General features: G+C 47.6%; 2 protein-coding genes and 1 non-coding gene across 3 annotated transcripts; 1 reads left to right on the top strand and 2 right to left on the bottom strand.

Annotated features, from left to right (window-relative positions):
- The first annotated feature begins 48044 nt into the window (after window positions 1-48044).
- On the top strand, window positions 48045-192682 carry LOC130476791 (ephrin type-B receptor 5). Its single transcript, XM_056848790.1, has 16 exons — window positions 48045-48255; window positions 68029-68093; window positions 71192-71888; window positions 117607-117762; window positions 121714-122052; window positions 166479-166603; window positions 168381-168543; window positions 172442-172556; window positions 174879-174934; window positions 175026-175145; window positions 175357-175604; window positions 180867-181082; window positions 183251-183400; window positions 183856-184049; window positions 188903-189058; window positions 192558-192682. The coding sequence occupies exons 1-16, from the start codon at window positions 48045-48047 to the stop codon at window positions 192664-192666; spliced, it is 3120 nt and encodes a 1039-aa protein (XP_056704768.1). The 3' UTR covers window positions 192667-192682.
- TRNAT-GGU (transfer RNA threonine (anticodon GGU)) lies at window positions 119600-119671 on the bottom strand. The gene has a single exon. It is a non-coding gene; the product is annotated as a tRNA-Thr (tRNA).
- Window positions 192683-203792: 11110 nt separating the features above from the next.
- Window positions 203793-288122, bottom strand: LOC130476792 (transient receptor potential cation channel subfamily V member 6-like). Its single transcript, XM_056848791.1, has 15 exons — window positions 287995-288122; window positions 236755-236852; window positions 235248-235370; window positions 233985-234125; window positions 223980-224078; window positions 222247-222422; window positions 221066-221212; window positions 220756-220968; window positions 217073-217159; window positions 214820-214896; window positions 214108-214273; window positions 212981-213047; window positions 210570-210838; window positions 208605-208711; window positions 203793-204078 (listed from the first exon to the last, which is right to left on the bottom strand). Exons 1-15 carry the CDS (start codon window positions 288120-288122, stop codon window positions 203793-203795), a joined length of 2184 nt encoding a protein of 727 aa, XP_056704769.1.
- Window positions 288123-288358: the final 236 nt, after the last annotated feature.

Raw genomic sequence — 288358 nt, 5'->3', positions numbered from 1 at the left:
TTTTTAGGTGAGAGGAAACATTGAAAGCAGGCAGCAAGCATCTGTCTGCATGCCAGCTTGAAGGGTCCGGTATTTGGATCATTCCGGATACGGGATGTCCGGATAAGGGATACTCTAGCTGTATATGGGCACATGGTAAAAAAAACAACCCTGAATGTTAGAGAAGAAAAACTTCTGCTAGGGATACTCTGGAGTGGAGAAACTGTGTACGCGTGTGCTTAACTCCTTCCCCGTCCATCATTATTCCCCTGCTACAATCCTGCCCCTCTGGCTTCTCAGCACCACTAGATTTGATGCATGCTGACCTTTTAGCACACATCTTTGGCATTTTCGATGTGAGCAGGATTGTGCAGTGTTGCTAAGTTTTGAAAGCTGGGGAAACTTCGATGACGCACCGAAAAATGCACAGAGCTGGAGGATATAAATGGGATAAAAATAATTTTCTTAGCGGCACAGAAAAATACGTTTTTTGGAAGCTAGAGCTTCAAAAGGAGCAGCCCTACAGCCAAAGATGTTTAATGTGGAACAATGGAGTACACTGGAAGTGATATAAGTCGGTAGGAGATAGCTAAAACAAAGGGACACGAAATTCAAGCTTTAATCGGTGAAAATTTTAATCCATTATTGGTTTTAGTGTGCTAGCTCAAAAGGGAATAAAAAATTAGATGTTAATGATGGCCGACTAGCAACTTTTTGTTTATTAAATTGCAACCAGTCTTGTCCTTCAGTATCTCAAACCTGGAACTTATTGTAACATGAAAATATTTAACATTTATCCATTAATTGGGGAAATGATAAATCGTTGGAATCTGCGAGTCCCAGGTTCAAATCTTCACTATGCTTTAGAGGCTTGCTGGGTGAACTTGGTCCAGCCACTCTCTCTTGCCTTAACTTACCTCACAGCAGGGTCGCTGTGAGGAAAAAATGAAGAGAAGAATGATTAGGGTTGCCCGATCCCTCTTTGCCACCGGAGGGAGGTTTTGGGGGCGGAGCCTGAGGAGGGCGGGGTTTGGGGAGGGCTTCAATGCCATATGGCTAAATGGGCCCTTTTTTCCAGGGGAACTGATCTCTCTCGGCTGGAGATCAGTTGTAATAGCAGGAGATCTCCAGCTAGTCCCTGGAGGTTTGCTGAGATAAAGAAATACCTGTGCTGAAACCAGTTGAGACTGAGATAATCTGCAGTACTTGGGCTCAGAATAATATAGAACTGTAACTGTGCTAAGCACGTAGTGTTTTATTTAGGAAGTAGCAAAAAATAATTGTTAGCCCCAAAACAAAAACATGTATATATTGTCAAAGTGGAAAAAATACACATTAAGAAGCTAATACATTCTTAGCAATAGACCAAATGGCAAAGTTGCCAGGTTATCCAGTAGCAATACTCAAAGTAAACCAATCAAGAAATATACATAGAATTTGGCTAATACATTCTTAGCAACTGACCAAATGGCAAAGCAGCCAGGTTGTACAACAACAGGCCTCGATCCTGGCGTGCAGTGCGGGGACCGCACAATAGTATAGAACGCACAGACCCGAAAGGTTCTTGCGGAGGCAAGAGAGCCGTCTCAGTTGGAATCAGGTCTGGGGGTCGAAATTGCAGATGGGGGATCGAGGGTGAAAGAGGACGTGTAACCGGTCAGGACACGTTTCGGTCAATGGCTTTGTCAGCTCTTAATGAATATTCTGCGGGGTGCCAGCTTAAATTCAATTGACTTATTAGCTGGATTGTCTAAGGTAGAAATTAAGAATTCAAAAATTAAAAAAAAAATAACCTCTTAACTTTGTCTATTTTATTCTAAGCTGAAGCAACGGTCTATATCTGCACGCCAGGATCGAGGCCACTTTAACAGGGCGGCTTTTCATGTTTCACACTCTGGCACCTCAAGTAGCATAGTAAAAACCTCTGGTTCAAACAATTGTTGTCCAAGTCTACTTCGTGTTTATTTTGTTAAAATTACTTCTAGCATTGTATGCTACTCTTCACTGGGAAGTTAACAGTTAAGGAATGTTTAGTTTGCTCTCCTTTGAAAATTGTGCCTAAATTGAAACATTGTTACATTATTCTTTATATTGTTGTTGTACAACCTGGCTGCTTTGCCATTTGGTCAATTGCTAAGAATGTACTTGCCAAATTCTATGTATATTTCTTGATTTATTTACTTTGAGTGTTGCTACTGGATAACCTGGGAACTTTGCCATTTGGTCTATTGCTAAGAATGTATTAGCTTATCGTGTATTTTTTCCGCTTTGACAATATATACATTTTTTTTGTTTTTGTTTTTGGGCTAACAATTATTTTTTGCTACTTCCTAAATAAAACACTACGTGCTTAGCAGTTTCAGTTCTATATTATTCTGAGCCCACGTGCTGCAGATTATCTCAGTCCCTGGAGGTTGGCAACCATACACCCACTCTTGTCTTCTACCTCACAGGGTTGTTGTGAGGACAAAATGGAGAGAAGAATGATATATGCATGCTCTTTGGAAACACCCTGCAGCCATGTCGAGCGGGAAGAGCAGCGACTGGATGCAGGGGGTGGTTTGCATGCTCTCTGGAAACCCCTCACAGCCATGCCTTACAGCCACGCCGAGCGGGAAGCCTCCTTCTGCCCGCGATTGCATGGAGGGGGGTGGCTTGCATGCTCTTTGGAGACCCCTTACAGCCATGGCTTACAACCATGTCGAGCGGGAAGCCTCCTTCCGCACCGCGATTGCACGGAGGGGGTGGTTTGCATGCTCTCTGGAGACCACTTCCAGCCATGCCGAGCGGGAAGCCTCCTTCTGCACTGCGGGGGTGGTTTGCATGTCCTTTGGAAACCCCTTCCAGCCATGGCTTCCAGTCATGTCGAGCGGGAAACCTCCTGCCCCGCGATTACACGGAGGGGGGTGGTTGGCATGCTCTTTGGAGACCCCTTCCAGCCATGGCTTGCAACCATGTCGAGCGGGAAGCGTCCTTCTGCCCGCGGTTGCATGGAGGGGGGTGGTTTGCATGCTCTTTGGAGACCCCTTCCAGCCATGGCTTGCAACCACGTCGAGCGGGAAGCGTCCTTCTGCGCCGCGGGTGCACGGCGGGGTGGTTTGCATGCTCTCTGGGGACCCTTCCAGCCGTGCCTTCCAGCCATGCGGGGCGGGAAGCCTCCCCCTCCTCCTGCCCCGCGATCGCAAGCAGGGGGGCGGTTTGCATGCTCTTCGGGGACCCCCCCCCTTCCCAGCCCGGGAAGGCAGGGCAAGGCAGCGCCTGGGCGCGGAGCTCCGCCTCCAGGCCGCTCCGGTTGGGGCCGCCGGTGCAAAGCGCGGAGGGGGGGGGTCCCTCTGTTTGCCAAGCGGGGAGGGGAGACTCCAGCGGGGAAGAGCGGCTCCAGCCCCCTCCGGAGGAGCAGGAGACCCTGGGACCCCCCACCCCACCCCACCCCACGCCGATCCGAGGGGGTGCCCCTTTGCAAGTCCCCCCCGAAGAAGCGCCAAGGAGAGCGCGCGATCTCCCTCTCCACGGGGAGAGGGGGAAGGGGGATCCAGCTCCTGGGCGGCTTCCTCGGGAGTAAGGGACCTCCCGGGGCGGAGGAGGAAGGAGGAGGAAGGAGATCCCCCCCCGGGGGAAAGGGGGGGAGCCCGAACCGGGGGGTGCGTGAAGCCCGCCCCCCAAAGTCCGCCCGGGGCTCCCCGACAACGGGCTGGCATCCCTCCGCCGGGGCCGCGCTCCGGATCCCTTGGCGCGGCGGCGGATCCCTCGCCGGGGATCCCGTAAGCCAGGCGAGGGCTCGTCCCGAGGGAGCATCCCCGGCTCCTCCTCTCCCGGGAGGATCCGGGCGCGGAGGACGCGCCGGCCAGGTGGGTACTTTTCTGGGCAGAGTTGGGGTTGCTTTCCTCCAGACCTCCCCCTCCCCTCCGACCCTCGGTGGGGGCTTGGGTCCAGCCCCCCCACCCGATCTCCCTGCAGACCCCCCCCTTCTTCATGTGTCAGATGGCTGGTAAAAAGGGGGGGAGGGGAGGCGTGATTGAAAAACCAGGTCATGGTTTCGAACTGCTGCCCAGCTGGGCTTGGGGGCTCTCCCACCCAGCACAGAGAGGGAGACCTTTTTTTGGGGGGGGGGGTTTCTTGTCGCTGGGGACATTTTTGTAGCTTTACCCGACCACCCCTCCTTTGGAAAGGGGCATCTGTTGAGCCCATGGTTTGCATGTTATATTTGTGTGTGTGTGTGTTGTTTTTCCCTGGCAGGAGATGAAAACGGGATGGGGGTGGCAATTATTGCATCTTCTAGGGAAAAGAGGGGCGGAAACGCATGGGAGGCTTTGCTTGGGGTTTTGCCGCTCTCTGAATGCACGTTTCCCCCCCTAAATGCTCAAAATTCAACAATAAACCCCGTACAGAGTTTTGAGAATTCGGATGGGGGAAAACGGGCATCTAGAGAGTGGCAAATCCAAGGCAGAACCTCCCATGCCTTTTGGCCCGGGGTATTTACTTTGGACATATTATGAGAAGACGAGAGTCACTGGAAAAGACAATCATGCTAGGAAAAGTCAAAGGCAGAGCAAAAGAGGAAGACCCAACAAGAGAGGGATTGACTCTATAAAGGAAGCCACGGCCCTAAAGATAGGATACTTTGGAGGACATTAATTCATAGGGTCGCCATGAGTCGGAAGCGACTTGAGGGCACTTAACACACACACATTTACCCCTCCTTGTGAGCATGATGAGAAGGGCAGGCTTGCTCCAGAGTAGGGCCCTTTGAGAGACTGGGGTGCAATTGAAAGCAGAGTCGGACGTCTGGGCTGGGGGGAGTCGGAGGGTTTGCGGGAGGGAGGGTGGCTGATCTCTGGCGGCCTCCTCCTTGACACGTAAGGGTCTGCACTTAAAAATTAATTCCCAAACTCCCTTGAGGCAGAGAGTAATTTGCGTAGACACATGCTCTCTCTCTCTCTTTCTCTCTCTGTCATGCATTCAAATGCACACAAGTTGTATACCGTGAAGAACAGGCATCCCCTCCCCTGCAACCCATCAATAGCGCTATTGCAATTTTTCCTTGGTGGTAGAAAGTGCCGTCAAGTCGGAGCTGACGTATGGCAACCCCGTAGGGTTTTCAGGGCAAGGAACATTCAGAGGTGGCTTCAGAACATAAGAAAGGCCCTGCTGGATCAGACCAAGGCCCATCAAGTCCGGCAGTCTGCTCACACAGTGGCCAACCAGGGGCCTCTAGGAAGCCCCCAAGCAAGACTTCTGCAGCATCATAGTCCTGCCTGTGTTCCACAGCACCTCATAATAGACATGCTCCTTTGACATGCATTCATGACTAGTATCCATTTTGACTAGTAGCCATGAATACCCCTCTCCTCCATGAACATGCCCACTCCCCTCTTAAAGCCTTCCAAGTTGGCAGCCATCACCACATCCTGGGGCAGGGAGTTCCACAATTTATGTGTCGTGTGAAGAAATGCTTCCTTTTATCCGTTTTCCATTGCCTGCCTCTGCGTAGCAACCCTGGACTTCTTTGGTGGTCTTCCGTCTAAATCCTGACCAGGGCCGACCGATGCTTAGCTTCTGAGATCTGATGAAATTAGGCTAGCATGGGCCATCCAGGTCAGGGCAGTTTTCCCCCCCTAGTTGCCCCCTTGAAAAGGAGGGAAAGAAAGTGAATGGGGGTAGGAAATAGGCAGCATAATCCTAACCCACGGCAGCCTCAGAAAGGATACAACTCTGTTTAGGATTTTGCTGCGGGTTCCTTAAAACTGCCGGGCCTCACCTGGAATTCCCCTTCTCCTGGCATCTCTGCCACCCCCAGCTTAAAGTAAAAGGAAAAGAAAAAAACAGCCCAAACAGACCTCAGCGCCACTAGTCAAATCATGAAACTCACCAGAAAGCTCACTTAAATCACAGCGGAATCAATTCCCTTGCCAGGCTGGTGGTGGGATTTCCTCTCTCCTCCCCGGTGCGATTAATATGGGTCCCTGGCTGCAACATAATTAAATGCCCTGGAGCCTGCGTGTTGCTTTTGGGGGGGGGGATTCCCCCGTACATATGGACGTGTGAAAAGGTTCATGGAGACGTTGGCCAGCTACTGTGTTTTGGATGAGCTAGACAAGGGGGACTTTCCAGGACTCCGTGTGGGGTGACCCTTCCAGGTGGGAACGGATGAAATAAAGCCAAGACCCTGCCGGGTGGGCAGAGACAAAATAAAGCCGTTGCATGCCAGCCGGCTCACTGCACCCCCCCTTTGTCTGGCCTCGATGCACAGTGCGCTGGTGTGGGAGCTGCACATTGCCAAGAGCTCAACTGCCCTTTGCCGCAAGATCTTTGCTGGGTTCCACATTTCAGAGGGCTTCCCTTTCTCTAGCGCTGAAACTCCGAGGGCCTGTTGTTATCAGTTGCCTGGATGGGAGACACCCCTCTCTGGGACCCTTAATGGGAGCTGCTTGGGAAGAAAGAATTGGGTGTCCGGGAGGGGAGACGGATGGTAGTTTGAACGAGCTGCAGGCGGTGGCGAGGAGGGGATTGCCTCTCGTGGCCCGGCCGCATCCTTCTCCGGCCCCTGCAGAACAGGTTTCGGTGTGGTTCCCCAAACCTGTTTGACCGGAGGCAGGAGCTTGGACAAAACAATGTACGTGTGTACTCGACGAGAAGGGAATGCCCCTTTCAAACCGTTTCCAGCTCGCGCCGTTTGGCATTATGTGTACAGTCCCTTTTCCTCCGTGCCCGCAGGGTTGAACCGAAATTCCAGCCCAGAGTTGCCCTTCACATGTGGAACCGCAGCAGTGAGATTCCCTCCTCCAGCTTCTTCGGGGTGGGGCTGGGGGGGGGTGGCCCTGGCATGCCGCCTCTCCGCAGGGGTGGAATTGCAAAATTTATAGAGTTGGGATGAATGTCAAAACTCATCGATGTCTTCCAGCCGTCCCTGAGACGGATTTCATCCCCGTCTCTTATTTTAAAAATCCCTGCGGGAGCTGATGCTTCCTCCGCGGCTTGTTGAATTTCCCAGTTGTTGTTAGAATGAGATAGGTAGGCGTTTAAATCCGGATTAGGTCTGTTTGTCTGCAACTTGTGAACATGTTGCTTCTTGTTCATCTGACATTGGGCCCATGTCATTTTTCCATCTCTGCCCTCCACCCTTTTGACTGGATCAATTCCATGCGTTTGTATCGTAGAAGAGCCAGTGTGGTGAGGTGGTTAAAGTGTCAGGCTAGGATCTGGGAGACCCAGGTTTGAATCCCCCGCTCTGCCATGGAAGCTCCTCGGGTGACCTCGGGCCAGTCACACTCTCTCGGCCTAGCCTACCTCACTGGGTTGTTGTGTGGATAAAACGGAGGAGCGAAGAACCATGCAAACTGCTTTGGGTCTCCATTGGGGAGAAAGGTAGGGTATAAATCAGTGATTTCCAAACTTTTCGGGCCACCGCCCCCTTGGTCCCACAGACTCAACCCCAGCGCTCCCTGCCCTGTCCTATAAAAAGCATTATTCAAAATAGGGGTTTGCATGTTGCACTAAAGATAATAACAGTAAAATTTCAAAACAGTAACAATTAATTGCACATCTATTCACAATCAAATTAAAACTTTTTAGTTGAAATTTATTCAACAAGACTGATGAACTTGACTCAGTGGTACCAGCTCTTCAAAGTCTGGGAAAAAATTCTGATAGTTTCCACCAAATTTGCCAGCATGGTGCCATAGCTGGATCTGTTGTAAATTAGTGAACAACACAGTTGAAGGGGCCCACCTCTAGAGCCCCTTTGCCTCTTAGTGCCCCCCCTAGGTAATCCCCCCCCCAGGGGGTGGTACTGCCCACTTTGGGAACCACTGGTATAAATGAAGTAAATAACGATACAAGCGTCTGAAACCAGCAACACATTCTGAACACTTCTTAGCTCTGTTCAGTCGATAACCAGGCCCACCCACAATCCTCCAGCCAGCGTGGTGTAGTGGTTAAGAGCAGCGGTTAGGAGCTGTGGACTCTGATCTAGAGAACCGGGTTTGATTCCCCCACTCCTCTATATGAGCAGCGGAGGCTAATCTGGTGAACTGGGTTGGTTTCCCCACTCCTCCACATGAAGCCAGTTGGGTGACCTTGGGCTAGTCACAGTTCTCTCCAAACTCCCTCAGCCCCACCTCCCTCACAGGGTGTCTGTTGTGGGGAGGGGAAGGGAAGGTGATTGTAAGCCGGTGTGATTCTTCCTTAAGTGGCATATAAAAAACAACAACTCTTCTTCTTCCGGGTACATGCTGTGGCCATTTTGTGTAAAAGGACAACACCTGTATTTTCCAGTGTTGGTACGCACGATAAGAAACGCAAGATTTGGAGGGTTAAATTGTGGAACTCCCTGCTCCAGGATGTGGTGATGGCTGCCAGCTTGGAAGGCTTTCCAAGGGGAGTGGACATGTTCATGGAGGAGAGGGGTATTAATGGCTGCTAATCAAAATGGATACTAGTCATAATGCACGCCTATTCTCTCCAGGATCAGAGGAGCATGCCTATTACGGTATATTAAATGCTGTGGAAAACAGGCAGGATAATGCCGCTGTAGTTGTCTTGCTTGTGGGCTTCCTAGAGGTACCATCCTCTGCTGGCCTTCCTATTCCCCCCCTTGTTCTATCATGTTACTCTCATTATTGGGGGTGGGGAGCAACCTACTACTTATTCCGGGCACTATGGGCTAAATTAATCGCCATCTGGAGTTTTTAAGGGTTTTTAATTGGGTGTTATTGTTTAATTTTAGAATTATTACTTTTATTGTTAATGCTTGATGATGTTCCCTGTCCTGAGCCTGGTCTTGGCCGGGGAGGGCGGGTTATAAATCGAACAAACAAATAAATAAAATAGAGGCACCTGGTTGGCCACTGTGTGAACAGACATCTGGACGATGGATCTTGGTCTGATTCAGCATGGCCTTCCTTATGTTCTTATGAGGGTATGGGTATCGAACCTGGGAAACATAAGCCAGCATGGTGTAGTGGTTAAGGGCGGTGGTTTGGAGCAGTGGGCTCTGATCTGGAGAACCGGGTTTGATTCTCCACTCCACGTGAGCGGTGGCGGTTAATCTGGTGAACTGGATTTGTTTCCCCGCTCCTACACACGAAGCCAGCTGGGTGACCTTGGGCTAGTCACACCCTCTCAGCCTCACCGACCTCGCAGGGTGTCTGTCTGTTGTGGGGAGGGGAAGGGAATGTAAGCCGGTTTGAGTCTCCCTTAAGTGGTAGAGAAAGTTGGCATATAAAAACCAACTTCTTCTTCTTCTTCTTCTTCTTCTTCTTCTTCTTCTTCTTCTTCTTCTTCTTCTTCTATATTCTACATATTCTTCTCCTCCTCTTCTCCAGCTTCTCCAATTTCAGCAGACACTTTTTCCTGCATGTTTTCAAGGAAATCTTTCATACCATAAAGACTAGAAACTTTCCTTTTGCAAGACAGAGAAAGTTGACTCTCAAGAACTCTGTGCCCCAAACCATAACTTTGCACTCTTGTGGAATCTGATGATGATGCAGTAACTTTTTGAGTGGTTCCCATGTTGGGGGTGGGGTGGGGGGGAATGGAATTTACTAGTTTTTGAGTGCTACTTTCCAACTTCAAAGGGGAAATGAGGTTGTTTGGGCACAGTTTGTGCTTCACAAACTAGGCGTTGACTCCTAGCAATTATCCTGTTTCACAGATTATATACGCTTCCAATTCAGTTTATTTTACTCCTTGTTATAAACCAGTTAAGCTATAATTTCCTTTGTAATATCCAGCCTTGAAAATTCGACTAGATCTGTTCTTAGTCTCGGGGTCTGAAAGGGGGGAGGGAAATAAATAAAAAGAACGGCATTACAAGAGCTCTTCTGCCCTCTTTCCTGGAGGTTATCGTGACCTTCTGTAGGCAACCAGGGTAAAGTTGTTTCTAAGCCTGGTACAAAACAGTGTACTTTGGCTGTTTTGTGAAAACCAGATGTTGAACATTTTGGGGGTTTGTTTTGCATTCTCTAAAAATTTTACATTCTGACTGTCTTTAGGGATCTGTGGACTGGCAGATCCCTAACAGCCAGTTCAGACGTGTGGATATCACTTGAATGCTTGTTGCAGAGAGTCATAGAATAGAATCATAGAATCATAGAGTGGGAAGGGGCCATCAGGGTCATCTAGTCCAACCCCCTGCACAATGCAGGAAATTCACAACTACCTCCCACCCACACCCCCAGTGACCCCTGCTCCATGCCTAGAAGATGGCCAAGATGCCCTCCCTCTCATCATCTGCTTAAGTCATGTGGGGGTGTGTGATGGGAGGAGGGTTGCCAGGTCCCTCTTCGCCCCGGTGGGAGGTTTTTGGGGCGGAGGCCCTGAGGAGGGCATGGTTTGGGAAGGGGAGGGACTTCAATGCCATAGACTCCCATTGCCAAAGCGGCCATTTTCTCCAGGGGAACTGATCTCTTTCGCCTGGAGATAGTTGTAATAGCGGGATCTCCAGCTAGTACCCGGAGGTTGGCAACCCTATATATAAATGCCCAATAGACAATACATGGTTCTCCCTCTTCCTGTATACCTTGTAAAGTGCACTTCTAGATGTGTGTTTTTTAAAATTATCTCGCTTTGTATAAGTTGACCACTGAGGAAGGCCTATTGTGTACACCAAATAAATATATTACTTTATAAGAATTTTTAGTTTCCAGATCAACCCTTAGGTTCCCAAGAATCTGAATGATGCCATTAGTTTACACTTCTCTGTCCCCCCTTTGCATCTTGGTTTATCCATCTTTGTTCACCGTAAGCAGCCCGTCGTGTGGCTGGAATGAAGGATGCCCTGTGTCTTCCCTTAGAGGAACAGCATGTTTTTTGAAGCACTCATTTGCAGAAGAATAGGGCTTTTGTTTTAAACCCTGCCTAGGCAGCCTCCCTCCTTTGGCCTAGTCAAGTTGGGCTGGAAGGAGGGAAGGGTTGGTTCTGCTTTCTTATCCCTGGTTTCAGGAAGGGGCTGGGAATTTGCCTTGGTGCTGTGTTTAAGATGGTTTTGTCGCAGTAGCGATGATTTCATCCCCGGTCCAAGGAGACACCTGTTAGCTAAGTCATCCTTTGCTTGCAGTTTTAGTTTTTAGCTGATGTAATTGGGGAAGGTTTTTGGGAAAGTTTGGGAAAGTTTGAAAAGGTTATTTTGGTGAGATAGTTTCTGGTCTTCTATCTAGCTATTTCAGATATGTATTGATCATGTGATAAAGTGAACAGATGTGTTTATGTTGACTTATTATGATAGCCAACCAGGTACTTAGCAATAGTCACGTGATTGTGATTAGTGACTTCAGAGATTGATCAGATAGATAGGTTTTGCTATAACTATGCATGAATCTGAGGACCAAATCAGATTTCTTTGGACCGAAACTCAGAGATTGAAGGACCCTTGTTTGGTAATGTAGTAGGATCCTTCTGGCTTAACTGAATTCTGATTTATTCTAACAGACAACTAGTTTTAATATGCATTAAAATAATGTTAGGAGAATTGATTATACTTGCCTGCTTAATTACATTCTGTATAAGTTAAATAATATTAGTACTATATTTTATACTGTCTTCTTTATTAAAAAGAACCTTTCCTCTTATTAATAAAAGTTAGAAAGATTCAAACAGGTGTCAATTCATTTGCTGGTTACCTGAATAGAGAACCAAGGACCTATGTCCTGAGAAAAATATTGTATTATCAACAAGGTTGGATGAGGTGTAAGCCTTTTCTAATTTGATAAAAACGGGGAGAATTGTGATACTGTGAATAGCAGCCAAGAGCAAAGCCTTGAGTTATTTTCAGTTGACAGCTCTCTGAAGTTGCGAGCAAAAACCTTGATCGCTACAGTTTGGAGCGGCAGACTCTGATCTGGAAAACCGGGTTTGATTCCCCACTCCTCCACATGAGCGGTGGAGGCTAATCTGGTGAACCAGGTTGGTTGCCCCACTCCTCCACATGAAGCCAGCTGGGTGACCTTGGGCTTGTCACAGCTCTCTTAGAGCTCTCTCAGCCTCACCTCCCTCACAGGGTGTCTGTTGTGGGGAGGTGATTGTAAGCCGGTTTGATTCTTCCTTAAGTGGTGGAAAAAGTCGCCATATAAAAAGGAATTCTTCTTTTTCTCTTTTCCTGACCAATCAAGGAACGGCCAAGTGGTGTAGCAGTTAGAGTGTCCGACTAAGTCTGGGAGTAGGCTTCCCGGGAGGGAGAAGAAATGCATGCCTGTGGCACACCGGGCCCTTGCATCAATTCCATTGAACACCAGAAGTGACGTGGCAGGCGCCCTAGCATTTTGCAAAAACTCTTCGGTTTTACCATAGAGTTTTTGCAAAATGCTAGGGCATCTGCAACACCAGCACGCCAGGCCCCGCTCCCTTGCCACCCAGGCCCTGCTAGCTGTGGTCTGGCAACCCTGTGTGGGAGACCCAGGCTTAAATCCTCACTTTTGCCAGGGAAGTCTCCTGGGTGCCCTGGGGCCAGTCAGTCTCTCTCAGCCTCCCCTACCTCACAGGGTGGTTCTTGTGAGGATAAATGGGAGGCAGGGAGAATGATGTTGTCGGCTGCTTTGGTTACATGCTGGGGAGAGAAAAGCAGGAAGCAAGTGTCTATAAAGGAAGGGAAAAAATTGTAGTCTTGGAGGGGTCTGCTCTAGATAGTCCAAGACCCAGCGGTAGTTGGGTTTCCTAAATATAAGGTGGCCCCTTCTGAGAGAGCCAGCGTGGTGTAGTGGTTAAGAGCGATGGTTTGGAGCGGTGGACTCTAATCTGGAGAACTGGGATTGATTCCCCACTCCTCCACATGAACCGTGGATGCTAATCCGGTGAACCGGGTTGGTTTCCCCACACCTACACATGAAGCCTGCTGGGTGACCTTGGGCTAGTCACAGCTCTCTTAGTGCTCTCTCTGCCTCACTAACTCACAGGGTATCTGTGGTGGGGAGGGGAAGGGAAGGTGATTGTAAGCTGGTTTGATTCTTCCTTACGTGGTAGAGAAAGTCGGCATATAAAAACTAACCTTCTTCTAGTAACAGCTTCATAGTTATGCTTTAAAAGAGGGATGTACCATTTGCGGTGTGTGTGTAAAGTGCCATCCGTTGGCAGCCAACTTATGGTGACCCCAGCAAGGGCTTTCAAGGCAAACGAGAAGCAGATGTGGTGGGCCATTGCCTTCTTCTGCAGTCTTCCTTAATGGTCTCCCTTACAAGTGTTGACCCTGCTTAGCTTCTGAGATCTGACAAGATCGGGCTACGCCATGCCGCCTTCCATCCCACCATTTAAGGCGTGACATCTTTATTTCTTTTAACTGTTTTTTGGCCGGGGGGACAGGGGACCACTAGGACCATATCAGATGGTTCTAGGGAGGTGGACTTTACCTGGCCTGCAGGCGTTGCATGTTGGGAGTTGCTGCTTGTCTGCCAAAGCGACAATATCCTTTTTGCAACAGATAACATTTTCAAAATAGTTTGTTTGTGCGCTCATTTAGAGGATTTCCCATCGAAGGGCCCAGAAACTTATTTAATGGTACTTCCTTTTTTTTTTTTTGTTCATAAGAGCCTATGTCCATATACTTCCCTGGTACTGGGGAGGAGGGAATTCATCTGAATTTCTGTTTCAAGCTATTGCACCCTGTCAGTCTTTTTTCCTTAGCATTGTTTTGTACTGCTATTGCACACGGCACCAGGCTGTTAGAATCATAGAGTTGGAAGGGACCTCCAAGGTCATCTAGTCCAACCCCCTGCACAATGCACAATTTAAAAACCAACTCCTCCTTCTCCTCCTCCTCCTCCTCCTCCTCCTCCTCCTCCTCCTCCTCCTTCTTCTTCTTCTTCTCCTTCTCCTCCTCCTCCTCCTCCTCCTCCTCTCCCCTCTGTTCCATATACAGTATATATATAAAGAGAGAGAGAGAGGCTGGGCCTGCGTTAGATCTTTGAAAACCTGTCACTACATTTAAGACACTTTCCTACTACTGTGGATACGTAGTTTTCACTTTCCTCAGAACATGTGAAGCTGCTTTCTGTCGAATCAGGTCATCGGTCCATTCGGTACAGTTTCTGTCTAGCAGTGGAAATCTCTCTTTTTGCATGCTGTCTCAGAGGCTTTTAAGCTGGCGAGGCTGGGGGGGATCAAACCCGCATCCGAAAGCTGTACTGCTGAGATGTAAACTGTAAAAGTAATGGATATCCATTGCATCCCTGCAGAACAGAGATGAGATCTTACTTCAGCAGAGGCAGGCAAGTTGGGAGCAAGAATAATTTAAAGACCTTTTTTAGGTTTTGCAACCTAATGCACATTTTGCAAGGCAGATGAATTGCTTACTCTCCCCCCTCTCGGCGAAGACTCCCAGCTGTAGAAATCTTTACAGGAACCCCTCTCGGAGCAGAGAATTAGCGTTTTAAGGCAAGACGTTTCAGTTTCTAGCTACAGCAGTCAGAGTATGCCACAGACCAGGTGGGTGGTGGGAAACCTTTTTTTGTTTTTTGTTTTTAATCCTATTTAATTTGAGCTGTGTGGAATTGCTGCATGCAGCTATTTTGGGGAAGTTCTTCAGGCAAGGTTTCCATTCGGAAAACAGGACATCTCAAATCGGGGCCCGGTTGACTCTATGCATACAGAGCAATATCGTGGGGTTGGGAGGGCCAGCTGCCCCCCTCTGCATAAGAACATAAGAAAAGCCATGCTGGATCAAACCAAGGCCCATCTAGTCCAGGAGTCGGTTCACACGGTGGCCAACCAGGTGCCTCTAGGAAGCCCACAAACAAGACGACTGCAGCAGCACCATCCTGCCTGTATTTCACAGCACCTGATAGAATAGGCATGCTCCTCTGATCCTGGAGAGAAGAGGTATGCATCATGACTGGTATCCATTTTTACTAGTAGCCATGAATACTCCTCTCTTCCATGAACATGTCCACTCCCCTCTTCAAGCCTTCCAAGTCCAGCAAAGCTTTATCCCTTGATTCTGCGGATTGGATCGATCAGCCCTGAGGCAGCCGATCCCCTCTCCCTTTCCATGGGGGACACAAGGGTAGTTTTCCTAATTGACAAGGCGCGAACGGTTTTGCCTGAAGGCCCTTGGCGATCCCAGAGGGGCGCCTGCTTTGCCTCCGATGCACGGCCGTGCCGAGTCCTGTTTCCTCTCGCTCGCATAAAACGCAGCCGCGTCCTGTCCCCTTCTCGACGTGGCCTGCCCCCCTTTGTCTGGGCAACTCAGCTGCCTGTAGCTTGTTAACCTCCTATGGCTTCTCGTGTTTTCTGTCCCTCTCCCCCCCCCCTTCTCAGCGTGCTCCCCCATCTGGAGAGGTCACGCAGAAATTGATTCGGGGCAAGACTGCTCCGACACGTTCTTCATGCCGCACCTGCTCCTTACACCTCTTCCCCCCCAATCCCCCTCGCCTTCCCTTGTCCTCCGTGAATGCCGCATCTGAACATGCGCTGCCCTCGATACAATACCTCCGTCACCTCTCCATACCTCCTCCCCCCCGGAGCAGAAATGCATCCTGTAGCAATTACTAACGCGCGGCAAAGGCCGCCTGGCGAATATTGCACCCCGACACCGTTTTAATGTCTTTACCGGCTTATTAAGCGGTGCCACTTTCCATGTACTTATTGGAGCCGCGAGCTTTTGTCTGTCCACTTAATCAACTGTAGATTGGGTTGATTAATTGGCGGTGCGGAACGGTAATTGACAGGGCCGTGAATAAGGAAGCAGGTTTATTTGGTGTGTAATTGGCGGGAGCCGGTTTAATTGGTGGGGCTTTAAATGAAGGGCACTCTTGTATATCTCGAGAGGCAATTTTGGATCTGGTATGTAAGTTAGGGGACAGGAGAGAAAACCGTTCAGAGGGACTCATCCTCTGATCTTGTATCCTCCCTGCCTTCCAATTTTTTAAAAAAAGAATTCTTTCTTATGCTTTTGTTTTACTCTTCCTTTAAATTTCTCACAGTGGCTTTGAGTCGCCGGGACATACTGGGTCCATACTTGCTTCGCTTTAATGATCCTATAGGACTGTATGGTCCCCAGCTGTTCCCAGAAAAGTGCTAATACATTGTGGCACGTGTACTGAAATTTAGCGAACGAATTAAGCCAGATGCAAGGACAGTAATTCCAGTTTTTAAAAAATTAACTAGCAGAATGCCCAAATTCATTCATAGATATACATTTGTGTGTGTGTGTAAAGTGCCGTCAAGTTGCAGCCAATTTGTGGCAATCCAGTAGGATTTTCAAGGCAAGAGACTAAGGTCTTTTATGCATGGCTGTTTCATTCGCCGTCACCCCTCCGACGACTTCGGGTCTTTGTGTTGGTCATGCACGCCGTTTCTGACCGTCAGAGGTCGCCTCGCTCCCCCCCTGCGTTTGCCCCCGTTTTCAGAGATCTGTTTTATCTCAAATTTGAAAATGCGGGAAAACGCAGGGGGAGAGCCAGGCGACCTCTGACGGTCGGAAACGGCATGCATAAACAACAAAAAGACCCGAAGTTGTTGGAGGGGTGATGGCGAGGGAAACAGCCACGCACAAAAGACCTATCAGAGGTGGTTTGTCATTGACCTCATCTGCACAGCATTCCTTGGTGGTCTCCCATTCAAATACTAACCAGGGCCAACCCTTCTTAGCTTCTGAGATCTCTCTCTCTCTCACACACACACACACACTCACACACTTGCACACACACATATACGAATGAACACACACACACACACGTTACTAAAGATGTTTCACACATGCTGAATAGTGTACTTTCAATCCATTTTCAATGCACTTTGCAGCTGGATTTTACTGTGTGAAATGGCAAAGCCCACTTGCAAACAATTGTTAAAGTGCATTGCAAGTGGATTAAAAGTGCATTATTTAGTACATGTGAAAGCGCCCTAACTCTCAGTCTAACCTACATCGCAGGGTTCTTGTCAGGATAAAATGGAGGAGAGGTAGAATGTAGTTGATGTTGTAAGCTGCTTTGAATCCCCACTGGGGGGATGACAAGCGGGATATAAATAAACAATCAGCATTCACACTGGCAGTTCACCCCTGAATGCTCACGTTGGGTTGCCAACGTCCAGGTGGGACCTGGAGATCTCCTGGAATTACAACTGATCTCCAGACAACAGAGATCTGTCCCCCTGGAGTAAATGGCTGCTTTGGAGGGTGGACCCTATTGCAATATATCTGGCTGAGTCCTTCCCCAAATCTCACCGTCTCCAGACTCCACCCCAAAATCTCCAGGGATTTCCTAACCTGGTGCTGGCACCTTGAATAGTGGCAATAATGCCCATTTAATCTGCACCTTAATATACTATGGGAGGGGCTGTGGCTCAGTGGTAGAGCATCTGTTTGGCATGCAAATGTCCCAGGTTCATTGGTTCTTGTAGGTTATCAGGGCTGTGTAACCGTGGTCTTGGTATTTTCTTTCCTGACGTTTCGCCAGTAGCCCCAGGTTCAATTCCCGGCATCTCCAGTTAAAGGGATTAGGAAAGCAGGTGATGTGAAAGACCCCTGGCCAAGACCCTGGAGAGCCATAGCCGATCTGAGTAGACAGTACTTTCCTTTATCCCTTAGAAGCTCCTTGATCCATTCATCTTGAGCAGCGTATGACTAATGTTTGAGGGATATAAGGACTGAAACAAATCTTGCCACTGACAATGTAGCCTTGGGATCCCTGTCACTTAATAAAAAAGGCATTATGGCAGACACAGAGGCATTAACTTTATATGTTAAAAGGGGAGAGATATAACGTGATCGGAGTTGCTCATAAAAGCGGCATTCCAAGAGGGCACGAGCTCATGAATCGACAGAGCCAGAAGAACAAGGACAGGTCCTGTCTGGGTATGGTATATTCAAAATCCTGCCCTGCATGACCATAGAGGGGTTAGCATTCAGTCGAGCTAAACAGAAGGCTCTAGAAAGACGAAGAGTTGTCAAATAAGAAGTATGAGCAGGCAAACCACGTGGTGGTGGTATTCCGAAGAACTGGGTTGAGCAAACGCGGCGAGCATGGAAAGTAGTGCTGTTATAATCAAGCTCTTTAATGCACTTTTTAATTTGGGTGAAAGCTTTCCCAAGATCTAATAACATCTCCTGCGAGAAGCCCAGCAATGCCAATTTCTCATCTTAAGATTTCCCCCCATGAGGATTTAAAAGGATCAAGTCGACAATGCCGAGTTCGATGGACCAAGAGTCTGATTCAGCGTACGGCGTGTCCGTGTGTGCTCCTTCGTGTGCTTATAGCGCCACATCAGTGTTTTATCCTGGGAGCGGCCTCCCATTGGCGCATGTGCTGGGCCCTGCGCACTTTGGCCCAGGGGTGTTTGAGTGCTTGCTTACGTTTCCTGAATCTTCCTCTCTGTGAACAAACAAAATTAGCCCAGTCCAGTGAGGTTGCCGGAGGGGATGTTCCTTGGCTCCTCTTTTGTGACTTTGCCTGCCTCTGTGCCATGCGCGGTGACTCTGACCCACGCTGCAGGAAAGCCATATTCTGTGAAGAGCGGGGTTTTTTTTTGCAGGGAGATTGAACCGAAAGGACGCCGTAAACTAGAATAGCCTCTTTCTGGGGGAACGAGGGGAGGAGGCGGGTTGGGCAGACGTCTGCTGCTGCTTCTTCCTTTTCTGCTCCTTACCTGCTTATCCGTCCCGTGATCACAAAGGCTCGCTTGATATCGGGGGGGAAGGGGGGGACCAAATGGAACCGAACCAAAATGCTGATTCCAACCCGATGAGGTTGAGCTGAAAAATGCTAAAATTACAAATATATAAATTAAAAACATAAGGCCTCTAGCACAGGCAAGATTTTCACATTCAATATATGCAAACTTAAACACCTGCGATGTACAATCTTTCACTGACCAAAATAGGATCCAAAAAGGACCAAACGCGTTTCGGCCTGAGAAGGCCTTCCTCAGTGGTCAGTCACAGAGTTATAATCTAGCACACATCCTAATACTATAATTGTGTCATAATAAACAGTAAAAAAATGAATAAAAGCCCTTCTAGTATAATGAAGCTCCCTGTAAGTTTATTTATTCCTTATATACTAGAACATGGCTTTCATGTCTCACCTTCTTTTACATGCTGGGCTCTTGAGGATGTGTGTACATCAAGCAGTGACAATCTCACCACCAACAGCACTATTATTGGCATAAAGGGGCTAAAAACAAAATCAAAAGGGTTTCCGTCTAAACATTAGGGAGAACTTTCTAAAAGAGCGTAGGGTTGCCAACCTCCAGGTACTACAACACAAAGACTCAAAACCACTGTTAATACAATATTGTAGAAACCAAACAGAACAGGCTCACCGATCTCAAAATTATCAAAAGTCGTATTCAAAGTCAGTCAAAACAAGTGCAAACAATCTACAAACAGTACAGTGTCAATTAACTATATACAATTGCTATACAATGATACATGAAATATTTACAAGACTGTATAGCACTAACAAGCACACTGGCTGTTTCAAGGGCACTAACAAGCACACTGGCTTTTTCCAAGGTTAGACGTGAAGCAAAGTCCACTTCAAAAGGTGAGTTGGAACTTCCTTTTCGATGTTGTAAGTTTGCCGCCGCACAAAACGCAGGCAAAAGTGAAAGGAAACGCTTTTCCGGATATTTCTGGTGTTTTCACTATACCAGCTTCATCAGCCTTAAGCAAAGAAGAAACAGATACCCCCTGGGATGTTATCCAATTTTCCGGGACAATCATAAATTCACTTAAAGAACTGGTTAATTAACCTTGCTTATTTCCTTAGATTTTGCTATTTTTTATTTTTATTATTATTGTCTATGCTCCCCAAAGAACCGGGGCTGCAATGCTAGCAATAAAAATAAAATGCTAGCTAAAAATAAAAAATAGCAAAATCTAAGGAAATAACAAGGTTAATTAACCAGTTCTTTAAGTGAATTTATGATTGTCCTGGAAAATTGGATAACATCCCACGGGGGTATCTGTTTCTTCTTTGCTTAAGACTGATGAAGCTATTATAGTGAAAACGCCAGAAATATCCGGAAAAGCGTTTCCTTTCACTTTTGCCTGCGTTTTGTGCGGCGGCAAACTTACAACATCGAAAAGGAAGTTCCAACTCACCTTTTGAAGTGGACTTTGCTTCACGTCTAACCTTGGAAAAAGCCAGTGTGCTTGTTAGTGCTCTTGAAACAGCCAGTGTGCTTGTTAGTGCTATACAGTCTTGTAAATATTTCATGTATCATTGTATAGCAATTGTATGTAGTTAATTGACACTGTACTGTTTGTAGATTGTTTGCACTTGTTTTGACTGACTTTGAATACATCTTTTGATAATTTTGTGAGCCTGCTCTGTTTGGTTTGTACAACCTCCAGGTACTAGCTGGAGATCTCCCGCTATGACAACTGATCTCCAGCTGATAGAGATCATTTCCCCTGGAGAAAATGGCCGCTTTGGCAATTGGACTCTACGGCATTGAAGTCCCTCCCCTCCCCAGCTCTCCTCAGGCTCCGCCCTGAAAACCTCCCACCGGTGGTGAAGAGGGACCTGGCAACCCTAACAGAATGGTTCCTCAGTGGAACAGGCTTCCTCAGGAGGTGGTGAGCTCTCCTTCCTTGGAGGTTTTAAAGCAGAGGCTAGATGGCCATCTGTCAGCAATGCTGATTCTATAACCTTAGGCAGCTCATGAGAGGGAGGGCATCTTGGCCATCTTCTGGGCATGGAGTAGGGGTTACTGTGTGTGTGTGTGCGGGGGGAGGTAGTTGTTAATTTCCTGCATTGTGCAAGGGGTTGGACTAGATGACCCTGGTGGTCCCTTCCAACTCTATGATTCTATGATTCTAACAAGGAGAACAAAAGCTAGGACCAGACAGGATCAGAATTTAGATTCTCGACTCCTCATAACAAGTTGTACAAATTTTGCTACCCTATCCATTATATCGGAGTTTTGTCCAGAGAAAAAAACCCTGAACTTTACAATTGTCCGAAACTCCATTCCATTAATCTAAGAGTGACTTAAGAAATTTAGCTCAGATATCAACATAGAAAGGACAGTACAAAAAAACATGTTGTAGTGATTCTACACTGCTCATACTGCATGGACAGAATCTTTTAAAATATGGGATTTTCTGAAACCTCCCAAAAAGTACAGCTGAAGGTAAAACGTTAAACCTCGCAAGCATAAAAGCCCTTCGCTGTTGCAAGTTAACCAAATGGTGGAAGTAAGGGGCCAGACAATCCAAAGGTAGTGGGATCCCAAGATTTACAGGGGAACAGGCTTTCCTGGCTGGCTTACCATCTCCTTCCCTTTCTCTCCCCACAACAGACACCTTGTGAGGTAGGTGAGTCTGCGAGAGCTCTAAGAGAACTGTGACTAGCCCAAGGTCACCCAGCTGGCTTCATGTGGAGGAGTGGGGAATCAAACTCGGTTCTCCAAATTAGAGTCCACCGCCCTTAACCACTACACCACATGGCTCGGTTTCGGAACCCGCTGTTAAGTTTACAGCGTACAGATATATACTGATTTTTTTGACGAATATTGGTAGACCACCTTGAGTCTGCACTTTGATCGGAGAACGATGGTCTGGAAATGTTATTTTAGACTGAGAAAAAGAAATAGTGGTTTAGCAACTGGGAATCCCCTGTAACTTGGGCATTTCTCCTCTTTCTCCCTTTGTGCATTTCTCTTCTTTCTCCTTTCTCAGTCGACCTGTGTCTTTTCCCCTCCTTTCCCTGGTTTTGAGTTCATCGTAGTTCGCTGTTGGGCAACGCAGGTCGACGCGGACTATAATGATGTGTGTCCTCTCCAAGGTGAGGAACCAAGCCCACAATTCAGTCCCTGGATTGGAGGGAAACCGGTTAGCGCTAAGCAGCGTATGCCCGGGTCAGGCATCGTGGCAAACTGGTTCTCTTTGGACAGGAGAAGGAAGGAGCGAACAAGCCCTGGGGTAAAGAGGTGGAGAGAAAAATAAATGTGCTGGGAATGATGTATTTTTGTGCGGTCTGTTGGAGTAGACAAGGCTGACCTTGAAAGACCAGCGGCCTGAGTCAATTGAAGGCAGCCTCATGGATTCATGCGACCAGGAACTGTAATCAGGGTACTCAAGGGAAGAACAGGGAATGAACAGCGGCAGCAAGATTTAGCTAGATTGTGCAAAGTGCTGCATTAAACGTATCTAACAATCTTCCCAAAAGCCCTGTAAAGCAGATCACTGTAATTTTGAGTACTGCCTAAACCAGGGGCGTTGAACATAAGGCTGGATCCGGCCCATTGAGACCTCTTATCTGGCCTGCAAGGCTTCCACACACCCCCATTCTCAATGTGGGCTGGTGAGGCATGGCCCGGCCCGAACAAGTGTCATTTATGTTATATCCAGTCTTCGTAACCATTGAGTTCGACACCCCTGGCCTAAACCCACAGGCCATTTATGCTTGGCAATTAGCAACACGTTCCAGGCTGATGTGCCCCACATATTTTTTTTCCCGTTCTTCACACTGAACCGTCATTCTGGAAGTCACTGCGAAGCCAGCGCATACCTGCTTTGCGTTACTTAAGAGCTCCTTCATCACGACCTTTTTCCCTTTACCCCGTCCCTGCCTCGAAGCATCCACTCAAGGAAGCACGAAGAATCACAGCCGCCAACTTAGCCATGCAAAGGACGATTGTTAATGGCTATGCAAACGAAGGAACGGAGGAGCAGGCGAGTGGGGGGTGAATTTGTTTGACTTTCTCCTCTTGCATCGGGATCGCGAATAGGCATTTTAAAGGTCGGATTTAAAAGTGGAGCTTTGAGTGAGCATCAAAATCGACCCTGCGTAAATGACCATAGTCAACTGAAGAAAAAGGGGAACAACAAAACTCAACCTAAAAGTCAGGGGAAACCAAAAAGGGTGAGCTAAACAATATCTAATATAGCAACAAATAAACCTATTTTTATCATATATTGTGCATTTAAAAACACAGGGCCTAATATACAGGCTTCCTTAAAAGCACAAACATAGTGCTTTTATTACTAACGCATTACTAATATTACTAACACATAACAGTTGATGTTAGTACATAAAATGACCAAAATCTGACCAGACGCGTTTCGGCCTTTTACAGGCCTTCCTCAGTGGCCGTACATACACAATTTTACAGTACACATCCTGACATATATGTTGTACAAGGTAATAAATATAAAAACCTTTTGGAAGAAGAAAAAAGAGGAGTAGGTGCTAGGGTCTAGGCGTGGAGCACATGGTGAGAATCAACTTTGCAAGCAAGAAGACAAAAGTTACCTGCCTTCCCCTCCCAATTTTTACTAGCTTATCCACTTGCGGTCTAAAAATAATAATAAAAAAGCAGAAGAACTGCTTGTTATCCTTGGTGGTTACCTGGAAAAGATTCTTGCTTGCCAGAGGCAAATGGGTGAGTGACTTTACAAGCTCGCACTTAGTAACCGCAGCTGGATCCTGAGATTCAGGGGAAGAACTCACAAGCTAGAGGGTGTGATCGCTAAGCACACTTCGGGAACAACGTTCATTTTTAAATTATTAAGCCCCAAGACTGCATCTATAAAAGAAACCCATAGCTCTTTTTTGCCTAAGAGTCCCTATCTCCCTGCCATTTGTCTGGCTGCTGTGATGTCATGCCAGGTTTGTAAATATTCTAACTGCTGAAGTAGGGAAGTCCCTTGTCGGCATGCAGCATTGTTCGTCAGCTTTCATGGGAGAAGGAAAAGATCTGTTGGCCTCAGAGAGGGGAGGGGGCGTGGCTCAGTGGTAGAGCAGCTGCTTGGCATGCAGAAGGTCCCAGGTTCAATCCCCGGCATCTCCAGTTCAAGGGATTAGGCAAGTAGATGATGTGGAAGACCTGAGACCCTGGAGAGCCGTTGTTGGTCTGAGTAGACAATACTATTTTCGATGGACCAAGGGTGTGATTCAGTAAAAGGCCGCTTCATGTGTTCATGTGACGTAACTTGGCGTGGAACTTCGTTGTCTGCGGGTTCCTGGAGGAGAGGCAGAGCTAAGTATTCGGGGTTCAAGGAGGCAGACTTTGAAACTGAGTGGGAAGAAGGTCATAGAATCAGAGTTCAAAGGTACCACCAGGGTCATCTAGTCCAACCCCCTGCACAATGCAGGAAATTCACAACTACCTTCCCCCACATCCCCAGTGACCCCTACTCCATGCCCAGAAGATGCCCAAGATGCCCTCCCTCTCATGATCTGCCTAAGGTCATAGAATCAGTGTTGCTGACAGATGGCCATCTAGCCTCTGCTTCAAAACCTCCAGGGAAGGAGAGCTCACCACCTCCTGAGGAAGCCTGTTCCACTGAGGAACCGCTCTAACTATTAGAAAATTCTTCCTAATGTCTAGACAGAAACTCTTTTGATTTAATTTCAACCTGTTGGTTCTGGTCCAGAAGGTGGGTGGAGGTTTGGTTAGGGAGTGGCGGTCTTCCATGAAATGGCCCGGTCAAGGGGATGGAGTAAGCAGCACGATAGGAAAGTATGGTGTGGTGGGAAAGGCAGAGATGGATCAGATGAGCGGAGGAAGGTCTGGGAATCGGTTGAGAATGCACAGGAGCCACAGGAAAGAGTCTATCTGGAGAAGCTGTAAAGCCGAAGGGGATTAGCAGTGGCCATGTGCTGTTCGTGGCCTGTGAGCTGAGAAGGGGGCTGGGGCAGTTGGAGACGAGGGGTGGGTGGGAAGAGATGACTTTCAGATATCGATTGGTGGGGGGGCAGGGGAGAAACCAGGCAAACCTTTGGACTGTTCATCTCTCGCGTCTGCGTTTAATTGTGCCTGTCTCGGACCCCAGGAAACATTGATGAATGAGGAGTTTAGAGAAGTGCAGCAGGAGCTGTTAATAGGTTGCTGAGGATTGATGAAACGCCCCCAGTAAAGGGACGGCAGATACGGGCTAAATGATGACTAAAGGGATCGTTTTCAAGTGTCTGGAGAGTGTCAAGTGATGGCCGAGGGATTTGGTTTCCCTTGGGTTTGTAAAGCAACGTTTCCCAAACTTCTGATAGGTGAGGCACCCTTTTTTTCTGCACCCCCCCTCAAACATATACTTTTGGCTTGTTTAAGCATTAAATTACTCACCAAAGAAGAGCCCTTCCCTCTGTTTTTCTTTACGTCACTGATTTGTGCATCCCGGGAGCACTGACTCATACAGAGACACAGTGGCACTTCTGAGAGTAGGCTCTTCTGTTGTGTCTCTGCATGGGTGACTGCATGATCCAATGCAGAGATACAGCAAGAACAGCTCACTCTCAGCAGAAGCTCATTAGATGGAAGCAAGGCTAGAGCAGTGACTCAAGCAGATGCGCATCAGGCAGCCCCATATGCGGGTTGGGAACAATGGACTTGCATGAGTGTTTAGTACCAGAGAGTTTGGAGTCTCCTGTTAAATTGTGGAACTCCCTGCCTCAGGATGGGGTGATGGCTGCCAACTTGGAAGGCTTTAAGAGGGGAGTGAACATGTTCATGGAGGAGAGGGCTATCTATGCCTACTAGTCAAAATGGAGACTGGTCAAGATGCATACCTATTCTCTCCAGGTTCACAGGATCATTCCTATTATATTTGGTGCTGTGGAACACAGGCAGGATGGTGCTGCTGCAGTTGTCTTGTTTGTGGGCTTCCTAGAGGCACCTGGCTGGCCACTGTGTGAACAGACTGCTGGAGTTGAACACAAGAACACACGAAGCTGCCTTCTACTGAATCAGACCCTTGGTCCATCAAAGTCAGTATTGTCCACTCAGACAGGCAGTAGCTCCCCAGGGTCTCAGGCAGAGGTCTTTCCCATCACCTACTTGCCTAGTCCCTTTAATTGGAGATGCCTAGGGTTGAACCTGGGACCTTCTGCATGCCAAGCAGAGGCTCTACCACTGAGCCACAGCCCCTCCCCTGGTGGGCTTTGGTCTGATCCAGCATGGCCTTTCTTACATTTTGTTTGAGGGCTTCCTAGAGGCACCTGGTTGCCCATTGTGCGAACAGACTGCTGGACTTGACGGGCCTTGGTATGATCCAGCATGACCTTTCTTACGTTCTTATGTTCCTGGCATTAGTCTAGGAGTTTTAAAGGACGGGCTTATTAAGGGGAAAGTTTCTACGCAGAGGGCGTGACGCAAGCCCCCTTGGCTGTCGTTAATTTCCAATATACTCCTACATGGGCTTGATTGCGTTTGGCTTGAGGGTGTGTGCGAGAGATTCTTGAAAAGACGTTGTCGAAGCAGATTCCCCCCTCCTTTATCTGTGATTCAAACACACATCTGTAGAGGGAGAGGTGTCTGCCCCTGCCTGAAAATGTGTCTGGGCTCGTCCCACATCTCAACCGTGCATCAACACGGCTCTGTGCCCCGCTTCGTTGTTTTAGGTGCGACCCCTTGGTTTTAATCCGAAATGTGACTGTTGACGGGACACGCGCAGCCCCCCCCCCCAACAACTGCCATGAAATACAGATGAATTGCCAGTTGCGCAGGAAGCAAGACGGGGCTCTGAGATTTGCGCATTCTTGCTTCCAACTCCGGGACTAAAAATAACCCCAAGCCCGCATCAGAAAGCGAGGCGAAGAGGCTGAAATATTTATCTGACGTCCTTGCACACCAGCCTCTTGTATTTTTGTCCATTTCTCTGAAGCAGCGATCGGCAACAGCTGGGGCGGATTTGACATGTTAAAGCGCCCCGGGAGTTATACAAACCCAGCGGTGCTAGCCGGGGATGAGTCAAGCAGCCAGTTTGGGGTTGAAGGCCAGGGTGGAATAGAAGAAGAAGAGTTGGTTTTTATAGGCTTTCTCTACCACTTAAAGCAGAATCAAATAAGCTTACAATCACCTTCCCCTCCCCACAACAGACGCCCTGTGAGGTAGGTGGGGCTGAGAGACTGTGAGTTTTCCAAGATCACCCAGCTGGCTTTGTGTGGAGGAGCAGGGAAACAAATCTAGCTCACCAGATTAGCCTCTGCCGGTCATGGGGAGGAGTGGGGAATCAAACCCGGTTCCCCAGATCAGAGTCCACCGCTCCGAAGAAGAAGAGTTGGTTTTTATATGCCAACTTTCTCTACCAGTTAAGGGAGACTCAAACCGGCTTACAGTCACCTTCCCTTCCCCACAACAGACACCCTGTGAGGTAGGTGGGGATGAGAGAGCTCTAAGAGAGCTGTAACTTGCCCAAGGTCACCCAGCTGGCTTCGTGTGTAGAAGAGCGGGAACCAACCCAGTTCACCAGATTAGCCTCTACCGCTCATGTGGAGGAGTGGGGATTCAAACCCAATTCTCCAGATCGGAGTCCACCGTTCCAAACCACTGCTCTTAACCACTTCATCACGCTGGCTCTCCAGATATACTGGGGCCTCACGCAAAATTTGGAGATGGGATCCCAGAATCACTTGGACACAATGGGTGGGAGCTTGATCGGCTATAGGGTGGTCCGAGGGTGCTCACCCACTATTGCTGATCGCTCTTTCCTCAGTCCCCTCCCCCCCCGGCACTGTCTGAGACTCAGGGAATACAGAACCGGTTGTCAGGGCCCCCTACACTTCTCTACAATTGATAGGAGAGCCAGTGGTGTAGTGGTTAAGAGCAGTGGTTTGGAGCGGTGGACACTGATCTGGAGAACCGGATTGGATTCCCCACTCCTCCACATGAGCGGTGGATGCTAATCTGGTAAACTAGGTTGGTTTCCCCACTCCTGAACAGGAAGCCAGCTGGGTGATCTTGGGCTAGTTACACTCTCTCAGCCCCACCTACCTCACAGGGTGTCTGTTGTGGGGAGGGGAAGGGAAGGTGATTGTAAGCTGGTTTGATTCTGCCTTAAGTGGTAGAGAAAGTCGGCATATAAAAACCAACTCCTCCTCCTCCTCCTTCTTGTTCTTCATGGAAAGGGAGGAGGAGAGAAAAAGGTAAAGAGACTGGAGAAGAATAAACATGGATGATAAAAAATAAAAACTGGCCCTGTTTTGCAGGATAGGGCTTAAGGTCTTAAGTGTGCCGAGATCGCTGGTAGAGATCATCAGTCCAATGCATATTCTTACACTGCGTGTAAGAAATACTGTCTTGCTACGACTTGATTTATTGGCAGAAAGCAGCAGGGAATGGACCCGAAAGCTATCAATTCCAGCCCGCTGCTCCAAGGCAGAATCACATCATTTTTCAGGACACGACAATTTGCAATGTGACTGTCTAGGATGCTTTGGTAAGACAGCTTTCCTGTGCAGAAATTGAATGGAAAGTTAACTTTTATTGACTCCCGGACCACAAAAATGGCTGGGTGCGTTTGTTCTTAGGTCGTCTATGCATGGGAGTTTTACTCAAGGTTTGTTGCTCGCTGGACCCACACTTTCCTGTTGGGAATCTATGCACCAGCAGTCTCCAAGCTCAAATCAAGTCCCTGCCCCTTTAAATGCTGCTTTGTAATTGGCTTACTTTGTAGAGCTGAGAGAAAACCCCCCTCAAAAAACCCAATTGCTGCATAAAAAAGCATTTTAAGAACAAAACCCAAAAAACAGGGTAATCTGAAAGGATGGAGGGGGAGTAATCCAAGCGTCGGTTTTAAAAACCCTTTCTTCCACTCAGAAAGAGCTCAGAGGAAGCAGAAAGCATTTGAGTCCCCACCTCTTTACATGCTGCTTTGTAATGGGCTGTGAGAGAAACCAAGCTTGCATTATAACGCTTTGCCTTATGCTTGGGGATTTCACCTGGGCTGAGCTCAGGGGAGATGGAAGAATCAGGTTAACAGAGGAATGGGAAGTCCTGGGATTTCTGAGGGCTGGCAGTGAGGTCACCTCTAATGGAAGGAAAACTCATGCATAACTCCAAGGAACAACTGAGACAGACTGGGGGCGAACGTGTGCTAAAGTACCCATGCATAAACTACCTTAATTTGCATCATTATTCTGGATTTAATAATATCTGGCTGTCTCTTTTCTGAAACATCTTACTAACATAGTTTGCAATAGGTACCTTTGGAATTTCAAGGGAGATGGGAAAGAAAGCCAGTACGTATGGGGAATTTGAAAGCTTTCAGGTGTGAGACCCCCCCCCCATCCCTCCTAGTAACTGCATACTGCAATACAACTTCTTGCCCCCACTTCAGGGATCTTTTGTGATGCCAGCAGCCATTAAACAAATCCCCACCCTCATCTCAGACCTATTTGCATTCCCAGCAACCAACCTGCTTAAGAGCCAGGGAAAAGATTGCCGTGTTTAACAATCCCTAAGCCAAGGTTGATGAATGAACATGGATATACCGAAGTGAGCGACAGCTCGCCCAGTTATTGTCTGGAAATAGAACTGGCTTGGGAAAGCGGAAACAGAGCCCGAAGTCCCAAGAGACAGTTAGAGAAAGAAAGATGGAACTATCTCCCTCCTCTTAAAGCTGCGAAAGAACGTTAGGGCCGCTCGCTTGTTCATCCACTCAAATGCGGCTCATTTTCGGTGCCTCATTTGAGCAATCATAACCAGGTCTATTTGGAAATATGTCCCATTTTATTTACTAGGGTTTACCCTCAGGAAAGTGTCTTTCGGATTGCAGACTGCACCTTACTATTTGCTAGGCAACTCACCGATCTACAGGAGATGGCACATTGTGCCTGGCCTTGGTAGCCAAGTCATGGTTTTCTGTTGGCCCTCTGTAAAATCCACCACTTAATATTGCCTATCAATCTCTCAACACATTGGACCTTACTCTGAGTGTATCAGTGAGAGGAGAACAATTCTTAATCTGAATGTCTTGGCCAACAGGAGTTTTGACTCGTGATTAGATCAATGTAATCTGGGCTGGGGTGGGTGTGGGTGGTGGGATTTACTCCCCAGGCTGGAAAACACCCTTTGCCCTTGGCATGTAGAGGAGGGCTTTTGTGGAGGAACGCTCATATAAACGTTAATTTCTGTTTTGTGCCCAGAACGCAAATTGGGTCATTTTCCAACTGGCTTTTTACACCCATTCTAAATTCAAAGATTTCGTGATGGATTCTTAAAAGCAGCACCAAATCGACCCCCTTCCCTGTGTTAATCGCAGCCATGACTTTGGTTCACTGATTTTAGAATTCAATTAATAATGCTGCATGTGGCGAGAGTCGGCTGAAGTTCACACCTTTGCAAAACGTCGAAATGGCAAACGGCGATTCCCGGTTGGGCGCCTGTTCCGTATTCCCCAGGTAGTACCCGTCCTCTTTCTCATCCTTCTTGTCGCTTCTTGCATGTTTTGATGACATGCCCAGGTTTAAACGGTCACATTCCCAGCTCAGGCTGCTTTCCCTTTTGGCTGTTCAACCAAGTCAAAATGAGAGCCAGCGTGGTATAGTGGTTAAGAGCAATGGTTTGGAGCAGTGGAGTCTGATCTGGAGAACTTCTGATCTGGAGAACCGGGTTTGATTCCCCACTCCTCCACATGAGCGGTGGTGGCTATTCTGGTGAACTGGATTGGTTTCCCCACTCCTACACATGAAGCCAGCTGGGTGACCTTGCTCTTTATATTCCAGCTATGTCTGCTGTTCTCCTTATTTATCTTTTGAATATCTTTGGGCTAGTCACAGTTCTCTTAGAGTTCTCTCAGCCACACCTACCTCACAGGGTGTCTGTTGTGGGGAGGGGAAGGGAAGGTGATTGTAAGCCGGTTTGATTCTGCCTTAAGTGATAGAGAAAGTCGGCATATAAAAACCATCTCTTCTTTGGATGAGGTAGGAGGTATCTCTGTGGGGGGTGGGGGTGGGGATGGGGGAGAAAAGGGCATCCTAGGTCATTTATGCATGGGAGTTTTACCTGAGGTCCGTTGCTCGCTGGACCCATACTTTCCTGTGGGGAATCTCTGCACCAGCAGTCTCCAAGCTCAAACCAAGTCCCCGCCCTTTTAAATGCTGCTTTGTAACTGGCTTACTTCTAGTGCTTACTGTGAGAGAAAATTCACCCCCAAACCCAAGTACCACGTAAAAAAGCATTTTAAGAACAACAACAACAACAAAACGGAGCAATCTGAAGGGGGGTGGGTGGGGAGAAATCCAAACCTTGGTTTTAAAAAGTTTTTCTTCTGCTCAGAAAGAGCTCCAAGAAAGCAGGAAATATTTGGATCCCCGCCTCTGTCCATGCTGCTTTGTAATTGGCTGTAAGCGAAACCAAGCTTGCGTGCCCCGCACTTTGCCTTATGCACGGGGATTTTCACCCGGGCTTTGCTCAGGGAAGATGGGAGAGTCGGGTTAACAGAGGAATGGGAAGACCCGGACATTGTGAGGGCTGGGCACAAGGTCATCTCTAATGGACGGAAAACTCATGCATAACTCCAAGGAACAACCAATTCAGACCGGGGGCGAACGTGAGTGAAAGGACCCGTGCATAAACTACCCGTAGTTTTGATGTTGGCCTGGGAGCTCACGAGTTGGAAGCGAGATGAATGTACCCACTCAGGAAACAGAGGAGCTCCAAGCATGCTGTATTGTCAGTGCCAGTTACCAGGGATGGATTGGGACCACGGGCCTTCTGGGAACTCAATTGAAGATTTGGAATGGCACTGGCAGAGATAGTCCTGCTTGGCCTTCAGATCATGGGTTGGGACCCTCAAGCAGTTGAGGAGTCCCACCTGCCGAATCTCGAGCCCTTCTGGATAGGGTTGTCAGCTCCGGGTTGGGAATTACCTGGAGATTTTGGGGGCGGAGCCTGCAGAGGGCGGGGTTTGGAGAGGGGAGGGACTTCAATGCCACAGAGTCCGATTGCCAGAGCGGCCATTTTATCCAGGTGAACGGATCTCTGTCACCTGGAGATCAGTCGTAATAGTGGGAGATCTCCAGCCACCACCTGGAGGTTGGTAACCCTACTTACGGAGCCCTGCTTTTTTGGAAGGACCTGCCGCTGGTGAGCAAGGCTGTCCACCATATCTCCTCCTTCTCTCCTCCGGATGAGGAGGTCACTTGGAGGTGAAGGGAATTCTTTCACGACTGTGACTCCTGGCGTGTTCCTCCCTGTGGCACACAACCTAGTGTTCAGCATGTGCTTCCCGCCCTCTCTTTTCTTGGGCTGCTGCCCGCTGTCTTGGCCTTGAGACCGGGCAAAGTCATAACTTCTGGCTTCCCTTCCTATCCTGTCTGCGATGCCATGTGTTTGCTGTTGGATGGGTTCCCCATGCATAGGGTTGCCAACCTCCAGGTACTCAGGGTGAACAAATAAATAAACTCGTTGCAAACCAATAGCAGCACTATGGCCAATAACGTTTTAAAGTCCATCGTGTGTATTTGAACAATTATAATGACTGTGCTACCCCAATAATATAACAAACCTAATACCATAACAAACAACCCACAAGATATATGAAAAATGCCTGACCTGGATGGTCCAGGCTAGCCTGATCTCGTCGGATCTCAGAAGCTAAGCAGGGTCAGCCCTGGTTAGTATTTGGATGGGAGACCACCAAGGAAGTCCAGGGTTGCTGTGCAGAGGAAGACACTGGCAAACCACCTCTGTTAGTCTCTTGCCATGAAAACCCCCCAAAAGGGTCGGCTGAGACTTGAAGGCACTTTACACACACACAGCTCCATGACTATGCCAGCTATGAACACAAGGAACAATAGCACCATATCTTATGTCCAACAGAGGACTAATAGGTCTGAAACAACACTTGTGTTCTGTGTCCAGAGCCGGCGGGCAGGTCATAAGTAAGAACGATGTCCGCAACCATTAATCAAGGAAAACCAGGCATGGTTGTTAGGTTGCAAGTAGAAACGGTGTTGGCAACCATTCATCCCGCGAGAAGGGGATCCTTTTTTTGAGCAGGCCTCGGGGAAGGCAGGTTGGCAGAATCAGGTAGTCCCTTATCGGCAAGGGGCCGGCTCCTGCCAACATGCGAGATCGATGGATTCCCCCTGTAATTATCACCATTTTATTCCTCCTTGGGTTCGGAAGTCGTTCCTTTGAGGCGCTCCTCAGGATGCAGACGACCATCCCTCGCCAAGACGTTTGCCCTTCCCTTCCCTTCATGACTCCTTTGAAGTGACAAACTTGGGCAGCCGGGGCCTTTTCATCTTACAAGGATTCACAGCCGGGGAATGTTTTTTAGTGCATCAATTCCGGCTTCAAAAGAATACCTGTCAGCACAGTGGGAGTCTGGTGAGAATGGGCTGAGGGGGAAATTAGCATCTTGGCAGCCGCCCCATCCCGGAGGTAATTGGGGCAATGTCCCATAAAGTAGGTAGGATGCTGCCTTTGAAGAGGAAGGATTTCTGCCCCTTCCGGGACAATTTCTGCCCAGCGCTAGGAATCTGGGCTAGGTTGTGGTACTGCCTGTAAAGAACTGAGGTTAAAAGATCTTTGCCACATACCCTTTTTTTTTTACATCTTCTGCAGTTGCTGGCAGCCATACGGATCTCCCTCTCCGCTGCCCATCTGTACCATTTTGCCTTCTCCATCTCACTGTTTGACCATGGTCAGTTAGGTCTGATCTATGAGTTGGTGAAAATGCAGAGTGGGTAGATTGCACCACGTCGGGCTGTAGGTAGAGGATCGCATTTTGGAACGTACCCTAAGCCAGAAACTCCGTGCAGATTAGGGTTTCCAGGTCCCCTCTGGCCACGGCAGGGGTTGGGGGGCAGGATGGCTAGATCCAGGTTGGGAAACTCCTGGAGATCTGGGAACAGAACCTGGGGAGGACAGGGATCTCAGTGGGGTACAATGCCACAGAATCCACCTTCCAAAGCATCCTTTTTCTCCGGGGGAACTGATCTCTGCAATCTGGAGGTGAGCTGTTATCCTGGGGGATCCCCAGGTCCCAATTGGAGGCTGGCATCCCTACTGCAGATAAGAAACCAGTGCAGCAGGCAGCAAGAGGGGGTAGAGGCTTTCTCCCTGCAGAGCTACCTATTTATTTGCATGGAGGTGTTGTGGTATAGTGGTTAAGAGCAGTGCCTCTGCCGCTCACGCGGAGGAGCGGGGAATCAAACCCAGTTCTCCAGATCAGAGTCCACCGCTCCAAATCACCGTTCTTAACCACTACACCACGCAGGCTCCCCGAGCCCAGCTTTGTACCCTCGTAAGTGCATTCAGGCCATTTATGCAGGGCTTTTTCCCCACGGTCACTCTCACCGACTGCTTTCGAGCTTCCTTTTCAGGGCCGGATTAAAACCTTTAGAGGCCCTAAGCACTTAAAAGATATCGGTGCCCCATATGTGTGTGCGTGTGTGTATGTATGTATGTATGTATGTATGTAAAAAAACACCAATTAATATTAAAGTATTTAATAATTTTAAAAAATAATATATTGAGCCTAGTAAGATTATTCCCAGTTTCCACTTATTCTTCGTCCTGATGTTTTTTTCAAAGATAATTTGTAAAAATTATAATGTTAAGGGGTTTTTTTTTGGGGGGGGGAGTCGTTCTATGTGGCTTTGGCTCAGTGGCAGAGCATCTGCTTGGCATGCAGAAGGTCCCAGGTTCAGTCCCCGGCATCTCCAGTTAAAGGGACTAGGCAAGTAGGTGATGTGAAAGACCTCTGCCTGAGACCCTGGACAGCCGCTGCCGGTCTGAGTAGGCAATACTGACTTTGATGGACCAAGGGTCTGATTCAGTATAAGACAGCTTCATGTGTTCGGGTGTTCATGTGTGCTCATGCATGTAATTTTTTCATTTATTGTGGGGGCCCCTTTCTGTGGACCCTGGTTCAGCTGCACCATTTGCAGTTTTGCACCATACGGTCCATGGTAAATCCGGCAATGGAACATTTCTATGGTGCCTCCCCTTCCCTTGACACCCTAAGCACCGGCTTATTTTGCTTAATGGTCAATCCAGCCCTGTTCCTTTTGATTATGCACGCCTTTCCCGAGCGTCAGAGGTCACCTCGCACTCCCTGCGTGATTCTGCGCATTTTGCCCTTGTTTTTTCGGATTCCGGCAAAAACAGCATCTGGAAAACAGAGCCAAAACACGCAGAAATGCGTGAGGTGACCTCTGACGGTCGGGAAAGCCATGTGTAATCAAAAAGAAAGCCCGGAAGCAGTCAGCAGGGAAAACAGCCCTGCATAAACGGCCACGGAGTTCATCTCCCCAGGTGGGAAAATAAATGTTTAAGAAGACAAAATGGCAGGGTGCCTCTGAACATATACAGTATTCCTTTGATGAAAGGAATATGTGTGGTGAAAAGGTGGTAAGAGACGACCTGGGGTTGTAACAGCAGGTAGCCGCTCATTGGGGAAGAATCAAAATCAAAAGAGTTTCCGTCTAGACATTCGGAAGAATTTTCTAGCAGTTAGAGCGGTTCCTCGGTGGAACAGGCTTCCTCGGGAGGTGGTCAGCTCTCCTTCCCTGGAGGTTTTTAAGAAGAGGCTAGATGGCCATCTGTCAGCAATGCTCATTCTATGACCTTAGGCAGATCATGAGAGGGAGGGCACCTTGGCCATCTTCTGGGCATGGAGTAGGGGTCACTGGGGCTGTGGGGGGTAGGTAGCTGTGAAATTCCTTCATTTTGCAGGGGGTTGGACTAGATGACCCTGGTGGTCCCTTCCAACTCTGTGATTCTATGAACATACAAATGCACCAGTGGAAAGAACAGCTCAGCTGGATTTCCCGCCCCCCCCCCGCCCCCGGTTTTGCAATTTTATATTCTGGCGATTGGCCAAGAGGATAAAATTTTGGTGGGGCTAGTAATTCTGGCAACCTCAGGCGTTACAGAAACCGCAAAAGCCGGGCCCGTGATTTCTCTTTGCCTGTCACCTGAAGGTATATTTACAATTTTCACAAAGGCTACAGGAAACTTGCCGTGAATTCATGCGCACGCACAAAAAGGAGAGAGAGCGAGAGAAGCCCTTTATTGCTCAGCCGTGCAATTAAGTCGTGGGTTAGGCGCCTGAGAAATATTACGCGGCGATAACATCTCCCCATATCGAGTGATTAAAGAACGGGACTCGGATCGCCAAAGCACCCGCCAGGTTCCGTCTTGCCATGCGGGAAGTACTGGAGGAAACCTTCCGAAAAGTCACAGCTACTGAAAATAACTTCTAATGAGGCTGATGATGTCGTAATTAATGATGAGACGATACAGGGATATTGACTCAGAGCAATTTATTCGAAATAATTAAAAGCTGCTTATCAGCCGCGGTGTGTCTGGGGCACGTCTGCCGGTCCCTGTTTGTGGCACATATGCCGTAACGCTCACAACGAGTCTGAATTCCTAGCATGCCGCAGGTGGCTTATTTGGGCGCTTTGGCGAGGATGGCATTTAGCGAGGATGGCATGTGAACACCTGGGCTTGATCTGTGGCAAGAGCGAGGGATTGCCAAATGGCTTTGGGGCAAGTGATCACCCAGATCACTTCCTCATATTTTCAAATTGTAAAGTGCAAGACACAGTCACGCCCTTCATAGAATCATAGAGTTGGAAGGGACCACCAGGGTCATCTAGTCCAACCCCCTGCACAATGCAAGAAATTCACAAATACCTCCCCCCCACACCCCCAGTGCCCCCCTACTCCACGCCTGGAAGATGGCAAAAGACAACAACACACCCCTCCACGATCCTTCAACTATTTCATTTCATTTATATTCCGTCTTTCTCCCTTGTCCGGACCAAAAGCTGGTGTCTTGGATATAGCCAGAAAAATAGCAGAGCGGTTGCTAGTCTTGACTAAAAGAGATGAAAGACACAAGAACATAAGAACCTAAGAAAAGCCCTGCTGGACCAGACCAAGGCCCATCAAGTCCAGCAGTCTGTTCCCACAGTGGCCAACCAGGTGCCTCTAGGAAGCCCACAAACAAGAACTATTCAACGCAAAGAAAAATAAAGTCTACCTGGACATGCTGCAACTGCTGCAAAGGGCTAGAGGCTGTTGTAGTTAACATAATTGTGTTCTTAGTCTCTGCTCTCATAAATTACTGCTTTAAAAATAATTTCACCCTGGAGTCGGAAGAGAGTTTGTAGACCATCTAGTCCAACCCCCTTGCTTAATGCAAGACATTCAAAGCCACAGCATCTGTGGCAGATGTCTGGGGGCCTCTGCCTCAAGATGGGGGAATGGTAGTTGGGAACCAAGAGGCAGTTGTGGGTTTCCTTGATTCCCCTCCCGTGTGGCGTGTCCCAGGGTTTAACGGAAAGACCCGGCCAGGCCTGGCCGGCAGAAGCACGTTAAATTGAGGAACTCCCTGCCCCAGGTTGTGGTGATGGCTGCCAACTTGGAAGGCTTTAAGAGGGGAGTGGACATGTTTATGGAGGAGAGGGCTATCCACGGCTACTAGTCATATGGATGCTAGTCATGATGCAAACCTATTCTCTCCAGGATCAGATGAGCATGCCTATTATGTTAGGTGCGGTGGAACACAGGCAGGACAATGCTGCTGCAGTCATCTTGCTTGTGGGCTTCCTAGAGGCACCTGGTTGGCCACTGTGTGAACAGACTGCTGGACTTGATGGGCCTTGGTATGATCCAGTATGGCCTTTCTTATGTTCTTATGTTTATATTCTTATGCCAGAAACAGCAGATCTTCCAGACCGGGTTTTAGTGATTTCTCCTTCTCTCTCGGCCCCAAGACAGAAGGGCAGGCAAGACTCCTTCATGGCTAGCTGCCTCTGTAACACAGACTATTCCAATAATCAGTCTTGTGCCCTTGAAGCACCTTGTAAATATGAAGGGGATGGCTCATATTTTTTTGTGGGAAAGCAATAAAAACCAATTATGTTTGTGCCGGCTGCATCTCTGCCTCTTGACCTCAAAGCACCCTTGTAAATATGGGAAATGGCCCATGTTTTCATGGGAAAGCAGATGGCCCGTTGCATGCAGAGCCAGCGTGGTGTAGTGGTTAAGAGCGATGGACTCTAATCTGGAGAACCGGGTTCAATTCCCCACTCGTCCACATGAGCGGCAGACACTAATCTGGAGAACTGGGTTCGATTCCCCACTCCTACCCAAATACTAAACTAGTATTGGTTAAATGTGTATAACTGGAAATTTGAACTGACTGCGAAAAGATTACATTATATGTGGAATTTATATGATTTGACTTGTGGTTTGAGGGTGTACAACGCAGAACAATAGCTTTAACACAGAACACTACCTGTTGGATTAGTTTATTGTATATGTGTTTGGGACGATCACTGTATTAACTGTGATGTGTCATGTGTACGTTTTCTGTTTCAATTACAAATGTAAACAGTTGACGTATATAATTCGGAACTGTCCCTGGTGAATTAGCAACCTGAATATGGGTAATTTAATTTAAAGAGATTTGTTATAAATCATTAGCAAGTTATACTCCCAGATAGAAGGTACTACTTGATAGAGGTTTGTTTATTGGATGACCTGGAGGTTGGCAACCCTAGCGGTGTAGTGGTTAAGAGCGGAGGACTCTAATCTGGAGAACTGGATTTGATCCCCCACTCCTCCACTGGAAGCCTGCTGGGTGACCTTGGGCCAGTGACGGGAACTGGTCTCTGTTGCCTGGACATCAGTTGTAATAGTGGGAGATCTCCAGCCACCACCTGGAGGTTGGCAACCCTGGTTATAAAACAGTGTGACAACGTGGAAATTAGTTTGTTCTCTCCCATGCAGTGCATCGCTCTTAATAAACCTCTGGCCAAGTTTTATTTGAACCTGTGGTTTCACAGATTGGTACCTGTGGTTCCCTTTGGAGAGAATCTTGCACGTCGGCATTGGGCATAAGAACCTAAGAAAAGCCCTGCTGGATCAGACCAAGGCCCATCAAGTCCAGCAGTCTGTTCCCACAGTGGCCAACCAGGTGCCTCTAGGAAGCCCACAAGCAAGGCGACTGCAGCAGCACCATCCTGCCTGTGTTCCACAGCACCTAATATAATAGGCATGCTCATCTGATCCTGGAGAGAATAGGTATGCATCATGACTAGTATCCATTTTAACTAGTAGCCATGAATACCCCTTTCCACCACAAACATGTCCACTCTCCTCTTCAAGCCTTCCAAGTTGGCAGCCCTCACCACATCCTGGGGCAGGGAGTTCCACAATTTAACTATGTGTTGTGTGAAAAAAATACTTCCTTTTATCTGTTTTGAATCTCTCACCCTCCAGCTTCAGCAGATGACCCCGCCTTCTAGTATTATGAGAGAGGGAGTTCAGCTTCTCCTTGTCCACTCTCTCCAAACCATGCATAATTTTATAGACCTCTATCATGTCTCCCCTCAGCTAACTTCTTTCCAAGCTAAACAGCCCTAAGCGTTTTAACCGCTCCCCGTAGGGCAGTTGCTCTAGCCCCCTGATCCTTTTGGTTGCTCTTTTCTGCACCTTCTCAAGCTGTGCAATATCCTTTTTGAGGTGTGGTGACCAGAACTGTACACAGTATTCCAAGTGTGGTCTCACCATAGATTTGTACAAGGCGAGGTGGCGAGACCGAGGGAGCCACCTTCCTTGCTGATGGAGCCAAGCGGGCATCAATTTGCTTGCCTAGCACACACGCCGATGGCTCGCTACAAACCCAGCCGCTGCTCCTGGGGGATGCTTCAGCGCGCACACATGCACAACACATCCTCTCTTCACCGTGAGCAAAATTGGCAGGGATTGATTTCAGGTAAGGATCTCAGACATGCTCGCAGAGACAGCGTTTCGAAATCAATGAACGTTCTCATTTGCACTCCAGATCGTTCCTAAACAAAAATAGATGCTCGTCGGTTAAGATAACCAATTAAAATAAGTCGGGGCGCGACAAAATAGAATCTTCATGCTCTCGTGGAGGATGCACTCGAACTATGTATAATTTTTTTTTGCAGGTCAATATAGAGTAATAGCTATGACCTGGGCAAAGTTCAGCACTTTCCACAATGCAGTCCTTTGGAGAATTACAATTGTCTAAGCCCACTGAGTTCAGCAGTCTTACACTGGAGTAACTCAGCTACTCACATGAACACATGAAGCTGCCTTATACTGCATCAGACCCTTGGTCCATCAAAGTCAGTACTGACTACTCAGACCGGCAGCGGCTCTCCAGGGTCTCAGGCGGAGGTCTATTCACATCACCTACTTGCCTGGTTCCTTTAACTAGAGATGCCAGGGATTGAACCTGGGACCTTCTGCATGCCAAGCAGAGGCTCTTCCACTGAGCCACAGCCCCTCAAAGCTTCTGCCTTGAGCCTCAGCAAGAAAGGCTGATTATTAACGTTGGGCATCTCTTTTCCCTTTCCAGGCTGAGCAGATGTCCTCCGAGATCCACTGAGCCACAGCCCCTCCCCTATGATGTTTCTTGAACCCAAGCAGTGTTATGTGGTTGCCACAACCAATTTCTCTTGCTGCAGGTCTCCTGCAATTTGTTGTAGGAAGAATGTGTGCGGCAGCTGCCTTTTGCAAGGGGTGAAAGAACAGCTTTTACTAATGAACACATGAAACTGCTTTCTACAGAATCAAACCCTTGGTCCATCAAAGTCAGTATTGTCTACCCAGACCGGCAGCGGCTCTTCAGGGTCTCAGGCAGAGGTCTATTCACAACACCTGCTTGCCTGTTGCATTTAACTGGAGATGTCGGGGATTGAACCCGGGGCCTTCTGCATGCCAAGCTGATGCTCTACCACTGAGAGCTGCTGCTAGCTTACTGGCTGGGCTGTGGGCTAGATGCAGTGCGTTTCCTCCCAGGAACCCCCTCCAGATGTTCTTTATAGAGCTTTTGACCCCCAGTTCCTAGGTGGGAGTTGTTTGGGAGACCATGTTTTACTTTTACCTCTGGATTTTGTGCATCTTCTGGGACCGACTGGATATAGACCAGCAAAAACCAGGCTGCTATTTCCTGGCTTTCCAAGGCATCGTTTTTCTCTTCCTCTCTGCTCCTTTCCTTTTCCAGATTCTCTTTGCACAGCAGAAACATATGATACAGCCCCAGGCGCAAGTAAACATTATGTGGTTTTTGGGTTTTTTGGAAGGGAAACATTTGCATTTTAGTTTCCATCCTGACATTTCCAGCCAGCTAACCGCAAGTCCGAGCTAGCGCCAAAACATGGAGCAAGGAATGGCCGGTGCTGGTGGGGCAGCGGTGGGGGGCTTTGGGGGGGGAGCTCCATCTTTCCATTTGTCAATTTTGTCGTGTTTTGAACACTGCTTGGTACATTCTGTTCCCTTGGGGGACAGCAAGCTGCCAGGGATGGATGGGAGGGGTGGCTAAAATCAGATCTAGAAAACTTCTAAATTGTTCTCAGCATCTCCAGGCACATCGCAAGCTGGCGCTGAGTCCTGGTTCAATCAGCCACAGCAATCAACCTTGGGAGCCGCCAGAAAATGTTTCAGTTGTGGGCCACGTATATTATAGCGTGTGTGTGTGAGAGAGAGATCTCTGTGCTGGTAGTTTTCCACTGCTGGAAAAGCAGAGAGCACAGAGGACGCATATCAGCATGGGGGCCGTCAAGCAGGCCTGCATATCCTGTGACCCGTTACGCCACATGTGGTCCATTAGTCTGATACTGTGGACTGCCGTGTGCTTGATGATGCTCCTGGTTTTGGGGTGGAGCCTTATTGAGCTGCTGAGGGCTTGCGCTTAGCTGGGCAAAAGTTGTTGAGTCCAAAGACTCATGGGAGCCAGCGTGGTGTAGTGGTTAAGAGCGGTGGTTTGGAGCGGTGGAGTCTGACCTGGAGAACCGGGTTTGATTTCCCCACTCCTTCCACATGAGCGGCGGAGGCTAATCTGGTGAACTGGGTTGGTTTCCATACTCCTACATATGAAGCCAGCTGGGCGACCTTGGGCAAGTCACATTCTCTTACCCCCACCCACCTCACAGGGTGTCTGTTGTGGGGAGGGGAAGGGAAGGTGATTGTAAGCCAGTTTGAGTCTACCTTAAGTGGTAGAGAAAGTGGGCATATAAAAACCAACTCCTCTTCCTCCTCTTTTTCCTCCTCTTCCTCTTCTTCCTCCTCTTCCTCTTCCTCTTCCTCCACTTCCTCCTCCTCCTCCTCCTCCTCCTCCTCCTCCTCTTCCTCTACCTCCTCTTCTTCTTCTTCTTCTTCTTCTTCTTCTTCTTCTTCTTCTTCTTCTTCTTCGAATCTTTAGGAGGAAGCTAGGACAAGAAGCCATTATAAAACCAACGTTTGATATCTGGATGAGGTGTAATTCTTTTCAGTTTGTCAAGTCAAGTGTGTGTGTGTGTGTGTGTGTGTGTGTGTGTTTGTGATTATTTCAGCATTCTCTCAACTGTTCAATCTGAAACTGACCCACACTCACTGTGAAACTGACCATAAGCAGCCTCATGGTATTCCATCATTATTGCCTCGCTAGTGCACTGGCATGGAGGGGAGGGGTTGGATGAGGGGACAGACACGTGGGAGGGAGAAGCGAGAATGGGCATGGGGGGAAAAACCCGAAGTGACAAGTACGCACAGGATCGGCTTTTGATTTGGGATCGAGGCAGTCAACTTGGGGTAAAACAGCATCCTGAAAATGTGGGGAAAACACGAGGGGAGAGCAAGGTGACTTCTCAAGGTCGGAAAATACATGCATAATTAAAACAAAGGCCAGGGTTCCTAGAGGGTTTTTTTTGCCTTCCTCTGGGCATAGAGCAGGGGTCTCTGGGGGAATGGCGGGGGAGGTAGTTGCAAATTTCCTGCATTGTTCAGGGGGTTGAACTAGATGACGCTTGATGTTCCTTCCAGCTCGATGCTTCAATGTTGTATTTTGAGTGGGCATTTGTCCCAGAAAGGTTTTCTACCCATGCTAACTCAGGTGAAAGACATTCCCTGTCAGCCATATGCTAATTCGTGTATCCCTAGCTCTTAATCCTGTACTTGGAGGAGGAAGAAGAAGAGTTGGTTTTTATATGCTGACTCTCTGCTGCTTAAGGAAGAATCAAACCGGCTTACAATCGCCTTCCCTTCCCCTCCCCACAACAGATATCCTTTGAGATAGGTGGGGCTGAGAGAGCTCTAAGAGAGCTGTGACTAGCCCAAGGTCACCCAGCTGGCCTGATGTGCAGGGGTGGGGAAACAAATTCAGTTCACCAGATTAGCCTCCGCCGCTCATGTGGAGGAGTGGGGAATCAAACTCGGTTCTCCAGATCAGAGTCCACTGCTCCAAACCAACGCTCTTAACCACTACACCACGTTGGCTCTCAGATAGGACAGGACAGAGGAACAGTGATGCCTAGGACATGGAAAGGAAATGGAGATGTTCTACTCCACTGTCTATTTTGTGGTGGCTGATGGTGGCAGGCAACGGGAACTGAAGCCATTTGATAAGCCGACAGCTCCTGCGTTTGTTTTGTCCGAAGGACGGCCGGGTGTGCGTTTTTAAAAAAACGTTGCGGCCATCAGAGCAGGCCGGCAGCTGTCGGCAAAGTTGGGGTGCTCTGTGGGCAAGCCCAAACTGGAAGGGTTCACAAGGATCTATTACCCAGTAGTAGATGTGAACGGAAATTCTCAGGATGCCAGGGCTGCCTGCCTGTCTTTTATGTTAAATGGTGGAACTCCCTGCCCCAAGATGGGGGGATGGCTGCCAACTTGGAAGGCTGGAAGAGGGGAGTGGACATGTTCATGGAGGAGAGGGCTGTCCATGGCTACTAGTCAGAATGAATACCTAGTCATGTTGCATACCTAATCTCTCCAGTCTCAGAGGAGCATGCCTATTAGGAGCTGTGGAACTGCTGCTGCTGCAGTCGACTTGTTTGTGGCTTCCTAGAGGCACCTGGTTGGCCGCTGTGTGAACAGACTGCTGGACTTGATGGGCCTTGGTCTGATCCAGCAGGGCTTTTCTTATGTTCTTATTATAATTATATTAGGTGTTGTGGAATACAGGCAGGATGCTATTTCAGTGGTCATGATTGTGGGCTTCCTAAAGGCACCTGGTTGACCACACCGCTGGACTTAATGGACCTTGGTCTGATCCAGCATGGCTTTTCTTACGTTCTTACACCTGTTCTCTCCAGGATCAGAGGAGCATGCTTATTATATCAGGTGCTGGGGAACACAGGCAGGACAATGCTGCTGCAGCCGTCTTGTTTGGGGGCTTCCTAGAGGCACCCGGTTGGCCACTGTGTGAACAGACCGCTGGACTTGATGGGCCTTGCTCTGATCCAGCGTGGCCTTTCTTATGTTCTTATGATCCAGATGCATCCCCTGACCCACTCTGGCCTATTCTCCTTATGAATATACCTTGCCGTGGCTCACTTTCTCATTTCTCTCCTTCAGCCAGGGCTTACTGTCATCGTAGGGGCTGAATCCTTCGCCCGACATCCGCCTCCCAGTCGAGAGCCAGCATTAGGCTGGAGTCCTGACATACCCTGGTTTTATTTATCTGAAGGCTGTCTCGGAGAAGTAGCATCTTTATGCACAGGAGGGGGAGAGCTGTCTCTTCCAGCTGTCCTTTCAGAATAAGAGCCTTTCCAGGGAAATAAAATGCTGTCGCTGCTTATGCCCGCTTCCCCCAGCCTTCGTGTGCCAGTATGTGCAGCTGCTCTGTCTTATCCCTGGGGTAAAGAGAATGCCCCCGTGCTCCAGGGCTCTCCGATCCAGCTGCTGAGGGTAGATCTGTCGCCGGTCTTTTGCAAGCCGGCGAGTTGCTAATTGTGCCTTGGCGTTACAGTCTCCGCTGTGCGGTGTGTCATCTTCGGCGGCTTTGGTTTACGGGGATGCGAGGCAAGGCTCTGGAATCGGCAGATACTTTCATTTCTCTCCCCCCCCCCTTCTCCCCCTGCTGTCTAAATCAAAACCAGCTTTTTTGGATTAGTCATAATTTATTTAAGAAAGGAGGAGGGGTGGGGGAGAGAAAGTAATTTTCCACTCTAATCCAGCCTGTCAAAAGCACACACGCTGGGGGGAGAAAGAGCAATTCAGACCGGCTTGGCTGGAATAGCCATGAGTCGGAGAGGATGTTTTCGGGGAGGGGGGGTGGCGGTGGCAGCGACAGACACATCAGGAAAGGGTAGAGGAGGCTTCCCTCCCTCCCCGATCACCCCCTGTGTTCTCTCTCTTTCCCTCTCCCATTAGTTTCTCTCCCCCATTTGTTTCAACCCATTACCTTGTCTCTGATAAGCGGAAACGAAGGACGTTATTAATCGGAGCAGCAAGCTTGAACCGGGAGGTTAATCAGCAAGAGCTTCAGGCGAAGAAAAGCATTTCTTCACACAACGCATAGTTAGACTGTGGAACTCCCTGCCCCAGGATGCGGTGAAGGCTGCCAACTTGGAAGGCTTTAAGAGGGGAGTGGACATGTTCATGGAGGAGAGGGCTATTCATGGCTACTAGTAAAAATGGATACTAGTCATGATGCATACCTATTCTCTCCAGGATCAGAGGAGCATGCCTGTTATCTTAGGTGCTTTGGAACAACAGTTTGTTCTTACCATTGGATAACAACAACCCTGTGATGCATGTTAGGCTGAGAGTGTCCGACTGCCCGATGGTCACCTGGCGAGCTTCATGGCAGCGTAGGGATTCAAACCTGGGTCTCCAGGGTCCTAGTCTCATGTCACAAATACGGAAAGTCCTGGGATCAGACAACAAGCGGATGTAAAACATGTCGGCTCTTTTTGCCCGTATCTGGGTCTTTTTTATTTTCCTTTTCCTTTTTTTCCCGGTGAGTCTTGAAAGATGCTTTGAGATCCTGGTATTAAAGGCTGTCCCGAAAGGCAGGTAGTGTATTATTTACAGCTCTTCTCGTAATAATCTTTCAAGTTTTCCTGAGATAGGCCTTAAATGGTTCAAGACACGGATCTCCTGGCACTCCCCTGGAGAGCTTGCCTGTCTTTCTGTCTGTCTAATGGGTCTTGAACTCCCCACCCTTGCCCGATTGAGTCCTGCAAATCCCCTTCGTCAGAATTTTTCAAAACTTTCAAATCCCCTTCGTCAAACAATTTTCAAAACTTTTCAAAACGTGTACATAAGAAAAGCTTTTTAGGGGGGGGATTTGACTGGCTGTATTTTATTTATCCGTTGCTTTGAACGTTTCCTCCCAAATCAACGCATGCAGCAGTCTTGGGCTGATAGTCATTCCTGCTTCTTGAGGGTTTCTGTTCTCGAAAAACAGCAGAAAAGCAAGACGGAAGCATTCTGAAATAATATCTTCTCGAGGGCGGTGGTGGTCAAGATTTCTAATGGAGAATTCCCGGCGCCTCAGGAAGCCCCAGGGCTGCGTTCACACATAAGTCGCATACTGTGCTGTCGGCACGACAATCAATTCTCAAGTGCATTTCCCTTTGTGGAAAAAGCAATCCCGTCACAAATGATTGCTTATAGCACAACGATAGCTCACTCTCCAACCCTGTGTTGATGCAGCTCATGAGAGCCAGCAGGGTGTAGTGGTTAAGAGCAGTGGTTAGGAGTGGCGGACTCTGATCTGGAGCATCGGGTTTGATTCCCCACTCCTCCCCATGAGCAGCGGAGGCTAATCCGGGGAACCGGGTTGGTTTCCCCACTCCTCCACAGGAAGCCAGCTGGGTGACCTTGGGCTGGTCACAGCTCTCTTAGAGCTCTCTCAGCCTCACCCTACCTCACAGGGTGTCTGTTGTGGGGAGGGGACGGGAAGGTGATTATAAGCCTGTTTGATTCTGCCTTAAGTGGTGGAGAAAGTTGGCATATAAAAACCAACTACTTCCTCTTCCTTTTCCTCTTCCTCCTCTTCTTCCTCCTCCTCCTCTTCTTCTTCTTCTTCTTCTTCTGCAATATTTGGAAGGAAGCTAGGACAAGAAACTATTATAAAACCAACGTTTGATCTCTGGATGAGGTGTAATTCTTTTCAGTTTTTCAAGTCAATGGTGTGTGTGTGTGTAAGTGCAGGGCAATTTACGCTGGCCCTGGGACACCGGCCGGGCTGCCTTCCCAGCAACGTATATCCGACGCAACTCGTCCTGGGAGGGGTTTCCTTTAAGCAGTTTCCTAACCCCTTTCGGGCTGGAAAGGAGCCATTTTGCCGGTGTCGAGATAAACCTGCAGAATTATAGTGCCGCTCCATGGAACTCTATAGGGAATTCGACAGAGTTTTTCTCCCAAAAACAATTTTTTAATTTATTTTTTCGGCTTGCTGTGCTGGCAGCAAGCCGCTGAGGGGGGGGGGGTGCAGCTGTACCGCCTCTGCCTGCCGCCTATCTGCGCCCCCCTTCAGGAATGGGCTGCCCGTGTGGTTGGTAAACCAACTTCATGAACACATGAAGCTGCCTTATACTGCATCAGACCCTCGGTCCATCAAAGTCAGTCTTGTCTGCTCAGACCGGCAGCGGCTCTCCAGGGTCTCAAACAGAGGTATTTCATATTGCCTCCTTGCCTGGTCCCTTTGACTGGAGATGCCGGGGATTGAACCTGGGACCTTCTGCATGCCAAGCAGAGGCTCTACCACTGAGCCACAGCCCCTCCCCATCATAATTCATCATAATCATGAGCGTCTGAATCAGATTTTCAGATTCTTCCTCCGGGCAGCTTCCGAAAGTCCTAAAGTGTACAATATGTACGTTCTCCCCTTATGAGAAGAACCCATTACAGTCTCCCAAGATGTATCTCCCCTCTGTGCCCTCCTCAGCAAGGTTATGGTGGTTCTTGCATTCTGGGTTGTGTCAAGTCAACAACGAGGCACCGACCGGTAACGTGTCCCTTCTATGAATCCATTGTCTGGGCCGCAGGTGAAAGATGAGTGAGTCATGTTCAGTGGGCCTTTAGCAAACAGGTCCCACCGCTAGTCGGTCTGAAAAGAATCAAAGAGGTCGACTTTGCAAGGTCATTGAAGTTTGCTCTCGGTGAGTCAACGCCGCGGCCCGTCAGAGCTCTTTTGAACGAGGCGAGACAAGGAAAACCCGTCGTGCCGTGGGAATAAGTCTTTCCCTTTGTCCTTTCTCAGGAAAGTAAACCGAGCAAATGATTAACTGGATCGACGCAGATAGGAAAGCCCGGCTCGTTTCAGTAGGGCTTGTGCAAGAGATCTTCCCTCTGGATTCTGCCTCTAATTGGGAGGGAAGGAATAAGAAGGAGAGGAAGATAGAGATCCTTTTAACGGCCGTCCTGGGGAAGTCATTAGAAACCAGCAGAGCAGAGGTTGAAATCTAATTTAGCATTACACCAAATAATAACACGACGAGTTTCCAACAAGATGATTTACTAGCAGATAGTGTTGCTTTTTAAAAGAAGAAATCGTGTTTGGGAGCTCTTGCCATGCCTGGAGTCTTTCTTGGAGATCCCAGTTGGGCCGATATTTCAGGTCGAATTGCTGAGGACCATTTCATGGCAATTCAGACAACAGTTTCGTTCAGTTTTCTGTGTTTGTCTCTCTGCAGTGCCTCCTTTTCATGTGGATTTCCCTCTGCTCGGCACATGAAGACTCCACGCCCTTCTTGCCCAACAGAACATCATCTGAGGTCACTGTGACGTATGGAAGATGGTGGGACTTCTCAAGAAGCTTCTTGGACCCTAATGGCACCGTAAGAAAAAAGAGAAGAGCCATGGGAATAGTTTGGCTGTGGATGGCCTGTCTTCTTGGCCTGGCAGCTTCTCTAGAAGGTAAGGGCGGCTTTGATTCATTGCAACACAGAAATGCAACGAGGTTGTACTATGTCAGGTGAAGAGATATCCATTTTTTCTATAACTTGATTGGTTGCTAGTGAGCTCTGTTGGCCAGTTGATATCTACAGCTACATGGCGGGGGCTCAGAGGCTTTTGATGGTTAGATGATGATTCTTGACGGGCCATAGCTAGGACACACTCCACAACTTTGATGTTTAGGCTAGAGCAAAGGTGTCAAACTCATTTGATACAAGGGCCCGGCATGACATAAATGTCACTTGATGGGGGCCGCACCATGCCTCACCAGCCCAGATCGATAGGGTTACCAGGTCCCTCTTTGCCACCGGTGGGACTTTTTTGGGGTAGAGCCCGAGGAGGGCAGAGTTTGGGGAGGGGAGGGACTTCAATGCCATAGAGTCCAATCACCAAAGCCCTTTTCTCCAGGAGAACTGATCTCTATCGGCTGGAGATCAGTTGTAATAGCAGGAGATCTCCAGCTAGTACCTGGAGGTTGGCAAGCCTACAGATTGAGGGTGGGGGTGGTGGCTGCTTTTGCTGGCTCACAGGCTGGATAAGAGCTCTCAAGGGGCCGGATCTGGCCCACGGGCCTATTGATTGACACCCCTGGGTTAGAGTTTTGAATTCAGCCAGCCAAGAAGGTGGAAGTTCTTATTTGTGGAAGGACTAGTATAGTTCTGTCTCTAAACTAATCTGTTCCCCCCTGTTCAACTCGTGTCTTTATAAACAGATATTTCAAAAAGTAAAGTGACCGTGCAGTGCTATCCCTAAAATTTTCCCACTGTTCAAAGGAAGGAGGGAGTTTCGCTCACTACAATACTAAACATTTTGAAAGCAAGCCTGGAAGATGTTTGAAGTAGTTGAGATTATTACTTCTACTCCTCATGGTTTATAAAGAAAAAGAAGTTTTAATGTGTGTGTTTGTGCTCAAAAAGTACAAGGTGCCAAAAAGAGAGAGAGAGAGAGAGAAATTATTTTTTAAAACAACTATAATGTGGATTTTAAGGTGACATAGTGGCAAAGGAAGCTTGTATAGAGATTTGTTGTAAACTCCCCTCCCCAAGTAATTCCATGAATATATTTGTGATCAAAATGTTTGTATCCTGCCTTACTAGTCTTTCAAGGTGTCTAACAGCAAGAAAAAAATTAATAAAATTGAATATTTAAAACATCAATTGCAAAAAACCAATTAAAACCCCAGATCAATCAGTGTAAAAATTTCCGACTGAGATCAATCTGACCAGTCTCCCCATTCAGATGGGCATATGAACCGGCCAGAATAATAAAGATTTAAATTTTGAGCTTTCTTTTGAGAAGGGCGATCGGAACCAGCTCAGAACTGACCCATATTTCGGGTACTGTACACCCACGCTTTAGTATCATTTCAAGAAATACAACCACAAAAAGAAAACGTCAGCGGAAACCAATGATGTTCTTATTGGCTGGTTCAAAGTAATAGAAAGTGATTATAGACTCTATCCTTGGATCACTAGGGCAGTTTCATTTTTAATATATTGGTGTTATGTGGGGCACTGTGTGTGAGAGAGGAAAGACGGTGACAGCTTTGCATGTTTTATTGGCAACTGGTTGATAAAAGGTCACTGTTCAAGGTTCCCCGTGCGTAGGTAATATCCCCACCAGACTAATTGAATTTCATGTATTCATTTTTAATTAAAATGTTTGCGTTGTGCCTTATTGGTCTCTCGAAGCGACTCGACGGCAACAAAACATGAAACAAACGGCCATATTTTTAAAAAACCAATTGCAAATAAAATGAAATGAAACCAAATCACTCAATCTGAAATTTGCCCCAGAGTCCTATCTGACCAACCTCCCCGTTTAGACAGAGGTGTAAGCGTGCCTAAACAAGTAAGCCGTTGCTTTTTGAGTTTTCTTTGGGAATGGTGTTTCTTTGAGAAGGAGCTGAAGCAATTCAGGGAGAAGACATGTATGGCTCAGATCCTTTAGTAAATCTCCACTGCTGGAAAGAATTTCTGCCAGTGGAATGAAGCTTTCTTGCTTCCTCCATCCTACTGAGGCCTTAAGGGATCCCCAAAATGCTGCTCCTAAGGCATGGGGGACTCCCAAGAGTAATAATAGTTATTATAATAATAAACTTTTATTTATACTCCGCCCTCCCCCAGCCAGGCCAGGCCAGGCTCATGGCAGCTACCAACGTAGTTAATATACATAGATGTTTAATTACAAAATGAAAACATTAAACATTAAAACTTTCTACTACACTGCGATTCCTCTAGTTCTGACTTTGGCGTCCAGTTTGTCCTTGTAGGGAGAGATGTTATTGCGGCGGGTAAGGATTGTTGTAAAACACTGTCCCGGGGGGGTCAATTAGGGTTGCCAACCTCCAGGTACTAACTGCTGTTACAACTAGGGTTGCCAAGTGCCCGGTGGTGGTGGGTAAAATCCCGCCAATCCACCGGGCTGCCCACCGGCCAGCTAATGGTCGGCAGGCACTGCGGGTGCGCACGCGTCACTTTTGGGTAAACCCGAAAGTGACGCGGACGCTCCGGGAATCTTGGAGAAAACTCTATGGAAACCGCAGAGTTTTGCCCGAGATCGCTAGAGCGTCCGTGTCACTTCCGGGTAAACCCGAAAGCGGTGTGGGTGCGTTGCGCAAGGTGCGTGCACGCGTCGGGCCAGACGCGCACCGCGCGCTACAGCTACGGCCCCAGAAAGCTCCCGCCGGTGGAGCTACTGGGCCTGGCAAGCCTAATTACAAATGATATCCAGCCGATAGACATCAGTTCACCTGGAGAAAATGGCCGCTTTGGCAGTTGGACTCTATGGCATTGAAGTCCCTCCTCTCCCCAAACCCTGCCCTCTTCAGGCTCCGCCCCAAAAACCTCCCGCCGCTGGCAAAGAGGGACCTGGCAACCCTTAAGTCAATGGACCAAGACTAAGTTAGGGCCTGAAGGAAGTTTGAGAACAAAGTCTAACAAGGCTCGAAGAAGTCAAGGGGAAGGGAAGAGGAAGGAAGGGAGGGAGGGGAGGAGGGAGGGAAGGGCAGGGAAGAAGGAAGGAAGGGGAGGCCAGCATTCTCATGGTACCATTGCTGTTCTCACCCATAGGCCTGGCGGAACATCTCTATCTTACAGTAGCATGAGAGGAGAGTCGGCGGTAGGGTTGCCAGCCTCCCAAGTCGGGCCTGGAGTTCTCCCAGAATTACAATTGATCTCCGGGCTATAGGGACCAGTTCCCCTGGAGAAAATGGCAGCTTCGGAGGGTGGACTTAATGGCATCACATCCTTGCGGAACTCCCTCCCCAAACTGCCCTTCCCAGGGTTCGCCCCCAAATCTCCAGGAATTCTCCGGAGCGGGCAGTCCTAGTCAGAGGTCTGCCACAGGAGGAGGGAATCAGCGCGTATCATCCCGCCCTTCTGTCCGTAGAAATTCTCCATGGGATCCAAGCGCAGACCTTTCCAGTCATTACAATTTTGGCACTCAAACCACACTTAAGGATTGTGCTACCCACAATCCTCCCGTTTCATGCAGTCGCCGTTTTGTGGGACTAAGGCAATTAAGGTTGCCAGCTCCGGGTAGGGAAACGCCTGGTTTTTTTGGGGAGGGACTTCAATGCCATAGAGTCCAGTTGCCAAAGCTGCCCTTTTCTCCAGGCGAACTGATCTCTATCAGCTGGAGATCAGTAGTAATAGCAGGAGATCTCATTGCATCATTCATTTTGTAGTAAGTCAATTACATAAGTCAATTACATATACAAGTCCATTGGGAACCTGTTGACAGTGCTGCTGCAGAATGTTGAATTGAAATGGACTTGTATATGTAATTGACTTACTACAAAATGAATGATGCAATGTGGGGCTGAAGAAACGAATGTGAAACGGCCGTCCCCTAGCTTTTGGATTTATACCTACTATTGGATATCCTGCTGAACTGATTAATTTTGAAACTCAGAAGAGGACTTTTTGCCTCCAGATACACACCAATAGACTTTTTCATGCTTACTTGTACATTTGTATATAACCAATCACTTAGTTGCTAAGCTTTCACGTTGTACACTTGTTTTGTTCTTTCCATCTTCATTACTCATTATAGACGTGTTTTTTGCAACCTGTTTATGTGCATTTGTGTACCACTTTCCCATGCTAACTACCTGGAGGTTGGCATCCCTAAAGGCAACGCGTGTGCTTTTCCCCCAACTTCATTACAAGTGAGTGCGCACTCTCAAACATATCTTGGTTTCTGATCACGTGTGCAAAAACCGGCAAATATGCACACTACCGTATTCAGACAAAATGGTGACCTCACGATCTGGAGGATCGTGGGTATCAATCAATCTTTAATTTACCGTCATTTGACCAAATCAAAATAACATACGATCACCTTAAAACAATTGCTCAACAAATCCGTAGATAAAAATTATTGACACGATCCCAATAAAATCCCATTTCTGAAATGGACCATATCTAATAGCATTTACTATTTATGACTTACATCTTTCCATGCCTTATATATAGCGGCACAAAGTTCAGCCACTCATCTCGAGATTAATGGGTTTCTATCTTCCAAAAGTCATTGAGTACGAATTTCATCAGACAGACCCAAATTGTTTTTTAAAATTTCCTGGATAGTCTTGACTCTTATCTCATGATGGAGAGGACAATACAGTAAGGCATGCTCACGGGTCTCAGTTTCTTCACCATTACACGGGCAAGTTCTTTCGGAGAAGGGGATTTTCCTATATCAGCCTTCTACGACAGCTGATGGCAGAGTCCCACACCTGGCTAACGTGAAAGCTCTTCTAAATTTATTCACCTCCCGTGTCGTCAGATATGGGGCTGACCTCGTCAGATGCTCGGATCCCTGTTTGAGCACCAACGTGGCCTCCGGAGTTTCCCTTTGGGTTTCCAGACCTTGACGTTACCCCCTTTTGGGTTGCCACGGCAGCCCCTAACGCGCAGATGGAGGACCTGGGATGTGTTGCTTGCAGGGAGGGCTGGGTTATGTCGAATCGGCAGGCGAGGGACCGGAGACGAGGGAGGAAGAGGGCCGGCGAAGCGTGCGGGAATGCGAAATAGCCCGAGTGTCGGGGAGGGAAGAGCAGAGGTGCCGTCGGCAGCCCTCTCGCCGGGGCCGTGGAAAATCCCTGCGGCCACATGTGCTCACTGACCTGGACCGTTTTGGGAGGAATGCTCCTCTTTCCCTCACACATGAAAGCCTTTGGAAGGAGCAGGAATGAAATATGGGGAGAGTCGGAAGAGTAAAGAAACAAGAACGGTGGTCGTGGGGGCACGAAGTGGGAGGGAGGAGAGGATTCCTGAGAAGGGAAAGAGAGGGGTCTAGCCGGAGATAAGATGGAGGAGAGAAGATGCGTTTGGGAAAGAAAGAAACGGATAGGTGCCGTGTGTTGAGAAGAGGATAGAGAGAACACACCTTCTCAGAAATCAACCAATGGAAGACTATGAACCGAAGTGGCACCCATAGTTTGACCGATTTCCGTGACTGAATTATGTAAATAAAGGAGTAGAATATGGTACTAGCAGAGATACCAGTAATAGAGAATTTGTCAATGCATCCAGTGGTTTTATACTACACGATTGACTAACATAGACATGGACGGTTTAATTACTAGTAAGAAAGGGGAGCCCAAGTTTGGTAACTAAGGACCAGTTAATTTTATCACAAAGTATAGTAAATATAGCGAAGGTAGTAATGGTAGAAATCCATGAATCAAATTAAGATCAGAAATGGGGCAAGACGAAAGCTTTGTCAGAGGCTGGGATTGGAGACATCAAATGGCATGTTAAATCCCCTATCTGTTCCCCCCTCCCACTTTTCTTTTCTGTACCGCCTTTATGATGAAAATGAAGAAAAAAAGAAAAATGAGAAGAGGATAGAGAGCTCCTGTCTATCAGAAAGGGCCTCAGTGGAAGTGACAGAATACATGTACTGCGCTGTCACTTGTTCTCCCTTCCGTCCCCGCCTGTGCCTTGAGTCTAGAGATGTCCATCCCCTGCAGAGATGAAATTGATCAGAGGTTTCAAGATTGCCTCTACGAGACAGGTCCCTTGGTAAATCGTAGCGTCTCTGCTTGGTGCTGCCAGGAGATATAGGGCCTTCTTGGTGTTGGTACCCTCCAGGAAGTTAGTTGCATGGAGTGGTTTGTTTCTCTACATCTCTGCTTTGACAAATCACCCCCAAAGTGGCTTTTCCCAGCCGGTGTCTGCTTTGCCAAATTGTTAAGGCTCTTCGTGGCGTTTTGCAAGGCTGGAGTTTTGAACTGGATTATTTCCATCGCTTGGTTTGTTTTTTCAGGCGTGCTTTTTATTATTTTTTCAATGAAGGCTGTTTAAGATTGCTGCTTCTGTGGTAGTTTTTTTTTTTTAATGGAAATTTCCCTTGAGAGCTTTTTGCTAGAAAGAAGTATCAACATTTAAAGTAATGCGTAAGTGGTTACTTTGCCACAGGTTTCTACTCCCAAAACCTTGGGTTTACTCATGAATTTGGGCACCTGGCCAAATGTTTGGCTTTCTTGCTCATCTTTGTGTATGCATGTGGACAAATACACAAACACAACTTGCAACTGGCCCAGAGGTTTAAAAGACAACACGTCTCTGGGCCAGGTTTCCACCCCCTAGTCACTTGGTACCTGATTGTAGAGATCTGCCTTAAACATTGTACGTGTGTTATTTTTACTATGAACACATGAAGCTGCCTTCTACTGAATCAGACCTTTGGTCCATCAAAGTCATTATTGTCCACTCAGACCGGCAGCGGCTCTCCAGGGTCTCAAGGTAGAGGTCTTTCACATCACTTACTTGCCTAGTCCCTTGAACTGGAGATGCTAGGGATTGAACCTGGGACCTTCTGCATGCCAAGCAGATGCTGTACCACTGAGCCACAGCTCCTCCCTTATGATGTTTCTTGAACCAAAGCAGTGTTATGAGGTTGCCACAACCTATTTGTCTTGCTGCAGGTCCCTTGCAATTTGTTGTAGGAAGAATGTGTGCGGCACATGAACACATGAAACTGCTTTATACAGAATCAAACCCTTGGTCCATCAACGTCATTATCGTCTACTCAGGCTGGCAGTGGCTCTCCAGGGTCTCAGATAGAAGTCTTTCACATCGCCTACTGCCTGGTCAAGAGCCCCATGGTGCAGAGTGCTAAGCTGCAGTGCTGCAGTCAAAAGCTCTGCTCATGAGCTAAGTTCGATCCTGACAGAAGTCAGTTTCAGGTAGCTGACTCAAGGATGGCTCAGCCTTCCATCCTTCCGAGGTCGGTAAAACAAGGACCCACCTTTCAGGAGGTAAAGTGTAGGCAATTGGGGAAAGCAATGGCAAACTACCCCGTAAACATAGTCTGCCTAGTAAACCTCAGGATGTGTTGTCACCCCATGGGTCAGGAATAACCCAGAGCTTTCACAGGGGGACTACCTTTACCTTTTACTGTCTGGTCCTTTAAAGTGGAGGTGTCGGGGATTGAACCTGGAATTTTCTGCATGCCAAGCAGATGCTTCCTGACCGAGCCATGGCCCCTCCCTCCCTCACCACTGAGGTGTCATTGCTCAGTTACACCCACCCACACATTTTCCCTTGTTGCCCTTATTCTTATGATAAAGTTGTAATTTATCCAAAGTTTCACTAGAAAAAGAATCATGTTAAGTTTATTGCTCGAATCGATCATGTGAAAATTATGATTCAGCTCCCCTTCTGAATGAAATAAATAAAACAAGTGGGGCCCCGCAAAACATGCCCAGACAATGCTTTTTAAAAAATCGGAGGGAGTTTAAACCCTCTGTTGTTGGTTTTGGTTTTTTTTGGTTTTCAAATTTTTCTGCAAAATTGGGGAGTACCCCAAGTTTGAAGAAACATCTGTTGGGGCGAGCGTGCCCCCTGTCTGCAGATTTAGCTATCCACATGCAGGGGGCACACGTGGGATTTATATAGATTACATTTTTGGGTAGAGCATTTCTCTAGGAAGCATTTCCCTAAGAAGCAACTGAAGGGCAGATATCATGTCACGGTAAATTACGGCTGCTAGGATTTGTCTACCTATGGCTGCAGAATATTTTAATGAACATGTAAGGAATTTATGTCAGGCCGATCATTAAACTCAGCTTAAGGAAATCAAATATACTAGAAGGTCGCTACATCCTAAAGACAGCAGGGACAGAGCTTGGCAGTTTGGAGAATTTGCTTTGAAGACAGTCAAAAGGTGTTTGGAACGATTAGAGCAGGGGTGTCAAAGTCAATTTGTTAGGAAGGCCGGATATGATATAAATGTCACTTGGTCGGGCCAGGCCATGCCTCGCCAGCCCAGATTGAGAGTTGCGGGGGGGGGGGTGGCTGCCTCGGCTGGCTGCGGGTCAGATAAGAGCTCTAAAGGGGCTGGATCTGGCCCACGGGCCTTACGTTTGACACCCCTGGATTAGAGGAATTAATGCCTGCACTTACACAGGGCGTTTGTGCAGCCATGTTTACAGTGTGCCTTACCAGTCACAGTTGGCCGCATCCTGTCATGCGGGGCTGGCCCCACTCAGCAAGCACATCAGGCAGTGATTGGTACAATTCCAAAATCAAACTGGAAGCAAAGGGGGAGGTATTACTCTGGCATATTGATCGCTCTCCTCATTTCCACAATCTGCAGCTAAACCCCACCTGCACCCCTGGCACCTGCAGTTAAAGCATCAGATAATGGTGGTGGAGCGCGCCTTCAAATCACAGCTGTCTTATGGTGACCCCGTAGTATTTTTGATGCAAGAGACAAACAGAAGTGGCTTGCCACTGCCTGCCTCTGCATAGCAACCCTCAACTTAGTTATGGTCTTCGTTAGTAGTTTGGAGCAGTTGACTTTGATCTGGAGAACCAGGTTTGATTCCCTACTCTTCCACATGTATCGTGGATGCTAATCTGGTGAACTGGATTGGTTTCTCCACTCCTCCACATGAAGCCAGCTGGGTGACCCTGGGCTAGAAGAAGAAGAAGAGTTGGTTTTTATATGCCAACTTTCTCTACCACTTAAGGGAGAATCAAACTGGCTTACAATCACCTTCTCTTCCCCTCCTCACAACACACACCCTGTGAGGTAGGTGGGGCTGAGAGAGTTTGACTAACCCAAGGTCACCCCGCTGGCTTCATGTGTAGGAGTGAGGTAACAAATCCAGTTCACCAGATTAGCCTCCGCTGCTCATGTGAAGGAGTGGGGTATCAAACCCGGTTCTCCAGATCAGAGTCCACCACTCCACCCCACTGCTCTTAACCACTACACCATGCTGGCTAGTCACCGTTCTCTCCGAACTCTCTCAGCCCCATCTCCCTCACAGGGTGTCTGTGTTGGGGAGGGGAAGGGAAGATGATTGTAAGCCAATTTGATTCTTCGTTACATGGTCGAGGAAAGTCGGCATATAAAAAACCAACTCTTCTTCTCCAATCCATGTACTAACCAGGGGGCCGACCCCACATAGTTTCTGAGACCTGATGAGATCAGAGTAGACTGGGCCATCCAGGTTAGGGCAGCCAGTCAGTAGGTGATGTAAAGTCCTCTACCTGAGACCCCAAAGAACTGCAGCCCAGCAGTGAAGACAAGACCAACCTTTCAAGACTAAACATCTGACTCAGTGTAAGGCATGTTTATTGTGTATGTGCAGACATCTGTAAGACAGAGCCAAGGGACATTCCCTTTACAAATGAAATTGGTGACCCAGAGCCTGGAGAAATGTGCAGTTTCAATCACACGTTCAGCAGGATGTGACATGAACATAACATATGAATTGCTCAGTGCACATATGAAAAAAAATATCAAGTGTACAATCATGTGCACAGGTTGCATGTGTGTTCACTGTAACTTGTGAACAGGGCTATAATCATTCGGTGAATCAGTGCTTAATAAAGACTACAGTGTCTTTCCCCATTCTGAGGATGTAACGAACTGTGTAGCTGATATTAGGGGTGGGCATATCAGTATCCTGAATTTTTTTTAAACCCCCAAAATATCTTTCCAGCATTTTTTAAATTGATATGAAAAAAGGCAACAATAACGGGAGCCGGAAAAGCGGATCCTGAATAATGCCGAAAGCCTTACTTACCTGCCTTTGTAATCCTACCTGTGCCGCTTCTACGGAGTCCAGAGAAGCAGTGCGGGCTGGATTGGTGTCAGATTCCCCCCCCCCCCCCCGGGCTTCTTTGGATCTGATTGTTTTTTCATATTGTATTTTTTGGGTTCGGGTTTACCGAACCCGAATTTTTTTAAAAAAATCCAGGGTTTTCCAGATTTTTTAAAGAAAATTTCTAGATTTGATAAACCTGAACCAGAAAAATACAGAACAAATTGGTGCACACCCGTAGTGGATACCTTCCAGTATTCCACAGATGAAATTATATCCTTGTGTGCCTATGACAACAATTGTCATACAAAGGCTGACTGCATGAACTCTCCCACCCATCCTTGTCAATCATCGCTGAAGTTCTCCACCGACTGCTTACTTGGCGGTAGCTTGGCTTCAGAAGGAGGGTGTGGTATTAATGTGAGCATAGGGTTCTTTTAAAACTTAAGAACGTTTAATAGAATGCTTCATCCCACAATGGAACTATCTGCTTTTGGAACAGGGGCAACGCAAACACGTACAGCAATATTTATTGGTGGGGGCTCGGTGAAAAGCAGTTTCCTGGTAATTTCTGTTCATGGTATGTGCCTGAGCACATGCTTGCATTTCAGCCAGGCAGAGGATTGTCAACCCAGTGTGCGGCTGCTGTGAAAAAGGCAAATTCCATGCTGGGCACAATTAGATGAGGAATAGAGAATAAAACAGCTGCTATCATACTGCCCTTGTACAAATCTATGTTGAGACCACACTTGGAATGCTGCATACGGTTCTGGCCACCACACCTAAAAAAGAATATTGCAGAGCTTGAGAAGGTGCAGAAAAGAGCAACCAAAATGATCAGGGGACTAGAGCCGCTGCCCTATGGGGAGCCGTTAAGACGCTTAGGGCTGTTTAGCCTGGAAAGAAGGCGGTTAAGGGGAGACATGATAGAGGTCTATAAAATTGTGCATGACATGGAGAGAGTGGACAGGGAGAATCTTTTTTCTCTCAATACTAGAACGCGGGGTAATCTGCTGAAGCTGGAGGGTGAGAAATTCAAAACAGATAAAAGGAAGTATCTCTTCACCCAATGCATAGTTAAACTGTAGAACTCCCTGCCTCAGGATGGGGTGATGGCTGCCAACTTGGAAGGCTTGAAGAGGGGAGTGGACATGTTCATGGAGGAGAGAGGTATTCATGGCTACTAGTCAAAATGGATACTAGTCATGATGCATGCCTATTCTCTCCAGGATCAGAGGAGCATGCCTATTCTATTAGGTGCTGTGGAACACAGGCAGGATAATGCTGCTGCAGTCATCTTGTTTGGGGGCTTCCTAGACGCACCTGGTTGGCCACTGTGTCAACACACTGCTGGACTTGATGGACCTTGGTCTGATCCAGCAAGGTCTTTCTTATGTTCTTATCCACATCTCTCCAAGCAGCAAAACTGGGCTTGTGTTTTACCAGGGAGGGGTACCAGAAAATAGGGTCTATCCCTTCTAAATGAGGACACCTGAGTTGTGTGTTTATCACAGTGTACCTTTTTACTCTGTCGTGTGATTTGTAAAGCGACTGTCCCTTTAAAGCAGTGGTCGGCAAACTCATTAGTCAACAGAGCCAAATATCAACAGTACAAGAGTGAGATTTCTTTTGAGAGCCAAATTTTTTAAACTTAAACTATATAGGGGCTAGGGAGAGAAAAGTGCCATTTCCGCACCAAACGTCAGCAGGCAGCTGCCGGAGCGGTGGCCGGGGAGAGGAGACGCTGCCCAGGCGGAGGGGAAGAAGGGACATCCTCGGGGGTGGGGGTGCTGCTGCTGCTGCCGCCGCCGCTGCTTCCTCCTCCTCCTCTTCATTCCAGTCGGGAAAGTCTCGGAGGGCAGCGGCGGCAGCGCCCTGTCCTCCTCGCGCGCCCCAGAGCGAGGGCGGGTGAGAGCCGCGGGCGAGGCGGCCGCGGACTTTGGCTCGTGCCTCCCCCCGGGCGGCCGCAGGAGCTGCCGCTCTGCCAACTTTTTCTCTCTCTCCACAGCCCCCAAACCAAAACAAGCTGCGGCATCTGTGTTTATGAGTCCAGCCCCCTCCAGCTGCCGCCGCCACCGACACTCCATCTCACTCCAAGGAGAAAAACACGTGACGCGCCTCTGCGTGGACCATCCCCTACTCCAGCCCCTTCAGCAGCAGGAGCAGCAATAGGAGGCGCCGGCAGCCTAACTTGCTGGTGCGGCCATCTAGCCCGCCTTTCCCCGCCCGCCCGCTGCGGCGGCTTTCATTCAGCACCGCAGCGAGCGCGCTTACCTTTGGGCACTCGACCGCTCGGAGCCTCGGGGGGGGCGTCCCTAATGGAGCGCCTGCCTGCCTTTCAAACCGTCGCAGGCTCGGGAAAGCCAGACGGCGAGGCACCCAGGCTTGGTTGAGAAGCATGGCGTGGTATTTTTTTTCTCTTCTACTGAAGAGAGGGGAGGGAGCGGGGAGACGCCATTCACCCTCTCCCCACTAACTCCCATAGGCGGGAGAAGAAAGCTCTGCCCCTGAAGAGCTAAGAACCAATCCCCGATCAGGGGGTGGGGCGGCTTCCATAGAGCTCGTGACCCGCTTGCCCGGGCTTTCGGTTTGAACTGGGACTTGCCTTTTGGCTTAAAGCATGCTTTTAAAATTTTTTATTTTCCCGTCACCCAACCAACGCTCCCGCACGTGGTCATTTGTGGCAGAGCCGCACTCTAGGGGCCAAAGAGCTGCATGCGGCTCGCGAGCCGCGGTTTGCCGACCACTGCTTTAAAGTAAGGATCATTGAATGCAAACCTTCCCTGCCTTGGAGTCAGTGGTGTGACTGTTATCTATGCCCTGTACCAATTGCTGTCAGCTGTTGGCGTCCTCGGCTGCTTAGCAAAAACGAGTCTGAAAAGGTGCACCCGGATACAGACTTTAACTGTAGCCGAAGACGGCTAAGCAAACATATTTAAGCGATAACCTCACCCTTACCTGTGTCGTGTGGGCTAGCTGCTCTGATAAGACAGCAATGTTTTCTTCTTCTTCTGGAAGTGGTGCGGTCTCACCCCTCCTCTCTTCATCTGGGGACTGTTTGGAGCATGAGGCTGAAAGGACGGCATTCATTTGTAGATAAGTGGCATGTACCCAAATACAGTAAAGTGCCTACGTAGAATAGACTCGGTAATGATTATACCTCATCCTAAAGTGGTTGTTTTGGCTGCCTAAGAAACATTGGCCCAAATCCCTGCCATGTTTGGACAGTAATGGAAAACGCACATGATTTGATTTAAGGCCGGTTACTAGATTAGACAGATCAATATGGCTGAGCTCTGTAGGACAGTGATACAGGACACTGGGGTTAATGGTAATATTGATGCACAGGAGAAGGGAATCAATATATACATAAGCTACATATATACAATGCCTGGAATTCTATCCCATCTTAGCATCAAAGAAAAGAGAACCCAGGGTCGGGTGATGCTAGATGCTAGGCTAGATGTCCATCTGTCAGCAATGCTGATTCTATGAACTTAGGCAGTTCATGAGAGGGAGGGCATCTTGGCCATCTTCTGGGCATGGAGTAGGGTGTGTTGGGGAGGTAGTTGCGAAATTCCTGCATTGTGCAGGGGGTTGGACTAGATGACCCTGTTGGTACCTTCCAACTCTATGATTCTATGATGCAAATGAAGAGATGGGGCTATGTAGATAGGGGCTGTCTCAGTTCCTAGGGGTACTCACTGAGTTCTTGGAAACCAAGTTAACAGACTGCAGTCTGGGATGTGGTTGAGAGCTGGTACAGCGTGCTTGTTACCAGCGGGAGAGCCAGCGTGGGGAACTGGTTAAAAGCAGTGGAGTCTGATCTGGAGAACCGGGTTTGATTCCCCACTCCTCCGTATGAGCGGCGGAGGGAGGCTAGCCTGGTGAACTGGATTTGTTTCCCCACTCCTACACACAAAGCCAGCTGGGTGATCTTGGGCTAGTCACACTCTCTCAGCCACACCTATCTCACAGGGTGTCTGTTGAGGGGAAGGGAAGGTGATTGTAAGCTGGTTTGAGTCTCCCTTAACTGGTAGAGAAAGTCGGCATATAAAAACCAACTCCTCCTCCTCCTCCTCCTCCTCCTCCTCCTCCTCTTCCTCCTCCTCCTCCTCTTCTTCTTCTTCTTCTTCTTCTTCTTCTTCTTCTTCTTCTTCTTCTTCTTCTTCCTCCTCCTCCTCCTCCTCCACCTCCTCCTCTTCCTCTTCCTGTGGGTCAGGATCCTCAGGGGAGTTGCAGAGGTTGTCTGGATCGTGAGCCCCCCAACTGAGTTGCCATTTGGTTTCTGCTGACTTTATAAGGGCCTGTGAGGCAGAATGTGAGCAAGGCTTGCCTCCTCTCTGCCTTGGCACGCCTGTCAAGAGAAGCAGCGGGATGGGGAAGTGAGGTCACGCTGAAGTGGAGAGGATTGCTCTGTGGCTCTGACTTTTAGTCTGTGCTTCACTGAGTTTCTTGCTCCCGTCTCTCTTGGTTTGCTGCCCAGGGTCCTGGCTTTGACACTGGTGGGGTCATGAAGCTCATCTTCATGTCACATGACTTAGATGTTGGCATATAAAAACCAACTCTTCTTCTTCCTCTTCTTCTTCTTCTTCTTCCTCTTAGATGTCATGTGACTGCCTGTCCCATGCTTTCAGTTGAGTGCTCCCAAAGCTCAGTGTGAAGTTCATCTCAATGCCTTTGGTGTCCAAAGTTAACTTCTGTCCTATACAACTTGATGGCTGCCATTCACTCCTCTGGAAGTGTTGAAAACCACCGCTCTGGATACTAGGATCACCAAGGGTAGGGACAGGTTATCTCTGCCCCTTTGGTGTCCAAAGTGGATTCTGTTAACTTCTGTCCTATACAACTGAATGGCTGCCATTCACTCCTGTGGAAAGGTTGAAGACCACAGCTCTGTTCTTCCATTGTAAAAAAAAAGCTCCGTAGGTTGGAAGAAAGTATCAAACTCGGCTGAGTGGTCAGGCACAAGGAGGGTTGCGTGCCGGCCTACAGAAAAATGCCCAGTGCTTTTAATAGAGCTTTAATGTATGGGAACAGGCAGCTGAAGTTTTTCATGGCACGGAGGTAAATGCCACCCCATGAAGCCTTATATTAAAAGGTCAGGATATTTTTCTCTCTAGGTTTGATGGTAATCATAGATACGAGCCATTAGCTGCTATCATGCAAACTTGTACTCTCTGGTATATTTATGAAACAAAGGCCTCCAGCCTGACAGATCACAATATTTGGGGTCTGTTAGTGAAATCTGGAGATTGCGTTACATTGAACTATAGAACATCATCCGTGCATCATCATCCCACACAGTGTCATAGTAACGGTAGACCAATTAGCTGCTCGAAATCCATATCGGGTCATTGAGCGATAAATTAACGTACCCTTCAAAATACTACTGTCGCGTTTCTTTTTCTAATCAGAATCTGCTTGTGAAAGATCAATAGCTTTCCATTCTGGACTGTCGTTTTGATCTCTGTGGATTCAGAGTACTGTAGACTTGCATGGACTGAAATAAGCTCCTCAATCTTGTTATTGTCAGCTTTAATATATATATATATATATATATATAGAGAGAGAGAGAGACACAGAGAGAGAGAGAGAGTTTGGTGTGTACGGTTCCAAACAGACACCGGTTTCTTCTGTGTGCTGCAGAAGGAGGAGGAATCTGACATATACAAGAGGATTGGAGAATTGTACATGTCTGCAGTATGTAGGAACTGGAATTAGCGAATGCTTTCGATTCCATTAAATAGTTATTAGGAAGCATTTCTAGGAGCCCCGTGGCGCAGAGTGGTGAGCTGCAGTACTGCAGTCCAAGCTCTGCTCACGACCTGAGTTCGATCCCGACGGAAGTCGGTTTCAGGTAGCCGGCTCAAGTATGACCCATCCTTCCGAGGTTGGTCAGATGAGTACCCATCTTGCTGGGGGTGAAAAGAAGATGACTGGGGAAGGCACTGGCAAACCACCCCCCAAAACAAAGTCTGCCTAGTAAGCGTCGGGATGTGACGTCACCCCATGGGTCAGGAATGACCTGGTGCTTGCACAGGGGACCTTTACCTTTAGGAAGCATTTTGAGGGGGTAAAGGTTGAGCGGCTAAAACAACATGCTCTGAAGGAAAAATGTTTGTAAGAAGAGTCTTCTGGTTCAACTTTTCTCAGAATTTTTCTGTTTTCCCTTTGGAAATACTCAGGGGTCGTGGTGGTGGAAAAAACCCTCCCCCACTGCCCTTTTCCACATTTTTCCCCCTGGTGTACACCTCCCTGCCCCTGACCAGAATAACGCAGACTAGCCCAAGCTTGTCAGATCTTGGAAGCTAAGCAGGGTCAGCCTTGGTTAGTATTTGGATGGGAGACCACCAAGAAAGCCCAGGGTTGTTACTCAGAGGCGGGCAATGGCAAACCACCTCTGAATGTCTCTTGCCTTGAAAACCCTACAGGGTCGCCATAAATCGGCTGCGGCTTGACAGCACTTCCCACCACCGTACCTCCGTAGTTTTAGGACTTCAGCACTAAATTGGAAATTGGACGAGCTCAGTTTTGGACACCACAATTTAAGAAGGATGTAGACAAGCTGGAACGTGTCCAGAGGAGGGCAACAAAGATGATGAGGGGTCTGGAGACCAAGTCCTATGAGGAAAGGTTGAAGGAGCTGAGTATCTTTAGCCTGAAGAGGAGAAGACGGAGAGGTGATACGATAACCATCTTCAAGTGCTTGAAGGGCTGTCATATAGAGCAGGGTACGGAGTTGCCCCAGAAGGTTGGGTCAGAACCAACGGGTTGAAATTAAATCAAAAGAGTTTCTGTCTAGACATTAGGAAGAACTTTCTAACAGAGTGGTTCCTCAGTGGAACAGGCTTCCTCGGGAGGTGGTGAGCTCTCCTTCCCTGGAGATTTTTAAGCAGAGGCTGGATGGCCATCTGTCAGCAATGCTGATTCTATGACCTTAGTCAGTTCATGAACGGGAGGGCATCTTGGCTATCTTCTGGGCATGGAGTAGGGGTCACTGGGTGTGTGTGTGGGGAAGGTAGTTGTGAATTCCCTGCATTGTTCAGGGGGTTGGACTAGATGACCCTGGTGGTCCCTTCCAACCCTATGATTCTTTGAAGGTAATGGAATGTGCAGTGGGCGATCCTGCCCCCGTGTTGTGTGTCTGTTCATTGCCAATAGCACAGACTACCCCAACCCACCCTATTGGGCTTCTTCATGCACACGATGATACATATGCAAGTGTAAAACTGTAAGGTGTGAATGCAGCAGGCGCACATGTTAATAAATAATGCGTGGAATTTACAGTGTTCAGTGTGCTTCGTGTACATCCTTACCACATCCTGTAAAGTAGGCCAGTATTGTTAGACCCATCTTGCTGACGGGGGTGGCAGCTGTGAATGGCTTGTGAACGACTATCTGAGACAAAATTTGAATCACGGCTCCTCTTTTCTGCACTATAAAATGTGAGGCGTTGATCTTAGCTTCTGCCACGCTCGACTCTCTTCGGTTAAAACCTCTATCGACAGATCATGGGGTCGAACCACGCAGTCGCTCGGGGTGGTGTTCCCCAGCTCGTAGGCCCAAGAAAATGTGTTAGAAGTTACCACAATGAAAAGAGAGGTGTGTTTTCTCTCCAGGAAGAAATCTGTGTTAGGAGTTTCTCAAAAGCAAGGCTTTGTATGAAAAGCCCAATTGAACACTTGATGCGTTCCCAGGCTGTGAGGTATCTACACATATTGGGTGGCATTGCATAACCAAGAATCACAAAGTGCGGGTAGACACACATACACAAATTGCTTGAAAATCCAACAGATTTATGATAAACAACTTTAAACACAGAGTTAACCTGCTACACATAATACATGACAAAGCATTGTATAAAAGAAAGAAAAAGCAATATAGCCATAAGAACATAAAGGCCCTGCTGGATCAGACCGAGGCCCATCAAGTCCAGCAGTCTGTTCACACAGTGGCCAACCAGGTGTTTCTAGGAAGCCCCCAAACAAGACGACTGCAGCAGCACCATCCCATCCTGCCTGTGTTCCACTGCACCCAAAATAATAGGCATGCTCCTCTGATACTAGAGAGAATAGGTATGCAGCATGACTAGTGTCCATTTTAACTAATAGCCATGAATACCCCTTTCCACCATGAATATGTCCACTCCCCTCTTCAAGCCTTCCAAGTTGGCAGCCATCACCACATCCTGGGGCAGGGAGTTCCACAATTTAACTATGCGTTGTGTGAAAAAATACTTCCTTTTATCTGTTTTGAATCTGTCACCCTCCAGCTTCAACAGATGACCTCGCATTCTAGTATTATGGGAGAGGGAGAAAAACGTCTCCCTGTCCACTCTCTCCAAACCATGCATAATTTTATAGGCCTCTATCATGTCTCCCCTCAGCTGCCTTCTTTCCAAGCTAAACAGCCCTAAGCGTCTTAACCGCTCCCCATAGGACAGTTGCTCTAGTCCCCTAATCAAAGCCTCCATTTATTTTGTATTTAGTCTGTATTAAAAGGTGTTATTTCATTCATAGGGTCGCCATGAGTCGGAAGCGACTTGACGGCACTTAACACACACACACACACAAAAGGTGTTAATTTGTAAGACTCATGTTACAAGTGCAATATGTACCTTTGTTACTTTTGAATTGATATTCATATATATACAAAATACATTTATGAACACATTAATATTCATTAATATATTGTGAATCATGAATATATTTTATGCCAGAGGTTGGGTACCAGCTGATACATAGTTTGTCTTGCACATTTAGTACCTGACTCCCCCCATTATTATTATTCAACCTCCAGGTACTAGCTGGAGATCTACTATTACAACTGATCTCCAGCTGGTAGAGATCAGTTCACCTGGAGAAAATGGCCACTTTGGCAATTGGACACTATGGCATTGAAGTCCCTCCCCTCCCCAAACCCCGCCCTCCTCTGGCTCCGCCCCAAAAATCTCCAGGTATTTCCCAACCAGGAGCTGGCAGCCCAACCCAGGCTAGTCTTATATCCTCAGGTCTCAGAAGCTAAGCAGGGTCGGCCCTGGGCAGTAATTGGATGGGAGACCACCAAGGAAGTCCACGGTCACCACATAGAGGCAGGCAATGGCTGAACCACCTCTGTTCTCTTTTCTTGAAAAACTTACAGGGTCACCTTAAATTGACTGTGACTCGATGGCACTTTCCATCACCAGGGTATAAGGCTAGCGGTAAAAATTCCCACCCACCCCCTCTTGCTGGAAATAACATGGGGGTATGGGTGAAGGATAGGAGCCCCATGGCGCAGAATGGTAAGCTGCAGTACTGCAGTCAAAATCTCTGCTCACGACCTGAGTTCGATCCCGACGGAAGTCGGTTTCAGGTAGCCGGCTCAAGGTTGACGCCGCCTTCCATCCTTCCGAGGTCAGTAAAATGAGTACCCAGCTTGCTGGGGGTCAAGTGTCGACGACTGGGGAAGGCAACAGCAAACCACCCCATAAACAAAGTCTGCCTAGTAAACGTCGGGATGTGACGTCACCCCATGGGTCAGGAATGACCCAGTGCTTGCACAGGGGACTACCTTTACCTTTATGGGCAGAGGAAACTTGTTACATATGAGCAGCTGTTGCATAGAAATTCGTTCCAAGGTTGTCACATTTTGCCTTTTATTTTTCTTCTTCTTCTTTTAAACAGAAATTCTTTTGGATACGACGGGGGAGACGTCTGAGATTGGCTGGACTGCGCATCCTCCTGACGGGGTAGGTGTTCCCTGTCAATCTGTGCTGTTTGCGTGTCATGCGCTACTGCAAAAAAGCTAGGCTCGATGGCGGAGGATTCTGAAACTTTGCTGGCGACCGGCAAACCAAATCAGAGCGGTTTGTGAATGCCCCAGGGTCACTTCTCCCCGAGCATTGTTGTTCTATGCTTCCTTTATCTCTCCTTAGCAATTAATTGTTTCTCCCCTCCAAACCCCTGCAGGGAAATTCGATAGGCATTGATAAACGCTGGCTTGGATCCAGCAGAGGACCTCCACAACGGGGCAGGGGGAGGAGGATTTTTGCCTATCCCCCTTCCCTCTGTCGATCTCTAGTTCCCTCTTCATGTTGTTCCCGAGTAGGGTTGCCAGCACTGGGTTGGGAAATACCTGGAGATTTGGGGGGTGGAGCCTGAGGAGGGCGGGGTTTGGAGAGGGGAGGGACTTCAGTGGCATAGAATCCAACTGCCAAAGTGGCCATTTTCTCCAGGGCAGTGGTTCCCAACCTTTTTTTGACCAGGGACCACTAGGACTTTTTTGTTCGGTGCAGGGACCCCTGAGGTTCAAAATAAAAATTCAGAGAATTTGAAAATAAACTTTAATCATAACTGTTAGTTAAACATTAAACTTAGAATAATATTTGAATATATATATATTTATAATAGAGAACTTTTAATTGAAAATATTAATTTATTATGGGTTTATAACTTTGTTTCGCAGACCTTAATTTCGTTCTCGCGGACCCCTGGGGGTCCACAGACCCCTGGTTGGGAACCAGTGCTCCAGGGGAACTGATCCCTGTCGCCTGGAGATCAGTTATGGAGATCAGATCCCTGTCGCCTGGAGATCATGCTACACTTTGATACCCTTTATGGGATGTTGCTGATTTTTTACCCCTTTGGGGAAAATAATACAAACTTGGCTACTTGAAACTTTACCCGGAATGGGAATTTGTTTATACATATGAATGTACAGGAGATGCTTGAAGGACTGATGAAGAGTTGCCTTTTGAAACTCGAAACGATCGTCTCCTCATTTTGAAGTCTCTTCCTGTTTCTGGATTCCTCACATTTGGAGGCTACCCATCGACCATAGAAAGACATGTTATGAGAAAGTTACCCTAGTTCATGAATTTGTACCTTGTTACTTCATGATTTTGTACATAGCCACTATTGTTGTCTTTATTGTTGGTGTATTAATTGCATAGACACTTCGTTACCTGGGAATTTTCGTAGCATATAAAGTTTGTACTTTTGCACTGCATTGTATGTTTCGCTCCTGCACTAAGTTCTTTATCCTTTGATATTGGTACAGTGGTGCCTTTTTTCCTCCACCACCTGGAGGTTGGCAGCCCTATTCCTGGGGGTCCCTTGTCTCCCAGGAACAGCATTTGGGGAAGGGGCGTTTTGGGCTGCAGCCGGATGGGGGAGGCAGGGAAGTGGCTGTTGGAACCAAGCTATGGAGGGCTGAGGGCAGGGACATGGGGGTGATGCCAGTGTGTTACTTCTGGGTAAAACCCAGAAGTGACAAAGGGTAGCTCTGGGAGTCACCGGAAACTGTATGATTGGCAGAGTCATGGTTTTTTAATGTTATTTTTCTCCTTCCACCACTCGGAGTGGCAGTGGGCAACAAGGGTTGCCGGTGGGAGATCTGGCGAGCCTAATCCAAGCCCACGGGAAGGGTAGCTAGAGGCACTACAATCCCCTCCAGCTAGGGTTGCCAGGCCCCTCTTCGCCACCGGTGGGAGGTTTTGGGGGCGGAGCCTGAGGAGGGCGGGGTTTGGGGATGGGTGGGACTTCAATGCCATAGAGTCCAATTGCCAAAGCGGCCGTTTTCTCCAGGGGAACTGATCTCTATTGGCTGGAGATCAGTTGCAACAGCAGATCTCCAGCTAGTACCTGGAGGTTGGCAGCCCTACCTCCAGCCTTCTCTGCCTGTCTTCATGGGACCCTTCATCACAGTGAGACCCTCACTGACAGGGTGGGTGGAGGGCTCATTTTGGGGTATAACAATGTAGCCATTCTCCAAAGCGCAAGGCCCCCCTCTCTATAGTTTTCTTCAAATATACAGAAGTCTCAGGAATTCAGATGGTTTAGTATGCAGGACCAGGCCTTCCAATGAGGACCATAATGAAAACCTAGAGAGAATGGGTGGTTTTGTGCGGGTTTTTTTGGGTGGGTGGGTGGGTTTTGCTTTGTTTTTACAGCTCTGCTTCAATTTGACTGAGCTTTCTACTGAATTACTCTTTGGTTGAACTGGTTTCTTAACACGGTTCGAGACCACGCTGAGGCCTGATTCACACATGCAGTCAAAGATGTTAGTAACAGGGAGGTGGTCGAACGGGGAGAGTTCAGACTTCAAGGGGAGAGTTTCCACGTTTCCGTTTTCTACAACATTAATAGTTCCCTGTAAACAGAAAATTAGCGCGGCATGTAAAAGGACTACGTTACAGCCTTTCTCCCTGCTGTGCTGGTTTTTTTGGTTTTGTTTAATGTGCTGGGAATTTTGACATGGCGGAGAATTGAAAATGTGACCCTTCTCCTGCATTACAGTTCAAACCATTTTCATTGCATTTTAATAATTTTCTTTTACATGTATAAAGTGCTTAAGGATAGGTCGGCAGGGTTTTGTTGGAAGGCAAGCCTGCTGAAATGGGGGAGAAATCGGGTTTAAAAAGCTTTTCTTCTGCTCAGAAAGAGCTCCCAGGAAGCAGGAAGTATTTCAATCCCCGCCTCTGGACATGCTGCTTTGTAATCGGCTGTGAGCGAAACCAAGCTTGTGTTTCTTTCACTTTGCCTTATGCGTGGGGTTTTCACCTGGGCTTTGCTCAGGGAAGATGGAAGAGTTGGGTTAACAGAGAAATGGGAAGACCTGGACATTGGGTGGGCTGGGCACGAGGTCATCTCTAATGGATGGAAAACTCATGCATAACTCCAAGGAACAACCGATTCAGATCTGGGGTGAATGTGAGTGAAAGTACCCATGCATAAATGACCTAAGTAAATAATGCCGTCTCCCACTGTATCCAAACATGACCCCCCCTAATGAATATCTTTTCCATTTGTTTTTCTCTTATACCCCCTCCACTATCAACTCCCCAAGTGGGATGAGGTGAGCGTGTTGGATGACAAAAAGCGGCTGATCCGTACCTTTGAAGTGTGCAACGTCGGGGATCCGGGCCAGAACAACTGGCTCCGCACGCACTTCATAGAGCGGCGAGGCGCCCGCCGGGTCCACATCCGCCTCCGCTTTTCCGTGCGCGACTGCGCCAGCATGAGGAACGTGGCCTCGTCCTGCAAGGAGACCTTCACTCTTTACTACCACGAGGCGGAGGCTGACGTCGCCACTCCGGAGCACCCCGAGTGGCAGGAGGGGCCGTGGACCAAAGTGGATACAATTGCGGCCGACGAGAGCTTCTCGCAGGTGGACAGCACCGGGAAGGTGGTGAAGATGAACGTGAAGGTGCGCAGCTTCGGTCCACTCTCCAAGCCAGGGTTCTACTTGGCCTTCCAAGACTCGGGGGCGTGCATGTCCTTGGTGGCCGTCCAGGTCTTCTTTTACAAGTGCCCGACGGTGGTGAAGGGGTTTGCCTCCTTCCCGGAGACGTTTGCCGGAGGGGAAAGGACATCGTTGGTGGAGGCGCTAGGGACTTGCGTGGCTGACGCGGAGGAGGCGAGCACCGCCGGCTCCTCTGGGGTGCGGCTGCACTGCAACGGGGAAGGCGAGTGGATGGTAGCCATCGGGAGGTGCGCCTGCCGGGCTGGCTACGAGCCTGCGGATGACGAGAGAGTCTGCAAAGGTGAGGAAGCGGTCTGGCTGTTTCAGAGCGTCGGTGACGCTTTTCAGACCTGGTCTCGCTAGCGGAAGGGTTTTTAAAATATTTTTTAAGCTCTTTCTCCTATCAGACAGCAATCCTGATGTTTCCTACAAAGTGTCACTCTTTGCTTTAGCGGCCAAGAAAATCTGAGCTAAAGCTGTTTTTAATCAGGGTACTTAACATAAGTAATTACTAGCTTCTTGGGGGTCAGACTGTTTTAAAGTTATTTTAATGTTATTTTAATGTTATTCATTTAATGTTAAGAGCCCTGTGGCGCAGAGTGGAAAGTTGCAGTACTGCAGTTCAAGCTCTGCTCACGACCTGAGTTCGATCCCGATGGAAGTTGGTTTCAGGTAGCCGGCTCAAGGTTGACTCAGCCTTCCACCCTTCCGAGGTCGGTCAAATGAATACCCAGCTTGCTGAGGGTAAAGGGAAGATGACTGGGGAAGGCACTGGCAAACCACCCCATAAAACAAAGTCTGCCTAGGAAACGTCGGGATGTGACGTCACCCCATGGGTCAGGAATGACCCGGTGCTTGCACAGGGGACCTTTAACTTTACTGTTATTTTAATGTCTTATATGATAGATTGTGATAACCTTTGGCCACAAATAATAAATTTTATCATATCATATTTTTTAAGCACATGATAGTAATTTCCAATCTCTTAAACCTGGAATAATGTTGCACAATGAGGTGTTGGGCTTGTGGAACTCACTGCCCCAGGATGTGGTCATGGCCACTGGCTTATATGGATTTAAAAAAGGAAAATGGACAACTTTATAAGAGGGTAGATCTGTCTCTGGCTAACAGCCATGACAGCTGAATGAATGAGAACTTCGGGTTCAGAGGCAGGATGCCCCCAATCGTCAGATGCTGGGAAATAGTCGGCAGGGAAGGGGAGGGGCCGTGGCTCAGTGGAAGAGCCTCTGTTTTGCATGCGGAAGGTCCCAGGTTCAATCCCCTGCATCTTCAGTTAAAAGGACTAGGCAGGTAGGTGATGTGAAAGGATATTGCAGAGCTTGAGAAGGTGCACAAAAGAGCGACCAAAACGATCAGGGGACTACAGCAAGTAGCCTGTGAGACACTTAGGGCTGTTTAGCTCAGAGAGAAGGCAGCTAAGGGGAGACATGATAGGAGTCTAAAATTATGCACGGTATGGAGAGAGTGGACAAGGAGAAGCTTTTCTCCCTCTTATAATACTAGCTGAAGCTGGAGGGTGATAAAAGGAAGTATGTCTTCATACAACACATGGTTATATTGTGGTTATATTGTGGATGTGGTGATGGCTGCCAACTTGGAAGGCTTTAGGAGGGGAGTGGACATGTTCATGGAAGAGAGGACTATCCATGGCTATTAGTAAAAATGGATACTAGTCACGATGCATCCCTATTCTCTGCAGGATCAGAGGAGCATGCCTATGATATCAGGTGTTGTGGAACGCAGGCAGGACAACGCTGCTGCCGTCATCTTGCTTGTGGGCTTCCTGGAGGCACCTGGTTGGCCACTGTGTGAACAGACTGCTGGGCTTGATGGACCTTGGTCTGATCCAGCAGGGCCTTTCTTATGTTCTTATGACTTCGGGGCTTTGTTTGGATTATGCATGCCGTTTCTGACCGTCAGAGGTCGCCTTGCACTCCCCCTGCATTAGCCCGCGTTTTGCCCCTCATATTCAGAACCTGTTTTATCTCGAATTCGAAAATGCGGGGAAACGCAGGGGGAGAGCGAAGTGATCACTGACGGTCAAAACAAAGACCCAAAGTCATTGGAGGGACGAATGTGAGGGAAACAGCCATGCACAAAAAAGCCCAACTCTTCTTCTTCTATGTGGCCGCGTTGGCTACAGTTCAGCAATCACGTTTTAACAGCTACAGGTACCTCCCCAACTTTTGTCTTGCAAGACACAGCAAGCCTGTATTTAAATGAGCATCAAACGTGTTCAGAACCTGGCATAATGCTCAAGTCTCTGCCCCCTCTGGCAAACTGGACGCGACCCAGAACACAAATCCATTTCTGGTATATTTGTTTGTGCTGTAATTTGGTAAAAAAAGCAAGAAGCAGCAGGCGCCTCTTCCCATCGGTGGCAGAACCCGTGGCTGTTCCTTACTCTCTCTGTACCCTGGCACAAGCAGGAAATGTATTTGTCTCTTTTGCAGGCTTTCTGCATGTGCGCCAGAGGATACATGCAGAGGGAGGGGCTGGCTCAGTGGTAGAGCATCTGCTTGGCATGCAGAAGGTCCCAGGTTCAATCCCTGGCATCCCCAGTTAAAGGGACCAGGCAAGTAGATGATGTGAAAGACCTTCGCCTGAGACCCTGGAGAGCCATGGGGAGGGGCTGTGGTTCAGTAGTAAAGCATTTGCTTGGCATGCAGAAGGTCCTAGGTTCAATCCCCGGCATCTCCAGTTAAAAGGACTAGGCAGGTAGGTGATGTGAAAGACCTCAGCCTGAGACCCTGGAGAGCAGCTGCCAAACTGAGTAAACAATACTGACTTTGATGGACCAAGGGTCTGATTCAGTATAAGGCAGCTTCATGTGTTCAACTGTCTTTGTTCTTGGGGAGGGGCTGTGGCTCAGTGGTAGAGCATCTGCTTGGCATGCAGAAGGTCTCAGGTTCAATCCCCGGCATCTCCAGTTAACGGGACCAGGCAAGTAGGTGATGTGAAAGGCCCCTGCCTGAGATCCTGGAGAGCCGCTGCCGGTCTGAGAAGAAAATACTAACTTTTATGGACCAAGGGTCTGATTCAGTATAAGGCAGCTTCATGTGTTCATGTAGTCACGTGACTTGGGGTCAGAAAGGTATTGGTGGCAACCAAATATAACCCGTCGGACATTTGTTGAGCTCTGGGTGTCCCCGATTGCCAAGAATGTTTCTGATTTGGACCTCATCTTTAATGGTGCCTTCTGATCACGCTTACCATTGAAGGGGTTCCCGGTTTTATCACTCTGCGATTCGTTCTCCTGAGATTTGCCAGCTAGCGCTTCTGTGTTTGCCTGGAAAAGGTTGTCTCAGTGCCTGCCAAATTAACAGAGGCGGGGGCTTTGCTCTGCTGTTTCATCCATGGCGATCCAATAGAGTGAAGCAGCTGCTAAAAATTATGTTTGCAGTAACCGGGTCCAGAGTGGAGGAGAAAACCAATCCTGGAGACTTACTTTGCGAAGGAGGAGGCAGCCACCTGCTCTCATGTTTTTTTTGCAGAAGGGGGTTTTCGCCATCAAGAAGCATTCAACTTTGTGGCAACCCCTCATGGGGTTTTCAAGGCAAGAGACATGCAGAGGTGGTTTGCCGTCACCTACCTCTGTGTAGCAACCCTGGACTTCCTTGGTGGTCTCCCATCCAAGTACTAACCAGGTCCGACCCTGTTTAGCTTCCAAAATCTGATGAGTTTGGGCTAGTCTGGGTTATTTAGGTCAAGGGCAGAGTGGTGTAGCAAGCCTGGACTTCCTTGGTGGTCTCCCAACCAAGTACGAACCGGGGCCGACCCTGCTTAGCTCTGAGATCTAATGTAGGACTGGCTACCTTTATTAGCCTGCTGTTTCTTTTAACTTGGCCAGGTCTGGCCCTGGTTGGCCATACCCAAACATTGTAGGGGAGGATGTATCATTCACTGCAGGGTCAGTTACTAGAAGGCAGAGCTGTGGCCTTTGTGCCTGTAAAGCGTAAGAAAAAGTAGAAATTGCAGCGTGCAAACAGAAGAGACCCTGCCCTGACTGCTCTGAGTCTTCCTTTTGATTATACATGCCTTTCCCGACCGTCAGAGGTCGCATTATGCTCCCCGCTCATTTCTGCGTGTTTTGTCCCCATTTTCCAAATTCTGGCTAAAACAGCATCTGAAAACCATGGGCAAAACGTGCGGGAACGCGTGGGGAGAGCGAGGCGACCTCTGACGGGTCAGGAAAGGCATGCATAATGAAAAGGAAGCCCCAAAGCAGTCGGGGTGTGTGTGTGTGTGACCGCAGGGGAATCAGCCCTGCATAAATGGCCTCCGGTTGGGGGAGAGGAGGGATTCATGTCCCAGAAGAGAGGGTTGGAGGGTAACGCTCTCTCCTCTGCACCGCCACCTGGTTTTGTTTCGCCATGCTTAAGCATTTGGGAGCGTTGCATGTGAACCAGGTCAGAGTAGCGTTGCGGGACAAAAACTAATGAAGTGTCTTGCCCGAAGTGGCAGGGGCAATATTTCACCGTCCGCTTGTGAGTTCTACCAGCGATCCTTCAGCCAAATCACTGCGGACTCTGCAAGTGTTACTTTTTCCACGTGAGCCGAGAAGAAGCGGGGACTTGCTATGTTAAGAAACACGGTCCCTTCTGCACAAATTTAAAAGACCGCTGGGGCTGTCCCCACTGCTTCTCACATTTTTGTTTGTCAAAGCCGGGAACACAATATGGGCGTTTGTTGCCAACTTCCTGCTCTCCTTCAGTCGTGTCAGGAACGCCCTACCTGATTTCTGTCTTGACTTTTAGCTGGCAGGCTTCTTCTTTGACTGAGGTGTGTAGTGCTGAGAGATTTCTCTCCCTTTCTGGAGGGGCTGAAGATACTGGATCTTGAAAGGGCACTTTTCATGCCAAGCTTAGAAAGACAATGAGAAAAATGCTTTGAACATTTTGGTAGGGAATGCAGCTATATGCTGCTATGCAGAAATACAAATAAACATTGATGTTGTACATGGTTTTGTTTGTAACTTCTGTGCGGTTGGGTGAGTCATATATTCATTTATTGATACAGCAAATGCCCTTGAAAACATTCATATCAGTTATAGAATTAAAACTGGAGAATATACAGTAACTAAAACTATAGGATATACGATTCATAGACAGTTTATATAATTTAAACAGACCTCGAATTAATAAAACATTCTCCATTTTAAGTTAAATGACCAAACCCCAGCTTTGTCTGACGGATCTTATATACTGCGGCACAGAATTTAGCTACTTGCTTCACCCTCTGGTCTGATCCATCCCATAGGAGACTCCCCAGTCTCCCTTCCTTGGAGCTATCCTTTATTAGACTAAGGAGAGGGGAAATTAGCTTGTATCGGACTTCCTGATAGAAAGAGCATCTGAAAAAAGGCATGCGCAGTAGATTCCACTTCACCCGACTTGCAAGGACGTCCGCATTTGCGGTTGGGTGCAATCGTCCATACAGTTGTCCTTGCATATATCATCTTCAGGGGCAGTGTTAACCAATGGGCCAGAGGGGCATCTGCCCCAGGCCCCATTCTGCCAGGATCTTGACTTCCCACAGCCCTGCCCCCTTAACAGAGTGGGGAAAGAAAAAAGGGCAAGCTCCCACAGCTGCCACGCATGTCCATCCTGACCAGGGCTCAGGCTGTCCACTTAGGAGAGCCAGGGTGGCGTAGTGGTTAAGAGCGGTGGTTTGGAGCGGTGGACTCTGATTTGGAGAACCGGGTTTGATTCCACATGAGCGGCGGAGGCTAATCTAGTGAACCGGGTTGGTTTCCCCACTCCTCCTCATGCAGCCTGCTGGGTGACCTTGGGCTAGTCACAGCTCTCTTGGAGCTCTCTCAGTCCCACCTACCTCAGAGGGTGTCTGTTGTGGGGAGGGGAAGATGATTGGAAGCTGGTTTGATTCTTCCTTAAGTGGTAGAGAAAGTCGGCATATAAAAACCAACTCTTCTTCTTGATCTCACATGGACATTTTTGCCAACAGACACCCTGTGAGGTAGGTGGGGCTGAGAGAGCCGTGCCTAGCCCAAGGTCACCCAGCTGGCTTCACGTATAGGAGTGGGGAAACAAATCCCCATGTGGAGGAGTGGGGAATCAAACCCGGTTCTCCAGATCAGATTCCACTGCTCTTAACCACTGCACCATGCTGGCTCAATTGGATGTTGCAGAGTTCAACAAATTGAGGCTAATAATTTGCCTTTGGTGAACAATAATGATTCTAGTCTGCGTTATATCGCCTAGAAAGAGATCTGTGCTCTTGAATGGGGAACATGATGGTCAATTAGTCAATTACTGATATGCCTGAGATCCGTAACAGTAATTCAGGTCTGCATCGACAAAATTTGGCAGTGCGGGATAGGCTCCAACGATGAGATGCGGCATGCAGGGATGGGAGCGTATCTCCAAAATAAGGGGGTCGGGTTTTGCACATCTCTGAGGGCGGCTCGGGCACCTTTGAAATCCCTCGCCAAAAAGTTCCTGGTTGCTCGTCCTTGCTTGTCTTCTGGAGACAACCCAAAACCACTTTTGTTTAAGCAAGCTTTTAATCTCCCCATAGGAGCCGAACATGATCCGGTCCCGGTGTCTTAACCTGTCATCTTTTATCCTCGATTCGTTTATATTAAAATGAGCCTTTCTGAACATGGGTTTCTGTACAGTGGCGCTCAAAGCAGGAAAAAAAATCTTGATAAAAAGTACACCGGCAACATGGGCCATTTATGCATGGGAGGTTTTGCCTTGGATTTGCTGTTCTCTAGATGCACATTTTCCCCATCCAAATTCTTAAAACTCAAAAATAAGCCCCCATGTAGAGTTTTGAGAATTCGGATGGGGAAAATGAGCAATCTATAGCAAGGCAAATTCCAGGCAAAAACCTCCATGCATAAACGGCCATGGTTTTGTTTTTCGAAAAGAAACTTTCCCTAGATTTTCATTTTAACCGACAGCCAGGGTTTTATCTGTTGTACTGTTTTTAATTGTTGGGAGCAGCAGCCCGGAGAGGAGAGAAAAATGATGGGATTACAGGTGTTCGAAATGAATGAGATAAATCCGTGCGACGCTGAAGAAGGAGATTTCTGTGCCGCCAGCAAGGGGTGGGGAGAACAAGGGAGGAGAGGTCTGCCTCAGAATCACCTCATGGGATGTCCCTAGGGCCGCTCCAGCTATGCCAGCCGTGTGAAATAATAAGGATTTGTGTGTGGGTACGTGTAGCCATCTGAGAAGTAGGGCAAAAGATGAAAGAATAACGCTCCCCGCCCTGCTCATTGTTCTGTTTACAGCACTGTATCTAAAGTAGATTAATTGGTTTGGGTTGCTCCACCCGCACTCCTTCCAGGCAGCTGAGATGTAGGACAGCGTCGTAAGGAAGCAAATTTGCAGCTTCGGAAGAAGCTTCGGAAGATTTTCAGCTTCTGAAGAAGTTTGCAGCTTCTGAAGAAGTGGCTTCCTTACGATGTGGCTTCCTTACGACGTGGCTTCCTTACGACGGCCACGGCGGCAGCCTGTAACGGAAAAGCAAAGGCGCGGAAAGGAATAAAAGGGTTCTTCTTTAGAAGAACCCTTTTATTCCTTTCCGCTCCTTTGCTTTTCCGTTCTTCAGAAGCTGCAAATTTGCTTCCTTACGACGTGGCTTCCTTACGATGTGGCTTCCTTACGACGTGCCTTCCTTGCGACGGCCACGACGGCAGCCTGTAACAGAAAAGCAAAGTTTTTGGAATTCGGATGGGGAAAATGTGCCATCTATAGCAAGAACCCTTTTATTCCTTTCCGCTCCTTTGCTTTTCCGTTACAGGCTGCCGCCGTGGCTGTCGTAAGGAAGCCCCGTCGTAAGGAAGCCCCGTCGTAAGGAAGCAAATTTGCAGCTTCTGAAGAACAGAAAAGCAAAGGAATGGAAAGGAATAAAAGGGTTCTTCTTTTCCGCTCCTTTGCTTTTCCGTTCTTCAGAAACTGCAAATTTGCTTCCTTACGACGTGGCTTCCTTACGACGTGGCTTCCTTACGACAGCCACGGCGGCAGCCTGTAACGGAAAAGCAAAGGCGCGGAAAGGAATAAAAGGGTTCTTCTTTAGAAGAACCCTTTTATTCCTTTCCGCTCCTTTGCTTTTCCGTTACAGGCTGCCGCCGTGGCCGTAGCCACGCGGTTTCCTGTCAGGGCCTCGGTTGACCTTGCGTAGGCCCGGCGCCAGATGTTTTCAGGGGCGGCTTTCGTCTCTCTCCTCTCGGAGCCTCCGAGTTGATGCCTTTCCCCTTCTTCTTGGTGGGCCTGCTGTATTATTTGCCAGCGACGTTTCCCCGCTCATTTGATAACGTGGCAACCTTCGCTCGAAAGCGAGCCCACGTTATTTCGTACACGAGAAAAGAGTCGGCTCTGTCTTCTTGGCGGCTCCCCTTCCCCCCCGAAAGGGCTAACCATTTACTTCTTCCCTTTTTCCACTCCATTAAAAAAAAAATCTCCGGTCCTTTCGATGCGCGAAAGCACACCTAATCTCAGGCTGTACTGTGCGTCTGTGTGTGCATGTGTAGAAGGGCTTTGCAGTTCAAGACTTGCTGGAATGGCCCACAAGCTCTGGAGTTTTGTGTAATATTTTCCCTGAAACAAACCTGTGGCTTTCCTTGCTGGCTCCTTGTGGTTACAGATTAACCAGTTGCCGCTTGTACGATCAGACGTTTGGCACGATTCCCCAATTGTGTTCTGAACATGATTGAACCGCGGATCAGAAAGAAAGCGCACGTTCAAAGTGGTTATTTGTTCTACAAGGGGCGCAACATAGCGCTGGTGCCCAGGGGTACTAGGGCATAATCTAGAGTTGCCAAAATCTGCAAAATTCGTGTGGTATTCCCCCCCTTTCTACACTACATATCCGCCCGGAGCAGCCTGAGGAAGAAGAGGAACCTGGAACAAGAATGCAAACTTCCGGGGCTACGTCAGACTCAACTGCTAGGCTAACCCCACACAGTTGTGGTAACACCTGGATGTCTGGCCATGTGCAGAGGAGGGAACATCGAAGGAAGACTGTGAGGAAATCAAGGAAGATCAGCTCCACATCTTCCTCCACTGAGAAGGGAGATGTTACAAGGAGAGAAAGAAAAGGATGGGGGTTCGCAAAACCTTGTGTTTCCACAGCTTTGAGTGAGACAGAAGCTGAAGGAGGGATATATTCTAGACAGTTGGTGTCAAAAATGTGTTCTTGGAGCAAATAAGGTGGAGAACGATTGGCAAATCATCTGACTGGTGAGCATATTTTTGAGCAAGGCGTATAACGCCTTCTGTGCTGACTGCTGACCAAAGTATATTTAAAATAAAACACTGTTGAGATAGCGAGAGAGCCAACTTTCATAGCAGTCCTAAACTGGGGCTGTGGCTCAGTGGTAGAGCATCTGCTTGGCATGCAGAAGGTCCCAGGTTCAATCCCCGGCATCTCCAGTTAAGGGGACTAGGCGAGTAGGTGATGGGAAAGACCCCTGCCTGAGACCCTGGAGAGCCGTTGCGAGTCTGAGTAGACAATACTGACTTTGATGGACCGAGGGTCTGATTCAGTATAAGGCAGCTTTGTGTGTTCGTGTGTTCAGCTTCATGTGTTCGTGTGACTAAGGGCAATTTCTGTGATCCATAGTCTTCTGGGAAACTTTCCAGTTTCTCAGCCAGTAATTTTACCACCTGTGGGACAATTATGTTTCTAGAAACCATCGGACAATCTCTTTTCACAAAGAGCCCAACAACATAAAGCAAACAGGGTGATAACAGAAAATAGACCCGAGTGTTCTTCCAGTATAAACCTTTCAGCAAGCAAGACTGGTTTTTTTTTTTTTTTTTTTTTGCCTTTTAGATCAGGCAGAAGTCCGAAGGTTACAGACCTTTTACGTTATATATAATATGAATATTTGGGGAATGGGTATTAAAGCCAAATATGGGGTGAGGAGACCATGTTGGGCTGATGCTTCATGTGAGAGCTTCCATGTTCATGAAGGGATAACATTCCCCCAAGAGCTGAGCTTCTCAACCTACCCCCGGCTGAAAAGGAGAAGCTCCTTGGTACTATATGCCTTACCTAGAAAAGAAGAGTTGATTTTTTATACCCTTCTTTTCTCTACCTTTAAGGAGTCTCAAAGCAACTTATAAACCCTTCCACTTCTCACAACAGATAGGTAGGTGGGGCTGAGAGAGCTCTGAGAGAACTGTGACCAGCTCAAAGTCACCCAGCAGGCTTTTTGTGTAGGGAATGGGGAAACCAACCCGGTTCCCCAGATTAGAGTCCACCGCTCTTAACCACTACACCACGCTGGCTCTCCAACCTTGGAACAACCTTGGCTTGCCCCAGTTAGAAAAGTGTGCTCGCTATCCAATTGTGGCCACTGTCGGTACATAACAGCACATCTCATAAATATTCAGACCTGAATGTCACCGCAAGGACACATTATAAATTAATGTAGGAGCCAGATAGCCAAGATGTAGCTGGTGTCTCCTGTTTATCAGGGTTACATGAAAGATCAGTGTAAATTCTGGTGGCTTTTATGACTCACCTTTATTTAATTGAATTCATAAAATAAGATTGCGGGGTGGGTTTCCCCCGCCCCCGTGTGAGAACTTGCCAGTCGCCGCATTGCCTGAAACCATTACTTTGTTCCCACTGCCAACACTTTGGAGAACTGGCTAATGCACTTCCATTCCCAAGTGGCGTCTGTGTTCCATTTTCTCTTAAGAGAATATATCCTACCTGGGGAATGGAAACGAAAATTGACAAGATGCTTTCTGTGCCTCCAGCACTCGCCTGAGCTGCTTCTGGTCTCAAAGGCCACGGCAGACCCAAAAAAGCTAGTACTGTTACTGTGGAGATTGGTGCTAGAAACGTTGTGCGGGGTACTCAGTAACTGTGTGGCACGAGGGCAGTGGCATTCCCCTGTTATTTTTTGCTTGTGGGTGTCGTAAGTTGGTTGCAACTCGACGCTCTCAGTTATTAGCAGCCTGAATAGCCAGTTTGGCCCGAGTTCATCAGGGCTTGGGAGTGAAGCACGGTCAGCCAAGATCAGGGAACTGGATCCGTAGGGCATGTGCCCCATAGACTCCTATAATGTTTAGCCGCGTTGAGATTTCTCTCGGAGAAGGGTGGTCTGGAATTGGACCTACGGTTAATGAATTGCATCCCAAATGTGCATTTCCATTGGGGGAAAATGCAGGGCAAGATGAAACACCCACACTGGCATGAACATTTGGATGTGCATTTACGCAAACCACATTTTTTTGTATGGGTCTGGCTGTGAGAGCCAGTGGGGTATAGTGGTTAAGAGCGGTGGTTTGGAGCAGTGGACTCTAATTTGGAGAACCGGGTTTGTTTCCCCACTCCTCCACAGGAAGCCAGCTGGGTGACCTTGGGCTAGTCACAGCTCTCTTAGAGCTCTCTCAGCCCACCTACCTTACAGGCTGTCTGTTGTGGGGAGGGGAAGGAAAGGTGATTGTAAGCCGGTTTGATTCTTCCTTAAGTGGTAGAGAAAGTCGGCATATAAAAAACAACTCTTCTTCTTCTTCTTCTTCCTCCTCCTCCTCCTCCTCCTCTCAGAGTGGAAATAATCCAAAGGCAAGAAGAAGAAGAGTTGGTTTTTATATGCCGACTTTCTCTACCTTTTAAGGAGAATCAAACGGGCTTACAATCTCCCCTTCCTCTCCCCACAACGGACACCTTGTGAGGTAGGTGGGGCTGAGAGAGTTCAGAAAACTGTGACCAGCCCAAGGTCACCCAGCTGGCTTCCTGTGGAGGAGTGGGGAAAGCAATCCGGTTCACCAGATTAGAGTCCGCCACTCTTGTGGAGGAGTGGGGAATCAAACCCGGTTCTCCAGATTAGAGTCCACCGCTCTTAACTGCTACACCATGCTGGATACAAGATACTATTGCGTGTGTTTGTATAGGCTGGATAAAAATTCCATGCTCTAATATAACCAAGAAACTGTCCAGAATGGAGCGATCTAAGTAGAAATCAGCTTGGTTCCCAATAGCTGGTATTTCTAGGAATTGGGAAATGTACAGTGCATTCCTAAACTGAGTTAGATGGGTTTAAATCCATTGACTTCAGTGGATTTAGATGGGAGTAATTTAGATTAGGATTGCACTGTTAGCATTCATCCCAGTGTAATTCCTATGTGTACCCTTTCCCCCATTTAAGTGCTCTATTTATTCCCTGGAAAGTAAAGCACAGCATATACGTAAAACCTTGATACTGAATAACCAGGCTACTATTGTCCGGAATCCTACCTAGTGATATAGTGTTTGTCTGTGCAAAATATACAGAGGATGCATGTAACTCTGGGGTCCTTCGGCACTTCAATCTCACATCACAGGGCAAAATAATTTGCTCATCCTCATATATAGAAAAGCTAGTTTGGCTTTGTCACGCTTAATGTTCATCATGCTGGAGGTAAATGATGAACTGTTATGTCTTGGTTGACGATGCAGATATGGTTTTCCAATGCTGTTTCTCTCCCTGCCCCTCCAGTGTTTACCTTGGAGAGAAGGTGCCTGTTAGCTGGGCCACAAGAAGGCTGACCGTGGTCGTTATGTCGCCTCCTGCCCTCCGAGCAGTGAAGTGAGGCTACAACATCATTCTTTCACTAGAATCATAGAACAGAATCATAGAATCATAGAGTTGGAAGGGACCACCAGGGTCATCTAGTCCAACCCCCTACACAATGCAGAAAATTCCAAACGACCTCCCCCATACACACCCAGTGACCCCTACTCCATGCCCAGAAGATGGCCAAGGTGCCCTTCCCTCTGATGATCTGCCTAAGGTCATAGAATCAGCATTGCTGACAGATGGCCATCGAGCCTCTTCTTAAAAACCTCCAGGGAAGGAGAGCTCACCACCTCCCGAGGAAGCCTGTTCCACTGAGGAACCGCTCTAACTCTTCCTAATGTCTAGGCGGAAACTCTTTTTGATTTAATTTCAACCCATTGGTTCTGGTCCGACGTTCTGGAGCAACAGAAAACAACTAGCCATGGGGCTACACCGAGCTGGGGCAGAGCACGCCGATTTCAGTCGGGAACGGAACAGAAACTCTCATCTTACTCCCCTCAACAAGTTTTATGAGCATTAACTCAGTTTAAAAGACCTCTGAATTTTCAAGGTGCGTTTCAGAGCTAGACGTTACAGTCTATTGGAGGAGTTTCTTTGCCCTGCCCGAAGACAATTCCCGATGCCAGGGAGACACAGTTGCCTGTAACATTCCATCTCTCCCCACCCAAATCAGACTGGAACAATTGCTCCTCAGATCTCTTTCCAGCTCTCATCTGCACCCTAGGAGGCTGTACCTCCCTCTTTCCTTTGCCCTGCGTTTCCCCACTAGTAAAGCAGATGTTCCGGCTAGGAACTTCAATGGCATCAGCTCAGCAAGTAGCTGTGTTAGCAGTTTAGTTTTGCCGTGTAAGACTACGTCTTGGCACCTTTCCAGGGGGAGGGCAGAAAGGAGTGGCATTGTGTGGACGAAGGCAGAGCTATATTTTGTGAGTGAAGACAAATGTACATTCTGCTGGTGAAGAGAGACATTTTTCATTTAGTGGATGTAGTTTAAATGCACATTTGCTGCCTTAGAAAACAAATGCCTCAGAATGCAGAGAATGTGTGTTCAGACTGTACCCTCTTCACATGTCTGTTTGCACTCTCCCTCACCTGTAACCAGCCGGAAATCCAGTTCAAGTATCATGAAAGAGAGAAAAATAGAGCATGGAAAGTTGGCTTCTTACAGAATACCTGTTGCACCAGCTATTTTGTTCCAGCTGAGCTGGTAAGGAAGGCCTCGCAAGGTTAGCCAGGCTAACTGGCAACATGAACTTTAAAGAAGGGGTAGAACTAGAGGATAAGCAGGTGAAAGTAGCAGGGTAGCAAAGTTAGCGGGTCACAGAGCGGCAAGGTCAGCAGCACCATGGACAGCAGCAGCATTTGCAGGACCAAGGATAGCTCCTTTGATAGCGTACTTGTTGCTCTAACAAAGAAAGGTGAAGCCTGCCTTAAATCTTGGCGATGTATGTGGCCGCTGGAGCGGACGCCTTAGAATCTCAAAGGCCGCTGGCTAAGTTTTTCTTCTTTCTTAAGGTTGTCTGGTGTTATAATGTGTATGACTCTCGAATTGCCAATCTTCCCTGTTCGGCCCTGGATAAATCTTCCCCGTTTTGTCAAAGCACCCTAGCCAACAATAAAATGACTATTTGTCATCTTCCCTTGATCATGGAGATTTTTGTTATTCCTTTTATTTGCCTGGGGCTCCTTCTCCTTCTTGGTAGGGCAGAAGGTCCAGCCTGTGCTTTATTACACTCTAGGCTTTCTCTTATCTGCTGGAATAGTAGTCTGAGGAAGAGGCCTTTGAGGTTCTGAACTTCCTGCAAGCATTAAACAAGTTTAGCAACTTAATATACATAGATTAATGAGAACAGGTCTTCTTTTATCTTAGATTAATATACTAGATATAAATGTTTGGAACAATATATTTTATGCACTATATGATACTGTATTGTTTTCATTATATCATTTTGATAGGCAAAAGTATATAGTATCAGATTTAATATTAGCATTAAGGCAGTGTGAATCTTTTTCTTAAATGTACTGATTGTGAGTAGGGTTGCCAACCTCCACGTATTAGCTGGAGATCTCCTGCTATTCCGATTGATCTCCAGCCAATAGAGATCAGTTCATCTGGAGAAAATGGCTGCTTTGGCAATTGAACTCTATGGCACTGAAGTCCCTCCCCTCCAGCGTGGTGTAGTAGTTAAGAGCGGTGGTTTGGAGCGATGGACTCTGATCTGGAGAACCGGGTTTGATTCTCCGCTCCTCTGCACGAGCGGCGGAGGCTAAACTGGTGACCTGGATTTGTTTCCCCACTCCTACACAAGAAGCCCACTGGGTGACCTTGGGCTAGTCACTGCTCTCTCAGCCTCACCCACCTCACAGGGTGTCTGTTGTGGGGAGAGGAAGGGAAGGTGATTGTAAGCCAGTTTGATTCTTCCTTAAGTGCTAGAGAAAGTCGGCATATAAAAACCAACTTTGTCTTAATCTTACACTGTCTAAACTTAAAGCCTTTTTTTCAGGTGTGAGAGGGAAACGTGTCGCAAATTTTAATTCAGAAAAAATAAGGTTGCCTCAGCTAGCAGAAGTCTGGGGGATGCTGGGCTTGTGCACCATTGCTAGAAGCAAAAACAAAGCTGTCGTACTCGCGGGTCCATTGTTCAATTGCTGTTTTGTTCAGATGGAGCGCAGACCAGATGCGAGGCACAGAATTGCTGGTGAGAGTCTCCAGGCTGTGGATTGTTTTTGAAGCCAAGCTGGTGTTGCGATGGCAGATTGAACGTGGGCAATTCCACCGACACAAGCTTTGGTGTCAGTTGGTGAGATGTGATAGGTTTGGGAAAAAATCCCAAATCCATGAGCAATCGTAAGAGCCTGAACCTTCCTCGCATTGAGCACCGAAAGAAAAGAAAAAAAGATTGTATGATGACAGAAAAGCAAATAGAAGAACCCACAAAGCAACTGTTTACCCACAATGCAACCTACACTGTGATTTTAGAAATAAATGGTTATCAGAATCAGCGCTTTAAAGGAATCTTTTCCATGGTGCCTTGCCTACTGTCATGGGTCAGTCTGAAGCTGAAGGCTATGAAAGAGAGGAGCAGCAAGAGAGTTGCTGTCGGGCAAGGTGACTTTCAGAGAAGCTGCCTTACAGATATTCTCATGGAGCTACTGAGCACAGTTCGAAAAAACGCCTGCTACAAATCAGACAGGAATGTCCTTAGAATCATAGAGTTGGAAGGGACCACCAGGGGCATCTAGTCCAACCCCCTGCACAATGCAGGAAATTCACAACTACCTCCCCTCCACACCCCCAGTGACCCCTACTCCATGCCCAGAAGATGGCCAAGATGCCCTCCCTCTCATGATCTGCCTAAGGTCACAGAATCAGCATTGCTGACAGATGGCCGTCTAACCTCTTCTTAAAAACCTCCAGGGAAGGAGAGCTCGCCACCTCCCGAGGAAGCCTATTCCACTGAGGAACCGCTCTTTTAGAAAATTCTTCCTAATGTCTAGACGGAAACTCTTTTGATTTAATTTCAATACATTGGTTCTGGTCTGACCTTCAGGGCAACAGAAAACAACTCGGCACCATCCTCTATATGACAGCCCTTCAAGTCCTTGAGGATGGTTCTCATATCACCTCTCAGTCTTCTCCTCTTCAGGCTAAACATACCAGCTCCTTCAATCTTTCCTCATAGGACTTCATCTCCAGAATGAGAAAGTTTCATATCATATATTTATTTATTTGATTCATATCCCGCGTTCACTCCCCTGCCGCAGCAGGGCTCAGAGAGGCTCACAACATGGTACCCTACACCAGTATAATAAACACAGCAAAATCACATAAAATCAATATTGTGGCTCAGTGGGGGACTGTGGTGATGTGAAAGACCTCTGCCTGAGACCCTGGAGACCCTTCAATACCCTAGGGGAATATCAACTGGGAAAGGGCTGTGGCTCACGGGTAGAGCATCTGCTTGGCATGCAGAAGGTCCCAGGTTTAACCCCCAGCATCTCCAGTTAAAGGGACTAGGCAAGTAGGTGATGTGAAAGACCTCCGCCTGAGACCCTGGAGAGCCATGGGGAGGGCTGTGGCTCAGTGGTAGAGCATCTGCTTGGCATGCAGAAGGTCCCAGGTTCAATCCCCGGCATTTCCAGTTAAAGGGACTAGTCAAGTAGGTGATTCGATAGACCTCTGCCTGAGACCCTGGAGAGCCGCTGCCGGTTTGAGTGGACAGTACTGGCTTGGATGCACCTTGATGGTCTGATTCAGTATAAGGCAACTTCATGTGTCCATGTATGTGTTCAATGTCAATAATTCCAGCCCCATAACTTCCATAAAAATTCCTAAGTTAACAGATGGCGCTCATTTTGAAGTCTAATGGTCACTGCAAGGCCTATAGACAGCCAAATGCCCCCTATCCTCAGTTCATAAATAATACAACAAAGAGCGAGATGGAAGTGGGGGATAGGGACGCCAGCGATGATGGAAAATTGTGGACCCTCTGAGGTCCTTCCAAAATTCCAGGTTCCTCTAGTTCCACCTCCCCCCCACCCCAAATCTCCAGCAATTTCCCAGCCAGGAATTGCCAACCCTGGGCAGATCAAAGACAAAAAACAGCAATTGGTGCAAGGGGAAAGTATTTAATGTTTGAATTGCCCCTGGGCAGATCCCATACATGACAGATGAAACATTTATGCCCCGTGGAATCTCAGAAAACCGTAACTTTGCCCCTGGCAGATGCATAGTTTCCAAATGTACTGCCTTTCCTCAACTTGTTGGTGACATAGGATGGGCCACCAGCTTGTCAACGTGTGTCCCCAGTGGCGGACTGGCCAGGGTGTCAGCTTGCCTAATGGCAAGTGGGCCCGGTGGGTCCCTGATGAAGTGGGGCCCCCTTAAACATTAGACTATATGCTAAAATGTCAATGACCTTTTAGTAGCTTGAAAATATAATAGAAGTTCCAATAGTATTACTGTATGCAACTAGAATTTTAATTGTACCTTTTTCCCGCTTTTGTGTTTTTTGAAAATTTTATTTATTTCTTATAAAAATCAAATGATAGCCTTGTAGTTGTGGGTGGGCCCCTTTGTCTCCTGGCAACCAATATTTTTAGACCCAGTCCCCAACTGTGTGTCTCCCCCACTCCCCAGATATTTTTCGACAGCGCTTGGATCTCAGCTGACGGAGCTCTTCTGAGCCAATGGCAGCCACCAGTATTCCCTCATCGGCTGTCAACATGCTGATACCAGGGTCATGTACTTGACTGAGTGGGGGCTACCGGCGTCTTTGGCTGGCGCGGTTTCAGCCTTTGCATTTGGAAGGCGTTCTAAAATGGCTTTCTTCCTTCTTCACTTGTTTCCCCGACGTTGGGAAAGGTCTGCGCGGGCAGATGTGGCGCGTGCCCTCGGGGCAATCGTCTGCTCTTGAACATTGAGATTGCAAAAAAAAAAGCAGCTGTAAACATAGTAAGTTATTAAGTTTCCGAAGGGGTAACACAACGTTGTCGGCGGGGAGGGAAGCAATTGCCAGCAGCGCAGCTGGTGTTGATTACCTGGCTGATCTCCTCCTGTGGAGTGTGTAGGCTGCCAGCGAGACAAAGGAGGATCGGTGCGCATTCACCCTTTCCGAGCATGTTCACAAAAGGATTTGCAAGCGCATCAGGTGCGCCTCTGAACACAGGGTGAAGCTGTATACAGATACGTGTTCCGTTGGAGGCAATTTTCCTTTCGGATCATTTCTGTGTGTTAGCAAAGACCCTTCATACATTATACATTCAGGGACCTGTTTTATCTCGCGTTTGAAAACACGAGCAAAACACGGAAACGCAGGGGGAGAGCGAGGTGACCTCTGACGGTCGGAAACGGCATGCATAATCGACACAAAAACCCGAAGTTGTCAGAGGGGTGACCGCAAGGGAAACAGCCATGCATAAAAGGCCGTTGTCTCTGTGTGTATGTGATTGGTTTTCACTAGTGGTCGAAGGCTCCAAGCTGGTAAGGTGAGATGGGCTATTTGTGTTTTGTACTGTAAGAGAGTTTCAGTTATGTCCCCAAACATTCTGCATTTTGCACTAAATGCGGAATTCTGTTGTATATACAAATTACGCAAATTCAGCAAATGTGCATCATAAGAGACGCCATCCTGGATCAGACCAAGGTCCATCAAGTCTGTTCACACAGTGGCCAACCAGGCACCTCTAGGAAGCCCACAACCAAGACAACAGCAGCAGCACCGTCCTGCCTGTGTTCCACAGCACCTAATATAACAGGCATGCTCCTCTGATCCTGGAGAGAATAGGTATGCCTCATGAGTAGTATCCGTTTTGACTAGTAGCCATGGATAGCCCTCTCCTCCGTGAACATGTCCACTCCCCTCTTCAAGCCTTCCAAGTTGGCTTTAAGGTTACCAGAGTTACCAGGATGCAACGTGCAATCCCTGGGAGAAATAGGGAGGCGGGGCCTGGGCGCTCCAGCATTGTACCAGTGCGCTGATGTCACTTCCGGTAAAAAACCATAAGTGATGTCATTAGACACTCCAGAATTTACAACCACTCTATAGTTTTCCCATGGAGCTTTTCGTAAATTCTAGAGGGTTGACGATATCAGGAAGCAAGTGCACACGATATTTCCCCCACTATTTCTTCCGACCAGCATCCGAGGAGCTGGCGAGCAAATCGCCGGGTTGCTGGGAGATCTCCCGCTATAGCGGAAGGACTGGCATCTCTGTTCCGACAACAATTGGGCATTGGCCAGACACTTTGAAGCTTTCTTGGCAAGGGCTAGAAACTTTTCAAAAACAGGGATTCCCAGAAAGTGAAATTCTGGACTCCTTCAGAATTGTGGTGTAAACAACTCAGCGGTGGATTTAAACAGACCGATGTTATTCCGAATTGCAGCCAAAGTAATCACAATCATCGGTCCGCTTCTGATCTCCGCTTCCTAAACCTTCTCTCCCTCTGCTTGAAAACCTTGCCTTCAAAATGAAACCGGTTTGCCCTTCATCCAGCTACGCCCTGGGAAAATTGGGAGAAGGTGAAAATGTCGAGGCAACAGTTCCGATGGCCTGTTTTAAAGTAAATTTTTGTACGTGGTGGGTTTTTTAAAAAAAAAAGCAAAACAAGTCCCTTGATAGTAGAACGGAATTTCTTACTGGAATAATACTCCGCAGGCAAGGGCTGTGCTATTAAATTACTTGCAACTGCTGTATGTGAGGCAGGCTGGTGTGTCCCATAAATACTCTCACGTACGTTTATCCCAGCTATCCTTGGCTGCGGCTCCATATTCCCCCTGCCCCCTGCAGTCTTTAAAGTTTCATTAATGCAATCCCTTCCTCCTTACCTCTTTTCCCAAATGGCTCATCTGTTCTCTTCCCAAGCTCCCCACCCTTCCCGTGTCTTTATATTCCCTATAAATCTGTTCGACTATCTCCCCCAAATCCTGGTTGACAGCCCTCTTTCTGCACTCTCTTTTGCATTTTGGCTCCTGGAGTTCTTTCTCTTTCTCTCTTTCTCTTTCTGTATGTGCCCGTCTTTTCAACATCATCATTTTTATGAATAGAAGGAGAGGTTTTTAAAACTCAGCTGCAGCGGCTGCGCCCGTCTCAGAATTGCCTCTCTCTCTTCGTTCTGTTCAAAGTAGACCAGAACCGTTTAAAAGCGGTGGAGCTGGTCCGAACGTTTGTTCCCTGCCCTCAGTCTGCTTTTCCAGCCTGCCACGCTTGCCTTCCTCCTCAGGGATTCCTGTGCCAGCCTTTTGCTAATTTTCTATTAGGACAGGGCATGGATGGGCCTTGAGCTGAGGATCTGAAGTCAGAGTCGGGAGCGAGCAGAAGGTACCACTCTGTTGACCGGGCCCACCTCACTCGGAGGCTTCAGGGCCCAACGTTTGCTTATTTAGTTATCATTCATTTGGGGAACTTCTTCTTCTTCTCCTTCTCCTTCTCCTTCTCCTTCTTCTTCTTCTTCTTCTTCTTCTTCTTCTTCTCTTTCTCTTTCTCCTTCTCCTTCTCCTTCTCCTTCTCCTTCTCCTTCTCCTTCTCCTTCTCCTTCTCCTTCTTCTTCTTCTTCTTCTTCTTCTTCTTCTTCTTCTTCTTCGCTTATCAGTAAAAACAGTGCTACAGAACTACACCAACAACATACTTTATCCATATTAAAAACCAGCCAACGCAACCAGTGTTTGCGTCCTCATCCCCTCCAGTTCCTGAGGAGAGATGCCAGGCTGTCCACAGTATCCGTCACACTCTCCTCCAACACCGCATTTCAAAGGAATCTACTTTCTTCCTGTCAGCTTTCTTCATTGTCCAGCGTTCACACCCATCCATAGTAATAGGAAATACGATGGCATGAATTAACTTAATCTTGGTGGCCCGTGACACATCCTTACACTTCAGAATCTTTTCCAGCTCCTTCATGGCTGCCCTTCCCAGTCTCCATCTCCTTCTGATTTCTTGGCTGCAGTCTCCCTTTGGGTTCATGATGGAGCCAAGGAATAGAAAGTCTTCAACAATTTCAATTTTGTCACTGGAAGAAAATAGCCCTGCATGCACGGCCTTAATGTTCATCCACACCTTGCCACACCAGGCAGTTGCCTCACCTTACCCTCCTCCATCAAGGGCTGCCTTCCTTAAATTGACATGTATCTCTTCCTTTCTGGAGCACCTGCCAGCCGCTCAGAGCTCTGCATAAAATCAAGATGTAAGCCCTGCCCTAAAGGCCTGCAGTGGGAGATTGCAGATACTCAAAGGAAAGGGGAGTGGTGTGAAAAGGCAAAAGTAGGAAGGGAGATCAGACTGGGAATGCCAGAAGAAAGAAGTCGGTTTACAACAAGCATTCAAAGGCACAAAATGGAAGGAAGACGGGGTGGGGGGTGGGGAAGCAAGCTGTGGATCTTCTGGCCGAAGCCTGGAGTCAGGCGTGAAATACAGACACTGAAAAATAATTTACGGTGTTAACGCCTGTCATGTGGGATCCCAGACTGGCTTTGGTTTCCTCACTGTCCCCCTCTGACCCTGATCAGACTCTGATCTGGAGAACTGGGTTTGCTTCCCAACTCTTCCACATGAGCGGTGGACATTAATCTGGTGAACTGGATTTGTTTCGCCACTTCTGCACAGGAAGCCTGCTGGGTGACCTGGGGCTAGTCACACTATCTCAGGTACTAGATGGAGATCTCTTATTACAACTGATCTCCAGCCAATAGAGATCAGTTTATTTGGAGAAAATGGCCACTTTGGCAATTGAACTCTATGGCACTGAAGCCCCTCCCCTCCAGCTTGGTGTAGTGGTTAAGAGTGGTGGTTTGGAGCAGTGGACTCTGATCTGGAGAACCGGGTTTGATTCCCCACTCCTCCACATGAGCAGCGGAGGCTAATCTGGTGAACTGGATTTGTTTCGCCACTCCTGCGCATGAAGCCTGCTGGGTGACCTGGGGCTAGTCACACTATCTTAGCCCCACCTACCTCACAGGGTGTCTGTTTTGGGGAGGGGAAGGTGATTGTAAGCCGGTTTGATTCTTCCTTAAGTGGTAGAGAAAGTCGGCATATAGAAACCAACTCCTCCTCCTCCTCCTCCTCCTCCTCCTCCTCCTCCTCCTCTTCTTCTTCTTCTTCTTCTTCTTCTTCTTCTTCTTCTTCTTCTTCTCCTCCTCCTCCTCCTCCTCCTCCTCCTCCTCCTCCTCCTCCCCCTCCTCCTCCTCTGTTCTCCAGAGCCCCCCTCCCCCCGGTTGCCCTTCCAACTTTGCAGCTGCAATGGGAAAGTTATTCTCTTGCTCAGATTGCTGGCTGATGTGCAGCTGCCGGCGTTTGCAAGCCTTAGAAAGCATTACAGGAGCCATGAATGGCAGGGGCATGAATAGCTCGCCAGCGCACATCTGCCTGGTTGCGAGGAGGATGACAGAAGCAGGGCGGTTGTTCGGAATCAGGAAGCCAGTGGCTCTGGTCACAACTGGGATTCAGCAGAAATGTCAGCGGGCTCAGATTCTGTGCTTGGCTTGAGAGCCTATTCCTGGGTTTATTGTCTCGGTGCATTCGACTGAATGGATTTAGCATTAGGCATTAACGGGCCAATAAACAGAATACTCAGCAGTCTCATGTCCTTCCCGCTTCTGCCCCACGTTTCTCTTTCCCCTCGCATTCCTCTTGAGAAATTCATCCCTGCTCCTGTAAGCAGAAATACTCACTACTGTAATGTAGGGCTTCCCAATTGACCAGGCCTGATAGGAATTCCTCTCTCCCCTTCCCAGTCTCCTGCGCTTGAGAAATTGAAGAGGGGAAGGGAAAAAATGGCTTCCACAATGATGCTTTAAGAATTTTCCCCTTGTCTCTGTGGTCTTCCCCATAGAGATTGGGGGACATTCCTAGATAGTAGGGTTGCCAACCTCCAGGTACTAGCTGGAGATCTCCCACTATTACAATGGATCTCCAGCTGTTAGAGGTCAGTTCACCTGGAGAAAAATGGCCACTTTGGCAATGGGACGCTATGGTATTGATGTCCCTCCCCAAACCCTGCCCTCCTCAGGCTCCGCCCAAAAAACCTCCCACTCGTTGCAAAGAGGACCTGGCGACCCTACTAGCTAGTCAACTGAAAGGGACATCACATCCTCCCTAAAATCCACCCTCCCCAGGCACTGCCCCCAAAATCTTTCCTGTGTTTGCTTAGGCAGTGTTGAGAACCCTGCTGTAAGGACAGCCTGGGGTGCAGTTCTCTTTGCATTATTTAGGGCTCATGACAGTATCTCAACCTTCAAGGGAAATAATGCATTTATTTAACATATTTCTGGTGCCCCTTTGCAACAGGTATGGGGGGGGGAGGTCTAACTGGGGATTTGCACCAGATGCAGAACGTCCTCCTGTACATGCCTACTGACTTTCATCAAGATAGAGCAGCACCTTGTGGGGTCGGGTGCTGGGAATAACGGTTGAGTGGGGATTTGAACCCGGGTCTCCCAGATCCTAGTCCGGATTTCTAGCCTCTACACCACAATCCACAACATCTTCCAGTTTCTCAGTCTTCGGTGCCATTATTCCGTTGCAGATGAACTAACAGACAGGCAGAATGCTGAACGATTGATAGGGTTGCCAACCTCCAGGTACTAGCTGGAGATCTCCTGCTATTACCACTGATCTCCAGCCGATAGAGACCAGTTTCGCTGGAGAAAATGTCCACTTTGGCAATTGGACTCCATAGCATTGAAGAAGAAGAGTTGGTTTTTATATGCTGACTTTCTCTACCACTTAAGGGAGACTCAAACCGGCTTACAATCCCCTTCCCTTCCCTACAACAGACACCCTGTGAGGTAGGTGGGGCTGAGAGAACTGTGACTAGCCGAAGGTCACCCAGCTGGCTTCTTGTGCAGGAGTGGGGAAACAAACCCAGTTCACCAGATTAGCGTCCGCCGCTCATGTGGAGGAGTGGGGAATCAAACCCGGTTCTCCAGATCAGATTCCACTGCTCCCACCACCACTCTTAACCACTACACCATGCTGGCTCCCTCCCCTCCCCATGCAGTCCCTCCCCATACCCCACCTTTCGAAGGCTCCACCCCAAAAACCTCCCACCAGTGTTGAAGAGGGACCTGACAACCCTAATGATTGAATTCAACCCAAGGCCCTACTTATCTCATCAACATGTGTCGGAAGCATAAGCCGTGGAGGAAAGCCATCTGGAGATCAGTCTGTGCATGAATGTTTCGGCACTCCTCAGAGCCGAGATTTGGGCTGAGTTGGATGCCCCAGCCCATTTCTCCGAGCCCGGCTGCCCGGCATTCGGCCACAGTTCAAACACGGGCTTTGTAAAGATGTGCGTCGCTTTCTCTCTGACGCCGAAATGCTGTTGAGTGATAAGCCAACTCAGCATTTACTCAGCAGCGGGCAAATCTGGTGCCAGAAAAGCTGTCCCCAGGCATGGCTGGGGTTTGTTTCCTTCCCCACCCCGACACTGGCGTGGTTTTGGCTTGTCTGCCATGCTCATAAATTGTCCTTGTGAGATGATTTGTTGTCAAAACTTTTCACAGACAATTGCACATGACTCACGGGGAAACGTCAGGGAAGAAATTTGGTCGGATCACAGATTTTCCTGGTATATAGTAAGGGTGTTTGCAAAATTCCCTCCATGTGAATTCTAGGATTTTGTTTGTTTGTTTTTATGACTTATATCACGCCGCCTTCCACAGAGACAAGGGGAAAAAGGTGGGGCTCAGGGTGGCTAGCAACCATTTTAAACAAAACACATAGTATAAAATCCCAATATATAATTCAAAACCATTCAACAATCAACAAAAGACGGCGCACTAAATTCCCACTGCTGTCTCACCCTGCCCTTATAGGCCTATAGCCATTCACTTAAAAACGGGGGGGATTCTGTCCAGTGAACTGATCTCTATCGGCTGTAATAGCGGGAGATCTCCAGCTGCCACCTGGAGATTGGCAACCCTATGCTTAGAGTACCAGCAGGAGCAAAATACCACCCTCTTGATGCCATCTGTGGCATTACATCACTTCCAGTAAAAAAAAATGAAAGTGGCATAGGTAGCTCTAGGATTTGTCGGAAACTCTATGGTTTTACCATAGAGTTCCCCACCATTCCTAGATCTACCATATGCCGCTTCTGTTTTTTAAACAGAAGCAATGTGACCCCACAGGCAGCGTTTCACCCCCCCATATCCCTGCCCACAACCCTCTCTAATGATAACCCAAAATGCTGCCTAAAAATCATTTTTTCCCCACAAAGTCAGCATATGCACCTATGTCACTGTTACTATTTTCAGAGCCTTTTAACTCCTTTTTTATTTAAAAAAAAACATTTCCCCACAAATCCAGAGGTTTTGCAGAAACCTATATGTGAGCCTTGGATAGCCCCCGTCACAAGGTTTATAAATTTGGTTATTTTTATTTAAAACATTTATTAGCTGCCTTTTTTTCCTTACAGAGAATAATGCAGCTTACGGCATAGATAAAACACATAGAATAAAATTCATTGAAAACAAAAAATAAAATAAAATCACAACTCAGGACTGCTGGTAAACTTCCCCAAATGCCAATCAATACAGGTGCCACCCGTAGATATTTATTTATTTCTTTAGGAAATATTACACTTTTGCAACCCAGCATCCCCTCGCCCAAATACTGACATTTTCATATTTCAACGGTCAGCAGAAACTAGCCAAGTTGAGAGATCCCAGTTTCTAAATAAGATTTATTATTGCAGTTACTCATTTAGCACCATCCACATGTGTCAGCCAGAACAGGCGTAGTTTGACTGATGAGCTTCCGTATTAAACCGTAAGCGCGGTGCAGATTGGTTGCCAGAGCCCACACAGAGAAGGTGACGACTTTTAACTCCACTCGAGCTACCAGGATGGCTGTTGTATTTATTTTTAAAAACACTCTCTTACGATCTGCTATTTAGCAATTTGATGTACCAGGCTCCCAAGGTCTTTCCCTTCGTTTAAGGGTTTCCTTTCAACATTACTGAAATGTACTGTGAAGGTTACTGTTGTGTTAACCGCCCTCGGCATCCCATATACTCCGGCAAGGGTTTATTCTTCCCCTCCACCTCCGCCTTAAGCAGCAGAGGAATGGCATTTTCAGGATTTGGCCGTCCACGTACAATTGTAAGAAGAGCCTAATTCTCACTGAGTTCTGCATAGGAGTTGGCTTGAGACCCCATTCCTGGGTTTGGAAATGCATGGAGCTTAGGGGGAGGGAACTGAGAAGAGACCTCAGCGGGGTATGATGCCATACAGCCCACCCTTCCAACAGCCATTTTCTCTAGGGGAACAGACAGATCTCTGTAACCAGCTTTATTTCTGGGAGAGTTGTTCAGCAGTGGAATCAGCTGCCTAGGGAGGTGGTGGGATCCCCTCTCACTGGCAGTCTTTAAGCAGAGGCTGGACAAACACTTGTCAGGGATGGTCGAGGCTGATCGTGCATTGAGCAGGTGGTTGGAGTAGATCACCTTTATGGTCCCTTCCAACTCTGTGATTCTGTGATTCTATTATTCTAGTCTTTGGCATTCTATAAAGCTCTTCTTCAAGGCTGGGATCTAAAGAGCCACTTGCTCATTCCTAGTAAAAAAAAACCAAACCCTTCCTTTTATTTCCCTTTGAAATCCCATATTCCAAACTGCTTTTGAGACTCCAGGTGTGATTTGCCAAGCAGTATTGGGGAAGAAGGTAATGTTTAAGAAGCATGAGCCCCTTCCCCCCGGGTTGGGTGCGGGGAACTGGTTGTATGTTGGGGTTTCAGATCCTGGCTTGGGTATTTTTATCCTGGTTTTGTTCCTGATGCTGATCAGCGATTCTCGCGGGTTTATTTTTAAGCAGCTTGCGTAAGTGCTACACGCTGGCAGAAGATGGATCCACGCGGTGTCATCCTCAGCCTAGCTTATCCCTTCTAAGCCTTTTGGATTCAGTGCACTTAGAAGAGTGCTAACTCTGCTCAGGATTGCACTGTGAGGCTGTGCTGGAGTGAACTGTGGACCTTTTGTTCTTGTTTCCTTCACTCCGTTCCCTTGGGTTTCGCTGTGCCTTTCAACCTACTTGGTTTCGCTTCGTTGATGGACTTCCCCCCTGTCATCTCTATGCATCTGTTTTCATTTCTCTTCTCTCTGTTACTCTCACCCCAGCTTCCAACCCTTGATTCTTTTCTAGCTCCTTCTTGAGAGCCAGCGTGGTATAGTGGTTAAGAGCAATGGTTTGGAGCGGTGGACTTTAATCTGGAGAACCAGGTTTGATTCCCCACTCCTCCACATGAGCAGCGGAATTTAATCTGGTAAATTGGATTTGTTTCCCCACTCCTACACACGAAGCCAGCTGGATGACCTTGGGCTAGTCACAGCTCTCTCAGCTCCACCTACCTCACAAGGTATCTGTTGTGGGGGGGTGGGAATGGGAAGGTGATTGCAAGCCGGTTTGATTCTCCCTTAAGAGTAGGGTTGCCAACCTCCAGGTACTAGCTGGAGATCTCCTGCTATTACAACTGATCTCTCTCCAATCGATAAAGATCAGTTCCTCTGGAGGAAATGGCCGCTAGGAATCAGTGTCCTCCAAAACGTCTTATCGTTAACTAATTCTTGAATTTGACCATGATTTCACATCCTGTCCGAACCAAACTATAGCCTGGGCTTATATACGCACTGAGAAAATTAGATTGGTCAGACTGGGCAAGGCCTTATTTCATCGGCTCTCAATATTGTTAATCTCAAGCATAACGTATGTACCTGGCAGAGATGCCCTTTCCCTCCTTTCTCAGTTCCCCTCCCCGCTAGCCGTGTACGCACAGAGAGATCCTTCTAATCGCTCTCTATCATTTGCATTCTTCCTTTATAATAACATAGCAGCAGGAAGCAGATTGGAGGACGGGAAGAAAATTCTGATTAAGACTGCTAAATCCCATCCAGCAAATCTCTGCTCCCTTTTCCTTTCCCCGTCACTCAAACCTTCTGTGCTTTCTTTTTCCCTTGATGGTGGAAGGTCATCTGGGAAATCTGTGCAGGAGCACAAGTGAGAGAGAGAGAGAGAGAGAGAGAGAGAGATGTGAGGAGGGGAAAGTGAAAGAGAGGGTGTAAAAGACAATCTGATCCATGGACAGGGATGCCCATAGGGCATCCCGTAAGGGTTGCCAGCCTCCAGGTACTATGTGTAGGAAAAAGGCACCTGTATGCTAGTACCTGAGGTTTGGAAAGCAGCATAGATGCGAAAAGATATAACCAAAGTGCAAAAATTTATATAATGCTACACAATGACACAACACAAAACAACATATAAATACAAATGTGACATACAAAACATAGATATGTGCATCACCAACAAGCAGTCCAAGACCAACATATGTGGTCCAAAGTCACACAATCCTTCAAAAGGTAAGTGTTCAGTAATCCCTATAAAGGTAAGTGTACATAGTCAACAATGGTTCCACGAAGGTTTCCACGAAGTGCAGATGTAGACCGATGGCGATACGGCCGTTTCGATTTCTTATATTGATCTCTTCTTCAGGCCCCCTTAATAATATAAAATTATTCTTAAAACCTTTTTCATTCCAATCATTTGGATATACTTTCTATATTTCTAAAGACAACACATTTCATAGCAAAAGAGTTTATACTTACAAAAACAACTTATTTTCGCTTCAAATACGACTGCCAGCAATATTTTTTGTTCAACATCAATCAGTTCCACGCAGGGATACAAAAAGTGTAGCAGTACTATCTCCCAGGTGAGTAGTATCTTTATAGGTATCAGATGTGTGCAAAAGGCACTAATTTCCCCTTCGTCATTGCTTCAATGTTTGGAAATGTTATAAGAAACATCGCTTTAAAAGGGTTTTTGGATGCCACGGTTAAAAAATGGTTGGAAGACGTCTTCACAGCTCAAGGGGCCAAACAAAGTGCGAACAGTATTTTTTATAACAGTTTCAAACTCTTAATACATCGGTGGGAATACATAGAAAGTGCGAACAGTATTTTTTATAACATTTCCAAACTCTTAATACATCGCTGGGAATACCTAGTGCGGTAACAGCCATAGTTAAATTGTGGAACTCCCTGCCCCAGGATGTGGTGATGGCTGCCAACTTGGAAGGCTTGAAGAGGGGGGTGGACATGTTCGTGAAGGATAGGGCTATCCATGGCTACTGGTCATGATGCATACCTATTCTCTCCAGGATCAGAGGAGCATGCCTATTATATTAGGAGCAATGCTTCTGAAGTCGTTTTGTTTGTGGGCTTCCTAGAGTCACCTGGTTGGCCACTGTGTGAACAGACTTCTGGACTTGATGGACCTTGGCCTCATCCAGCATGGCCTTTCTTACGTTCTACAAAGGGTCTACAAGGGTGGCTCTGCTCAGGATATCACTGTTAGAGTTCTTCAAGCCACATTAGGAATATATCCAATACTGCTGCACCCTATGTTATCTTAGCACATGCATCTTAATTTTAGCCATATGTGAAGGAGGAAAAAATTAAAAGTGAGAATTGAAAACACATTTTGGTAGTAAACAAAAGAAAGTGCATCATTTGGACGGAAAAAGTCTTGTACGGTCACAACAGGTCTGGCATCATATTTGTTGAGTTAAACTTACAACGTTGAAAACAATAGCATATTTGTTGCAGACAAAATTAGTTACTTTTTAACAGTAAACACATGCTTGAAAACACATTCTACATGCCTGCCCGAAACACAGGAATTATTCTCTAATGACGGAGATGGTTGATTGTTTTTTTTTTTTAAATCTTCACACTGCATATTTTGATTAAAGTTTTGTCTTTGAAAGCATTTTGTGTAGTCTAAAACTGAAAATATTTCACAGGATTGGGTTTTTTCAGTGATATTCCCAAATTTCCAGTTTTTCTGTTGGAAAAACTGGGGGAATCCCTTTGCAAAAAGCTCCCTCGTCGTTGTTTTTTCCAGTTCCCCCCCTCCCAGGCCTTCATACTGCTACCCAAGACTATGGCTGAATTAGGGTTGCCAACCTCCAGGTACTAGCTGGAGATCTCCTGCTATTACAACTGAACTCAAGTTCGCCTGGAGAAAAATGGCCGCTTTGACAATTGGACTCTATGGCATCGAAGTCCCTCCCCAAACCCCGCCCTCCTCAGGCTCTGCCCCCAAAGCCTCCTGCCGGTGGCGAAGAGGGACCTGGCAACCCTAGCTGCAATCCTGAAGCGGGGGGGGGGGAACTCCACAGGAGCCGCCATGACCCTGTGGCAGGGTAAGTGCTCATTTAACCCTGGATAAGGGCGCTTCATGGTGTCATGGGCGGCATCCACACCGGCTCCGGTAAACCACAGAGCTGTGTGGGGCTCTGCTGGCAGCGAAATCCCAGAAGTGGAGTCCCATTAAAGTCAATGGGGGATTTTTCACCTTTTCTACCCCCCCTTTTATTTTTCTTTTGCAGCTGGGAAGCCTCTGTGGCGGCAGTATGACTGCGCCACTCCTGGCCACCATCTGTCTACCCCCCCCTTTGGATTGGGCTGCCTGTTTTGCCCTGGGTTGCCTCTCTGCTGCCCTACTGTCCAACAGGACAAACTCAGCCTTAGGTCATTTATGCATGGGTACTTTCACTCACATTCACCCCTGGTCTCTCTTGGTTGTTCCTTGGAGTTATGCATGAGTTTTCCCTCCATTAGAGATGACCTCGCTGCCAGTCCTCACAAATCCCGGACCTTCCGGTTCCTCTGTTAACCCGATTCTTCCCTCTCCCCTGAGCTCAGCTTGGCTGAAATCTCCATGCATAAGGCAAAGCGCGGGACACTGAAGCTAGGTTCCTTTCACAGTAAGCACTACAGTAGGGTTGCCTGGTCCCTCCTCTCCTCCGGCGGGAGGCTCTTGTCCGAAAGTGCACACGCGCACCGATGCACACGCGTCACTTCCAGTTTAGAACTGGAAGTGCCACCTCGCGAGGGGCCTTTACCTCTTAGTTTGAGTGGTAAAGCGGCCCTTTACCACTCAAATGAAGAGGTATAAGGCCCCTCACGAGGCGGCACTTCCGGTTCTAAACCGGAAGTGACGCGCGCGGTATGCGCATGCACGTTTGCCCGCCGACCCTCAGGTGGTCGGCGGGCAGGGGGGTAAATGGCTGGGGGTTTGCCCGCCACCAGCGGGCACCTGGCAACCCTACACTACAGCCAATTACAAAGCAGCGTGTAAAGAGGCGGGGATTCAAACGCTCCCTGCTTCCTCGGAGCTCTTTCTGAGCAGAAGAAAGGCTTTATTAAAAACGAGGTTTGGATTTCTCTCCCCCCCCCCCACTTCTATCAGATTGCTCCATTTTTTTTTCCTTAATAAAATGCTTTTTTATTTGGCAATAATAAAATGTTTTTTTATTTGGCAATTGGGTTTTGGGGGGGGTTCTCTCACAGTAAGCACTACAAGTAAGCCAATTACAAAGCAGCATTTAAAGGGGCGGGGACTTGATTTGAGCTTGGAGACTGCTGGTGCACAGATTCCCAACTGGAAAGTGTGGGTCCAGTGAGCATCGGACCTCAGATAAAATGCACATGCATAAATGTCCTTCCTTTCTTCTCATTGCTGCATGGCTCTCAGCTTTGTTCTCCTTCCAGCTGTGCAGCTCGTCCTGCAGCAGGCATGCCTGCTTTTTCTTTCCCCATCTGCCTGTGCTTCTCCTGCTCAGGTGCCGCCCCCTTGCCTTTCCCATCCCCATGCCTCCTTTTTCCCCCAGGGCCTGTCCTTCCTCCATCCGCCCCGCGCTGCTTCGTCCACGCGGAAGACAGTCCGGGAGGAGGAGGTGAAGAAAGTGGGTCAGTGGCTCTGAGCGCCAGCTGTGCCCAACTGAACTGTCGTGGCAGGCTGACACCGTGCCAAGCGGAGGGGAAGAAACGGCCCCGACAAGCCAGAAGGGGGAGGCAGTACCGGCCTTGACTTAATGGGAAGCGGCGGTTTTCTGTGCCCCCTGAGGTACCACAGCTCCAGCCTCAACCATGCGAGGGCTCGGCTTGTGCTTTCCTCTGTCAGGCCATCTGTATGTGTGTGTGTGTGTGGGGGTACACCTGCCCCGGCTTCTCTGGTGGAGGGTGCTACAGGCATAGGGTTGCCAGCCTCCAGGTACCGGCTGGAGAGCAGTTGTAATAGCGGGAGATCTCCCGCTATTACAACTGCTCTCCAGCCGACAGAGATCCGCTCACCTGGGGAAAGTGGCCGCTTTGGCAACTGGACTCTACGGCATTGAAGTCCCTCCCCTCCCCAAACCCCGCCCTGTTCAGGCTCCGCCCCAAAACCCTCCCGCCGGTGGTGAAGAGGGACCTGGCAACCCTATACAGGCACACCTGTTCCGAACCTCATGCAGAGGTTCTTGCTGGGTCAGTCCGTCTAGCTCAGCGTGGTGTAGTGGTTAAGAGCGGTGGTTTGGAGCAGTGGACTCTGATCTGGTGAACCAGGTTGGTTTCCCCACTCTTCCACAGGAAGCCTGCTGGGGGACCTTGGGCTAGGTGCACACTCTCAGCCCCACCTACCTCACAGGGTGTCTATTGTAGGGAGGGGAGGGGAAGGTGATTGTAAACCGGTTTGAGTCTCCCTTAAGTGGTAGAGAAAGTCGGCATATAAAAACCAACTCTTCTTCTTCTTCAGCTGACGAAGCAGGGCGCGAAGGGAACGGCCCTCTCGTACTCGCTAGACATCTTCTTCAGCAAGACCTCCGGGATGTCATTAGGCAACCCCCACAAAACTTTGTCTCGCTTTTCTCCCACCCTGGGGAGACAAAGCGGCTTACAAAACCGAACCTTACAAATACTATTCATAAAAACCTCAATGCCTCAATGGAAGGACTTTAGGGCAGGATTACAGCCCACACCTCTAGTTGTGGTACACTATCTCTCTGGCTACACATGAGCCATTGCCTGCCTCTACGTAGGGAGCCTGGACATCCTTGGTGGTTAGGGTTGCCAGGTCCCTCTTCGCCACTGGCGGGAGGTTTTTCGGGCGGAGCCTGAGGAGGGCGGGGTTTGGGGATTGGAGTGACTTCAATGCCATAGAGTCCAATTGCCAAAGCGGGCATTTTCTCCAGGGGAACTGATCTCTATCGGCTGGAGATCAGTTGCAATAGCAGGAGATCTCCAGCTAGTACCTGGAGGTTGGCAACCCTGCTGACTACACATGAGCCGTTTGCCTCCGGCGCTGTCAATCCGGGCCTCTTTCACCAGTGCGGGAAATGAAAAACGCAAGTCGCGAGTTTTAGGTCATGGTGATTTTCCTCCAATTATCTTTTCATTAGGAATGTGGGGGAAGCTTGAACATCTGTGGAGCACGTTTAATATCAGCAAATCGGCTTTGCGGGCGGTATTATTTCATTTTTGCTATTTTTCGTCTTGTCTAGCAGGAACGGAACAGGAAGCCCAGAGTAACAGGAATAGAGGAGTTTTCCTCAGTGAATCTCCCTAATATAGAGATAGCTGCATCACTGAGCTGTTGAATCTCCTTCAAATTCCCCATGTAAATTATTTTTGGCTCCATCTATAATTGGTAGGGTTGCCAATCTCCAGGTGGTGGCTGGAGATGTCTTGCTATTTCAACCGATCTCCAGGGGACAGATCAATTCCCTGGAGAAAACCGCCGGCTTGACAATTGGACTCTATGGCATTGAAGTCCTTCCCCTCTCCAAACCCCGCCCTCTGCAGGCTCCACCCCCCTAAATCTCCAGGTATTTCCCAACCCAGAGCTGGCAATCCTAATAATAGCAACACTTCACCATCCTAGTTTGGCCCGGGCCAGCACTGCCTTGTTCTCATGTCCTTCACAAGCCCCGTTCACAGGTCATAGCGAACGAACACACGTACAATCTACATGTACGTGCGGACACCTGTTTGTAAAAATGAGCCAACACATGTTCAGTTTGCAAAATCAACTGGGGACCGGCACCTGGATAACTGTGCAGTTTCAATCATATGACTAGCTGCAAATGCGTTGAACGTGACATGAGAATTACTCAACTCACATAGAGGTTAAGTATGCCTTATCAGGACTGCTTGGGACCAGAAGTGGTCCGAATTTCGAATCTTTCTGTATTTTGGAATTTTTGCATATACATAATGAGATATTTTGGGAATGGGACCCAGGTCTAAACACGAAATTCATTTATGTTTTATATATGTTTCATATATACCGTATTTTTCGCTCCATAAGACGCACTTTTTTCCTCCTCAAAAGTGAGGGGAAATGTGGGTGCGTCTTATAGAGCGAATGTGCGCATAGAGCGGGCTGGGCGCGCTGGGAGGCGGCCGGGGAAAGCCGCCTCGCGCCGTTCCAGCGCGCCCAGCCCGCTCTGTGCGCCCGCCCAGCCCGCTCTGAGCACTTGGCTCACCCGCCCGCCTCCTCCCAGCCCGCTCTGAGCGCTTGTCGCGCCCGCCCACCTCCTCCCCACCCGCTCTGAGCGCTTGGTGCGCCCGCCCGCCCCCTGCCTCCCAGCCCGCTCTGAACGCTTGGCGCGCCGGCCCACCCGCCTCCCAGCCCAATCTGTGCACCCGCCCGCCTCCCAGGTGGGAAGGGGGGGAGCACAGAGCCGGCTTGGCACGCTGGAACGACTCGAGCCGGCTTGGCGCGCTGGAACGACTCGGCTCTGTGCGCCCACCCGCCTCCCAGGGCATTCACTCCATAGGACAAGTTTTTAGAGGAGGAAAACAAGATTTTTTCTTGTTTTCCTCCTCTAAAAACTAGGTGCGCCTTATGGAAAGGTGCGTCCTATGGAGCGAAAAATACGGTACTTTATGTGTGTGTTGAGTGCCGTCAAGTCGCTTCCGACTCATGGTGACCCTATGAATCAGTGTCCTCCAGTGTCCTCCAGAATGTCCTATCTTTAACAGCCTTGCTCAGATCTTGCAAATTGAGAGCCGTGGCTTCCTTTATAGAGTCAATCCGTCTCTTGTTGGGTCTTCCTCTTTTCCTGCTGCCTTCAACATTTCCTGCCACGATTGTCTTTTCCAGTGACTCTTGTCTTCTCATAATGTGACCATAAAGAACGACAGCTTCAGTTTAGTCATTTGAGCTTCTAGGGTCAGTTTAGGTTTGATTTGATCTATAACCCACTGGTTAGTTTTTTTGGCTGTCCACGGTATTCGTAACACTTTATACACATTGCCTAAATGTAAATTAAAACAATATTATTAATAATTTTGGGTACATTGAACCAGCAGTGTCCCTGCTGAGTAAATGAGTAATGCCTGCACGCCTGCTCCAAAGGTCCGCATTTTGAATAAGTCTGGATATCGGATTGTTGACTGGCGACAGTTTTACAACCAACAGGTTTCGTTCCTTGGTGTCCTTTAGCCCAACTAAAAACACACCAGTCAGGAGAAAGTTGAAAGATTTATTATTCAGCTGAATAACAGGCTCCAGTCCAAAGCAGAAGCAACCACTTTTAGTCCAGCATAAGATTATATACTTGCCAAGATGTCAATTATCACAAACGTCATGTTCTCCTCCTCTTTACAGCATTTTTCCCCACGTTAGACATACAAAGTCATGTTAAGCCCACATCACATCTTTCCATACTTTAATGATACTGTTCAGGGGGAGGGGCTGTGGCTCAGTGGTAGAGCATCTGCTTGGCATGCAGAAGGTCCCAGGTTCAATCCCTGGCATCTCCAGTTAAAGCTTCTAGGCAAGTAGGCTCTGCCTGAGACCCTGGAGAGCCGCTGCCGGTCTAAGTAGACAATACTGACTTTGATGGACCTAGAGTCTGATTCAGTATAAGGCAGTTTTATGTGTACATGTGGCCAGTTCGGCCCTCAACAATGTCATACTGAGACCAAAATAATAAAAAAGGAACTATCTAAATAACTAGGGTTGCCAACCTCCAGATACTAGCTGGAGATCTCCTGCTATTACAACTGATCTCCAGGCGACAGAGATCAGTTCCCCTGGAGAAAATGGCCACTTTGGTAATTGGATTCTATGGCATTGAAGTCCCTCCCCTCCCCAAACCCCTCCCTCCTCAGGCTCTGCTCCAAAAACCTCCCGCCGATGGCGAAGAGGTTCCTGGCAACCCTATAAATAACCCATAAGGAAATTAGTATTTTTTACATCTTAATTGACTGGGAAAGAAATTTGGCCACCGCCGATGTAGTATTAAAATCCACCCCTGCTAAAGGAACCCTCAGATTATCCAGTTCAGAGACCGATTCCTGAATAAAAGGCTTTATCCATCTGTCTCTAGCCTCGTTGAGCAAGTCACAGCTGAACAAGAAATGCTGAAGAGTGTCTATTTGGCCAGAACCACCTTGACATACTCTCTCACAGTACGGTACCCTAACATCTTTCCATACGACCCATGATCAGAAAACGGAAGCTATTTTGCCTTTAGGTTGGGCAATTTACTATACTCCGGCCTTGGCTGAAGTAGCTACCTCATCAGGAGGCTAATAGAACAATCGGTGCTTAGAACAGGGCACGGGGGAGACTGGATACGCTTATCTCTTGTCTCCAACTACCACATCAGAAGTCCGTGAATCCACAGCTCCTTTCATCTACTTCAGAAGGCTGCTCTCATTATTATTATTATTATTATTATTATTATTATTATTATAAAAGCAGGTACGGAAAAAGGGAGAAAAGAGAAAAAAATAAAGCAGTCCAACATATAATTAAGAAAACAAAATTTGAAGAACATCTTGAGCAGACTACACGGCCCTACTTTTCAATATCATTTTTCAATCTTATAGTTGTCCAAATGCTAAAAGAAGAAAGAAAAATCGATCGGGCGAGCTAAGCGTGCAAATTAGTCGGGAAATAATCACCTTTTATACCCATTGAACAGGCATAATATCTCCACACTTCTGAAAGGAATGCCTGCGCCGGGCTTAGGAGGCAACCCAGCAGCATTGCCTCCTAAAGAAGTTTTGGCACTGCCGAAACCTCCGCCCAGCGCAAAAAACCCGTGCAACCCTCATAGGGTTGCACGGGAGATACGCCAGCAAAAAACTGGTGTATTTTTGTAAAAAGAAAAGGGGCGTTCCCGAGCCAAAAGGGCTCAGGAGGCCGACTAATGTTGGCCCCGTCCCCCGGCCAGCGCCATCACAACCTGGGAACGTCTTTCGGGTCGCCGGAACGCCTCCCGGCTCACCTCCACGGCCTGTGCCAGTGGCCAGAGACCGGTGGGAGGAGGCGGCGGCTGGGGACCGCCGCCCAGACCTGCACGCTGGCGCTGGGGCCACTCAACGCCGGCATGCGCCTTCCGGCCTTACTCGGCCTCCTATGGGCTTTTGGCTCAATTCTCAGGAATGGGCCCTTAGAATGGTTGTCTAAATTTATACTTAAAGCATCCTTGCCATGATGAAACAACAAAGTAAATACCGGTCATTATTTTCATTAACCCTTAGCTCAGGCCCATAAGATGTCCAGATAAGGGATACTCAACCTGTATAAAGAAAAAGCAGGTGCATAGTGTGCGGATTGTACATGTGTTCCCTGTAACTTGTGAACAGGGCTACTGGATGGCAGGAACAATCACTACTGACCATGGCCTGTAAAGCTTCAAGATCGCAAGTTAAATGAAAACTGTCAGCCAATGAGAGAAATCGTCATTGATCAATTGGTTTTGTTTTTAATCAAGCAGATCCTGCACAAATGTTCTCATTAATTCCAGTCTTGTAGTTTTGTAGATGATTCTTACAAACGTCAGAGCAATTGCCTTCTCGAGCATTCCCTGCAGAGCGATATAGAATGGTGAATGGCCTCTTTAACGTGGTAATGGCTGCCTGGGGTTTTGGGGGGGGGGATTGTAAAGACTTGCATTAAAATAACTTTTAAGAATTCTGCCTGCCTGCTTAATTCAAAGTGCTTTTTGAATTGATTAAAAGGTTGTTGGCTAATAGTTTAATCCAACCTTTTTACAAGACCTAGTATTTTCCTAAAGAGCTGGGGGAAAGAATTCCATTTCAAAGAACCCTCAGTCCCCATCTTCTTTCAGGATGTGCATTCTTTCTCTGTGTCCATCAAAGTTAGAAGTTATGAGAAACACAAGGATCCCACTGAAAACAGCAGCGCTGAGACACATTCTCCTCTCTCTTTTCCAAACACATTTGCCATTTATGCATGGGAGGTTATGCCTTGGATTTGCTGCTCTGTAGATGCACATTTTCCCCATCCGAATTCTCAAAATGCAAAAATAGACACCCCCCCATACAGAGTTTTGAGAATTCAGATGGGAAAAATATGCATCTAGAAAGCAGCAGATCTAAGGCAAAACCTCCCATTCATAAATCATTATAGGGCTCTTTCACACATCCTGAATAATGCACTTTCAATGCACTTTGCAAACCATCGTTTAAAGTGCATTGAAAGTGGATTGAAAGTGCATTATTCAGGATGCGTGAAAGCGCCCGTAGTCCCATAGACAACACCCCGTAAAGCAGCTATATTCTCCAGATGAACTGATATCTGTCATCTGGAGATCAGTTGTAATTCCAAGAGATCTCCATGCCCTTCTCGGAAGTTGGCAACCTTAAGTGTGATACATATATGAAGGATAGTCATGTAACTGGCTGGTAGCCATGAGAGAGATTCTTCAGATCCTTCCGTTTCAGAAGCAGAATGCCTTCCATTGTCCGGTGTGGAGAACTACCAGCAGGAAAGGCTGGTGTTTGCAGGTTATTATTATTATTTATTGCATTTATAGCCCATTCTCATTCCCAGCAAGCCAGGCTCAGAGCGGGTCACGACGTTATAATCCTAAAAACGTCAGTTAAAACATACTTTAAAATAACGTATTCCGAACAATAAAATAAGCAAGATGGCATTCATTATCACTGATCATAGGCACTGGAAAAACCTGGTCAGACCCCCCCAAACAAGTCGGGGGGAGGCTGGGGAGGCCAGCAACAATAGTCAATCAATCAAACATCATTTATTGTGGTCAAAAGACCAACGATAGTAATGGGGAGACAACTGTGTCTTCTTAAGGCGATGCGAACCACATGTTACAGAGATGGAAGGAGGAACTTGATGTGTGGCTGCCATTTTGGGCAGTATTCAGTCGTTTCTTACACTATTTTGCCATATTTTATTTCTCTCTCTCTCGTTCTACTTCTGGCTTATCTGCTAGATCACCCCCCGCCCCCAGTTCTCAACACAAACCCTTCTTAGAGCCGCCAGGCATACAGATTTGCTCTACTTTCTGCAATTCCCACTAACATCTGGTAGACTTTGAGAATTGGGTCTTCACATCAGAGGGGAGATGCTGAGCATGGGGGAAGGGCATGGAGAGTGCGTTCAACCAAGCATAAAACGCTTGGCTATGGCCTGATCTCCGCAGAGGCAGGGCTTCTCACGTGTAGCATGTTTGGAGCAGACAGGATCGGTCCGCAGCTGGAAAGCAGGGCCATGCGTGCCGTTGGCAGAAAACAACATTGTACCTTTCTGTCATTTAAAATGTTTGTTCACCAACACCCCGAAGTGGTTAAGCAAAGGACGATTTTTTTTTTAAGCCAATAAAAACCATTGGCAACTGATGCGAAAATGAGGCAAAACGGCAATAATCCCATCAGTCTCTGTGAGAGGCCTTCAAAATGGAAACTGGAGTCTGGAAAGGCTTCAGAAAGCAAAGGGATCTTCGCTCTCTAGTAAAAGAGGATTGGCGAGCACCAAGGAGGGCCCCGATTCTGCAGCATGAAAAACGGGATTCTGAGACATGTATAAATTACGCCAATTAAACACAGTTGCACATATTTGCATAGTGTACTATGCTTCTGCTGGTCACCGGCAGTAGGGTTGCCAGGTCCCTCTTCACCACCGGCAGGAGGTGAAGTGTCATAGGGCTTCAGTGTCATAGAGTCCAGTTGCCAAAGCGGCCATTTTCTCCAGGTGAAGTGATCTCTATCGGCTGGAGATCAGTTGTAATAGCAGGAGATCTCCAGCTGGTACCTGGAGGTTTGCTGAGATAAAGAAATACCTGGAGAAGTACCTGGAGGTTGGCAACCCTAATGAGCAATGGCCGCTGAAGTTCCAGCCATTGACCATTTGGAAATTCTAAGCCACCATGCTGCTTAGGAGGTTTCGGCAGGCATTGCCCAGAGATGGAAATGTCCCTCGAGAGAGGGAACGATGTCCCCTTATTAGAGGGCGGGGTATAAATCAAATAAATAAATTTCCTATGAGTAATTCTTAAATCCATGAATATAGGCTAGCCATTGTGCAACCTGGATGTGAGATACATGCCATTACATTCTCAGATCTGTGGGTCAGCCAGCATGATACCGTGGTTAGCAGCGGTGGACTCTAATCTGGAGAACCGGATTTGATTCCCCAGTCCTCCACATGAGCAGTGGACTCTAATCTGGCGATCCGGGTTGATTTCCACACTCCTACACATGAAGCCAGCTGGGTGACCTTGGGCAAGTCACAGCTCTCTTAAGAGCTCTCTCAGCCCCACCTACCTCACAGGGTGTCTGTTGTGGGGAGGGGAGGGTGATTGGAAACCAGTTTGATTCTGCCTTAAGTGGTAGGGAAAGTCGGCATATAAAAACCAACTCTTCTTCGAAGGTAGGGTTGGTAGTTCTGGGTTGGGAAATTCCTGGAGAGTTGGGGCAGACCCTGGGGAAGGTAGGGTTTGGGGAGGGGAGAGGCCTCAGCAGGGATGTGATGCCATCGATCCCCCCTCCAAAGCAGCCATTTTCTCCAGGGGAATGGATCTCGATAGTGTGGACATCATCTGCAATTTGAGGTCTCCAGGCCCCACCTGGGGGTTGGCAATCCTATTTGTAGGTTCAATCCTGGGCATGTTGGGGAAGATCTTTTTCAAACTTGAACTCGTTAGGAGCTGCTGCCAGTTAGAGGCCACTGTATTGGGAGAGCCAGCGTGGCGTAGTGGTCAAGGGCAGAGGTGTGGAGCGGTGGAGTCTGATCTGGAGATCTGGATTTGATTCTCCACAATCCACATGAGCTGCGGAGGCTCATCTGGTGAACTGGATTTGTTTCCCCACTCCTACACATGAAGCCAGCTGGGTGACCTTGGGCTAGTCACACTCTCTCGGCCCCACCTACCTCCCAGGTATCTGTTGTGGGGAGGGGAAGGGAAGGCGATTGTAAGCTAGTTTGATTCTTCCTTATGTGGTAGAGAAAGTCGGCATATAAAAACCAACTCCTCCTCCTCCTCCTCCTCCTCCTCCTTCTTCTTCTTCAGAGGTATGCCATGTTATACCTCAGTAAAAGGGAGCTTTGTGTGTTCATGTAGTCCCTGGGAGATTTAATGCGACAACATAATAAGAGTGTGCTGTCTGTGGAATGTAGGGAGAGATAAGCAGCCCCGGGGCCAGGTCCTCCTCCTCCTCCTCCTCTCGGCAAGCAAGAATTTCTTGCCTGATCTAGGAAGGCAGGCGAGGAGAAATCCCAGCCTACCCATTGGAGGTGGGAGATTCTCCGCTCCTTTATTCGTCTGCAAGAGGAAAACACCCGAGGGCGAATGTTGAACCCAACACAGTAATTCTTTGTGCTGGTGCCAGGCCACGAACTGGGTGGGACCCCCCCACACACCCATTCCACCGGCCTGTGAGACCCTCAAAGCATAAGCACAGCCACTGCCAACGTGTATTAAGTTCCAGTGGCCGAGGTTTCAGAGGGTGATTTTGGTCCGCAGAGATGCTTGCTCTGACGGAAATGGCACACACGGTGGGGCATATGGACGGCGGAGCTGTGCTTTTGCCTCGTGAATAATTCTTCATCTGCTGGGGAACACCTCGAGGGGAAGGCAGCTGCTCTTCCAAGCCTTTTCCCAACACCTCTCACGTTGCCCCTGCTCGTCCCTGTGCTCATAGAATAGAATCGTAGAGTTGGAAGGGGCCATACAGGCCCCGTAGTCCAACCCCCCTGCTTAATGCAGGATCAGCCTCGAGCATCCCTGACAAGTGCTTGTCCAGCCTCTGCTTAAGGACTGCCAGTGAGGTAGCTGATTCCACTGTCGAACCACACTTACTGTAAAAAAAATTTCCCTAATATCCAGCTGCCTTCTACTGAATCAGACCCTTGGTCCATCAAAGACAGTATTGTCTACTCAGACCGGCAGCTCTCCAGGGTCTCAGGCAGAGGTCTTTCACATCACCTACTTGCTTAGTCCCTTGAACTGGAGATGCTGGGGATTGAACCTGGAACCTTCTGCATGCCAAGCAGATGCTCTACCACTGAGTCACGGCTCCTCTTGCCTTGAGCACACCATGGTTTTGGGGTCACCATGGGTCAGTTGCGATTTGATGGCACACAATGTTTATGGAATGTAAAAGTATTGATGGCCAGCATGGTGTAGTGGTTAAGAGCGGTGATTTGGAGTGGTGAACTCTAATCTGGAGAACCGGGTTCGATTCCCCACTCCTCCACATGAGCAGCAGATGCTAATCTGGTGAGCCGGTTGGTTTCCCCACTCTTACACGTGAAGCCAGCTGGGTGACCTTGGGCTTGTCACAGTTCTCTTAGAGCTCTCTCGGCCCCACCTACCTCAAAGGGTGTCTGTTGTGGGGAGGGGAAGGTGATTGTAAAGTGGTTTGATTCTTAAGTGGTTGAGAAAGTCGGCATATAAAAACCAACTCTTCTTCTCTAAGCAAAACGGCAAACATACTCAGTACTTGAGAGAGAACAGTAAACTGCTGCTTCCTCTGCTTCCTTAGCACTTATAACTTACTTTTTGTCATCAGAGGTAGGAAAATAGAAGTTGAAATCATTATTTTTTAAATATGAGGTAAACCCAAGAAAGTACATACCGTCACCATGGGATTAGCAGTATGTTTGGATATAAATAAACTCTATACCGTTAAAAACAATTAATTTTTCAAAAGTGTACTATCACAATACAGGTTATAGCATGTTTATTGTTGCCAGAATGATTCACATTTAAGCAATAAACACATCCTAGAAAACACATGCATGTGTCTGCAGTATACATAGGAATTAGCATTCTTGTTTTCTGTTGCTCCAGAAGGTCGGACCAGAACCAACGGGTTGAAATTAAATCAGAAGAGTTTCCATCTAGACATTAGGAAGAATTTGCTAACAGTCAGAGCGGTTCCTCAGTGGAACAGGCTTCCTCGGGAGGTGGTGAGCGCTTCTTCCCTGGAGGTTTTTAAGCAGAGGCTAGATGGCCATCTGTCAGCAAGGCTGATTCTATGACCTTAAGCAGGTCATGAGAGGGAGGGCATCTTGGCCATCTTCTGGGCATGGAGTAGGGGTCACTGGGTGTGTGTGGGGGAGGTAGTTGTGAATTTCCTGCATTGTGCAGGGGGTTGGACTAGATGACCCTGGTGGTCCCTTCTAATTCTATGATTGTATGATTCTATGAGAAAAGGTTATTGACCTTTCCCAGGCAACTTTTTAAGTTCGGTGGCAACTCCCGGAGCTTGCAAGATAGCGGTTCTCTTGCACCCTTGCAAGATGGCTGTTCAGTACACCATTGGATTACTTCACATGATGTGCGAAGCATTCCTTGCCACTGATTCTAAGGGGGGGGAATTCATTTTTCTTTTTCATTCCTACTGTTGCTGTCTCTCTCTCCTTCCCACTTCGCGTTCCAGCTACAAAAATTTATGCAGCAGCTAAGGGGAGGAAAAAACCCCAAAACAAAACAAACCTTTTATTCTTTGCCAGGAGCTATGTTTGCAAGAAATTGGCACGTCGAAAAATATCACACAAACTGAAATCCCCGTCTCCAAAGCGTTGAATCTTGCAGAGTCATGTTTACAGACGCGTTCTTACCTCCCTTTCATTTTTCTTTCCCTTGATAAATCACATCGCGCTCCCGATCTCTGGCACCTATCGCAGATCTGCTGGAGCAAAATCAATCTTGGCTTCTGTCAACTCAGTAAATATTCACCGCTGGAACTTGCTGACGATTTTGGCGGCCGGGAGAACCACTTTTCGAACTTCAAAATGTTTGCCTCATCAGCCACAAAACATTTTTTTTAAAAACCACCAGGCGTGGACAAAAAACGGGGGAGGAAATTCCATCTTCCACAATTTAAGGATGAATTTTATTCCTGGAATCCCCAAGGGTGTATCCACAAACAAAGATTATAGGTTTGGGTATAAGGGTGCATCTACTGGAGAGAGAATCCAGGGCACTTTTAGAGTGAAAATTTTGCATCGTGCTGTTCTGTCCCAAATTTTCTTCATTTTCAAAGTACGTGACAGTATTCAAATCTGGCATCGGTGGAACATCTGTACTCACACATCCCATTGATATGGATTGCTTTGAAGGGAAGGGGGGGGCTCCCCTATCAGTTCGTTCTCCCCATCTAGGATGGTCAGGCCCTCCAAATCACAGGGAACCCTCCTGACAGGAGCATGAAGGGAGAGGAGAAGAAAGGTAGAGGCACCTAGATTTTATGCAAAGTGTTACCCTTGGAGGAAAATAGTGCACAATTATCTGTGTTTCTTTCATGCACTTACAACCAGGATAAGAATACCCCAGTCTGTTTTCAGGTTTCATGTGAATATACATGGTTTCTAACAGGTGCGTCTGCAGGAAACTACCAGCGTGGGGTAGTGGTTAAGAGCGGTGGTTTGGAGCGGTGGACTCTGATCGGGAGAACCAGGTTTGATTCCCCACTCCTCCACATGAGCGGCGGAGGCTAATCCGGTGAACTGGATTTGTTTCCCCACTCCTCCTCACGAAGCCAGCTGGGTGACCTTGAGCAAGTCACACTCTCTCAGCCCCACCTGGGGAGGGGGAGGGAAGGTGATTGTAAGCCGGTTTGAGTCTCCCTTAAATGGTAGAGAAAGTCGGCATATAAAAACCAACTCTGTTCACTGTATACAAATTAAAAATACTAAAATGGGTTCTTACAGTCAACACTCACATGCCAGCGTGGCATGGTGGCATAGTGAGAGACAGCGTGGTGTAGTGGTTAAGAGCGGTGGTTTGGAGCGGTGGATTCTGATCTGGAGAACCGGGTTTGATTTCCCACTCCTCCACATGAGCGGCAGAGGCTAATCTGGTGAACTGGATTGGTTTCCCCACTCCTACGCATGAAGCCAGCGGGTTGACCTTGGACTAGTCACAGCTCTCTTCGAGCTCTCTCAGCCCCACTGACCTCCCAGGGTGTCTGTTGTGGGGTGGGGAGGGGAAGGGAAGGTGATTGTAAGCCGGTTTGATTCTTCCTTAAGTGGTAGAGAAAGTCAGCATATCAAAACCAACTCCTCCTCCTCCTCCTCCTCCTCTTCTTCATCTCCTCCTCCTCTTTCTTCTTCTTCTTCTTCTTCTTCTTCTTCTTCTTCTTCTTCTTCCTGATATTCTCAAATAAGAACAAAGACTCACATTCCAGAGCATGAAGCTTATGTAAATGAAGCACTGGCAAGCTTTCTGCTGACTTTATATCTCTATATAAGCCATTTATGCATGGCTGTTCCTTCGCGGTCACCCCGCCAACCACTTTGGGGCTTTGCTTTGATTATGCTTGCATTTTCTGACCATCAGAGGTTGCCTCACTCCCCCAGCGTGTTCCCACACATTTCCCCCGTGTTTTCTGGATGCTGGCTAAACACAAATCGAGAAAACGCGGGCAAAACACACGAAAACGCACTGGGAGAGCAAGGCGACCTCTGACAGTTGGAAAAGGCAAGCATACCCAAAACCAAGCCCTGAAGTAGTTAGTGGGGTGACCGCGAGGAAACAGCCATAGTGGGATAATCCTCATCTTTTTGGCAAAAAAACCTAGTTTTAGGGGGATCTCTTATCAGGTTGTCTCTCCTGCAATATTACCTTTTTATCCCATCCTCATCCCCAGCCGTAGCCCGGCTCAGGGCAGCTACCGACAAATATCAGTATAACATTTACAAGAAAACCATTCATACCTATTTGATAAATAAACATTAAAACAGTGCTAATAACATCAACAGTTTAAAAATTACGGACAGATGTATAAGGCAGAGTCACATGTGCTCTTGTTTTGTTTACTAGTGGAAGGGGAAATGGAACCTGCTCATTTAATGGCTGTTTGACGGTTCAATGGATTTCTCCTTTCTTCTACCCCTTTTTCTCTCTAGCTTGCGCTGCTGGCACCTTCAAGGCATCTGTGGGGGATGCCCCCTGCAGTCCGTGTCCTCCCCACAGCTATTCTTCCACGCCGGGCTCCAGCGAATGCGCCTGCCTAGCCCGATACTACCGTTCGTCTTTGGACACCTCCGATGCCCCCTGTACCAGTAAGTACCCGGGACAGAGATGGGCGGGCGTGTTCAGATACCCGAGATGGCCATGAAATGGTGGAAACGTGCAGCCAATCACAAAGCAGCGTGTAAAGAGGCGGGGATTCAAAGGCTTCCTGCTTCCTCGGAGCGCTTTCTGAGCAAAAGAAGGGCTTTTTAAAACCGAGGGTTGGATTTCTCCCCCTGCTTCCTTTCAGATTGCTTGGTTTTTTGCTCTTAAAATGCTTTTTTATGCAGCAATTGGAATTTGGGGGGGGGGTGTTTCTCTCACAGTGAGCACTGCGAAGTAAGCCAGTTACAAAGCAGCATTTAAAGGGGCGGGGACTTGATTTGAGCTTGGAGACTGCTGGTGCATAGATCCCCAACAGAAAAGCTTGGGTCTGGAATATCCTCTGGAAGAGGATATTCCAGAAATAGAGAAATGCAAACAAAAAATGTCAGAATATGCAGTGATGGCCAAATCAACCAGCATGTTGAGAGGAAGAACGGTGAATGAATTCCAAAAGAACTGGATGTTTTATTTTGAATATGCAAAGTTGAAGATACAAAATAAGATACTAGTGTGTATTAGTATAGAGAGTAGACGCAGTTATCTTGGAAAGAATGATAGTAAAAGCTGAAATAGTGTTAAGAAATTAAATAATATTGAAGAAATCATAATAGATAACAGAAAGGAAAGAAAGATATCATAATTTCAAATATAAAATTTAGAAATATTAAACAATAATACAGTTTAACTAGAATTTAATTATTAAGATGACGTTGAGATGATTGTAACCTTAAGAACTGTTAAATATCAACCCTGGAAGAAGCCTAATCTGTATATGAATGAGAATACATGTAGTGTATGTTGTGTTACGTTATGTTAAAATATAATAAAAGGTTATTGAAAAAGAAAAGAAAAGTGCGGGTCTAGCCAGCCACGAACCTCAGGTAAAGCTCCCATGCATAAACGACCTAAGTTAGCTGCCACAGCCGCATTGTATGGTAGTGAATTCTGTAAGTTAGTGTTGTGTGAGGAAGGTCTTCTTATGTGCCTTGAATCTATTTTCAATACGTGTCATTGGGTGTCCTTGGGTTTTAGCGTTATGAGACGGATTTCACACTCTTAACAGATTCTTGTTATTATCAGTCCGTGAGTCCCATTGAAGGGGAATCTGTACTCAAGGCCGTTTACAAACAATCAAAATTGGCACATTAGCGCAATGAAAAGTAGAACGCCACCCTTAAGGGTATAAGGAGATGCTACAGCAGACACGAGGCTGCCACCAAACCCATTATCGACACGTGGAATTAGATGCTGTACTAAACGCAAGGCTGGAAACATTGCCTATATGTGGAATTAGATGCTACGGCAGATACAAGCCTGCACATGAACACACATGAAGCTGCCACATACTGAATCAGTCCCTTGGTCCATCAAAGTGAGTATTGTCTGCTGAGACTGGCAGCAGCTCTCCAGGGTCTCAGTCAGGGGTCTTTCGCATCACCTACCTGGCCAGCGTGGTGTAGTGGTTAAGAGCGGTGGTTTGGAGCGGTGGACTCTGATCTGGAAGAACCGGGTTTGATTCCCTGCTCCTCCATATGAGCGGCGGAGGCTAATCTGGTGAACTGGGTTTGTTTCCCCGCTCCTACACATGAAGCCAGCCGGGTGACCTTGGGCAAGTCACAGTTCTCTTAGAGCTCTCTCATCCCCACCTACCTCACAGGGGGTCTGTAGTGGGGAGGGGAAGGGAAGGTGAATGTGAGTCGGTTTGAGTCTCCCTAGTGGTAGAGAAAGTTGGCATATAAAAACCAACTCTTCTTCTTCTTCTACCTGCCTAATCCCTTTAACTGAAGATGCCAGGGATTGAACCTGGGACCTTCTGCATACCAAGCAGACACTCTACCACTGAGCCACAGCCCCTCCCCTGCCACCAAAAACATTATTTATATGTGGAATTAGATGCTACACCAAACTCAAGGCTGCCGCTGAAAACATTGGCCTTTTATGCATGGCTGTTTCCCTCACTGTCATCCCACCGACTACTTCGGGCCTTTGTGTCAATTATGCATGCAGTTTCCGGCCATCAGAGGTCGCCTTGCTCTCCCCCTGCGTTTCCTTGCAAGTTGCCCACATTTTCAAAGACTGCAGAGGTGGTTTACCTCCCCTGTGTAGCGACCCTGGATTTCCTTGCTGGTTTCCCATCCAAGTACTCACCAGGGCCCTCCCTGCTTAGCTTCTGAGATCTTCAAGCTGATTCCTATCAAACCTCGTGGAGTAAACTGGTTGAATGTCATATCCAGGGTTTAGGAATCTCTCCTTCTGACCTAAAAGAGCATGGGTCATCGGCAACTCTTCCATCTTGAGCTGCTTGCAAAAACTGGATTCTGGAAGTACTACAATAAGAGCACGTAGGGTGTGCTCACCTCTATGTGTGTGTGTTAACTGCCGTCAAGTCACTTCCGACTCCTGGCGACCCTATGAATGAAAGTCCACCAAAATGTCCTATCTTTGACAGCCTTGCTCAGATCTTGCAAATTGAGGGCTGTGGCTTCCTTTACTGAGTCCATCCATCTCTTGTTGGGTCTTCCTCTTTTCCTGCTGCCCTCAACTTTTCCTATCACCATGGTCTTCTCCAGTGACTCTTGTCTTCTCAATACATCTAGGTCTAAACTTGCCGCAATCTCTCCCAATACACTTTGATTTTCTGATAATCCCGCGATACAGACAACTATTTATGTTAGCTAGACTGGATGCCATCCCATCAGGGGAGTTAATGTGTCGTTTAAATAGGGTACCGTACTGTGAGAGAGTATGTCAATGTGGTTCTGGCCAAATAGACACTCTTCAGCATTTCTTGCTTGTGACTGGCTCAACGAAGCTACAGACAGATGGATAAAGCCTTTTATTCAGGAATCTGTCTCTGAACTGGATAATCGGAGGGTTCTTTTAGCAGGGGTGGATTTTAATACTACATTGGCAGTTGCCAAATTCCTTTCCCAGTCAATTAAGATTTAAAAATACCAATTTCCTTATGGGTTATTTACAAAGGTCCTTTATTTTTTGTTCTCAGTGTGATATTGTTCAGGGCCGAATTGGCCACATGAACTGTATCATTAAAGTAAACTGACAAGATCGGGCTCGCCTCAGCTCTCCAGATCAGGGCATCACCGTTCTCTCCTCCCCCGTTTTATCCTCACAACAGCCCTGTGAGGTAGGTGAGGATGAGAGTGTGTGACTGGCCCGAGGTCACCCAGTGTAGTTCCGTGGCAGAGTGGGGATTAAAACCTGGGTCTTACAGATGCCAGCCTGGCACAGTAACCACCACGCTGGCTGTCAAGGCCTGCAGGCAGTCCCAGGCAGAGGACTTCCCCACCCAGGTTCCCATCCTTGGAGTTATGCATGAGTTTTCCCTCCATTAGAGATGACCTCGTGCCCAGCCCTCGCAATGTCCGGCTCTTCCCATTCCTCCGTTAACCCGACTCTTCCATCTCCCCTGAGCAAAGTCCAGGTGAAGCCCCCATGCATAAGGCAAAGTGCGGGGCGTGCAAGCTTAGTTTCACTCACAGCCAATTACAAAGCAGCATGTCCAGAGGTGGGGATTCAAATGCTTCCTGCTTCCTTGGAGCTATTTCTGAGCAGAAAAAAGGTTTTTTTTAAAAAAACTGAGGCTTAGATTTCTCTCCCCTTCAGATTGCTCTGTTTTTGTTGTTGTTGTTAAAATGTTTTTTTATGTTGCAATTGGTTTTTTTGGGGGGGGGATTTTCACTCACAGTAAGCACTACAAGTAAGCCAATTACAAAGCAGCATTTAAAGGGGCGGGGACTTTATTTGAGCTTGGAGACTGCTGGTGCAGAGATTCCCAACTGGAAATTGTGGGTCCAGTGAGCAACAAACCTCAGGTAAAACTCCCATGCATAAATGGCCACATTTCTTCACGCTTTCATGCTCTGCTCTTCTTACAGGCACCCCCTCGGCCCCACGTGACCTCAGCTACGAGATTCTCGGCTCCAACGTCCTCTTGACCTGGCGTCTCCCCAAGGACCTGGGTGGCCGGAAGGACGTCTTCTTCAACGTCATCTGCAAAGTGTGCCCGACGGGATCCCCGGGGCCTTGCGTGCGTTGCGGGGACAGCGTCCAGTTTGAGCCGCGCCAGGTGGGGCTGACGGAGAGTCGGGTGCAAGTCTCCAACCTCCTGGCCCGCGTGCAGTACACCTTTGAGATCCAGGCTGTCAACCTGGTGACGGAGCTGAGCCCCGACGCCCCCCAGTATGCTGCCCTCAACGTTAGCACCAGCCAATCAGGTAAGGAGTTTCTATCTCTCGTTTTGCCCCATCTTAAGAACATAAGAAAGGCCCTGCTGGATCAGACCAAGGCCCATCGAGTCCAGCAGTCTGTTGACACAGTGGCCAACCTGGTTCCTCTAGGAAGCCCCCAAACAAGATGACTGCAGCAGCATTTATCCTGCCTGTGTTCCACAGCACCTAACATAATAGGCATGGGAGCCAGCGTGCTGTAGTGGTTAAGAGCGGTGGTTTGGAGCAGTGGAGTCTGATCTGGAGAACCGGGTTTGATTCCCCACTCCTCCATATGAGCAGCGGAGGCTAATCTGGTGAACTGGATTTGTTTCCCGACTCCTACACCCAAAGCCAGCTGGGTGACCTTGGGCGAGTCACACTCAGCCCCACCTACCTCACAGGGTGTCTGTTGTGGGGAGGGGAAGGGAAGGTGATTGTAAGCCTGTTTAAGTCTCCCTTAAGTGGTAGAGAAAACCGGCATATAAAAACCAACTCCTCTTCTTCTCCATCTGATCCTGGAGGGAAGATGTATGCTGGGTACCCAAGGTTGGGTGAAAAGAAAATATATATAAGACTATGTATAAATACTGAAAGTATAATTTATTAGAAGCGCTATGTAAAATTTTAAATTATTAAATTAAAGCATTAAAATAGCACAATGGCATATCCTGAGGTTGATAACTGTGACCACATACCAAACGCGTTTCGGCCTATGGGGCCATCATCAGTGGTTAATTAATACCCTTTCTTAAGCCTGCACACATTTACAGAAATACATTAATGAATACAAATACAAAGAGTTCAAACCCAACCAGGCATGTGTATATGTTGTAAATTCTATTCCCAATTACTCAAACATCTGGTATAATAGGTTCTTGTTGTAATACTGGTTAGTATAAGTCTCTCATATCCTATGTGTGCAGATATCAACCTAGTAAAGCAGTTTTTAGGTTGGGTTTTATTCCCCTCCTTTTTTTCTTCCACTACTGTACTCAGGGAAGATGTATGCATCATGACTAGTATCCCTTTTAACTAGTAGCCATGAATACCCCTCTCCATGAACATGTCCACTCCCCTCTTAAAGCCTTCCAAGTTGGCAGCCATCACCACATCCTGGGGCAGGGAGTTCCACAATTTAACTATGCGTTAATCTTGTTTCTTTTGTCTCAGTTCCCAGTCTCATTTACCTTAACCCTTCCCCCTTCCTGCTGGTACGGAAATGTGCCCCCTGCCATGAGAAAGTGCAGCAGTGCCTCAAATAGAGGATTTTAGTGCAGAAGACAACTTGCGCTACAGGGCACAATCCATTGGGACCTTCACTTTGGCAAAACTTTCTATTCACAAACAGAAACCTTTATTGCCATAATTACGATGCCATAATCATAAATCCATATTTAATGCACTTAAAGCATAATATAGATTGGATGGATACAATAAAATTCCATATAAACTAAGATATTATAAAATGTACTAATTAAAAGCAGTTTTAATCTTAAACACTTCTGTGAGATATTGGGCCACCGTCTTAGTTACTTCAGGAATCGAATTGTTCAAAAGAAACTGACGTTTAAGATTATTCAAAGATCTTTTGGTAGCTAAAAAAGCAGACAGCAATCTTTCCCGCAGACATTCATAAAGAGGACATTGTAAAATTATATGATCAATGGTGTCAATAGAGTTAGAGTTGCAAGAGCATAGAAGTTTGTGCCTTGGAATCTGGGAATATCTACCAGAGAGCATCTTAGATGGAAAGGCATTTACCCTGGCCAATAGAAAAGCTCTACGTTGTAAAGGTACATCCAGAGCAGAAAAATAGCTAGCCATTTTACCTTTATAATTAAACAGACCAAGCATAACAGGCGGACAAATATACGGTTGAACAGAAAGAAACTTTTGCAGTTCAATAACAGTAAGAAAACTTACTATTCTTTAAGCCTTCAACCCAGGCCCCACCCCCAGTCTGCAATAAGGCTATAATACTCCTAGCCGATTTTACTGGGTTGGTGTTAGATAGATAGATAGATAGATAGATAGATAGATAGATAGATAGATAGATAGATAGATAGATAGATAGATAGATAGATAGATAGATAGATAGATAGATAATTTATTTGCGGCACTTAGCCAGTCAAAACATGATAAAACGGAAAGTAAGGATTAATAGAGTCTTACAATCAAAGAATTACAGTCCGAGTCTTAAAACATTTTTAAAACATTTAAAAAAGAATTACAGCTGGGACACATCTGTCAATTGCGCTGTTCTAAGGCGACGAATTTTCATTGCTGCTAAACAAAATTTCACAACCTGAAGAGTGGTTGAAAGATTACCCCCTTGTAGGAGCATCTCAAACCTTTCACCTGCCCTGTCAGGTCTCAATCTCGATAAGAGGGGCTCAATAAACATCGAACGGGGTAATGTATAGAAATTGCAGTTCAGGAGGGCATGCTCAACAGTTTCTAAGTCCCCTGATTTGCAGGGGCAGAATCTGTCTTCCCAGGGTGTCTTCTTATATTTTCTCTTGAGCAAAGCAGATGGTAAGGCTGCACATCTGGCCAGGGTAAAGGCCCTTCTATAATTATTTATCTCTAAATAGTGGAGATAGGCTGCTGGTGCTAGGATGTATTTAGTATGGAGGGGTGCAGTGAATAGAAGCGCCCTTGCTAGATCTGTTTGTCTCTCGATGTCTTTGGATCCTTTGGGATATAATTAACTTAGCTTGTTCCCACCCTAACTGAAGTAAAGCTGGGGGTGTAAAACCCAAGTTGTTTAATTTGGCATCTATGGCTGTCACCCATCTGGATCTAAAGGAGTCACATAGGATCAGTGGGAGAAGACCGTTAGGGGGTTGATGTTAGTTTTAGCGCAGGATAAGGTACATGAATTACTTTGAGCACTCAGGGAGCAATTCTGAGCAGGCCTACTCAGAAACAAGTCCCATGTTATTCAATGGGGTTTACTTCCAGGAAAGTATCCTTAGGATTGCAGCCTTGATGATGACAGGCAGATCCCCTTTGGGTTTTATGCCTTGGTCAATCAAAATTACCATGGCGCAGGGTGGTAAGCTGCAGTACTGCAGTCCAAGCTCTGCCCAGGACCTGAGTTCGATCCCGACGGAAGTTGGTTTTTAGGTAGCCGGCTGAAGGTTGACTCATCCTTCCATCCTTCCGAGGTCGGCAAAAGGAGTACCCAGCTTGCTGGGGGTAAAGGGAAGATGACTGGCACTGGCAAACCACCCCGTAAAACAAAGTCTGCGTAGTAAACATCGGGATGTGACGTCACCCCATGGGTCAGGAATGACCCGGTGCTTCCACAGGGGACCTTTACCTTTACCAACCAAAATATCTCGAGGTAACCTCCATTGATATTCTTAAGTCATCGTCAACTGTCCCTGTGATTCTTTCTGCTGTATTTCTTGTTCTCTGTTTCTAAGAGACGCCTGAAACCCGTTTTGCCCGTACTCTCCCTCTTTCTGCCATCAACTAGTTGATTCCCCCCTCGGCAAAGGTACTACGTTCACACGTGAACTCGTGAAGCAGCTGTATGCTGAGTCCGGCTATTAGCCCACCATGGTCAGTGTTGCCCACTCTGACTGGTGGCCTCTCTCCAGAGTCTCGAGCGGAAGTCTTTCGAATCACCTATTACCCAATCCTCTTTCTAAAAAAAAATTAGCGATGCCAGGGGTTTACACTGTGCCCTTTTGCATGCAAGGCAGATGCTGTATACCACTGAGCCCCGGCCCTTCCCCAGAGCAAGTGCTGTGATCAGGCAGTGAGGAAATATCATCTGAAGCGGCCTGGAAGGGAATGGGGTGGAGAAGTAGCCACAAAGGTCAAAGAAGCAGGTTCTAGAAACGAGGATCCTGTGTAAGTCTTTGGCTGGGAGCCTCTGGTCACCGGAGCTGTCACAAAGTTGAAGAGCTGTTCTGCCCCTACTTGACTTCCATGGCCATGAGAGCCAGCGTGGTGTAGTGGTTAAGAGCAGTGGTTTGGAGCGGTGGACTCTGCTCTGGAGAACTGGGTTTGTTTCCCCACTCCTCCACATGAAACCAGCTGGGTGACCTTGGGCTAGTCACCATTCTCTCTGAACTCTCTCAGCTGCACCTACCTCACAGGGGGTCTGTTGTGAGGATGGGATGGGAAGGTGATTGTAAGCTGGTTTGATTCTTCCTTAAGTGGCAGAGAAAGTCGGCATATAAAAACCAACTCTTCTTCTTCTCCTCCTCCTCCTCCTCCTCCTCCTCTTCCTCCAGGCAGCAACTTTCTCTGCAGGCCATGCGCTGGGAAAGTAGGGATGCTGCAAAGAGCTGTGATTTCTCCTGCCCAAAGCAAAACCCCTCTCTTTGCTTCTGCAGTACGTGTCACAAGCTTTCCCACTGGGAACGTGAAGGAAAGCACGCAGCATCTTCACTGCACAAGCCAATGCTCAGTTAAGTCACCGGAGCACGTGACATTCAACAATGATGCAGATATGCATTATGCTGCTATCTGTGCTTTTGAACGGGGAACGTAATGCCCAGTTAAGTCCTTTGGGCCAGGGAGTCGCTTCCCGTGCAATCCTGAGTGAAGTTACACCCGTGTAAACCCACTGAGATCAATAGGTTTAGAGCTGAGTAACTCGGCATCGGATTGCAGTGAGATCTCCTCCCTAGGCTTGTCTCTTCCCCTTTGTTTCAAGGGACTGTTTCTTATTTAATATTAATAGAAACATTCTCGGAGACAAAGAAAGGAACCATCGCTGCAAAAGGCAACTTTAATTTAATGCACGACACGGAGAGTATATTATGTTAAAATACTTGCAGATGTTCTGACACACAGAAGATGTCGGTCTTCTTACGGCATGTTCCTTCTTCTGAAACCTCTTCTGCTGACTCCCTTCTCTTCCCTGCCATTTTAGATCCTAGGGAAGCACTTGTTTTTCTGGCTAACTCAGTGGCTTTGCACATACTAGGTGTGCACACCCAAAAGTCCACATCCCCTCTCTCATCTGTGCTGATAACACTGCTGCAGTTATCACAAAGCAACTGCGGCATGTCCTATTAAAATATGCAACTTTTAATGCCGTTTCATCTTGAATATGTCCAACGGTGGGCCTTATGTCTTAACGGAGAGCCAGCGTGGTGTAGTGGTTAAGAGCGGTGGTTTGGAGCGGTGGACTCTGCTCTGGAGAACCGGGTTTGGTTCCCCACTCCTACACATGAGCGGTGAAGGCTACTCTGGTGAACTGGATTTGTTTCCCCGCTCCTACACACAAAGCCAGCTGGGTGACCTTGGGCTAGTCACAGCTCTCGTCGAGCTCTGTGAGCCCCACCTACCTCACAGGGTGTCTGTTGTGGGGAGGGGAAGGGAAGGTGACTGTAAGCTATTTGATTCTTCCTTAAGTGGTAGAGAAAGTCAGCATATAAAAGCCAACTCTTCTTCTTCCTCCTCCTCCTCCTCCTCCTCCTCCTCCCTGGGTTGGGTTGAGCTGAGATCCGATCCCCATCCTCCCATGAAACCTGAAATGGCGCCACTGAATTTGTCACGTACGTTGTGGATCAGTGATTTGGACCAGCCTTTTGTTTCTGCTTAGGCTTTGGAACAGGGGATATAACGCCCAGCTGCAGATATGATAACACATGCAGTCCACAACGGTAATTTGGATCCCCTTTTTGTGTCTCTGTGTGTGTGGATCAGTGTGCCAAAGATGCCACGGTCCCATGTGGGAAGCGGTGAATGTCTGAGAAAAGAAAGGGACATTGTTTGCACATCACTAGGGAAAATGTTCTATGAGGAAGACATTTCCGTCAGAAGAGATTGCATCTGGGGCTGCTCTCTGCCTCCCACTAATCACTGTTTCTGCGTCTTACCCTCCGCCGTCTTTCAGTTCTCCGTCCTTCCCAGCGTCCGCCCCTCCCTTTGCCGCTTCGCTGTTCCTCTTCTCCCCCCCCCAGCTGTCTTTTGTCGTTCCTCTTCCTCTCTGTGCCTCTTTTCAGTTCCCATCAGCTTTTTATCCTCCGCAGCCCCGTATTCCAGGACATTTTTCAAAATGTTGCAGCGATGCCCCGGCCTGTCTGGAGAGAGAGAGAGAGAGAAAGCATATGAGAAGTTGACAAAACGTAATCGGTGTGAATGGCTCCTCCGAAATGCAGTCAAGCTCTGGGGCCGGATGAAGCCAGAAGACCTTTCGCAGATGTCAAAAGTGAAGGGAGAGGCAGGGGTTGTTGGAGTCCGGTCATATTGCAGCAAGTGTGCTTACTTAAGCGCGGCCAGCGTCAGGGGCAAAAATTCAGATATCAGTATTAGAGGCAAAAGATGGAGGTCAGGAGGATTCTCTACAAGGCTTAAGTGATCTTGGATAAGTTACAGAAAAGGGGTGCTGTAATGATTAATAATACGAAGAAGAAGAAGAGTTGGTTTTTATATGCCGACTTTCTCTACCACTTAAGAAAGAATCAAGCTGGCTTACAATCGCCTTCCCCTCCCCACAACAGACGCCCTGTGAGGTAGGTGGGGCTGAGAGAGCTGTGACTAGCCCAAGGTCACCCAGCTGGCTTCATGTGCAGGAGTGGGGAAACAAATCCAGTTCACCAGATTAGCCTCTGCCGCTCAAGCGGAGGAGTGGGGAATCGAACCCGGTTCTCCAGATCAGAGTCCACCACACCAAACCACCGCTCTTAACCACTATACCACGTTGGCTTCTACACCACGTTGATGACTAAAGAAGACTGGGATAGCTACATGGAGGAAAGCTATGGCAAATCACCTCAGTTCCTCTCTTGTGTGGAACACCTCATGGATGGGGTCACCATGAGTCAGTCCTGACTCGATGGCACGTTCTTCTTCTTCCTGAGGGGCAACCACGTTAGTCTATAGCAGCAAAATAAAAACAGGAGTCCAGCAACGCCTTAAGTTTTGTGAGTCTTTGAAAGTGCCACCGGCCGTCCGTTTTATTTGACGATGGACTGCCTTGCCCATAGCAAGTCCGCGACAGGATCCCTCGTATCTGTCCGCAAATACGGAAACTAAGTTCCTCACGGGGGGCTCCCTCGGCTTTATGAAGGTGGCGGAATTGCTCTCGCTGGAGAGAGACGGTCTCGGCAGACCAGGTGCCTTGGAAATCTCTCCTCCAGAGCGTCCATGCCTGTTGGATTGTTGTTGTGGCCAAGTTCTCGGTTTGGTCTCCCCCCCACCACCCCACATTTCCATTCTCCCACCCCACCCCCACCCCCATTCTCTTCCATGAGATCATTAGGCGCGAGCTTGAGATGAGCTGTCCTCGATTCACAGTGACAGCTCACGCTACCGAGGCCTCCCTTCCTCCGTCACGTGGGTCCCCCCCTCCTCGCCCCCCACCATCCATTCGTCCCCCTTGGCAGCTTTTCGTTTCGGCATAGCTTTCCCCCACCCCATCCTCCGATCGCACACATAGGCAGGACGGCCTGCCTGTGTACAGAGAAAGGCATGGTTAAGGGGTTGGGGGGAGAATCCTTTCTGAATGAACGACTGTGGTTGCCATCATACGAGCGCTTGTCTGGGAGTGAGCCCCTCTGAATAAAACGTGATGTACGTCGGAGTGACGTATTGTCTATTCCTGGGCTCCATCATCGACCAAAAGGGAGACAGCAGCCAAGAAATCAGAAGGATTTTAGAAGTACGCTGTAGACATTTAATTTTCTTTATTCTCAGTTCATGAGTTGATCAACTTATTTCCCTGAGTTTACCCCTTTTTAAAAGCTAATTAAATTGGTGGGTGTCACCCCCATGTAGAGGCTGTGTATGTTGGAAGAGCGGAGGTTTTTCGTTGTTCATAGAGAAGTGTGCTGGAGATGTTTAACAGTTGAAGATAACATAAAAACCTTGTATTTTAGGGAAGTCAGCCCAAGCAGTATTTTTCGGGGAGAGGGGGGTCGGCCGAAAAACATGGCATTTAAAACTGTAGCCAGCAATCTCAAAAAAGCTGGGGGTGGGGGGGAATAGCTTTTTCGGGATCATTTTGGGATCACCAGCTACAACAGTCGAACCCTGTTAAAGAAAACACTTTGGCACATTTGCGCCAAACTTTGTAGCATTTTAACGTTTAAATCCCCCACTTACCTTTGCCTCTATTGTACTCAATCGAGAAACTTTCCAGGGCTGTGGGCAGCTGTTTTTAAGGTAGAGGTACCAGTTCTGCAGCATGGTAACTGTCCTTATCAGTGGCGGACGTACATTTTTGGGGCCCTGAAGCTTGAACGGTTACCGTATATACCCGTGTATAAGCCGACCCGCGTATAAGCCGAGGTGCCTAATTTCTCCCCAAAAATGGGGAAAAATTAGGCACCCGCGTATAAGCCGAGGGTCGGCTTATAATCCCTCCCCCCCCCCCGCAGACTTACCTGACGGGCTCCCGGGAGCAAGCGGTGCGGCCCTGGTGGCGGCGGTGGTGCACCCGGCAGGGGCTGGGGCAGCCTCCCTGCAGTTGCAGGCGGCCGCCCCAGGCCCCAGGATGCGGCGGCGCGGCCGGGCGGGGGCCGGGGCAGCCTCTGCGCAGCCGCAGGAGGCCGCTCCCGGCCCCAGGAAGCGGCGGCGCGGCCAGGCAGGGGCCGGGGCAGCCTCTGCGCAACCGCAGGAGGCCGCCCCAGGCCCCAGGAAGCGGCGGTGCGGCCGGGCGGGAGCCGGGGCAGCCTCTGCGCAGCCGCAGGAGGCCGGTCCCTGCCCCAGGAAGTGGCGGCGCGGCCGGGCGGGGGCCAGGGCAGCCTCCGCGCAGCTGCAGGAGGCCGCTCCCGGCGGCAGGAAATGACGCGGGCCCAGCGGCGGCGGCAGTAAGTTCCCTCCTCCCTCCTCCCTCCCTCCTCCTCCCTCCCTCCCCCTCTACCATATTGACCAGCGTATAAGCCGAGGCCGGCTTTTTCAGCCCTTTTTTGGGGCTGAAAAACTCGGCTTATACGCGAGTATATACGGTATGGCCTCTGGCCCCCTTCTCAACCAGCAACAATAGGGCAACATCCACCAAGGTCCAAAGGGCCTTGCTGCCCTTGCAAGGACGTTGAGGCCCAAATAGTGGAGAATAGGGTGGTGGGGTGGAGTCCTTGAAAATGGGCCATACAGTGATGAAATAGAACTATAGAACCATTAAGCCGTGCACCAATGAAGGATTTGAGGATCCAGCTGACAAAATATAGGCTATGAAAAGATTCTGGTGAGCTCAGAGAGCCCTTACAGCTGGGGGTTCAAGCACTGCAAGGCACTGATAAAAGTTTGAAATTTGACCAATTACAGGGACATTTTGAGGACATACGAAATGGGTATTAGAGCATATTCTAAGGTCAATATTAAGTACTTCAACCCATTGGCTTATGATTTTATCACTAAAAAACTCCATTGATTTTGTTGGGAAAGTCACTCATTTAAAAAAAGTTGCTTTAGGGGCCCCCCTCCGTGATTAGGGGCCCTGAAGCTTAAGCTTCATTAGTTTCACAGTAGCTCCGCCTCTGGTCCTTATAAGAACCCCCAAGTTTGGTAAAGATTGGGTGAGGGCAGTCTAATTTTATGGTCCCTTATGGGGGGACATGTGACCCCATAAAATTGGACTCCCTGACCCAGTCTTTACCTATCTTCCCTTTCTACTGCTACAGTAGTACAGCAGTAGAAAGGTCTTTTTAAACCCCTTTTAAAAGCAGAACTCTTTTTTAAAAGGAAAAAATGCTCCGGCACATTTGCACACATTTTTCCTCCATTGGAAACAAAGCTATGATGGAGCTGAATTTTTTCAGATTCCTGAAAAAAACCCTGAACGAAACCCCATACCAGTGTGGGGATTTGGGAATATTCGGGAATTTTCCAGAATTATTGTTTTTGCACACTCTTAGTCCCTAACTAACTGGCTACATAAGTTTACTACCCCCTGAGGAGCTGAGTTCTCGTACATTTGCTACTGCACAATTTCAACAGTGTATTTTGTAACTGTTGTGTGAACAAGTACTTCAGTTTGAACTCACTGCCCAATTCTAGTATCAATCAAGTTTTTTTTTTCGATACAATATCAGCTCTGAATAAAAATCAAAGTTGGGTTTAAAATAATAAAATAACCTAATAAAAGTTGATGATTCTGGGAAGGATGATTTGAAGAGGAAGAGGAAAGATCTTCTATGGGGAAGGGTTTTCAATTAGCTGTTTACCAATCCCACTAGACTGGAGGCAAAAGCCAAATTCTAGTAGTTATGATAGGGAGAAACAGTTATTTAAATCCTGTACTTTTCTACACCATTCATAATATTATACATTTTTGAGGCCGTTGCCAGCCCTGACCTGGATGGCCCAGGCTAGCCTGATCTCGTCAGATCGTGGAAGCTAAACAAGGTCAGCTCTGGTTAGTACTTGAATGGGAAACCACCAAGGAAGCCTAGGGTTGCTACGCAGAGACAGGCAACGGCAAACCACTGGTGGGAAACTTGGGAGGACGGGGATATGGGAGGTGCCATCAGCAATGGTGTTACATCACTTCCCCTAGAGTCTGTTGCCTTGAAAGCCCTTTGGGGTCACCATAAGTCGGCTGTGCCTTGACAGCACTTTATACACACAGGACCATTGTCACAATTTTACAATGAGCAGGAGTAAGTAGGGTTGCCAGGTGGCAATTGGTGGGAGTCTTGAGGGCCAGGGACTTAGAGGGTGCCATCCGCAACAATGCTACACCGCTTCTCATAGAGTTTCCCGGGAATCCTAGAAAGGCATGATGTCACTTCCGGGTTTTTCTAGGAAGTGACATAACACTGCATTTTTTTTGTTTATAATTCTCTCGCTAGCTGACAGAATGGCAGTGGGCAGCTGGGGTTGCTGGGAGGAGGTCTCCCACCATAGCAGGAGACCAGTCAACCCTAAGTATAAGTATCTACTCTGGGGGTATTATAGGTTAATAAAAGGTTAAGGTCCCCTGTGCAAGCACTGGGTCATTCCTGACCCATGGGGTGATGTCACATCCCGACGTTTACTAGGCAGACTTTGTTTACGGGGTGGTTTGCCATTGCCTTCCCCAGTCATCTTCCCTTTACCCCCAGCAAGCTGGGTACTCATTTTACCGACCTTGGAAAAATGGAAGGCTGAGTCAACCATGAACCTGTTACCTGAGATTGACTTCTATCGGGATCGAACTCAGGTCATGAGCAGAGCTTGGACTGCAGTACTGCAGCTTGCCACTCTGCTCCACGGGGCTCTAATAGGTCAATAAGAAGCCTTTAAATATAAGTCTGATAGCTTAAAGTTACAAATTAATTTAAATCAAATTGTATTTTAAGTGTGACGTATCTCTAGATTCTAGGGTGCCCACTGACTGATCTTCCATTACCAATTGCCTGACTAGACCATTTTTACGCTTCCCAACCATAATACCATAGTCTCATTAGGGTCAGTAGCAATGAATCACGCGGTGGAGTGACAATAACGTAGAACTGGCGATATATCATTTTGGGAAAACCTGAGCTCTGATTTTCTGTTAAGAAGAGGAAAGAGGGAGGATAGTTGGGTAGGAGCCCTGACCTGAATGGCCCAGGCTAGCCTGATCTCGTCAGTTCTCAGAAGCTAAGCAGGGTCAGCCCTGGTTAGTATTTGGAGGGGAGACCACAAAGGAAGTCCAGGGTTGCTGTGCAGAGGAAGGCACTGGCAAACCACCTCTGTTAGTCTCTTGCCATGAAAACCCCATAAAGGGGTCGCCATAAGTCGGCTGCGACTTGACGGCACTTTACACACACAGTTGGGTATGATGATATGAACAGTGTACTATATTTTATTTATTTTTCAAATTTATAACTCACCCTCCCCGGCCAAGGCCAGGCTAGAGAACATCTTGTTTCAAAGGTAAAGGGGTATATGCTTCCTTGGACACTGAATCTCATGTCTTTTGAGGGGTTTCTTAATTTCAGAATCCTGGGAGACCATTAAAGACATTAATAGTGGTGTCCTAAACTGAATTGCATACTTCTGTGTCTGCTGAACTTAGATTTCTGTGACTGCTGGACTTAGATTTCCCTGCTAAAATGATAAAATCATGATTTTTGACGTCTAATTTCTGGGATAGATTCATAGAGTTGGAAAAGACCACCAGGGTCATCTAGTCCAACCCCCTGCACAATGCAGTAAATCCACAACTACCTCCCCCCCTACACCCCCAGGGACCCCTACACCATGCCCAGAAGATGGCCAAGATGCCCCCTCTCTCATGACCTGCTTAAGGTCATAGCATCAGCATTGCTGACATGCCATCCAGCCTCTGCTTAAAAACCTCCAGGGAAGGAGAGCTCACCACCTCCCGAGGAAGCCTGTTCCACTGAGGAACTGCTGCAACTGTTAGAAAATTCTTCTTAATGTCTAGGCAGAAACTTTTTTGATTTAATTTCAACCCCTTGGTTCTGGTCCGACCTTCTGGGGCAACAGAAAACAACTCGGCACCCTCCTCTATATGACACCCCTTCAAGTACTTGAAGATGGTTATCATATCACCTCTCAGTCTTCTCCTCTTCAGGCTAAACATACCCAGCTCCTCCAACCTTCAATATATAAAAAAACAAGTTTATTTCTATAGCCAATAGGCCATATAAAAGTCATTGCGTGTTCATGTTTTTTGAGCGCACAAAACCTTTAAAATCGTTGTGCTTTTTTTTTTTTTTTGGGAATGCGTTTGCTAGCTCTTTTTTGCCCAAACAACTTCCACGTGCCTCACACTGAGAGCAAGAACCTAAATCAATTCCCCTCCCAATGCCAAGTTTCCATTTGCTTTTGCAATCATTAATCTCAGGGCGATGCTCAGCCCTTTAAAAAAAACTCTTCTCTGGCATCCCTGCCTGAAGAGTCTGCCCGATGACCCTTCTGCGCCGCTGCCTGCGAATGTCACCACCTCAGACTGAAATCCTCATCGCACCTCGGCGGTTCCGGGACTTCTGGCCTCTCCAAATCCCATCGCTCTGACTCACACACATGCCGGGGAGCCTGCTTTCGATCTTCTGGCAGCTCAAAGGCGGCTTGGACGGCATCTCACGCTTGTCGACACCTTCCCCTGGAAAGGAAATCACAGTTTGCTCTGCAGAGTTAACTCCATCGTAAGGCAATCTCAGAGCATGTGTGTCCCTCCTGCACACCCTCCCTGTTCCCTTCCCCTCCCCACAAAAGCATGAATGCTCCAGAAGGAGAAAGCAGTCGATGCTCCTTTCTTGCGCACAGAGGACTGTTCCACATGTTACTTTTTAAAAGTGTGCATCCATCCATCCATCCATCCATCTATCTATCTATCTATCTATCTATCTATCTATCTATCTATCTATCTGTCTGTCTGTCTGTCTGTCTGTCTGTCTGTCTGTCTGTCTGTCTGTCTGTCTGTCTGTCTGTCTATCTATCTATCTATCTATCTATCTATCTATCTATCTATCTATCTATCTATCTATCTATCTATCTCTGCTCATACAGCTACAGCCTTGAGCAGAAAATAAAGGAACAGAAGTGCCTTACTTAGGCCATTTTGCATGGTAATTAGCAGCCCATTCCAGGCTGAATTGCCCTGCATTTTAAAAAAAATTTTGCACGATGAACCGTCATTCTGGAAGTGACTGCGAAGCCGGCGCATACGAGCCCTAACAAATATCCTGTTGAAGTCCAGTTCCTTTACTCGCATTTTGATTAGAAGTGTGCATCCAAAAAAATGTGATAAGTATTATAGTACCTTTATATAACTCTGTGGTGCAGCCATGTTTGGAATACGGTCTTTGATTCTGGCTGCCATATCCCAAAAAGGAGGATTTTATTGTATCTTTATTTGTTTACAACATTCACAGGCCGCCTTTCCACCCAAATAGGGTGTCTCGAAGGCAGCGAGGGATTAAAACATTAAAAGCATTTAAAATGTGCATGTAAATATTTAACAACAAGAAGAAAACATTTAAACATACAAACACAACACAACCAGGAAGAAGGGAATATAAAAGTTTACTAGAGGTATGCCAGGGAGGGAAGGCAGCGTGGTATAGCCCTATCTCATCAGATCTCAGAAGCTAAGCAAGGTCAGTTCTTGGAAGGGAGACCTCCAAGGAAAACTCTGTAGAGGAAGGCAATGGCAAACCACATCTGCTTAACCACTTGCCTTGAAAGCCCCTTGCTGGGGTCGCCATGAATCAATTGAGACTTGACAACACTTTGCACACACATATAGGGGTATGCCAAACACAACAGAAAAGTCATCAACTGCTAGTGGAAAACAAGGGAAATAAATGAAACTCCCGGGGGAGGGAGTTCCAAAGTTTCGGCGCCACAACTGAGATTGCCCTTCCTCGGGTTGCCATGTGCCTAGCCTCAGATAGCAGGGGCACCTGAAGCAAGGCCTCCGAAGGTAATCAGAATAGACGGGTAAATTCATATAGGCAAAGGTGGCTCTTAAGGTATACCAGCCCCGAGCCATCGTGTATGTACTAAACAGCCCTGGAGCAGGCTGAGCAAACAGTACCGCAAGGGCCCCTTGCCTTGGATCGCTAGGCTCGGCGTGGTGAGAGAGAACCACCGGGGAGATCAGTATCAGATCCTGTAGTATACAGCTCCCTGGAAAAGACAATCATGCTAAGGAAAGTGGAAGGCAGCAGTAAAAGAGGAAGACCTAACAAGAGATGGATTGACTCTATCAAGGAAGCCACTCAGTTTGCAAGACTTGAGCAAGGCTGTTAAGGATAGGACACTTTGGAGGACACTGATTCATAGGGTCACCATGAGACAGAAGCAACTTGATGGCACTTAACACACAGTATACAGCTCAGACTGGGAGGGTGGCACAATTTGTAACCCATCAAGTCAGTGTGGTGATAGCAAACGTGGTTTAGTGGTTAGGAGTGGTTTAGTGGTTAATTGGGCTCTAATTTGGAGAACCGGGTTGGTTTCCCCACTCTTCTACATGAAGCCAGCTGGGTGCCCTTGGGCTGGTCACCGTTCTCTCTGAACTCTCTCAGCCCCACCTACCTCACAAGGGGTCTGTTGTGGAGAGGGGGAGGGAAGGCGGTTGTAAGCTGGTCTCCTTAAAATGGTAGAGAAAATCGGGGTATAAAAACCTAATCTTCTTCTCCATAATGATGATGATGATGATGATGATGATGATAATGTATAGTAAATGAAAAGGTGAAAAAAGGGGGGGGAATCATACGACCATGGCAGTTTTGAACTTACTTTCAGAGCAAATCTACATTTCACTGTCCTTCCTAACTAAGCAAAACCTCATTGTCTCCTTTAAACACAAACTAAAAAAGCTCAAAGGCTCAGACTGCATAAGGTGCTTTTGGGACATAACTATGCGTAATGGCCGAAACAAAAGTTTTAGATGTTGCAATTCCATATACGAAACAACTAAATATGAGTAGCTTAATAGAATATATAGGAATATGTTACTATCACATTTTTTTGCATGCTAAGCATATTTGTTAAAACATTCGGGGGGGGGGGGAAACATTAGAGGAATTCTTCTTCCTCCTCCTCCCCAGGCCACCATGATGAAGGCTATGGGTGTAGGGGCGAGCCTGGGCTGAAGCCAAGCAGACCCTGGGCAAAAATGCATGGTCGCTTTAGCCTCCTTTATTCCCTGTTTCAGCCAGGATCAGCCACACGTTCGTCGAAAACGCATGCGTTCAATCCTCCCTGAATCCTGGCTGAAACAGGGAATAAAGGAGGCTGAAGCGACCATGCGTTTTCGCCCCCTGCCATCATCACAGGGGGCACTTTGCTCAGCTTGCTCCTGGTCCCCAGTGGCCCCCCGGGGCAGCAGCCCATGGGGAATTTTCCCAGTATAAAAGACCAGTCCGACCCTGAACACGGGGTTCCTAGCAGTTGGCTTGATGGGTTACAAATTGCGCTGCCCCCTCCCCCCCAGTTTCAGCTGTATACTACAGGATCCGATATTTTTTCTCCCCTGTGACTCTCTTTACAATTCGAAACAAACAACTGACACAATCCGGGAGGACCGTTTTCTTGACAAGCCTTGTCGATAATGAGACGGGACAAAGCAGGCGGTGACAATCAGCGCTGATTGTGCAGCATGAATGGGTTTAGTACACATCCAGCAGAGCGTGGCAGCAAGAAAATAGCCAAGGAGTCGACCCCCGAGAGCAACAAAGGGATGTATCCTGTGCGGGCTCAGGTCCCTTCGTCTCCAGTAATTATTTGTAATCGTTCCAACACCATGGCCCAAAAAGTCTCGCGCTGAGCTTATGGAAACAGCAGATAAAGTTGTGAAACTCTTATTGAAGCTCACAACTTTGTGTGTGTGTGTGTGTTAAGTGTCGTCAAGTCACTTCTGACTCATGGCAACCCTATGAATCGATGTCCTCCAAAATGTCCTATCTTTGACAGCCTTGCTCAGATCTTGCAAACTGAGGGCTGTGGCTTCCTTGATTGAGTCAATCCATCTCTTGTTGGGTCGTCCTCTTTTCCTGCTGCCTTCAACTTTTCCTAGCATGATTGTCTTTTCCAGGGAGCTGTATATTACAGGATCTGATGTTTGTCCCCCTGTGACTCTCTCATCACGCCGAGCCTAGCGATCCAAGCCTGGCGATCCTAGCATGATTGTCTTTTCCAGTGACTCTTGTCTTCTCATAATGTGACCAAACAACTTTAGAATAGCATTTTCATCTCAAAAGAAGCAACGGGGGACTCCAAACACTGAAAAAAACGACCTTAATTCTCTTTTTTCCCCCATGACTGCAACAGTTTGCAAGTAGACTGGCGGCTGTTCCCCCCCACCTCTGCTTCATTCTTTCGCGGGTGATTCTAACCAATCAGAAATTGCGATATTGGACATGATGACATCACAGTGTCATCCATCAGACTTAGCTGCGTTCTGATGTCACTGGGGTGGATCCTACCACTCGGTTGAGCAAAGTTTATTCGTGTATTCATGAATGTATTAAAATGTTTATACTCCGCCTTTCCTTGTGGGTCACGTTTTAATCCTTCCAATTGGAGGAGGGGGCTGCTTTGAGCAGGGGTGTCAAACGTAAGGTCTGCGGGCTGGATCTAGCCTCCTTGAGAGCTCTTATCCAACCCACAAGCCAGGCGAGGCAGCCGCACACACACCCCACTCTCAACCTGGGCAGTACAGTGCAGGATCTGTTTTGCTAGTTCAATCATTCTCTTTGTGTGAACTAGGCCTGATTTTTGAAGACCTCCTACCAGGCCCACCCTATCCCCTCCTGCCACCTACTACGAAGGTGCCAGGTTTCTGCCCTCTCCATGGGTCCTATGATTGCCAGCAGCTCTGGAAATGGTGGACTGGTGCATGGAGGCGTGCCAGCTAGAAAAGTCGTCCCCTTCCAACACTGGAGAGCCACACTTCCTTGGTGGGATGACCAGGCTCATGCACCACCAGTGAGGGTCAACAACAGTGGTATTGATCTGCTTTGGCATGCCGGTTGTAGCTCTGGCCAGGCCTGAGATGGAGAGGGGGGTTTCTGGACAAAGTCACCAGCAAGGCCTCCTGAGGCCCAGCCTATCCCCTGCTAAGCTGTGGAACTCCCTGCCCCAGGATGTGGTGATGGCTGCCAACTTGGAGGAGAGGGATATTCATGGCTACTAGTCAAAATGGATAATAGTCATGATGCATACCTATTCTCTCCAGTATCAGAGGAGCATGCCTATTATATTACGTGCTGTGGAACACAGGCAGGATGGTGCACCTGGTTGGCCACGGTGTGATCAGACTGCTGGACTTGATGGGCCTTGGTCTCATTCAGCATGGCTTTTCTTATGTACTTATTATAATTAATTATTTATAATTATGTTAGGTACTGTGGAGCACAGGCAGGATGGTGCTGCTGCACTTGTCTTATTTGTGGGCTTCCCAGAGGCACCTGGTTGGCCACTGTGTGAACAGACTGCTGGACTTGATGGGCCTTGGTCTGACCCAGCATGGCCTTTCTTATGTTTTTATGATGGGTCCGTAGCTCAGTGACGGAGCATCCGCTTTGCGTGCAGGAGGTCCCAGGTTCCAACCCCAGCGACTCCAATTCAAAGGATCACGTAGTACATGATTTGAAAGAACTTTTGTCCAAACCAGGGGAGCCGCCGCCGGTCACAGTAGACAGTGCTGACTGTGGTAGACCGAAGGTCTGATTCCGTAGAAGGCAGCTTTGTGTGTGTTCATGTAATGCTTGGCACGATGAACCTCGGCTCTGTCTGAGCGGGGTGTTTCTCTGTATCCTTCCCAAGTAGTCAGTGTTTGTACAATTCACAAAGGGATCATGCCACCTATCCTCTCTCTGCACTCAAAACCCCCTTTCTGCAACATAAAGGCCGTTTCCCTGCCTGTGTCTGCCCGTCCATCTGTGCAGCGGCACACCTGCTTTGGCAGATGGCACGGCCTCATCTGTCTTCACCTAGGTACACCTGTAGAAATCGACGGGTGGCGCGGGAGCTGACAAGTCCCGAGACGTTCTGCTTTCAGCACGATGGAGCTACTGAAATTTCACCGCGGGCTAGCTTAACGCCAAGACTACAGGCTTTTCTTGCAAGGAACAATGTTGAGTACAGTCCACTGGCACGTTCTCGGTGCATGCTGTGAGAAAGAAGCTATCATGCCAAGTCCTGTGAGGAAAGGTTGAAGGAGCTGGGTACGTTTAGCCTGGAGAGGAGAAGACTGAAAGGTGATATGATAACCATCTTCAAGTACTTGAAGGGCTGTCACATAGAGGAAGGTGCCGAGTTGTTTTCCAATGTGGTGTAGTGGTTAAGATCAGTGGTTTGGAGCGGTGGAGTCTGATCTGGAGAACCAGGTTTGATTCCTCACTCCTTCACATGAGCAGCGGAGGCTAATCTGGTGAACTGGATTCATTTCCCCACTCCTACACACGAAGCCAGCTGGGTGACCTTGGGCTAGTCACAGCTCTTAGAGCTCTCTCAGCCCCACCTACCCCACAGGGTGTCTGTTGTGGGGAAGGGAAAGGAAGGTGGTTGTAAGCCGTTTTGATTCTTCCTTAATTGGGTGAGAAAGTCGGCGTATAAAAACCAACTCTTCTTCTTCTGTTGCCCCAGAAGGTCGGACCAGAACCAAGGGGTTGAAATTAAGCCAAAAGAGTTTCCTTCTAGGCATTAGGAAGAATTTTCTAATAGTTAGAGCAGTTCCTCAGTGGAACAGGCTTCCTCCGGAGGTGGTAAGCTCTCCTTCTCTAGAGGTTTTTAAGCAGAGGCTAGGTGGCCATCTGTCAGCAATGCTGATTCTATGAACTTAGGCAGATGATGAGAGGGAGGACATCTTGGCCATTTTCTGGGCATGGAGTAGGGGTCACTGGTGGTGCGGGGGGGAGGTAGTTGTGAATTTCCTGCATTGTGCAGGGGGTCGGACTAGATGACCCTGGTGGTCCCTTCCAACTCTGATTCTATAACAGCTGGGCTGGCTCAAAGGGCATTCTGGCCTTGAGAAGTTCACACCCTAGGGAACTGCAGCTGGGATGGTATTGGGAACACCTGAAACTAATGAGGCCCATGATGTGAAAGAGAAGAGAAGCTCCTTTCGGGTTATTGCCTTTGGCTGCCTCATTCATCTTGTTTGTGGCTTCCTAGAGGCACCTGGTTGGCCACTGTGTGAACAGACGGCTGGACTTGATGGGCCTGGGTCTGAGCCAGCAGGGCCTTTCTTATGTTCTTAACTGGCAGTAAGACCATGTGCATTCAGTTTTGTTTTGTGAGTAGTCAGCACAGCTAGTTAATTGCTTTAAGTTTCTTTTTTTATTGCCTGTGTTGGAGTGAGAGTTTGCCTATTTTGACTCTCCCCGTATTCAATACATTCCGTTGATCGATTTGAGCAAAGGTGCGAGGCGGGTTTGTGCGTGGCTCTTACCCTCCCAGAAACAAACCTCAAGGCTGGAGTAGTAAAGCCTGAGTCCAGGCCCCTTACTATGGCTTTGTCTGCGGAGGCTAGAACCCCCATACACATGCGCTCCATTAAAACCAACAGGGAAATCAGAAGAGTGTTGGCAGATTTGTTTTGCTGGGGGATTTGCACCAGGCAGGAGCGTTCTGAGCATTCGCCCGCCGATCGCCATGACTTCTTTTGCTCCATTTCCCTTTTCGCTGTGATGCTGCAACAGAAGTCGGGCATCTTTACGCAGGCTGCAAAACCTGCTCTTTCTAGTTCTCGCACTTACCATATGACCTGCTGTTCCCACTTGTGTTTGATTGATTGACATTTACGCCCCGTTTCCCAGCCAAACAAGGCTCCCGTTGCAGTTTAGAGTAAAATAAGATGAAACGCATACAACATTTTTAAAAGAACATAGTGCAGATGGTGTCTTTTGAATGTATATTATGAAATGTTTATATGTCCCCAATGAAAAAGAGAGAGAGACACTGGTAATAGCTGGAGAAAGTTAAAGTTAATTTTGGATAGACTGGAAATTGAGTACCCAGAAATTCCACTCTGGTGTGCGGGAGATCTAAATGCTAGGTTGGGCCCATCGGATGAAAGTATTTGGGGGGGGATTCCAGCAGTATAAAACTTCCCTTTTTTATTTGGGAGCTAGTCTAGAGACCAAAAGGTGAATATGGCGGGAAAACGATTCTTTTTACTCCTTATTGAAAAGAATTTAGTTGTCTTAAATGGAAGTGGACAAATTGATAGGAAGGGAATGTGTACTTACTATGGTTTAAAAGGAGCTAGTGTTATAAATTGTGTAATTTTCTCACCAGCCCTTATTAAATATTGTCTTGGTTTTCAAATAGGGTTGTTTATGGGTAGTGACCGTCTCCCAATATGTACTGTTTGGCCCCAGCCTGGTATTATAGTTTTATTAGATAAATATGATTGTATGTTAGCTCGCACTTCGCAGTGTATCTGTCCGCTTAAATGGACAACTGAGAGAACGGCAGAAATGAAGGAGGTCCTTGCTGCATTACCGGAACGAGCTCGAAAGCGCCTTGGATAAAAATGAGATTTTTTTTTTCTTGTTTAAAAGGAACAATTGAAATCGGAAACAAACGACAAGCACAGCGGCAGAAGAAGACTTTTAAAACGTCCTCTACAGGAAAACGGATAGGTCGTAAAAAGGAAGCGTTTGATCATCCCCCTTAAATGTAGTTGGGGAGAAAGGGGTTGGCTCTCAGGTTATCTCAGCAAGGTGTTCCAAATAGTGAGTGCTTCAATGGAGACACAGGGCGAAAACGCATGGTCACTTTATCCTCCTTTAATCCCTGTTTCAGCCAGGATTCATCCAGGATCGAACCCATGTGTTTCGCCTAATGTGTGTTCGATCCTGGCTTAAACAGGGATTAAAGGAGGATAAAGCGACCATGTGTTTTCGCCCACACACACACCCAAAAAAACCCTGGTTGCTCCTGGTGATGGCCGCATTCCACATGGCATGAATTGTTAATTGGGTCACTTGCAAACACTCAAGAATTTTTTTTATTAAGAGTTCTAAATTGGCTTACCTTTTTGGGGGGGCGGCATGTGTACAGTCTTACTGCAAGAGGAGGAAGAAGCACCAGTTCCAGTGGGGCTTACAATCATACTCAGAAGTAAATAAATAAGCATAGTTTTCAGCAAGCCAAAGCAGTTTCATTGGAACCAAGTAAAGGCTTTGCGTCATGAACACATGAAGCTGCCTTATAATGAATCAGACCTTGGGTCCATCAAAGTCAGTATTGTCTACTCAGACGGGCAGCGGCTCTCCAGGGTCTCAGGTGGAGGTCTTGCGCATCACCTACTCGCCTAGTCCCTTTAATTGGAGATGCCGGGGATAAATCAGTTTCTGAACATGCGCCAACAGCAGTCTCAGCTTCCCGCTCTGACGAACGCGGACCATGTGGGTGCCGAAAGCTGTGCATAATTTTTCAACAGCCTCCTGCTTTTTTAATTGAGAGCGAAATAATAATTGCAGGGCAGGAGCGTTCAAATTGAAATGTAAAAGAGATTATGAGTGGGGAGACTCGATACATATCTTAATCCATTCGTTCTGAGCTTTGCAGCATCACCTTGGAATGAAGCGGCACCCGCAATGTCCTCTCCTTAAGGTACAGGAGAGAATATATAAGGTGCAGGAGAGAATATATAAGAGGAAGCCATACCTTCCTCTTAAGGTACAGGAAAGAATATATAAGAGGAAGCCATCCAGATATTTAGGGACTGCGGTGAAAACTGATCACCTTTCCTTCTGATAGCCCATGTCTTCTCCCTCTTCTCTGTCCACCGCCTATTAGACTACGCTGACTAGGATGGTCTGATTCGGTATAGGGTAGCTTCCTAAGTTCTTATATTAAAATTGAAACGTGTCAGAAAGCCAGTTGGGTGTTTTGCCTCGTCAGGGCTATGCCGTGGTAGTCCTCAGAGGTACCCGGTATTCCCAGGTGGTCTCTCATCCAAGTACTAACCGGGCCCGACCCTGCTTAGCTTACGAGATCGGACATGTTCAGGGTGGTATGGCTGTAGGTCCTCAGAGGTACCAAGTTCATCTAAGCGTATGGTGCCTACAATGAGCAGAAAAACGGCATGAGGTTGGGGGTTAAAAAAATATGGCACAGATTTTCAAGAGCCAGAACACTTGAGGGGAAAACAGCAGAGGAATATCGTGGCCAGAGGGAAGAAATGATCGGATGATGATATTTAGAAGAAGAGTTGGTTTTTATACCCCAATTTTATCTACCTTTTAAGGAGTCTCAAAGCGGCTTACAATCGCCTTCTCCTCCCCTCAACAGACACCTTGTGAGATAGGTGGGGTTGAGAGAGAAACTGACTAGCCCAAGGTCACCTAGCAGGCTTCATGCAGAGAAGTGGGGAAACCAACCTGGTTCACCAGATTAGAGTCCACCGCTCATGTAGAGGAGTGGGGAATCAAACCCTGTTTTCCAGATTAAAATCCACCGCTCTTAACCATTACACCACACTGTGATGTGAAGAAACTGAAACGGAGCCAAGATACACAGGGCCTAACTACCCTACCGGGTGCACTAATAGTTGTAGATTCTTGCCAGGGAACACTGAGAATTTTTGTTCTACAAAGGGTGGGATACTGATCCCTGATAAAATCTTAAATGTCTAATGAAACTGTGAAGTCCCAGCTTTCTGCAGTTGGATGGAAGGCATGACCACTAACGTATAAAAATAGTATCAGTCTGTAGGGTAGATCAGCCCTGAATTTCCATTGAGTATCAGTGATTGCAGAATATCAGGGAAAATGTATATGCAGTGCTTGTCTGCAAACTGTCCAAGGAGTTGGAAGTTGGCTGCAGTTGAGTATGAAAGAGAAGGACAAAAATGTAGCCATTTCAATGAATAAAGGAAAGAACTGGCGTGGTGCAGCGTCTCAAGGCCTGGCCACATGTGACACTGGGAATTCTGTGTTTGGTGCTCCCAGAATTCCTCTCCCCCTTAAATAGGCACAGGGGGCGCGATTCGGATTGAGATCGTGGTATCAGTGGTGGTGGTGAAGCCTGACTTGAAATGACTGCAGGAGATGCAGTTACTCGTTCAAGTTCTTGTATGTCTACTCAACTGGGATGCCAGCAGCTCTGAAGGATCATGTCAGGTCAGGAAAAGTTGGGACAGGCTTAACATTCCCACTCTTTCCCTCATGGCCTGGTTCTAATCCAAATTCACACACACACACATACACACACTGTGCATCTGCTGTGTAAACAAAAAGTGCTGGGAGCTCCATCTGTGCAACACTCAGATTCACATCTCAGAGCCAGGGTATTGTAGAGGTTAGAGCAGGGGTGTCAAACATATGGCCCGCAGGCTGGATCCGGCCCCTTGAGAGCTCTCATCTGGCCCGCAAGACAGCCACACACACCCTAGTCTGGGCTGGCGAGGCATGGCCCAGCCCAACCAAGTGACATTTATGTCATATCCAGCACTCATAACAAATGAGTTCGACACCCCTGGGTTAGTGTCGCACTAGGATCTGGGAGACCCAGGTTGGAATCCCTACTCTCCCATGGAAGCTTTCTGGGTAACCTTGAGTGACCTTGGTCCAGTCACATGCTCTCTACTTTAGTGAGGTTGTTGTGAGGACAAAATAGAGGCGAGCAGTACGATGTAAGCTGCTTTGGGCCCCTACTGGGGAGGAAGGCAGGGTATAAATGAAGTAAACACATAAATAAACATCTGGGCTCTGTAACCAGGAAGGCCCTGGTTCATATCTTACCTCTGCTTTGATCCGAGGAAATAACCTCACGCCACAGAAGAAGTTAAACTGACCCTACATTTTATAAGGAGAGCTAGACTCAGGGATACCATTTTCAGCAGCAGCTGTGTGTTCCCATTTAGTTTTCAACACTGCTCTCAAATAATACAATTTTTTTAAACTTCTAAAAGCAAATAACAGGCGGCAGGGAAGGATCGGCTGTTAGGGGAAGCAAGATTAATATTGCCTTAAAATTAATATTAATGGTAATAACAACAATATTGATGTTTTGCTTTTAGTTGTTTGGAATTTCTGCTGCCATCTGGCTTTGTTTGCTGTCACACATGGTACACGTATAAAACGGTTCCTTCTGCCTAATGCGACAATGAGCAGACCGGAGGCAGTGGCTGAACTCTTCATTAAGCGCCTGGTCCCCCTGCCGTCTCGAGGACACGCAGATCGCCGTAGATTGTTTGTGGCAGCAAATTATCGCAGTGTTATTAGGCACAGAGCTAGTGTGTCTCCCGATATAAACCTCATTAAGGGAGAGAGCAAAAGTTAGAGCGACGACAAATTGTCATGCTTGGTATTTAAGAGGCGCGGCGCGGCACAAAATGAATCCTAGAGACAGCCCCCCGCAGTGCATAGAGTTGATCCCCCCCCCCGGGTACAAGACAAGGAGGGGTGGTTGGCAAGAGAGGCTGAGGCAGCATCTGTCTGACTGCAGATCCAGAGGTTTGTTGCCGGTCAATGCGGGCCAGCGATTCGCCTTCATGTATCAGACGTTCAAGTGCACTGCGCATAGACTTGTTTACGATACCTTCGACTTAATGAGGAGTGATGTAAATACCGCATTATCCTGCACAACCTCATTCCTTTATAAAAGGGTGTGTTGGTGCTCCAAGAATGTTCATTCCTTGCTGGGTGGGCGATTACTTTCCCCCCGTTTTAAATAGAAAGGAGCGATTTTGATGGAGTTTTTGAAAAAACCATTTTGGTAGGTATCCACCCCCGAAAACCCTTAAACTGCACCAAGATTTTCTCATTTAAACAACAGAAAGGAAGTAACTGTTTTCTGCAGTTTTACCCCCAGCTTCAGGAGTCCCGTGGCGCAGAGTGGTAAGCTGCAGTAGTGCAGTCAAAAGCTCTGCTCACAACCTGAGTTCGATCCCGACGGAAGCTGGTTTCAGGCAGCCGGCTCAAGGTTGACTCAGCCTTCCGTCCTTCCGAGGTCGGTAAAATGAGTCCCCAGCTTGCTGGGGGTAAAGGGAAGATGACTGGCTCACGAAAGCTCACACCCTGCCAGAAATTTTGTTAGTCTTTAAGGCGCTACAGGACTCTGTCTCTAGAAAACGTGCAAGATCGCCTAGGTTATTATATCGCAAGTGCGAGAAGTAGATGCACACAGGACTCGCACACCTGCTCCACAACGCTTCCTGTACTGTCACCCCCCCTCTCGGTCTAACCTACCTCACATGGTTGTTGTGAAGATAAAAATGGAGGAGGGGAGAACCACATAACACTGTCCTAAGCTCTTTACAGGAACCGTGGAATTAAAATGTTGCTGATAGTTATGAAGTGTTCTCTCTCCCTATATGTGCACATTCATAAAAACTTGGAAGGTTTGGGGTAGGTAGGTGGGATAAAACTATGGGAATTTTCATATGAGGCCTTAAATCATCTTTAATCCTCTTGGTATTTATGTGAACTTCCGATGCTTATTAGCATAAAACATATAAACTGGAAGACAGATGTTTGTAATTCAAATGTGCCTTCTGGCTAGCAGAGATTTTCCATTTGCACTAATTTCCATTTGTTGGATGGGTGATTCAAACCAGGGCTCTTGAAGTCAAGCAAACTATTATGTGATCGCTTATTTATTTACGTTCAGTATATTTTATCCCCCTCCCAAGGAGCTCAGGATGCCTTACATCACCCCCCCCCATTTTATCCTCACAACACCTCCGTGAGGTAGGCTAAGGGCTGACCCAAGGTCAACCAGTGTGTTTTGTAATGGAGAGGGGATTTGGACCTGGGCTTTCCAGATCCTAGCCCAGTACTGTAGCCACCATACCACAACTGGTTTATTGCACCCTGGACATTTGTGTCTCAACTGTATGCAGCATGACCGTAGATGTGCATCGAAACGCTGATTGGTTTTTTCCAAAAAACCCTCCCTCCCCAAGGGCTCAGTTTGGCCCAAGTTTGTCAGGGCTTGGGAGCTAAGCAGGGTCGGCGATGGTCAGTACTTGGATAGGAGACCACCAAGGAAGATAAGGGTTGCTTCACATGAACACATGAAGCTGCCTGATACTGAATCAGACCCTTGGTCCATCAAAGTCAGTATTGTCTACTCAGACTGGCAGTGGCTCTCTAGGGTCTCAAGCAGAGGTCTTTCCCATCACCTACTTGCCTAGTCCCTTTAACGGGAGATGCCAGGGATTGAACCTGGGATCTTCTGCATGCCAAGCAGATGCTCTCCCACTGAGCCACAGCCCCTCCCCCTATGTGGAGGAAGGAAATGGCAAGCCACCTCTGCTCGTCTCTCGCCTGGAATACCCTGGGGATAGGGTCGCCATGAGTTGGTTGCAACCCAATGGCACTTTCTTTTTCTCTCCCCTCCCCACTTTCTGCTGTTGCAGCTTGACTTCTCATAGCCTACGAGTGTTCTGCGCATGAGTTGTAATTGTCAGAAACACCTGGAGAGGTCACCCTGGGAAATCTGGGCAAGCATCCAACGCATGCTATCAGCAGAGATACGGGAAGGCAGGCAGAACAATCAAGCGTTTGGATTCGTGACGCAGCAGTGATTGCTCAGGAATAAGGGGCAGATGCAAGAAGAATCGCCTGGTGGGGTCCGTCAATAGAGTGCACGCAACTCAAGGCAACTTCAGCCATGGTTTTAGGGTGTCAGAAGAATAATAGAATCATAGAGTTGGAAGGGGTCATAAAGGCCATCTAGTCCAACCCTGCTCAGTGCTGGATCAACCAAGAGCAGAGGTTCTCAACCTTTTTTGCTCCATTCCCCCCTTTCACCATTGTTCAGAATATAATTCCCCCCTTCCCAAGATAGATTAACTCAAAAAAAAAAAAACTACAATTTTACAGATTGTACATAATCTACAGGACATCACACTTTGCTGAATAGAGGTCCCAATTCTCCCCCTGGAACCCTAAAATTCCCCCCCAGAGGGGGAATTCTTCTCTTGTTGAGAACCCATGGACTACAGCATCCCTGAGAAGTGTTTGTCCAGCCTCTGCTTGAAGACTGCCAGTGAAGGGGAGCTCACCACCTCCGTAGGGAGCTGATTTACTGTCAAACAACTATTACTGTAAAAAAATATTTTCCTAATATCCAGGCCGTACCCTTCCGCCCACAATTTAAACCCATTATGGCGAGTCCCATCCTCTGCTGCCAACGGTAACAGCTGCCTGCCCTCCTCTAAGTGACAGCCCTTCAAATGCTTCAAGAGAGCAATCGTAACCCCCCCCCCAAACTTCCTCTTCTCCAGATTTAACGTTCCCAAGTCCCTCAGTCTTTCCTCGTAGGGCTTGGTCTCCAGACTCCTGGTCATCCTCGTCGCTCTCCCGTGCACCCGTTCCATTCTGTCCACAGAGGGGCAATTGGGGGTGGGGGGAGGACCAAGTGGACTGAAGGGGAGGGGAAATCGCATCCCCTCTCCTGCCTCTGCTCCCTCCCCCTGGCAGGCTTCCTGTCCCCACTAAGTCTTCATTTACCACACCTCCTTCTTCAACTGCATATTCCCTCCTACCTGCTGGCTCCTTCTCCGCTCCCCTTTCACTCAACCTGGAGTTTGGCAACCCTAGAGAACCAGTGTTATGTAGTGGTTAAGAGCAGTGGTTTGGAGAGGTGGACTCTAATCTGGAGAACCGGGTTTGTTTTCCCACTCCTCCACATGAGTGGCGGACGCTAAGCTGGTGAACCGGGTTGGTTTCCCCACTCCTACACATGAAGCCAGCTGGGTGACCTTGGGCTAGTCACAGCTGTCTTTGAGCTCTCTCAGCCCCACCTGCCTCACAGGGTGTCTGTTGTGGGGAGGGGAAGGGAAGGTGATTGAACACATGAAGCTGCCTAATTCTGAATCAGACCATCAAAGTCCATCAAAGTCAGTACTGTCTACTCAGACCGGCAGCGGCTCTCCAGGGTCTCAGGCAGAGGTCTTTTACATTGCCTACTTGCCTAGTCCCTTCAACTGGAGGTGCTGGATTGGACCTGAGACCTTCTGCATGCCAAGCAGATGCTCTACCACTGAGCCACAGCCCCTCCCCAAGCTGTTTTGATTCTTCCTTAAGTGGTAGAGAAAGTCAGCATATAAAAGCCAACTCTTCTTCTTCTTCTTCTTCTTCTTCTTCTTCTTCTTCTTCTTCTTCTTCTTCTTCTTCTTCTTCTTCTTCTTCTTCTTCTTCTTCTTCTTCCCTGCATGTATCCACCCATAAGGGAATGGATGCTCATACTCTTCCCACCATGGGCTTACTCTGCTGCCGCTGCTCACCATCTTTCTCGAGACAGAGAAATCGAGTGTTAAGCAAACTTTTTTTTAATTTTTGAGACCGAGCGCTGACAAATCGTTGAAAGGGGAGGCATGTTTTTCAGCGCTGCCAAGGATGTTTGCAAAATTACTAGTTTCGTCTCAGCTCTAGTCAAAACAGCTGTTGCTGCAGATGTATGAGACGGTCACATTCTCTCTTGCTGAAGCAGCTTCTGTGAATGGCATACAAAAGGGGAGATGCACAAAACCGTCGAGCGGATCTGGAATACATTCATTAAGGAATAACTTAGCAAATGCATCAGATTCAATAAAGGGATCATCTGCCCCATCTTCTCTACCCCTTTCATCAATCTGCTTTCCTCCAACTTCTTATTTCCCCTCCCCTATAAAAGTGCATCTATACATCTGTGGTAATATTTATTTACTCTTGGTTTTTCCAACTTGGTAAGCCTACGGCGTTCAGTAAATGAAATTATGAGTATCCGATGGGCCAATTTACTATGAGAAGTTGGAGTCTGCTAGCTCAATAGAAAGTATTCGTCTTTTTGCTAATATTTGTTTCTTTTTTTAAAAAAAGTAAACAATTTCTGTATTTTAAAAAAAAAACAGAATGGAAGCATCAGAATTGCACATAATTCTTCACCAGGCTTTCTCAAACAGAGATTTCTGTGTCATTATGAATTTTTTCTATTCTTTTTGGTTAAAAAAATCAGTTCAATACAGGTAAGCACCAAATGTAAAGTTCTGCTACTAGCAAGCATTATAAGAGACTTGTAATAGGAGGAGGAGAAAAAGAAGAAGAGTTGGTTTTTATATGCCGACTTTCTCTACCACTTAAGGAAGAATCAAACCGGCTTGCAATCACCTTCCCCTCCCACAACAGACACCCTGTGAGGTAGGGTGGAACTCAGAGAGCTCTAAGAGAGCTGTGACTAGCCCAAGATCACCCAGCTGGCTTCATTGCGGGAGTGGGGAAACCACCCCAGTTCACCAGATTGGCCTCCGCCGCTCATGTGGAGGAGTGGGGAATCAAACCCGGTTCTCCAGATCAGAGTCCACCGCTCCAAATCACTGCTCTTAACCACTACACCACGTTGGCATTTGTTCAGGGAAGCACACCATTAATTTCTTAACTGAAAGGGAGTACATCTTGCTCGTATAAATTTTCGGGTAGTTATTAAAAAAAAAACTGATGTATAAATGCAACTTTATATTTCTGTTATCTATAAGTTTATCCGTACTTGCTTATGTATTTGTTTATGGCTTTGTTAATGAGAAATAAACCAAACTCAAAATATTTCTGTTATCACTGGAGAAATACATTGCTGGCTGGCAGCCCTTAAACAGGGTTGTTTTATGAATGCTAACAGGTTGCTGATTTCCATTGCTTTTGAGGTATCCATTCAGTTCCTTTAATGCATGTCATAAACCCATCTTGCCCAAGTGGGAGAGGCGGGTTAGCAACCTGTATAAATAAATTGAATGAATGAACCAATATAAGCACACGCAAAAAATTGGACAGAGTGCTTGCAAGAGCAAGCAAGGAGAAGGTGTGCGCTGTTATTCTAATCCCTAAAACATTGTAATGCTGAATTAATCCTCGAGAAGTAGAGCGTGTGTTCCTTGAGAGCGCTGTTGCGACGCAGTGTGTTGGCAAAGGCCCGGCGCCAACGTGTTGGCAGCTGCATTTCTGTCTGCTTCTGTCATCTGCGGGCCCGCTGCCAATCCCCTTCACAAATCTTCCGTTTCACTTCGGGGGGTGGGGAGAAAAACCCCTGGGAACAACTAGAAGGATTCTAGGTCAGAACCGGACCGTGACGTTTTGGTACCGTAGGCAGCTGCCCTGCATGGTTTGCTGAAACCACAGGAAACTGCTTCACGGTGCATTCCTGAAGGGGGAAGCGAAGGCTCGTAGGGGCCGGCTTGACCCCCGACGCCGGCGTCCGTGCCACTTGCGCCATGCAAACTGGTACGGATGCTGGTGTAGTGCCGCTTACGCCGACACCCTCTGGACAAGGCTTGGGCGTCAGCAGGGCCTCCTGCCAGCGTTCTCCTGGCGCAGGTGCCCACGCTGGCTTCCCAGGAGGCGTTTCCAGGGCGTTCCGGGGGGCAGAGCGACTGTTAGGCAGTCAGCATGGTGTAGTGGTTAGGAGCAGTGGTTTGGAGCAGTGGACTCTGATCTGGAGAATCGGGTTTGATTCCCTGCTCCTACGCTAGCTCCTACACAGCTCTCTTCAAGCTCTCTTAGTCCCACCTACCTCTCAGGGTGTCTGTTGTGGGGAGGGGAAGGGAAGGCATTCCTGGTTTGATTCTTCCTTAAGTGGTAGAGAAAGTCTGCATATAAAAAGCAACTCTTCTTCACGGCGCCAGGTGAACAAAAAGAGGAGAAGAATAAAAGTAGATTGGTTCTTGTAGGTTATCCGGGCTGTGTAACCGTGGTCTTGGTATTTTCTTTCCTGACGTTTCGCCAGCAGCTGTGGCAGGCATCTTCAGAAGAGTAACACTGAAGGACAGTGTCACCGGATAACCTACAAGAACCAATGAACTCTGACCGTGAAAGCCTTTGACAATAAAAGTAGAGTGGGTTTTTATATGCCAACTTTCTCTACCACTTAAAGGAGTATCAAACCAGCTTACAATCACCTTCCCTCCCCCTCCCCACAGCAGACACCCTATGAGGTACGTGGGGCTGAGAGACTGTGACTAGCCCAAGGCCACCCAGCTGGCTTCATGTGGAGGAGTGGGGAAACCAATCCAGTTCACCAGATTAGCCTCCGCCGCTCACGGGGAGGAGTGGGGAATCAAAGCCGGTTCTCCAGAGTCCACCACTCCAAACCACCGCTCTTAACCACTACACCACCCTGGCTCTGACCTGAGCTTGGCTTAGAAGTAACTGAGTATGGTCGAGTATCTCCAAATCGCCATTCCCTCATGTTTTTGCATTTGATTTACATCGTGGAACTGATTGCTTTCCTAAGCCGGTTAAAACCCCTTTGATTTGCTTCTCCCTGCATAATTTCCTCTTGTCTGATATCAGGGGGGGGGGAACACCACAGTCCTTTTATGTTTCCCTGTGCCGAGAAGAAAGCCAGAGCCCTTGGGGTGATTGGACTGCTTCGCCAGGCAATTGCCAACCGGCCCAGGTGTTCCCAGATCTCTCTGACCCCGGCTCGCTGGTTGGGGCAGACTTGATTTTAACCACGCAGGCGGCAACCGTCGATTAATGGAATTTAGGGGCCACTGCGATGGAAGCAGAGGAAGGTGCCGTCTCAGATGTCCTCCTCTTCCATCAAGACGAGTTATGTTGCAGCTGATAAAGCAGGGCTGGCAAGATCTGTTGAACGTAGAGGACTTCTTCTTTTTTTAACATCTTTTAAAAAAATATATTTTATTATAGCTGTTCACTGTATACTGATTAAAAACAATAAAATGGTCTCTTGCAGTCAACACTCACATTCCAGCGTGGCATGGAGTGAGCGGTGGCGTAGTGAGAGATAGCATGGGGTAGTGCTTAAGAGCAGTGGTTGGAGTGGTGGATTCTGATCTGGAGAACCGGGTTGGGTTCCCCACTCCTCCACGTGAGCGGCGGAGGCTAATCTGGTGAACTGGATTTGTTTCCCCACTCCTATGCATGAAGCTAGCTGGGTGACCTTGGGCAAGTCACAGCTCTCTTAGAGCTCTCTCAGCCCCACCTACCTCCTAGGGTGTTGTTGGGAGGGGGAAAGAAGGAGATCTTAAGCCGGTTTGATTTTTCCTTAAGTGGTAGAGAAAGTCGGCATATAAAAACCAACTCCTCCTCTTCCTCCTCATCTTCTTCCTTGTCTCCTCCTCCTCCTCCTCCTTCTTGTTCTTCTTCTTCTTCATAATAATAATAAAATGTATAGTAAATGAAAAGGCAAAAAGGGGGGGGGACATACTACCACAGAAGTTTTGAACTTACTTTCAGAGCAAATCTACATTTCACTGTCCTTCCTAACTGTAGCAGACCCTCGTCGTCTCCTTTAAAAGCAAACCAAAAAACCTCAAAGGCTCAGACCACATAAGGTGCTTTTGGGACATAACTACGCGTAAAGGCCGAAACAAAAGTTTTAGATGTTGAAATTAACTCCACACACGAAACAACTAAATATGAGTAGCTTAATAAAGCATATACAAATATGTTACTATCACATTTGTTTGCATGCTAAGCTTATTTGTTAAAACATTTGAAGAATTTTTAGAACGGATAAAGTTGGGCTCAGTGGTAAATTGTGGAAAATAGGTAATCCGGTAATTGTTTACAGAAGACTTACTTCTGATCGGAAATGGATTGACAAGCCGGGCAGGGAGGTGACAGCTATCCCCCCGTTGAGTGCATCGGGTGCTCCAAGGTATACTGCCTGTGGAAGGGGAGGCTCTGCTTAGCTGTCATGGCTAAGATTCTAGCCGTGGATGAATCTATCCTTTTCTAAAAAGCCTCCTGAACTAGCAGGCACCAACGGAGATTGGCCACTACCACATAAGGGAAGTTTTACTCTACACAGTTCTGTTTGCCCAAGGGATTGCATAAAAGGCGCTCTGAGGTCAAGAGGGTTTTTTCCCCCATTTCCAAACAGTATTGCAGTGTATGAAAATCAAAAGGCTATTTGATGCAGTCATTACAGTTCAGTTTGGAAGTGTGGTATGATTTGATCTAAGCCAGTCATGGCTGGGTGGGTGGGAGTTACTGATATATACCTTGCAGAAATGCCAGGCCGGATTCAGTGAAGTTGACTTCATGCAGGGGCTACTTCTGATGGTTTTGCTTGCATTTCCTCTTGCACAAGTGTGTAGCCAGCGTGGTGTAGTGGCTAAGAGCAGCGGACTCTGATCTGGAGAACCGGGCTTGATTCCCCACTGCTCCACATGAAGCCTGCTGGGGGACCTTGGGCTAGTCACAATTCTCTAAGAACTCTCCCAGCCCCACCTACCTCACAAGGTGTCTGTTTTGGGGAGGAGAAAGGAAGGTGATTGTTGGAGACTCCTTAAAGATGGAGAAAAGTGGGGTATAAAAACCAACTCTTCTTCTTCACACAAAGCTTCTCCCTGTCCTCTCTCTCCTTACCATGCATAATTTTATAGACCTCTATCATGTCTCCCCTTAACCGCCTTCTTTCCAGGCTAAACAGCCCTAAGCGTTTTAACCGCTCCTTATGGGGCAGTCGCTCTAGCCCCCTGATCATTTTGGCTGCTCTTTTCTGCACCTTCTCAAGCTCTGCAATATCCTTTTTTAGGCGTCGTGACCAGAACTGTACACAGTATTCAAAGTGTAGTCTCACCATAGACTCGTACAAGGGCAGTAGGATAGCAGCAGTTTTATTCTCTATCCCTAGTCTAATTACGGCCAGCATAAAATTTGCCTTTTTCACAGCAGCCGCTTACTGGGTTGACATCTTCATCGAACTATCCACCACCACCCCAAGATCCCTTTCTAGGTGTGTCGCTGCCAGCACAGATCCCATCAGTATATATGTGAAGTTGGGATTTTTTGCCCCAATATGCATCGCTTTACACTTGCTTAATTTTCATTAGCAGCAGATGGGGTGGTAAACGGTAGCATCTCTGTTGTACCACGTCAAATTTGAAAATTTCTCTAGCTTTTCTGTCTTCGAAACAGACACCAGAGTTTGTTCCTTTTGAACAGTACAGTAAAGCTTCACCCCTTAGCTCCTTTGAAGCAGGAATCACCAGCTGCCCATGAAAATAATTTTGGAGTCCCAGACTCTCTGAGGAAACAGAATCCATTTGTGTCTGTAGGAAAGATCCCCTGTGGAGTGTGAAAAACAGTCAGGCGAGAACGCCTAGTCGGCATCACAGCGGGAAAACGGTATTTGGAAATATGGGGGTGACGGCCTAAAATTTGTTTTAATTACTTTTGTGTTTCAACTATTCCACTGAGAGCCGGTGTATAGTGTTGGACAGAGCTTTCGGCTCGGTCCAGGTGAAGCCAGGCACAATGTTCATGAAATATGCCTCTGCCAGTCACCTACCTCAAAAGGTGATGATGATGAAGAAGAAGATCTCCAGCCATCACCTGGAGATTGACAACCCTACACTATTGTCTACTCTGACTGTGAGTAGCTCTCCAGGGTCTCAAGTGGAGGTCTTTCACATCATTTAGAAGAAGAAGAAGAGTTGGTTTTTATATTTCAACTTTCTCTACCACTTAAAGGAGACTCAAACCGGCTTACAATCACCTTCCCCTCCCCACAACAGACACCCTGTGAGGTGGGTGGGGCTGAGAGAGCTGTGACTAGCCCACCTGGCTTCGTGTGTAGGAGTGGGGAAACAAATCCAGTTCACCAGAGTAGCGTCCACCGCTCACGTGGAGGAGCGGGGAATCAAACCCGCTTCTCCAGATCAGACTCCCCTGCTCCAAACCACCGCTCGTAACCACTACGCCACGTTGGCTCTGAGGGTGAAGGGCAGGATGTCATGTATGCTGCCCTTGACTCTTCAGAGGAAGGGTAGGCTGCAAATGTGACCAATTCTCAGCTGCTTACTCTAGGGCACTGGTTCCCAACCAGGGGTCCGTGGACCCCCAGAGGTCCGCGAGAACTAAATTAAGGTCAGCGAAACAAAGTTATAAACCCATAATAAATTAATATTTTCAATTAAAAGTTCTCTATTATAAAATATATATTCAAATATTATTCTTTAATGTTTAACTAATAGTTATGATTAAAGTTTATTTTCAAATTGTTGGAATTTTTATTTTGAACCGTGGGGTCCCTGCACCGAACAAAAAAGTCCTAGTGGTCCCTGGTCAAAAAAAGGTTGGGAACCACTGCTCTAGGGCCACCAGCTTCCAGGTGGTAGCTGGAGATCTCCCAGAATTACAGGTGATCTACAGAGTTCAGGGAACAGTTCCCCTGGAGAAAAGGGCCACTTTGGGGGGGGGGTGGAGTCTCTGGCATTATACCCCACTGAAGTCCTGCCCAAACTCCGCCCTCTTCAGTCTCCACCCCCCCTCCTGAAATCTCCAGGTATTTCCCAACCGAGAACCGCCAACCCTAGCTTACACTGAAATATGAATTAAAATCTATTCAACAGACTCAAATCACAGTTAATTAGCAAGCTTAAACAAGCCAAAACACTCATAATGCTTAATACATGTATGCTTTGTTTTTTCATGCATTATCCAAGCACTTTTACCAGCCCTGAATTCTTATCCCCATCTGACAGGTGCGGTGCTGAGAGATTTGGGTTTTTTTTTGTGTGTGTGTTAAGGCTGAGGTACATTTTAACCAGGACTTCAGCAATGCATTCCCCCATCTCTAAAAATAAAATAGAAAATATATCGGGAGGCGGGGGAGAGAACTTCCTATTTCAGCCCAACGTAATCCCTAGAAGCCTTCTCGAATAAAACAAGGGATATTTTATGCATGAGGCTTATAGTGCCCCCCCACCCACTCTTGAGTTGGGTGTTTTAGTGCAAATGGAAAATCTCGGCTAGCCAGAAGGCACATTTGAATTACAAACGTCTGTCTTCCAGCTTATATGATTTATGCTAATAAGCATCAGAAGTTCACATAAATACCAAGAGGATTAAAGATGATTTAAGGCCCCATATGAAAATTCACATAGTTTTATCCCACCTACCTACCCCAAACCTTCCAAGTTTTCATGAATGCGCACTTATATTGGGAGAGAGAACACTTCATAACTATCAGCAACATTTTAATTCCACAGTTCTTGTAAAGAGCTTAGGACAGTGGTATGTGGTTCTCCCCTCCTCCATTTTTATCTTCACAACAACCATGTGAGGTAGGTTAGACCAAGGGGGGGGGGTGACAATACAGGAAGCGTTGTGGAGTCCTGTGTGCATCTACTTCTCGCACTTGCGATATAATAACCTGGGTGATCTTGCACGTTTTCTAGAGACAGAGTCCAGTAGCGCCTTAAAGACTAACACAATTTCTGGCAGGGTGTGAGCTTTCGTGAGCCACAGCTCACTTCTTCGGATACCTGAAGAAGTGAGCTGTGGCTCACGAAAGCTCACACCCTGCCAGAAATTGTGTTAGTCTTCAAGGTGCTACTGGACTCTTGCTCTTTTCTCCTGCTATTGACAGACTAACATGGCTACCCCTCCTGATCTATTTTCTAGAAAGTAAGCAAGGGGAGATGGGTGCTCCCTAGGGTTGCCAACCTCCAGGTACTAGCTGGAGATCGCCTGCTATTACAATGGATCTCCAGCCGACAGAAATCAGTTCCCCTGGAAAAAATGGCCGCTTTGGCAATTGGACTCTATGGCATTGACTTCCCTCCCCTTCCCAAACCCCGCCCTCCTCAGGCTCCGCCCCAAAAACCTCCCACCGGTGGCGAAGAGGGACCCGGTAACCCTAGTTCTCCCCCCAAATGCTTCCCATTACCCTGTTGCTCCCTCAGATTCCAGTCATGATGTGTTAAGGTCCTGCAGCTTGGATTAAAATGTTAAAAAGGCTGGTTTAAAGAGATCTCATTCAATCTGCTTGTTTCCCACCCCCACAGCAAACACAATACGTGGTTTCTGTAACCACATCAGGCCAACCCTCCCTCTGCCTCTTCCTGGCTCTCCCAGGAGCGTGTTTGGATGAGCCGGGGGGTGCAATGCAGAATTATTTTCGGAGAGTTTTGCTAGCACTGGTCTTTTCCTGCCGCATGATCTTGGACAGGGAGAGAGAAAACCAGCTTGAACATTATACGCAGTGGTAATGCCACTTTCCAGATGCTTATGCAGTAATTGGACTTGCCTACAGGGGAGATCTCGCAGCTTATGTCAGCACCTGCCAAGGTGGAACCAACCCATGGCTTGGGTCATCTGTGCATAGGGGTGCAGCTGGCATTACATTCTCGCCTGCAGGCTGGAATTCTCGGCAATGTCCTCTTGATGTTCACTCGTGCTACCAAATTGCTATGATATTCTCCGCACCAAACCTACGAGATACCGTGGGTTTGTTTGTGTGCGCGCATTATATTATATCTATATGGAGCACGTCTTTTTTAAATGCACCTTATACAACAAAATTTGTAGTGAAACTATCGGAACGTTGCTCAAAAGGTTTCCCGGAAGATCTAATGAAATTATGCTTGAATATCTTCTGTCAGATAAGAACCACCATACAACACGATTGGTTGCCTGGTTTTGCACCCTTGTCTGTAATCAAAAAACGTGGGAAGGGCCTTAAACACTGAAGAGTGACGTTGATTTCAGTCACTAAAATGACCTAATTTTTAGTTGCCCAGGAGAGTGTCCAAGTGCTAATTTGTAGTCAGACGTGTAGTTTTAGCTGGTATCCATTAGGACTATCCTGTGTGTATTAATGAATTTTGTATATTCGTTTTCAGTCTTCGGTGCAGCCCCACATTTGGGACTGCGCCTGCGCGCAGGCCTGCCACCGGAAAAACTTTTACTAGCCTCAGGCATATAATGGGGATGCCCCTCCCACTGAGCAGGCGTGCCGGCTTTCCACCGAAACCACCGCGTGCTCCTGGGCGGGGCATCCCCTCCCTCCTCAGTTCCTTCTTTGCCACCGCCGAGAACTGAGCTTGTAAACCTCAGTGCGACTTTTTTGCAAACTCGTCATTACTACCAACTTTAAACTACCGAACTGTGAGTTCCTTGTTTGGACTGCCACTCAGGGCTTCTTGACCAGCCCGCTTCCCCATTCCGGGAGAGAGAAAGTTTCGGCCTCGGTCCCCTCAGCCGAGTGCTGAGGGCCGCTATGGCTCCTAAACCGCCTTTTAAACGTTGCCCCAAGTGCGCTACTAAGATCACATACACAGACGCACACAAGTTGTCCTTACTTTGCTTGGGCGAGGGACACAACGTTTCATCGTGTAAAATCTGCCAAAAGTTTTCGACTCCGGTGCGCAATGCTCGCACCGACCGATTGAACGCAGAATTGTGGAAGAAAGCCTTGCTGGCTCCATCTCTTTCTGCCAGTTCCGAGACTTCCCAGCAGGCTCAATCTGTTCATTATGTTCCGACCACTGCGAACCCCGGATCCAGCTCGGATCTAAGACCCTCGGATCCGACGCGGAAGTCGGATCTGGGACAGTCTTCTAAGAAACACAAGAGCAAAAATAAGCATCAAGATAAGTCAAGTGACTCTACCCAATCCAAATCTGCTCCCACCAAGCCAGCTCAAGTAGCTTCGGTACCGGGGCCTCCCATCATGGATCCAATCATGATTCCTCCGAGGACCTCATTGTTCCACTCAAGCTCCCCGCTCCACTCTTTTTCTGATGCTGAGTTGGACACCAGATCTTCCCTTTGAGGGTGACATCCTTTTCGCTGCAAATACTACAGAGTTCCTTACTAACATCAAGAGAGATCGCCAGACGGCTATATCCCTGGGTGTTATTCCTTCCACTAATCCACAAAGAGAAAGATTTCAACCCCGTCAACAGGGCTTTAACACACCTTTCTATAGAGGGCAAAAGCATCAAAGGTACCAACCGTATCCTCAACAGAGACAATTCCAGTATCATCAGCAGTACCAGCAAGGCCAGACAGGGAAGCGCAGACTGAATAACAAACAGAGGCCCACCGGTAGTCCTCAACCCAACCAACAGCAGCCTTCCCAAAGATTCTGTTACATCAGGCCGGCCAGGAGGAATTGCCATTCCTTGAGAGGCTGGCCAAGTATTCTGGTGCATGGCACCGCATCTTTCAGATTCTTGGGTTTACAAGATTGTTTCAGAGGGCTATCGCTTGGAATTTAAGATTGCCCCCACTTGTTTTCCCTCCAGTTTGGTGAGGGATAACCCGTTCCCTGAGTTTGCCCCGCAACTGCAGGAGCTCCTGCAAAAGGGTGCAGTTCAACGTGATTCCCCCAACTGTTTCGGGTTTTTTTCCAGAATCTTCATGGTAGAGAAGAAAGATGGAGGCTCTAGGCCGATATTAGACCTTAGAGAGCTTAATAAATGTTTGAGAATTTCAAAATTCTGTATGGTTTCTTTACCATCTGTGATGGAGCTTCTCACTCCCAACACGTGGTTCATTGTCCTGGAACTGAAGGACACATACTTTCATGTGTCCATTCACCCTGCGCACAGGAAATACCTCATGTTCCGGTATGGCAAAGAGGTATTCAGTTACACTGTTCTCTCGTTCGGTTTGGCTACAGCCCCATGGGTGTTTACGAAATGTATAGCCGTTGTCATTTCCCATCGTAGGAGCAAGGGGTGCAGCATCTATCCATACCTAGATGATTGGCTTATAACAGCTGACAACCCAGACACTCTATCATCCCACCTAGATTTGGTCCAATCACCTGTACCTCCCTGGGCCTCTTGGTCAATTGGAAAAAATCCAAATTGGTACCCTCACAGAGGGCCCAGTTCATAGGAGCGATATTGGAATCCAACAGGGGAAGGGCCTTCTCCCCCCCCCCCCCCCCGAGAGGGTGCAAGCTATCAGGACTCTGGTTAACAATTTCCTACAATGTAGACACCAGCCCGTGATAGCCATCCAAAGATTACTGGGCCTTATGGCCTCCACGACAGCGGTGACCCCGTTCGCTAGATTGCGGATGAGGAGCCTGCAAAATTGGTTTCTCAGGACCTTTGATCAGTACCTCCATTCGCAACTTCACAGACTATCCATTCCCAGGGCGATCTTGAAGTCCCTGGGTTGGTGGCTATTGGAGACAAATCTCCTCAGGGGCGTACCATTCGGGTACTGGAACCCAGAGTTTAGCCTGACCACTGATGCTTCCCTTGAGGGCTGAGAAGGTGACTGCCAGGCGTTCTCCATGCAGGGCAAGTGGAGCAAAGCAGAGGTCTCTTTACATATTAATATTCTAGAACTTTGTGCCATTCGTTATGCCCTTACCTCCTTTACAGATATCCTTCAGGGGTCCAGGATACTACTGCAGTCCGACAACACTGCAGCTGTATACTACGTCAACAAGCAGGGGGGTACGGGTTCTGCCCCATTGTGCAGAGAGGCACAAAGGGTCTGTCAGGTGGCTCTAGAGAACAACATCTGCCTCAAGGCTATTCACATAGCCAGCCCGTGCAATAAGTGGGCGGACACCCTCAGCAGGGAGTTTTGCACGAACCACGAGTGGGAAATTTTGGACATGTTCCTGAACCCAATTTTTCAGCTCTGGGGTGTTCCCCAGATCGACCTATTTGCTTCCAGAGAGAACAAAACGGCAAGGGAATTTTGCTCCATAGCGGGTCACGACCCAGAGTCACTGGGGGATGTGTTCCAGTTATAATGGTCGGGTGTCCTCTTCTACGCTTTCCCTCTTTTCCCCCTCCTAGCCAGGGTGCTGGGGAAGATCAAAGTGGACCGCACTTCCTGTATCCTGATTACCCCGATGTGGCCCCATCAGATTTGGTACTCAGACCTACTTCGGTTGGCAGAGGGGAACTACAGAGAGTTCCCAAACTCCCCAGACTTACTCAGATGGGGCACTCTCTTACACCACGATGTAGACAGGCTACACCTGACAGAGTGGAAGATAGAGCACAAGGGCTAGGCCTCTCCACACCTGTCAAAGAGGTCATCTTGCAGGCTAGGAAACCCTCTATACGATATTGTCGAAGGCTTTCACGGTCAGAGTTCATTGGTTCTTGTAGGTTATCTGGGCTGTGTAACCGTGGTCTTAGTATTTTCTTTCCTGACGTTTCGCCAGCAGCTGTGGCAGGCATCTTCAGAGGAGTAACACTGAAGGACAGTGTCTCTCAGTGTCAAGTGTGTAGGAAGAGTAATATATAGTCAGAAAGGGGTTGGGTTTGAGCTGAATCATTGTCCTGCAAAAAGTAACAAAGGTAATGTGCTAAGTGATGTGTTAATGTGTGAAATCCAAAGCTAATCTGCATGACTATTGTTGACATAACCTACAAACTGTTTAAACCCACCAAGAAAATACAACAAATGCTACGATCAGCCAAAGACAAAAGAGACCCCCTCACCTCTGCAGGAGTATATCGTATACCTTGCAGCTGTGGACAAGTTTACATCGGGACAACAAAACGCAGCATACAAACATGTCCCGATGTAAACTTGTCCACAGCTGCAAGGAAAGAAAATACCAAGACCACGGTTACACAGCCCAGATAACCTACAAGAACTTCTACATGATATTCCTATGATCGGAAGGGGGATAGATTCCAGCAGTGGGCAGAAATCCGGGGTCTGTCACCCTTCCACTGCCCGTTACCTAATGTTCTGGATTATTTGTGGGAACTTTACGAAAGCAACCTTTCGGTCTCCTCCGTTAAGGTGCACCTAGCTGCGATATCAGCCTTTCATGATAAGGCGGAAGGGTATACAGTTTTTTCTCATCCACTGTCTAAGAGATTTCTGAGGGGTCTCAACAACATGTTCCCCCCAACCCCTAGGATCACGCCACAGTGGTCGCATTTGAACCCATGTTCTCAAACCAGCTATCACTTCTGATGGCCAAGATGGCCTTCTTGATAGCAGTCACTTCTACCAGAAGAGTGGAAGAGCTAGCAGCCCTGAGGGTTGACAGCCCTTTCTTGAAGATATTTAACGAGAAAGTGGTCCTACATCCTAGCTTACAGTTTAAGCCCAAGGTAATTTCCAGCTTTCACATGTCTCAGGAGCTAGTGCTTCCAGTGTTCTTCCTGAACCCATCCTCTCCAGCCGAGAAAGCCCTTCACACTCTAGATGTCAGAAGGGCCATACTATACTACATAGATAGGACAAAACACTTCAGAAAGTCCAAGAGCCTCTTTATTTGTTATCAGGGTCCCAAGAAGGGGAAACCTGCTTCAGCTCAGTCCATTGCAAGATGGATGGTATCAGCAGTTAGAACTGCGTACACAGAGGCGGGAAAGACATGTCCCTTAGAAGTTAGGGTTCATTCAACCAGGGCCCAGGGTTCTTTAGCCGCTCTTCACAGGAAGGTTCCACTCCTCGACATCAGTAAGGCAGCGACGTGGTCAAGCGAGGACACATTCATCAAGCACTACACCTTGAACCTATAGACTGGGAAGGATGCAGAAGCGGGAAAGGCGGTCCTCCAGACATTGTTCCAGTAGCTCGACACCCACCCCCGGATGTGAGTAGCTTGCTAAAATCCCAAATGTGGGGCTGCACCAAAGACTGAAATGAAAACAGAGTTGCCCTTACCTGTAGCCGCTGTTCATTGAAGTCTTCTGTGCAGACACACATTCCCTCCCTCCGACCCTGCTGTCGACCTGAAAAAGAAAAGAAAATAGAATGAATAAAGGAAAAGAGAAAGAGGAGGTTTCTTGGGTTGGCGGCGGGCGAGGAACTGAGGAGGGAAGGGATGCCCCACCCAGGAGCACGCGGTGGTTTTGGCGGGAAGCTGGCCCACCTGCTCAGTGGGAGGGGCATCCCTGTTATATGCCTGAGGCTAGTAAAAGTTTTTCCGGTGGCAGGCCTGTGCGCAGGCACAGTCCCAAATGTGTGTCTGGACAGAAGACTTCAATGAACAGCAGTTACAGGTAAGTGCAACTCTGTTTTACTTTTATTCCTTTTGCAATTAATGTTTTCTTTATTTATATACTGGTGGTGGACTGTAATAATAAATAACTTAAACTCTATCTATACAGGTGTATTTATATGCAAATTTAAATGGTCATTTTAAGAGAGGTTAATGGATGAAATATCCTTGAATTTCCAACTTTAAGGCTCAATCCTAAAGACTTTAGAACAGGCAGCTTTATTTTGTTTGTTGGTTTAGATTTCTACCCCACCCTCAGTCCCCACCCTCAATCCAACACTGGGCTCAGGGTGGCTAACAACATGATATAAAATACAGTAAAATACTATAAAATACAGTAAAATCACAATATAATTAAAACAATTTAACATCCCATAAAATCAATAAATTATCAGATAAGTGGCGCTCAATTATGAACACATAGAGGTGGATGTGGGCCTGGAAAGGCAGCCGGGCCCCCCACATGATAGTTGGAACAATGTTTTAAAACCCCACAAATAGCAGAAACAGAATATAAGCCAAAACGTGAAGTGGCTGTGTTCAGAATCTCTATTGTGAACTTCGCTATGTATCTCTATGGAGGAGCCCCGCCAGCTTTTCCACCATTGAAAGCAATGGGTCACTTCACTATTTATTCTCTATGGAGGAGGATGGGGGTGACCCCTTCCAGACCCCATAGCTCTGGACCCAATTTTCACCAAACTTGGGGGTTCAAGCAAGGAGAGTCCCTTGCAGCTATGCTGCAAATTTGGGGGCTGTACCTCAAAAAATGCCCCCCAGGAGCTTTGAAAAATCCCCATAGGTGCAAATGCCCAGGTTTTTTCGGGAAACCCGGAAATAAGCCGAATTCCCGTATTTACTGGTATGGGAATTCGGCGTATTTTGGGTTTACCGAAAAAAATTGGCACCAATAAGCCCAAACCCAAAATTTACCAGTTTTTTTTTTTTTTTTTGCACAGCCCTACCTGTCATGGATGAAGGGAATGTTTTTTTATTATTATTATTTGCATTTGATTTCCCATTCTTTTCCTGTTTGTCAAAGAATCTTGAGTTGTTGTTTTATATCTGTGGTTTTTGTTTTTAAATATCAGATCTGATGTGTTCCTGAAATAATTTTAGGTAGAATAACCACAACCCAAAAGTATCTTCAGAAAAGGAATCCAGTCGAAATAAATAGTTTCAAATGCGGGGCGGGGGGCGGGAAGCTCTTACATATCACCCCAAACATGACAACAATAACTTTGCAAATCACATTACAATGCTTTCTGATGAAGTTCTAACAATAGCACATTCAACATGCAAGCTGGCCAATTGCTTTCTGATTTTCTTCTTCCTCCTTTGGCTAATATTTCTTTTCTTTTCCTTCCTTCCTCTCGTTGCAGTCCCTTCGGCTGTTCCCATGATGCACCTGGTGAGCCGCACAATGAGCAGCATCACCTTGTCTTGGCCGCAGCCGGACCAGCCAAACGGGATCATCTTGGACTATCAGCTGCGCTATTTCGACAAGGTAAGTTGTGTGGGCCTAGACAGCCAATCTAGCCCAGTCTCATAAGATTTTAGAAGCTAATAGGGCTGTCGATTCGGTTCGTCCCGAACCGAAAAACAGCCAAATTTCCCCTAATTCGGCGGTTTTTCGGTTCAAATTGAACCAAATTCAAAAAAGGCGGGAAAACGGGGAGCCAAATTCGGCGACTTCGGGGTGATCACAAATAAATTCGGCAAATTCGGGCCCTTTAAACAGATCTGCGCCTTCCAGCTGGGAGGCACAGATCTCTTTAAAGAGCCCCCCGTGCACCTTCATGGAAGCCCCATGAAGGCCCGCGGGGGGGGGGAATTTTCTCCCGAACTCCGTATCTCGCGCCGAAGTTCGCGGATCCGAAGCGGGGGAGTTCGGACTTCGGCACATCCCGAATTTAAACGGGCCGAATTTTGCCAAAGCCGAACTTTTCCGATTTTTTTTTTCAACAGCCCTAGAAGCTAAGCAGGGTCAGCCCTGGTTTGTACTTGAAAGGGAGACCGCCAAGGAAGTCCAGGGCTGCTCCGCAATGGCAAACCACCTCTGTTCATCTGTTTCCTTGAAAACCCCGTGAGGGTTCTCTGTAAGTCGGTGGCGACTTGACAGCACTTTCCACCACCAAGTTGTGTGGGCCTGTCGAAGTTGGGGCCAGGTGGGATTGAGAACTCCCTGCCCCAAGACGTGGTGATGGCTGTTAACTTGGAAGGCTTTAAGAGGGGACTGGACATGTTCATGGAGCAGAGGGCTATCCATAGCTACTAGTCAAGATGAATACTAGTCATGATGCATACCTATTCTCTCCAGGATCAGAGGAGCATGCCAATTATATTAGGTGCTGTGGAACACAGGCAGGATAATGCTGCTACAGACATCTTGTTTGGGGGCTTCCTAGAGGCACCCGGTTGGCCCCTGTGTGAACAGACTGCTGGACTTGATGGGCCTGGGTCTGATCCAGCAGGGCTTTTCTTATGTTCTTGTGAGAGCCAAGTCCAAAGGGGGCTTCAAATTTGAACACTGGTTAATTTTGTCTGTGTATGCGTGTAGTATTTGATCATTTTCATGCGTCATTTTTAATTGCATCCCTATTACACCATAGTGTGGTGCGCTTGCTGAGCTTTAAGGTGCAAATTTAAACATTTTGCCGTGTTTTATTTTTATTATGGCTCAAAACCTGGATGTGGCTTGGCCCCCGAAACCTTTTTCGCCACAGTGTGTGAGTGCTTAGGGGTCAGTGCTTAGGGGGAGAAAAAATGATTATAGGCTTCATATTTGTTAGACATAGGGTTGCCAGGAAGCCTGGAGGAAAATGTCCTGTCCCTTTAAAAGAGGTTTAAAGGGTGTTTTAAAAAAAACAAAAACACGGGTGATGTTATTTACCTCCATGATTTGAAAAGTTTTAGCCCATTTCCACACCTTCAGGCTTTGTTAAAGGGACAGGATATTTTTTTCTCTAGGCCAGTTGGCAACCCTGGTTAAAGGTGTTACATTGCGTGTGAAATTTAGTCCCAAGGGCAGAATTTAGCTTCAGCAACCATCTTTCCTTCTCTTACACAAACCATTCTTCCTTTTACCGTTGGCCTCTAGTCTTCCTGAGGTCAGGATACAGAGGTGTTGAAGAAAGGTTTGATGAACCCAAAGAGTAGACTGTTTGGCAGGCGGGTCATTGCTTATCAAACCAGAAAAGTTTTGATAGGTCTGGGAGAAGAGCTCTGCTGGGAACGTGGAAATTAACATTTCTTAATTTCTGTGGCGGATTGTCGTTTCTCAGTCAGAAGACGAGGACAACTCTTTCACGGTGACCAGTGAGACAAACATGGCCACCATCTCCAGTCTGAGCCCGGGAAAGATATACGCCTTCCAAGTGCGAGCCCGGACTGCGGTGGGTTATGGGCCCTACAGTGGAAAGATGTATTTCCAGACGCTGGTGGGAAGTAAGTGAACTCTCCGATTTGAGATTTACCCATGAAGTTACCTCACGATCATACTCTCTCCCCCACACAACTCTAATAGCCTTCAACGTTTTATGCCTTCCACACTCCTCACAGGCTTCACACATGCCTTGACCCCACATTAGGGTTGCCAACCTCCAGGGACTAGCTATTACAACTAATCTCCTGCTGATAGAGATCAGTTCCCCTGGAGAAAATGGCCGCTTTGGCAATCGGCTTCTATGGCATTGAAGTCCCTCCTCTCCCCAAACCCTGCCCTTCTCAGGCTCCATCCCCCAAACCTCCCGCCAGTGGCGAAGAGGGACCTGGCATTCCTAAGCCACATATAGCCACACATACATCCTTACCAGAAATAGAGATCCTTGTACAGACAGGGCAGAATTCACTAGGGTGTAGGGTTGCCAACCTTGGGTTGGGAAATTCCTGGAGGTTTGGGGGTGGATCCTGGGGGTGGTGGGGTTTGGGTGGGGAGGGGCCTCAGCTGGATATAATGCCATAGAGTCCACCCTCCAAAGCTGACATTTTCTCCAGTCTGGGGATCAGTTGTAATTCCAGGAGATTTTCAAGTCCCACCTGGAGGTTGAAAAAGACTACCAGGGTGCCTTCCCACACAAGCCCTATTTCAACCAGGACAATGATCCAGAGGATTATGATGTATATTAACAATAGTGGTTTGCATCCCCCCCCCCCAAATGTATTCATGTATACCTACCTAAATCTCAAGTATGGGGAAGGTGACAGGTTGGGAGAAAGGAAAGTTTTGGAGAAGCAGGCAAGTCGTTTACTACCGTGTTGGCTTAAAAGAAAAATCCAAACCACAAAGCATATTATCCATGTAATACCTTTTATTTGGCCCTACCCAATGACACATAACAGTAAGCAAGCTTCTGAGTTCCCCAGAAATCTTCATCCGGCCAGATGTTACAAAACAGAAAAAGAGCGAGAAAGGAGATTTTTCTGGGCATCGTGATGATAAGATGCTCTCGTCATGCCAGGGTGTGGTGGAATTCCTGGCAGGCAAAGCGGAATCGGGATGCACGTTTCTGCTGGCCTGGGGCCATAAAAGCAAGAGGCAATAAAACAATTAAATTCGGTAGCAACAGTTCCTTTCAGCGTCTCCTTACTGCCACATTGAATTCAGGAGATGAATTTGCAATGTTATGAGGCTCTTATAGTCAATTGAAGGCAAATTAGGTAGTCATTCCTTCGTGTTCGTATTCCCAGTCTCTTGCAAATCCATTAGCTTTTAAATGTCATGTACCTCTCTTGATCGGCTGAATCCAGGTATCATACGAGTAGACAAGTTGTTTACAGCCGTGTTGGCCGGAAAGAAAAATCCCAAAAGCTGGGAACGTTATCCGTGTGTATAACCTTTTCTCAAAACCAACACAATGACACATAACAGTTTGGAAACTTTCCAGTTTGCCAGAACTCTTCATCAGGCCAAATGTTACCAAATAAAAAAGAAAGAAGAAAGCAGATTTCTCAGGGCCCAACCAGATGTGACCGCATCTTCGTGGTGACCGCAAGGACACCGTCACATCAGGTTTGGCTCTCTGGGGATAATGATCTTGAGAAGATGTCATCATGCCAGGATCTGGTGGGATTTCTGGCGGGCTAAGCAGAATTACGTTCCAGGCTGCTGCTGAAGGAAAGTATCACACGGATTGTATTCTTGGCTTTTTGGAGAAGCATGCCCAATAAGGGGGAAAGCGGTGTTAAAGAGTGGTAGGGTGTGAATTCCCAGGGCCAGAGAGAGGAGGTAATCCTACAACGGGTCAAACACCAGAGCCTGGATACAAACAAAGTCCCAGTCTGGCCAGAAAGTCTTTATAGCCCTACCTGGTCAAGGGAAGTCAGTGAAACGGCTGGGTGGGCTGAATAAGAAGAGTTCGTTTTTATATGCCGACTTTCTCTACCACTTAAGGAAGAATCAAACCAGTTTACAATCCCCTTCCCTTCCCCTCCCCACAACAGACACCCTTTGAGGTAGGTGGGGCTGAGAGAGTGTGAGAGCCAGCGTGGTGCAGTGGTTAAGAGCAGTGGTTAGGAGCAGTGGATTCTGATCTGGAGAACTGGGTTTGATTCCCCACTCCTCCACATGAGTGGCGGAGGCTAATCTGGTGAACTGGATTTGTTTCCCCACTCCTACGTGTGAAGCCAGCTGGGTGACCTTGGGCTAGTCACAGTTCTATTAAGAGCTCTCTCAGCCCCACCTACCTCACAGAGTATCTGTTGTGGGGAGGAGACGGGAAGGTGATTTTAAGCCACTTTGATTCTGCCTTAAGTGGTAGAGAAAGTTGGCATATAAAAACCAACTCTTCTTCTGTGACTAGCCCCAAGGTCACCCAGCTGGCTTCATGTGGAGGAGTGGGGAATCAAACCTGGTTCTCCAGATCAGAGTCCACCACTCCAAACCACTGCTCTTAACCACTACACCACGCTGGCTATCCAAAGCCAAATAACTCCCAAGCCTGAGAACCGAACCACACATTTAAGGTTTTTAATAAGTGAGGATCGGGTTCCCTGCAGCCACACAACAGTTGCGTGGAATAGAATGGTTTTTTTAAAAAATAAATAAAGAGATCCTTCTGGGCATGGAGCATAGGTCACTGGGGATGTGTGAGTGTGTGGGGGGGAGATAGTTGTGAATTTCCTGCATTGTGCAGGGGGTTGGACTAGATTACCCTGGAGGAGGAGGAGGAGGTTGGTTTTTATATGCCAACTTTTTTATATGCCAACCAAGGTTACCCAGCAGGCTTCATGTATAGGAGTGGGGAAACAAACCCGGTTCATCAGATTAGAGTCATGTGGAGGAGTGAGGAATTGAGCCGTTCTTCAGATTAGAGTCCACTGCTCTTAACCACTGCACCACACTGGCTCTCACGCTGGAGGTCCCTTCCAACTCTATGATTCTATGAAATGGGCTCAGAATGCTGTTGCGGGAGGAGGGAGGGCTCCTGCCTTCCCTCCCAAGCCATTTTCCCCATATGAAAATAGCACTGGGGTAGGGAATTACTTCCCTACCGCAAAAATGTGTAGTTTAGCTCTGAGATCACGGCATAACCCGTAACCTAAGTGACTTCCAACCCTAGCCGGCTCATTGCATCCAGAGGTTTTGGGTTGTATTCCTGGAGGCTCCTGGTTATGAGGAAATGTGCTGAAGTAAAGGTTTTGTGGGATAACTGGGTGGTGGCCAGGGGATATCACTGGGTTAGATGACCTAAGCCAAAGTAACTTTTATTGCTCATTGACAAAATCTTAAGCATTCATAATATAGAAAAGCTGAGAAACAGAGAAATATACAATTTTACAATAAACAGAATTAATAAAAGACTATCCATTTGTCATGCAGGGTAAACTTGCGTTATCAGAGCTATTTGATAGCTCTAGGTATTTCGCTATCTGATCTACTTTCTCAGTATCTGAATCTAGGGCCATTTATGCACAGGATGATTTGCCTCTGTCTAGATGCACATTTTCCCCATTCGAAGTCTCAGAACTTGAAAATAAGCCCCCATGCAGAGTTTTAAGAATTCGGATGGGGAAGATGGGAATCTAGAAAGCGGAAAACCCAAGGCAAAACCTCCCGTGCATAAATGCCCTAGATCTGATAAAAAGAATAGTATAATCCAAGGTTTTAAGGAGAGACTGTATTTTACTAGAATAGGCGAAATCCATCGGGTTCTCTCTGCTTCCCACTTCTTACAAGAGAGGATCACATGATCTAAAGTTTCGACTGCCCTGTCTCCACAGTCACACAGACGGTCGCTAAAAGGGATTTTTAAAAAGCGAGGAATGCATTCAGTCTCACCAAAGTTAGATGACAACAAGACTCTCTTAGGCTACATGTGAGTTTCACGTGTGTTGCTTTTGACAGGTGAGCGCTCCGTGATGGTGCATGACCGACTGCCTCTGATTGTGGGTTCAGCTCTTGGGGGTCTCGCCTTCCTGGTCATCGCCGCCATCGCCATCCTCGCCATTGTCTTCAAGAGGTGAATTCTCTTTCCCCGCCGCCCGGCAGATACCTTTGTTTATTTCCGCCTACCGACAAGGAGCCGCCTGGTTCTGCTCCATCTCAACTCTGGAGTGGATCATGAATTCTGGAATGGGCTTCCGTAATCCTCTCCACAATCACTCCTCCGCCTGAGTCTTAGTGATGTGTGAAAGGGGCTACGGTGGGGGGATCATCTAGCATTAACCCAGAGGAGGTTAGAATTGTGCCTTCTTTGTTGCCTTTTAGAGGAGGGTGCAAGACAGTTTGGTTTCGGGAGAGCTTTCTGTTGAATGTATTTGGTGAATTGATTTATCCTAACCCTCGTGGCAATGCACGTGATTCTCCCCTCTTTTGTGTTAATTCTGCTGATTTGTGTTGATTCTGCTGATTTTATTTGCTGATTTTGTTTTGGACTGGTTATTTTGTGTTATTTGTGGATGTGTTTGATTCTGTTATTTTTAAGGTCTGTGCCAATTCTTTAAGAGGGGAGTGGACATGTTCATGGAGCATTCATGGCTACTAGTTAAAATGGATACTAGTCATGATGCATACCTGTTCTAGTCATGATGCATACCTATTCTCTCCAGAATCAGATGAGCATGCTGAATATATTAGGTGCTGTGGAACACAGGCAGGATGGTGCCGCTGCAGCCGTCTTGTTTGTGGACTTCTTTGAGGCACCTGGTTGGCCACTGACTGGATGGGCCTTGGTCTGATCCAGCAGGACTTTTCTTATGTTCTTATGTTGTATGAAGCATATTTGATCCAGTTGGGGAAAGATGAGATAGATACATAGAAGGTGTGACACTTAACTGCAAAATAGCTAGATATCAGTGTGGTCTCTTCTTTATTTTTTAAAAAAATATTTTTTAACAAACAAACATAAAAACATTAAAGCATAAACACAATATAACAATATACGGGAAGTCTGCAATTCAAAATTACAACTCGATTATCAACTTATTTAAATTACAAAACTCTTTGTTCTCAACATATTTTTCCATATCTAATAGCATATTTATTACTTGTTTGTTAAACAAATATTACCAATCTTGCTCATTCTTTCTCAATTTAATTCAATTCTGTTCCAAATTTCTAGCTATATAATTGGAATAAAAATCCATTTTCCCCAAAATTCTGAGATTGATCTATTATGTATAAAATATGACTGTTTTTCCATAATTGAGTACTCTGTTGGTTTATCAATCTATTCATCTAAATCTGGGTATTCCTCTGCTTTCCATTTTGCCGCATATATCATTTTTGCTGCCGTCATGTACTTAAATAGTTTGTCATGTGTCTTTGAAATGTCTTTCGGATCCAACACAAACTTAATTTTTAATATCTTTTGCATTTCATCGTGTATCATTATTCAATGTTGCATCTGTGTTATGACATTTCCAACATTTCCTATTAAAGTCTTTGTTGGCTTTTGCAATATTTTTTGGTGTGATGTACCATCTGAAACCATTTTATACTAGTCCTCTCTTAATACTCGACATTCAGTAAACTTGATTTCTTTAGTCCAAAGATTCTCCCGCTGACTCTTTATTTCCGAGACTGGGCAGACCATCCTCAAAAGTATTCAAGCGTGCTAACTGGGGAACTGTCCTAACATGTTGACCTTTAATTTTACGTAGTCCCTGCAAGATTTCAGTCCAATCAAATTCTAGCATTATGAGAGGGAGAAAAAATTTCTCTCCGTCCATTCTCTCCACACCCTTCATTATTGTATAACCATCATATATTTCCTTATCAAAATATCAATTTCTAAAAATAAAATACATTAGTTTTCCCCTGTACTGAAGTCACTCCAACCTTTGATAATTTTGGTAGCCCTTTCCTTTTATGGGCGAAAACGCATGGTCGCTTTAGCCTCCTTTATTCCCTGTTTCAGCCAGGATTCAGCCAGGATCGAACGCACGTTCGGTGAAATGCATGCGTTCGATCCTGGCTGAATCCTGGCTGAAACGGATTGTGTGTGTGTAAAGTGCCGTCAAGTCGCAGCCGACTTATGGCAACCCGTTTTTTGGGGTTTTCATGGCAAGAGACTAACAGAGGTGGTTTGCCAGTGCCTTCCTCTGCACAGCAACCGTGGACTTCCTTGGTGGTCTCCCCTCCAAATACTAACCAGGGCTGACCCTGCTTAGCTTCTGAGATCTGACGAGATCAGGCTAGCCTGGGCCATCCAGGTCAGGGCAAACAGGGAATAAAGGAGGCTAAAGCGACCATGCGTTTTCGCCCTATCTCTTCCCTGTTCGATTATATCTTGGGGGTTTTTGTCCTCCCTTGGTGAATTTTTCCTTCTCACCTTCCACAGCAAGCGGCGAGAGACTCCCTATACGGATCGCTTGCAGCAGTACATCAGCACCAGGGGTAAGTGAGGGGGACGGCTCCGCTCTTTCACTGCCTGTCCCTTGAGGGTCACCTGTCTGACTGACTCGGGAGCCTCTCTTCTGCCTCGCAGGCCTTGGGGTCAAATACTACATCGATCCCTCCACCTACGAAGATCCCAGTGAAGCTATTCGGGAATTTGCGAAGGAAATTGACGTGTCTTTTGTCAAGATCGAGGAGGTCATTGGATCAGGTAACAAAGGACCCTCTTTCATCATCACTTCCTGCTCGATTCACACTGGTTTGTGCCTCTTCTGGATTAGAGAGGAGTGAACCTGAGGTTCAGCTATCCATAAAGGATAGTTGAGAATTACGGAGAAGAGGTTTTTTTTTCTGAATTCTTCTGGGGTATGCCGTTTGCTCTCCATCTGACCTAGTGTTTCTCCACCCTTCACCCCTGGCAGGAGAGTTTGGAGAGGTGTGCTTCGGGCGCCTGAAACCTCCAGGAAAACGGGAATACACAGTGGCTATTAAAACCTTGAAGGCAGGCTACACGGACGAGCAGCGTCGGGAATTCCTGAGCGAGGCCAGCATCATGGGACAGTTTGAGCACCCGAACGTCATCCGCCTGGAGGGCGTGGTCACCAAGAGCCGCCCCGTCATGATCGTCACAGAATTCATGGAGAACGGGTCTCTGGATTCCTTCCTCCGGGTACAGCAAGCTCAGCTCCCTTGCCCCTTTTCCACCTCCCACTTTCTCTGCCTCTCTACCAGCCGCTCTACATCTTCGCCTCCTACCACATCTCTCTCCTTCCAACGGTTTGATTCTTCCTTAAGCGGGAGAGAAATTCGGCATATAAAAACCAACTCTTCTTCTTCTTCACTTATGCTGGCAGCGGGATCACGCTGCCTCCTGTGCACTTTCAGCCCATTTCTCAGGAATGGGCTGTTAGTTGGGAGGAAGAAGAAGAGTTGGTTTCTACATGCTGACTTTCTCCACCACTTAAGGAAGACTCAGCCCGGCTTACAATAGCCTTCCCTTCCCCTCCCCACAACAGACTCCCTGTGAGGTAGGTGGGGGCTGAGAGAGCTCTAAGAGAGCTGTGACTATCCCAAGGTCACCCAGCTGGCTTCGTATATAGGAGTGGGGAAACCAATCCAGTTCACCAGATTAGCCTTTGCCACTCATGTGGAGGAGTGGGGAAACCAACCCGGTTCACCAGATTAGCCTCCGCTGCTCATGTGGAGGAGTGAGGAATCAAACCCGGTTCTCAAGATCAGAGTCCACACCGAAGGCCGGATCTCTGTTATTGCCCTAGGCACAAAGACATTTTGCTGTGGTTCACTTGGAGCCAGGAGTGGTCTCCTTCAAAGCTTTCTTCCACCCATGACATAGCATTTATATGTTTCACTGTGCTGCCTGCCTCTTCCCCCCGCCCAAGTTGGTAGCATCCATGTTCCTCTAACTCCAATAGACTGTTCTAGTTCTCTCAGGTTTGGCTGAAAGTAGCCATAACCAGGGCTGTATGGATTTCACAACTGCATATGCAGAAAACCCCGTTTGGCCTTCTGAGGATCTCAGCCCCCCCTCCCCCCCACCATGATTAGCAAAGTCACATTATGCAAAGTGATGCAAATTATTTAACAGAAAACAGAAACATAAACTTGGGTAGTATCTCTATTTTTATGGATGATGTTTTCAAATATTTTTATAGATGCCGATGATTTCCCAGACAGGGAAATTCATCTATATTCCATTTAGTGATTTAAAAATAACCAATATTAATTTCAAAAATAATTTAAATCAAATAACCAATGTAGATCTAATGAAATATCTGCACTTTTGGTAATACATTCAGTTAGAAGTTGTAGCATCTAAATTAGATTTTATTTTTTAAAAAAAAAATTCCCCCTGAATCCAGAAATGAACTTGGACAGATAAAGAAATAAATAAGGTCAGGTTCTACAAAATAATAATAATAATAAAAAAAGTCTCAAATACTGTCTTCTAACTAACACAACCACATATTGTCGAAGGCTTTCACGGTCAGAGTTCATTGGTTCTTGTAGATTATCCGGGCAAGACCACGGTTACACAGCCCGGATAACCTACAAGAACCAATAACACAACCACACTTGAATAAGAATAAACGTATAACAGGAATAGATTTAGCTTTAAGTATGTGTGTGTGTGTAAAGTGCCGTCAAGTCGCAGACGACTTATGGCGACCCCTTTTTGGAGTTTTCGTGGCAAGAGACTAACAGAGGTGGTTTGCCAGTGCCTTCTTCTGCACAGCAACCCTGGTCTTCCTTGATGGTCTCCCATCCAAATACTAACCAGGGCTGACCCTGCTTAGCTTCTGAGATCTGACGAGATCAGGCTAGCCTGGGCCATCCAGGTGAGAGCATATACTAACCTTTAAGTATAGGTTAGCCTGATCTCGTCAGATCTCGGAAGCTAAGTAGGGTTGGCCTGGATTTGTGTTTGGATGGGAGACCCCCAAGGAATACCAGGTTTGCTGTGCAGGGGACGGCAATGGTAAACCACCTCTGTTTGTCTCTTGCCTTTAAAATCCTGCAGGGTCGGCATAAACCATATGTAGCTTCACAGCACTTTTCACGCAGAGGGGCATAATCTGTCATGGCCCCACGAGGAGGCAGCAGGACATCAAGAGTGATTTCCATGCCTGTCCAAGACTCGCCCAGATCCAATGGTCCTCCTTAAGGCTTAGTTTGGTCTTTTATGCATGGCTGTTCGATTCGCCGCCACCCCTCTGACGACTTTGGGTCTTTGTTTGGCTTATGCATGCCGTTTCTAACCGTCAGAGGTCGCCTCGCTCTCCCCCTGCGTTTCCCCGCGGTTGGCCCACATATTGAGGGACCTGTTTTATCTCAAGTTTGAAAATGCGGGGAACTTCTGACGGACTTCTGATGGTCGGAAAGGGCATGCATAGTCCAAACCAAGACCCCAAGTTGCTGGAGCCGTGACGCCGAGTGAAACAGCCATACGTAAAAGACCAGTATTGCCCGGAAACAGTTCCAAACAGGTCTCCACACAAGCGGAGTTCCCTTCACCCACTTGTTCTGTCCCTTTAAAGCCTTACGGAGCTGAGCTGAACCTCTGCTCTGTCAGTTCCCCCATGCCAGGTCCAGTCCTCTTATCTTGTCCGATGCCTTTCCCCCTTCCCAGCCAGCTGGCCTTCCTATATGTCTTTGCCCCTTCCTTCCTTGACATCTCTCTTTCTATCCCTGGGGGTAATGCTGGCCAAGCTACCCTAGGCCCCTTCCGGGGTTCACCAGAAGTGACATAATGGAGCACATGATGTCACAGGTTCTCCCAACCTCCAGGTGGGGCCTGGAGATCTCCTGCTTTTACAACAGATCTCCAGATGACAGAGATCAGTTCACCTGGAGAAAGTGGCTGCTTTGGAGGGTGGGATTGTATTCCACTCTATGTCATTGTACCCCACTGGGGTTCCTCCCTTCCCCAAACCCCGCCCTCTCCAGGCTCCACCCTCAAAATCTCCTGGTATTTCCCAACCCGGAGCTGGCAACCCTACCAAACCTTATATATCACTCATTTTTCTGCCTGGACTAACCCAGCCACAGAAATGAGATTAAGAAATGTAATTAAATAGGAGGGAGTTTAAATCATGAGCAAATATTGCTATCATGATCTTAAAACCTTGATTCAAGAGACACAACAGGTTGGTGGGGAGAAGCTGGGGAGAATCCATACTGGATTTGAGGATGAATGCATTTTTTGCACTGTCCATCTGTAGCTAGAACCTCTTTTAAAACAATTTAGGACTAGATTTTCCAGGAAACATCCCACAATCTGTCCAAACCTGGAGCTTTATTAAGTTTTAAGTTCTGAATGGTTCTTCTTACCACTTGCTCTGGCGGCCTCTAACAAAACATTTGAGTTCAGAGGTCAATGGAAATATATTAATCCTGTCCTTAAAAATAGTTCCACTGGACTGTCTGAACGATATGAAACAGGAATATGGGAAGTATGGGAATTCCTATGGGAAGTATAGGAATTCTGTTTTTCCCCACTTTATTGCTGTTATCGATCGAAATTCCTAATTCCTGAACAACTGTTACGCGCTAATCGATCACCGCTCCACTTTTTAACTGAAGCCCTTAATGGTTTCAATGTTCCTGTCCTAATAACTTTTGCTAAATGCTTATGAGTTTTTCTTGCTTCCTCGGCCTCTCTCCTTGAAGCTGTCGATTTCCTTTCAGCCTGCCCCAAATTTATTTATTTATTTGGTCCGTTATTTGGGATATTTCTATGCCTCCGCTTCAGTGTCCTGCTCAAGGGGGGTTTACAGTTAAACTTCCTTACACTTTGGATTCCACTTACATTTCTTTTCCAAGTACTTTTAACTTCTTTCAGTGCCTTGGTTAGGCCGAGTTCTCACAGAGGGGACCCATCTGCATCTGGTCTGAACCACTTCTGTTCCATTAGCAGAAGCACTTTCTTTTGATCGAAGGAGCCTTCCCCTGACACAAGACAGAAGAGCATTTTGTGTTGAGGAAGGTTCCTTCCTTAGCGAGGCAGTGCCTCCACTGGAGAGCCAGCGTGGTGTAGTGGTTAAGAGCGGTGGTTTGGAGTCTGATCTGGAGAACCGGGTTTGATTCCCCACTCCTCCACATGAGTGGCGGATGCTAATCTGATCAACTGGATTTGTTTCCCCACTCCTCCACATGAAGCCGGCTGGGTGACCTTGGGCTAGTCACAGCTCTCTCAGCCCCACCTTCCTCACAGGGTGTCTGTTGTGGGGAGGAGAAGGGAAGGTGATTGTAAGCCGGTTTGAGTCTCCCTTAAGTGGTGGAGAAAGTCAGTATATAAAAGCCAACACTACTACTACTTCTTCTTCTTCTTCTTCTTCTTCTTCTTCTTCTTCTTCTTCTTCTTCTTCTTCTTCTTCTTCTTCTTCTTCTTCTCGGAACAGAGGTGTGGGATACATCCACTCTCCAATGATCTTTGTTTGCCTTATTGGTCTTGATTCCTAAGGTAAACGTTGTATGAAGCTGTCGTTGTCCAGCATTATATTTAGCGAGCTGTCACATTGATCTTCTCCCTGTGATTATCTCATCCTGCCGTTCTGTGAGCCTTAGCGAGTGATAGAAATCATTCTTGCCCGGGTAGTGTGAGAGGGTTGATCCATCTGGGGGGTTTCATTCGACTGCCTTGGATTTTTAAAATTATGATGGGCGCTTATGAGAAAGATCAGCAGAACCGGGGGACTTTATTTTGACTATAGATGATGGGGGCTGTAAAGTGTTTCGTGATGGAGGTGGTTTCCATTTGAAATCACCTTGGTATCCGTGTGTTATATTTCTGTTTTTAGAGGTAAAAGGTAAAGGTCCCCTGTGCAAGCACTGGGTCATTCCTGACCCATGGGGTAACGTCACATCCCGACGTTTCCTAGGCAGACTTTGTTTTACGGGGTGGTTTGCCAGTGCCTTCCCCAGTCGTCTTCCCTTTACCCCTAGCTAGCTGGGTACTCATTTTACCGTCCTCGGAAGGATGGGAGGCTGAGTCAACCTTGAGCCGGCTACCTGAAACCAACTTCGGTTGGGATCGAACTCAGGTCGTGAGCAGAGCTTGGACTGCAGTACTGCAGTTTACCACTCTGCGCCATGGGGATCTTCATTTCTGTTTTTAGGCTCTTTTTTGTCAAAGACACTGAATTACCTTGCATCGTTTTATGATGGTCTTGACAGTATTAATGGGGGACATTGGTTCTTTTGTTGATTGTTTTGCCCTTTTTGAGAGTTGGTTTTGCAGCCTAGGTAGGAGTTTATGGGGGTTCTTATTATTCACTTAGTTTTTTTCTATGTATTTTATGATGTTTTGATGTGATCATTTTAAGTTAAACAATTTTTTAAAATGTTTTTTTAAAGAAATAATTCTTCCCAATCCTCGGCTGACTCTTGAATCTCTTGTGTGTGCGTTTCACAGCAAAAGGAAGGGCAGTTCAGCGTGTTGCAGCTGGTGGGAATGCTGCGGGGCATAGCCGCCGGCATGCGTTACCTTTCGGATATGAATTACGTCCACCGGGACTTGGCTGCCCGAAACATCCTGGTCAACAGCAACCTGGTTTGCAAGGTGTCCGATTTTGGATTGTCGAGGTTCTTGGAGGATGACGCCTCAAATCCCACATACACAGGAGCCCTGGTGAGTAGTTTGCTCAACAGTGAGTCCCCCTGTTAACCCAGCAACATTCAGCCGCGTGAGTAATCTAGGAACCAGTCGTGCTTTGGCATGGCCGGCAGTTAAAAAATAAATGCCACAATTGCCAGGCACTTTTCATCTAAAGCAGTGGTTCCCAAACGTTTTGGGCCACCACCGCCTCGGTTCCACAAACTCAACCCAAGCGTCCAGTACCCTATCCTATAAAAAGCCTTATTCAAAATAGGGGTTTGCATGACTCACTAAAGAAGATAATAACAGTAAAATTTCAAAACAGGAACAACTAATTGCACATCTATTCAAAATCAAATTAAAACTTTTTAGTTGAAATTTATTCAACAAAACTGATGAACTTGACCCAGTGGTACCAGCTCTTCAAAGTCTGGGAAAAAATTCTGATAGTTTCCACCAAATTTGCCAGCATGGTGCCAGAGCTTGATCTATTGTAAATTAGTGAACAATACAGTTGAAGTCGCCCACCTCTAGCGCCCCCCTGCTGCCCTCTTGCCTCTTAGTGCCCCCCTAGGTAATCCCACTGCCCCCCAGGGGGTGGTACTGCCCACTTTGGGAACCACTGATCTAAAGCAAATGTGGCATTCAGATGAAATTCTGGAAGGATTTTGAAGTAATGCTAAGTGAGTTTCAACAGTGTGTGTGTGTTAAGTGCCGTCAAGTCGCTTCCGACTCATGGCGACCCTATGAATGAAAGTCCTCCAAAATGTCCTATCTTTGACAGCCTTGCTCAGATCTTGCAAATTGAAGGCTGTGGCTTCCTTTATTGAGTCCATCCATCTCTTGTTGGGTCTTCCTCTTTTCCTGCTGCCCTCAACTTTTCCTAGCATGACTGTCTTGCAGGCTCAACCCAAACAACTAAATTGTCGGCAGATTTTGCCCACCCACACATCAACAACAGCTTAGTCCTGTGCATATTTATTCAGAAGTAAGTCCCACTGAATTCCATGAGGCTTACTCCCAAGTAAACATTCATAGGATTCCAGTCCAAGTCAAACACAGGATTGGCAAGTGCGCACGTTTGTTCTCAGTCCTGTGCTTTTCTTTATTACCACATAACCTTTTAAAAAAACGACCTGTTCTGGTGATTGGTAGGACAGATTTGTTGTTAGTGATATGGATACTAACCATTAGGCGCCCATCCAAGTCATAACACAGTATCAGAGGAAGATAGTTTTAGGGGGTAGCTTTGTTGATCTGCAGTAGAAGGGAGCTTTGACTCTTGGAGAGGGACTTTGGCTCAGTGGTAGAGCATCAGCTTGGCACGCAGAAGGTCCCAGGTTCAATCCCCGGCATCTCCAGTTCAAGGGACTAGGCAAGGAGGTGATGAGAAAGACCCCTGCCTGAGATTCTGGAGAGCCGCTACCGGTCTGAGTAGACAATACTGACTTTGATGGACCAAGGGTCTGATTCAGTATAAGGCAGCTTCATGTGAAAGCTCATACTCCCAAAATCTTGTTCTCTTAAAATGCTGCTGGACTTGAATCTGTCAGAGAAAGAACTGACTTGCCTGAATCAACTAGAAGCCATGGGAAAATCTTGCAGAACCATCTTCTCCTGTGTCAAATTATGTGTAACCTTGGGAATCTAGATGTCCCAACATATAGTTTAAGCTCAACAAACGGTTGTGGGGGCCATACTTTAGGTTGTAGCTACAGCACGGAGCCCCATGGTGCAGAGTGTTAAGCTGCAGTACTGCAGTCAAAAGCTCTGCTCACGACCTGAGTTCAATCCCGACGGAAGTCGGTTTCAGGTAGCTGGATCAAGGTTGACTCAGCCTTCCATCCTTCCGAGATCGGTGAAATGAGTACCCAGCTTGCTGGGGGTAAAGGGAAGATGACTGGGGAAGGCAGTGGCAAACCACCCCGCAAACAAAGTCTGCCTTGGAAACGTTGGGATGTGACGTCACCCCATGGGTCAGGAATGACCCGGTGCTTGCACAGAGGACCTTTACTTTACCTTTACAGCACTGAGGCAAATGCTGGGCTTAACTCTTTCCCTGTTTGCTGCTTCCCCTGGAGAAACCCCATCAACCAAGTTGCTGTTGGGCCTAAGGGGGAGGGAGGTTTTCTCTAGGGAAATGGCACAGGGGAAACAATTAACCTCATCTCCAATCCTTCTCTCTCACTCTCTCTCTCTAGGGTGGCAAGATCCCGATTCGCTGGACGGCCCCAGAAGCAATCCAGTATCGCAAATTCACATCCTCAAGTGATGTCTGGAGCTACGGCATTGTGATGTGGGAGGTCATGTCTTATGGTGAAAGGCCCTACTGGGACATGTCAAATCAAGACGTAAGTTCTAATACAAAGCAATCCCTATCCCCCATCCCACCCCACTTTCTTGTACTGAGAGCCAGTGTGGTGTAGTGGTTAAGAGCGGTGGTTTGGAGCGGTGGACTCTGATCTGGAGAACCGGGTTTGATTCCCCACTCCTCCACATGAGCGGCGGACACTAATCTGATAAACTGGATTTGTTTCCCCACTCCTCCACATGAAGCCCGCTGGGTGACCTTGGGCTAGTCGCACTCTCTCAGCCCCACCTACCTCACACGGTGTCTGTTGTGGGGAGAGGAAGGGAAGGTGATTGTAAGCCGGTTTGAGTCTCCCTTAAGTGGTAGAGAAAGTCGGCATATAAAAACCAACTCCTCTCCTTCTTCTACTTTGAACAAAACATTTGCTGATGGAAGACTCTGACCAATGCGTAAGGTCGGAGGCTTCATTCAGACCCCTCTCTCCGATCCTTCCAGGTTATTAACGCGATCGACCAGGATTATCGCCTGCCCCCTCCCCCGGACTGCCCCACCGTCTTGCACCTGCTGATGCTGGACTGTTGGCAGAAGGAACGGGTCCAGAGGCCCAAATTTGAGCAGATCGTGAGTGCCTTGGACAAGATGATCCGCAAGCCGTCCGTCCTCAAAGCCACCGGCACCGGCAACAGCAGGTGGGATGGGGGTAATGGGGAAGGACACCGAGGGGGTGTTGAGTTGGGGGCTTCTTCTGCAAACAGAAAGGGATGAGGGAGGCTGAGGCTTAGAAGGCGGTGGGAAGAGACTTCCGCCTGCCTCATTATGCTGGCCATAATTAGACGAGGAATAGAAAATAAAACTGCTGATATCATACTGCCCTTGTACAAATCTATGGTGAGACCACACTTGGAATACTGTGTACAGTTCTGGTCACCACACCTAAAAAAGGATATTACAGAGCTTGAGAAGGTGCAGAAAAGAGCAACCAAAATGATTAAGGGACTAGAGCAACTGTCCTATGGGGAGCGGTTAGGACGCTTGGGGCTGTTTAGCTTGGAAAGAAGGCGGCTAAGGGGAGGCATGATAGAGGTCTATAAAATTATGCATGGTTTGGAGAGAGTGGACAGGGGGAGGTTTTTCTCCCTCTCCCATAATATTAGAACACGGGGTCATCTGCTAAAGCTGGAGGGCGAGAGATTCAACACAGATAAAAGGAAGTATTTTTTCACACAACGCATAGTTAAATTGTGGAACTCCCTGCCCCAGGTTGTGGTGATGGCTGCCAGCTTGGAGGGCATTAAGAGGGGAGTGGACATGTTCATGGAGGAGAGGGGTATTCATGGCTATTAGTTAGAATGGATACTAGTCATGCTGCATACCTATTCTCTCTAGTATCAGAGGAGCATGCCTGTTATTTTGGGTGCGGTGGAACACAGGCAGGATGGTGCTGCTGCAGTCGTCTTGTTTGGGGGCTTCCTAGAAACACCTGGTTGGCCACTGTGTGAACAGACTGCTGGACTTGATGGGCCTGGGTCTGATCCAGCAGGGCCTTTCTTATGTTCTTATGTTATGTTCATTCTGCTATCTACTTTTTTATTTGGGTTATGGCTGTATTTAAGGCTTCTGGGTTTTAAGCACAACTGGGGTGGCCCATGCGAGGGATTTTAAATGCCTTTCTTTTTTTTTTAAAGAACCAGCGTGGTGTAGTGGTTAAGAGCGGCGGACTCTAATCTGGGAACCGGGTTTGATTCCCCCTCTTCTCCACATGAGCGGCGGACTCTAATGTGGTGAACCGGGTTGGTTTCTCCATTCCTACACGTGAAGCCTGCTAGGTGACCTTGGGCTGGTCACAGTTCTCTCTGAGCTCTCTCAGCCTCACCTACCTCACGTGTCTGTTGTGGGGAGAGGAAGGGAAGGAGATTGTAAGTCGGTTTGAGTCTCCTTAAAGGGTAGAGAAAATCAGCATATAAAAACCAACTCTTCTTCTTTATTCATTTTAACATTTTATTATCATTATCTTTGTTGTAATAAATTGTTTGTTGATTCGTATGACATTTCATTCTTTTTGTAAGCCTCTCTGGCTGCCTTTTTTTTAAAGGAGAAGGGTGGAATACAACTCATAAATTAAAATAAATACTCTTGACAGAAGTAATATTCTCTTAAAAATCCGGAATATGTGCGTGATATATATATAATCAAAGAAGTATATCGCGCGATTCCCTTTTTGTTCTTAGAGGAATCCAGAATATGTACATGATCAAAAATATATTGTGCGATTCACTTTTGGGTTTGGAAGAGTTGAAAATTTCAAATAATTTGGAATAACAGCAGTTAGGAAAGAAGAGAATTAAGATGGGAAGAGGGAGCATGGAGTGTCATCAACCAAGTTACTGCCAAAATGGGAGCAGGACATCCAAGGTGAAAATCTCTTGACCCATAAATGACATGCTAAGCTGTGACTTGAATTCACGGATCTTCATTAGATACATCTTGCTTTTTCCCAAGCTTGTCCTCATAATAGTTTGAGGACAAAAAAAAAGTTGATAATTCCTAGCCTTCACTGAACACTTTTTCTAAGTGCTTGGACATTGGGCTCACAACAACCCTGCAAGGTGGGTCATCACCATTCCCCATATTAAGAAGAAGAGTTCGTTGATATCTGCTAATTTTCTCTAACTTTAAGGAGTCTCAAACCGGCTTCCCTTCCTCTCCCCACCACAGGCACCTTGTGAAGTAGGTGGGGCTGAGAGAGTTTGGAGAGAACGGTGACTAGCCCAAGGTCACCCTGCTGGCTTCATGTGTAGGAGCGAGGAAACAAACCCGGTTTTCCAGATTAGAGTCTGCTGCTCGTGTGGAAGAGTGGGGAATCAAACCTGGTTCTCCAGATTAGAGTCTGCTGGTCATGTGGAGGAGCGGAGAATCAAACCCAGATCTCCAGATTAGAGTCCACCACTCTTAACCACTACACCTCTTTGGCTCTTAGAAATTGGGAATGAGGATTTGGGAACAGGGGCCTGCGTGCATCCATCTACTGAGTTTGCGGTGGAGGTGAAGGCGTGAACCAGGAATTTCCAGGATCAGACCTCATAAGCCACATGAGCAAGCGATTGGATTCTGAGCTCCCGCACATCAGCAGCACACAAAACACCCATGGCCCCAATGGCATTTTTGGGGTGTTAAGCAAAATCTGTGGGATGAGTAGGCTGTGCCTTTTGGGCCAAAGTGAGGAATGAAGCTGCAGCAGCCCGTTCGGGACTAGGGGAAAGAGCAGGAAACTCGTGGGTAAAAGCCGGCGGGCTCTGTTTGGAAACCTCTGAGTTCCCATCTGCCGTTCTCAGCCTTGCTTCGCCAGATGTTCAGTGCCAGCGAAGAGGTGGTCCCCGGGGGGGGGGGGGTTAGACAGGATTATACGGCTTCGGAACGGAGGACGGAAATGCTTCCTGCTAGCACGGAGGGATTTTCCCATGGGTATAACCGGTTTTGAGACTGCTGGGAGGAGTCTGTTAAGAACGCTGCAGAGAAAGAAATTTCACTCCAGCTCAGACTATAAGAGGAGGGAATGCGTAGCAGGAAGAGTGGGAGCAAACACAGATTCTCCGACTACACGGTCTCGGTCTGCATCAATGTGGCTGTTCAGGAGCCAAGGCGGAGCCGGCGTAGAGCAGTGTTTTCTGGAGGATAAGTGATGTGAAAGACCCCTGCCTGAGACCCTGGAGAGCCGCTGCTGGTCTGAGTAGACGATACTGACTTTGATGGACCAAGGGTCTGATTCAATATAAGCTAGCTTTATGTGTGTTCATGAGAGGAGTCACACAATGTCCTTCTGCGCGCGTCCTCTTTCTGGGTTTTCCCCTGCATTCCTCCAGAGTTTCCCAAGCCCGCCTTGCTATGATCTTTCCTGAAAGATGACAGTCAAAGCAGGTTCATTTGCCATCTAGAAGGGAAGGTGCGCATCTTTTTTTGTTTTGTTTAACCTCCTGCTTACCTTGGTGCCATTTAGCATGGTGTAGTGGTTAAGAAGGAGCCCCGTGGTGCAGAGTGGTAAGCTGCAGTACTGCAGTCCAAGCTCTGCTCACGACCTGAGTTCGATCCCGACGGAAGACGGTTTCAGGTAGCCGGCTCAAGGTCGACTCAGCCTTCCATCCTTCCGTGGTCAGTAAAATGAGGACCCAACTTGCTGGGGGTAAAGGGAAGATGACTGGGGAAGGCACTGGCAAACCACTCCGCAAACAAAGTCTGCCTAGGAAACGTCAGTATGTGATTTCACCCCATGGGTCAGGAATGACCCGGTGCTTGCACAGGGGACCTTTACCTTTAGTGGTTAAGAGTGGTGGACCCTGATCTGGAGAACCGGGTTTGATTCCCCCTCTTCTCCACATGAGCGGCAGACTCTAGTCTGGTAAAACGGGTTGGTTTCCCCATTCCTACGCATGAAGCCAGCTGGGTGACCTTGGGCTGATCACAGCTCTTTTAGAGCTTTCTCAGCCCCACCCACCTCACAAGGTGTCTGTTGGGGGTGGGGAGGGGAAGGGAAGGAGATTATAAGCCGGTTTGATTCTCCTTAAAAGGTAGAGAAAGTTGGCATGTAAAAACCCAAAATTACTGTCCAAATGCAAACATCAGCTCTTCTGGCCGCCATCTTTCTGCAGCACCCTCCCCTCATTGTAGATCTCAGTTAGGGTTTCCAGGCCGCTCCTGGCAGTTAGCAGGAGATTTCGAGGCAGGGACATGGGGGGCCTGAGATGTTGTGTATGCTGTCATCTCACATCCAGTGAAAACCCAGAAGTGACGCAGAGAGCCAATGTGGTGTATGGATGGCGTGACTGAAAAGTGTTTCCGGTGCCTTTTGAGTGTTGTTTCTACTTTTTTTTCTTTTTTTATTATTTATTTCAAAAAAGGGATACAGAAGGGAGGGGGAGAAAAGATAGGAGACCCTCTGCGGATAAAATATATATATCAAAGAGAACTTTTCAGCATAAAAAGTTACAACGTGGTTACCACATCTGTTTTTCTGATTAGTCAAATGAAGTATCTTGTTCTTCTAGAAAATAATTTCACTATGCTTTAACCAATGGTTATACCTTTGTGTCTTATTCTACTGGAAAATAACTTTGCTATACTTCAACCGGCGTTTATACCTTTTGATCTACTGCTGTTGTCTCAGAGTTTCAGCTACTAGTTTTTATATAGTTATAAAACACATTCCATTTTTCGTTAAACTGTTCGAGAGTTTTCCTCGTCAGTTATATTCATCGTATGGGTCATTTTGGCCATTGTGGCAAACTCCCATCATTTTATCTTTCCAGTCATCTATATCTGCCGCACCCTCTCTTCAATGTAGATCTCAGTTAGGGTTTCCAGGCCGCTCCTGGCAGTTAGCAGGAGGTTTCGAGGCAGGGACATGGGGGGGGGGGGGCTGAGATGTCGTCTGTGCTTTCACGTCACATCCAGTAAAAACCCAGAAGTGACACGGAGAGCCAATGTGGTGTATGGATGGCGTAACTCAAAGGTGTTTCCGGTGCTTTTTGAACGTTTCTTCCTTTTGCAGGCCATCCCAGCCTCTGCTGAGCAACTCGCCCCCTGATTTCCCGTCCCTCACCAATGCCCACGAGTGGCTGGACGCCATCAAAATGGGTCGCTACAAGGAGAACTTTGACCAGGCTGGCCTGACAACCTTTGACGTCATCTCCCGCATGACTTTAGAGTAAGAGCCATCTCACATGTTGTGTGGCGGTTTGCGGCTGCGATTTGCTCCTTTGCGATTGATAAAACGAATTTCCAAAACATGCCTTTATCTGATTGGCACATTACAATTTTGATATTGTAGACCGAGACTTGGGACTGGGGAGAAATGCCTTCCACCCTAGAGTTTACTCCAATAATTCACTAATTGGGTTCACACTGTATCACATGGTTCAGGAGCTCCTCTGCAAATCCATAGCTGGCAGAAGAGATGAGTACCGGGAATGATGCACTCCAGGCACAGAGTACTCAAGTTCTTAGTTATGAACATAAGAACCTAAGAAAAGCCCTGCTGGATCAGTCCAAGGTCCATCAAGTCCAGCAGTCTGTTCACACAGTGGCCAACCAGGTGCCTCTAGGAAGCCCACAAACAAGACGACTGGAGCATCATCGTCCTGCCTGTGTTCCACAGCACCTAATATAATAGGAATAGAATTCTCTGATCCTGGAGAGAATAGGTATGCATCATGACTAGTATCCATTTTTACTAGTAGCCATGAATAGGTGAGGGATGATGGGGAGAAGTCCAGGCTCTGAGGTAATGACCGACTTTTTATGTGCTGCAGCTTCAAGAAATCGTTGCCTGTCCTATTTAAACATTGCTTAGGATAAGAGGAGGTTTAAAGGACTGCGTGTTTTCACCTTTTCTTTGTATCATTGCTCTTCCTGATGTGCGAACAGACCGTGTGTACTCTTTTTAAATCTTTTGTATATTAAAATTTATTTTATTTTGAACCTTTCGAGTCTGATCTCTCTAAACACAACACACTATTCAGTCTTGCTATCTAAAGAGAGGAAAAGGGGAGGGGGCATTGGGTAAGCCTGCCATCCCTTGAGCGCAATAGCATGAAATTGTGGAAGTGCGATCAGTAGTACCCACACTACCTGGTAGGAGCAAATCAGAAGATGCAGTAACTAGGCAGAGCCTCTAAACCAGGGGTGTCGAACTCATTTGTTAGGGGGGCCGGTTATGACATAATTGTTACTAGGCAGTTGAACAATTACTGTAAAAAAAAAATCCTAATATCCAGCCAGTACGTTTCTGCCACAATTTAAACCCATTATGGCGAGTCCTATCCTCTGCTGCCAGCAGGAACAGCTCCCTGCCCTCCTCTAAGTGACACCCCTTCAGGTATTTTAAGAGAGCAACCATGCCCCCCCCTCAACCTCCCCTTCTCCAGACTAAACATTCCCAACTCCCTCAGCCTTTCCTTGTAGGGATTGATCTCCAGGGCCCCGATCATACTTGTCACTACTTCATATGCGCTACTTCAATCTATTTGATAGAAGAGTGGGATCAAAATGAAATAAATACATACAAGTAAAGTACCAAGAGGCCTTATCTGTTGCAAGTATTGCAACAGATAAAGAATAAAGAGATTCTTGAGGCTGCTGGCCTGGAACTAAGCAACGTCTCAAAGACTTTCTAGGCAAACAGCACAGCATGTGATAAAACAGTTTCTAGACTGTACCACTTAAGACTATTTTATTTATTTGTTTGTTTGTTTATAAAATATTTTATTCCACCTTTCCTTGTAGTTCAGGGCGGCTTACGATAATAGTTTAAAAATCCAATTACACTTGAATAAAATAACAAGCCCCAAGTGTTTATATGAGTCACTGCTTCCACATGGGGAAAAATATTTACACACAGATGTCAAGCGAGTGTAGAATGGACTTCTCGGGCACTGGAGTTTTCTTTGGCTGCAATCTGAAGAGCACTTTCCTGGGAGTAAGCCAAATTGAATCAAATAGGACTTACTTCAGAGAAGACCTACTTAGGATTGCTCCCTGTTCAGCGTGGTGTAGTGGTTAAGAGCAGTGGTTCAGAGTGGTGGACTCTGATTTGGAGAGCCGGGTTTGATTCCCCACTCCTCCCCATGAGCGGCGGAGGCTAATCTGGTGAACTGGGTTGGTTTCCCCGCTCCTCCACAGGAAGCCCGCTGGGTGACCTTGGGCTAGTCGTACTCTCTCAGCCCCACCTACCTCATAGGGTGTCTGTTGTGGGGCGGGGAAGGGAAGGTGATTGTAAGCCGGTTCGATTCTTCCTTAAGTGGTAGAGAAGGTCGGCATATAAAAACCAACTCTTCTTCTTCTATGTGTACGATGTTTTTTTTTTTTTTTTTTAATGGATGTTATTTCCCCCGGTTGCAGTCTGAAGTAGCATGCTCCAGAAACAGTTCAGTTTTGTGACGCATTGCTAGCTAGAGAGCGCCGCTACTTTCTTCATGGCCAGCATGAGACAAAATCAGAGGGACAGAATGTGTGCAAAGATCACAGATACCAGCGACTTTTCAATCCAATCTGTTCAGTCTTCTTTCCGTTCCCATTTCCTTCCAATTCTGACAGGCCAGGCAGGATGTACTCAAGAATAGGTTCTAGCCTCCTGCAAACAGTCAGTGAAGAGTATTTACTTGCCAGGAGTTAGCATCTTGGCTCAGCCTTACTGGGGGAGTGGGCAGTGAGAATGCCACCCCCCCCCCGAAGCTTCGAATATGTATTAGAGGTAAAATCTTGGCAAGAGACACAATGTGCCAGATGAATGCAGGGTTGCTGTCCCGATTCAGAATTTTATCTGATTAGGCAGCTGCCTGTAACTGGTTAAGTGATTTAAATGTATTTGCCTATTTCCAGATCCTCAAATAGTGCCCTTTTGATATACCAAAGGGTGAAATAACATACAGGCCATTTATGCAGGGCTGTTTCCATCGTGGTCACCCCGCCGCCTGCTTTGGGGTTTTGTTAGGATCGTGCATGCCTTTCCCGACCGTCAGAGGTCGCCTCGCTCTCCCTGCGCGTTTTGCCCATGTTTTCCAGATAATAATACTGCGCGAAATAAATATATCACTCCCTGGATAAAACGGCTAAAGACACTTTCTGAGAAGAAGAGGAGGAGTTGGTTTTTTATATACCGACTTTTTCTACCACTTAAGGGAGACTCAAACCGGCTTACAATCACCTTCCCTTCTCCTCCCCACAACAGACACCCTGTGAGGTAGGCGGGGCTGAGAGAGAGTGACTTGCCCAAGGCCGCCCCAGCTGGTTTCGTGTGGAGGAGTGGGGGGAAAAAACCAGTTCACCAGATTAGCCTCCCGCCACTCATGTGGAGGAGTGGGGAATCAAGAAGCGGATACTGCGTTATCTTCTGTCAAGTAGATTGGTCAGTTGCGTGAGAGATGCGGCAACTTTTCTCTTTATAGCGTCAAGGAATAATTAAATTTCATTTCCCCCTTTTTAAAGTGCGAAAGGGTAGATGAATAGCCAATGGCTGTTAAATCTAGGGAAAGGAATAGCCCGTGATTAGCCTTTCCCCCAAGCAGCTAAAATGCTGGCGGCCGTCTCCTTGGCTCTGTCTTGCCTTTGCCTCGGGCAGTCAGGTAGAGGGCAGAACCATCAACATCTTTGACAGACAGATGACAAGGAAGGCCACTGAAGCTCTTTCTCTTCCTGTCGCTTTGCAGAGACATCCAGCGTATCGGCATCAGCTTGGTGGGTCATCAGAAGAAGATCCTCAACAGCATCCAGCTCATGCGGGTTCACCTCAACCAGCTCGAACCCGTCGAGGTCTGATGCATGGCGCGTCCTTCCGAGCCCCTTAAAGGACCTGGAGATTAAACGAACCTTTTGTTCTAAAAGGGAACCGAGGCCTCGATTGCCGGAAAAGGCAGGCGTCCATGGGAGGGCGCGTGAACTGGTACACTCTGCATCACAGAAACCGAGCCCTCCAAAGCATTGTGGATTGTCGTTTTTTTTTTTAAAAAAAAATAATAATAATAACTTGAGACACTACAAAACCTGCCGTGTTTAGATTTGGGTGGAATTGTACATTGGGGCGGGGTGGGGGTTATTACACAGGGTAGAGCTGGAAAGATAGCTTTGGAGATAGAAATCTACGCGCTGCCCCTTCCGTGCCGATACATAGGTCCTGACCCCCTCGCAGACGGGTTGGCGGATTCGCAACCAGGGCCCGGAGCCTCTAAAAGCCGTCGCCGGGGCCGCGTCGGGCCAAACGGAGGTCGAAAGAAAGACGGCAGCCCTGCGCTGCCAAAAAAATCCCAGCTGGCGCTTTTCTTCAGGGGTGGAATTGGGGAGAAGCAGAGAAGTGAGTGCGATACACCCCCCCCCCCAATTCACGTGGTTGTGGAGGAGACCTTGGATTCTAAGCAGCAGTCTTCCGGGGCTTGAAAAAGTGGCAGAGTAGTTAGCAAGCCAGGATGTAGACTAGGAAAGGAAGGGTTGCCACTTGGACTTTGAGCCGTAGGCACCAAAACGTTTTTGGATGGACACAGGGTTTTTTCTTTTCTGGGTCTCACGTCAAGGGCAGAGGGACGATGCCTTCCTAGATATCAGGAAAGCGGACAAATAAGTGTGCCATGGTTTTTTCCCCAATAGCTGCCAACAGGTCGGGTCAGCGGAGTTCTGAACCTGGTTTGGAATGAGATTTCAAGGCTCTTGAACCCAAATCCTTGCGGGCAGGCGAGGAATGGGACTCTTCTCACGGCGAACGGCTACCGAGTCTCCTTTGAGAGCCGTTTTCCTTTTGCAGTTTCCAACTGGCTATTCAGACCACAGGGAATGAAATAAAGCATTTGATGGAGAAATCGAAATGTGCACAGAGCTTTCTTAGAAAATCACACAGATCTCCGGGGGGTGGGGTGGGGGGATGACGCTGACCTTCTGAAGGCTAAGAGACCACAGGCCATTTAATCCAAATAGGTTTACAAATAAAATTGAGTCTATTTTCAAATCTGAAAGGTGATCCCCATAGAATACCAGCAGTTTTGACATTATACCGGGTCGGAGAGCTATACTCTGCATAACTCCTGAAGCAGCATTGCTCTAGAAAGATGTGATTGACGTTACAAGAGGGAAGGATTAAACTGCATATTGCTTTTGCTGTATATTTTGGGTTGGAATTAAGGACGTGTCTCGTATGTTCTTTTAAAAAACTTTTGAAGCCAATTCAGTCACGGCTTGTTGTATCCCCACCTGCACATGGGCAAAGGTTTTTCACATGTCTCCCCAGAAGAGGAACGCCCCTTGGTTTCCACTCCGCCCAAGGCTATGTTCACTTCAGAAGCTCTTGGGGAAGAGTTCCTGTTCAAGTTAGGGGAGGGGCTGTGGCTCAGTGGTAGAGCCTCTGCTTGGCATGCAGAAGGTCCCAGGTTCAATCCCCAGCATCTCCAGTTAAAAGGGACCAGGCAAGTAGGTGACGTGGAAGACCTCAGCCTGAGTCCCTGGAGAGCCATGGGGAGTAGACATTACTGACTTTGATGGACCAAGAGTCTGATTCAGTATAAGTCAGCTTCATTTGTTCATGTGTTCAAGTTTGCTTAGAACCAACAGGCAAGAAAAAACTGAGGGGACCTTTTCCACTTCCTCCACCTTCAGAGTCTCACTTAGGAACCAAGGCAGCCTGGACTCAGGCAGAAGAATTATTACTCGACAGTTTGGGCATCTCACTCTCCAGTTTCTCTCAGGAGGAAGATGCAACTCAAAAGATCTTTGCAGAGTCAGGGACCTAATGCCGGCTGCATGAAAGGGTGGGGCTCTCAGTTCCCAGTGTGGCTTAGTGGTGAAGAGCGGTGGACTCTAATCTGGAAAACCGGGTTTGATTCCCCACTTCTCCACATGAGCAGCAGACTCTAATCTGGTGAACCGGGTTGGTTTCCCTACTTCTGCACATGCGAAGCGGACTCTAATCTGGAGAACCGGGTTTGATTCTCCTTTCTCTATGTGCCACATCGATTTATTCCTTGCTTCTCCCAACTGACTGGGGAGGGGGGATTTTAGATTCAGTTTACAAAAGCCAAGGAAAACCCAACTCAGGAAGGAGAGTCATCTTAAGGGGGGGGGGAAATAATGTTTATTAGTAAAAATACATTGTTGTTCATGAGGGTTGCCAACCTCCAGGTACTAGCTGGAGATCTCCTGCTATTACACCTGCTATTACACCGTTTTCACCTGAAGAAAATGGCTACTTTGGCCATTGGACTCTCTGGTATCGAAATCCCTCCCCTCTCCAAACCCCACCCTCCTCAGGCTCCACCCCCAAAATCTCCAGGTAATTCCCAATCCTACTTTCAAAAGAGATGTTTTGGAGATAGTTAGACCTCGAAGTTGTAAGTTGGTGTTCATAGACAGACCCGACACCGTCTTCTGCTCCTAACCAGGACTGAGGTTGAGTCACTGCAAACAGTCATTATCCTATTTATACAATCAAATTCTTGTCAAAGCCTGGGTGTGCCTGAGCCTATCAACATTTCCAGGCCAGGTTGTACCTAATGACTGATTCATTGACTCACGTATGCCTTGTTGATTGATTCATGTATGTCAAGTAGTTCTCTTTCTGCTCCTTTATCTTTTCGTCTCCACTTCCCAACAGTCTCCGCATCCTCTTGTCTCAGACTCATTTATCACAAAGGCTAGGGCACATGCCTTGGCCTTCGGGGCATACCGGATGTTATGCAACATAACATCTGCGGAGGACTAAGGGCATTCTTAAATCGGCCCTTGGGAAGTCTAATGGCAACCTCTAAAGCGTTTGCCTCCTCTGCTAGATTGCAGCAGAGTGATAGACTTTCCCCAGAAGACACAGCTAGATTCATAGCAATCTGAGCAACATCACACCTTCAGAATTCCAGGACCGGGAAGAGGAGCAGAGCCCACAAGGTGTGGCCGATAGGATTGCCAACCTCCAGGTACTAGCTGGAGATCTCCTATTACAAGTGATCTCCAGCCGAGAGAGATCAGTTCCCCCGGAGAAAATGGCCGCTTTGGCAATTGGACTCTACGGCATTGAAGTCCCTCCCCAAACCCCGCCCTCCTCAGACTCCGCCCCAAAAACCTCCTGCCGGTGGCGAAGAGGGAACTGGCCACCCTAGTAATCCAGCTCCTACCGGCCAGCTTCTGCCCGCCGACCAGATGAACATTGACAAGCCTTGGCAACAATTACCAGGAGTTTGCTTGCCCTTAGTGGGCACCTAGTAAGCCTAGAAGGGGAATCTAGAGGAGGATCCGCAGCCTTAGGCAAGATAAGAGGACTAGGTCTGGTTGTGCTAGGAAGAAATGACGCAGCAAAGGTGCAGCTGAGTTCCCTAAGGCTTTAACGGGGCAGAAATGGGTGAGTGAAGGGAACTGCGTTTGTGCGTAGACCTTTTTGGAACGGTTCCCTGGCAGTGTGTGTGTGTGTGTAAAGTGCCGTCAAGTCGCAGCCGACTTATGGCGACCCCTTTTTGGGGTTTTCATGGCAAGAGACTAACAGAGGTGGTTTGCCCGTGCCTTCCTCTGCACAGCAACCCTGGACTTCCTTGGTGGTCTCCCCTCCAAATACTAACCAGGGCTGACCCTGCTTAGCTTCTGAGATCAGATGAGATCAGGCTAGCCTGGGCCATCCAGGTCCGGGCTTCCTGGCAATAGTGAGCCTTAATGAGCACCACTGAGTCTGGGTGAGTCTTTGACCGCCATGGAAATCACTCTTGATGTCCTGCTGCCCCCTAGTGGGACCACAGACACATTCCACTTCACTGGACCCAGAGTGGAATTTGCCTTACAGAAAGCATAGCAAACACCATAGAGCAGGGGTGTCAAATATACGGCCCGCAGGGCGAATCCTTAGGGTTGCCAACCTCCAGGTGGTCCACCACAAGAAATAAAGGCTCAGTGCTGTAAGGATAATTGGAGCAACCCAAAACAGCACTATAACAATATAAAGCAAATAAGTTAATTTTATAAAGTGCAAAGTGAATGAATATATACAGCATATACAAATAGGAGTACAACCAGATACAAAATTGCACAAGACAATCCAAAAAAATAGCAGCTGTATGTTGATAGTCTGTTGAGAGAGTGGAATTCCGCTTAATTCTTAAGAAATGACTATAAGGAAGGTTATTAATTAAATGTGGTGGATGAAAAAAAGAAAAATCAAGTCCTGCATGCTTAGTTAAGGGTTTAGTATAGGGTTTTGCAGCCAAGGTTGATTCAGCAGTAACAAACACTTCCAGGTCTAAAAAAGGAATGGAGGTCTTGCTGAACGTACCAGTGAAGGTAAGGTGAGTATGAAGGGTATTGATCCATTCCAAGAACTGTTTATAGGCAGTCACTGACTTGAAATTAAAAAATAAATCATCAACAGCCATATGCGAAACGTGGTCCCGATCTAGACGACACGTCTGACATCTTTTTCCTGTGGCTTTGTTCCAATTACTGAAACCTAAAAATAATTTGAAAGATTCAAAAAAACTCTTATATCAAATGATATCCTAATTGGTTATATACTTTGACTTACCTGTTGTATTAGGATCCGTGATATCCTTTGGACAACTCATATTTTTTGGATTGTCTTGTGCAATTTTGTATCTGGTTGTACTCCTATTTGTATACGCTGTATATTCACTTTGCACTTTATAAAATTCACTTATTTGCTTTATATTGTTATAGTGCTGTTTTGGGTTGCTCCAACCTCCAGGTGGTGGCTGGAGATCTCCTGCTATTACAACTGATCTCCAGCCGATAGAGGTCAGTTCACCTGGAGAAAATGGCTGCTTTAGCAATTGGACTCTATGGCATTGAAGTCCCTCCCCAAACCCCACCCCCCTCAGGTTCTACCCCCAAAACCTCCCGCCGGTATGGAAGAGGGACCTGGCAACCCTAATGATCAGGAGGTCTAAGTAAGTATCCAGGTTTATGGTTCCATTCCCCCTTCAGGGTTTCTTTCGTTTATTCACTCTTTCTCTCTTCCTTCCCACAGGCTTTCCTGCATTTCTTTTTATTCCCCTTCTTCCAACCCCTTTATCATCTTGGATGCCCTCTCCTGTACTTTTTCTAGCTCTGCGAGAGCCTTTTTGAGATACGGTGACCGGAAATGCGCACAGCGCTCCGAATGAGGCAGCACCATGCAGCTGAACCGTGTTAATCTGGTACATTTTTGGCCTTTAGCATACAGGGGCATTATAATATTGGCCGTTTTGTTTCCAATCCCTTTTCTAATTAACCCCAACATGGAGTTTTGCCTTTTTCACTGCTGCCGCACACTGAGTCAACATTTTCACGGAGCTATCTGCTGCGACCTTTCGAGAGATGAATGTAGGCACTTCTACGTCCCACAAAGAACCAATAATGGGATTATAAACAATTGACATTTCTCTGGATAATTTAATGTATGCTGTGTTACCGATAACAGGCACTTGGTGACTCCGATAACAACGGCTAACCTTTAAGAATTTAGCAAACTATGAAACCACTAAAACAAAATGGAATAAAGGTTCTCAGAGAAAGCACGCTGCTCTTGAATACACGTCTTTACGTGGTGAGGGGCTTTGAGCATGTTGATGAACCTGAGAGCAATATTGTCAGGAATTTAAGAAGAAGAGTTGGTTTTTATAGGCCTTATATTCTCTACCTTTTAAGGCAGGGGTGGGGGACGTCAGGCCCGGGGGCCGTTTAAGGCTTGCGAAATCATTTGGTTTGGCCCTTCATGGGTCCTGGTAGATCTCTAGCTCAGAAGGATCTAAGACTGGTGATCCGCCCCCTCCTGCGGACAGAAATAGCCTCTATTCAAGGCGGATGTGAGTTTGTTTTGCCGAGAAAAGGAACATTTTTTCCCCCTTGCAGAAGAGTCATTAGCTATGGAGCTGCTGGGACCGCCCAAGAAACCCTTTCCCACCCGGGCAGTGGAAAAACGTATTCCTTCTACTACAAGAGGGCTGGGGGCGGAAGTGGCGACAATGGAGGGGTTAAAGGGGGCAGGGCCAGAATGGGGGGGGGCGAGTTCTTAGCCAGTGTGTCCTCATTTCACCCCTGCAGGCAGAGGTAGCAGGAGCCGGCTAAAGAATTTGGCCCTGACCATGCCGAGCAGGAGCAACTCCGGCGTGCGGTTGGACGGCTACGCCTGGCTGGTGCAACAGACCATCCTGTGTCACCAGGTGGGCGAGTGCGCCACCAGTTGGATGCCTGCCTGCTTGCTCGCACCGGGGGAGGGTGTCATCTGGGGCAGCTTCTTGCTTGAGACTTGGTCGGCTAATTTTTAAGTTGATAATTTTGTACGGCCCGCGAATGATGCTATAAATATCCAAATGGCCCTTGGCAGAAAAAAGGTTCCCTGCCCGTTTTAAGGAGTCTCAAAGCGGCTTACAGTCTCCTTCCCCTCCCCACTGCAGACACCCTGTGAGGTAGGTGGGGCTGAGAGAGCTTTAAGAGAGCTGTGATTGGCCCAAGGCCACCCAGCAGGCTTCATGTGTAGGAGTGGGGAAACCAACCCAGTTCACCAGATTAGAGTCCGCCACTCACGTGGAGGAATGGGGAATCAAACCCGGTTCAGCAGATTAGACTCCACCGCTCTTAACCACTATACAACGCTGGCTCTGGTCACTCAAGGCGGAATAGTTAGGGTTGCCAGGTCCCCCCGGCATCTGGCAGGGGATGGGGGAGTGGAGGGACTTACTAGCTGCAGAGGAAGTAGAGTTGCCAGCTTCCTCTTCACCACCAGCGGGAGATTTTTGGGGCAGAACCTGAGGAGGGCGGGGTTTGGGGAGGGGAGGGACTTCAATGCCATAGAGTCCAATTGCCAAAGCGGCCACTTTCTCCAGGGGAACTGATCTGTATCGGCTGGAGATCAGTTGTAACGGCAGGAGATCTCCAGCTAGTACCTGGAGGTTGAGGAGGAAAAAGGCACCTCTGTGCAAATATCAGGGGGATACGGAAATCAGTACAGGAGCGAATATTATTAGAAATCAACAGTTCCTTATTGTGACTACAAACATATATTTTATACAAAAATAGTCACGTTGACTATCAAAGTACAAACAGCAATATATATCAGACGCAAAAGGTGAATAATAAATAGGGTGAGTACTCTTCAGTCAATATGTTGTCACCCATGTCGCACAGTCCCCTTGGGGTAAGCTTTCCAAAATATTGGAAAGCCTTTTTTCGGACCTTACCCTTAGAGGAAGGAACTTTGAACCTTACCCTACTTGGGATATTTTGATATTGCAATATTTTGGAAAGCTTACCCCAAGGGGACTGTGCGACATGGATGACAACATAGGAATTTCTGAGACTTTTGTGATGAAGGACTGAGGAAGATTTGAAGTTTGTGACTTCGAAACGATCGTATCCTCTTGATGAACCTTTGTCCATTGACAACCTTTCGTCCATACAAACCTGCTCCTGTGGGAAAAGAAACATAGAAAGATTATTGACTGAAGTGTACTCACCCTATTTATTATTCACCTTTTGCATCTGATATATATTGCTGTTTGTATGTTGATGGTCAACGTGACGATTTTTGTATAAAATATATGTTTGCAGTCACAATAAGAAACTGTTGGTTTCTAATAATATCCGCTCCTGTACTGAGTACCTGGAGGTTGGCAACCCTAAGAGGAAGCCCAGTGCCGACATCACTTCCAGAAGTGTTGTCATCACACTGGCGACGTTGAGGAAGACGCCCTGGTATTTGGGCAAAAACTCTACGGTAGAGGCTGTTGTTATAGAGTTTTGCCCAAATACCAGCGCGTCTCTCTCAACATCGCCAACGTGATGATATCACCTCTGGAACGTGATGATATCTCTTTTGGAAGTGATGTCATCCCACCGACAGGGCTGGGGCCTGGACCTCCTTTTTATCCAGGTAAGAACCCCGCCGGCCAACGGGGCGGCGCCAGGAGGAGGGCCCAAATTGGGAGATCCCTTGCCCCTGGCAGGGATCTGGCAACCCTAGGAATGGTCAAAGCTGAGACACCAGACTGAGATGTCTACGCACCCCCCCCCCTTCAGAGTTCAACAGTCCCATCAGCAGAACAGAGTTGACAGTTCCAGTATTTCCGTGCTTGCAAGGTGCCAGTTTTTCACAATTGGGGCCGCGATCCAAAGCTGAAGCCAAAGTGCTTAAGTTCACTGAAGCACAAAAGCAAACAATTGCCCTCTAACCATACTCGGATGGATCCAAAAGATATCCTATACTAGTGGCAGGAGTAGGGTTACCAGGTCCCTCTTTGCCACCTGCGGGAGGTTTTTTGGGGCGGAGCCTGAGGAGGGCGGGGTTTGGGGAGGGGAGGGACTTCGATGCCATAGAGTCCAATGGCCAAAGCGGCCATTCTCTCCAGGGGAACTGATCTCTATCGGCTGGAGATCAGTTGTAATAGCAGGAGATCTTCTGCTATTACCTGGAGGTTGGCAACCCTAGGGAGGAGGCGGTTTTCACAGATTCCACTTGTGAGAGCCAGCGCGGTGTGGTGGTTAAGAGCGGTGGTTTGGAGCAGGGGACTCTGATCTGGAGAACTGGGCTCGATTCCCCCACTCCTCCATGAGCAGCGGGGGCTCATCTGGTGAACTGGATTGGTTTCCCCACTCCTATATACGAAGCCAGCTGGGTGACCTTGGGCTAGTCACAGCTCTCTTAGAGCTCTCTCAGCCTCACCTACCTCACAGGGTGTCTGTTGGGGGGAGGGGAAGGGAAGGTGATTGTAAGCCCGTTTGATTCTTCCTTAAGTGGTAGAGGAAGTTGGCATATAAAAACCAACTCCTCCTCCTCTTTCTTCTTCTTCTGTTTCTTCTTCTGTTTCTTCTTCTTCTTCCATATTGCACTGCTGTGGGGTAAAGAAGTCAGGACTACTGGCCTAGCCAACACCAATGCCCAGTCACCTGTATGTACTGTGAAGACCTGCCTAGCTAGAAAGGGAGTCACTCTTTGTTGACTTGATGCTCTGACAGAAACAGTTTGGCTCCAGGAAACATGTGTTTCTAAGTTTTATTACAGCAGGATGGCAGCCTGTAATTGACAGATTCATGCAAGTTCTCTCCCCATGAATATCTCTGGATTCACACTTTCCCCTGTTGTTTTCGGGAAAGAGTGATATCCCTTCACCGTCGTGGCAAAACCACCTCCTTTCCCAGGTTAGTTGTTCCGTTCCCTGGAGGGATTCAAAAGCCCCCGCGCATCCAGACTTTCCGCAAGGCCAAAAGAGTGCAGGCGACATCCTGTCTTTCCAACAAGTGATGTGCTCCCCCCATTCTCGGAGCACATCACAAGGCCCAAAATTACTGTCCGACTCCAAAAGTCAGCCCTTCTGGCCACCATCTATCTGCCGCACCCTCCCCTCATTGTAGATCTCAGTTAGGGTTGTCATGATACTCCTGGCAATTAGCCAGATGTTTCGAGACAGGGACATGGAAGGCCTGAGATGTTGGGTGTGCTGTCACGTCACATCCAGTGAAAACCCAGAAGCGACACAGCCAGCCAGCGCAGTGTGGTGGTTAAGAGCAGTGGTTTGGAGCGGTGGACTCTGATCTGGAGAACCGGGTTCGATTCCCCACTCCTCCACATGAGCGGCGGAGGCTAATCTGGTGAACTAGGTTGGTTTCCCCGCTCCTCCACCAGCTGGGTGACCTTGGGCGAGTCACACTCTCTCAGCCCCATCTACCTCACAGGGCGTCTCTTGTGGGGAGGGGAAGGGAAGGTGATTGTAAGCCGGTTTGGTTCCTCCTTAAATGGCAGAGAAAGTCGGCATATAAACACCAACTCTGGGAATCGCCAAAAACTCTATGATAAAACCATAGACTTTTCAATGATTCCTAAAGTTACTCTCTATCACCTCCGATTTTTCACCAGTAGTGATGTAGCGGCAAGCACAACACTGGGTTTTTTTTTTTAATTTTCTTCAGTGTTGGAGGGCAACGGGACCTGAAGGCGGGACATCCCCCCCACCCCAACCGGAGGAATAGCAAGCCTAATCCCGATTCATCCTTCAGTGTTCCTGAGGGTCCCCAGTTCTGCAGTGGGTGGGAAGAAGCAGGACATTTCCACTGTGTTGGCAGAATGTTTTTGAAAGCCTGTTGAAGTCAATGAGCTTCAGGCATAGAATGATAGAATAATAAAGTTGGGAGGGGCCATAGAGGCCATCTAATCCAACCCCCTGCTCGATGCAGGATCAGCCTAGAGCATCCCTGACAAGTGTTTGTTCAGCCTCTGCTTAAAGACTGCCAGTGAGGGGGAGCTCACCACCTCCCTAGGCAGCTGATTCCACTGTCGAACAACTCTTACTGTAAATCCCCCCCCCCCCCCAATATCCAGCCGGTACATTTCTGCCTGCAATTTACCAGCAAGTCTAACCCCAGCCTAGAAGAAGAGTTGGTTTTGATACGCTGACTTTCTCTACCACTTAAGGATCAAACCGGCTTACGATCACCTTCCCTTCCCCTTCCCATTCAAGTACCAACCCTGGTTAACTTCCGAGATCTGACAAGATGAGGCTATACCCTGCCACTTCCCCTCCCCACTTCCCTCTTAGGGGGGACACAAAATTAGGAATGTCATTAGCTCTTAAAATGCACAAACGGCTTAGCTTTCAAAACAGAAGCCCCGCTGTCCGCTGTGAACGGCAAAAGTAGACCCATCTCAGGCCGCCCCCGAAACAAAAACCGGCACACGCTTATGGAAGGCTCTGGGAAAGAGTCTCTGTCCCCTAGGGGTGCCGTGGCGGAGGTCACCTCCTCAAAGGTTCTGCTGGAGTCCTGCTACTGCTTCAAGGTCGGCAAGCTTGCTTCTGCTTCTACGGTAGAAGGCTTTGGTGAGCATTGCTCACGGCGATTGCGCTTTCCAAACAGCCTGTCAGGACAGCAGTTCCATGAAGAGCAGATGTACTGCTCCATCATCTGCGGGGAAGCCAAAAAGAAATCCCTGGGCTGCCAGCTCAGACGTGGTAGATTTCTTCCTCCTCCATGCCGTAATTGGTGTACCCTTGCCCTTGGCCCAAGGCGCTGCGGCGCAAGATGTCCCAGCCGCAAGCGGAGCTCCTCCGGGATGAACAGGGTGTGTCCGAAGGGGTGCCGAAGGGTCCCTGCTTCTTCAAGTAGAACGGTTCGCCGTTCTCTGGGGGAAGAGCCTTCTTGTTGTTCAGGTACTTCTCAAAGGCGTCCCTTCGGTGGGGTTCGTAGGCTTTGGCCTTCTGCTGCCGGAGTTCACAGCGACGTTCGACCCTGCGTGTGAAAAGTGAACAAAAGCAGTCAAGGACGCTGTTGCAACCCAGCCTTAAGGACATAAGAAAGGCCCTGCTGGATCAGACCAAGGCCCATCGAGTCCAGCAGTCTGTTCACGCAGTGGCCAACCAGGTACCTCTAGGAAGCCCACAAACAAGACGGCTGCAGCAGCATTATCCTACCTGTGTTCCACAGCACCTAATATAATTATATATAATATAATTATAATAAGAACATAAGAAAGGCCCTGCTGGATCAGACCAAGGCCCATCAAGTCCAGCAGTCTGTTGACACAGTGGCCAACCAGGTGCATCTAGGAAGTCCACAAACAAGACGACTGCAGCAGCATTGTCCTGCCTGTGTTCCAAAACGCCTAATATACTAGGCCTGCTCCTCTGATCCTGGAGAGAATAGGCATGCATCATGACTAATATCCATTTTGACTAGTAGCTATGGATAGCCCTCTCCTGCATGAACATGTCCGCTTCAAGCCTTCCAAGTTGGTAGCCATCAGCATATCCTGAGGCAGGGAGTTCCACAATTTAACTATGAGTTGTGTGAAGAAATACTTCCTTTTATCAGTTTTGAATCTCTCTCCCTCCAGCTTCAGCAGATGACCCCGCATTCTAGTATTACGAGAGAGGGAGAAAAGCTTCCCCGGTCCACTCTCTCCATGCCATGCATAATTTTACAGACCTCTATCATGTCTCTCCTTAATTGCCTTCTTTCCAAGCTAAACAGCCCTAAGCGTTTTAACTGCTCCTCATAGGGCAGTTGCTCTAGTCTTCTTCTTTCCCACCTCAAGACAGAAAGGAGTCTCATTGTTTCTTTTTTTTTTTTTTTTTTTTTTATAATTTTTTATTGAATTTTACAATATAAAAAAAAAGAAAAGAAAAAAGAAACAAGAAAAAAAAGAAAAAAAAATACATATATAGATATAAAAGGGTATTCACATAACATATTGAATACATTTCATTTTTTAATACATTCATCAAAAGAAAAATACCCTTTCCCCCCACCCACCAAAAGTGACCCATCACCATGACTTCCATAGAAGTGTCCGGTAGCTTTATTTATTTATCTAAATTCTAATATTGCTTAAAGAATAATTTTCTATAGCTCACTAAATAACAAAGTAAAATCCATTTTTGCCAACTTATTCCAATATGAGGTAGCCTTAAACCATGTTAACTTAAATTCTTCCAAATCATTTCCATGCAGAATTTCTGTTAATCTGGCCATCCTCATATATAACCACACTTTCTCTCTCCATTCTGTAATTGAGGGTTTACTTGTTTGTTTCCATACTCTCGCTATCACAATCCTTGCAGCAGCAAAACTATATTGACAAATAATCCTATCCCGATCATGAATATCGTTTGTGGGTATTCCCAATAAACAAAATAATGGTTTTCTTTTCACTTTACTATTAATCAAATTATTTGTTTCTTTTATTATTTTTTTCCAAAATTTTTTGATTTTTTTACAAGTCCACCAGACATGCATATAAGTTCCTCTTTCTTTTCCACATTTCCAACAGATTCCTTTATCTTGACTGTTCATTTTAGATATCATAAATGGGGTTATATGCCATCTATAAAACATTTTATAGAGATTTTCTCTAATTTCATTAGTTATTGTAAATTTAAACTCCCTCTTCCATAAATTTTCCCATTTATCCAGGTCTATATTGAATCCTAAATCCTGCATCCATTTGATCATGACTGGTTTAATTCTTTCTTGTTCTAAATTAATAGTCATCAATAATTTATACATCCTACCAATCAATCCTTTATTTCCTTTATCTAATATCTTTTCTAACTCGGATTTATTTTTACTGAATCCAAGTTTACTATCTTTATTAAAAATATCTTGTAGTTTATAATATAAAAACCAGTCTTTTATATTTAATTCTTCCCTGCTTTTTAAAGCCCATTTACTCTCCTTCCATTCAATAATACCCCTATATATCTCTATATCTAAGTTTAATTGTTTTCCCCTCTTCATATAAGCTTCTATTGGATTAATCCACCCCGGGGTCGTATTTTCTAAAGTCTTCTTATATTTTGTCCAAATTTGAAATAACCCAGCTCTAATAATATGAATTTTAAAATCTCTGTTTACCTTTTCCTTTTCATACCACAGATATGCATGCCAGCCATATCGAAGATTATACCCTTCTAACTCTAATAATCGATAATTTTCTAATTTAATCCAGGTTTTTAACCAGAGAAAGCAGGAAGCCTCATAATATTGTTGCAAATCAGGTAAACCTAATCCTCCTGTTTCTCTTAATTGAATCAAATTTTTATACGCTATTCTATGTTTTCCTTTTCCCCACAAAAATTTTTGAATATCCTTCTTCCAAATTTTAAAAACTTTGAACCCCTTAATAATCGGTAAATTTTGAAATAAAAAAAGCATCCTGGGTAATACCATCATTTTAATCACCGATACTCTACCCCACAATGATAAGGGTATTTTTTCCCAATTTGTCAAATCGGTATTTATTTGTTGCCATGTTTTTTCATAATTATTTTTAAATAGGTTAAAATTGTTAGGAGTTAACCATATTCCCAGATATTTTACTTTATGTTCTATACCAAAACCTGTTACTCTCGCTAATTCCTGCTGCTGCAAGAGTGTAATATTTTTGACCAATATTTTAGTTTTATTTTTGTTTATTTTAAAGCCTGCAAGTTTTCCGTAAACCTCAATCATTTTGCTCCATTCAGCTATCTGAGTAATAGGATCAGTTAAAAAACACACTAAATCATCTGCATATGCCTTAACTTTATAATGATTTCTCCCTATTTTATAACCTACAATCTCTGCATTCAATCTAATTTTTCTCATCAATACCTCTAAAATAATAATAAACAACAGTGGTGAAAGGGGGCACCCTTGTCTGGTGCCCTTTTGTATTTCAAATTGTGATGATAATTCTCCATTAATTATTAGCTTAGCAGTTTGACAAGTATAAATATTTCCAATAACCTTTTGAAATTTATCACCAAAACCCATATATTCTAACACTTTCCTCATAAAATTCCAATTTACATTGTCAAACGCTTTTTCTGCATCTAAAAATATCATTGCAAAAGGTGTATTATCAAATTCTGCATATTCTAGTAAGTCTAACACAACTCTAACATTTTGATTGATTAACCTCCCCGGAAGGAATCCTGCTTGGTCTTCATGTATAATACTATTAAGAATTTTCTTCAATCTATTTGCTAAAATCATCACAAACATTTTATAATCATTGTTTAATAATGATATTGGTCTATAGTTTTTAACTTCCATTAAATCAGCGTTTGGTTTAGGTATTAAAACTATATTTGCTTTCTTCCAGGTATTTGGAATGGATCCTCCCTGTATACAATTATTCATAACTCTCAATAAATTTGGTGATAGTTGATCCATAAAAGTTTTGTAATAAAGATTTGTGAAGCCATCTTCTCCTGGTGCTTTGTTTAATTTACTTTTCTTTATTACTGATTTTAACTCCTCTAATGTTATTTCTGCATCTAATAATTCTTTCTGTTCCTGTGAGATTTTATCCCATACAAATTGTGTTAAATATTTTTCTATCTCTTTTTCTAAAACTATTCCCTGTGTATAAAGATTAGAATAATAATCTATAAAAGTTTCTGTAATTTTTTGTTTATCTAATAAAATTTTTCCATAGAAAGGAGTCTCATTGTTTCTTAAATCAAGATGACTACTCAAAAAATAAAGCAGAAGCTTGGAAGACAAAATCCGGTACAGTGGGGGCATTTAAACCAGCACACACATGAAGCTGTCTTATACTTGGTCCATCGTGGTCAGTATTTAGGGTTGCCAGCTCTGGGTTGGAAAATACCTGGAGATTTTGGGGGTGGAGCCTCAGGAGGGCGGGGTTTGGGGAGGGGAGGGATGTAGGGCTGCCAGGTACCCCCTCTCCTCCGGCGGGAGCTTTTGGGGCAGAGTTCAGGCGAACGCGCGTGCGCGTCACTTCCGGTTTACAACTTGAGTGGTAAAAGGCCCCTTGCAAGGCGTTTACACCCGGAAGTGCCACATCGCAAGCGGCCCTTTACCACTCAAACTAAGTTTACAACCGGAAGTGACGTGCGCGCGGTCTATATGCGCGCATGCACGTTTGCCCACCGACCCTCAGGTGGCCGGCGGGCAGAGGGGTGAATTGCCGGGGAGTTGCCTGCCACCACCGGGCACCTGGCAACCCTAGAGGGATGCCATAGAGTCCAATGGCCAAAGTGACCATTTTCTCCAGTTGAACTGATCTCTATCAGCTGGAGATCAGTTGTAAAAACGGGAGATCTCCAGCCACTACCTAGAGACGGGTTTGATCCTTCTTAAAAGCTAGAGAAAATAGGCATATAAAAACCAACTCCTCTTCCTTTCTCTCCTTCTTCTTCTAATGTGTTCTGATTTCCTCCAGCACAGATAATGCCCGCTTGTCCCATATAATCCTCTTTTGACAAAGAAGAGCAGCAGCCCCCGCTAATTTGTCGTGCCAGGCCTACCTGAGGTACCATCGGTCGCCCAGTCCATATTCCTTCCCACACATCCCTGATCGAGGCCAGAGGCATCGAGGGAGTTTGCGTTCCAGCATGACTGTCGTGGCAACAACCTAGAACACGTAATTTGAAAAAAGATGGATGGTCAATGGACAGTGTGACAGAGGGAAAATCAGGGTGGCAGGATGTGACTTTTCAGCCTTAAGAGTCCCATGTGTTGAAAATGAAATCTTTTTTTTTTTTTAAACCAAAAAACCTAAAATACCAGGGTTGCTGTGCAGAGGAAGGCACTGGCAAACAACCTCTGTTAGTCTCTTGTCATGAACCCCCCCCCCCAAAAAAAGGGGTCGCCATAAGTCGGCTGCGACTTGACGGCACTTTACACACAGACACATATATAAGGCCCCAAAGGATGCAATTTACAAATAGAAAAATTTGATAGATAAATATTTTAGAAGCTAGCTTATTTTAAAAGGCCCGAAAGGATGCAATTTACAAATAGAAAAATTTGATAGATAAATATTTAGAAGGCCAAAAGGATGCAATTTACAAATAGAAAAATTTGATAGATAAATATTTTAGAAGCTAGCTTATTTGCCTCTCTAGATATGGGATTTTATTGATATATTTTATTTTGCAGACTCTTCGTCTGACTGATACTATTTTTTATTACAAATTTATGTTACTTCTGATTAGATGTGTTCTATTTTCTTGGTCAAATGACCGTAAAAATAAAAACTTGAAACTTAAAGGGTTACAGTACAATACATGTTAAGAAAAGCCAGTCAAAGAGTCTAAAAACGGCTACTGCTGAGCTGTCAAAAATTATAGTGACTAAGGAAACCCGTGTCTGTCTTTAAGCTGGGATGAGAGGTAGGGTTTAGCTGCGCACTTTACTTGATCTGACAAGCATAGATTTTTAGATATAGAACTGCATGACCCTAGCAGATTGGCAACCAGTAGATGTTCACCAATCTGCTGGGAGCCTTACCCCAGTAGTCACTCTATACCTCAATATTTCACGTCCTAACCGATCCTAACCAAAGAGAAGCCTATATGCTGGCCAGACTAAATGTTCTCCCATCTGCCATGCTGCATAGAAGATTTAATAAAGTCTCCTTTGCAGATAGGGTTTGTCCATGTGGGGAAGGTGAAACTGAATCAGTCTCCTGCGTCCTATTCAACTGTCCACTGTATGCCAGAGGGCGTTTTCAATGACTAGACCCAAAAAAAAATTCAATGACTAGACCTAAAATTTTTCAGTGACTAGACCTAAAAGAACCAACTAGACCCAATATTTGCGGACAGAGAATGCTCACCTGTAAGTATCAAGGGCTCCTTCCTTATGAACACACAGGAACCACTAATAATTGATGTGGTGGCAAGATTTTTACTGAGGGCGATTAAAGTGCGCAGAAAATTTGTGTAACCCAGGAGGCGATTTTAGGGCTGTGAAGCGAGCAACTTCCTGTGTGTGTGTGTTAAGCGCCGTCAAGTCGCTTCCGACTCCTGGCGACCCTATGAATCAATGTCCTCCAAAATGTCCTATCTTTGACAGCCTTGCTCAGATCTTGCAAACTGAGGGCCGTGGCTTCCTTTATTGAGTGAATCCCTCTCTTGTTGGGTCTTCCTCTTTTCCTGCTGCCCTCAACTTTTCCTAGCATGATTGTCTTTTCCAGTGACCTTGTCTTCTCATAATGGGACCAAATTACGACAGCCTCAGTTTAGCCATTTTAGCTTCTAGGGTCAGTTCAGGCTTGATTTGATCTATAACCCACTGATTTGTTTTTTTTTTTGGCATCGCACAGTATCATGTAACTGTACGATACATGTTAAGAAAAGCCAGTTAAAGAGTCTAAAACGGCTACTGCTGAGCTGTCAAAATTATAGTGACTAAGGAAACCCGCGTTTGTGTTTAAGCCGGGATGAGAGGTAGGGTTTAGTTGCGCACTTTACTTCATCTGAACTCACCTGAGCTCTCCAAAGCTCATCCCGTTCGTGAGCCACACGCCAATGCGTGTCGCCCATCATGGCGATCAGCAGGTTGAGCATCAGGAGGGTGGCGATGACGGCGAAGGCGGAGTAGGTGATCCCATACATGAAGGGCAGGTCCACCTCGTAGTTGGCCGGCCCATCAATGATGGTGAGGAAGAGCTCGAAAGTGCTGAAGAGCGCCATGGGGTAGTTGTAGAAGTGGCCCAGCTCGTCTGGATCTTGCGTTTGGAAGATGATATAAAAAGCTGGCCGGGGTTAGAGAGAGAATACTGGCATGAGTACACAGCTGCGTAAAAGGGCATTCGGCCCACCTGGAGGCGTACAAGACTCTCTCCCGATTTGGGTACCACGGCAAGGGCTCATTGTCACATGTGGGCTCCTTTTCCTGTCTTTTTACACAGAACAGGGCCACCGGGGCAGCTAAAAATGATAAGCTCTTAAATGATTAAGAGCACATCATAGAACCAGTTAAAGCAGACAGACAGACGGGGGGGGGGGGTAGGTAGGTAGGTAGGTAGGTAAGTAGTGAGAGATGCTAGATAGACAGACAGATGCTAGATAGACAGATGCTAGATAGACAGACAGACAGAGGTAGAGGTAGAGAGAGATGAGAGAGAGAGGTAGGTAAGTAGAGAGAGATGATAGAGAGAGGGGGTAGGTAGGTAAGTAGAGAGAGATGATTGATAGACAGACAGACAGAGAGGTAGAGGTAGAGATAATAGAGAGGTAGGTAGGTAAGTAGAGAGAGATGATGATGATGATGATGATAGACAGACAGACAGACGATTGATAGATAGAGAGAGAGGGGGGTAGGTAAGTAGGTAGGTAGGTAGGTAAGTAGGTAAGCAGAGAGAGATGATAGACAGACAGACAGAGAGGTAGAGGTAGAGGTAGAGAGCGATGAGAGAGAGAGAGAGAGGGAGGTAAGTAGAGAGAGATGATAGAGAGAGGGGGTAGGTAGGTAGGTAGGTAAGTAGAGAGAGATGATGATGAAGAAGAAGAAGAAGAAGAAGAAGAAGAAGACAGACAGACAGACAGATAGATCTCTGCTTTCATGGGTTATGGGAATGAGAAGGAAGAAAATCATTCAACTGTGGCTGAGTTAGTAGGATGTGTATTAGAAAAGTAAAGGAGAAAGAGAGAAGGGGAAATGGTCTTAGCTCCATCGCAGAGCCCATGCTGTGCATCTCCGGCATCCCCCATTTAAAATAAGCTACGAGAACAGAAAGAGCCCCTTGGCGCAGCGTGGTAAGCTGCAGCACTGCAGTCAAAAGCTCTGCTCACAACCTGAGTTCGATCCCGACAGAAGTCGGTTTCAGGTAGCCGGGTCAAGGTCGACTCAGCCTCCCATCCTTCTGAGGTCGGTGATATGAGTACCCAGCTTGCTGGGGGTAAAGTGTAGATGACTGGGGAAGGCACTGGCAAACCACCCCGTAAACACAGTCTGCCTGGTAAACGTCGGGATGTGACGTCACCCCATGGGTCGGTAATGACCAGGTGCTTGCACAGAGGGACTACCTTTACCTAAGAGAACAAAGCCGCTGCCACTCGGAGTAGACAATACTGGGCAAGGTGGACCAATGTTTTGGCTCAGCATAAGTCAGCTTCATATGTTTAGTGTGGTAAAAGGTAAGGAAAGATGTGAAGCTTTAGCACTAAGCTTAGAACTGCCAGGGAGAGATGCAAACTACCAGGGCTGGGAGCCTCCCCGTTCCCCTTCAGCCAACTGCGGTTCAACATATATTGGCGTGTAAGCTGCTGTCAAGTCACAGCCGACTTACGGCTATCCCGGCAAGGACCTTTCAAGGCAAGTGAGAAGCAGAGGTGGTTTGCTGCTGCCTTCCTCTGCAGAGTCTTCCTTGGTGGTCTCCCTTCCAAGGACTGATCCTGCTTAGCTTCCGAGATCTGATGAGATCGGGCTGTACCATACCATACCATGTCCCTTGGTATATATTACTTTTATTCATACACAGGAAACTGAGATTGGGGACACACATAGAGCTGAACAGGGATCTGAATCCAGTTCTTCTGGACCGTGGAACCGACCAGTGTCTCTGGCCATCCTTCTTAGAGGAGCTGTGGCTTAGTGGTAGAGCACCTGCTTGATATACAGAAAGTCCCAGGTTCAATCCCCAGCCTCTCCAGTTAAAGGAACCAGGCAAGTAGGTGATATGAAAGACCTCTGCCTGAGACCCTGGAGAGCCACTGCCAGTCTGAGTAGACAATACTGACTTCGATGGACCGAGGGTCTGATTCAGTATAAGGCAGCTTCATGTGTTCATGTGATCTTGGCTAACATGACAGCTTTGCATCGTTCAGTTGCACGATATAGAGACAAACGGATGCCAGCCACTGCAACGGAAACTAATTTAGAACGGGCTACTTACCAGATGCAAAGCCAAGGATCACCACCGCCATTAGCCAGCAGAAGCGCATGAGGTCCCCAAAGATCATCTGCACATAAAGAGATGACAGATGTCTTCTTGTTTACCCTGAACTTGCTGCCGATCGACAGCACAGTGCAGATTGTTAGGTTCAAAGTGCATTTAATGGGCAATAGACCTGCACAAATCCATGGGAATCACAGAATCATAGAGTTACAAGGGGCCACACAGGCCATCTAGTCCAACCCCCTGAACAATGCAGGATCAACCTAGAGAATCCCTGACAAGTGTTTGTCCAGCCTCTGCTTAAAGACTGCCAGTGAGCGGGAGCTCACCACCTCTCTAGGTAGCTGATTCCACTGTTGAACAACTCTTACTGTAAATTTCCCCCCTAATATCCAGCTAGTATCTTTTTGCCTGTAATTTATACCCATTATTGCGAGTCCTATCCTCCCTGTCCTCCTCTAGGAGATAACCTTTCAAATATTTAAAGAGAGCAATCATGTCCCCCCTCGATCTCCTCTTCTCCACACTAAACATTCCCAAGTCCCGCAGCCTTTCCTCATAGGGCTTCGTCTCCAGGCCCCTGATCATCCTCGTCGCTCTCCTCTGCACCCACTCCATTCTGCCTACATCTTTATTGAAGTGAGGCCTCCAGAACTGCACGCAACACTCCAGGTGCGGCCTGACCAATGCAGTGTACAGTGGAACTATGACATCTTGCGATTGGGAACAGCATTATGCACAGGGATGACATAAATATGGGTGGACTTCTGGTCCCAATATGACAGCCACGTCTCCATGGCTGTGGATAACTGTCCCAGACTGACAGCAGGCTTGCGACTACTATCTTGGGTTGCGCGGAGGATTAAGGAAGCAAGCAGTTAAGCCAGCTGCACTTTATGCGCAACACTGTTTAGATCTGCATGCTTCCGAACAAGGAATGTGATGCGAAAGTAAGCTGATGGCAGGTAATAATATAGCCACTTGGATCCCTATGGTCTAAGTTGCTTGTGTGTGTGTGTGTGTTAAGTGCCGTAAAGTCGCTTCACATGTTCTGAATTTGAGCTTCCTGGAGAGGAGACTGATGACAGTCTCCTCTCTCGCTCCAGAGATGGCTCGTCACTTACTTTTTGGATCATGATGGTGAAGGGCCCCAGCATCTGAAACCCGCGTGCAAAATACATGACGTTGCACCAGCCCAGCACCAGAGCGAAGGACAGGGGGACCACCTCTCCTGACGTACCGGTGAGACGCATCACCATGGTCACCAAGATCATGCAGGCATACGTGATGCTGTAAAGAGCAACGAGGGTCACACATCAGACCTCTGCCCCCAGCTTTCCCAAATCACAGCACTGTACAGGTCAGGGTTGCCAAGCCACCGAGAAAACCACAGAATTTACAGGGGTTCCTAGAGCTACCCACTGTCACTTCCGGGCTTTCCCTGGAAATGACATCATACTGGCAACGCTGCTTTTAAGTTTCCCCCCACCGCTGCTCCATGCAGTGGTGAGCAACAGGAGCTGAGGGGGGTGCATACCGTCCTCCATGGGGGGCTTGGCAGCTGGGGTTGCCAACCTCCAGGTGGTGGCTGGAGATCTCCCGCTATTACAACTGATCTCCAGGTGACAGAGATCAGTTCCTCTGGAGAAAATGGCTGCTTTGGAAGGTGGACTATGGCATAATACCCCATTGAAGTATTTCCCCTCCCCAAATCTCACCTTCCCCAGGCTCCACCCCCAAAGTCTCCAGGTATTTCCCAACAGGGAGCTGACAACCCTATTGGCAGTCCTAGTATAGGTCATTCAAGCACCCAGACTCACAAGAAAGGAGTCTTACATGATCACATGGAAAGGCCCTCCAAGAATTGTTTGTCCAAAATACTTGGTGGCTCCAACTCTGACGATATCTGGAATCTGAGAGAGAGCCATTGATCAAACGTGTGGTCTTTTTTTTGTGAAGAAACCTTTTAGATAACCATTCAATAATTTTTTATGGTCAAAAATCCAGGTGTACAGTAGCCCCGATGATCTAGACCAGTGGTTCCCAAACTTTTCGGGCCACCATCCCCTCGGTTCCACAAACTCAACCCCAGGGCCCCCTACCCTGTCCCAACAACACAGTTGAAGGGGCCCACCTCTAGCGCCCCCCTGCTGCCCCCTTGCCTCTTAGTGCCCCCCAGGTAATCCCCCCCCAGGAGGTGGTACTGCCCACTTTGGGAACCACTGATCTAGACCATCTCTCATGGTTGGCACGCACGTAGCTGGAGGCCTCCAGAACTTTTTTCAGTGTTAAGAACTCAGCCTCGGAGTTAGGGTTGCCAGGTAATGGTGGGCAACTGCCCGCCAATTAAGGAGGCTGCCCACCGCCCCTCAGCTGGCCGGCGAGCAAAAGCAGGCCTGCTGAACGGGAGCGATTAATGTCAATTCCAGGGGCAGCCTAGCGCATTCCTCAAAAAAACTCTACGGTTTCCATACAGTCTTTGGAGAAATGTGCTAGAGTGTCTCTGTCGCTTCCGAGTTTAACCTGGAAATGATGTTATTACACCGATCACCACCACCCCCAAGCCCCACCACAACAAAACTTCTGCCAGTGGGGAGGGGAGACCTGGCAACTCTACTCAGAGTCGATGCAGTAATTGTAATAAATGTGTGCAGTTGCTTTCTCTCACTGGAGAAGAACTAGGACAAGCAGTTGCTGTCTGGATTGCTTGTGGGGGGGGGCACAAGATGGCTGGAGCGGAGTCTGTTAACCCCTTCCTGACCAATTCCATGCTCTTCTGCTCCGTCCCCATCACCTTTTCTCCCTGGACCCTTCGCTTCTCCTTGTTTATTTCCTCTTTAATGGCTACAGTGACGAGGGGGCAGAACATCGGACACAAAACTGGAGGGAGATTTATACTACGCTGCGCTTGCCTCCTCTGTGCGCAGTGGGAAATTCTCCCTCAGGATGAGGCCAGGGGAGGCAGGAAAGAGTAGAGAAACTGTGACATGCAAGCCCAAATCCCCCCCCCACCTGGGGCCCCCATATTCATGTACAATAAGAAGTCTTGGCTCCCCAAATGCTAAAAGCCTGGATAAAATTTGACATCAAAAGCAAGGCCCATGCTTGCATTGTAATATCTAAGATGGATGGTGGGGTCGTGGCTCAGTGGTAGAGCATCTGCTTGGCATGCAGAAGGTCCCAGGTCCAATCCCTGGCATCTCTAGTTAAAGGAACCAGGCAAGTAGGTGATGTGACTAGACCTCCGCCTGAGACCCTGGAGAGCTGCTGCCGGTCTGAATAGACTTTGATGGACCAAAGGTCTGATTCAGTAGAAGGCAGCTTCTTGTGTTCATAACTAGTCACTCTGGGTGGTTCATCTCAGTTTTAAAATGCCAGAGCATTTACAGAGAGCAATATTTCCTAATTAGTACTTAGAAGAAAAAGAAGAATCAAACCGACCTACCATCTCCTTCCCTTCTTTTCCCCACAACAGACACCTTGTGAGGTAGGTGAGGCTGAGAGAGTTGAACACACGCACATGAACACATGAAACCGCCTTATACCGATTCAGACCCTTGGTCCATCAATGTCAGTATTGTCTACTCAGACCAGCAGCAGCTCTCCAGGGTCTCAGGCAGAGGTCTTTCACATCACTTACTTGCTTAGTCCCTTTAACTGGAGATGCCGGGGATTGAACCTGGGACCTTCTGCATGCCAAGCAGAGGCTCTACCACTGAGCCACAGCCCCTCCACTAGCCCAAGGTCACCCAGCTGGCTTCATGCATAGGAGTGGGGAAACCAACCCAGTTCACCAGATTAGAGTCCGCCATTCATGTGGAGGAGTGGGGAATCAAACCCCGGTTCTACAGATTAGAGTCCACTGCTCTTAACCACTACACCACGCTGGTATTGACAGACAGACAGACAGACAGACAGATAGATAGATAGATGGTTTATTTGCGGCCCTTGGCCAGATAAAACAAGATACATGGACTAGCCACGCTGGTATTATTTACTAATAATCTCGCTGACTTCATTTGAATTCTTATTAATTTGAAAAACAGGCGTAAATCAAGAATAGAGAGGCACCCAAGACATTCCTCTTACCTCGAGGACCAAGATTAGTACGGCCCCAATCACGGTGATGAGTTCGCCCACCAGCCTTATGTCATCCTCTGGAGTGATATAAGATTCCTGAAAAGAAAACATGACCCACGTGGTTAGAAAATGCTACGTAACCAAGATGTAATCCGTATATGTGGACCATGTGTGGCTGGAGATCTCCTGGGATTACAACTGATCTCCAGGCAATCAGTTCACCTGGCAAAAAGGGCAGCTTTGGAAGGTGGATTCTATGGCATTGTGCCCTGCTGAGGTCCCTGTTCTCCCCAAGCTTCATCCCCAAATCTCCAGGTGTTTCCTAACCCAGAGCACGCAACCCTATTGTTTAGATATGTATGTATGATTGTTTAGATATGTTATAGCAGTTGTCTGGTTAAATCAGCACTCATCATTTTTCCCCGTGCAAACCAAAAGCAAGCTTCCTGCTGCACACACATTTGAAGAAGAAGAAGAAGAAGAGTTGGTTTTTGAATGCTGACTTTCTCCACCACTTAAGGAAGAATCAAACCGGCTTACAATCGCCTTCCCTTCCCCTCCCCACAACAGACGCCTTGTGAGGTAGGTGGGGCTGAGACAGCTGTGACTAGCCCAAGGTCACCCAGCTGGCTTCATGCGGAGGAGTGGGGAAACCAATCCAGTTCACCAGATTAGCCTCCGCCGCTTAAGTGGAGGAGTGGGGAATCAAACCCGGTTCTACAGATCAGACTCCACCACTCCAAACCACCGCTCTTAACCACTACATTCATATTTCTCCACTCAGAAGTTCATGGATTTCATACTGTGCCCAGGAGTGGTCATTGTAGCTCCCCACACAGAGGAGTGGTCATTGTAGCTCCCCACACATCTCTTTACTGAGGTAGCCGTGTTTGTCTGTAGTTGCAGAACAAAATCTGAGTCCAGTAGCACCTTAAACATCAAGAAAATTTTCTGGGGCACAAGCTTTCATGAGCCAAACCTCGCCTCGTCAGGTATGGTATCTGATACCTCGGAAGCAGTTTTGACTCTTGAAAGCTTATACCCTGGAAAATTTTGCTGGTCTTTTAGGTGCTATCGGACTCAGATTTGTTAACTGAGCGGCTGCTGTGCATCCTTCTAAGTTACTGCACCTCTTTTCAAATGATGAAGAAGATGATGAAGAGTTGGTTTTTATATGCCGACTTTCTCTACCACTTAAGGGAGAAGCTCATTGGCTTCAACTGGCTTTCAAAAACATTCTGCCAACACAGTGGGAATTTCCTGCTTCTTCCCTCCCGCTGCAGAACTGGGGACCCTAAGGAACACTGAAGGATGAATCGGGATTAGGCTTGCTATCCCCCTGGTGGGGGGGTGTCCTGCCCCCAGGTCCCGTTGTCCGCCAACACTGAAGAATTTTTTTTAAAAAACAGCAGTGTTGCTTCTGGTGAAAAATCAAAGGTGATACAGGGTAACTTTAAAAATCAACCGAAAGTCTATTGTTTTATCACAGAGTTTCTGGCAATTAGAGGAGGAGGAGAAGAAGGAGAAGAAGGAGGAGGAGGAGAAGAAGAAGGAGGAGGAGGAGAAGAAACAGGAGAAGGAGGAGGAGGAGAAGAAGGAGGAGGAGAAGAAGGAGGGGGAGGAGGAGAAGGAGAAGGAGGAGGAGGGGAGGAGGAGGAGAAGAAGGAGGAGGAGGAGGAGGAGGAGAAGGAGAAGAAGAAGGAGGAGGAGGAGAAGAAGAAGAATATGCCAACTTTCTCTGCCACTTAAGGAAGAATCAAACTGGCTTACAATCACCTTCCCTTCCCTACAAAAGACACCCAGTGAGGTAGGTGGGGCTGAGAGAGCTCTAAGAGAGCTGCGACTAGCCCAAGTTCACCCAGCTGGCTTCATGTGGAGGAGTGGGGAAACCAACCTGGCTCATTAGATTAGTGTCCGTGGCTCATGTGTAGGAGAGGGGAAACAAACCTGATTCTCAAGATTAGAGTCAACCACTCTTAATCACGCTGGCTCTGTCACTCAAGGTGGAATGGTTAGGGTTGCCAGATCCCCCCTGGCAACTGGCAGGGGTTGGGAGGGTGGAGGGACTTACCAGCTGCAGAGGAAGGCCAGCGCCAACGTCACTACCAGAAGTGTTGTCATCACGTCGGTGACGTTGAGGAAGACGTTGTGGTATTTCGGCAAAAACTCTATGGTAGAGGCTATTGTTATCATAGAGTTTTGCCTAAATACCAGATCATCTATCTCAATGTCGCCAACATGGCGATGTCACTTTGGGAATCGATGTCATCACACACACCCCATTAATGCTGTTCTGTCACTGTTTTGAGTTTTCCTGGAAACGGAAAATCAGGTAGTTTCTGCCTCATTTGTATTCGGGATCTCAACATATCTCCAAATTCACAAAGTTCTTTACAGTTGGTATGATTCTGGCACTCCTACCTTGTATACTGGGACAGTGGTCTACCACTGTCTCTCAATACACCTGGCAGCCGATTGATGCAATTAGGACACGTGTTTCTTTCCAGCATTAGTCTGAGCAAATAAGTATCACGGGTTTCCAATTGTGTGTACTGAAGCTGGAAAATACACACGTTGCCCCTATTCGCCCAAAATAGCAACCGCGCCTATTGAGAGGATCATGCATAGTGGCGCTTTCCTGGTACCCAATGTAGAACAGCCAAAATCATAACGCTGGAAAAGGGCTAACGTACCCAGGCAGGACCTGTCCTTGCTCTTCTGGCTCTATTGATTCATGAGCTCATGCCCTTTTCGAATGTAATGCTATCGCTTTACTCTGCGCTTTACTCGCCTAGAGTACTGTGTTCAGTTTTGGGCCCCACAATTGAAGAAAGATGTAGACAAGCTGGAACGTGTCCAGAGGAGGGCAACAAAGATAGTGAGGGGTCTGGAGACCCAAGTCCTGTGAGGAAAGGTTGAAGGAGCTGGGTATGTTTAGCCTGAAGAGGAGAAGACTGAGAGGGGATATGATAACTATCTTCAAGTACTTGACGGGCTGTCGTATAGAGGATGGTGCCTAGTTGTTTTCTGTTGCCCCAGGAGGTCGGACCAGAACCAACGAGTTGAAATTAAATCAAGAGTTTCCGTCTAGACATTAGGAAGAATTTGCTAACAGTTAGAGCGGTTCCTCAGTGGAACAGGCTTCCTCGGGAGGTGGTGAGCTCTCCTTCCCTGGAGGTTTTCAAGAAGAGGTTAGATGGCCATCTGTCAGCAATGCTGACTCTGTGACCTTAGGCAGATAAGGAGAGGGAGGGCATCTTAGCCATAGGGATATGGCGGGGTAGTTGTGAATTTCCTGCATTGTGCAGGGGGTTGGACTAGATGACCCTGCTGACCCCTTCTAACTCTATGACTCTATTCTATGATTAGATCACGTTACATCTCTCCCCTTTTAATATATAAATCTAATGCCTCTGTGTCTGACATAATGCCTTTTTTACTAAGTGACAGGGATCCCAAGGCTACATTGTCAGTGGCAAGATTTATTTCAGTCCTTATATCCCTCAAACATTAGATTTAAAATTACGCTGCTTAAGATCAATGGATCAAGGAGCCTCTAAGGGAGAAAGGAAAGGAAAGGAAAGGAAAGGAAAGGAAAGGAAAGGAAAGGAAAGGAAAGGAAAGGAAAGGAAAGGAAAGGAAAGGAAAGGAAAGGAAAGGAAAGGAAAGGAAAAGGGCTAATGAGATCTTACGTGTAACGGTTTCTGAATGAATAGCACGTTGTCTCTTTCGCTTGTTCTGTTATAGCCCCGGTGTTTCAGAGGCCGGTAGACACAACACATGGTGAAACAAATCATGTACAACACGTAGAATACAGCCAAGATGCAGAAATACGGCCTCCCGTACTTGTTCCACTTAAGGTTTACCAACTCGTTCATGGGGGTCAGGTCTAGGATTCGCCGAGCCTAGAGAAAAGAAGGAAGTCAGCTTGCAAGAAAACCTAGGGACCACCCCCCAGAAGATCATGGCACTGGTGCTATGTGCGTTAACCCCCCAAAATACCTCTCTGTTTTTAGTGGTGACAATAAGCTCCAGGAGAGACTGATCATCACCCCACGAGTCAATTTCTGTGAGGTCATACAAGGTGGACGACACGGGCCCAAAGGTCCACTGGATGTGCTTTCTTCTTTGCATTAGGTGCTGGAACATCTGATCGCCAGGAAGCAAAAGAACTTGATTGGACTGGACCCAGGCAGCAGACAACACAAGCCCCTGCCTCCCCCATCTCCTGCTGGTGGTCAGCCACAGGACGGTGACTAGAGTTGCCAGGGCTGGGAAATACCTGGAGATTTCCAGGTATTTCCCAACCCACAGCTGGCGATCCTAGCAATAGAGTCCACCCTCCAAAGCATCCCTTTTCTCCAAGGGGACTGACCTCTATAGTTGGGCTGGGCTGTAATTCCGGGGGATCTCCAGGTCCCACCAGGAGGCTGGCATCCCTATCATGGCATGCTAGTTTTTTATAGGGTTGCCAGGTCCCTTTTCACCACTGGCGGGAGGTTTTGGGGGCGGAGCCTGAGGAGGGTGGGGTTTGGGGAGGGAAGAGACTTCAATGCCATAGAGTCCAATGGCCAAAGCGGCCATTTTCTCCAGGGGAACTGATCTCTATCGGCTGGAGATCAGTTGTAATGGCAGGAGATCTCCAGCCACCACCTGGAAGCTGGCAACCCTATCGATGACCCTAGTGCCACCACAAAAGGGCTGCCCTGCAGACAGGGCCAGTCTCAGTGTGGCCACCTTGAAGACAGGCTCAATCAAAAACACCGGGCGGTCACAAGCCAAGTGTCCTCCTTCAGCGGAGGAGGCTGCTTCGGATCGGGCCCTCTCTCTGGGTGCAAAAGCAGTGCCTCCTGGACTCTTCTCAAGCACCCAAGGAAACAGAGGAGGGCTGGGCATGGCTCTTTGCGTTGGATAAGAGATGCTGCTCGATTTTGATTTACAAAAGGGAAGAGCAAGCTTCTTGTGGGGCCTTTGGCCATGCCAAGGGTACATGGCTGTAACCCGCCTGCCCCGGAAAAGCTCAGTTCTATGTTCATTGGATTGTATCCGCCAGACTCAGGAAGCACGTAGATGCCAGGGTACCCCTGGGCATCTCCATAGGGACTGCCACTCTCAAATGTCTACAGGCTGTCCGATAGTATTTGACTCCAAAGGAGGCCAGATGTGCCTCTACGCCAGCTCACCACAGCGTTGCCCTCTACACCGGCCAGCTTGAACGGGGTGAGCCCCTCGTCGTTGGGAACGGAGTCCAGGGCTCCCCGCTCCCCGTCTTCCTTCGTGTAGCAGAGAAACAGATTGTACATCTGACACGCTGACGCTTTGTTGGGCTGGAGGACCAAGATGTGGAGGACGGTGTTCCCTGCGGCGGCACAAAAAAAGGGGGGGGGGATTCAAGAATCGCTCCTGCATCCAGAGGAGAGTTTGACAGGTAACAGGTGGTACTTCTCTCAAAGCGTGCTTCAGTTAGCAGCCATTGCTGAGAGAAGAGCCCAGTAGTAGAAACTGAGGAATGACACTTTTGTGCATTTTATATTTATTTATTCATAGTTTATTAGTTCAATTTCTTACTGGCCCACAGTTGGGATGGTCTTAGGTTGTTTAGTTCAAGAGCTTAAAGCCAAGCTGCACAAATGGCAGAATCGCGTGCTCCAGCGGGACCATACCAAAAGCAAGCAGGGGTTGCTTGGTTGAAGGTTTCTCCGTATTTAAAAGAAACCTCCCTGAATGTCTCTAGACCCCCACATGGTGCCTGCCGAGACCTTTTCTGCACCCGCCAGGTGTTTTTCGGAAGTGGGTGGGGCCAGGTAGGGCTTTTGCCCAACAAGGCTTCGGATTGACTAATTGAGATTTGATTGGCTGTACAGGTTTTTTAAAGTGTCGCTTTGGCAGCAGCTGCCACCACAGCGCAAGGATCTGGGCTGGCTCAGTGCTCCTCCTCTCGGATACAATGGCTAACTTATCTGCAAGCACGGCTAGGCTTGCTTGGCTAGCAATTAAAATCAGGCAGCGTTTGCTTAAGAACCTGCAATAGCCAAGGAAATAGAGAATGAATACTGTTTGATCCTACAGATTGAATGGGTGTTTATTTATTTTTCTTTCTAGTTTTAGCCTCTGTAATTTTAGGAGATTATCAAGCATTCTAATTTTACCCACATTTAGTATTTGTTCGGACATGAATTAGTTATGCATCTTGATAATCTTGCCCTGACCTGGATGGGCCAGGCTAGCCTGATCTTGTCAGATCTCAGAAGCTAAGCAGGGTCGGCCCTGGTTAGTATTTGGAGGGGAGACCACCAAGGAAGACCAGGGTTGCTATGCAGAGGAAGGCACTGGCAAACCACCTCTGTTAGACTCTTGCCATGAAAACCCCAAAAGGGGTTGCCATAAGTCGGCTGCAACTTGAAGGCACTTTACACACACTTGATAATCTTGGCATTTTTAACCAATTTAAAAAGCAAATCCATTTTGTATTTGTTTTTATCCTATACTGTTTAACTATGCAAATCTGCTTTATTTGATGGTCTATGACTGCAAATAAATTATTGCGTCCCCACGATAGATATTCCAACAGAATTGGTCTGCACCGTGTTACTGAAGTTAAGCTGTGGCAATCCTTTTGTGGCTGGCTCCATCACCTGCGGCAGCCATTTTGTGGCTGGCTCCGCCTCCTGCGGCAGCCATTTTGTGGCTGGCTCCGCCTCCTGTGGCCGCCATTTTGTGGCAGCCATTTTGTTGATGCGCCCGCCCGTCTCAGAATTCCAAACGTGCCCGCAGGCTCAAAAAGGTCGGGGACCCCTGGTCTAGATGCTGACAGCTTAAGCGGACAGAGGACCACAGGGCAGGGAATCCGCGGGATCCGCCCTCTCCTCCAAAGCACGTCCCCCCGCAAGACCTGACTCCTTGGAAGAGTTCGTACCTAAGGAGTCTCTCACTCTGGTGTCGGCGCCGTTTTCAATCAGCAGCTGCACGATTGATTCGCTCCCTGCACAGGCTGCGAAAGATAAAATGTGCTCTCCTGAGGAGGAAGGAGGAGATTAAATAATGCAAACAACTTCAAGGGCACAATCTCCGACTGCATGGCAGAGGACAGGGGCAGGGAGCAAACCCCACAGGCCAAAGTTTCAAAGGGCCCTATCGTGGATATCCTTAAGATTAAAATTGCACACTGTATATAAGTAGTTCACTGGCCCATTTAATTTTCCACACCTTAAGCTATTTCTCTTTGTGGCGACGCAGTGGCATGATGCATTCCCTGGCTATCGTTCCCGGAACTGATCGTCTGGACTCTGGAAGGAGCGCCAAAGGTTGCCTAATAGAGACTCCTAGTCCCTTTGCCATAAAAACTACAACTCTCAGGGTTCCCTGGGGGCAGGGGAATAATGGTCATGCTAGTTGGTGGCGTAGTCATGGCCATTGTCTGTCGTTGGTGGCCTCGTACCAGGGAACGCTACAGCACTTGCCCCCCAAACGGTATAGTTTCCATAGAGTTTGGGGGAGAACATCACCCCAGTGTGCTGCCAGCGCTTCCGCATCGCTCCGGGACCGATGTCATCGCGTGCACCTGCCAATCACTCTCCCGCTTTCGGCCAGCTTGCATCCACCCACCAAACAGGTGAGTGTTGGCGGGCAGCAGCAGAAATCGGTGGGAGACTGGGAACCCTAACTAGAGCATCCTGCGATGCGGTGATGTCACTTCCTTTTAGAGCCAGCATGGTGTAGTAGTTAAGAGCGGTGGTTTGGAGCGGTGGACTCTAACCTGGAGAACCAACCAGAGGTTTGATTCCCCACTCCTCCACATGAGTGGTGGAGGCTAATCTGATGAACCGGGTTGGTTTCCCCACTGAGTGCCGGATTTACGTATAAGCTAAACAAGCTATAGCTTAGGGCCCCACTCTCTTGGGGCCCCCAAAAAAATTTAAAGGAAAAAAAAACTGGATGTACATTTCCAAAATATAAGATAAAAAACAAATAAAATAAAACCTACATACAGCAACAATGTTTTGTGTTGTGTAGGCTCCTATGATGTAAGTAATGGGCCCCGCCTGCTAGCCTGCTCCCTAAAATACCACTGGTTTGCTCATTTCTATATATAGGGTGCCTACATTCTGCATGGACTGGTTGCATGGCAACATGTAGCATGCAGCTGCAGATTGCAGTGCAGCACAGTTGAATGTAGGTCAAGCTGTTGTACCGGTTATCTAATATTAAAGAGTGCTTGTAGACTGATGATACCTATTAGGTCCATAAATTACCATATAGCATATATTCAACACAAAAAACAGCGACAATTTGTTGTTGACAAAGGACAGCTGGACATATAAAGGGCCCCATTACCTTCAATAGCTTAGGGCCTCATCAAACCCAAATCCGGCCCTGCCCCACTCCTACACACAAAGCCAGCCGAGTGACGTTGAGCTAGTCACAGCTCTCTCAGCCCCACCTACCTCACAGGGTGTCTGTTGTGGGGAGGGGGAGGGAAGATGATTGTAAGCTGGTTTGATTCTTCCTTAAGTGGCAGAGAAAGTTGGCATATGTAAACCAACTTTTCTTCTACTACTTACCGGTATTAAGCATCCGGAAGTAACATTGTGGCATCATGGGATGTCTTTTGGGTAAGGCTGCCCTGCTCTCCTGGGGGTGGCCAGCTGAGGACTGGCAACCCTAGCATTGTTTACACTGAATATTAACCCCCAGACCCATGCCATCACCAGGCTGGGTCCGAGCTGAACACCAGGGGCACTGCCAGTACTACTAGTGTTTGGCTTGGTCTCTGGAGCAACAGTGACAAGCGGCGTAGTAGCCACTTGGGGCAACAAAATACTTGTAACCAGGCCTGGTTCCCAGAGATTAAAAAGTCCAATAGCAGAGCAAGATAAATGCCCTTTACTCTTTGCTCTCATTAAAGGATAACCCATTATGTCTCAAAGGAAGACTAAAAGGGAGTGCACTTTTCCCTGCTAATAGGCCCGGAAGCCAATTTGCACACAAAAAACAGGTAGACGAAGGGGGCAGGATTAGAAGACGCACGCCTCCTCCTGCTCTCTCTCCCTCACTCTCTTGAGTATGGCAATCTATTCCGAGGGAAAATTAATGAAGGCTCATTACCCAAATGCTTGAAAACTGATGCACTAAGCACGGTTTAATTACAGCCTGAAATAAAGGTAACGGGGGAATCTTATCTAAGCACAGCGCACTGAATCGTAAGCGCTGTGGTCAGCTGGGAAATTCTGATTTACATCGCCTGGAGTTTCAAGCTCTGGCAGCAAAAGCATGCCTCTGAATCATCATCATCATCATCATCATCATCATCACTCCGGACAGACCAGGAAATTTGGAGACTAAATAGTTTGCTAAATGCTTAGTGCAGCAACATTTTTTTTTTGCTGAACTGCTGACGAAGAGAGGATATTCTAGTGCAGCACTGATTCTGATCCATCTCTAGACCTCAAATAATATCAGTTTTATACCACTTAAGCCAGCATGCTTAAGTCACTTCCAGAAAAAACGGAAACCGGCATACAGACACTCTAGCATTTTACAAAAAAACTCTCTGGTAAAACTATTTTGGGGACGGAGCCTGAGGAGGGTGGGGTTAGGGGAGGGACTTCATTGCCATAGAGTCCAGTTGCCAAAGCAGCCATTTTCTCCAGGTGATCCGATCTCTATTGGCTGGAGATCAGTTGTAATAGCAGGAGATCTCCAGCTAGAACCGGGAGGTTGGCAACCCTACCCAGACGTGATGTCACAACATGGCAACATCACGTCTGGATACTTGCCTGGAAGTGTGGACATGGTGTTGCACGATGACATTCACACACACCCCTTTGGCTCCCTGCTACTCATCCCCGCTGGCAGCTCTATTCATCAAACAGCTATCTTATCAGAATGGCTCTGCAGATTCAGCAGGCTGGGATGGATGAAATTCCCCAAATGACATGGGACGCTCAGCTGTTGTGGCTTCACTTTCCTCTCCTTCCTCTGGTATTTCATCCATCCCCTCAGCATCAAGTGACACCTTGCGTATGCGACTCATCCATCACACGGCAAACACCAGGAGCACAGATTTCTTTATCAACTCCCGTCTCCTCAAACAAAACAGCTGTTCATCGGAGCCAGTTCACATGCTTGAGTCAGAGTCAACCAGGCCCGATCCCACAACTCACGGTGGAAAGCAAGGATACACTTGCTCCCCACCTTCCATCTGGTGATCCTGCCCCACAACCAACATTTGTTCAGATCCCCCCTCCATCTCAGCACCATTTTCCTGGCTTCGCTTCCCACAGCCCCCAGCCCCCACATGCAACTAGGATTCCCAACCTCCAGGTGGGGTCTAGAGATCTCTGAGCTCCAGACTACGGAGATCAGTTCCCCTGGAGACAACGGTCGTTTATGCATGGATACTTTCATTCACATTTGCCCCAGGTGTGAGGGTCTCTGTCTATGTGTCTCTGCCTCCCATCACCTGCTTTGTTATCAGTGAACTCGTAAAAGCAGTTCACACCTTCTGGTCTCAGGCGCCAGGCCTGATTGCCCCATGTATCTTCCCCCCCGCTGTTCTTCCTGTCAGTACTCCCTCAGGCCGATGCGGCCTTGGAAGTGTGATAGCTTCACCAGACTTCCTGGGACTCGTCTGATGTTTTGTAGTATGCCAAGCTTGTAACTTCCCATAACAATAAGTGTGAACCCCAGTGCCCCAGTGCCCTGGAGTCAATATATTCTGTAAACCCGAATAGCCCCTCACTTGCAACTTTCTACCTGTGCCTGTCTCATCTCCTGATGTCTTCAATAAATCCTTTGTTTCTTTACCACCGTCTGAACATTTGATTTGGAGAAGCAAACTCAGAGAGAGGGGATCTCTCACATTAAGTTGCAAGTCTTTGCCTCTCGGACTGCTGCTGTACCTTTTGGGACAGAATGCAAGGCGACGAGGAAAATACCCCTACTACCCCTGTGGCACCGAAGGAACCGGTGGTGCCGGAGAAACCGGACCCCAAGGAGGAGGGTGCCAAGCCAAAAAAACCTAGGGATCCCATCCCCGACCAAGGCCGGGACGGACGTCCCCGAGGACTTTTCAACAATTGGCTGGACTCCCCCAAGGGTTGGTCTCTCTCCCGAACCGCGGCGAAGGATCGCCGATTAGCCTTCCCCAGCACGGGACTCGAAGGGGACCCGGCACGCAAGGAGGTCCTGATGGAGGAAGAACGCAAGCAGTGGCAGGAGGATCGCCAAGCTATGCAGGAGCAGATGGAGACCATGCAGCGTGTGATGGGTGAGATGGCAGCGGCCCTTGACGCACTGAAAGTGCAACCGCCCGCCGGCAATCTCCCGGACGGGGCACCGGCAGCCCCTCCCGCACCTCCTAGCCTCCCGTCCCGTCGGGACCTGAAAGTCACGTATGACGGGGACCAGTTGACCTTTTTCATGGTCCAAGTGGACATTTTTATGCGAGAACAAGGCCGAACCTTCACTTCCGAGGAGTCCCGGGTGCAGTACGTGGCTTCCTTACTGCAAGGGGAGGCGGCCGCCTGGATGGTGTTACAGTATGAACTCCGCTCGCCGGTGCTGCGAACCCTGGACGAGTTTATGGTAGCGCTCCGAAACCGCTTTGAGGACCCGACTCTGGGTGAGCGGGCTAAAGCCTCCCTGATGCAACTGCGCCAAGGGACCAAATCGGTGGCGCAGTATGCAAGTGAGTTCCAGTCACTGGCCAGCCGAATCCTGGACTGGAGCGAGGCCACTTTGGTACAGTGTTTCAGGGAGGGCCTCAACCCGGACCTCCAACATTGGGCTTTTATGCAAGGGAACCCCCCGGATGTGGAAGGTTGGGTTCGCCACGCTGCCGACATCGAGAATCGCAAACAACTCCTGACCTTGTCCAAACAACGCGTTGGACGAGACCCGAGACCCCGGAGTGACCGGGGCCGAGACTTCCGACCGGGAGGGAGCGGGGGTCCCTCGGCCGCTGAACGCCGCAAGCGTTTTGAGACCGGTGTCTGCTTGACCTGCGGGGGAAAGGGACACTTTGCGTCGCAATGCCCCTCTCGTTCGGGTCGTCCCAACCTCCCTCGCCAAGCCCCGACCGAACCGCAGAAGGCGGCCGCTGAGGACCAGCCCCGCCGCAGAAGCGGACCACCGGGCCGGCGTTCTGGCGCACCCTCCGCTCTCCATGCGCGCCCCCAGGATGTGATCTCCACCTCTACAGGCCCAACGGGGTCCCGGATTACAAATACTACTTTTGATTCGGACGGATCCCCAAACGCCACCACTCCGTCCCCCTCTTCCAGCGAGGAGGAAGAGTGGGAACAGCCGGCAAAAAACGCCGTCGGTCTGCTGTAGAGGGGGCTCCGCAGCAGACCGTCCCTGTCGTTGTGCAAGGAGCTCCACCGATGGTAAGCGCCCAAGAGGACAATGTGTATGTGCGTGTTCACCTGTCCCTACCCAAAGGGGGCCCCAGTTTAGAATTCCCCGCTTTGGTTGACTCGGGGTGTGCCCGCACCATGATTAGTGAGGAAGCTGCCAAGAAACTGGGAGTCCGGCGCAAGCGGCTTCCGGGACCCCTCCGCTTTTCCCAAATGGACGGGAGCGATTTTAAACGGGGCCCAGTGACCCACAGAACTGCAGCCGTGATTATGTCTGTGGGAGAACATTGGGAACGCTTGTATTTTACCATCGCCCCTATTGTAACCCCAGTGGTGTTAGGGATGAACTGGCTACGGGGACACAACCCCTCCATCGACTGGGTTAAACGGGTGCTCTCGTTTCCCGAAAGCCCCTGTGGGTTGCATGACAAGGAACGGGTACTCAGGACTCCGGCCGCCGCATTGGTAGGGTCCCCCACCCCAACCTCCGTTCCTCCTCAACTGCCCACAGAATACTCGCTGTTTGCGGATGTTTTTGATGTTAGAGAATGTGACGAACTACCTCCCCACAGAGAGACGGACTGTGCCATCGAAATTGTGGGGGAAGGCAAGCTGTCTAAAGGGAAGGTCTATCCCATGAGCCCTAGTGAGAAGGCGGTGTTACGGGACTATCTGGATGCCAACTTGGCGAGGGGTTTCATACGCCCTTCCAAAGCTCCTTATTCGGCCCCAGCCTTCTTTGTGAAGAAAAAAACGGGAGATCTAAGACTGTGTATTGACTTTCGTAGGCTAAACGCGGTCACCCAGTCTAACGCTTACCCTCTCCCTCTTATTCCCGACCTTCTAGCACAATTAAAGGAGGGCCGAATCTTCACCAAACTGGACTTGGTGGAAGCATACCACCGCATTCGCATTAAAGAAGGAGACGAACCCAAAACGGCCTTTTCCAGCTGTTTTGGAATGTTTGAATACCTAGTCATGCCGTTCGGACTTTCGGGGGCTCCCAGTGTGTTTATGCAATTGATTAATGAGGTTTTACATGATTTGCTGTTCCGGGGGGTGGTGGTATTTCTCGATGACATCCTTATTTACTCTGAAACCATGGAAGAACATGTGCGCCTAGTGCGAGAAGTGCTCCAGCGGCTGCGGGAGCACAAACTGTATGCTAAGGTGTCCAAATGTGAGTTCCACCAACCTTCCATTACATTTCTTGGGTACGTGATTTCCCACCAAGGGTTAGAAATGGACCCCGCAAAGGTCCAGGCGGTGCGGGATTGGGAACCCCCCACTACCCGCCGCCAGCTTCAGCAGTTTTTGGGATTCGCTAACTTTTACCGAAACTTCATTCCCAACTTTGCCCAAGTTGCGCTTCCTCTCACTGCCCTGTTGCGTACCAAGGACAAGGGGGCTAGCGCCGCGCTTCCCTCAGCCCGTTTGCAATGGTCCCCCCAGTGCCAGCAAGCTTTTGAACGTTTAAAGCTGCTTTTTTCATCCGAACCCGTTTTGGCTCACCCGGATTGCACTAAGCCTTTTGTGGTGCAAGTGGACGCCTCGGATGTGGCCATGGGCGGGGCCCTATTGCAGAGGGATGAAGGGGGGCGGTTGAGGCCATGCGCCTACTTCTCCAAAAAGTTTTCCCAGTCCGAAATCAACTGGGCTATTTGGGAGAAGGAGGCGGCGGCGGTCAAACATGCCCTCACCATATGGAGGCACTTTTTAGAAGGTGCCGAACTGCCGTTTGAAGTGTGTACCGATCACAAGAATCTCAAGGCTCTCAAGGGAGCTAGAAAGCTCAACGCCAAACAAATTCGGTGGGCCCAATTCTTCGCAAAATTCCGGTTCACCCTCAAGCATGTCCCTGGCAAAGAAAATGCCCTAGCCGACGCTTTGTCACGACTTCCCCAGTATCGCAACGATTTCGATCGCTGTTCACTCCCGAGCAGCGAGGGGAGGTTCCCGGCTTAGCAGTCACTACCCGGTCCCAAGCCCAACAACCAGAGACCCCCCCTACGCTCAAAGGTATCCCGGAGGCCTTCCAACAGCGGCTCCGGGACGCCTCCTTACAGGAGGAGGAGCACCATCTCCTCCCCACTGGCTTGGAACGAACCAACACTTGGTGGGTGCAAGGGGGAAAACTGTATGTCCCCTCCTCCCTTCGTAAAGAGGTATTGGGACTTGTACATGGTGCCAGGTTGGCGGGTCATTTTGGTTTCATAAAAACTCTTCACCTGGTACGGAGGCAGTTCTGGTGGCCCGGTATGAGATCCGATGTAGAGCTGTATGTGCGCAGCTGCCCCACTTGCGCCACAGCTAAAAGACGGATGGGAAAACCCCCAGGGCTTCTCAGACCGCTTGAGAACCCCTCCCGTCCCTGGGAAGTCATCGCCATGGATTTTATCACCGACCTACCTCCAAGTCGGGGAAAGACGGTTCTCTGGGTAATCACGGACCTCTTTTCCAAACAGGTCCATTTCGTTCCATGTGCAGGTCTTCCTTCAGCCCAGGGCTTGGCTAAACTGTTCGTCACACACGTCCTCAGGCTACACTCGATCCCGAGGAAGGTCCTCTCCGACCGGGGGGTCCAGTTTGTTGCCAAATTTTGGCGAGCCTTCCTAAAGCTAATGGGGGTGGAGGAACAGGGCCTTTCTTCCGCCTATCACCCCCAGACGGATGGTCAAACTGAACGAGTAAACGCGGTGGTAGAATGTTATTTGCGTTGCTATGTAAATTTCCACCAGGACGACTGGGTCGACCTGCTGCCATTTGCCGAATATGCGTACAACAATGCGCCTCATTCCTCTACCGGCTTTAGTCCCTTCCAAGTAATATACGGGACGGAATTCGGTCCTTTCGGTTCCGCTCCCGTCACGCCAGATCTCCAGTCCACCCCTGATCTTCAGGAGTGGATTCAGGTAGTCAAATCTACCTGGCCATGGCTGCTCAAGAATCTTGAGAGGGCAAAAAGCAAGTACAAGGAACAGGCAGACAAACACCGGTCTCCGGGATGGGAACTTAAGGTGGGGGAGCAAGTCTATCTGTCCACAAAAAACCTCCGCTCTCTTCGTCCCTGCAAAAAACTGAGCGACCGTTATGTGGGACCTTTCCCCATTACCAGAGTAATCAACGAGGTTACAGTGGAACTGGAACTCCCAAAAACCCTCAAGGGAGTCCATCCAGTCTTTCATATAAGCCTCCTTAAACCTTATGTGCCAGCTCCCCAGTTCCACCCCCCTCCCGCACACGAGATTCCTACCGTGGTAGGGGGGGATACCCATTTGGAAATATCCAAGGTTTTAGATTCCAAATGGAAGAAAGGGAAACTGTTTTACTTTGTTCGTTGGAAAAACCTTGGGTCCGCTCACGACGAGTGGGTGGCCGCACCCCACATGGCGGCCCCTCGCTTGATCCGAGAATTCCACCTCGCTTATCCCGATAAGCCTCGCCCTCTCGAGGACCCTGGAGGGGGGCCTTAAGGGGGGCAGAATGTGAGGGTCTCTGTCTATGTGTCTCTGCCTCCCATCACCTGCTTTGTTATCAGTGAACTCGTAAAAGCAGTTCACACCTTCTGGTCTCAGGCGCCAGGCCTGATTGCCCCATGTATCTTCCCCCCCGCTGTTCTTCCTGTCAGTACTCCCTCAGGCCGATGCGGCCTTGGAAGTGTGATAGCTTCACCAGACTTCCTGGGACTCGTCTGATGTTTTGTATTATGCCAAGCTTGTAACTTCCCATAACAATAAGTGTGAACCCCAGTGCCCCAGTGCCCTGGAGTCAATATATTCTGTAAACCCGAATAGCCCCTCACTTGCAACTTTCTACCTGTGCCTGTCTCATCTCCTGATGTCTTCAATAAATCCTTTGTTTCTTTACCACCGTCTGAACATTTGATTTGGAGAAGCAAACTCAGAGAGAGGGGATCTCTCACACCAGGTCTGTCTCGGCGGTTCCATGGAGTTATGCATGAGTTTTCCCTCCATTAGAGGTGACCTCGCGGCCAGCCCTCACAAATCCCGGGACTTCCCATTCCTCTGTTAACCCGATTCTTCCCTCTCGCCTGAGCTCAGCCCGGATGAAATCCCCAAGCATAAGGCAAAGTGCAAGCTTGCTTTCTCTCACAGCCAATTACAAAGCAGCGTGTAAAGAGGCGGGGATTCAAATGCTTCCTGCTTCCTGGGAGCTCTTTCTGAGCAGAAGAAAGGCTTTTTAAAACAGAGGCTTGGATTTGTGTCCCCCCCTTCAGATTGCTCTGTTTTTTTGTTCTTAATATGCTTTTTTATGCAGCAATTGGGTTTTTGGGGGGAATTTTCTCTTACAGTAAGCTCTACAAAGCCAATTACAAAGCAGCATTTAAAGGGGCGGGGACTTGATTTGAGCTTGGAGACTGCTGGTGCTTAGATTCCAGCGAGCAGCGAACCTCAGGTAAAACTCCCATGCATAAACAACCAAAGGCTGCTTTGGAGGGTGGATGTTATGGTATTATATACTTCACCGATCACCACAGAGAAAACAAAGCCCTGTAAAAAGACAACCCAGCCAGCAGACAGTATTTGGAACTGCAGAACTACCGAAATAGATGAGGTTGTCGCTCCGGCGCCTGAAGACGTATCCAGTGGCTCGTGGGCTGTTAATATCTGCCCCTTTCTCAAGCAGAGCTTTCACCAGGCTCAGGTTTTTGTTCACCACTGCGATGTGAAGAGCTGTCTGCCCTGTAATACACAAATGGACGCTTGGTGAGCTTCATGGCAAAGAAGAAGAAGAAGAGGAAGAAGAAGAGGAGGAGGAGGAGGAGTTGGTTTTTATATGCCGACTTTCTCTGCTACTTAAGGAAGAATCAAACCAGCTTACAGTCACCTTCTCTTTCCCTCCCCAAAACAGACACCCTGTGAGGTAGGTGGGGCTGAGAGAGCTGTGACAAGCCCAAGGTCACCCAGCTGGCTTCATGAGGAGGAGTGGGGAAACAAATCCAGTTCACTAGATTAGCCTCCGCCGCTCATTGTCCAGATCAGAGTTCACCGCTCCAAACCACCGCTCTTAACCACTTCACCTTGCTGGCGCGCTGAAGACATTATTAAGAGAAACCCCTGGGCTAGTTTGTGGGTAAGGACCCGTGAGGGATAGGAGTCGCCTTGCCTGAGATGAAAAATACTGAAAACATTGTATGGAATACACGAACACCATCCAGTGACTCTAGGGTGAAAATGGCAATACGGGGGGGACGGGACCCAAAAGGATACTCTGGTATTTGATCTCCATAGCCATGCCCTGCACACAAGAATATTGCTGTCAAATGGACCCGAGACTGAGACACCCCATTAATGGAAAACCAGTGGAGATACAGTCGAACACTAATTCTGAGTGTGGAGAGAGCATCAGAGGAGCAGGCCGATTATATTAGGTGCTGTGGAACACAGGCAGGATGCTGCTGCAGTCGTTGTGTAGAGGTTAAGAGCAGTGGTTCGGAGCGGTGGACTCTAATCTGGAGAACCGGGTTCGATTCCCCACTGCTCCACGTGAGCGGCAGATGCTAATCTGGTGAACTGGATTGGTTTCCCCACTCCTCTACATGAAGCCAGCTGGGCGACCTTGAGCTGGTCATAGTTCTCTCCGTACTCTCTCAGCCGCACCTACCTCACAGGGTGTTTGTTGTGTGGAGGGGTGATTGTAAGCCGGTTTGATTCTGCCTTAAGTGGTAGAGAAAGTTGACGTATAAAAACCAACTCTTCTTCTTCCGCTCTGGCAAACAGACCACTAGGCAATCATTTTGGTTAATCCTTTCCTCTTTCCTGCTTGGTAAAATATGACTCCCATCTTCCTTTTCAGATCCTTACCTTTGTATAGGTCTGAGGTCATCGCTTCATCCACCAGGTCTGGAGCTGCATTCATCAGGAGCTGGGCAGCTTCGACGCTGTTGTACAAAGCAGCGATGTGAAGAGCCGTCTCCCCTACAGCTCCTGGAAAAAGCACGAGATGCACAGAGCATGACACATGCCGTTCTGCTGATGTGTCGAAAGCCCTCGCAACAATGGTGGAAGGTCGGTCTTATATAGGGGCGCTCTCTGTGGGAACAGGAACAAGTCCTGTATTCTAACTGTTCCTTCGCGTCTCCTCTCATCCGAAAGAACTGCTGCTTCTCCTAGAACAGGGGTGTCAAACATATGGCCCGCGGGCTGGATCCGGCCACTTGAGAGCTCTTATCCAGCTTGCGTGCCAGCCGAGGCAGACAACCTCCCAGTCTCGATCTGGGCTGGCGAGGCATGGCCCGGCATGACCATGGGACATTTTTGTCATATCTGGTCGTTGTAACAATTGTGTTTGACACCCCTGTCCTAGAAGATATGTGTGCTTTTGATCTTTTGGGTACAGGAGATGCAAATATTATGTTTTGGATCAGGAAACGCAAAGCCCTTCTGCTTCCTGGTCCATCCGCCACATCCAGAGCCTCTTAAATTTCCCTGTAAAATTTATTCCTACAACTATGACTCTCTTAATCCTCTACCCATTAGGGATAAGAAAATTTTGCCTCTTCATATTCTCTGATTGTTCTGAAAGCTGTGTTCTGTTTCTCCCGAATCTTGGTACAACTAGGAGCACTTCTAAAATTAAATTCTGGAACCAGGGCACATTGTTTGCCACCGATTCCAAGTTATTTGCAACTCTCTTCCTCTCCATCTTACACACACCCATATTATCACTGTGTAGGGTTGCCACCCTTCAGGTGGTGGGTGGAGATTTCCCACTATTACAACTGATCTCCAGGCAACAGAGATCAGTTCCCCTGGAGAAAATGGCTGCTTTGGAAGGTGGACTCTGTGACATTATACTCCACTGAAGTCCCTCCCCTCCCCAAACTCCGCTTTCCTCAGGCTCCACCCCTAAAATCTCCAGGTATTTCCTAACCTAGAGCTGGCAACCCTATCAATGAGCCATGATAAAATGCTTCAGAATCTATTTTGCTGTACTTTTATATATGACTGCATCAGGATTCTTATGCAGTGTTTTACTGATGTCCACATGTGTACTTGCACACTGGTAAAACACCAGATACACACACCCCAAATCAATCTACGATCACATCAAATATTTTTGCAAAGTTTTGTTAATGCAAACATAGGCTTTGGCAATGTAAACTGGTAATCGAACTGCAGCAAGCTGCAGAATCACAACCAAATGCAGCTATCGAAAAATCTGCAACGGAAAATTCGTACAGCATTGATTCTGCTTTGGAAACAAGATCAGGTGATTTGGAGCTCCAGAATCTGGGAAGTTCAGAGGCAAAGAATTTGGGGAGCTACCCTGTCTCTCAGTGTGCCCACAGCGAGCTACGTGGATCAGTACCTCTCTCACGAATGTCACAGGTTTGGCTGGCGAGCAATTTCTGGAGGGCTTGAACATCGTTCTCCTTTGCAGCCGTGAGGAGGGGAGACTCCCAAATCCTGAAACATGGGGAGGAGGGGGGAGAGAAAGCATCGACTGATTATTATAGATTACAGTCCTCATGATCCGCAGAAGAAGCTTTCCCCACTACATCAGAAAAGCTGTCTTTCAAAACGAAGGGAATTGGTTACTCAGCAAGATAGCTCAAAAAACGCCCGACAGACACAGCCGGACACATGTGAGAAGCTCCCTTTTCAAGAGTTTGCCCTCAACCCAAGACCCGCTGCCGAGCATTTCATGCGAAGAAACTGCAGCTCTCACCTACTGGTAAAATGGCACAAAGGACATAAAACTCAACTTAGGCTGTCTTCATTCCCACAGGATTTGCTAGTGGCGTGAACTACCATTCATTGAATTATGCAGGTGTAAAAAGGGGGGAAACTGTGAGCAGTTCTAGGCTTGACAAGTGTATGTGTGTGGGCTAAGTACCGTAGGTCACTTTAATGGCCCAATTGTGATACGTGCCAGTTATTTGGTAATTGAGAAGATTTAGTCAAGTTGTCACTCATTACCAAGATATAACTTGGCCCTGCAGCACAAATATCTACTGCGTGCGCACAAAGCTGCTCAGCATGATGCTGGGGATGGACTTTGACAATTAAAATATATATGACAAGCTCCACAAAGAAGAAGAAGAGTTGGTTTTTATATGCCGACTTTCTCTACCACTTAAGGGAGACTCAAACCGGCTTACGGTCACCTTCCCTGCCTCTCCCCACAACAGACACCCTGTGAGGTGGGTGGGGCTGAGTGTGACTAGCCCCAGGTCACCCAGCTGGCTTCGTGTGCAGGAGTGGGGAAACCAATCAAGTTCACCAGATTAGCCTCCGCCGCTCATGTGGAGGAGTGGGGAATCGAGCCTGGTTCTCCAGATCAGAATCCACCGCTCCAAACCACTACACCACACTGGCTCTCTAAAAGGTTTGGGAGGGGGGGGGGTCCAGCAGGGAACAACCCCTCCAACACAGGGACATCTGGCAAATCCAATCCAGGTGCCAATCAATCCTCTCAGGAACAATGAAAAAACAGGAGAGCTTATTTAATTTACTCTTTGTCGATAAGGCATGACAAAACCAAAAGGTTTCATTTTTGCTCGTTCCCCACATTGGATTTTCCAACAGCAGATTGCCAGTCCGCCATGTATGGGAGCGTGAGAAGAATGTCAACCCCGGCGTGAATCAGCTCCTATGTTCACATACCGCCAAGGGATTACCTCAACTAAGGAAAACATGAATCTGGCTGAAGGGGGGCAGGTCGGCCAGAAGCAAGAGGATGCAGCTCCAACCGCCACATCTCAGCCCTTTTTAATTAAAAACCCCGGGCCCGGTGCCAGAACATGCCCTCAAAATGAGGAAGTTGGCACCACCCTCAAGGTAGAAGCAGCTGGACTCACCCAAGCTAGCCTGGCATAGATTCCTGGCATCTCCTTTCCCCTTCTTTGGTGGTTTTGTTTTAACCCTTGCTACATCTGGCAGGAAATCTGGCTCCTGTTCATTGTACGGAAGGAAAATCAAGAGACATGCCCACGGAAGAAGACAGATCTTGATGAATGGTGTGAACGGAATGTCTAGAAGAAGGGGGTCTAGACACTAAACACTCAGAATTATCTGAAGGGTTTGAAAAAGTGGGACACTAAAGCTTACATTGGAACAATATATATTATGTTATATATTTTTAAAATACATAATTCCTGCTTATTTTTGCTGCGCGGACTAACAATGCACTCCTATGCACAGAATATCACAGACATGATATTCATTTTGCTCAAAATCTGACCCTGGCTTCAACCAGAAAAGGCGGCATCCGATCACTATCTGATATAACAACCAATAAATCTATTTTTATTATATATTGAGCACAATTGTATTTAAAAACACAATTGTGCAGAGTGTATAATAAAAATAGATTTATTGGTTGTTATATTAGATAGTGTTTAGCTCAACCGCTTTGGTTTCTCCTGACTTTTAGGTTGAGTTTCTTTGTTCCCCTTTTTCTTCTCTGTCGCTGGGTAGTTGCTTAATCCCTACCGAACGAAAGTGAGGGCAATTTTGTGCCTGGTAACTGGGAATTTTTCACAACTCGGGAAACCTTCGTGGTTGCTAACCAGCTAACATTTTATACATCTGAGATAGAACAGTATCGACAGAACCAGTACTGACCCTGAAGTACCAGGGAACACTAGATTGTTCTAGGATTCACCCAAAATTCTTCAAGTTCCACAATGGCTACACCCGTGCTTCATAAGATACAGCCCTTTGTTGGTTTTTATATGCCGATTTTCTTTACCTTTAAGGAGTCTCAAACCGGCTTACAATCTCCTTCCCTTCCTCTCCCCACAAAAGATAACTTGTGAGGTAGGCAGGAGGACCTACATTTTTGGGACCCTGAAGCTTGAACTGTAATGGGGCCCCCTTCGCAACCGGCAACAATAGGGCAACATCAACACGGTCCAAAGGGCCTTGCTGCTCTTGCAAGGACCTCGAGGCCCAAATGGTGGAGAACAGGGTGGTGGGGTGGAGTCCTTGAAAATGGGCCACAGAGCGAGCCCCTTCCCACCAGCAACGAGGTCAGGGTAACTGCTGTTATCTTCTTCAGTGGGGTTGTTCTATGGCAGATGTATTGTTTCATTCTCTAATAGAAAGGTAGAAGATCATCAGAGGGGGCTCGTTAGGATAAAGAGGTGAAAATCTGATTTTTGGTGTTAAAATGCCCAAGGGAGACGAGTGCAGCCTGAATTGAGAATTCAGATGTCTTTTTATGGTTCCGAATGGCTCTAGCCCAAGGACTGAGCTATAGAACTATTAAGTGGTGCACCAACGAAGGATTCGAGGATCCAGCTGCCAAAATGCAGGCTACGAACAGATTCTGGTGAAAAATATTGTTGAAGGTTGTCCTAATGATTAGCACATTACGTCTGCAGGACAGTACTCAGCTCAAACCCAACCCCTCTCTGACTCTTCCTACACACTTGACACTGAGAGACACTGTCCTTCAGTGTTACTCCTCTGAAGATGCCTGCCACAGCTGCTGGCGAAACATCAGGAAAGAAAATTCCAAGACCACGGTTACACAGCCCGGATAACCTACAAGAACCAGATTCTGGTGAGCTCAGCAAGCCCATACAGCTGGGGGTTTGGGTGCTGCAAGCTCCCAAGAAAATTTTGAAATTTGACCAATTACAGGGACATTTTGAGGCCGTATGAAATGGGTATTAGAGCATATTCTAAGTTCAATATTAAGTACTTCAATCCATTGGCTTATGATTCTGTCACTAAAATAGCCTTATTATAATAACAAACACTTCAAAAAAAAACTCCATCAATTTTGTTGAAAAAGTCACTCATTAAAAAAAAAAAGTTCCTTCAGGGCCCCTCTGGAATTAGGGCTCACTCCCACCTGCCTGTTGCTTCAGAAGATCCCAAATGTCTTGATGTTTTTTTTTTAATTAACTTGTGTTTTAGTCAGCTTCAACATTTGAAGAAGGGGACAATGCTTTTAATTGTGGAGTGTTATTAGCATCGTGACAATGGAGAGGGGGGTCACACTAAATTTTATGTCACAGCAGCCATAAAAAAATGGGTGACTGGATTGATTGCTCCCAATGGAAAGAGAGAGGATCTGTTATAGCTGGAGGAGGAGGAGGAGGAAGAAGAAGAAGAAGAAGAAGAAGAAGAAGAAGAAGAAGAAGAAGAAGAAGAAGAAGAGAAGGAGAAGGAGAAGGAGAAGGAGAAGGAGAAGGAGAAGTTAATATTTTTCTTTTATCCCTAGAATTGCCAACTTGACTGGGAAAGTCCTGGAAATTTAGGGGTAGATCCTGAGAAGGGCAGGATTTGGGGAGGGGAGGGACCTTAGCAGGGTATAATGCCATCGAGTCCACCTTCTAAACCCCTTTAAAAATAGCATCATATTCTATCGCAGGTTCGTGGATAATCTTTTTCTTATATTTAAATATCTGGTATCATGTAATACCTTTAAAGAATGGATCAATACAAAGGACCCTAATATACAACTAACAGGAGCTGCGAACTATAACGAAATAGCCTTTCTTGACACCATGGTGTACACAAAAAAAAATGAATGGCTCCATAGGGGTCCATCCTTATAAAAAACCGATGGACCGGAACACCCTATTACATTATCAGTAATTCCATCCGAACCATCTGAGAAACAACTTGCCATATAGCCAATTTCTACATTTAAAAAGGAATTCTACAGATAATAAAGATTACAAAAAATCAGCGTTACAGCTTAGCAAAGACCTTGTGGAAAGGAATTATCCCAAGGCAGTAATTCAACAGGCACAATATAGGGCTGAGAACAAACTTAGAAATGAACTGTTCACAAAGAAACCAACATCAAAGAATAACCAACTTACCTGTTCACTATGATATACTTCGTTGACACCCATCATTAGAAAAATTATCTATAAAAATTGGCATATTATAAAAAATATACCGGGTTGTGCAAACCCACCCCGAATTGCCTACAGGAAAACCAAATCTATTGGGGACCATTTGATACATGCTGATATACCAAAGCTGCGGGTTACCACTCTCCTGCCTGGAAATTTTAAATGTGGAAGGTGTCCTTTCTGCAAATTCATGCTACCAGTACGTGAGTTCACTAACCCAACTTCTGGATTTAAATTTCAAGTGAGGAATTTTAACAACTGTGAATCCAGAAATCTGGTGAATGCTGTCAAACGTGGATGCCAATTATGGTATGTTGGTAAAACCAACAGACCTATAAAATATAGAATAGGAGCCCATCGCTCAAGAATTAGAAATCGAGTTATAGATTCTCCGACGGTATCACACTTTATAGGAAAAAAATCATAATGAAGACGACCTTGTATTTTCCATAGTTTGGCATTTTGAAAAGCACAACTCCAATTGTGTAGATATAGATTTAATATTACGCCAACAAGAAACTAAGTTTATGCATCTTTTTAGGACACTACAGCCAGAAGGACATAACACTGCATTGGATCTTTCATGCTTTATATAGAATCAATAAAAACTTATAAAAATTATAGAAATTACAAAAACATTAGGAATCCTTTAAATCTACCGGACTAGTTTGAAAATCAGGCACCCCAGGTGAATGCAATTAGAGAGGAACTCTTCATATGTTGTAACACTACACCTCTAATTAGAGAATGCTGTTCCCATCAGCATAGGAGCAAGCTAGATAGCTGCCAATGTGTAAGTATATGATTGGCCATTGTTTATGCTTTGATATTATTTTATTATCATTCTATATGAAATTGTCTCCTTAAAAAGCCTTGCCACAATTTAATTGAATAAATGTATATATTTCTAGTGATTCCTGAGGAAGACGTGGGTCGAAACAGGGGCTCATCCGGATCCCTGTAGGGTTTGCCGGTCGGTGCCGCCCGCCTAGGCGGCTTGGTGTCGCATACTATTCGTTTTCAAGGCTTCTCGCCCACACCTTGAATTGCTGGTCGGAGCTGCCTACTTCCACGGCTCGACGTTGCCTATGTTCGAACGATAGAGCACAGAGCTTGGCTCGTCACGTCATATTCGATAATGTTCTGATTGGTTGAACAATTTTTCCCGTTAATAGTTTTGGGACCAGAGAAACAAAAATTGGATGCCATAGGAACCAACTTTCAGAACAACTGAAGTAATTTAAAAGCACCACTTATTTAAAGAGAAAAAATATTTTTGTGTATGTATATGTATCGAGCGTGTATTGTAGTACTGTGATATATGTATGTTTTGTATTATTGTGATATTGTTGTCCTTGTAACTCACATTATTGTTAAATACACTTAGCTATCATGAATTTTTGGCATTACTGCCGCTTAATTTTCCAAGTTCAATCTATATGCAGAACATATAATTAGGAAAGCTGGATTAGATTTAGATGAAGGTGGAGTGAAAATTGGAGGGAGGAACATTAATAATTTGAGATATGCTGATGACACCACATTATTGGCAGAAAATAGTGAAGATTTGAAACGACTACTGCTGAAAGTTAAAAGAGAAATTGCCAAAGCAGGACTACAGCTGAACATCAAGAAAACTAAAGCAATGACTACAGGAGAATTACACAACTTTAAGGTTGACAATGAGGAAATTGAAATTGTTCAAGACTTTCTATTCCTTGGCTCCATCATCAACCAAAATGGAGACTGCAGCCAAGAAATCAGGAGATTGAGACTGGGAAGGGCAGCCATGAAGGAGCTAGAAAATATTTTGAAGTGTAAGGATGTGTCACTGGCCACCAAGACTAGATTAATTCATGCCATCGTATTCCCTATTACTCTGTATGGATGTGAAGGCTGGACAGTGAAGAAAGCTGATAGGAAGAAAATAGATTCCTTTGAAATGTGGTGTTGGAGGAGAGGGTTACGGATTCCGTGGACTGCCCAAAAAAACAAATCAGTGGGTTATAGATCAAATCAAGCCTGAACTGACCCTAGAAGCTAAAATGACTAAACTGAGGCTATCGTATTTTGGTCACGTCATGAGACGACAAGAGTCACTGGAAAAGACAGTCATGCTAGGAAAAGTTGAGGGCAGCAGGAAAAGAGGAAGACCCAACAAGAGATGGATTGACTCAATAAAGGAAGCCACAGCCTTCAATCTGCAAGATTTGAGCAAGGCTGTCAAAGACAGGACATTTTGGAGGACTTTCATTCATAGGGTTGCCATGAGTCAGAAGCGACTTGACGGCACTTAACACACACACACACACACACACACACAATTTTCCAAGTACCTGGAGGCTGGCCACCCTAGGGATCCCCCACCCCTGCTGGATTTTCCTATCACCACTTTGAGCATCGGCAGGAGAAACATAAAACAAAGTAAATGGCTGCTGGCTGACAGGGTGATGTCACTTCTGAGGGAACTTGGAAGTGATGTCAGTCCTCACTAGGAATCACGGAAAACACCATGGTTTTACCATAGTTTTGGCCAATTCCTAGAGAGCCATGAAATCACGTCCAGGTTTTCCCAGAAGTGATGTCACATTATCAGCCAATGGCAACCCCCCAGGTCTCTGCCCCCCCCCCCCCAGTTTCCCACTGGCTACAAACCCTGGCAATCCTAATTAGACATTGCATTTCTAGCCCACCCCATCATTACAAACACTCATTGATTTCACTGGGGCTACTTTCAAGTAAGACAACATGAGAATGCAGTCTTAGTGCCTCGTGTTTTGTGCTCTTGGCCACGTTATGCATTGTATCCGGTTTTAACAGATTTTTCTTTTTCCTAATGGCCCATGGCAAAGATCAAGGCAATAATTAACGGCTTATGTCGTATATAAAATAACAAATTAAAATCAGATTATCGCAGATTAAAACAAATGCCAAAACCCTACCCCTTTAGCACAAGCTAGGGCTGCCACTAGGGTTGCCAACCTGCAGGTACTAGCTGGCAATCTCCTGCTATTACAACAGATCTCCAGCAGATAAAGATCAGTTCACCTAAAGAAAATGACCGCTTTTGCAACTGGACTCTATGGCATTGAAGTCCCTCCCCTCCTCAAACCCCGCCCTCCTCAGGCTCCGCCCCCAAAAGCCTCCCTCCGGTGGCAAAGAGGGACCTGGCCACCCTATCTGCAGGTGTGTATGGGGCTACTTTTTCAGTGGTGTGGAAGGTGTGCGCCTAGCAATTGCGACGGAGAGACTGTGACGTGAAAAGGAGCTACGTATTAAGCCGTGCTGTAGCTGTTGAGAATTTGGGGCTCTGCGCAGAGCCAGGCAGAGAAAGCTTTCCCCACTGTTTGTTGATGCTTAGCTTACTGATCATGGTTAATTGTCCAGAGGAAGGGAGAGGAGGAAGGAGGTAGGATAATCAGCCAAGTGGAGACAAGATAAGCAGAGATAGGCAAAGATGACTAGGCAGAGGAGGATGGCCAGGATCAAGGATCCCCGCTGGCTTTCTCTACTTGCAGAATTCTCACCTGTCAGATCACAATGAAATTTGGTATGCAAGCTCATGTAAGAATCCTCACCTTGACGTTCAAACGCCAACTTGATTCATGGGCCATTTCTAAGTGGCTGGAAACATCCAATGCCTCCAACGATGGGCCAGCGTGGTGTAGTGGTTAAGAGCGGCGGACTCTAATCTGGAGACCCGGGTTCGATTCCCCACTCCTCCATAGGAGCGGCAGACTCTAATCTGGTGAACCGGGTTGGTTTCCCCACTCCTACACATAAAGCCAGCAGGGTGACCTTGAGTTAGTCACAGTTCTCTCTGAACTCTCTCAGCCTCATCTACCTCACAGGATGTCTGTTGTGGGGAGGAGAAGGGAAGGAGATTGTAAACCGGTTTGATTCTCCTTAAGTGGTAGAGAAAATCGGCATATAAAAACGAACTCTTCTTCTTCTTCATTGCTAAAATTGAATATGATGTGTTTGCCTTCTTAAAAATGGGGAATATAGTGACTGGAAATGCTAGCTGCATAGGCTTTGTACCACTTTAGGATCGGGCTGGGACTTTCTGAGTGGCTATGCTGAATGGACATTGCATGGGATCTGGGAACATCTCCCATATGACTTGGGCTTCTCCAACTAGGGTTGCCAACTGATCTCCAGACTATAGAGGTCAGTTCCCCTGGAGAAATGGCTGCTTCGGATGGTGGAGTCTCTGGCATTATACCCAACTGAGGTACCTCCCCTTCCCGAACTGCACCCTGCCCAGGCTCCACCCTCAAATTATCACCAGGAGTTTCCCAACCCAGAGCTCACGACCCTACCACTGTGCCCGCTTTTGTTGAGCAGAACAGTGGTGGAGAAATGGAAGTCACAACAATTGTGCCGCGTCACATCCAGTGAATATCTAGAAATGACATCACCGTGTCGCTACGACACTCAAGGATTCACCCATAGAGGGTTTTTTTTTGGGGGGGGGGAATCCTACAGCATCATGGCAACAAGGTTATGTCATTTCTGGTTGGTGACCCCATATCCCCCCTTCCCCCGAGGGCCAGAGGGGTTGGGCCGGGCCATGCCTCAGCAGCCCAGACTGGGAGTGGGGGGGCGGTTGCCTTGGTTTGCTCACGGGCCGGAGGAGAGCTCTCAATGGGCCGGATCCAGCCCGTGGGCCTTATGTTTGACACCCCTGCCTTAAAGACGAACAAACTATATTCCGGCATGAAGACTAACAAAAAACGGCGCTTATGCTTAAACGCATCTGATGATCTCGCAAGGGTTCCCTTAAGCTCTCTGCTCATCCTGCAGTGGCCATTCATGCGTTTGACGGACTGGGGCAGACTCGGTTTGGGATCCAAGCCTCTGTGAAAAGCAACTTAATTCTGTTTGTCATTAACTGTGCACCTTGACGACTGTTCTGCATCAGATAAGGCATGAGAAACACTAAGAAACACTTGAAATAGACTAGATAGTTAGGCCTACCTAGCTTGTGACTGATAATATAGAGAGCCAGCATGGCGAAGTGGTTAAGAACGGCGGACTCGAACCTGGCCCTCCTCAGGCTCCGCCCCCAAAACCTCCTGTGGGAGGCAAAGAGGGACCTGGCAACCCTAACCAAGACCTCTTTCTCTCTCCGTTTTGTTACTATTAATTTTTAGGGTTGCCAGGTTCCACTTTGCTACCAGCAGGAGGTTTTGGGGAGGAGTCTGAGGAGGGCGGGGTTTGGGGAGGGGAGGGACTTCAACGCCAGAGAGTCCAATCGCCAAAGCGGCCGTTTTCTCCAGGCGAACTGATCTCTGTCGGCTGGAGATCAGCTGTAATAGCAAGAGATCTCCAGCTAGTACCTGGAGGTTAGCAACCCTATTAGTTTTAGATTATTGCTAATGGAAAATGACTGAAATACCGGACAAAACTGATTGGATTCATAAAGTGTTTGAACTAGCAGAAATGGCAAAACTGACTGCGTTAGTAAATCAAAAAGACAATGATGAATTTGTTAAGGAATGAGAGGCGTGGATTGTTTATTGTAAAAATGAACTTAATGTGCAAAATGTTAAAGGCTATGACTTAGACTAATTCAAATTGTCATACGTTATTTTTTTATTTTTTTATTTATTTTTTTTAACAACTGTAGAATGTTTTATAAATTTTTTATAAAGAATTAGAAAATAATTGCTAAGAGGATTGTGAAGGTAAGTTAGAGATAGAAGAAGAAGGGAAGTCAAAGTAGGGGAAGATGATGCATATATAGTAGATTTAATTGAGAATTAGAAGAGATTAAAGGACAACGTTAATTGATTGTATAGAATGTATGAAAAAACAATTAAAATTTTTTTTTAGATTATTGCTCTTTATATGTATTTTAATCTCCTTAGATGAGGGGCCTGGGTTAGCTGGCCTCATTTTCCTCCCCTAAATACAATTTGTCTTGGATCCCGCTTCAAAATTTGAGAAAGGAACAGGAGTAAGGTAGGCAGGGAAGAGCATTTTAGATGCAGTGGCACTGTCTGGCCAAGCAGCGGCAGTAGAGAGCCAAGCAAGGTCAGTGGAAGAAGAAAAGGGGAACATGTTCTTTGCAGACTTCGCTAGACCGGCTCTCTCCTTTTTTGCTATCGTGTTTGCTAAGAAAAAGGTGGATGTTGTACCAGATTTACAGTACATGGGAACGCCAGACACGCACACCTATGTACTCGAGCCTGGAAGCAGTCCTGAATGGCTTGGCAAAGGCTTCCCTTTTAGGCAGCAGGTGTCTGCCAGAGAGGTAGGAGAGGAAGAAGAGGAAGAAGGAGGAGGAGGAGGAGGAGGGTTGGTTTTTATATGCCGACTTTCTCTACCACTTAAGAAAGAATCAAACCAGCTTGCAATCACCTTCCCTTCCTCACAATAGACACCCTGTGAAGTAGGTGGGCCTGAGAGAGTTCTAAGAGATCTGAGACTTGCCCAGGGTCACACAGCTGGCTTCATGTCGAGGAGTGGGGAATCAAACCCGGTTCTCCAGATTAGAGTCCACCGCTCCTAACCCCCGCTCTTAACCACTACACCACGCTGGCAGAGGTGTAGTGGTTGGTGTAGTGGTTAAAGAGTTAGACTAGGATCTGGGAGTCCCAGGTTCGAATCCCCACTCTGGCATAGAAGCTCACTGGGTGACTTTGGATTGCTCTCTCTCTCTCTCTGCCAAGCCTACCTCATAGGGGTGTTGTGAGGATGAGGGGAGAACTGTATGCGCCAACCTACGCTCCTTGGAGGAAGGGTGGGATAAAATACACTAAATAAATACAAACTGAAATTATAGATGTGCATGCACACACATATTAAGCTGGAACCATATAAAAAGTTTCTGCAGAATCACTTAGAATCATAGAGTTGGAAGGGACCACCAGGGTCATCTAGTCCAACCCCCTGCCCAATGTAGGAAATTCACAACTACCTCCCCCCCACACCCCCAGTGACCCCTACTCCATGCCCGGAAGATGGCCAAGATGCCCTCCCTCTCATCCTCTGCTTAAGGTCATAGAATCAGCATCGCTGACAGATGGCCATGTAACCTCTTCTTAAAAACCTCCAGGGAAGGAGAGCGCACAACCTCCCGAGGAAGTCTGTTCCACTGAGAAACCGCTCTAACTGTTAGAATTTTTTTTCCTAATGTCTAGACGGAAACTCTTTTGATTTAATTTCAAACTCTTTTGATTTAATTTCTGCAATTGGCCATAAGCCAGCTTCACATGCCTGGCAATTACCCTTAAAGCATAGCTACGAGAAATTCTGCAGTTATGCAAACATTTGCCAATACGAGATGCCTTTGTTCACCATGAATAAGCGGAGCTGGCCAGCCCCAAACTCCCACCTGCATAATTATAACTCTCTGGTCAATCTCCCAGGAGGGATGGCGGAATGGTATAGCCCAATCTTGCCAGATCTTGGAAGCTAAGCAAGGTCCGTACTTGGATGGGAGACCACCAAGGAAGACCCGCTAGACTAGTTCTGCTTGCAGGGAAGCATTACTGACCCGGCCATCGATGTCTTTGTATTCTCAGACCAACACTACTGCAGGGGGACAAAAAGCAGTGGTGTGGAATGAAGCCAGGGGCTGGTTCAGCAGCTTTTGCGGCCTTCTAAGAGAGCCAGCATGGTGTAGTGGTTAAGAACGGTGGTTTGGAGCAGTGGAGTCTGATCTGGAGAACCGGGTTCGATTCCCCACTCCTCCACATGAGCGGCGGACGCTAATCTGGTGAACCGGGTTGGTTTCCCCACTCCTACACACGGAGCCAGCGGGGTAACCTTGGGCTAGTCACACTCTCTCAGCCCCACCAACCGCACAGGGTGTCCGTTGAGGGGAGGAGAAGGTGATTGTAAGGTGGTTTGATTCTCCCTTAAGTGGGAGAGAAAGTTGGCATCTAAAAATTAATTCTCCTCCTCCTCCTCCTCCTCCAGAAAACAAAATTTGTCCTGATGACCGAGAAGGCAAAGACGTTTCCCCACACACCCAACCCAACGACTTTCTCTGGTTGACCTGAGTAATTCCATCTTTACAGTCGGGCGTCCTTCCAGCCAGCCAGCCGCTTCGGTTGATTGGGAGAAAGGGATGCTTCGCCTCATCCGACCAGATTCCTAGAGAGTTTGGCCTGCGTTTCATACCAGTCATTCCACCCAATTAGAATAACTTGACAGTAGTCTCATCATTCATAGGCGTACAAATATATTGCCCTGCGCGTTCTGCATCCAAGCATCCACTCGCAAGTTAACGAAGAACGGCACCCACCTCTGTCTGCCTTTGCGACACGTTTATTTATCTCATTTATACCCCTCGTTTTCTCCCCAATGGGGACCCAAAGCAGCTTACATCCTCCTGTCCCCCTTTTTTAATTCACAACAATCCTGTGAGGTAGGTTAGAAGAAAAAGAAGAGGACGAGGAGGAGGAGTCGGTTTTTATATGCCGACTTTTTCTACCACTTAAGGAAGAATCAAACCGGCCTACAATCATCTTCCCTCACCTCTCCTCACAACAGGCACCCTGTGAAGTAGGTGGGGCTCGGAGCTGGGTGACTAGCCCAAGGTCACCCAGCTGGCTTCGTGTGGAGGAGTGGGGGAAACCAACCCGGTTCGCCAGATTAGCCTCCGCCGCTCATGTGGAGGAGTGGGGACTCAAACTCGGTTCTCCGGATCAGACGCCACCGCTTCAAACCACTACTCTTAACCACGACGCCCTGCTGGCTCTCGAGCTCACCCAGTGAGCTTCCATGGCAGAGTGGGGATGTCAGCCTGGGTTCCCCAGATCCTAGTCCGACACCTTCACCATTACACCACTATCCCCAGAAAAATATTTCCCTGCTGTTCCCGTCACATACCAGCTACTCTAGCATCCCACCCGCCCTTCCAATAACCCTTAACTTGCAAATGTCCTTTGCTTTTTAATCGAGCAATATTTGTTTCTGTCCTGGGCTATGATTTGCTCTGGGGCCACAGGCGGCCGACCCCTGCTCTCAAGTATCCGTGTCAGTGAGACACCGAACACTTTATAGGTTCTTACCTAACAGAAAAAAACAAATCCCGACAGGGCTAATCTATCCACCAGCAATCCAATATCTCTCGCAACACATCAGGTTACAAGCTTTTGGGCTCCTTCTTCTCGGGACGCTGCGGCAAACATTTCGCCTTTCCTCGCCATTGTCGAGGCCCCCAAACCCACACCGATCTTTTGACAGCATCTCTTTGGGAAGCTGCTCTGGTTACCCCGAGCCCTGATGTAATTTGCATGTAACATTTCAACCACGTCGCAAACGATCCACGCTCGGAGGAAACCTAATATCCGAACCTGACCAAGTTCGGCTCTGCCTAGGCAGGCAGGTGTTCCCATTCGGTGCCAAGCACAAGAACTGTTTCCAGAAGAGGTGTTTTGCAAGACACAAAATGTCATTGGGAATCCATTGGGAAGGTACATCGGAAGGTACTGGCGTAGATTCGGTGCATGATTCACAGTCCTTTTATTAGGTGGTTGGCTGGGAGTGGCAGTCTGTTATAGGGTCAGTTTTCTCGCGAAGAAAGAACCGCAGTTCCTAGCGTGTTAATAATTCACAAACATAAATCAAAAAAGGGTCTGTCCAGTCCAGCATTGTGTTTCCAACAGTAACCACAAAGGTGACTTTAGGAAGCCCACAGGATTTTCAGCAACTTTCGGAAGTGGCAACTGAGAGAGGAAGAAGCTCAGTTATTTTATTTTATTTTATTTTATTTACTTATGTCATTTATATCCCACCTTTCTCCCTCAAGGGGATCCAAAGCAGCTTACGTTGTCCTCCTCTTCTCCATTTTACCCTCACAACAACCCTGTGAGGTGGGTTGGGCCGAGAGTGTGTGACGAGCCCAAGGCCATCCAGCGAGCTTCCGTGGCCAAGTAGGGACTCGCACCTGGGTCTCCCAGATCCTAATCTGATGCTATAACCACAATGCCACCCTGGCCCTAGTGCAGATGAGAGATTCAAAACTGATAAAAGGAAGCATTTCTTCACACAACACAGAGTTCAGTTGTGGAACTCCCTGCCCCAGGATGTGGTGATGGCTGCCAACTTGGAAGGCTTAAAGAGGGGAGTGGACATGTTTATGGAGAAGAGGGCTATCCATGGCTACTGGTCAAGATGGATACTAGTCATGCTGCATGCCTATTCTCTCCAGTATCCAAGGAGCATTCCCATTATATTAGGCGCTGTGGAACTCATGCAGGACAATGCTGCTGCAGTCGTCTTGTTTGGGGGCTTCCTGGAGGCCCCTGGTTGGCCACTGTGTGAACAGTCTGCTGGACTTGATGGGCCTGGGTCTGATCAAGCAGGGCTTTTCTTATGTTCTTATGTTCAGATCTTCATAAGCTTTAAAGGACGGGAATTACTCAAAGCATGTCCATCAGCTGAATACCATCTCACCTGAGCTTCTATTTCCCTTTCTGTTGCAGGTATGAAACCCCAGGCACGGCCAGAGGTATGACCCTTTGGGCAATAGCCCAAAGATATTATATATTACATATATAGGGTCTCCCAGATCCTAATCTGACACTATAACCACTACACTACCCTGGCCCTGGTGAAGATCTTCGTAAGCTTCAAGGGCAAGGGAATTCTTCAAGACATGTCCGTCAGCTGAATACAATCTCGGCTGAGCTTCTGTTTCCCTTCCTTTCCTTTATCCCTTAGAAGCTCCTTGATTTATTGATCTTGAGCAGCGTGATTTTAAATCTAATATTTGAGGGATATATGGACTAAAATAAATCTTGCCACTGACAATGTAGCCTCGGGATCCCTGTCACTTAATTAAAAAAGGCATTATGTCAGACACAGAGGCATTAGATTTATATGTTAAAAGGGGAGAGATATAACGTGATCTAAGTTGCTCATAAAAGCGGCATTCCAAGAGCTCATGAATCGACAGAGCCAGAAGAGTAAGGACAGGTCCTGTCTGGGTATGGCATGTTCAAAATTCTGCCTTGCATAACCATAGAGGGGTTAAACAGAAGGCTAAACAGAAGGCTCTTGGGCCGTCAAATAATAAGTGTAAGCGGGCAAACCACGTGGTGGTGGTATTTCGAAAAACTGAGATGAGCAAATGTGGCGAGCCGGAAAGAAGTGCTGTTATAATCGAGCTCTTTAGTGTACTTTAAAAAAAATTAATAATAAGGGTACAGAAAAGAAATTGGGAAGGAAAAACAGGGAAAGAAGGAAAATAACATTTCAACACAAATCTGTGCCCAATGCAACCAAGTCTATGTGTTCACATCCTCAACATAAATTTCAAATGTTAATATTCAGGCTTTAATTGGTATTATTCAAATCTGATCTCATAATCTCATCTCAGCTACCTTACTAATAATGATAATACATTTAAGAGTCAAACATTTATAAAAGCCTATCTTAGTCTAATTCACATCTAATATTCAATCACATCCTGAAACCTTGTCTCCGGCATGTCTATCATTAGTCATGCATATCTATCAAAAAACAGTTGCCATCTTTTTAATTTTAATATAAAGATAGACACTTCTGTGTATATAGTAGTTAAACCAAAATTCACACAGAAAACAAATATTCCAAGCAATTTCAATATAATTCCAATATTACCATCATAATGCAAAAGTCATATCCAAGCACAGGTCATAAATTACAAAGTCACATGTATTGTTCACAAGTAGGTGCATACAAACAGGTAAGTGTATAATCCTGGTTTTAAATATAGGTAAGTAAACACATCACCATGTATATAATAATTCTAACAATATTTTGTCTTCTTCTTTAGCAACAATATATTCATCAGAAGCCAGACAGGTGAGGAAGACGGCCGTTTCGTTCTTCATCAGTTCCTCAACCTTAATCTTTTCACTTGGTATGTATTTCTTTTTTTATCTTATAAGCACAAGTTTAAACTCCCCATGGGTAGAAGACTGATCCTTCTGCCTAACCAGGCTAGTATATTCAGTCCATTTCAGAGATTCCCAGAAAGGTATCCTTTCTGGGAACCTCTGAAATGGACTGAATATTTATAATCAGGACTATACACTTACCTATTTGTATGCACCTACTTGTGAACAATACATGTGACTTTGTAATTTATGACCTGTGCTTGGATATGACTTTTGCATTATGATGGTAATATTGGAATTATCTTTTTAAGTTTGGCAAAAGCTTCGGTTTCCCCCAAGATCTAATATCATATCCTGCGAGAAGCCCGGCAATGATGATTTCTCTTCTAAGATTTTTCGCCATGAGGATATAAAAGAGTCACGCTTCAAAGAAGCCAGAAGCCCCTCAGTGCTAAAGCGCAGCTTAAGTTGTAGTTTAAAGGCGGCCAGCTGATTCCCTTTCTGTTGCAGGTATGAAACCCCAGGCACGGCTAGAGGTATGACCCTTTAGCCAACAGCCCAAAGATATTACATGCTGTACTCTTTGTATTTGTCGTTTGGCTATGGCTTTGAGCAAATGCGATAAAATTAATTGATTGAAGTACTCTTTGTTTCTCTCCCCCCCCTTCTTTGTTGAGACGGTATGTTTGCAAGCCACTCTGGCCTTACAAATTAAATACATAAATAATCCATTATTGTTCACTAGGTACGCAGCATTCTCATCAAACGCTGCCGAAGCCAGGCGTAAAAGACTAGGCTTTAAAAATAGCAGCCCTGACCTGGATAGGCCAGGCTAGCCCGATCTTGCCAGATCTCAGAAGCTAAGCAGGGTCGACCCTGGCAAGTATTTGGATGGGAGACCTCCAAAAAATACCAGGGTCGTGACGCGGAGGCAGGCAATGGCAAACCACCTCTGAACATCTCTTGCCTTGAAACCCTGACCCGGGGATGTGACTCGACAACCACAAAGGCAGCACATCAACTTGATGCTGCCTTTCAGATTAGCACTGCTCAGCTTCCAGATTTTATTTCGTTTTTAAGTATTTTACTTAATGTATACCCCACTTTTCCCTGCAAAGGGGATCCAAAGCAGCTTACACCAGTCTCCTCACCTCCATTTTATCTCACAACAACTCTGGGAGGAAGGTCAGGCTGAGAGTGGAAGAAGAAGAGGAGGAGGAGGAGGAGGAGGAGGAGGAGGAGTTGGGTTTATTCCTTGATTTTCTCTACCTTTTAAGGAGTCTCAAAGCAGCTTACAATCGCCTTCCCTTCCCTTCCCCTCCCCACGACAGACACTTTGCGAAGCAGGTGGGGCTGAGAGAGTTCAGAGAGAACTGCGACCAGCCCAAGGTCACCTAGCAGGCTTCAGATGGAGGAGTGGGGAGACCAACCCGGTTCACCAGATTAGAGTCCCCCGCGCATGTGGAGGAGTGGGAAATCAAACCCGGTCCTCCAGATTAGAGTCCACCGCTCTTAACCACTACACCACGCTGGCCAAGGTAACCTGGCAAGCTTCCATGGCGTAGTAGAGATTCAAACCTAGATCCTAGTCCGACACTCTAACTACTGCCCCACGTTGACTCTCACGTAATCTTCTTACATACACTCTTCCTATGACTGAGCCACCCTCTTACTTCACTGACGCCTCTCAGTGGCTGCTGGTAATGTCCGATATTCCTCTCCCCCACATATTGGTGGCTGGTGGTGATTCCTGTCAGTAAACCACCTTCACATCAACACTTTATGGAGTCAGATCATAGGTCTGTCAAGGTGAGTGCTTTCTAGCCTCTCTCCAGGGTCTCAAGTAGAGGTCTTTCTGGTCACTTAGTAGAATCATAGAATCATAGAGCTGGAAGGGACCACCAGGGTCATCTAGTCCAACCCCCCTGTACAATGCAGGAAATTCACAACTACCTCCCCCACACCCCCAGTGACCCCTACTCCATGCCCAAAAGATGGCCAAGATGCCCTCCCTCTCATGATCTGCCTAAGGTCCTAGTTCTGGTCACCACACCTAAAAAAAGAATATTACAGAGATTGAGAAGGTGCAGAAAAGAGCAACCAAAATGATTAAGAGACTAAAACAACTGTCCTACGGGGAGCGGTTAAGATGCTTAGGGCTGTTTAGCTTGGAAAGAAGGCCGATGAGGGGAGACATGATAGAGGTCTATAAAATTATGCATGTTTTGGAGAGAGTGTACAGGGAGTAGTTTTTCTCTCTCTCCCATAATACTAGAACATGGGGTCATCTCCTAAAGCTGGAGGGTGAGAGATTCAAAACAGATAAAAGGAAGTATTTTTTCACACAACGCATAGTTAAATTGTGGAACTCCCTGCCTCAGGATACAGTGATGGCTGCCAACTTGGAAGGCTTTAAGAGGGGAGTGGACAAATTCATGGAGGAGAGGGGTATTCATGGCTTTGTTAGAATGGATACTAGTCATGCTGCATACCTATTCTCTCTAGTATCAGAGGAGCATGCCTATTATTTTGGGTGCGGTGGAACACAGGCAGGATGGTGCTGCTGCACTCATCTTGTTAGTGGCTTCCTAGAGGCATCTGGTTGGCCACTGTGTGAACAGACTGCTGGACTTGATGGGCCTGGGTCTGATCCAGCAGGGCTCTTCTTATAGCTGCCAACTTGGCATGCTTTAAGAGGGGAGTGGACATGTTCATGGAGGAGTTGGCTATCCATGGCTACTAGTAAAAATGGATACTAGTCATGCTGTATGCCTATTCTCTCCAGGATCAGAGGAGCAGGCCTATTCTGTTGGGTGCTGTGGAACAGAGGCAGGATGGTGCTGCTGCAGCCGACTTGGTTGGGGGCTTCCTAGAGGCACCTGGTTGGCCACTGCATGAACAGACTGCTGGACGTGATGGGCCTTGTTCTGATCCAGCAGGGCCTTTCTTATATTCTTGTTCTAATCAGCATTGCTGACAGATGGCCATCTAGCCTGTGCTTAAAAACCTCCAGGGAAGGAGGGCTTACCACCTCCCGAGGAAGCCTGTTCCACTGAGGAACCACTCTATTAGAAAATTCTTCCTAATGTCTAGATGGAAACTCTTTTGATTTTGACACTCCTTTACTTCTCTGCATCTGAACTCCTTTCCAGATAAAGTCCCCAAATAGCTAGCGTTGTTTCCTATGGACCTGATGTATGAGGAATTCTCTGCGGTTTCATTTTTTTTTTATTTTAACGCAAAAATTTGGTCAGAGTGCTTGGTATGCCACTTTCAGCTCCTTCTCTCCCCCTGCGTTACACAACGTGCCTGCATATGTGGATAAAACACTACAAGAAGTGATCTTGAGGTTATCACGCTCGCGCACCGAGATGGTTTTTGGGTAATGTTTTATTTGATGCGCCCACGCACACCTGTGCCCTGCAAAACAGCTTGCCAAAAAGCATCCAAGATTACATTCATCAAGCATGAATCATCTCAAAATCCACCTTTCAAGAAGAAGAAGAAGGAGGAGGAGAAGGAGAAGAAGGAGAAGAGTTGGTTTTTATACGCTGACTTTCTCTACCACTTAAGGGAGACTCAAACCGGCTTACAATCACCTTCCCTTCCCGTCCCCACAACAGACACCCTGTGAGGTAGATGGGGCTGAGAGAATGTAGCTAGCCCAAGGTCACCCAACCCGCTTCGTGTGTTGGAGTGGGGAAACAAATCCAGTTCACCAGATTAGCCTCCACTGCTCATGTGGAGGAGTGGGGAATCAAACCCGGTTCTCCAGATCAGGCTCCACCGCTCCAAACCACTGCTCTTAACCACTACACCACGCTGGCTGGAAGAAGGAGGAGGAGGCGGCAGCAGCGGCGGCTGAGAGAGCTCTTAATAGAACTGTGACTTGCCCTAGATCACCCAGCTGCCTTTGTGTGTAGGAGTGGGGAAACCAATCCAGTTCACCAGATTAGTGTCTGCCACTCATGTGGAGGAGTGAAGAATCAAACCCGGTTCTCCAGATCAGAATCCACCGCTCCAAACCCCCGCTCTTAACCACTACACCAAGAAGGAATGGAACATGGTGCCAAGAGACTAAATGCAGGCACTCGTTCACAGAGGAGATCTTGTGTATATGGGATGGAGGCTCCTGGGTCCAGGGAAAGAGCTGGTTGCCCCTGGAATCATAAAGCTGCCTCTGGCATCACCCAAGATGCGCAAGAGCGCCCTCCGGTCCCTCGGCTCTTTGCGAAACCAACAACAACATCTCATCTGCATACAGATTGTTATCATCGTATAGCACAAGCAACGTCAATCATTTGACCTGTGCGCTGCAAAAGCAGCAGTTTTCCATAAGAGCTCCTTGCAGGAAGTCACGAGCGGGCACATGGCTGAGAATCAGGTGCCCTCGCCTATGTCTCAGCTGGGCAAAGCCAGAGGTAAAAGGGCGAGCGCATTAAGTGTCGCGGGCAGCAGGCGAGCCAGCCCCAGCCACGTGCGCACCTCTGGCTGATGCTCGGGGATCATTAATGCCGCGCCAAGAAACTCCACCACGCCCTGCGGGCTCCGCTTCCTCTCCCGGCTCCTGTAATTAACAAGTTATTTCGGAAGGAGGGATGTTACTCAGCTCGCTAAGAATCTAGCCAAGTCTTCCGGGGAAATCTATCACTGCGCTATGACCGAGGAGTCCATGGTTTGAGCGGCTGCCATTAGACTTCCCATGGGCAGCCTGAATAGGGTTGCCAGGTCCCTTTTCGCCACCGGCGGGAGATTTTGGGGGCAAAGCCTGAGGAGGGTGGGGTTTGGGAAAGGGAAGGACTTCAGTGCCATAGGCCAGGGGTCGGCAAACTCATTAGTCAAGAGAGCCAAATATCAACAGTATAACAATTGAGATTTCTTTTGAGAGCCAACTTTTTTAAACTTGAAATATATAGGGAGGTACACTGTTTATTAACTTAATAAACTTTAACTAAAGTTTTAAGTCTTAATTAAACTATAGGTACCCTGAATAAAACTTGATATCATAGTGATCTTATTTATTGATAAAAATTAAATTGTAAGTAAGGTATCCATAAAATTAAATCATGACAAATGACTGACAAATGACTTAATGTGAACAATGGCCTTGCATCTCCCCGACCCCCACTGACCTCTCGGCGGCCACCCTGGCACATCTTGGCCGCCTGGGCCTCCCGCGCTTGCCTCTCGGCCGCCGCCTGGGCTCTTTCCTTCCCTCCATGGCCAGCTTGCTGTCCGCCCCTCCTCAGCGCCTCGGCCTCCGAGGAGGAGGAGGAGAAGGAGGAGGAAGAAGAGGAGGAGGAAGGCAGAAGGGTGTCCCCCCCCCCTCTCCCTGGCATTCTCCAGCAGCGGAAGGGAAGGGCAGGCCACGAGGGCGACGCGCTGGAGCTTGCAGGTGAGGAAGGCGGGGGAGTGTGTATGTGTGCAGGATTGGGGCCTCCCTCCTTCTCCCCGGTGCTCGGGCCAGCACGTTGCAAAGATCCCCCCCCCCCCAGGTGCGGCGGCGGCTGAACCGAGCAGAAAACAAGAATTTCCCTCTTGGATTAAACCAAGGAACTGATTCAGCGTTCTGTCCATCCTAGGGTTCCCAGGTCCCTCTTTGCCATCGGAGGGTTTTTTTGAGGGCAGGGTTTGGGGAAGGGAGGGACTTCAATGCCATAGAGTCCAATTGCGGAAGCGGCCGTTTTCTCCAGGGGAACTCATCTCTATCGGCTGGAGATCATTTGTAATAGCAGGAGATCTCCAGCTAGCACCTGGAGGCTGTGGAGAAACAAAGGTATCAAGCTCACAACAGTAATGCAAAAAGTGCTCTATTATTTACAAGTGCAAGCGTCAAAAATATCATGAACATATACAAACATAGCACAATGACAATGTGTAGCCGAAAGCTACCCGAAGAAGACAAATGTTTGCAAAAGTAAGTATAATGACATGTTTGACAACTTTCTTCTTTTAACACACTGGTTCCCAACCAGGGGTCCATGGACCCCCAGGGGTCCGCGAGAACTAAATTAAGGTCTGCGAAACAAAGTTATAAACCCATAATAAATTAATATTTGCAATTAAAAGTTCTCTATTATAAAAATATATATTCAAATATTATTCTAAGTTTAATGTTTAACTAACAGTTATGATTAAAGTTTATTTTCAAATTCTCAGAATTTTTATTTTGAACCTTGGGGTCCCTGCACCGAACAAAAAAGTCGTAGTGGTCCCTGGTCAAAAAAAGGTTGGGAACCACTGTTTTAACAGAAAGCAATAATGGCGCCTAGAATCGGGGGAGGCACGCTCTCTTGTCAAACAAAGTCATTGTACTTACTTTTGCAAACATTTGTCTTCTTTGGGTAGCTTTCAGCTACACATTGTCATTGTGTTGTGTTTGTATACGTCCATGATATTTTTGACGCTTGCACTTGTAAATAGTAGAGCACTTTTTGCATTACTATAGTGAGCTTGATACCTTTGTTTCTCCACAGTTCGCTGTTGGTATCTGTGCTGCATTTTTGTTTAGCACCTGGAGGCTGGCAACCCTAGTCCATCCGTAGACCCAAGGCCTATGGAGGTCAACAGGCAGATGCGGAGGAAAACCTTCCCAAGTTGTGAGCCATCAGTATCTGGTACACACGTAGGAGGACCAAGCCTTTGAACGTGGAGGTTTGGGTGTTGGTTGGTTTTCAAGAAAATGAACTTGTGGGCATCAGAACATCCTGTGAGAGTGTAAAGAAGTAGTTCCTTTTACCGGGACGGGACGTTCTGCTGCTCGACGTCATTTGGGACGACTCATTAAAGCTCCAAAAGTGGGAATGCATTTCTCCCCACTTGCTCTATGCCAGGGCTCCCAACCTTTTTTGGCCCTGCGGGCAGCTTTGGGATTTTAGCGCAGGGTGTCGGGCTCAACCCCAAAATGGCTTCCATAGGAGGCGGAGCCATGAAAAAAATGGCTGCCGCAGGAGGCAGAGCCCAGAGACACACCTAGAGAGAGTCCAGGTGCAGGGAAGAAGAGTAGGGTTGCCTGGAGATTTTGGGGGGTACAGTCTGAGGAGGGCGGGGTTTGGAGCGGGGAACTGATTTCTATTGCCTGGAGATCAGTTGTAATAGCGGGAGATCTAGGGTTGCCAGCCTCCAGGTGGTGGGATCTTCTGCAAGTACACCTGATCTCCAGATGATAGAAATCAGTTCCCCTGATAGAGAGCAGTTTGCCTGGAGAAAATGGCTGCTTTGGCAATTGGCTTCTATGGCATTGAAGTCCCTCCCCTCTCCCGCCCTCAGGCTCGGCCCCCAAAATCTCCAGGTATTTCTCAACCCGGCCATTTTCTCCAGGCAAACTGATCTCTATCAGCTGGAGCTCTGTTGTAATAGCAAGAGAACTCCATCTACTGCCTGGAGGCTGGCATCCCTAATTGGACTCTATGGCATTGAAGTCCCTCCCCTCCCCAAACCCCTTTCACCCCGTGGCAAAGAGGGACTTGGCAATCCTAAGTGTCCTGGACACTGTAAGGACCTTGCAAATTCCAAATACTGCAAACCTGGAAGTAGTTTGCTTAATGTACAGAGGCTGCCTTCCGTGGCACCTCTCCAAAGACTGTAACTTCTGTTTCTGGCAAGTAGCCTGAGGCAGAGAGCACCTGGAGAGCACCCTTTGGTGTGCTATTTATTGTGCTTTTTTATTTGTCCTTTTTGGGTTTTTTTTTTAAGAACTGCATCTTGTTTATTTTTATAGCCCTTTCAATGGCCAGGTGGACCATCTCGTCTTTCAAAGCTGGCTCTCCTTTTAATTTTTAACAGCCTTTCGGGTGGCTGCCGAGATTGGATTCCGTCCGATGTCGGAGATAGCCATCGAAAGCCCAGAAGATTCAGAAAGAGGACAGGAAACCGGCGCACCGAAGGATGAGGAAATTGTTCAGATCCGTTGGCTGCATAAAAGCGAGGGTGCTTCTTTGGGGAAGGAGGAGAAAACCCTTTATCTGCTTAGGATGGATTCTGTTCCTGACCATTTCGTTGCAATTTGGGTTGCCAGGTCCCTTTTCGCCACCAGCGGGAGGTTTTGGGGGTGGAGCCTGAGGAGGGGAGGGACTTCAATGCCATAGAGTCCAATTGCCAAAGCGGCCATTTTCTCCAGGGGAACTGATCTCTATCGACTGGAGATCAGTTGTAATAGCAGGAGATCTCCAGCTAGTACCTGGAGGTTGGCAACCCTAGTTTCAATGCTATTAAGCCCGCAAAAATAAGAGGGTTTTACTCTGCACCAGATCGCTAGGGCAGTCTTGATATTTGGCAGACTAGGATTTAGGGGACCCAAGTTCGAATCCTCCCTCTGCCATGGCAGGCAGAAATACATGTCTCAACCAACTGTGCGGATATTCATTTGCCACCACTGCAAAGCAATATAAAGAATCTACACTGTGTCAACACACAGCCTACGAGTTTCCGTTGAACCCCAGACAGAACAGGACCTGGACAAAATCATCAGGTTCCTGGTCAGGATGAACAGCAAAAAGTACCATGGTGGCCAAAAGGCCGAGAGAGCCAGCATGGTGTAGTGGTTAAGAGCGGTGGTTTGGAGTGGTGGACTCTGATCTGGTGAACTGGATTTGTTTGCCTACTCCTTCTCATGAAGTCATCTGGGTGACTGTGGGCTAGTCACAGCTCTCTCTCAACCCCACCCACCTCTTAAGAACATAAGAAAGGCCCTGCTGGATCAGACCAAGGCCCATCAAGTCCAGCAGTCTGTTCACACAGCGGCCAACCAGGTGCCTCTAGGAAGCCACAAACAAGACGACTGCAGCAGCATCGTCCTGCCTGTCTTCCACAGCACCTGATATAATAGGCATGCTCCTCTACTCCTGGAGAGAATAGGTATGGAGCATGACTAGTAGCCATTTTGACTAGTAGCCATGAATGCCCCTTTCCTCCATGAATATATCCACTCCCCTCTTAAAGCCTTCCAAGTTGGCAGCCATCACCACATCCTGGGGCAGGGAGTTCCACAATTTAACTATGTGTTGTGTACAACACAACACACAGGGTGTCTGTGGTGGGGAGGGGAAAGGAAGGTGATTGTAAGTTGGTTTGATTCTTCCTTAAGTGGTAGACAAAGCCAGCATATAAAAACCAACTCTTCTTCATCATCATCATCTCTCCTAGCCTTTGTAGGCAAAATGCAGGAAATGCGCTGGATGATAAATGAGTCTGGGATAAGAAGATGCAGACTTTCGTAAGGGGGGGGGAGATGAAAAGATAAAGGAGCAGAAAGGGAAACACTTTGCAAACACAAATCAATGAATGTAAGTTAACAAAGCTCAGTCATTAGGTCCAACCAGGCCCAGAGATTTTGATAGGCACACCCAGACTTTGAAAAGGATTTAATTGCATAAATAGGATAATTACAGTTTGCGGTGACTCAACCCCAGTTCTGGTTAGGGCCAGAAGACAAGAGTGTCAGATCAGTCAATTAACTCCAGCTTAGAGCTTCACGGCCTACCTGCCTCCCAAAACATCTCTTGTGCAAGTGTAACAAATGACCTTGAAAATGGGAAATTTTGGGAAATTGACATATTTATATAATACATATATTATATGGCATACATCCCAATGTTTCTTATTATCGTTAGCTGTCCTTGGTAAAATACTGTCCCTGTTTTGTCCCGAACACACCTTCCTTTTTAACTTATTAGTGTGCACTGGAGGAGGAGAAGGAAGAAGAAGAAGAAGAAGAAGAAGAAGAAGAGGACGAGGACGAGGACGAGTTGGTTTTTATATGCCAACTTTCTCTACCACTTAAGGAAGAATCAAACCGGCTTACAATCGCCTTCCCTTCCCCTCCCCACAGTGGACACCTTGTGAGGTAGGTGGGGCTGAGAGAGTTCAGAGAGAACTGTGACTAGCCCAAGGTCACCCAGCTGGCTTCATGTGTAGGAGTAGGGAAACCAACCCGGCTCACCAGATTAACATCTGCCGCTCGGGTGGAGGAGCAGGGAATCAAATCCAGCTCTCCAGATTAGAGTCCACCGCTCCAAACCACCGCTCTTAACCACTACACCACCCTGGAGGCATGACCAACCTATGCCGACTACACAGATTACCCCTACGCTTTCATATCAATTTTGTAATGGAATATTCATTGGTTTTTGAAGATGCTTTCAAAACTACTTTCCAACTATTTGGAGATTAACTGAGGGTCAATAAAAATGCCCTCAAAGACAACACTGGAGAGATAAATGACCACCTCCGGTCATCCAATCGATTGTGGACCTTACAACCTTCTCAACACTTGAATGTAGTATATGGCATACAGACGGCAATTGCTCATGAACATATTTTTAGATATTTGGAAATCATTTATAGATACTTTCAGTATCTGTAGAATTGCCACCACCGTTGTTACTGCCATTACATTTTGTTATTTTCTTTCTTTCCGATTGAGAGGTTACAAAAATTCAATTTAAATGATTTAGAAAACACTTTGGGTTGAAAAATTCCTACCAATTTGGAAGCACGAACTCACTGAGAGTGTGATACCATAGAAACAGGGATGCCCACCTCCAGGTGGGAACTACAGTTCTCCCAGAATTATGGCTGATCTTAGGGTTGCCAGGTCCCCGCCAGGGGCGGGGGATTCCACAGTTTGGGCCCTCTCCCCCTGGCACTGTTCGGCCAGCTGGCGGGGGTCTTACCAGCCGCATTTCGGTGCTGTCAGTGTATTGACACACTTCCGGAAGCGACGTCATCACGTCGCCGAAGATGTGGGAGATGCTCTGGTATTTGGGCAAAAACCCTATGGTAGACAGGGTCACCAGGGCCCTCTTCACCGCCGGTGGGAGAGTTTTGGGGCGGAGCCTGAGGAGGGCGGGGTTTGGGAAGGGACTTCAATGCCATAGAGTCCAATTGTCAAAGTGGCCATTTTCTCCAGGGGAACTGATCTCTGTTGGCTGGAGATCAGCTGTAATACCAGGAGATCTCCAACTAATACCCGGAGGTTGAGGTTGTTTTCACCATATTTTGCCCAGTCTCCCATGTCGTCGTCTCCCATGTCGTTGGCACCGTCATTACATCACTTCTAGAAGCAACATCAGTGCGCCAGCGAGGCCTTGATTTGCGGCAGGTAAGACCCCAACCATTCCTCCCCCTCTGATACCCTCCGGCAATCCTAACTGATCTCCAGACTACAGGATCCAGTTCCCTTGGAGCAAATGGCTGTTTTGAAGGGCAGACTTTATGGTAGACCAGATTCTGGGTGAAATCACCCACCCACCCCCACACACAAAATTCTCCCCTCCACAGGCTCCACCCCAAAATCTCCAGGAATTAGGACAGAGTTGGCAACCCTGCTTGGAAGTCACTCTCTGACGCTGCCATGTCCTCTACAGGAAGTGATCTCCATGGTCTGACGATCAGTTTTTATCTCGGGAGAACTCCAGTCCCCACCCTGAGCAATCGGGTTGCCAGGTCCCTCTTCGCCACCGCCGGGAGGTTTTCGGGGGCGGAGCCTGAGGAGGGCGGGGTTTGGGGAAGGGAGGGACTTCAGTGCCATAGAGTCCAATGGCCAAAGCGGCCACTTTCTCCAGGTGGACTGATCTCTATCGGCTGGAGATCGGTTATAATAGCGGGAGATCTCCAGCTAGTACCTGGAGGTTTGGCAAAAAAAACCTCAATGCCACTGTTAATACAAAGCTGTAAGAACTAAACAGGGACAGCTCAAAAGTCAGAAATATCAAAATTGTATATTAAACGTTACAACAAGTGCAAAAATTCAGGACAAACAGTGTGAAGAGCTATTTACAACTATGTACAAAGGTAATTATAAGCTATTATAATTCTTGTAACTTCAATTAAGCACACTGGCCAAATCCAAAACGATGTGAAACAAAGTCCACTTCGAACAGGTGAGTAAATGTCAGTTTCACTTGTAACAAGTCTTGCCGTTGCACGGGCACAAGCAAGAACAGAAGGGAAACGCTTTCCCGGATATTTCTGGCGTTTTCACAAACAAGCTTCGTCAGCCTAAAACTAAATCAAGATATATGGTACCATAGTGCTAATACTAATGTATAACTTACAACTTAATTGTAATTATAAAAATGTATAAGATTCTCACCTCAAAAGAGAGTCATAGGAAACCCGGATCTCTACCGTCCCGCTTTCTTAAGGAGGAACACAATTTGTAGCCCTCCTGAATTTTTGCACTTGTTGTAACGTTTAATATACAATTTTGATATTTCTGACTTTTGAGCTGGCCCTGTTTAGTTCTTACAGTACCTGGAGGTTGGCAGCCCTACTGAACAACAGGTTTGTTGTGGAAACCTTTTTCTCCTCCTAAACATTTGACTCAAATGGCAAAACGTACAAAGCTGTTTATTAAACAGAGATCCATGACAATCCACACCCTAAAATCGTTAGGCCTGCCGGCATTGCCAAGGGGGAGAAGCCAGTTTTTGAGGCAAGCAAGTTCAATGAAAAAACAGGTCGAATAGAAGGGAAGGGAGGGCTGGAAAAGGGTGTTGTTCTATCTCTCAATATCAACCCTCAGCCTATTAACCTATTGATTCCTAAGTTGCTTATGGCCCTGGCTCCTGCCTATGGTTGCCAGCTCCGGGTTGGGAAATACCTGGAGATTTCGGGGGCGGAGCCTGAGGGCGGGCTTTGGGGAGGGGCATACCTGGCCCCACCTGCTTTTTTAAAACATTAGGTGGCCACCAGAAAGGTGTCAGGGGAAACCAGACCCATGCCCTGATGTATAGCATGATTTAGGGTTGCCAACCTCCAGGTACTAGCTGGAGATCTCCTGCTATTACAACTGATCTCCAGCCGATAGAGATCTATTCACCTGGAGAAAACGGCCGCTTTGGCTATTGGTAGGGTCGCTAGGTCCCCCTTTGCAACTGCTGGGAGGCTTTTGGGGGGGAGCCTGGGGAGGGCAGGGTTTAGGGAGGGGGGGGGACTTCAATGCCATAGAGTCAAATTGCCAAAACAGCAATTTTCTCCAGGTGAACTGATCTCTGTCGCTTGGAGATCAGTTTTAATAGCAGGAGATCTCCAGCTAGTACCTGGAGGCTGGCAACCCTAGCTACCGGACTCTATGGCATTGAAGTCCCTCCCCAAACCCCACCCTCCTCAGGCTCTGCCCCCAAAACCTCCTGCCAGTGGAGAAAAAAGACTTGGCAACCCTAGCACGATTGGGGGATATTTTGGCTGCAGGGGGTTGGCCACGGGTGGGGGGGGGGCAGAAATGGTCATACAGTGCTTACTCAAATGCAAGACTAGATTTTTTTCATGGGTATGCCACAAAAAAGGGGGTAATCTTACATTCAGGGCCATCTTTGTTTTGAGTTAATACAGTATTTTCATTCGTTGCTTGAGTTTTAACTTTCCCAAAGTTTACTCGCCTGAAGCCAGTCTGATATCACTCTCTCCAGTGAATACACGGTTGGAAAGCAAATAGTGAAATTCAAAGGACGATAATTCCCATTTAATGTTTTTTTAAAAATTACAAAATTTGGATTAAGGATTACTGTTGATGGGAATGGGGTGTAACTACACAAAGATGCTTTCTACGGGCACCTGAAAGCATTACCAGCTAAATTACGTAACTGGAGCGGCTATTGAAAGCACAGGACCAAAACAGGTTTTTTTCCCCTGAACAATAGGCAATCCTGGATAGTTTTCACAATTACTTAACAAGCTCAACTGATTAAAGTTTTTTTTCTCACTGCCCTGCCTGCATGCAGAAACCCCCCTTAAAAAAAGGTGACATGAATACCAGCCTCGGACTTCTATGTTTTGCCTTCTGCTCAAAACCTCCAGAAAGTAAGTTTTTTTAAAAATGTATAGTTAATACCTCATTATATAAACTGCTGCATCAGCCTTTGCTATTGCTTTGGGTGTATAGGTCATTTAGACCACATTACCTTAGCCAGGTAGCGTTTCTGGTTTCCTCCCCCTCCCCCCGTTCACTTTAATTTGGCTCTACCTGACGGCAATCCCTTTTTAGTGAAAAACTCCACATTTTAAAAACATCGGTCATTTATGCATGGGAGTTTCACCTGAGGTTCGTCGCTGGCTGGACCCACACTTTCCAGTTGGGAATCTCTCCACCAGCAGTCTCCAAGCTCAAACCAAGTCCCCTCCCCTTTAAATGCTGCTTTGTAATTGGCTTACTTCGCAGTGCTCGCTGTGAGAGAAAATCCCCCCCTCCAAACCCAATTGCTGCATAAAAAAGCATTTTAAGAACAAAAAACGGAGCAAACTGGAAGAAGGGCGGGGGGAGAATCCAAGCCTCGGTTTTTAAAAGCCTTACTTTTGCTCAGAATGAGCTCCGAGGAAGCATGAAGCATTTGAATCCCCGCCTCTTTACACGCTGCTTTGTGACCGGCTGTGAGAGAAGCCAAGCTTCTGTATCCAGCTCTTTGCCTGCTGCACAAAGATTTCAGCCAGGCTGAGCTCAGGGGAGAGGGAAGAGTCGGGTTAACAGAGGAAGGGGAAGACCCGGACATGGCGAGGGCTGGCGGCGAGGTCATTTCTAATGGATGGAAAACTCATGCAGAACTCCAAGGAACAACCGAGTCAGACAGGGGGACAACGTGAATCCAAGTACCCATGCATAAATGACCATAGAAACATAGAGCTGGAAGGGACCGCAAGGGTCATTTAGTTCAACCCCCCTGCACAACGCAGGACATTCATAATTAACTTCCCCACTCCCCCAGTGACCCCTGTTCTATGTCCAGAGGAAGGCAAATAACCCTCCAGGATCCCTGGCCAATCTGGCCTGGAGGAAAATTCCTTCCTGACCCCAAAGTGGCGATCGGCATTACCCTGGGCATGTATGAAAGGGCCATGAGAGCCAAGCATTGACTCATCCATTCCTGCCCTCCCTCTTATGATCTGCTTAAGATGAACCTCCAAACCCACTCACACACACACACACACACACACACACACACACACACACACACACACACACACAAAGGGACTGCACTGTTTCTCTGCCACACAAGATAGCTTCAGCGAGTAGTCGTGTCGGTCTGCAGTAAAACAGCTAGATTCAAATCCAATAGCACCCTAGAGACCAAATTTTTTTTCAGGATATGATGGGGTTGCCAGCTCCGAGTTGGGAAATACCTGGAGATTTTTGGGGCGGAGACTGAGGAGGGCGGGGTTTGGGGAGGGGAGGGACTTCAATGCCGTAGAGTCCAATTGCCAAAGCGGCCATTTTCTCCAGGTGAATTAGGGCTGCCAGGTCCCCTCTCTCCTCCGGCGGGAGGTTATGGGGCTGGGATTGGGTTTGCATGTGCGCGCGCGCCAGCACGCATGCGTGTCACTGCCGGTTTACAATCGGAACTGCTGCCTCGCAAGGGACTTTTTCCTCTTAGTTAGAGTGGTAAAGCGGTTTGCGCGAGCGTGCACATTTGCAGAGGGGCAAATTGCTGGAGGTTTGCCCGCCACCACCGGGCACCTGGCAACCCTAAGGTGAACTGATCTCTCTCAACTGGAGATCAGTTGTAACATCAGGAGATCTCCAGCTATTGTCTGGAGGGTGGCAACCCTAGTATACGAGCTTTCGAGAGTCAAAGCTCTGAAGGCAGCTTTGGCCCTTGAAAGCTTATACCCTGAAAATCTTGTTGGTCTCTAAGGTGCTACCGGACCCCAACCTATCTGTCGCACAAAACTCGCACAAGCAACGACAATAGAATCAGACATTCTTCAACCATGAAAAGGTACCTTTTTTCCATATTAAAGAAGACAGGCTGTGCTCTCACATTAGCCTGCTTTGCAAGACTTGCATCTCCAAAATAAGATCGAACACCAAAATCTTAACAGTGCAGCAAATAAAACTTGCTCTCCTCCTAACTTGGGCATCTCCCTGGAAGGGGGCCAACCATCCTTGTATTTCTCCCTCCTGCAAATTCCGAGATTTAATGTCGCGCCAGGTTCAGTTTTGCATGGGAGATCTCAAAATCTACCCCACTCAGCAAGGAATTGCCCTAGTGGGAAGAGCCGTATTGAAACGATTTCACACACGGTCTTCCGTTGCTCCTACTATGACGAAATTCGATAAAAAAAAATTAACACCTATCTTGGTAAACAAGACTGGATTATCTGATCCCGTAAAGGTGTCTTTTCTCTTGAATAATCACTCTCCCATCATAATTGAGAAAGTGACCAAATTCTTTCAGAGTGTCATAAAAGCACGACATGATAAAACTCAGGGATGAATATTGTTTATGATTGTAATGTCATTTGACCTCACCTAGAGTATTGTGTTCAGTTTTGGGCACCGCAATTTAAGAAAGATGTGGACAAGCTGGAACGTGTCCAGAGGAGGGCAACAAAGATGGTGAGGGGTCTGGAGACCAAGTCCTATGAGGAAAGGTTGAAGGAGCTGTGTATGTTTGGCCTGAAAAGGAGAAGACTGAGAGGGGATATGATAACCATCTTCAAGTACTTGAAGGGCCATCACATAGAGGATGGTGCCAAGTTGTTTTCTGTTGCTCCAGAAGGTTGGACCAGAACCAACAGGTTGAAATTCAATCAAAAGACTTTCCGTCTAGACATTAAGAAGAATTTTCTAACATTAAAGCAGTTCCTCGGTGGAACAGGCTTCCTCAGGAGTTGGTAAGCTTTCCTTCCCTGGAGGTTTTTAAGACGAGGCTAGATGGCCATCTGTCAGCAATGCTGATTCTATGACCTTAGGCAGATCATGAGAGGGAGGGCATCTTGGCCATCTTCTGGGCATGGAGTAGGGGTCACTGGGGGTGTGGGGGGGAGGTAGTTCAGAATTTCCTGCATTGTGCAGGGGGTTGAACTAAGGACCCTGGTGGTCCCTTCCAACTCTATGATTCTATGTAATATTTTATTGTATAATTTTTTTATGCCATTAAAGGTTTTGGTATTGGTTTTTAAAAAAATCAGAATAGGTATGGTTCTGTGCAGAGTAAGCCCACCGAGATCAGTGGGCTTAGAATGGAGTTCCTCTGCAGAGGACTGCACCAAGGGATTTTCATAGCCTCCAGAGCAGCTCTGTTTACATCATCCTTTCGATCTCCTGCTGTTCTTCTGCCGATGCCAATAGTCACTCCAAAGGGAAGTTACATAAAAAAAATTACATAAGAAACATCTCACCTATTGTCATAGATGTTGGAGAGAGGCCATGTCCCCATGAAGATACATCTTGCCTTTTGTTACACTGGCTTACCCAACTCAGTTGTAAAAGATCCATTAAAAAGAACTTCCCAGCGCTTTGATTCAAAACTACAAATGGTTCTCACACTACTAAAAACTTGATTATGGTAACAACTCCTGATATTGTCAGCAATTGCCCTTCTTCCCCAGATCCACAGTGCCATCCTAACAGAACCCTTTCCAGGACTAAGCCCTGTTGACAAGCCCTGGATAGGATTCTGAGTAGACAGGTCAAATCAACGGGTAGGGTTGCCAACCTCCAGGTAGTCACAACCCACAATAACCTCCAGGTAGTAGCTGGAGATCTCCTGCTATTACAACTGGTCTCCAGCTGATCGAGATCAGTCCCCCTGGAGAAAATGGCCGCTTTGGCAATTGGACTCTATGGCATTGAAGTCCATCCCCTCCCCCAACCCCGCAACACCTTCTACCCAGCCAAATTTTCATTTCGAAAATAACGTCCCTCTGCGTGGGGAAGAAAAAGAGGGGGCCGCACCAAAACAAAATGAAAGCGAAGAACCAATTGGTGCAAAGGAAATAATATTTTAATAAGTTCTGTAACCCCAACACGTTTCACGTAAGCTTCTTCGGGGAGGGTTGCCAGCCTCCAGGTACTAGCTGGAGATCTCCTGCTGTTACAATTGATCTCCAGCCAATAGAGATCAGTTCCCCTGGAGAAAATGGCCGCTTTGGCAATTGGATTCTATGGCATTGATGTCCCTCCCCAAACCCTGCCCTCCTCCGGCCCTGCCCCAAAAACCTCCCGCCGGTGGCGAAGAGGGACCTGGCAACCCTAACCACTGAGCCGCAGCCCCTCTTCATCAGGCTAGCATGGGCCAGACAAAAACTGAATAAAATCTCGTTCGGCTATAAGGCGCCAGAAGGTTATTTTTGCACAGAACAGGGCTCCGCGCTGGAGAGTAAATGTTTTCATCCAGTGTTTGCACTCAACATTCAAGCAGCGCCAGGTCATTGAGGCTGAGTGGTTTCGCTGAGAGCCAAGTTTGGCCCTGAAAATACACAGGCTCGGGGCTGTTCTGAGTGCTATAATTAAAACTTTAGATTTTTATCGAAGGTCGTGATGACAGAGCGAGATAAGAGCAACTCACAACACCGTGTCTAAGCCACGAAGAGCCATTCAACTGTTGTGTCAATACTCTATAAACACTACCGATAAGTGGTGTGGACAGTACTGCATTCCGCAACCGGCAATTCAGCAAGAAATTCAGAGCAAAAGTTGTGGTGCGTGAGGGAAAACCCTGGTGGGTCATTTGTAATAGACTTAAGATGGAATAGAGGATGTACTACATAGTCTTTGTTACAATACAAATAATACAAAATGTTGGAGAAATTGCAACCAGCGAGGTGAATATATCCACATGTGGTGGTCATGCCCTGTTGTGTCACAGTTTGGGGGGAAAAAATATTGCTAGACATTTCAACTATTACACATCAAATAATCCTTGCTATACCAACCTGAGCTCTGTTGACAATCTGGGGGGAACAAAATAGAAAAGCAGCATCCAAGGGATTAATAGTGTTTATGTTGATGGCAGCCTGTAGGGTAATAGCAAAATGTTGGGAAACCACAGAACTTTTAACACTACATTCTTGGTATTCCGAACTGGAGCAAATAGCTTTGGCAGAAAAAAATTACACCAACTTAGAGTCGTCAAAGGTAACGCTAAAATATCAGATTTCTATGAAACGTGGCATGATTTTATTTCATACACGAGTCAGAAAGGTATTCAGCATCTATCTATACCCCTCAGATTATGGGAAAGGGATTAAGTCCAAAATATATGAAGAATTTTTTTTTAAATGTCAATGAATTAATCTTTTACCTGTACCTGTAAGACAAACGGGAAAATGTGTTAAATATTAAGCCTCTGTCAATAGTTTGATTCAACTTTATCTTCTTCTTTTTTTGGGGGGGGGTTATTATATTGTTTCTATGTTTGTTTCTAAAAAGGTTTATTGTTATTGTTGTTTGTTAGGGTGGTGGTGATCAGTTCCCCTGGAGAAAAATGGCCGCTGTAGCAATAGGACTCTATGGCATTGAAGTCCCACCCCTCCCCAAACCCCGCCCTCCTCGGGCTCTGCCCCCAAAACCTCCCACCAGTGGCAACGAGAGACCTGGCATTGATTCATAGGGTTGCCATGAGTTGGAAGCAACTTGACAGCACAGTATAGTAGTATAGTAACACACACACACATATAAATGTAATACAAAGAATCTTGGCATGCCCAACAACCAGTGAGAAATTACAGCTCAAATGTTGAGTAACCCCGCTATAAATATCTCAGCTGTTTAGAAGATGAATAGTACTGAGCACGGCCTATTGGGCTTTGGCAAAGTTATTCTGCCCAGCTGGTTCGAGCACTACAAATCAAAGAAGAAAAGCCCTCTTTCAGGTGGTGCAGACAGAGAGTCAACAGAAGGTGCAAAGAGGTTTACGGGATATTTTTTTTGCTTCTAAATGCCTCATTGGGCTTATAAACAGTTGGGGGAAAATAAAGCTTGCTGTAAAACAACATGGAGTTGGATCCTATGACTCCCATCTACCAAGCCTTACACTTTTCTTTGTTGAAAGAGGTCTTTCTCTGTTTGAGGGACTTCAATAAGAAAAACAAGGTCAGTTATCCTTGGAGGAACACACATTGCCTTATACTGAATCAGACCCTTGGTCCATCAAAATCAGTATTATCTACTCAGACTGGCAACGGCTCTGTCACAGCTCTCTCAAAGCTCTGTCAGCCCCACCTACCTCACAAGGTGTCTGTTGTGGGGGAGGGGAAGGGAAGGTGATTGTAAGTCAGTTTGATTCTTCCTTAAGTGGTGGAGAAAGTCAGCATATAAAAACCAACTACTACTACTACTCCTTAGACTTGAATGTGGGAGAGAGGGCCTGTCCAGTGGCAACTAGGAGGAGGAGGAAGAGGAAGAGGAAGAAGAAGAAGAAGGATGAGGAGGAGGAGGAGAAGGAGGAGGAGGTTTGTATATGCCAATTTTCTCTACCACTTAAGGGAGAATCAAACCAGCTTACAATCACCTTGCCTCCCCCTCCCCACAACAGACACCCTGTGAGGTAGGTGGGGCTGAGAGAGCTCTAACAGAGCTGCAACTTGCCCAAGGTCACCCAGCTAGCTTCATGTGTAGGAGTGGGGAAACCAACCCAGTTCACCGGATTAGCCTCCGCCGCTCAGGTGGAGGAGTGGGGAATCGAACCCGGTTCTCCAGATCAGACTCCACCGCTCCAAACCACTGCTCTTAACTACGACACCACACTGGCTCTTTACTTGTGCTATTAAGTTGTTTCATGCATATTCTCTCTCATTCCCCATAACCATCTTGTTGGCTCTACCCATTTCCTTAATTCCACACACACGCAAAACAGCATCAAAGAACAGTACCTATTTGCTATATTTTAAAACGTTTAAATCCCAGGAGACTTGCAAGCTGTGCCGCCACCCCTACCATTTCTCCTTTCAGTGTTCTTAATGTGAAGGCAAAGACAGATACTTGCACACCTCCCAGGGTGTCAATGAAACTCTTCCAGTAACCTTGAGTAGGAGTATTATTACTGTCGCTAATGCCATTACAGCTGTCAAAGAAGATCGCAAAAACTCTCCGTCCAATCCGGTACCTCGGCTCTTAAGGCCAACAATGGCCAACACCAGAAGCCAACACCCTTGATTATGTATGCAGCATGTCCATCTCTGACTATAACCTTTGTCCCATCAACCCTAGGGAAACAGGGCCTTCTCCCAAGGTATCAGGGGATGAGCCCGAACCTACTGATTTATTTACTTACCCCATTTACTGTCCACATTTCTCACTGAGACCTCAACAACCAGTAGAAGATACTGGGAGCCAGTCAACTGTAGCAGTTGGACTGTTGGATTTGGACGAGGGCTTTGAACCACACCTCAGCTGCGGAACTAGGGTTGCCAGTTTGGTGTAGTGGTTAAGAGCGGTGGTTTGGAGCTGTGGACTCTAATCTGGAGAAACCGGGTTTGATTCCCCACTCCTCCACATGAACAGCGGACACTACTCTGGTGAACTGGGTTGGTTGCCCCACTCCTACACATGAAGCCTGGTGAGTGACCTTGGGCTAGTCACAGCTCTCTTAGAGCTCTCTCAGCCTCACCTTCCTCACAGGGGGAGGGGAAGGGAAGGTGAATGTAAGCCGGTTTGATTCTTCCTTAAGTGGTAGAGAAAGTGGGCATATAAAAATCAACTCTTCTTCTTCTTCTTCTTCTTCACCCTCCAAGTGGGAGCTGGCGTTCGCCCAGAATTACAACCCATCTCCAGACGACTGAAATTGTTTGCCCCTGGAGGAAATGGCTAAATGGTATCGAGTCCCTGCTCAGCTCCCTACCCCAAATAGCGCAACCAAATCTCCAGGAATTTCCCAAGCTGGAGTAGGCAACTCCAAGTGAAGCTGAAAGGATGACCTTGGATCAATCATTCTCTTTCTCTCCTTTCGCCGATAAATGCCATCGAACCGCTGCCAACTTATGGCAACCCCAGTTGATGGGTTTTCAAGGCAAGCGAGAAGCAGAGGTGGTTCACCACTGCCTTTCTCTGCAGAGGTGAAGAGCTTTCACGCCTGCCAAATAATGCACTTTCAATCCACTTTCAATGCACTTTGCAGCTAGATTTTACTGTGGCCATTTACGCTTGGTAATTAGAAGCGCATTCCAGGCTGAAGTGTCCCGTATATTTTTTTTGAGTTTTTCACGCTGGACCGTCATTCAGGAAGTGACCGCGAAGCCCGCACATACCTGCCTCGTATTTCTTAAGCACCCCTTTAACGCAACCTTTTGTGTTTGCTCCGCCCCCGCCTCGAAGAATCCCCTGAAGTGTGCAAAATCACACAGCCGCCTATGCAAACGACTATTGCTAATGGAAGGAACGAAGGGGCAGGCGAGTGGATGTGGGATGGAATTTCTCCTTTTGCGTAGGGACCATGAATAGGCATTTGAGCGAGCCTCAAAACTGACCCTGCATAAATGGCCTTCATGAAATGACAAAATCCACTTGCAAAGGATCATTAAAGTGCATTGAAAGTGCATTATTCAGCATGTGCTAAAGTGCTCATCACCTCCCATCCAAGTACTAACTCTGCTTAGCTTCCAAGATCTGATGACCTCAAGCTACGCCATGCCACCTGCCCTCCCGTTTCACAGATTACCCTACCTCATATGGTTGTTGCTAGAATAAAATGGGACAGTATGTATGCACCCTGCCCTATATTCATGTGAGAGGGAGAAAGGAAGAGTGGAAACCACGCTATTGCTATTCCATGCTATTGGAAATCTCAAGTTGACTCAAGAAGACAGTAGGGGAAATCTAGAAAGAACCCCTTGGTTTCTCAAGGGAGAGTACATAACACTCAAGCGAGAGTTTAGGAAATACCTCCATAGAGGTTTCAGAAGCAATGGATGCATTAATCTCACCCCACCCACACACACTAAAAGAAGGTACCATGTTGTGTAACTTTCTCTTTGCAGTTTCCACACGCGGCTGAATAGAGATGAGCAGAAGATCAGTCAGGTTGCTAATCGATGGGGGTGGATCATCAGAGATAATGACCGGGCACCTCTGGTCTCTACCCAAACACACATGCAATCGTGACCCTAGAGTTCACAAGTAAGGTGGTGGCTCAGTGGTCGAGCATCTGCTTGGCATGCACAAGGTCCCATGCTGAATCCCTGGCATCTACAGTTAAAGGGATCAGGCAGGTAGGTGACGTGAAAGACCCCTGCCTGAGACCCCAGAGAGCTGCGGCCAGTCTGAGTAGACAAGATGGACCTTGATGAACTGAGGTCTGGTTCAACATACGACAGGTCCAGGTGTTTCCTGGCTCTAGCACTTAAAGATGGGACCGTTTCTTTGGGAGCCTTGGCAAAGAAATTTATATGCATTAATATATCCAAACACAGCAAGCACATGTCAGCCTAGAGCTGCATCACAGAGCATGTTGGGATTGTCCGTGGCTCCCTGTTTCATGTAGACATGGTGGCAAACAATTGTCTTCTGCAGGATGCTGCTGCAGCTGTCTTCCTTGTGGGCTTCCTAAAGGTGCCTGGTTGGCCACTGTGGGAACAGACTGCTGGACTTGATGGGTGTTGGTCTGATCCAGCAGGGCCTTTCTTATGTCTTTTTTTCTGGGCTTCCTAGAGGCACCTGGTTGGCCACTGTGGGAACAGACTGCTGGACTTGATGGGCCTTGGTCTGATCCAGCAGGGCCTTTCTTATGTCTTTTTTTCTGGGCTTCCTAGAGGCACCTGGTTGGCCACTGTGGGAACAGACTGCTGGACTTGATGGGCCTTGCTCTGATCCAGCAGGGCCTTTCTTATGTCTTTTTTCTGGGCTTCCTAGAGGCACCTGGTTGGCCGCTGTGTGAACAGACTGCTGGACTTGATGGGCCTTGCTCTGATCCAGCAGGGCTTCTCTTATGTTCTTACGAGCTACTGCTGCATCCTCTGAAATAGCTGTAGTGGCATCATCACCCACAAATTCAGGAGGACCTGTTTTTCAGAGGGATGTCCTGCCCTTTGATCACATTGTGCTCTTAAAAATAAATAATACCGGGGCAACAGACTTGGTCCGACCTGTTGGTGTTTTCGAATGTTGGTCAGGAATGTGCCAAGATAATGTGGCACTTCGGGTTCCTGCTGCACCACACAAACCAAGGACAGTGTCCTGGCATGCCTTGGAATGTTACAGAGGATGCTCAGGTTATGCTCAGGTTGCACGCAGCTTCCGAATCATTCCCCCGCTGCCTCAGTGTAGGTACAAGCAGTTGTTTGTCCAGTCGAGCTGGCCCTAACAGCTGCTCTGCATAACTACTCCTCAGCCGGCTTGAAACTGTATCGCAGCGCCTGGACGCACCGCAACCTATTGTAAATCCACAATTAATTATTGAAAGATGTTCCTATGACTATTTAATGAAAGGTGTCTCGTGTCATGTCCCAATCGAGCGGTTAGTCATACTTAAAGGGCTATATTCATGAGCTGTTTGGTCTGCATTCCCAGGAATACGGAGTATACCGTGTCCAGGCAGAGTTAACACAAGACCACAGGAGATGAGCAGAAGGTAATTAGATATGGGCATTTAACATCCTTCCGCTTGTGTTAGACCTGTACACTGGCTAAGTGAAAACATGCAAAAATGCTTCCTTGCTCCTTTGTCTTCCAGCTCTGGGAGGGTAGGGCAGAAAGGTACCAGCTGGATTTGCACCCTTCACAGATTCAACTACATTCATGCTATCGAATTCCTACCTCTGTAGATTTTCTCCCACGCTGTACGTTCAGGTGGGTAGCCGTTAGGGTTGCCAACCTCCAGGTACTGGGAGGGAAGGAAATAGACACCACTGCACTAGTATCATGGGGATTAAGAAATCAGTACAGGAGCGAAAAACGTTGACAAAGTGCAAAAAAACTATCACAAAAGCTACTGAATATACAATTCAAAACAATCAAGATGGTATATATGACATATATATATCTATATATCTCACTATCCTATAGGGTACATGCAAATGCAATGGATGTAAACATTCAGAAAAGTCTCTCATGGAGTACAAATGTCATTGCATGCAGTATGGAAGTTAAACGCAGTACAGTGCGTGATCCTTAGGATGCAAAGCCGAAGTTCACCACGAAGATACGGCCGTTTCAAATTCTTAATTTTAATTCTTCTTCAGTCCTTCAAATATTAATCATGTGGCAATTAATATTCACCATAAAGATAATACAGGATAGTCTCCAATTCCCACGCAGGGTAATGTACCCTATAGGATAGTGATATATATATTCGTCATATATGTCGCGGGGCGCCTTGGGCCCTGTCGCTGGGAGGGTCTCTGGCCTGGAGGACGTTGGGGCTGAGACAATCTCTTCCGCCTCAGACCAGTCCGAGGGGGAGTCAGAGCTCGACTCTCCCTCGGCCGTCGCCAGGTTGCCGCAGGACACACCTTGCGGGCAGCCTCTGGCTTGTATCCTCCCCGGCAGTCAGACTTCTCTGGCCTTATATACCCTCCAGGCCAGAGAAGTCTCTCCCAAGCTCCGCCCCTAGCCCGCCCCCCGGAAGTCCATATAAGGGCCGGAAGGCGTCGCCTCCCAGCCCCGAGGTGCCGGGCGAGGACCACGCCTGTTCCCTGCCCGAGCTCGCCCGCAAACCAGCTGGGGGGCGGGAAGGCCGGCTACCGGTAACGCCCCACTTGCGCCCCCTCCTCCCTCGGCTGGGCTTGCGGGTCGGCGGCCCGCGGCTCCCTCGTCGGCTTTGGCCGGGCCAACCCGGCGGCGGTCCGCGGCTCCCGTGGCGGCTTCGGCAGGGCTGACGCGTCCGCGGCCCGCGGCTCCTGCGGTGGCGTTGGCCGGGCCTGCGGGGCGGTGGCTCGCTGCTCTTGTGGCAGCTGCGGGCGGGCTCCCTCTCTTCTGGCCAGCTTGTTGCGGCGCTGTGGAGAGAGAAAGCCCCCGTGACTCACCCCCCCGGGACGACTGGTGAGTGTAGGGGCTGAGGCTCGGCCCGGGAACGGGGGTTGGGGGCCCCTCCCGGGACAATATATACCATCTTGGTTGTTTTGAATTGCATATTCAGTAGCTTTTGCGATAAATTTTTTGCACTTTGTCAACGTTTTTTGCTCCTGTACTGATTTCTTAACCTCCAGGTACTAGCTGGAGATCTCCTGCTATTAGAATGGATCTCCGGCTGATAGAGATCAGTTCACCTGGAGAAAAAGGCCGCTTTGGCAATTGGTCTCTATGGCGTTGAGACCAAACCCCGCCCTCCTCAGGCTCCGCCCCAAACACCTCCCACCAGTGGCAAAGAGGGACCTGGCAACCCTAGTAGCCGTGCTCGTCTGCCGTACAAGACCAATGCCATTTATGCAGGGCTGTTTCCATCGTGGTCACCCTGCTGACTGCTCCGGGGCTTCCTTTTGATTCTGTATGCTTTTCCCGACCATAAGAGGTCGCCTCGCTCCCCCCCCCGGCGCATTTCTGCACATTTTGCCCACGTTTCCTGGACCGCTGTTTTAGCTAGAATCCAGAAAATGCAGGCAAAACGCATGGAAATGCGCAGGGAGAGCGAGGCGACCTCTGATAGTCAGGAAAGGCATGCACAATCAAAACGAAGCACTGGGGCAATCGGCGGTGGCGGGGGGACCGTGGGGAAAGAGCCCTGCATCAATGGCCCAAGATTCAAGTCTAGTAGCAGCTTACAGACCAAGAAGATTTCCAGGGCATAAGCTTTCAGGCATCAGAGTTCCCGTCGTCAGATATCGTCACTCTCCAGAGTTTATAGCCTGGAAATCTTCTTGGTCTTTGTACTGCTAGCCAGCAGTTGGTCTTTGTACTGAGAGCCAGCGTGGTGTAGTGGTTAAGAGCAGTGGACTCTAATCTGGAGAACCGGGTTGGATTCCCCACTCCTCCACATGAGCGACGGAGGCTAATCTGGTGAACTGGATTTGTTTCCCCGCTCCTCCACAGGAAGCCAGCTGGGTGACTTGGGCTAGTCACAGCTCTTAGAGCTCTCTCAGCCCCACTTACCTCACAGGGTGTCTGTTGTGGGGAGGGGGAAGGAAGGCGATTGTAGCCGGATTGATTCTTCCTCAAGTGGTAGAGAAAGTCGGCATATTAAAACCAACTCTTTTTTTCCTTCTTCTTCTGCTACTGGACTTGAATCTAGTGTTCTCCCACTATATAGGCTCCTAAAAGTCACTGAAGGTGTGCTACAAAGCATGTGCGCACCCTGGACAATGCAGAGGTGTGTTGTGGCAGTGCATGTTTTGTGCATAAAATGCAACCACCTATAACATATGCAGGTCAAATACCCCCCCCCCAAAGACCTGGATCCTTTTAGAATCATAGAGTTGAACGTGCCATAGAGGCCATCTAGTCTAACCCCCTGCTTAATGCAGGATCAGCCTAAAGCATCCCTGACAAGTGTTTGTCCAGCCTCTGCTTAAAGACTGTCAGTGAGGGGGGGCTCAGCACCTCCCTAGGTAGCCAATTCCACAGCTGAACAACTCTTACTGGAAAAAAAAAATCCTAATATCCAGTCAGTACCTTTCCGCCAGCAATTTAAACCCATTATTGCGAGTCCTATCCTCTGCTGCCAACAGGAACAGCTCCCTGCCCTCCTCTAAGTGACAGCCCTTCAAATACTTCAAGAGAGCAATCATGCCGAAGAAGAAGAAGAGTTGGTTTTTATATTCTGACTTTCTCTACCACTTAAGGAAGAATCAAACCAACTTACAATCCCCTCCCCTCCCCACAACAGACCCCCTGGGAGGTAGGTGAGGCTGAGAGAGTGTGACTAGCCCCAGGTCACCCAGCTGGCTTCATGTGTAGGAGTGGGGAAACAACCCCAGTTCATCAGATTAGCCTCCGCCGCTCATGTGGAGGAGTGGGGAATCAAACCCGGTTCTCCAGATCAGAGTCCACCGCTCCAAATCACCGCTCTTAACCACTGCACCATGCTGGCTCTCAACCTCCTCTTCTCCAGGCCGAACATTCCCAACTCCCTCAGCCTTTCCTCTTGGGCTTGGCCTCCAGGCCCCTGATCATCCTCGTCGCTCTCCTCTGCATCCACTCCATTCTGCCCACATCCTTTTTGCGGCGAGGCCTCCAGAACTGCATCCAGCACCTCACGGTGAGCACAGCCCTGTCCGAAGGCAGCCGTGGGCTTTACAAAGCCTGCTAAGCCTCTTCAACTAGTCTTTCTGAGTTTCTGCCTCCTCCTTCTCTTCCCCCATTGCTACTGCCCATCCAACCTGTCCTCCTGTTTACAAAACCATGCCAGCTGGGGCAACTGGCAGCTTCGTTGAGCAACAGGAAACCCAACAGGTAGCCTCCATCAAACTTGGCAGGCTAGGGTTGCGGCCCAGCAAAACACCCAGCGCAACAGCCAAAACTGTGCCTACCTCTCGAATCTCTGTGAGGATAGAACTTAGGGTTGCCAACCTCCAGGTAGTCGGCAAAACAAAACACTCACTATCACTGCAAACGGCAACTGCAAACAACAAAACAGGGCAGGCTCAGTCTATTCAAAAGTCTATATTCAAACTACATAAAGTGCAACAAATTATCAAAACACATACAAGTGAAACATGCATATATACACAACATTATATACAAAGTCAACGTTACAAAGTCAACAATATGACAACATTCGTTGCAATGAAGCACAATGGCTATCTCCAATTAACCAAATAGAAAAAAGGTAAGAACCCAAAGTCTATATTGAGGTAAGTACAATTCCACCGTTTCTCAGTTGTCGAAAGGGGAAGAAGATTTTCAGATCCTATGTTGAAAGGAAAGGTGCTCCTATGTGGAAGGAATAGGAGGAAACGCTATCCCGGATATTTGTAGAGCGTTCACTATCAATATAGTTTCGTCAGTCTCAGTCAAAGAGGATAAAGCCCACAATAGGTTCACATCGAACTGGGAAGTTTATATTTCTTCATGAGCCAAATAGGCAGTTAATTCTTATTTTTATATTGTATTTTCAAATTTTTAATAGCTCCCAACAAGAATGGGCTGCTAGCATTTCTTGAATAGCAAACTACCCTTTCTTGCTAGCAAACTACACTTTATTTATGTAGTTTGAATATAGACTTTTGAACAGACTGAGCCTGCACTGTTTTGTTGTTTGCAACCTCCAGGTAGTAACTGGAGATCTCCCGCTATTACAACTGATCTCCAGCCAATAGAGATCAGTTCCCCTGGAGAAAATGGCCGCTTTGGCCATTGGACTCTATGGCATTGAAGTCCCTCCCCTCCTCAAACGCCGCCCTCATCATGCTCCGCCCCAAAAATCTCCCACAGATGGTGAAGAGGGTCCTACTGGAACTCCACGTTACGTGGAGTTCAGTTCTTAGTTTCCCCAATTTTTCCCCAATTTTACCAGATTTTAGCCACAGAGGCTACAGTTTAAAGGGGTCGGCTGGTAGAGAGGCAGAGTTGCCATTTGATTCTTTCCTTTCACATAGGGTTGCCAGCTCTGGGTTGGGAAACTCCTGGAGATTCTTCTCCATATCTGCACCTCTGAGGAGGAAAGACGTGGTTAGGCCATACAGATCTAACAGCCCACGCATGAGCAGTGGAATGCATCGCCCTCCTAATATATCATGCCTCGGAAGTCCACAAACAAGGTGACTGCAGCAGCATTTTCCTGCCTGTGTTTCACAGCACCTAATATAATAGGCATGCTCCCCTGGTCCTGGAGAGAATAGGTATGCACCATAAGAGAACATAATTAAAGCCATGGATCAGACCAAGGCCCATCAAGTCCAGCATCTGTTCACACAGTTGCCAACCAGGTGCCTCCAGGAAGCCCACAAACAAGACAACTGCGGCAGTATTATCCTGCCTGTGTTCCACAGCACCTAATATATTTGGCATGCTCCTCTGATCCTGGAGAGAATAGGTATGCATCATGACCAGTATCCATTTTGACTAGTAGCCATGGATAGCCCTCTCCTCCAGGAACATGTCCACTCCCCTCTTCAAGCCTTCCAAGTTGGCAGCCATCACCACATCCTGGGGCAGGGAGTTCCACAATTTAACTATGTGTTGGTGCTGGAATGATACGCAAAGGCAGACCCCAGTCTCCCTGTGAGTGACACCCAAGGTTGCCAACTTCCGCTTGGGAAATTCCTGGAGGTTGGGAGGCAGCGCTTGGGAAAGAACAGAGTTTGGGAAAGTTTTTGCGAAATATTCAAGCGTTCCCTTTGTCCCTTCCAATTTTTACCTTCAGTGATGTAAGAAGAAGAGTTGGTTTTTATATGCCGACTTTCTCTACCACTTAAGGGAAACTCAGACCGGCTTACAATCCGTTCCAAGAGGAACGGATCTCTGTAGGTTGGAGAAAACTGGAAGAACTGCAGGCCCTGCCTTGAGTTTAGTCAACCGAGTGGTGTTACAGCCATGGAAAAGCAGTCAGGAGGAGCAATACTTAAAAGCAGAGGGCCCGGATCTCTTGCACCCCTAGGCCAACCAGCCCTGTTTATACCCTTTGACCCAGATGAATCATCTAGACATCTACTGGTGTCCATGGGGTGACTCAAGCTCCCTTTTAAAATCCAAATCACTCACCAGCAGGCGAAACACTGATCAGACTTGTACGCGCGAAGAGTCTTCTGCGCCTGAGAGCGGGCCTGGTGTGCTGTGGCATTGAGAGTGCTGGCCTTGAACGGAGGAGACCCGGGTTCAAAGCCCCACTCGGCCATGAAGCTCTGTGGGGGACTCTGACACTCTTTCAACATAGCCCGCCTCACAAGTACGTTGTGAGGATAAAGGAGGAGAGAGTCAGGTAAACCTCAATCTCCTTGGAGGAAGGGTAGGAGAAAAAAATGTGACACAATTCAGGCCTACTGAGAGCCAGTGTGGTGTAGCGGTTAAGAGCGGTGGTTTGGAGCAGTGGACTCAGATCTGGAGAACCGGGTTGGATTCCCCACTCCTCCACATGAGTGGCGGTCGCTAATCTGGTGAACCAGGTTGGTTTCCCCACTCCTCCACATGAAGCCAGCTGGGTGACCTTGGGCCAGTCACAGCTGTCTTAGAGATCTCTCAGCCCCACCTACCTCACAGGGTGTCTGTTGTAGGGAGGGGGGAAGGGAAGGTGGTTGTAAGCTGGTTTGATTCTTCCTTACGTGGTAGAGAAAGTCGGCATATAAAAACCAGCTCTTCTTCTTCACCCATCTGCACTGGTGCTCCAAACTTGAGTCTACTAAGACTCAGCCAACGTGTCTCCCACTACTGAAAAGGAGAGAGGGAAAGTCTCCCTCACAAGAGTCAGTAATGTTGCCTGGCAATGAGCAGAAGGGGTCAAGGACATGGGGGCACTGCATTGTCTGTGCTACTATGTCACTTCTGGGGGGAAACCCGGAAGTCACATACGGTAGCTCTAGGAACCACTGGAAACTCTATTGTTTTCCCTGGAAGTGACACCGTGGTGCAGAGGATGGCGAGGGCTGCTGGCGGGAGCCCTAAGTGTCAGCAACAGCAGATATGCACCTGCTAGGCCTGGGCAGAGGTCTGGATTTCAGACATCTGGGTGCAAACAGAGCTAGGCTGATTCCCCCACTCCTCTTAGCCGATTTCACAGCGGGTTTTTTTCTTATGTTCCCTGCAGTGAGATAGCCAAAAAATAAATTGGGGAGGGGGTTTGTAAGGACCCTTCTCTGCTTTGGCTGTAAAATGGCCACTCGGTTCCGTTCAAATGAAAGAATCCCGCTGCGGGGCTGGTGGGGGCTGGTGATGTATTTCCAAAAAACACACTACAGCCAATTACAAAGAAGCATTTTCAAGGGGAGGGACTCAGAAGCGCCACATTTTCGCTGGGGATGCATAATTGATCACAAGGTACTCTCAGAATTTCTTTGGGGCAAATAGCCCCCATGCATAGAGTTTTGAGAATTCGGATTAGAAAACCGTGCATCCGCAGAGTGGCAAACCCAATCCAAACTTCCCATACATAAATGGCCTCAGGCAACTCAGCAATAGGAGCAGCTCTGACCCGTTGCTTATACTATCTCAGGATCACATTCCTGCTCATCTTCTAATTTGATTTATGCCATCACATGCCAGCAATACCCTTTCACCCTCTACATTGGACAAACAGGCCAGTCTCTATGGCAAAGACTAAATGGACATACGTCGGTCTAATATCAGAAACTACGACATTCAAAAACCAGCAGGTGAACATTTTAACCTTCCAGGACATTCAGTTGCCGACTTAAGAGGAGCAGTTCTCTTACAAAGGGATTTCAAAGGGAGATTAGAAAGAGAGGCTGTTGAATTACAACTAATCATGACGCTCAAGACAATGCATTCTCTGGGATTGAATAGGGACCTGGGATTCCTGTCTCATCACCAATGCTGATTTCTCCAGGCCTACTACCCCTCTGCATATCACACCTGATCCAATCACTCTTGCTATGTCATTTACCTGCTATTGACTATTGCCATTGAACTATCGAACATGTATTGTTCAGCATTCCATTTTATCATGGGGCTCGTATTAGACTTATTGATCCCCTGATCAGTGGATTCCCAGATAAGTCGGCTGAGTTCCTGTCTAAGAAGCTTCTGATGGGGGAGATTCCTCATCTTTCACTCCCCGCTGCTAAATTCTGCGCCATTGCAATTAAAATGCGCAAAAATAGGGTGGGAAAAAACTGTTAAACTCTTTTATACATCTATATTTTTTGTAATCTTAAATTGGCAAGCCACTTTTGTGTCATGCACTAATTTTGTATCTTATTAATACTAGATTTTTTTTATCATTTTTTTGTAATTTGTAACCATTTTTACAGTTTTATCAAGTTGGACAATATGATAAACTAACTTCTGGCTGGTCAAATAGACCGTATTAATAAACTTGACTTGTTATTGCCATTGGGTGTCTGAATTCACTGTTCTCTACCTAAGGATAGATGGACTCACATTCTGGCTGTATCTGAAGAAGTGAGCTGTGACTCACAAAAGCTCATACGCTGCCAGAAATTTTGGTAGTCTTTAAGGCGCTACTGGACTCTGGCTCGTTTCCACTGCTACAGACAGAATAACCCATCCTGCTCATCTAACGAAAGCATTTTGAAACCCACAGAGCTTTCTGCCCAGATGGCCAGCGGTGCTTCCTTCCCAAAACTTTGTCCCGGTTCCTCCTGTCCAGGTCATGCCCTCTCACCCAGATGCACTTCCATCCCTAAGTTGCACAAAAGCCGATGGCGTCGGTGCCAGTGCAGGCCGTCTGCATATGCTCAGAGGCACCATCTTTGTTCCCCTGGGCCAATCCTGAGCCCCAGCGACCGAAACCAAGACCCCAAAGTTCAACTCCTTGAGCCTTGCGGGAAGTCTAGGCTAAATCTACAAGCGTCCGATCCTGCCGGCGAGTTACTTAGCCAGGCTAAGAGAAACTGGGTGCCAAGATTTTCACGCGAGGTGCCAAGCATGGCAAAAAGAACAGTCGCCAGCCTTGGGATTCCTATACAAGGTGGCTTTCTGCCTCTCCGGAGGAGGCCAGGAGAGAGGCACGGCTCCCGGAGTCTCGGGATCAGACCACAGTTTGCCCCACGCATCCCAGGAACGAGAGAGATGCCATTTACGCACAGGAGGTATTGCCTTGGATTCGCCGCTCTCTAGATGCACATTTCCCCCCATCCGAATTCTCAAAACTCTGCATGGGGGCTTATTTTTGAGTTCAGCATCCTAGAATAACAGAGTTGGAAGGGGCCATACAGGCCATCTAGTCCAACCCCCTGCTCAATGCAGGATCAGCCTAGAGCATCCCTGACAAGTGTTTCTCCAGCCTCTGCTTAAAGACTGCCAGTGAGGGGGAGCTCACCACCTCCCTACGTAGCCGATTCCACAGTCGAACAACTCTTACTGTAAATTTTTTTCCTAATATCCAGCCGGTACCTTTCCACCCGCAATTTAAACCCATTATTGCCAGTCCTATCCATCTGAGAATTTGGATGGGGAAAACGTCCATCTAGAGAGCGGCAAATCCCAAGCAAAATCTCCTGTGCATAAATGGCTCAGTTTATCCACGCAGCGGGCACACCACCCCTGCTTGCCCGCTGCCCTGTCCCTCTCTGGCGATCTGGTTACAGCTCCGGAGCGCAGGCGGGGAAAGGGGGGGGGGAAGCGGGAAGGAAGAACCCCGGGGCCAGCCGGGACGAACGACCCAGAGCCTGCGACCGATCCAGAGCCCGGGAAGTGACGCCGGCTGGAGGCTCAGTGGTCGAACCTCTGGTTGGCATGCAGAAGGTCCCAGGTTCAATCCCAGGCACATCCAGTTCAAGGGACTAGGCAAGCAGGTGATGTGAAAGTCCTCCGCCTGAGACCCTGGGGAGCCGCTGCCCGTCTGAGTAGACAATACTGACTATGATGGACCGAGGGTCTGATTCAGTAGAAGGCAACTTCATGTATACTATTGGAGGGGCTGTGGTTCAGTAGTGGAGCATCTGCTTGGCATGCAGAAGGTCCCAGGTTCAATCCCCGGCATCTCCAGTTAAAGGGACCAGGTAGGTGATGAGACCCTGGAGAGCCTCTGCTGTTCTGAGTAGACAATACTGACTTTGGTGGACCGAGGGTCTGATTCTGTAGAAGGCAGCTTCATTATTTGGGGAAGGGCCATAGCTCAGGGGAAGAGCCTCTGGCATGCAGAAGGTCCTGGGTTCAATCCCCGGCACCTCCAGTTAAAGGACTAGGCAAGTAGGTGATGGGAAAGACCCCTGCCGGAGAGCCATGGGGAGGGCCTCTGCTTGGCATGCAGAAGGTCCTGGGTTCAATCCCCGGCACCTCCAGTTAAAGGACTAGGCAAGTAGGTGATGGGAAAGACCCCTGCCGGAGAGCCATGGGGAGGGCCTCTGCTTGGCATGCAGAAGGTCCCGGGTTCAATCCCCGGCACCTCCAGTTAAAGGACTAGGCAAGTAGGTGATGGGAAAGACCCCTGCCGGAGAGCCATGGGGAGGGCCATGGCTCAGGGGAAGAGCCTCTGCTTGGCATGCAGAAGGTCCCGGGTTCAATCCCCGGCCCCTCCAGTTAAAGGACTAGGCAAGTAGGTGATGGGAAAGACCCCTGCTTGAGACCCTGGAGAGCCGGTCAGAGTAGACAAGACTGACTTTGAAGGGCCTCGGGCGTCCCCTGGCCGGAGCCGTCCCCCGTCCCTCCCCGGGATGGGGACCCACCTCTTCTGCTGCAGCAGGTTGCTCTCGTCCAGCTTCCTCTCCCAGGACTTCTCGCCCTGCAGCCGGCGGAGGAGAGCCGCGCCCAGGCGCAGGGGCCAGCCGCGCTCCCCGGGCAGCAGCATCCCCATCGCTCGGCCTCGGCGCAGGCGGAGGCGCAGCCCCGACGGGGCGGGCGGGGGGTCCTAAGCTGCGGCCGGCCAGGCGCTCCGCTCCCACAGCGCCGCGAGCGGAAGGGGGCGGCGGCGGCGGCATCTGGCCGCCCGGCGAGGCCGGCCGCCTGGCGCCGTCCCAGCGGCGGCCTCCGACGGCCTGCCGGAGGGGCGGAGGCAGCGGCCCGGGACCGCCCCGACGGCGCGCCTGTTAA

Source organism: Euleptes europaea, chromosome 4 (assembly GCF_029931775.1).
Source record: "Euleptes europaea isolate rEulEur1 chromosome 4, rEulEur1.hap1, whole genome shotgun sequence".
Classification (NCBI taxonomy): Eukaryota; Metazoa; Chordata; class Lepidosauria; order Squamata; family Sphaerodactylidae; genus Euleptes; species Euleptes europaea.
This window is presented reverse-complemented; position numbering and strand designations above follow the sequence as displayed.

Bases quoted from the DNA above. Each gene is read 5' to 3' on its own strand.
- LOC130476791 (XM_056848790.1), top strand. From the start codon at position 48,045: ATGTGGATTTCCCTCTGCTCGGCACATGAAGACTCCACGCCCTTCTTG. The intron at 68,094-71,191 runs GTAGGTGTTCCC...CAACTCCCCAAG, and splicing joins CTGCGCATCCTCCTGACGGG to TGGGATGAGGTGAGCGTGTT. The intron at 117,763-121,713 runs GTAAGTACCCGG...CTCTTCTTACAG, and splicing joins CTCCGATGCCCCCTGTACCA to GCACCCCCTCGGCCCCACGT.
- LOC130476792 (XM_056848791.1), bottom strand. From the start codon at position 288,122: ATGGGGATGCTGCTGCCCGGGGAGCGCGGCTGGCCCCTGCGCCTGGGC. The intron at 214,897-217,072 runs GTAAGAGGAATG...GCTCTCTCTCAG, and splicing joins TACTAATCTTGGTCCTCGAG to ATTCCAGATATCGTCAGAGT. The intron at 213,048-214,107 runs GTAAGTGACGAG...CTTTATGTGCAG, and splicing joins TCACCATCATGATCCAAAAA to ATGATCTTTGGGGACCTCAT.